This window comes from Gobius niger, assembly GCF_951799975.1.
Source record: "Gobius niger genome assembly, chromosome: 12".
Lineage (NCBI taxonomy): Eukaryota > Metazoa > Chordata > Actinopteri > Gobiiformes > Gobiidae > Gobius > Gobius niger.
The window spans coordinates 8,375,400-8,585,939 of record NC_136863.1 but is presented as its reverse complement, the minus strand read 5'-3'; the positions used below and the strand labels follow the sequence as shown (position 1 = coordinate 8,585,939).

General features: G+C 40.4%; 11 protein-coding genes across 17 annotated transcripts; 9 read left to right on the top strand and 2 right to left on the bottom strand.

Annotated features, from left to right (window-relative positions):
* The first annotated feature begins 2,299 nt into the window (after positions 1–2,299).
* bmal2 (basic helix-loop-helix ARNT like 2) lies at positions 2,300–30,733 on the top strand. Its single transcript, XM_079567104.1, has 18 exons — positions 2,300–2,683; positions 5,333–5,462; positions 5,544–5,591; positions 8,444–8,485; positions 8,561–8,718; positions 8,879–8,958; positions 10,441–10,533; positions 11,721–11,838; positions 11,917–12,066; positions 12,373–12,613; positions 13,885–13,991; positions 14,074–14,224; positions 14,304–14,374; positions 14,518–14,620; positions 14,781–14,871; positions 14,958–15,054; positions 16,378–16,496; positions 30,723–30,733. The coding sequence occupies exons 1-17, from the start codon at positions 2,626–2,628 to the stop codon at positions 16,494–16,496; spliced, it is 1,857 nt and encodes a 618-aa protein (XP_079423230.1). The 5' UTR covers positions 2,300–2,625; the 3' UTR covers positions 30,723–30,733.
* Positions 22,186–26,555, top strand: LOC306971996 (guanylyl cyclase inhibitory protein; the record flags this gene model as incomplete). The annotated part of the gene is made up of 5 exons (XM_079568440.1): positions 22,186–22,261; positions 23,314–23,446; positions 24,499–24,648; positions 25,149–25,254; positions 26,410–26,555. The coding sequence occupies exons 1-5, from the start codon at positions 22,191–22,193 to the stop codon at positions 26,553–26,555; spliced, it is 606 nt and encodes a 201-aa protein (XP_079424566.1). The 5' UTR covers positions 22,186–22,190.
* ppfibp1b (PPFIA binding protein 1b) lies at positions 28,190–63,751 on the top strand. Of its 4 annotated transcripts, XM_079567086.1 has the most exons (27): positions 28,192–28,371; positions 38,530–38,616; positions 40,087–40,292; positions 42,207–42,296; positions 42,368–42,481; positions 42,568–42,699; positions 44,138–44,230; positions 46,608–46,725; positions 47,876–47,920; positions 49,333–49,394; positions 49,478–49,562; positions 50,624–50,736; positions 50,967–51,061; positions 51,140–51,200; positions 51,361–51,535; positions 53,308–53,340; positions 55,287–55,428; positions 57,198–57,329; positions 57,954–58,104; positions 58,694–58,805; positions 58,871–58,959; positions 59,859–59,981; positions 60,055–60,180; positions 61,488–61,676; positions 61,745–61,909; positions 63,019–63,084; positions 63,185–63,751. In XM_079567086.1, exons 2-27 carry the CDS (start codon positions 38,547–38,549, stop codon positions 63,266–63,268), a joined length of 2,871 nt encoding a protein of 956 aa, XP_079423212.1. In that variant the 5' UTR covers positions 28,192–28,371; positions 38,530–38,546; the 3' UTR covers positions 63,269–63,751. The 4 variants fall into 4 exon arrangements, with proteins under 4 accessions (XP_079423211.1, XP_079423209.1, XP_079423210.1 ...); XM_079567083.1 differs by lacking the exons at positions 61,488–61,676; positions 61,745–61,909; positions 63,019–63,084; positions 63,185–63,751 and having other exon boundaries at positions 28,191–28,371; positions 38,530–38,610; positions 60,055–60,216; XM_079567085.1 differs by lacking the exons at positions 47,876–47,920; positions 61,488–61,676; positions 61,745–61,909; positions 63,019–63,084; positions 63,185–63,751 and having other exon boundaries at positions 28,190–28,371; positions 60,055–60,216.
* A 3,796-nt stretch (positions 63,752–67,547) lies between these two features.
* On the top strand, positions 67,548–69,648 carry endouc (endonuclease, polyU-specific C). Its single transcript, XM_079567603.1, has 8 exons — positions 67,548–67,632; positions 67,750–67,800; positions 67,889–67,988; positions 68,063–68,174; positions 68,250–68,371; positions 68,806–68,918; positions 68,989–69,139; positions 69,210–69,648. Exons 1-8 carry the CDS (start codon positions 67,622–67,624, stop codon positions 69,483–69,485), a joined length of 936 nt encoding a protein of 311 aa, XP_079423729.1. The 5' UTR covers positions 67,548–67,621; the 3' UTR covers positions 69,486–69,648.
* An 883-nt stretch (positions 69,649–70,531) lies between these two features.
* On the top strand, positions 70,532–102,551 carry polr3b (polymerase (RNA) III (DNA directed) polypeptide B). The gene is made up of 28 exons (XM_079567334.1): positions 70,532–70,699; positions 70,830–70,862; positions 70,929–70,985; positions 71,066–71,130; positions 71,210–71,285; positions 71,367–71,467; positions 71,571–71,662; positions 71,755–71,872; positions 71,985–72,093; positions 74,649–74,771; positions 78,605–78,721; positions 79,527–79,661; positions 80,884–81,045; positions 81,128–81,328; positions 81,408–81,570; positions 82,182–82,335; positions 82,450–82,524; positions 82,904–83,002; positions 83,074–83,201; positions 86,409–86,618; positions 87,165–87,323; positions 88,503–88,620; positions 88,698–88,840; positions 95,604–95,707; positions 98,029–98,195; positions 99,067–99,180; positions 99,261–99,434; positions 102,249–102,551. The coding sequence occupies exons 1-28, from the start codon at positions 70,640–70,642 to the stop codon at positions 102,376–102,378; spliced, it is 3,387 nt and encodes a 1,128-aa protein (XP_079423460.1). The 5' UTR covers positions 70,532–70,639; the 3' UTR covers positions 102,379–102,551.
* Positions 102,552–105,598: 3,047 nt separating this feature from the next.
* Positions 105,599–128,307, top strand: rfx4 (regulatory factor X, 4). Of its 4 annotated transcripts, XM_079567089.1 has the most exons (19): positions 105,599–105,734; positions 106,788–106,928; positions 108,421–108,507; positions 108,603–108,663; positions 109,876–109,999; positions 115,410–115,471; positions 115,561–115,774; positions 117,586–117,663; positions 117,737–117,900; positions 119,502–119,602; positions 119,685–119,743; positions 119,850–119,994; positions 121,769–121,863; positions 123,628–123,745; positions 125,218–125,337; positions 125,951–126,112; positions 126,208–126,367; positions 126,447–126,585; positions 127,242–128,304. In XM_079567089.1, the coding sequence occupies exons 2-19, from the start codon at positions 106,886–106,888 to the stop codon at positions 127,512–127,514; spliced, it is 2,205 nt and encodes a 734-aa protein (XP_079423215.1). In that variant the 5' UTR covers positions 105,599–105,734; positions 106,788–106,885; the 3' UTR covers positions 127,515–128,304. The 4 variants fall into 4 exon arrangements, with proteins under 4 accessions (XP_079423215.1, XP_079423216.1, XP_079423217.1 ...); XM_079567090.1 differs by lacking the exon at positions 105,599–105,734 and having other exon boundaries at positions 106,621–106,928; positions 125,954–126,112; positions 127,242–128,307; XM_079567091.1 differs by lacking the exon at positions 105,599–105,734 and having other exon boundaries at positions 106,622–106,928; positions 126,247–126,367.
* A 1,681-nt stretch (positions 128,308–129,988) lies between these two features.
* ric8b (RIC8 guanine nucleotide exchange factor B) lies at positions 129,989–141,385 on the top strand. Its single transcript, XM_079567107.1, has 10 exons — positions 129,989–130,186; positions 130,494–130,541; positions 130,626–131,255; positions 131,690–131,781; positions 133,537–133,687; positions 134,537–134,632; positions 134,705–134,849; positions 135,004–135,145; positions 135,645–135,764; positions 140,904–141,385. The coding sequence occupies exons 1-10, from the start codon at positions 130,088–130,090 to the stop codon at positions 141,010–141,012; spliced, it is 1,632 nt and encodes a 543-aa protein (XP_079423233.1). The 5' UTR covers positions 129,989–130,087; the 3' UTR covers positions 141,013–141,385.
* A 3,497-nt stretch (positions 141,386–144,882) lies between these two features.
* Positions 144,883–157,007, bottom strand: LOC306971009 (NAD-dependent protein deacetylase sirtuin-3). Its single transcript, XM_079567135.1, has 9 exons — positions 156,939–157,007; positions 149,226–149,421; positions 148,981–149,154; positions 147,126–147,358; positions 146,953–147,053; positions 145,917–146,078; positions 145,645–145,857; positions 145,268–145,553; positions 144,883–144,931 (listed from the first exon to the last, which is right to left on the bottom strand). The coding sequence occupies exons 2-8, from the start codon at positions 149,411–149,413 to the stop codon at positions 145,503–145,505; spliced, it is 1,122 nt and encodes a 373-aa protein (XP_079423261.1). The 5' UTR covers positions 149,414–149,421; positions 156,939–157,007; the 3' UTR covers positions 144,883–144,931; positions 145,268–145,502.
* Positions 157,008–161,444: 4,437 nt separating this feature from the next.
* Positions 161,445–164,890, top strand: LOC306971029 (dispanin subfamily A member 2b-like). The gene is made up of 2 exons (XM_079567156.1): positions 161,445–161,903; positions 164,503–164,890. Exons 1-2 carry the CDS (start codon positions 161,712–161,714, stop codon positions 164,716–164,718), a joined length of 408 nt encoding a protein of 135 aa, XP_079423282.1. The 5' UTR covers positions 161,445–161,711; the 3' UTR covers positions 164,719–164,890.
* Positions 164,891–166,844: 1,954 nt separating this feature from the next.
* LOC306971032 (dispanin subfamily A member 2b-like) lies at positions 166,845–169,852 on the top strand. The gene is made up of 2 exons (XM_079567159.1): positions 166,845–167,270; positions 168,992–169,852. The coding sequence occupies exons 1-2, from the start codon at positions 167,079–167,081 to the stop codon at positions 169,169–169,171; spliced, it is 372 nt and encodes a 123-aa protein (XP_079423285.1). The 5' UTR covers positions 166,845–167,078; the 3' UTR covers positions 169,172–169,852.
* A 21,968-nt stretch (positions 169,853–191,820) lies between these two features.
* On the bottom strand, positions 191,821–192,478 carry LOC306971031 (dispanin subfamily A member 2b-like). The gene is made up of 2 exons (XM_079567158.1): positions 192,219–192,478; positions 191,821–192,089 (listed from the first exon to the last, which is right to left on the bottom strand). Exons 1-2 carry the CDS (start codon positions 192,417–192,419, stop codon positions 191,916–191,918), a joined length of 375 nt encoding a protein of 124 aa, XP_079423284.1. The 5' UTR covers positions 192,420–192,478; the 3' UTR covers positions 191,821–191,915.
* Positions 192,479–210,540: the final 18,062 nt, after the last annotated feature.

Here is a 210,540-nt window from a genome sequence, read left to right as displayed (position 1 = left end):
AATATCATAAACTAAACAAAATAAGCTCATTGGACATAGCCAATTATTAGTCTTTACTAGCACCGATTAGTTCACTCCACTAATTTCCAAATTGTTTGTACTAATCAGTTTTAGTTTAATGAAATGATATAATCATGTTTAAGTAATCATCCCTTAAGTGTTATATGCTTTCATGACTAATGTGTTTAAGTTACAGTAACTTAATGTTATCTTTACATAACTAATGTTCTTTCATGCAAGGTAATTATACTGAATAATAACATAGATTAGATAGAATATTTGTATAAAAGACCTTTGTGCGTCGTGAATCCAGTTTTAAAGCAGTACTAAGCAACTCGTTAACCTTAAAGGAATAGGCCACCGTTTTTACATACTGAGATATGTTCTTACCTTAGCTTTGACGAGTTCTTTAGGACCTGTCTGGTCTTCACCCGTGCCTTCAGTCACGTAAACACAGCGCAGACGGCGTTAGCATTTAGCCTCTCCCTCTCTCCACTATTGCTCCAAAACAGGTCAAGATAGAAGCTACCAAGCTCTTCCACGTTTTCCCTATTTAAATATGGTTACGTGAAGTGTTACACTACAAAGTATAATTACACAAAATTAAACAATGTGGATTTTCTAAGCGGATAAAAGGGGGAACTATAATGTAAGGCGTAATAATACCAGGAGTAGTTTGGCATCCACACAGTAAAGTGAAGATTACTGCGCAGTAAAGTGAAGATTACTGCGCGGATTTCGAACTACTCCTGGTATTATTACGCCTTACAATATAGTTCCCCTTTTATCTGCTTAGAAAATCCACATTACTTCACGCAACCATATTTAAATAGGGAAAACGTGGAAGAGCTTGGTAGCTTCTATCTTGACCTGTATTGGAGCTATAGTGGAGAGAGGGAGAGGCTAAATGCTAACGCCGTCTGCGCTGTGTTTACGTGATAGAAGGCCTGGGTGAAGATCAGACAGGTCCTAAAGAACTCGTCAAAGCTAAGGTAAGAACATATCTCAGTATGTAAAAACGGTGGCCAATTCCTTTAATAAATCCTTTCCGTAGTCCCTCTGAGGGTAATACAAGTGTTAATGGGATGATTGGGGGGTCTTTCATCTCCCCTGGTGTCTCTGGTCAGAAAACCACAATTGTAACAATTGCTGCCTGCGGGTCGGAGGCCCCAACACACACTAATGGAATCACGAAGAAGCTAACAGGCTAACGGGCAACGCTAACTGCGGGCTAGCTCCACTTAAACAGGATTTACAGCCAAGTTTGAGTGAAAAAAATGATCTCCATTGTGTAATTGGATGTACAATATCCCTCTCTCCTTTTGTCATGTTACAACACCTGCAGTGGCGCTTATGGCCTCTACGGACATGAGTTACTTAGTACAGCTTTAAAGCCTTTTCCCATGTGACTAGTTGTTGTTCTTTACATGACCGTGACAGTGTGGTGTGAGATAAGCTTTTAAAGTTAGAAATATGCAAGCAAAGTCAGGGATGAGCTTGGACCACAACAAACAATTCAAACAATAAAATCAATGCGCTCCTCCCCCTTTAATCATTTGTAAATAGAAAAATCAGGTACAGAGTCTTTAAAAATAACCTTAATGTGACGAGTAAAAAATGTAAAAAGTGCCTCTGTTCCCATTGAAAAATATTGCAAAAGTCTCAATCTAGCCTTATAATATAATCAACCCTTAATTAATACATTATTTTCTAGTTTAATGCGCAGTTCATGAAATGTTGAACTCTGTGAACTCCGATTTACAATCTGTTCCCTGGCTTTGAAGGAAAGACATCACTGCCCCCTAGTGACCGGACTGAGTTGTTTTCGTAGCTACTCATAACAACAGTTCATAATAATAATGCAGTTGTGTTTTGTTCAATATTTGGTTTGTTTGACATGAACACAGACGTGGAGCATTTATCACAAAATAAAAAAAAATGCATGGATATGATCTAGGCTATAACTTTTTTTTTCTTCTTCTTCTTTTTTCCTTTTACAGTGACAAGGTAATAAGGGGACATAATAATCTAAATCGAGATTGGCCCGAGTCTGAAATGTCTTCGTGGCACAGTGACAGGTGTCTTCCATAACAGTTCCTTGGCGTCTTCCTAATCTGAGTTGAATTTGAGCACATGGCGCCCTCTCTTGGCAAAGTGACAATCGCTGTGTTTCTCTGTTATTTTTGCAAAGTTAAACAAGACTCAGATGGAACCATAGTCGGCTTTCACTGCTTGTCTTTTACGCGTAAACTGCAGCGTTGACTCACCTGCTGTAAGACGCATCGCGCGCCTGTTTGCGATGTGTTTGGGGGGGGGGAAAACTATTCATACGAGGGAGCGGAGGATGAGCGCTGAGCGGTGCGGCGCGGCGCAGCACCGGTAGGAGGAGACTGTACTCTCTTCCGCGTTTCCTCTCCCAACTGTCCTTATTACCGCAGCGCACAGCCATCTTTTACGCACGGTTAATGTTTACCAAGTGTTTGTGGATTGCGGGGTGACAACCAGAGTGCATTGCTCGTCGGTTGACTTGTGGATATAACACTCGTACTGTTTTCCAGAAAAGGGGGAGCAGCTTATCCATGCATTTGTGTCCTGGGCCGCGGCACACCGCCTGTGGCCACAGCCATGTCCGCCCGGAATGCGACGGCTGGCGGCGGTGACAGAGCGGCAGGCGAGGCGGCAGGTACCCGAGCGCACTTTTCAACACCTCCGAAGTCATATTTACGCGTAATGCGCCTCTGAATAGCAACACACAACAAAGATGTACTGCAAATGCGCCATTGCTCTTCGCGGATTCTCATCGGTTGAATGTGAAGTTGCGCGTTTCGAAAACTAGGTCAGTAGAGCAGTGGAGCAGCGTCGTCCTCCTCTGTTGCATTTATGTAACGTTACGTCGTGTTATTTATCAAACCGCGCTCTTATTCCGCACGAGGTGTATCTTTGTTGTGGTGTCAGTCCGGATATTTGTTTATTTACCGATCTCCGTGCGGTGATTGCGAACATTTAAAGATCACAGCGCAGCAGGGATAGATAGCGCGGCCTGTTTAGGAGCTCGCGCTCTCCTCAGTGACCACTGTTTAAAGGCTCCTTCATTGACCGTGACAGTCGCCCTCTTGACTGACCAGATATGATTTTATATGTAAGTGGAAACATAGTCTGATTTCCCATTCCCAACATGGTCCGCTCAGGGTTTCTTCAAGTCGACTGAGCCATTCAAACTGTAAGCAGCACGACCTCATTATGTTTCATAACTTCACAGCGCTAAGACAAGTAGTGTATAGGTCATCATGTGTCAACAACATAACAAAGGCCTACAATTTGTGCCTGGAAATCTACATGCCATGTTTTAATCCTTACCAACTGGGCTATTACCTCTTACCATTGTGGATTTGTATTTTTGAACTATCATTTTTAATAGGTCACACAACCGCTGTCATAAATCAACATTATGCTGCCATTTATGAGTACTGTTAACTTACTTAAAGCAAAATATAGAGGAAAGGCCCTTCAGTGTACCGGATTTTTTTTTGTTTACAAACAATGAAACTGCATGTAAATTTAGAAGTTTGGTCCAAACTCGTCTCCTAATTCGTTACAGAGATGTGTTTATGAGGACGGTTCACTATCTCCAGAGACCTTAGGCCTACTGTGTCCATGTATGTAAACAAGTCACCTGCTGGGTCACTGGAGATAAAATGACTTTATAATTAGATGCACAATGCACAAAGGTCTTTTCCCCCACCCACAAACGTCACAACTCGGCAATATACTGAACTGAAGGTCATCTACTACTGGAACAATTCTGGGCGTTTAGAATCTGTTACCCTCTTTCAGGCCCTTTTCATAAAGCCAGTTAAGTGTCCACTATGACCTACCTTATTGTGCACACATTAGAATCGTATGCATACTAGGAAACATGCAAATACGCCTACTTCCATAACAATCACTCTTCTGTGTGTGAAATATAGATGAAAGTTGCAAAGTGTATTGGGTCAATATTAATAAAGCAATTGCAGTGTAATGTCCGTGTCACCAATCATCTCCTTGCCTTCTCGATAACCCTGTAATCCAGCCGATCTTGACAGAGCGGGCGGGATTAAAAATCAGTTCTGCACTGTTAGTGGCTATTTGGGTCATGGGGCTTGTGGGATCAAAAAATGATTTAAAAAAAAGTGGTTATGTGGGAGTTTGTCCAATATATGCCATTTTGTGCCACGTTTGTTTTATGTTTGTGATTGTGACACACTGAAAGGAGGCGCTATTTCTGGCTCGTGAATGCAGAGAATGTGAGGCCTCTGCGTTTCTCAGTTGTGTCATCGTCATTTAGTTTTTTTTTGCACTTGTTTGGAAATCGGGGGTACTGCAAGGAAGCGCATAAAACGTACACTTGAGACAAAAACTAATATGCATACAAAAGAAAATGTTCAGCTCTAAACAGTAAACACATTTCTGAGTTCTGTATAGACTACGTGCTTTAGTCCTGTACTGTAACTTTGTACCCACTTCTGCGGACTAGGAAATATAGAGTCAGCAGCAGATTGACATTTATTACGCGCTGAAGGGGTGGGAATAGGGATCGGGTTTGCACGCGACTTAATATTGTGCACTTTGGACCCATTTAAAGCAGTAAGAAGATTATTTATTTATGGTGTTTTATGGAGTGTGGTTGCCAAAAGCCATAAAACAAATTGACAACAACCTGTGGATTAAACAAGCAAATTTTATTGTGGCCTCAAAAAATGCTTGAATTATTCTGGCCCTTTTTCACACTGAAATTAATTAACTTTAGCGTCCGATAATGTGATAACGGCCAGAAACGTAAACATTTGGCCAGTTTCAATATGGAATAAGCCGATAACATAATAACAGGCCAATAATGTAATAATGATTTACCGGATGATAATGTAATAGTACATCAATCAGACTTTCTAAAACTAGTCCTATCGGCCAATTGGACCAACATCAACCACTCACTCACACAATCGGGATTTGCACCGGCAACCTTTCAGTCATGACACGTTTTGATTACGTTATTAGCTCAACAGTGTTATAACGTTATTGGCCGTTGTAACGTTATTGGTTCAACAGTGTTATAAGGTTTTTGGCCGTTATTATGTTATTGGCTCAACAGTGTTATAACGTGATTGGCTGTTATTATGTTATTGGCTGAACAGTGTTATAAGGTTTTTCGGCCGTTATAACATTATTGGACTGACATTTCCATATCTCTGCATCACTTGCCTAGAACATTCTGTGGCTTAATATCGTAGAAATAGCTCGTCTATGGCTGTACATTTTTTTCCTTCTATAAATCTCCTGTTTGCTATTTCAGAAGATGCTCTGGTTGAAGAAAGCCAGAGCAGCTCGATGTCTCTGCCCGGCATGATGACCCCCGCCTCATCTGCGAGCATGTCCTTAAACCTGGAGATGCCGCGGAAACGCAAGGGGAGCACGGACAACCAGTAAGTGCGATTTCAAAACAAATAGAATGAAATAAATCTACCTGTATATGTCTTCTTTACAATCCCCCTTTCTCTGCTTAGGGATAGTAGATCTGTTTCCATGTTTGACGAGGATATGGATGATGACAGGTAAGATTATTTTTGATTAAGCTCTTGGTGATGAGGTTGTTTAGCTTTGCTTCAAATAGACTGAGTTCAATGAGAACGGTCTACTGAAAATGATCCCTCTTGGCAAAGTTTACTCTCTCCCCAGGCCTATATTATTAAAAAAACATCAACAACTAGTACTGGGATTGCGATTGGGTTGCCACTTATGTTTTATATATATATGTATTATTATATTTCTGAAATATTGTATTAACTGCTAAACTAAGACAAGAGCCACATGCATTTCAGAACAGGTTTTTGGATGTTTAAATCAACTGGTGAGTTTGGAAGAGATTGGTGATTAGCCATCCACCCCTATTCATAATAATGATCCTGTGTGGCTTGTGAATTAACATGGCTGCTCAATCTCCTCCTACAAAGCCAGGCTTTTGAGCAGAGTGCAAGCGAGGCCCATAGCTACATAGGAACGCTGTTCACCAAGTGTCTTTTGGAGTCGCCCCTTGGCCATCACAGCACTTTCCTCGCCCATTGATTTGGACACAAAACTAGGACGTTGGTAGAGACTGGCAAGGAGACAAAGGAGATGGTCCTGGACTTTCAAAGGTGTCGCCCATCTCCTCAGCCTGTGACCATCAATGGCGAGGAGATCGAGGTGGTGACCTCCTATAAATATCTTGGGCTACAGGTGGATGAGAAGCTGGACTGGGCAGTGAACACTGACCAGCTCTACAAGAAAATGCAGTGCAGACTCTACTTCCTGAGGAGGCTTGCTTCTTTTAAGATCTGTAAGAAAGTGCTCCAACTGTTCTACCAGGCAGTAGTGTCTAGTGCTCTCTTCTATGGTGTTGTGTGTTGGGGGGGAAACATCAGAGAGAGGGACACTCAGAGACTGGACAAACTAATTAGAAAGGCCTCCTCTGTGATTGGGGCCGATCAGGACTCTGTTGCGGCAATCTCGGAGAAGAGAACTCTGGAGAAGCTGCTCTCTGTAATGGACAACAGAGACCACCCCCTGCATGAGCTTGTGATGAAGCAGAGGAGCTCCTTCAGTGAGAGGCTGCTCTCGCTCTCCTGCTCAAAGGACAGACTCAGGAGATCCTTCTTGCCCAGAGCGATCAGGCTGTATAACAAATCCTTGGGGGGGAGGGGTTAAATGGGAGTGAAATGTTTTTTATATTACCTCTACATTTTTATACTTTTAAATTATTATTATATTTATTCTCTGCACTGTTATTTTAAATTTTAAATTTGATGTTTGTATGTGTGACTTGATTGTGCAGCTGATAAACTGAATTTCCTTCGGGATTAATAAAGTATATCGTATCGTATCGTATCGTAAGCGAAGCCCTGCAACACTTTAACGCTGTAGTCTCGATAAAGATTCGGAGCTTCAGAGTTGCTTCATTCTGTTTGACCACTAACAACTTGTGGACAAACTTTATTATTACAATTTGCCATAAACACAGCTGCAGCAACAACTTGATCGTCTATCATAGTGGCTTGTGCAAAAATATAAATTGAAACAAGAAATATTGCATTAAAAATTGTCATCTTGTGCCAAACCAACTACTGGCTCACTGCAAAACTATTTTAGTTACTGTTGTGAGAAGCTAAGTGTGGTTAGGTTAGGTTACTTTATTGTACCTGTGGGTCCCTACTTGTTCATCAAGGAAAGGGCAGCGGGAACAAAACTTTTCTTAAAGCGGTTCGTATGGCATATTGGCATCAAAAACCCACGCCCAGATGGAAGCAATGGAAGCTCTGAATGAAAAGGATGCTCAGTGTCTTTTATGATGCTTCGTGCCATCCTCTCTAGAAAGTCCAAACTGGTCTGAGGCTGACCGATGACTTTACTTGACCTCTTGACCAGCTGATTCAGGGCGTTTTTGTTTCAAACAGAGGAGCTCCCGTACCATGCGACCAGGCAGAAAGTTAGGGTCGTAAAAGATACGCAATGATGCTCGATTTGAGTCGTCCACATTTGAGTGACGTGTTACGAATTTGCATCTGTGATTGGAGCGATAACAGTTTTTGACATAGTGTATATATTTTTTGTCTGGTCAGGCTATTATTTTTATATTAATTGGCCGAGGCTCACAGTTGCATATAATGACTTTATGATGCTGCTGTTAAAGATGCCTAGACACTGTAGTGCGAGTCAGATGTTTGCTGACAGTGGAGTACGCTCTTGTCCTGCACTTCGTCATTGTTATTTTAAATGTATGTGTAGATTGAGCAACTCTCAGAAGGCCATTATACGGACTCTGGTGTGTCCCGAGATCAGCTCAAAAATGTGGAATCATTGGCGCTCGTGTCTTTATGTGAGTGGCAGCTAGAGAATTGCTGGTACTTTGTTTTGTTGCTGCAATTATCTGCAGTATTTTTTTTTTTTTTTTTAACCTAAATATGGATCATGTGCTCTCACTAGTGTCCTTAATAAAGATTGAATGAATGACTGAATGACTGCTCAAATTAATACTGTATTTTTGGGGAGCTGCGACAACTGGTGAAGCTGATTCCTGAAGTGACACCAGTCGGTTTAAACGACAGCTTTAACAGGTTTTATACTGTATTAGCTTCCACAGGCTAGATGGCACTATTTACAGCACGTTTAACAATGACAAACAGTGTGGCACAAATCTGGGATTAAGGTTCCAAGCTGAAATACATGTGTGGCTACATCGCGGAAAACTCTGCTAAATATATCCAGTTGAATGTTTTTCTGTATTTACTGTACCACCCATTTGCGTTTTATTTTTATTCAGCTCATGATGACAAACACTCCTGCTCTGTATCATGCCATTTATGGAGGAGGACTTGCTCATTTCAACCTTCCTATGATAACAATGCGTTTTATTTGTTGCTTTAAACAGGTCAGATGGAGACGACCAACATGTCAAAATAAAATGCTGCAGGTTGGTCGCAGTTTTCCCCACATTTGTAGACATTCATTTGCATTCCAGTCATTGTTTAACGCCTGATGCTTGTAGGGAACCACACAGCCAAATAGAAAAGAGGCGGCGGGTCCGAATGAACAACCTGATTGACAAACTGGCCACGATGATCCCCATCCCGAACCCCATGTCCCGCAAATTGGACAAGCTCACTGTGCTCCGAATGGCTCTCCAGCACCTCAAGTCTCTCAAAGGTACAATCAGATGGATGCTTTTACAGGCTTTCTATTGAGTCACAAAGCTGGCACCATTGTTAGACTGACCGTATGTGAATAATGACTGACCTAGATGCAGACAGGGAAATGTAATATGATATAAATACTTTGGATTGACTCTTTTGTGAAAAACGTCCAGGCTCTGCAAGCTCTTTCTCGGAAGCAAGCTACAAGCCTTCATTCCTTCCTGATGAGGAGCTTAAACACCTTGTCCTTAAGGTAAACCCTCAATTGTTTGATTATTTCTTCTTTTCGAAATCATACACTGCCTGACCCAAAAAAATAACTTGCTTTCCCTATAATATTTCATAGGACTGCCTTTTTTTTTTTCATTATGGCATGCCTTAGCTATAGTATTGCTTTGACAATGGGCTTCAATAAATGACAGATAAACAATACATTTTTGGGCTTAATATTGATCATCTGTATTAGCATTTTTCCTCCATTTTTCTTTTATACTCAAATTAAGTTCATTGTATTCATGTTTATTGTGGGATATTTTAAGATCAAGCACTTTTCGAACAAAGCTTTACTGTCATTTTTAAGCTTTAGATTTTGTTTCTGTGGCATTAAAAGCTTTTCAATAATCTCGTTTATCGCAATAGTTTCACCGAGATCTGATTGTATGATGTGAGAGTGCGACCACAGCACAAAGCCTTCTCCAGCACATCCCAAAGACTCTCAATGGGGTTAAGGTTTAAAAGGTGGGGGGCCTTAAACCGAACAGATTTTGTCCAGTTTGGCATTACCCAAAGCTAAAAGCTTCTTGAAGAAAACGCCAAAGTAGTAACAAACACGAGGATGAAAACCATACAAAAAACATAACAAAAGCAAAAAAAGCGATACAAAGGCGTAAAAAAAGCCCTTGAAAAACCCTACGAAAACACAACAAAAAAGCTATGAATACGTGACCGAAAAACTTCGAAAACACATAAAAAAAACACAAAAATATTACAAAAAGCTACAAAAACATGACAGAAAATTATATAAACACAACAAAAAAACTACGAAAACACAACAAAACACTACAAAGAAACTACAAAAACACTACAAAAACACTACAATAAACATGACAAAAAAACTACAAAAACGCTACTACGAAAACATGACAAAAACACTACAGAAAACTACAAAAGCACTACAAAAACACTACAAAGAAACTATGAAAACACTACAAAGAAACTATGAAAACACTACAAAGACACACTACAAACAACTACAAAAACACTATAAAGAAACTACAAAAAGGCTACAAAAAAACTACAAAAACATTACTACGAAAACATGACAAAAACACTACAGAAAACTACAAAAACACTACAAAGAAACTATGAAAACACAACAAAAAACTACAAAGAAACTATGAAAACATGACAAAAAATACTACAAATAGACGACAAAAAAGTGCCAAAGAAGAGATGAAAATGCGGCGACAACGCAACAAAAAGTTACAGTCAGTTCTGTAGGCAATAAACTCTCCATTCGAGAAGCTTTTAGATTTGAGTCAAGCCGAACTGGAGAAAGAGGGGTAAGAGGTTAACATAATAATGCCTCGTGCTCCCTCACTCTTTCAAACTTTGACCCCCATGAAACGGGGTTCCAAGTTTTCCTTTTTTGGTCAGGCGGTGTATCGTGTACTCTTTTATGTGTTCAGGAATATCAAATCACTACCACGTTTCCCTCTTTCATGTTTTCCCACAGGCAGCTGATGGATTTCTGTTTGTCGTGGGCTGCGATCGGGGGAAAATCGTTTTTGTCTCCGAGTCTGTCACAAAGATATTAAATTATAGTAGGGTAATGCTTTTCAGACTGTTTCAGACTGAACCCTTGATCATCGATTGATTATCAGCCATAACATTTTGACTCCTCGTTTGTGGGGGAGTGAAATCCAGCTTCCTCCTTTGCAGCACGTGTATAGTGTGGGGAAGACATGGGGGGATAAAAAAAGACAGCTGTGTGGCATCTACAGCGTATTATGAGCCGGTCTGCTTCCTGAAACTTGCTTATGAAGCTATTCCCGTGAGGAGTCGGGATATAAGGAAAAAGGCCAATGCAAAGATGCCCGCTGTAAAATGTAGCCAAGTATTCATCATAAAGCCTACTCAAGTATAAACATTTACATTTTCACCTCAATACGTTTCTTTATAACCTGCTTAGTCTGCTGTTATTCATGTTATGCTGGATTAAAAGTCACACCTATAGCCGGGTACTGTTACATTTTTGCTAAATTATTTGTCATATAAAACCATAAAACAGGTTAATAGTGTTAATATAATTATTTTCCTTTCATTTCATTTTTGCGTTTGTATCATTTGTCTGAGGTGAAACAACCAATAAATAAGAAAGAATGTATCTTTATTTATTTTTTGCCCAATTTTTTACCAATTTTCTAAAGTTTTTTCCCCAATTTTTCCATTTTTTTTTTCTTCGTATTTTCCTCTAAATTTCCTCAATTTTTGTTAACGTGTTTTTTTCTGAAGTTTTCCCATATTTTACATTTTTGGCTAATTTTTTTCCCAATTTTTCCCAAAATGTTCCCACTTTTTTGCTATTTACCCCAATTTTTCCACTTGTTTTCCCCATTTAAAAAAAAACTAAATATTCTAATATATTAAACTAAATTTTTCTACATGTATTCCCCCCCACCCAAAAAAAGAAAAAAATCTAAATTTTGCACAAATATTTTCCCATTTTTCCCCCATGTTTACCCCCCCAAAGTTTTCCTTTTTTCATCTATATATATATATATATATATTTACTTGTATTTCACTTTTTTACTTTTTCATTTTAGTGACCAACAGCATCAAAAACTTGAGCATAAAGATTTAATTTTTTCGACACCAGTAGTACCTAAAGTTTTTCTCGGTACCAACCCCAAACCTACCCAGCCCTAGTCATGCCTCTTCTGATTCCACATTTTCATTGTGATGATCACTGTGCTTATTTCAGAAGAAACCAATAACACTTATTTATTTTGCCAGGCGGAGCTGATTGGACAGAGCCTATTTGACTACATACACCCCAAAGACATGGGGAAAGTGAAGGAGCAGCTGTCCGCCTCTGAATTATACCCTCGCGAACGCCTAATCGATGCTAAAAGTAAAGCCTGTTCTTATTCCTGTCACATACTTCAGTTGTTATGGGTGCATTTAACATTGTTGTCCGCCGTGTCTGCAGCCGGTCTGCAAGTCCAGGCCGACCTTCCCATGGGCGACTCACGCCTGTGCCCAGGCGCTCGCCGCTCTTTCTTCTGTCGAATGAAGTACAATAAAGTTTCCGTGAAAATGGAGGAGAAGGAATTCCAGGCTGGAACCTCTAAAAAGAAAGGTAGACTTTCAAAAACTGCCCAAAGACGTAATGCTTTATTAAAAACCTCCACCTAATTGTTTATTCCAAGATTTGTTTCTTTAAGTATATTGTTAAAGCAGACATTTAACAATTTAAACAGTATACTCCTCATCTTTCATTGTTTGTAAATGAAAACATAAACTGGTCCTTTAACAATATCTAAATGTGCCAAAAAAGGGATTATTTGCTCTTTGTTATTCCACTGCAGTGATAGAAGAGAGGCTGATGTTGAGATGGATATTGTGCCTCTAACAGAGCTTCCTTCCTCTTTGTGTTGGTGTTCAGAGTCCCAGAAGTACTGCACGGTGCACTGCACGGGCTACATGCGCAGCTGGCCCACGAGTCAGCTGGAGGCAGACGGAGAGGCGGAGGCGGATAAGCAGGACTCTCACTTCAGCTGCCTGGTCGCCATGGGCCGGATCCACTCCCACTCCTCCCCACAGGCCAACGGGGAGGTCCGGGTTAAACCCACAGAGTTTGTCACGCGCTACGCCATGGATGGGAAATTCACCTTTGTAGATCAAAGGTCGGTTCCTCAGGACAGACACTGATTTGTTTTTTTATGCATAATACCAGTAGACATTTTTGCCTTTAAACAATTTGTAACCTCATCTGAAACATACCGGGAGTAGTGAAGAAAGACGCTTGTTCTTTAGGTTAAATATGTAAAGTGCTTGATTATGGCTAATCAAAATAATCCAGCAACAAAGCACCAAGGCCCACCCCTGTATAGAAAAAAATATTAAAACGCCTTTATTACATTATGACTAATGAGAAGAAGACCAACATGTTTTGACAGTGGCCTTCGTCAGGGCACAAAGACTTAAAGGGAGGCACCACCCAAACTGTGTTAATTTCGTTGACTAAGATTTTTTTGTCTTCGTTTTGTCAAAGTGATATTTGTGGTGTCTAAAATTGGTCTAAAACTAAATTAAATGTTTTTCATCAGACTAAAACTATGACTAAAATGTCCAGATATTTTAGTCGACTAAAATAAGACAAAATAAAAATGAAAAGGAGAGACTAAAATCTTCCAAACTGATCTTACAAATTGACCGTCTGAAAGAGCCTCATATCATGTCAAGTCTCTCTAAGGAACAACTCTGAGCTTTGTTCATGTGTGAGCTCCATGAAGCAGCGGACCTTGATTAAATATGATTTTAATAAATATTATAAATGTAAAGACTAAATTTACTTGCAATTTTAGTCGGCTAAAACTAGACTATAATTGAAGATGTTTTTTTGACTAAATCTCGACTAAAATTGTATTACATTTTTGTCAAAAGACTAAGACTGAAACCAAATTAAAATATGTTGTCCAAATTAACACTGCTCCCAAAAAAAATCCTTAAATCACCCTGTGCATTATTGAAATAATTAGAGATACTAAGAATACACCACATCACAATACACTAATACACTAAACTTTAAAGACAGTTTTCTTAAGCTACACACTGGGAGTAGTATTTTGCTTGTTTAATGCAGTTTTATGTTTTATGAGTAATTCTGTTCACTTTGGTTGTTTCTTCTTCTACTGCTGAAGAGTTCCTATCAGTATCTCGTGGAGTCCTCCATATTTTCAAAGCCCATAGATCATCACCAGACATTCGCTAAATATGGTGTATCTTGTTTTCGTGTTCAAGAAGTCACTTCAGGCAACAAGATGCTTAAAAGTGTCTTTTCCACACACACACACACACATTGACTTGAACTGTATAATGTGAAACAATGCTCAGATGCCCTAAGGGAAATGTTTAGACGACCATGATGCATAATCATTTTTTTTATATTTTCCAGGGCCACAACCATTCTTGGCTACCTCCCACAAGAGTTGTTGGGCACATCGTGTTATGAATACTTCCATCAAGATGACCTGCCACATTTAGCCGACAGACATCGAAAAGGTAATACTTTGACAGTGCTGCTTTATTGCCAGTATTATAATTGTGCAGCCCCAGTCCTAACTTCATACCTTTTTGTCTACAGTTCTGCGAAGTAAAGAGAAAATAGAGACGAACTGCTATAAATTTAAAACAAAACATGGCTCTTTCGTCACTTTGCAAAGTCAGTGGTTTAGTTTTGTCAATCCCTGGACCAAAGAAATCGAGTACATCGTTTCCACCAACACAGTTATATCGTGAGTATTTGGTGCGTGAACCATCGGTCAGTTCTTTCCAAAATATTTCATGATTTATCCTTCTTTATTTCCCCCAAAGTCAAGATCACAGTCGACCGAGCCAGTCAGGAAGCAAATCTGGACAATCAACCAATTCCAAAACGTCAGAAGGTGCGTCCCACAGAAGTGTTTTATCAAAGTAACAAGTAGTGCTGTGCCCAAACACACTTTCCCCCTCATAATGATCAATCTCGATTACTGATTGCATTGCACTGTCTGACCCTTTTTTTAACTAATTTACTTTTTGTTTTAAGATGGAAAGAAATCTCTCATACCAGGGATCTCCACTCCAGGGAATATGATCTATGCCGGAAGCATAGGGACCCAAATTGTCAGTGAGCTTCTTGATTCCAACAGGTAGTGTGTTTAACATTTTGTACTATCAAGAATTACTTTTTAATCAATCATCAAACTATTAGGCCAGTTGTTGTGTGAAGAAGTAGATTTTAGAAATGCGTTATGAAAGTCAGGAATGAGTTTGGTCATACTGTCTTCACAATGTGTCTGTCCACTTTAGGATGAACTCGTCGCCCTCCAGTGGCAATGCAAGTCCTTTCAGTCTCCCGCCGGACAAATCTCCACAAACTGTCAATCCAGTCAGCAACAATGTGAGTCAATACTACCATCGATCAACACGTGTTCAGCAAATATAAGTACTCATGTTGCTTAAATGCGCTAATTTTTTCCCCCCAAGCTGCCAAACGGAGAGGCCACGGATGGGGAGAAGCCAGGGAAGTCCAATGCAGAGGAGGAGCTTCAGGGAGCAGCATTTTCAGGAGACGCACTTATGGGTAAGTGCAGAGAAGGAAAGAGTGGAGTTTGCATGTTCCTCTCCTGTGTCTGTATGGGTTTCCTCTAAGTGCTGTGGTTTCCCACATCAACCCAAAACATGCATAATACGTTAATGTGTACCTTTAATGTAGCCATTGAAATTACTTGACATAGCATACAGTAAATGTTAGAGTGTCTGTGAGTCTGAATTAGAAGCTGGAAGCCGATATATCAGGCCAATTTATAGGTATATTACAATATCGATATAGGCCGATGTAATGCCAATAAAAGGCTGATAAAAGGCTGATAAAAGGCAGAACCGAAAGTGATAGAGATCCCGTCTTTTGTGTTGGAAAGAGCTTACAATGAGCCCTCCCACAACTGCCTAGGCCACAGGGGAGCTGTGAAAAAACTTGTCACAAATTTGTACCTCGGGGTCTTGGATTATAATTTATGCTGCAGACGGTTGCTTATAATTTTGGAACCATAAGAGATAGAGGGACAGACGATAGTGTGACATTTTGTGCTCAGTAGAAGTGCACTTGGTGATCTTGCCACTCCAGACTTGGCGCATTTAAGTTGGTGGAGACGCACATTTTCCTCCAACCAAATCGACTCCGCGGCCGATAGAGGGGTTGTGTGGGAGTGGGGGGTGAACATGTGCGTTTGTTTTGTTTCGAATTCACGCCAAGAGCGGGCCGATCCGCGCCTCAGCGGACCCTGTAGCTCTTTCTCTCTCTCGAGATATGAACATTGTTTAGCTCACAATGGGGTAAATAAAGTTTTTAGTTAAGGCTGAAGAAAGAACGCAAGGCAGCGCAATGTGAACCAGGAAATGAATGTCACCTCCTCTTGTGACACCCCCTCACAAGTGGCGGAGGCGAATAGCGCTAATAGCTCCACCACTCCGAAAATAATTCGCCAAGAACCTGCGCCCCTCCGTGCGCCACCACAAGATCTGGCCCAGAGACTTACCCTCTTTTGTTTTGGAATCTGCTGGTTTATGTCTTTCAAGTAAAACAACTGACTAAACATGAATGGCTCTATGCCCCTAGTGAAGTGCCCCTCCTGTCTTAGTTCAACACTGACATATTTTACAGTTCAGAAAAATCATATGATTATTGTCAATCCCCAAAAAGCGGCAATGGCTTTAGAAAAACCCATATCGGTCGACCTCTTGTCTGAATTCGGGGCAGGCGATGCAAATTAGCTCTCGGCTACAATCCGCCGTGGTGTGTTTAATAATTAAATGACAGAATCTAGCCTGAAACAAAAAATGTTATTAAGTAAAAATCAACAAAAAATATACCATAACAACGCCATAATGTATTTTCTTCCTTCAGGTGAGTCGTCTCAGCTGGATTTGGACAACGACGAAGCGATCTCGGCGATCATGCGCTTCCTGGCGACAGACACAAGTTTGGGCGCGGACTTCGAAGAGATTCACTGGTCTTTAATTTAATCCTTTTTTTCAGAGATTTATAAAGTCGTGTACTGTTCTGATTTTACAACAAGAAGACACAGACGACTCCCGCCCCCTCAGGACACGCACCGCACACCTCAACGGACCATAACCTTTACCGCTCACCGCTGCTTACGGACCTACTATACCCAACCTCCAATCGTGTTTTTATTTTCTCCTGTATCCTTGAAACTGTGTGGATTGAAAAAAAAAAAAGAAAACTGTTGAGGCTGATTGAGTCTCAAAGGGATGTAATGTTCAGTATTTTTAATCCACACACGACTTCCTTTACTTAAAAAAGATACCGGAACACACATGCGCTCTTGGGCATGTTCCGATAGCACTACAGCGCTGCTTTGGGTTTCAAAGTCAAGCGCCGAACTTGAAGTACAGAGTGGAGGGAAAAAAAAGCGCACTTAAAAAGGTCTATTTTTATGAATCCATTTACTGTTCGTACTATATGATGATAAAATGTAGTTATATGTGGAGGTATGGAAACAGAGCCACTGCATAGAGACATATAGGCAGTACAACAGAATAGTCATATTATCTATTTTCTTAGACGTATTGTGTGTGTGACATTTCAAAGCCATACAGCTGAAGCAGACGAGATATATTTATGATCCAAAAAATGAAGCAATCATTCCACAAAGCACCCCCCCTCCCCCCCTATATTCCCCTCAACCCGACACAAGCACAAACCTCCAGCTACTATAGGTGCTCCTCCTGAGACTGAAAGATCCTGGCTCAGATCTGGAGAAGGATGGGTCAAATGCAGGTGGCACATTGTTCAACATGGACAAAATAGTAACAGTATTGTGAAGGCAAGACACTGCAGGTGAATAGGAAAAGAAATGATGAAATATTTGTAGAGATGACAATGTTCCATCTAAATCTTCAACCTCTTAACTCCCGCCTGAACCAAGCACATTTTCTCCAGTTTGGCCTTACCCAAAACTGAAAGCTTATTGAAAAAAAAAGTGTCAAAATAGAAGCGGAAATTAGACAAAAACGAGGATGAAGCGACGAAAACGTTTGAGAAAAAAACAAGTAAAGTGACAAAAATGTGACGAAAACGTGACAAAAATAAACCTACAAAAGATACAGAATAGTGACACAAAAAATATTTAAAAAGTGACAAAAATGTGTGGAAAAAAATGCAACAAAAAAGTAATGAAAAAACAGTGAAAAAAAAAAAAAAAAAAAGTGACGATAACGCGAGGAAAAGTATTTGATTAGATGAGTCTTCTAGCTCTTAGCTTTCAAATTAAGTGTCACTCTGGCGGCTAGAGAGCATGCTCTAGTGGCCTCCTTGTAGTGGCTCTTTGTCCCACTGGAGCAACAACGAATATATCTACAAGGAGAACCGGTTCTGATCTTATTGATGCAGTTTTGCGCTGCAGCTTCTTTATACTATCTACATATATATACTATATATGTAATATACTTACTATCTCTCCCGTTTGAATAAAAAACCCAAGAATTACATATTATAATTTATAGCCTATTTTTTAAATGAATTGATAAGACAAACGATAAAGAACTGTATCAAAAAGAGAAATTATCAATGGTATTAATATCGATACAAATAAGTATTACATAAAACATCCATCCATCCATTTTCTTCCGCTTAATCCGGGGCCGGGTCGCGGGGGCAGCAGTCTCAGCAGAGATGCCCAAACTTCCCGGTACACACACACCTCCTCCAGCTGTTCTGGGGGACCCCGAGGCGACACCAGGCCAGCTCGGAGACATAGTCCCACCAGCGTGTCCTGGGCCTTCCTTTGTAAACCTATCAACAATAATATTAATCAGTTTGTTCGGTCGGTTGAGCGTTAAAACTATTGCGGCTCTTTGAGACTTTATGAAATGTTTCGAAATGGCTCTTTTGATGTTATGGGTTACAGACCGCTGCTCTAGCCAATAGGCTGTAACCTCTTAGATTTAGGTAAAGCTGAACCGGAGAAGTTAAGTCGGGGGTTAAGAGGTTAATAAATACAAGAAAAAATATATTACAAGTTTTCCTTCATTTACTATCTCTATATAATTATCAAAGGAAGACATATATGTATAAATTGCCCAAATTGCTTACATTAGTGGAAACAAAATCTGAATGATAGAACCAGGTTTACATTTATCGAATGCATTCTGTTGATATATTAGAAACAATATTGTTTTTTCTCAATATCTTAATCTTCGAGTAAAGTATAATTGTGGAGTAAATTTTCTTTAGATTTGCCTTGTTTTTGTGTGTGTTTTTAGCCCAATAAATCAGGCCAGGAATTGACTGGGAGGTGACACATAAAGATATTGTCGCCACATTATATATTGAAAATCTATGGCGAAAGCGTTAGGTCAGTGCTACAACTCGCAGCATCAGTCATATGTGAATTTCCTACATTTTCTTATTTACATATTTGATTTGTGGCCCTATTACTGTTATTCATAATGTCAAATGTTAAAGCAGGTGCAGCATGCCCACAAAATAGAGTGTTATTCTTCAACTTGCACTCACTATTTCACACCTTTCTTTTGTTGTGTAGATGAGGCTATTCCTTTGTTTCCAGGTGAATGTTGTCCCTTATATTAAATATATATATATACAGTATATATAAAAATAGTATAGCCTGCAGTGTCTCCAGCACAACCAATGTCTTACTTTGGATCTCGAACTAAACCGCTGACCCATGGTGTTTAATATAGATTCATAGAAGACATTATCATTTACCTCATCTGTTGGATAGTTTCTTCTAATGCTGCCATTGCACATTTTACTAACAGTCGTGTTATTCATTTGCATGTGAAGTAAGAATAATAATAGGTATTGCATATTGCTGGCCTGACTATCCCTTCAAGCTCTAAATTTACAAACAAAATGTACCGTCATTATAAATATTGAGGATTTTAATCGACATTTTTAATATTTAAGCCTTGTTTATGCCAAAATCAAATGTTTTTTCGTATCGGTTTTTATTGAATTGTCCTGTTTGATGTTGAAACGGCCAAAAGCTGTACTACTGAAATCGCTGGCTCCATCGTGCGCACTTTGTTTTGGGTTAGTGAGACACTGATGACTGTTCTTTATTATCCAACATACATGTATTAGCGTTACGTGTTGCGATTGCGTTCCTATGTTTACCATCAGTCAGTACCTCTTTGTGTCTGTATTTTTTTCGCATAGGAACAGATTGGAAATTTAGCCAAGTTTGAAGCTATTGCTTGTGGACTGTTTTACACCCATAAATTCTGGATGTTATTGTTTTAACGAATCGGAATACAGCGCATGGACCTTCCTGCTTGTGTCCGTTGTGCTTCTGGACATTTCTCCAGGGAAACACCGTTATCCCCTTTATACCATTGGAGAAATCTTTTTGAAAGAACTTGATATAAAGTAGGAAATGTTGGACAAGACATTAGGTAATAACCACACAGGTACCCTCCAAAACGGTAAAGTCAGCTCTACTTTTGCCCTCTGTGCTGTTGTACTCTCTGGTCATATTCTGCTAAACCTCAGTCCATTTCCATCAGCTTGTTTGGTGGTGACTGAATGAAACCTGTAAAAGTCACAAATGTTTTGCTTCTGAAATAAAATGTTAGTTTTTCTAAGTCTGTGTTTATTTGGCGTCTTATTCCTGCTGCTGCAGCAAATGTGGTGTTTATTGTATTTTCCACGTGATAATCAACGTGTTTTACCTATTTCCAGGGTGCCTACTGTACATCTGGCCTAGGCTGAGGCCGATCTAGAAATAAAATCACGGGGTGGCAAGCAGGGTCAGGGATAATTTCTGGGGTGGCAACACATTTTACAATGTCGAATGTTTTTAGCGGAGGTACGCAAGTGTTGCCTGATCGCAAGGCATTTTTTTGGGTTTAGATGCAGGCTGAGCCTCCCAGTGTTATATACAAATAGTAGCATTGTCCATAATATAAGCAGGGGGTACATTTTAACTTTTGTAAAAAATCAAATCAAATAAATGTCCTGTCAAAAAAGTACTAACTGAGAGTGAGCCTCTGAAGCATCCAAGTCGCATCTAGAGCACATGTGAGACATCACATGACATCAATGGGGTGGCAGCTGGGGTGGCAAGACCTTTAATAGGGGTGGCAGCTGCCACCCGGTGCCACCCCTCTAGATCCGCCCCTGGACCTAGGACTACAGATGACAACTAGCCTTTCAGCTAACTCTGGCATATTTTACAGTTGAGCTGTTATGTTAATATGCACTGTCCTTGCAAAAAAACAAAAAAAAAACATTTCTTTAGCGAAAGAAGAACTATAGTAGATGAAGTAAATCATAAAGGTTTCCGATATCAAATGTACTTCGGGCACAAAAATAATGTTTATCAGCTCAGTAAATGACAGATAAAGATTATACATTGTCAAAAGATCCAGTGTTGCATTCATTTTTCACCAAGACCTCGTATTGATGATGGGAGAGTGTGGCCACTGCGCAAAGCCTTCTCCAGCACATCCCAAAGATTGTCAATGTGGTTAAGATCTGGACTCTGGTGGCCAATCCATGTGTGAAAATGATGTCTCATGCTCCCTGACCCATTCTTTCACAACGTGAGCCCGATGAATCCTGGCATTGACCTCTTGGATTATGCCCGTGCCATCAGGGAAGAAGAAATCCATTGAGGAAGTACCTGGTCCTTCAGGATGTTCAGCTGATCTCATTCTTTGGGCACAAAGAGTTGCTGAACCTAGATCTGACCAACTGCAGCAACCCCAGATCAGAACAGTTAGTGAAACCCTCTTAACCCTCACTTTAACCAAGCACATTTTCTCCAGTTCGGCTTTACCTGAAACTAAAAGCTTACAGCCTGGCTATAGGTCAGTGCCACATTTGAAAGCTAAGACCTGCAAAACTGATCTAAATGGAGCTTTTTCCTTGCCTTGTTGCTTTATTGCTGACACTTTTTTGTTGCTCTTTTGTGGATTTTTGATTCATTTTCATTCCCGTATTTGTAACTTTTTTCTGACATTTTCATTCTCATTTTTAACACTTTTTTCCTGCATTTTCATCCTCGTTTTGTCACTTTTTTGTTGCTCCTTTGTCGCTTTACATTGTGTTTTTGTCGCCCTCTATTGATGCTTTTTTCAAGTTTTTATTTGGATAATGCCAAAATTGAGAAAATCTGCTCGGTTTAGACGAGGGTTAGGAGGTTAAATAAAGTGCAAACAGTGTATTTTTAGGGTTGATTTACTTTATTTGCATTATTTCCCAAACCCCACTATGTTTGTAATACTTAGACTATGAATACATCAATTAAATTAATTGTATTTCATATTTATCACATTTATACCTTGAAGATACATGTTAAAATGTATGCATACTGTGATTTCTATTTCTTAGTTCGTTTTAATGGCACGAATCTTCAATAACTGTTTATCGCAATAATGTCCTGCCTCAATAGAGTTCCATTTGCATTATTTCTAAGACAGATTGTGCTCTTGTTAAGCAGAAGATACTTTTTAATATGAGACAGTACAGATCCCTTTTTTCCATTCCGCAATATTGCATAAGCTTGTCTAATTAAATGCCGCCTCATTTGACCGCCCCCGAAGTAGATTAACTAGTAATTTGTCAAATGTGATAAGACGGGGGCTTAGACTCATGAAAAAGCAGGCCTTAAGCAGATTTGGGGAGTGCAGAAAGCTTTCTGTGTCTTAACGGGGTTAGTTCGATACAAGATGGGGCAAGCTGCCATTCTGCCCTGTAGGGAAGGAGAGTCCTATATTACTGAACTCTACCAATGGTTCAGGTAAGTTCGCCTCGTCATTTTAGTTTCTTACACCGATGAGCTAATCCTAAAGATGCCATGTGCAATTGGCCACTGGTATTGCTAATTCTTTACTTTTTCTGTGTTGGCTGAGTCGGCTGAGTTGATTGATTTTTCTAAGACTAGCAAAAGCTTTAACTTGCTAATTTGAATGCACTTTTTTAAACATATTTTATATCATTCTTCAACAAAAGCAATAAATGAGTTCATCCTGATTAATGCTACAAGTGGCTCAATATTGATTGCAAATAACAGCGGACTGAGGCAATCACCTTGTCAGACACCTCTTTCTAGATTCTAGAAATCAGAGCAACATCCATTCACCCTGACACCTGATTTAGGACTTGTATTTATAATCTTGTGGATGGAAGCCCATAGATGACAGTTTTATATAGAAAAAAACTACCACTATATAGTATCAAATGCTTTCTGTGCATCAAAACTGATTAGCATTGAGTTTTGCTTATTGTTTTTGGCTTGTGATAGAAACCTATTAATTCAGTGACTATTGGCAGACGATCACATCTCAAAGAGTCAGATGTTTAATGATACATGAATTTGAGTCAGTGCTAAATACCTCTTTATCAAAGTGTTGTATGTATTCAAATATATGCTTATACATGTGGCAGATATAGAAATTGTGATATTTAAAAGCAAATTATATACAAGGGGCAACGTTCGAGCACAATTTCAGACAAAAGTGCTGTTGAATGTGTTTTGGACCATAATCTTTGCACTTTTCAAAATTATACAAATTTTGCAATAACCTTGATAGTTGAGCAATGTTAATTTCTGTCATGTTTGAATCAAATGCAATGCTTTTGTATGGCCCTCATCTGGTATCTCTATACAAGTTTTTCCCATCATGGCCAAGGCTCCAGTTGTAGGTTGTTCTGAGCAAGATTCTGGTTCAGGATCTAGAGATGGGTCCCCTGACGAACTGCCCTGTGTCTGAGGCACAGATGGATCAATTGAAGAAGACTATGTGAACCATATTGTTTACAATAAATAAGTAATCATAGTTCTCGTCATAGGAAATTCATCTATGAGTGTCCCAGTGGCCTGATCACTCTCCATGAGTTTCAGAGGCACTTCTGTGAGGGGACAGGGGGCAGAGGGTCGGCCGAGTACGCAGAGGAGATCTTCAGGACTCTGGACAATAATGGGGTGAGGTCAAATGTATAATATGATGTTGAGGTATAGGGTGCATTGACATTATACATTACAAAATAAAAGGGCTAAAGTTGAACATTGAGTTAATGGAGCGTACTAGGATGTCAAGATTAACCGATTTAACAATTACCGCAGTTATTAAAGCTCACAGTAGGTTAATTGTAAGAATTTTAGGTGTAGGCATAGAGGGTGCCATAGAGTGTGCCAAACGGTGCCACTGATGCAATCTGCAGAGCAAATGTTTTCTATTTTCACAAGTTCATAATGCTGCCAAAAGAAGAGTCCCAAAAGAACCACGTGCAGCTGCATTTGTTATGTTGCCCGTGGTGTAAACACGAAAGTGAAACTGTGTGAGTGAATGTAAATCATGGGTTCATGAGGTTAATTTGTTTAGGAACTCTTTTGTAATTGTAATGAATTCATGAGACACAGATAAGGGGAATATCTTATTGAACATTTTCTGTAAACATTCACACACATTTGCTTCCTTTGGACTAATAATAATATTCTTTTGCCTTTATTTTCTAAATTATTTTACACCTTTTTTTACTGAAGGGTAAACGCAAAAAAAAAATAGGCTGAATACTCGGGTTTTAAATTAAAACAATCCTAGTGAACTTTTAGACAGTTTGGAGAAACTCTCTGTATTTTCTTCCTTAATTTCCTAATTTTTTAATATTAATCGTGACTCAAAAATGCAGCATCGTGACACCACTGATCTCAAATACAGATATTTTAACCTGCATGATGCATATTGTTCACACTGTTCCCATTGACATTTTTAAAATCTAGATTAAAAACTCATCTTTTCAAACTGGTTTTCAACACACTGAATTATGTCTAGGATGGTCTTTGGTCTTCCTGGTGTCCTTGTAAAGTGCTATACAAATAATCTTGGATTGACTGATCAGGAAACAAAAACTGAAAAAAATATTCAAGTCAATGCCCAAACATTACCTGCAAAATGATCACTTGCAACATGTGGACTTTCTGCTTCTGGATACTTGTAACTGGCCCTTGTACAATGCTGATATTAATGTCTTTAGGATGGGGTGGTGGATTTCCGGGAGTACGCCATGGCCATCAGTTTGCTCACAGAGGGCTCGGCTGTGGAGAAACTGCGCTGGTCCTTCAAGCTCTACGACAAAGACAAGGACGGAGCCATCACCAGGGACGAGATGCTGGAGATAATGAAGGTACTTGGACATATTGCTGCAACCAACGTAGAATAGATGGATGTTACATTTATGATTGAGGAGTTTTGTATTGTATGGATGTTGTAATAGACTAAAAGTGCCTGACCAGGGATGGGGGTGAAGTTAATTAGTGCTGACTGCATTGATTTGCCCAGTAAATGAAGAAATAAATCCACAAAAGACTCTCAGGGGGTTATCCAACTTTACACTCTTGTAGCCACAATGTCATATGGGTAAAACAAAGGCCTTTTGGAGTGCCCAGTACTGCCATTACTATCACAACATTTGAAACTTTTGATAGAAACAAACAGTATTTGAACATCTCTACCATGATAGCGAACATTTTATTCATAATCCTAAAAACTAATATCCTTTCAGTGCACATTTTGCAAGCTATGTGCTGTAACAGAATTATATTGCCACTGAACTTGTATTGGTTTTATGTCCAAAAATTGAAAACATCTTAAATTCTCACCTTTTAAATTTTGTGTTGTTAACAGACTGTGTATAAAATGAGTGTGGCTGCCTCTTTGACACCGCCGAACACACTCACGGCTGAAGAATGCACCAACAGGATATTCCTAGGACTGGACAAAGACAATAACGGTCAGAAACATTTTAGTTATTCTTGCAGAGGTGGACAGTAATCACTGGTAGTCATATTTGACCTTGAAAAGCTTTTGCAAGATATTTTGCACAATGCCTTTACTTCTACTTGAATAATTATTAATATGTTGAAATATCTGTATTTGAGTACAGCTATATACGTCTGAGTGGACAAAATCAATGAAACTGTGAAGCACTTTGAATTGCCTTGTGTATGAACCGTGCTCTACCAATAAACTTGCGTCATTTGTAAAAAAAGAAAAGAAAAAAAACTTAAAAAAGAGAAGAATAGAATAAAGATGGTTTAGTGTTGATGTCATAGGACAGACAAAAATGGCAAGAATCAGAATATTTACAAAGAATACACCAGGATACTAATGAACAACAAAATGAATCAAAGAGAAATGAATCAAAGAGAAGAGAAAAAGGAGATTTACTCAAAGGAGAATAACCAAATGTTTTAAGTGAGTACTTGTATTTAAAAGAAAAATACTTTAATGAAAAGTACTGTGTGATAAAACTACTCCAAGAAGAACAGTAGCTTACAACTTAACTGCTTGGTTACTGAAGCAAAGTACCTCTGGTATTATTTCCTTCAGGAGATACTCAGGGTCATCTGAAATTTAAAGTGACTATACAGAGTTTAAAAATGCTAAAATTAAGTATTTTCCTCCACATGTTCCAGCCATGTCCTAATGTGTAGAATGAGCCCAGACCTGCTCACCACAACTGCTTCTAAAATCCTGCACTGTCATTCACGAGCTTAATATAGAAGCTGCAGTTATGCATAAGGCCTGAGATGGCAGTAGTGAGTATAAAATCACAAACTTGCATCTAGCCCCTTTAAGACTTTATTCATTTTAATTAGAGAGAATTTAGCAAATGCTTAAACTTTGCATTTAAGTTATGTGTTCGTTTTTCATTGTTTGTGCTTTAGACATGGTTTACACCCAGTTTAGACATAATTTAATCATTTTTAAACCCGGTTAATTCCTGATTTAATCTAGGCCCGGTGATACATTAGTGTGCAAAGTTTAAGAACCACTGGAGAAGAGTAAATGTAACTGAGTGCTTCCCGCCACTGTTGCTGGGCTCCTGTTGTGAGACACAATCCCCTTTGTGTGTGCCCGTGGTGTGACCTTGTTCTGTCCGCAGCCATCATCAGCCTGGAGGAGTTCATAGAGGGAGCGCTCCGGGATGAATGGATCCGCGAGATGCTGGAATGTGACCCCAGTACAGTGAAGGTGCAGAGGCCCCTGAGTAGAGACCCACTGTTGGGGACGCACGAGGAACTGGGATGAAGTCTAGGGCAGCACAGTGTGTCGCTAAATTATTATCGTAATGTTAAGTGACGTAATATCCATATGACATAATATCCACTGCAGTATCACTGAGGTGTTAAGAATGAGATTTACACATTTTTGCCAACAGTCTGTAGTAAAAATGACATTATTTCCCTTTGTTTAGTTCCATTTTAGCCTTGTTTTGTCCTTGATTTATTATGCATATACTTGCTGTATTAGATTAGCAATTCCTTTCAGCCTTATCTCAAATGTTAATCCTCCTGAGCTGGACCTTGTTACAAAAGTAAATCTTGTTTTTTGCGTTGTTTTTCGCTTTATACATCTGTTGTTAATTATAATTGACACAGTAAATTTTGAGATTTGGTGTGTGGCACCTCTTGCTTTTGAATCTATATATTCTAATTCATTAAAGCCACACCGCGTACAATTTTACTGAATAGATAAAATTTAAATACAAGCTTTTATTTTATGACATATTTTCGTCATTGAAAAATATGTTCACATCTCCTAAGACATGACTGTAAACTTTACTGGAAGAGGGTACGTCTCCAGCTCGTCGCCATGGAGATGTGACGAAAGGCAGGAGAATTTGAGATTTAACCTCTTAACCCCCACCTGAACTGAGCACTTTTTCTCCAGTTCGGCTTTATCCAAATCTAAAAACTTCTCGACTGGAGCTTACAGCCAACAGGCCAGTGTAACGCCTCATTTGAAAGCTAATCGTATTGTTGCATTGTCGGCACGTTTTTGTTGTGTTTTTGTCTCTTTTTTTTCTGGTTTTCGTTGTTTTTTTGTCATGTTTTTGTATTTTTTTTGTTGCTTTCTTGATTGCTTTTATGATGTGCCTTTTCTAATTCCAGCACGTTTTTGTTACTCTTTTGTTGCTTCTTTGTCACTGTTTTTGTTTCATTTTTGTGTGTTTTGTCGCTGTGTTGAGCTGGTCATTAGGAGCATGTTTTCTTTTGCCACGACAGTAAAGTCCAAAATGTTACGCAGTGTACCTTTAATTATTTGTGATAATTTACATGATCAAGGATTTCTACTATGGAAACAAAACATTTGATTTACCCTTGCAATAAAACTGCTCTAATGAGACCAGCATGTCAACCTTGCCCGATTACGCACCACTAGAGGTCGCTTTTGATCGCTCTATTAGAGAGGAGGCTGCTTTGCGCAAAGCTGATACATCTTCACAACAAACCCGCTGCAATACTGTTTCAGGATGAATTTGTTTGTTTGTGTGTGTTTGCAAATGTGTTACAGCAGATAGATCAGCTTAACAGAGTTGTTATAGTAGGGTTTGGACTAATGTTGCAGGAATTTTACGCAGCACTTCTTTGTGGGAACGCTGAATCAAAATGTAAAATAAATGAAAATAAAAACTTAAACTGTGACTATTTTCAATGTGTGGCATGTGTATAATGTGTGAGAACAGCATCAAAGACAATATAACCGTTTGTAATTACAGTTTTATGACCGTAATATCACATACCGTTCTCCGTACCCTCGTGTCCCACCTTTCCCGCAGTCTTGTGAAGGCGTCACGGGAAAAGTTCCTGCTCCCGGACCAATCCCAGGGCCAATCCGTGCGGCAACAGGGCGGGATTTTCCAGCCACGACGACGACCTAAGTTAGTTTTTCCAAGAGCCATCCAGCCACTCAGCCGCTCCGACATCATGGCGTAGCGATGTGGATGATCGCACGGGGATCTGGGGACGCGCAGAAGTTCGGAAACTATCCACAGAGGAGTTTTGGAGACAAGTAGCTTACGATACCGAAACGGAAATCCCGGCTTTTTATTGAGAGAAGTTGGGTGAGTGAGTTTGTGAGTTGTTTCAAGCTGTGATTTACGACCTCCGATAGTAAAGGCGCAGAGATTACGCTCAAACAAATGGCTTAACCCGCTGCTTTCAAGCGCACATTGTGAACCGAGCAACCAATGTGTCATATTTGGGTTTACAACAAATAGGTTAAGCTTGCTCTCTTCTATTTATATTGCAAGACATTTACATTACACAGACAGTTACGGGAATTATTACGCTTTATCCTGTTGTTTGCAGACAGCTGGTATTAGCCTACAGGTTACAATGTGGCATAGTTTGTATTAGCGTAATTTGTTCTTCAACTTCCTCAACTAAGGCTGTATATAATTGTGGGGAAAAATGCGATATTCGATAATTATCATGAACATCGCGATATTGATACCGTTGCGATATATTACCAGAGGTGGATAGAGTCGCCAAAATATTTACTCAAGCAAGAGTAACATTATTTTGAAATAGTTTTACTCACAGGTTGAAAGTATTGACCTAAATAAATAGGCTACTAAAGTAAAAGCAATCAAGTAGCAAATATTACTTGAGGGCGCCTACTGGGAGTAACTGTAGGCCCACTCAAGTGATATTTGGAAAAGAGTCAGCTTGATGAGAAACAAAAGTTGTAATAATGTGAAAATCCTAATATTTCTATCTATTTTAGGTCAACTTGAAGTTTTTGTAACTTTAAAATACTCACAGTGGTTGTACAAGTAACTATTTTCACTTAAGTAAGAGTAAAGATACTTCATTTTAATATTCAAGTAGAAGTCAAAGGTACTGAATGATACAACTATGTTACTACTACTAGTACAGTTACTTCTAAGTACTTGCTCAATATTGACCAAAATGTAATAACTTAAAGGCCCACTGCGTAACATTTTGGACTATACTGTTGCCATCAGTACAAAACATGCTCTTAATGACCGGCTCAACACAGAAAATGCAATTCCTGCAGTGGGTAATCAAAGAATGGATTTAGATGAGAACCTAAACTATTTAAATCTCAAATTCTGCTGACTCCAGTCAACATCTCCATGGAGACGAGCTGGAGACATACTCACTCCCGTTGGCGTTGCAGTCATGTCTTAGGAGAGCTGAGCCACTCACAGCGAAGGCTCTTGTTTGTTTGTATCTGTCATAAAATAAATGCTTGTATTTGAATTTGATTTATTGGGTAAAATTCTACGCGGTGTGGCTTTAAGTCTCCATACATTTTACTTGCTATAACAACCATTTGTGCAGTCCTACACCCAGTATCTAGTATTTGTTGAGAGTTTTGCATCAGTGCTTTACTTGAGCCATTGAGTCAACGTTGTCTAAAGTTGGTACTCATTTATTACGCAGAGATAAACACCCTTGTCGTGGCCCTTTTATCTCCCAGACGCTTGCGGTCAGTGGCTCCCAGTACCTCAGGCCACTCTTCACAGAACCTGCCCACAGCTTGGTTTGATGTTGCCTTGGGACCGGCGTTGGTCTAAATCACTGGATTCGACCGCCCGTAATGACCAGATTGTAAACAAGGGCTTTTTTTTAGTGAGACACTCCGGTTTATTGCATGCATGTAACTTGATCAGCTGTTGTTTTGTCCGCTGCCTGACCCCTTAAAGCTATCTTCTTTTTTTTTCCCATTAGAATGACCCTGCTGTAACTTTATGTTTATGCTTCTAGAGTCTCTCGGTCCCAACGTGGATCAAGCAGGGGTAGAATTTCTTAAAAGCATGTGATTTGAAGGCTTTCCCCTCCAAAAAATGTTAATTATAATCTTGGTTTGTGGAATTTTAGACCGTTGCTGTTTCCAACCAAAACTTAAGTGGAATTTCCTCTTTCATCGCACTGCTGCTGATGCTTTAATGCCTAATTTTTCCATTATGTTTTTTTGTTTACGCTACATCATACGCAACTCAGTCAGTGTAACCTTTATTTTTAGTTCCTGCTCCACCTCGCCTCATTTGCTCCCATAACAAGCCTTCATATAGAGACCCGGTTGTGTGGTATAAATTTAGTTATAAGGTATGCTGCCTCCCGCCCCAGTTGGAATTGGAAATAGCTGCAGGTTATTCCAGACTGTTGCCCTGTAAATGAGTGCCTTGATAATTAGTGGCGCTCTCAGTAATGTAAACATGGCATCAAACTGCTACGTTTTAAGGCCCAGCGACATTTACCTTTATTTAACCAGGAAAGATTCAGTATGTCTCTTTTCAGGGTAGTCTTGGCACCAGGAGGAATCCTATTGTACATGTTTGTAGTGGTCAGAGTCAAGTAGTTATTCTATCCATAAGGTCACAGCCTATAGGACCCACAAAACTGATCTAAACTGATCTTTTACTTCGCATAGTTGCCGTGTTATCACTTTTTTCATCATATTATTGCCACATTTTTATCTCTTTTTGTCTCTCCTTTTATTGCTCTTTTGTGGCATTTTCGTCCCACGTTTTTGTCACTTTTTCATCACTTTTTTGTCACTTTATTATGCTCTTTTGTTGCTATTTTGACACTTTTTATCAACAAGTTTTTAGATTTGGGTGAAGCTAAACTGGCGACAATGTGCTCGGTTCAGGTGGGGGTTAAGAGGTTAAAAGAAAAGTTTTCTGGTGTTCTGGAAAGGCTCACATACCACTGAAAACGGTTCCGCGACTCACTTTTGGGTCCTGAGAACTGAGAACCACTGATTTGGGAGAAAGAAATTGCACCAAAAATGATTCAGCAGTAGATTTATTTAAAGTACTTCCTTATTTCAGTATTCTAAAATCTCTGCTGTTTCTGATTTACATTTAAGAGTTTAATTAGGCTAAAGCATTTGCTGTTTCTTATTAGCAAAGCATGCTGTACTTTGTTGTACATCTGTTAGATATCAGCTCTAGTATGAGACAGCCTGGATGTGCTTGATAATCAAACCTGCATGAATAAAACAAAATACAATTCAAGTGATTTTTCTGTGGGGGAACATTCTAACATGGTTAGGAAAATGTGAGATTTGGCTCCGTTTAAGAGTAAATAGTTGGAAAGATACCACCACTTGCTATTAAACCTATGGCTGCTGCTGGGTTTGTGCCTGGATTGTAAATTCCTTGCTCCCAGGACCTTTTTTTAACCACCATTTCAACTTGCCTCAGTCAACACATTGTAAAAAGATGTTCAAGTCAGCTGCAACTTTCCCTACCTCAGGGATAGTGTCCGGTCTAGGCTTCTGTTTTGTTTGCAATTTCCTGTGTACACGAGTGCATGCTGCGCCACGAGCCATCAAGAGCTATGCATTTTGTTTTTGTTGCGAAAAGTAACGTGTCCAGAGAGGATCGCTGCCCCCTGACCTCCAGCACGTAGGAAGTAGTTTGTCAATATTAGAAAAACACCTGAAGGACAGCTGTTTGACATTTCCTGTGTCTTATTTGACTCTTCTTGTTTTCTCTGTAGAAGAATGCTGAAAACATTACCAGAGAGACCATTCTCCAAATGATCATTCTAAAACTAAATCCAACCATTGCCTTTTTTTAAGCTTCTGTATTTTCCCTTTGTCACATCTCACCATCATGTGGAAAGACCAAATCGCATTGTGTCAAAATACTGTAGGTTGTGAATAGGGTTTTGGCAGTGATTTATGACATCCAACACTTGGCCCGGGAGCAGTAAGCACTGGCACAAATGGTGTAAAGTTTAAACTGTCTGTCAACAGCCTCCGATGCCTGAGATCAAGTCTCCGCTTTGGACATTTCCGACATCTCGCATTAGAATTTTTGCTTCTTTTCAAAGGACCTATTGCTGATTTTCACATTTTCAAAGTTTAAGCTTTAACTGCGGTCCAACGCATTTCTAACTTTTGTGTATCTCTCTTTTTTGTTATTGTTGTTTCACAACTTTTAAAGGGAAAGTGGAGCTTTCTTATCATAATGCTAATGGCGGCATGGTGGCGTAGTGGTTAGCGCTTGTGCTAGAAGGTCCAGGGTCCTGTTTGTGTCAGTGGCCTGTTCTCCCCGTACCTGCAGGTATCCTCGGGTGCTCCGGTTTCCCCTACCACTAAAACATGTACATTAGGCATTAGAGTGAGTGGTTGGTGTTGATTGGCAGCTTCGCTTCTATCAGTACCCCAGGGCAGCTGTAAGGTACCTAACCACCACCGAACTGGAGTAATGTAAATTGTCCCATGTGAAAGCGTTTTGTGACCATGTCTGTGAAAGGCACTATACATCATACATATCCTAACAACATCTACCATGCTAATGTTGTTGTAGCACAGTTGTAGCATTGTCCTGGATGACTAAGAGCTTTCACAAACATAGTATGCTAACACAGGGGTGCTCGCAGTGGGGGCAGGAGTTGGGGTCACGAGACGCTGAGATGGGGGTTGCAAGATGATTTCAACAAGACCTTTTTTAAAGGTGTACTAAGTAACTCATGCCCCTAGAGGCCATAAGCGCCACTGCAGGTGTCGTAGCATGTTACGGCTTTTTACTCATTAATTGTCCGTGAAAGTAAATACTACGCTGACATAAAACACAAAGGGAGAGAGGGATATTGTACATCCAATTACAAAATGGAGATTTTTTTTTCATTCAAATTTCCCTGGAAATACTGTTGAAGTGGTGCTAGCCTGCAGTTAGCTTTGCCTGTTAGCTTGTTAGCTTCTTCTTTGTGATTCCATTAGTGTGTATTGGGGCCTCTGGGTCGGAGCAGGGAAAGTTGCAAGTGTGGTTTTCTGGCCGGAGACACCAGGGGGAGATGAAAGACCTCCAGAGGGACTACGAAAAGGATTTATTAAGGTAAACAAGTTACTCAATACTGCTTTAAAACTTCTAACACTGAATTAGATTTATTTTTGATTGAAAACACAGTATGTTAGTGAAAGTATGCCGAATATCAAAATGCACTACCAAAAACAAACCAGATTTTGAAAGAGGGGGGTCCGTAGTGTATGATTTTTGATTATTTTTTGGGTTGTGGACTGAAATGATTGGGAACCCCAACAGATCATTAGGGCTATACTTCTCGGGTTTCAGTTGCTTAAATGTGGCACACAGCACGCAGTAGGCTTTTTCTTTCACAAATGTCTGCAAACTCAATATAATACAGGGGTGCAAGACAAATGTTACATAAATTGAAAATTGCTGATGGCCACCTGTGCCGTCGTTTTGTCATCATGTGTTTTGCTAAGTATTTTCTCTTTCTCTGATGTTTCCATGACAGTCTCCCGCCACTATATTTTTAAGTCACTGAACACTTTTCTGTTAAAGCACAGAAGTGCAGTTTACCTTGCCTGGAGCCCTCACTCCACTTGTGATGGACATAAAATGCAATCTAAAGTCCCTGCCGCATTCATTCATTACCGTGAAATGAAATATATGGATATTTTCACCAAAGGGCACAACTGCATTCAGAGTGCGTACTTCTCTTTCCAGATACTGAGGCTACTTGCTTCCACCATCTCCCATGTGTGCTTCTTCGAGTGAATGCAGTGCACTTATGGCTGTCTTTGTCTACTCATGCCTCACAGTCAAAATACCCGGCTGAAGTGAACAATCGCTTTCTCTGTGGGGCCCGTAGTCGCGAGTGGTGCTAGATACTGACAGGCTGTTGTGAATGAGACGAAGATTCTTGTGGACATTTTATTCCGCTGAAAGCTCCAAGTTCTTGAAATTCCAATAAAGGTTGAGATTAGGGAGCATCACGAAATCAAAACAAGAAGCGGATCTAATTGCAAAGTTGACAGTGCAGATTATCCAATACTTTCAGACTCAGTTACTGTGTTATTGTGTGAAGTAGGGCTGCACGATATTGAAGTAACTTGCAATATTTGATACGGCTGTGCAATATTATTGTGATATTTCTCTGAGCTAAACTATTTCAACACATATGTTCCTTTCTAGCTCTGCAGGAGCAAAACAAGACTAAAATGTATCTAAATTAGGACATGTTTAACTAAAACGGAATTATAAACTGATTTATAAGTTCAATACATTTGACCGAATTTGCAAAAAAATGTGATGATCTCAGTCAGTTGCACTTGATTTTTGTGACGTTGCAATATATTGTGGCTTCTCACGATACGGATGTTGCATCTCCTAATACATTTTGACAAGTGACATGTTACATACTGCATGCTTTCATATCAGTGTCAGTGTAAATATTGTAGTACTGTCTGCTTCAATGCTAATGATTTTTAGTGGTGAGTGATAGGGCAGGGCGATGTGGCCTAAAATCTCGATCACGATATAAAAAAGAAATATCAAGATAACAATATATTTGACGATATAATTGACAAAGGACGAATTACTTAAAAACTCCAGCCTTACGCCTATTTGGAAGATTAATGCAAAGCTATTTCATTCTTTTTTTAGCGCCATACTAATTTCTTCACAAATATGATCTACTTTATATCGTGTCCACAACGATCTAAAAAATTACAACAGTATCACAAAATTATGGTCCGAATTTCCGTCATGCACGAATATAATATTAATATAGAAGCTGCAGTTACACGTATGACCTGAGGTGGCAGTAGTGAGTATAAAATGGCTAACTTGCATCTAGCCCCTTTCAAAATAAAGACCAATTCCCGCACACTTTCTCACTCTTTTACAGGGTTTATACAGGCAGAAGAAAATAAAATGCTTTATAATGCCATTTTAATGTCCAAATACTATATGTGAATGCCACAAATGCAGAAATAAATTGCCACATATTTAATATCTTAGGGTTTGTAAACATTTCATCAAAAAGAGGAAAGAGAATTGGACAAAACAAGCAACTTTTAATGAAAAAAAAGTCATAGTTTTTCAATAAATTTAGATGTAATGCAGTTTTAATGACATTTAAGGCCTTGACTTTTAATGCTTTTTAATGCCCTGTGGAAACCGTTGTTTTTTTGTGTGGCTTTTCCACATTTCAGTCTGATCGGTTCAGTCTGACCAAAACGTTGTCCAGAAAAGAGTGAGACTGTGTTCATGAGTTTTTCATTATTTTTTAAGTCACATACTGTATAATTCTCTCTTTCGCACTTGTCCCGTACTTCTGTGGGCAGAGCTTCTGTTTTTTTAAGAATCAGAAATTTGTATCTTTCCCACGAAGGGCAATTCTTTGCAGCGACCCGGCCAAACATACCACAGAACAGACAAGTATGTGCTGCAGCAGTTCACAGGCTTATACAGTGGTCCAGTGAGACTAATAAAAAACAAATCTAACCACAGAAAAGATAAATACTTGATAAATACTCCAATCAGTTGTTGCTGGCCTCCTATAAGGAATGTCGTAGTATTTTTTTTTTCTTCCGCAGCAACATGTTCTGTGACTTGGTGTAGCTTCAGGAATGTATCTGTTGCTTTTTCCGACAATTCTCTTCCTCCTTTTGTTTTTTGGGACTTGATAATCAGTTTTTAAAAGATTTATCTCTTGTTTGCCGCAAGTTCCTTAAATGCCTATTATTAGCCGAGTGTTTCATGGGTTGGTTCAGTTTGCAAAGGCACAATGGTTCACACCTTTTGACGTGAAAATGACATGCTGTAAAACATCCGGGCCTCAACACACTCCCTGGTACTTTGTATTCAGGCGCCCTTTGTTTTGGACCGTCTTCTTTACACTTGTTGAGTATTTGCCGACACATGAGCTCTACGAGGAGCATGCCAGGTCTTGACTTGGATTTTTATTTTTTTATTTTTTTTTGAAGCCTTTGTTTGCAAAAAGGCCTGCGTCAACTTCTATATTTGTCTTTGTGGTGGAAGTGAAGTCTGAGTCATGGTTTTAAAGGGATTCCCCCAAAGAGTTTCCTAGTTTGATTCCATCATTCTCCGTATTACAGTGCACAATGGGGCGGCGTAGTGTCCATTTCCTCTTTTTAAGGTGGAAACGTGGTGACACATATGACTGCTTCAGGGCTTGAGGGATGACCTTTTATGGAAAACTCTTAGTGTTACTCACCCTTTTTAAGCAAAGGATTGTTGAAGTCACTTAGTCCACAAGCTGCCACTCGAGCTGGTGACATTGTAAACATGCCCTGTCAGAAACTAAAACAGCAAAGCAAATGCGTAGTATATAGTTTCAGCATTAGGGCTGGGCGACATGACAAAAGAAAAGTCACAGCCGTTCTTCACAGATTTCAATTTCTGTTTCTTCCCATTGAAAACGAATATATCATTTACTATTAGGATTTATGCGCTTATAAAGATAGACCATATAAATGAATCTCAGCTCAAACAAACAAACAAATATAAGATTGTTTTTGTCTCCAGTATCATTTAGACCTGATTTTAAAAGTTAAAGTTAAGCACACGGGGAGGGAACGTCAGGCCCGCGGGCAAAATCCGGCCCTCCAGCAAGGAACCACTGGCCCCCATGATGATTTTCATAAATAATGTTACACAAATTAACTACATCAGTCTCAACTTATATAGCGTTTTTACCCATTTAAACTCTCATTAAATCTAAAATTGAAAACACAAACATTATAATCCACAAAATGTACACTTTTTTTAAAAGTTTTTTCTCTAAAAGAATATGAAGATTTTCCTCATTCCTCTGTAAGATATGGTGGTTGCAAATCTTAAGAAATGGAGCACGCTCAGATCATTACATTTAACTTGCTGCTGCCTGTGTATAAACCCTGGACAGTTGTGTCTTCATTCACATTGCAAACTCAAATCACTGTGCAAAGTTGATTATTTGTGAAGGTGCAAAGAGAGAATGCAAAACACTAAATCAGTCTGATGGTAGCTTGTACATGATTTAAACTCAGTGACTGCGGTTTACTCTTGTCTAATTCTGGCTTGGTGTGTCGGGGAGATCCTTGTGTTTTACTGCCTATTTTCATTATAATGGAAAACGGCACCACAGGAATGCTGAAATAACAGTGGCAGGTCTGTGGGTGGTTCCATAAAATTTGAAAAGGCCCCTACGTCCCGGGCAGGCGGCGTCAGGCGTTCTCCGGATGTGACTGTTTTTGGTGGCACTGCCGCTGACAGCACAGACAGCCTATGTGTTGTCCCATTGATTATTAGACAAGCTAATGAAAGAACTGGCTGTGCCTTTGGGCAAAGTACCAAGGAATGGAACACTGTCTTTTCAGAATGTCCAGGGTCCAAATGTTAAGATTCTTTTAGTTTCCAGTTTGTAAGATAATGGATATTCTGAATTGGATAATATATTGGGCTTGAAAATGTTATTGATAAGTTATTATGAGCTTGCTTTTGTCTTATAAACTTTCCCACAGCAACTTAAGCTTGTACCATGGCTTTCAAAACTTTGTATCTTGCATTGATAAGCGACACATTGCAGCATACTTTACTTTACAAAACAGCTATTTCTTCAGCTCTGTGGTAGTTTCAGTGACCATCAGCAGTCTGCACTGCTCTGCACAATCCATCATGTCCATCACTGGAGCTGAAGCTGTGACAGCGCTCTACAGTGTTGAACGCTTCCTTGGACAGTTCTTGTTGCTGTGTTTCGAGTTACGCTTTGTGAAACTTCTTTAGCTAGTGAAGCACAATACAAATAAGCCATTATTACATTTTATCAAAAACATCAAAGTCAGATTAAGGCTATTATAATACCTCTATTTTTCTGAAACAAAAAGAGATGTCACTTAAAGAAGACCTTGGTAACTTGTTTACCTTGATAAATCCTTTTTGTTGTCCCTCTGGGGGTAATACAAGTGTTAATGGGATGATCATACCCCTGGTGTCTCTGGCCAGAAAAACACCCTTGCAACCTTTCCCTGCACCGGGTTGGAGGTGCAATACACACTAATAGAATCACAAAGAAGAAGTTAACAGGCTAACGGGCAAAGCTAACTGCGGGCTAGCGCCACTTAAACAGTATTTACAGCCAAGTCTGAGTAAAAATGATCTTCATTGAGTTGTGGCACAATGTACAATATCCTTTTCTCCCTATGGCTTTCCTGTCAGCGTAGTATTTACTCACACGGACAATTAATGAGTAAAAAAATGCAACAGGGTACAACACCTGCAGTCACGCTTATGGCCTCTAGGGACATGAGTTACTTAGTTCTGCTTTAAGTCGAGTAGAACATCCCAATCCTGTCTTGGGCATGATTTGTCTTGATTATTCAGAATTAAAAAATGATTGCAATTAGCACATTTATTTTAGACTTTTTTCACATATCATTGCTGGTATAAATATATAGTTTCTAATTTTCCTGTTCCTCTTTCCAGGCCTGCCGTCAGTGAAGATGATGTCCGATGCCAGTGACATGTTGGCGGCCGCCCTGGAGCAGATGGACGGCATTATAGCAGGTTCCGGTATTTTAGCTTCTCTTTTCACTAAAAAGATCCAAAGCTTCTGTTGAGTTTCATTGGCTGCTCCTGAGCTGACATTTAGATCACATGATTTCTTTGTGTTTAGTGTGGGTGATATTTGTGATTTCATTTGCCCTTTAGTCATGTGTAGGCTGTTAAAACAAGTACTAGCAGCCTTATGTAATATACCTCAACCACCCAAATACTGTGATTGATGTACATATAATACAATACAAAACTGTCATCATATTTTTCTCCTAAAAATATGAAAGATTACCTCAGTTCACAGTAAGAAGGTCATACGTTTTTTTTCTAGGCCATGTCAGGACTTTGTCTATCAATCCTACGCATCATGCACAGCTGATTCAGGCGAGACAAGTTGTAGAGCACATTTTGTACACAAAGTAATGTGTACAAAATGCTTTACAGAACAGATTGTACTTCTGGCCAAGATCCTGATTCGAGACTTGGAGAAGGTTGTGTTCGGGGCTTAACTTTACAACACAGTTTTAGCATCAAAATAAGGATGTAAAATGTATGGTAGCTAAAAGTGTGACAACATAGTAATTACATGGAAACAGGGCGCTCAGCAAATGTATTTGATGGTAATATGGCTGAGCCTAACCCATTGTATTGACTGTAAATGAACAGGGAACTGAATATTTTCTGGTAATGATATGAAAACAGCTGCAAAACAATAACATTAGCACTGATATTAATGTAGGATCGCTCCGGCTTAAAGGGGCTAGATGCAAGTTTGCCATTTTACACTCATTACTGCCACCTCAGGTCACACGTGTAACTGCAGCTTCTATATTAAGCTTGTGCATGACGGCACTTCGGACCCGAATTAACACCTTTTTGAGTGACAGTGCAGGATTTTAGAGGCAGGTCTGGGCTTATTCTACACATTAGGACATTTTTGGAACATGTAGGGGGAGGAAAATACATAATTTTAACATTTTTAAACTCTGTATAGCCCCTTTAAGTTATTCGGGAGAACTTCAGCACAGTATTTGCTGGTGACTGGATCAAGCAAACCTCTTTTTGCCAATCACAGCCAATAAGTCTGTAGCTGCACCTCGGGTTTTTCCGTTGCAGCGTTGTTAATTATTAGTAAAAGTTATTTTTGTCGTTGGCAAATATTACACAAGCACGCTCACAGCAGTACTGCCAGGTGATTTAGAATTTAGAATAGAATAGATTTTTATTTGGCTCGCCGACACATCAACACACAAGACTAGGACAGTACAAACAGGCCCAACCACTGCAGAGTGAATTCAATCAGATCGGTACAAGCAGCACAGGATGGACTCTCTTGTGTGTCTGAAATCACAAATATCTTGACAATTCAGCTCAACAAAATGCATCATCCCCTTATCCCGAGTTACCATTCCCTCTTATTAACATATTGATACTGTGCTGTAAAGTAAAGTGCGACCTTAAAATGTTATTTTTTTCTCTTGGCTACAGGCTCCAAGGCACTAGACTACTCCAATGGGATTTTTGACTGCCAGTCGCCCACCTCCCCCTTCATGGGCAGCCTCCGAGCGCTGCACCTGCTGGAAGACCTGCGCAACGTGCTGGAGCTGATGGAGGCCGACGAGAGGGAGAGTTTGAGGTGTCAGATCCCCGACTCCACCGCGGACAGTCTGGTGGAGTGGCTGCAGGGGCACATGGTAAGACACTCACCAGGAGGGAAGAGTGATGGCTATGGCCGAACGCTCAGTGAGTGTTGCACAGAACACACAGAATTAAGGCAGTGAAGATATTAAGAATGGACCAGAGCTCTTGTGCTTAGTGCTTTCACAGTTGCTGACTGAAGAACAGTTTCATCCACCAGGTTGCATTAAGCTGAACCCTCTCCTTTGCCTTCCCTCCCTGCTATCCCAGTCCCAATTCTTGTTTCTATTGATGAAAGAACAATAACATTTTAAAAGCAATGCCAATGTATTATACTGTTTTTGTGCTTGGATCCAATTAGTTCCGTGTGTTCGCTAAAACCTGAAGTACTTGAATTCTTCTCTCAGACAATAGAACATTTCATGGAGCAGCTGCTGTTTTGCTAATGTTACATAATTCTTTTGTCCACTGCTAGCATAAGGTTTACAGTAAATAGAAGCTCAGATCGAGGATAAGGGGTTATTATTGATGTGCTGCGGTTGTGGCAAGTGCAAGTTGTAGGTCAGTTTATAACAGTGAAATAAATCAGTTTTTGAATTTTGTGTTGTCAGCATCTAGCAACACTTGTGTCTGGAATCCACTGCACACATCTGGTTTGCCTTTTGCTCACTGTCTTTTTCAGGGCCGAAAACATTCTTTTTTCACCCCAGTGTCTCTCTTGCTTGCGCTTTTTTGCTTACGTTTGGAATGAAACATAAGTCACTCTATGTTGTCAAATGCCGCAGCTTTTGAGAATGGAAGTGGTGTTTGCGAGAGCGATGGGCTACGCGCCAGATAAATGCCAAACTTTGAGTGTAATGCTCCCGCTCCGCGCACAGCCATGTAGGGTCTTGTTTGTCAAGGGTTCTCGTTCAGACGTGAAACTATAGACAACAGGTTTCTATACTGCAGTATTATGACCAAGATTAAGCTAATGACCCATGGGACAAAAACACCATGGAAATCGTATGTTTTAGTTCAGGCATACCTGTCAAGTTTTGGATTTGAAACTATAGGAAATCTTCTGGCGCCCACTGCGAGACGGGTCAAAACGGGAGACTTCACAGCTATGCCACCTCGCAACAACTGCCACTCAGGCTTCTGCAGGGGGCTAGTGACAGTTTGGGAGTTCAGTTTGGAAGGGCACAGGGGTGTTTTTTTAAATACATTACAGGATAATACAGGAAATTTCCCATATAAAACTAATACAGGAGGACAATGGGAAAGAGGGGCAAAGTTTCCCACCCAAAACCGGACACTTGACTATGAATTGAAGTTAAAGTGTACTTTATTGTCCCCTATAGGGAAAGTTGTCCTCTACATTTGACCCATCCGTTGATACGGCTGGGGCAACCCGTCAGGAGCAGCTGTGGTCAAAATCACTTGGCAGCAGAATTAACTTTTTTTTAGTTGATGAGTAAACCCGAAGGAAGCCCATCCAGACATTGGAAGGGAAAATGCAAACTCCACACAGAAAGGCTCCGCACGCCCTATTTTTGAGCACTTTATTCCATTCAAAGCACATAAGCTTTCTCTCTTTGGTCTTCTCCTTTACAAAAATCATATCATTACATAATATGATGTAATGATATGATTTTTGTTTTCCAAGAATGCAAATAACTCAAAGAAACTACGACAACTACAATCTTCTCCATGATGGCAGGATTGAAGAGGCTGTGAGATAGGTGTGGTATCTCACTCCTGTCCGCTTTGTACACTAATTTAAATCTGGTAAAATGGGACCTGTCCTGATCATTGTTGTTCATAATGTTTCCATAAACAACAAAGTGAAGACCTCCAAATATTGCGTGAGCCAGGACTCAATCACACAGTGCTGGGGCGACCTCTGTGACCCACTATAACAGATCATTAGTTGTAGATTCAATTGCTAATTTTAACCATATCTTATTTATGTTTTGTTTTCTCCACAGTCTAACGGGCACATATCTCTAAGCGGAGGTGACCACTACCAAGAGAGACTTACCAGGCTGGAGGGCGACAAGGAGTCTCTTGTGCTTCAGGTCAGACATATTTGATAACTAATACATATTCACGTGCTGGTGAATCACCCTGTTGCTTTGATTCGCTGTAGGTCAGCGTGTTGACGGACCAGGTGGAAGCTCAAGGGGAAAAAATCCGAGACTTGGATATCTGTTTAGACGAGCACAGGGAGAAGCTCAATGCCACGGAGGAAATGCTGCAGCAGGTGCGTCGCCCGGCACAAAATGGAAAGGGGATTTACACACAAAGTTATCTATGGGGCCCGCTGACTTTGTATTGTTTTGTCTGCAGGAGCTTATGTGCAGAACGACACTAGAAACGCAGAAGATGGAGCTGATGTCTGAACTGTCCAACCTCAAACTCAAGTTGAATTCCATAGAGAAAGACAGACTGGACTTCGATGAAAGATTCCAGGACAGCGAGGTACGACACAGGTGCACGACTGTACGGGACAAGGATCCTCTTTGTTTTGGCCTATGTTTCTGCTCTTCTAGACACTGCACCAGATTCAGGCACTAAAAGTAGTCCTGAAATGCCAGTGAACCATTATCAATTACAACATGTTTGCTTTTGCATATGTTTTGCCATAGTCACATTGTTGACTCCGATAACAATGGCAGTCCCCAGAGCGCTGTGGAAAACTTGGAAAGCTGTCAGGCATTTGATGTTATTGTTGGAGGAGTGCTGTTGTCTGGTCCAGCCGCCCGGAACAAAACGCCTCTGAATGTTTGCTCCACTGCACATAAATCTCTGTAAATGGCTTCCTCTCAATTTGTCAGTACGCTTTATTTAAGCATCACTCTCTCCAGGATAAGACATTTCCTTAGTAGTGCATGCAGTACAACGAGCTTCCTTTATAATACAAGTGCTAAACATGTCCATTGCCACCACGTCTATTACATATTCTGGTAAATGCTCTCTTACTGGTTAAAACTGGCAGTACAACTACAATTGGACCAGATCTGCTTCATTTTTACTTGAGAGCAAATTCAGAATGAAAATAGAGGCTTGTTTTAGCACTAATTTATTCTCGATTAGGGTGCTGGGATTTTGGAGTGATCGACTAGTCCTTGTAGTTTTTTTGAGAAGTGGTCGTAGCCATTATATTTTGACCATAAACTGTCAGGGTCATTCTGCTTTCTTATTGGATATTTGACTATAAAAAACAAACAAACTACAATTGACAACTTTGACATTACAGAGGATGTTTTTGTTCTGTCACTTCAACTTATTGTTCAGTTAAATGATGTAAACATGTAAAAAATATATTTGTGGACTCGATCGATTCTTTCTTCCTTTTTCTTCCTTCTTCTTTTGTCTTTGTTCATTCTTCTTTCTTCTTTCCCTTATTTTTCTTCTTTGTTTCTTCTTCTTTCTTCCTTCTTTTTTCCTTCTTCTTTCCCCTTTCTTCCTTTTTCTTCTTTCTTCCTTCTTTGTTCCTTCTTCCTTTTTCTGTCTTCTTTCTAACTTTTTCCTTCCTTCCTTCGAAGGAAGGAAGGAAGGAAGGAAGGAAGAAAGTCCCTTCTTTCTCCTTTCCCCTTTCTTTTTACTTCTTCCTTCTTCTTCCTCCTTTCTTCCCCCTTTTTCTTCTTTGTTCCTTCTTCTTTCTTATTTGTTCCTTCTTTATTTTTCCATCTTCTTTATTTTTCCATCTTCTTTCTCCCTCCTTCCTTCCTTCCTTCCTTCCTTCCTTCCTTCCTTCCTTCCTTCCTTCCTTCCTTCCTTCCTTCCTTCCTTCTTTCCTTCTTCCTTCCTTCTTTCTCCTTTCTCTGTCTCCCTTTCTCCTTCTTCCTTCTTCTTGAATACTCTCCACTCTATTGACTACCAAAATGAAAGTTTTCAAGATATATTTCCATTTTAGGATTTGATTCTGGAGATCAATGAGCTGCGTTACAGAATTACTGACCTGGAGAGCGAAAAGTCACAATATGAAAAGAAACTCAAGACCACAAAGGTAAGAGGCTTTACCGACACCATCCTGTACAAACTGCTTTTGCTGCTTATTCCAAACTTTTTCAATGGCACTTCTTAAACTCTTCCTGTCTTGTGTGATCTTTTGCTTTGCCTCTTGCTCTGGTCGCAAAAGTCTGTCATGGCCAAGCTGTCCAGCCTCAAAATCAAAATGGCTCAGGTTCAGTATGAGAAACAGCGGAGAGAGCACAGCCTCCATGTGCTGAAGGTTCGCTGGCTGCTGGTGTGCTGCTGTGTCATTATGGTTTCTGGCCCTCTCCCTGCGACTGCGCTCCTGGTTTTTATTTTCTCTAAATCCGTTCCCCCTCGAACCTTCAAGTTTTTCATTCTGTCTGGTATGCGAGATGATGTCACCCCTTAAAATAGAGAAAACACCATTGTTGCCAAAGCGTTGTTAAAGGCATGCTTTTGTTTCATTGTATTTCCACGTTTTAAACTTGATGTGTCTTCCCCAAAACTTACTTCATCTAAATTATTGTGAAACGATTTCAAAGAGATTCTTCAATCGGTCTCACTACGTACCACCAGGATTAAACAAGCGCTAAACCAAATCCAAAATGGGAGCTGAAAATACTGAAAACAACAAAAGTGACTTTTGACAAAAGTCAAAACAAAAGTCAAACAAGGAAAACTTTAATTTGAAGGCCATTAATAAAATCATATCTTACAAATGAAAATATATGAGTGAAACCTCTGAGGGTTTAATTTGCTACTATTAGATTTAAACCTAATATTTTACATGCTTTTGTTGGTCACTTTAGTGTTATTCTTTTTCAAGCTATTATGTGTTCTATATAGTATAGTATAGGTATTTTTTATCTTAATGTACGTGATATAAAATTTCACCCAATGAATAGAATGAAATACTAGCATTTATTTTATACATATTATCCTTTATATGATTATATATAATAAAATACCTTAAAATGACAAAAGAAACACCTTTCCCAAGACCTGACTATCACTTTATTCAGCTCGTTTTCATGGAGATGTTGGCCAATGGCAGCCAAATATGGGATTTAACCTCTTAACCCCCACCTGAACCAAGCACATTTTGTCAAATTTGGCTTTACCTAAATCTAAAAGCTTCATGAAAAAAGCGTTGAAATGGAGACGAAAGTGTGCCCAGAAAAGCAACACTAACACAATTAAAAAGTAACACAAACACGACTAAAATGAAAAAAAGCACAAAAAAGACAAAACCGTAACAAAAAAGTTACAAAAAAAGCAACTAAAATGTTCCGGAAAAGCAACTTAAAGGTGACAAAAAAGTGTCAAAAAGCAATGAAAAAAAAATTGTAAAAATGCTATGAAAACACAACAAAAAAGCAACGTGCAGAATAAGTGATGAAAACACGTCACAAAAAACAAAACGACAAAAATGTTCCGATCGGTTTTGTAGGTCTTAGCTTACAAATGAGCCGCTACTCCAGTCGAGAAGCTTTTAGATTTGGGTCAAGCCAAACTGAAGAAAAGGCAGGGGGTTAGATGTTAAATTAGTTCTTTATCCAAAACCATTCTTTAAAGCAGTACTAAGTTACGTGTTTACCTTAATAAATCCTTTTCGTAGTCCCTGTGGGGGTAATACAAGTGTTAATGGGATGATTGGAGGGTCTTTCATCTCTGGCCAGAAAACCACAATTGCAACTTGTCTGCCACCGGACCGGAGCCACCAATACACACTAATAGAATCACGAAGAAGAAGCTAACAGTCTAATGGGCAAAGCTAACTGCGGGCTAGCGTCACTTTAAACAGTATTTACAGTCAAGTTTGAGTGAAAAAAAAAAGATTTCCATTGCGTAATTGGATGTACAATATCCCTCTCTCCTTTCGCCTTTTCTGTCAGCGTAGTATTTACTCTCCAAAACAATTAATAAGTTAAAAAATCGCAACTTGCTATGACACCTGCAGTTGCGCTTATGGCCTCTAAGGGCAAGAGTTTACTTAGTACTGCTTTAATGACCTACCGCTAAAATAGCATCTTCTGTGTCACAATATAAGGGGCATGTTTAGCATTGGCAACAGTATATTCCAAAATGTTACAGAGTGTGCCTTTAACCAAAGAGTACGTGCTCAAACGAGTCCAAACTTAAGCGACTGTAACTTGACTGGATACATTTTTGCGGTGCATTTCTTCACTCACCATCATTCCCCCCCCCCGGTTGCTGTTATCATCAGACATTTCAGATCGAGCTTCCTGCACCTGCTCTCCCTCCAGCAGGTGTGCGTCGCATGCCTCAGTGCCACGTCAGCATCTTTTTTGTTGTGGTTTGTTTGTAGTACAGAGTGCGGGCGGTGGGGGAGGGTGAGTTTGTGAAGGGAATGTTCTCACCGGCGTCTCCCCCCTCCTCTCTCACAGGAGGAGCTGACTGCTCTGAGGAGGCAGCTGGAGGGAAAGGACGTGGAGATGAGGAGGCTGCAGGACGAGACAGGCTTCAAAACTGTGGCCCCGGGCGGGAGAGATCCCACGGAAAAAGGTGGGTCAGATGTCGGTCATAGCACACACTGGGGGGATGACGGCGTCTGCTACAAACTGGGTTGGAAAGGAGGATTATTGGTTTAATAAAACTGCATGTAGAAACAGTCCCATTGGGGAGAATATTTAAGTCAAGACAACTTTGTAAAGCCTATTTTTTTATACACCCCTCAATGTGAAGAAGACACACATTTTTAGTATTCTTCAATTAGTACAAACTATATTGATCTACAATGGATATTATTTGGCTCTAGTGGCTCCATTTTAGACAGTATATTAAATAAAAGCTTCACATATTCATTTCTTAAGGTAGAGTTTGGCGCAACTCACTTAAAGAAGAGAGATTCCTGCACACTGACAAAGAAATTAACTTTATTGGGACATATAAAATTAAAAAGCTCATTTCAGGTAGTGTAAAACAGTACTATGAAAGAATTTAACCCCCACCATAACTGAGCACATTTTCTCCAGTTTGGCATTATCTAAGTCTTTAAGCATCTTGAACTGAGAGTTTACAGTCTATAGGCCAATACAACGGATCATTTGAAAGCTAAGGTCTACAAAATTAACCTTCTTGTTTTTGTTTTCAAGTTTTAGTAGTTTTTTTCACATTTAAAACAAAAAACTTGACGAAAAAGCAACAAACAAGTGATGAAATCGTTAAGAAAACATGATGAAAATGATGAACACGTGACAGCAAATAGCCTTAGCCTATAGGCTGTGAACTCTCAGGTCAAAAAGCTTTTAGATGTGAGTAATGCTTTCCAGGCGAAGGAGCAATTTTTTTCACTTTGTAGTTAATGGTTTAAAACATAAAAAAACCTTTTGAATAGAATAGCGTCAATTTTCTATTGTTGTTGGGGCTCCTGAGATCCTTACATCATTAACGAAGGTGTGAAACCTCAAACTTTGGGAATACTTTATATGAATCCTCCAAATGTTTATAATATTTTTTTGGAGGACATAATTGCCAACAGAGAAGACTACACTCTGTTCATGTTTCATGTGGTTAGACCTAGTAATTACAGACACTCTTTGAGAACTTGTATTTGTCCACACTATTGGACTGTTAGACCGATAATGAAGTGATAATATCAACCATTTCTCCGGATGTGCTGCTTCAACCAGTGTGACACTTTTGTCTTGTTCAGTTTTTCACCCAGACGAAACTCTTAAAAAGAGGCTGAAGGAGAAACGTAAGGGTGTTTGCACTTTTGTGTCTACCTTTGCACTGTTCCTGCACCCGTCCTCAGCACCTGCATGAACGAGCATGAGCCTCCTCAACTCGGCTTGTCCATTTTCACCTGTGAAACTTTGAATTAGGGCTGCACGATTTTACAAAGATGTCTGCGTGTGATTTTTCTGAATGCTATTACGATGAAATTCAAATTCAAGACAAGACAGAAATACAATATTGAGCACAGTAATCTGACATTTTGTATTACTAGCATAGTAAATCACTAGATTAACATTAGCTGAAAAGAAAAAGAGACAAACAAAAGCCGGGGAACAACTCTGTTACAGGATTTCTGCGGGGACATTAAAAAAGCATTGAAGGTCATTCAATAAATTGTGCCTAAATGAAGGCCTAAAGCAGTACTAAGTAACTTGTTTGTAAATCCTTTCCGTAGTCCCTCGGGGGGCAATACAAGTGTTAATGGGATGATTGGAGGGTCTTTCATCTCCCCCTGGTGTCTGGCCAGAAAACCACAATTGCAACTTGACTGCCTCCGGACCGAAGCAACCAATACACACTAATAGAATCACGAAGAAGAAGCTAACAGGCTAATGGGCAAAGCTAACTGTGGGCTAGCGCCACTTTAAACCATGTTTGAGTAAAAACAATTATCTCCATTGTGTAATTGGATGTACAATATCCCTCTCTCCCTTCGCCTTTTCTGTCAGCGTAATATTTACTCTCACGGACAATTAATAAATAAATAAAAAACGCAACTTGCTGCGACACCTGCACTTGCGCTCTGATGAAATGTTTGCAAATCTTAAGAAATCTAGCAGATTTTCCTCCCTTGGTTGATTTCAATGGAATGTGCCAGGAATTCAAGAAATTCTTTGCGGTTTTGATCATCATCATTTGCATTTCAGAAACATGTTTGTAAAGGTCTCGAGTCCAGGGTTAGGACACCGCACCTCCCTGAATAGTTGCCGTCTTTGCAACCGCTCAAAGTGCGATTACGATCAATTGTGCAGCCCTACTTTTAATACCAGACAGCTCCACCTCATCGAGTTAATCTGAACCTCAGCCACAAGTCGACTGTATGTGCGTGTTGTTTTGTTTTCCCGATTAGCAAAGAGGAATGTGTGCTCCCTGTTTGGAGAAGGACTAAGGAATGGATTGTGTTGTTTGTCATAACCATTGAGGCTGCGCACTCATCCCGCCTAATGCGCCTGTGTTCCCACCGTGTGTCCCGGTACATGTGAGCCCGTGGTCACTAACCCGCCCTCACTGTCTGATCTCTGTTTACACAACAGCACTACAGGCATCGTCTGGAAGCTCTGACATTTGAATGTGGACATTAGTTTTGTAACCCACTTAGATGTTCCCTTTTCTCATTCCTTTCCTGGTATTCATATGTTTTCTTTTTTGTAGATGTGGAAGTGCAGAGAATGAAAAAGGCAGTTGAATCGCTGATGGCCGCTAATGAAGAAAAGGTACAATGAACTTAAAAGACCAGTGAACATTAGTGAGTGCCTTCATGTGTTTGTGTTCTTACAGAGTATTTTCTTTTCTTTAGGATCGTAAGATTGAAGAACTGAAACAGTCGCTGCAGCGATATAAAAAAGTGCAAGACATGGTGATGTCGGTACAAGGGATGAAAGGTAAAACCATGATATTCATTTTGAATAAATAAATAAATGAGGATTAAAAGTTGTCCCTTGTGAAGTTGAGTTAACAACGCTGTCCAAAGGAAATGATCCTGCAGCTTACAGAACCAAATGTTAGTTTCACGCAATATTACATAATCAGTTGTCATGAAGCTTAAATCGAATGGAGTCTGCAAACATAACATAACTAGTTTTTGCCTGGCAGGCCAGAAGCTCCTCCTTTCTGTTCAAAAGAACCACCGTCCGGGCAAATCATTTCCCGATTTTACCACTATCGGTCCTTTTGCGTACCGAGAGGCGGGAGTTCATTGCACCAAGAGACACTTGGTGCACACACTTCCAAAACATTAAAGATGGTGGTGTGGCGACTGATGCACTGTTTCCTTCTGCTCTTTCGTCTGTTTTAAATCATTAGGAAAATATTAAATCCCTTAAACCGCGTTGGGATTTTATATTCTGCGTTGGAAGCGGTCTCGTGGAAAAGGATGTTTTTTAAGAGGCTTCCTGCTGCTTGTTCCTGCGTCATATCCAGCATCTCTCTAATTGGTTGATCCCGTCTGTCAATCAAGTCCACCAGGAAATCGCTGAGCTTACGCACACTCCCAGACTACATCACTTTGAAAAAGCATGTAGTCTGGCAGGCCAGGCAAAACTAGTTGTATCTGAATTGTCGTTAAAATTAAAATGGCGACGCTGTGGTGCACTCGAGCTTCACGGCAAGAAGATCTGGAGTTTGATTTCCTTTCTGCATTGTGGAATTTTCATCTTCCCCTTGTGTAAAAACATGCACTATAGGATCATGTGGGGCCAGAACTCAGAAATCACTGATACTTTCATCCTTAAAAGACCATTTCAGTTAGTTTGAGCGGAGGACACAGTTAAAAAAGCTCTTTCCTGTTGCTTTGATATTTAGTAATTTAACAATGAACCACAACTACTTAGCGTTTAACAAGGCTTGTGTTTCTGCTATTCATTTAAAGAATGGTGAGGAGTTTGGTCTATGGTTCTGTGGTTGTGTTTCCTTGACTTAAGTGTTTCTTGTGTGTCCTCTCCAGACAAGGTCAAAGAGAACGAGGGTCAGGTCGATGGTCCTATGGGTGCATGGTCCGCCGTTTGCTTGGAGTCAGAGCAACACGACGCTGAAGAACTGAAGAGCAGCCCGGAGGAGGTCGGTGCTGTACTCAATGCGTGTTTATAGCTTCAGCGAAAAGTGCCAACTACCATTAAGTGCATGTATCACCTTCTAAATGAGTGTTGCTGCGCCTGTCCAATTAGCAGAATTATCACATCTTTGCGCTCCCTCAGTTCGCCTGACAGCTCCTCTCTCATGGCCTCCAGACAAACTGGCAGCTGTAAAGGCTTGTGCGGTGTATTTCATGACGTACTCACATTTTGCAGGAGAGCCTCGGGAGGCTTCAGATGGAGTCCTCGCCCTCGCCCAGCCCCTCGGACAATGAGCGAGTGTCCGAGTCTACGCCCACAGAAGCAGAAAGGTGATTTTCTGACTAAAGATGTTCTCCTCATTCCTAAGGCTGGACGATTTCGTAAAGTATTATTTGTATTTACCTCAGCACACAGGAAGCCGCTAAAAACAGCAGCCAGGAGCAGCTGGATAAGGTCAATAATGAAAAGGTAAGATTGTTGTTCATTGTTGAAAGATCCACATTTTACTATTAAACAGCTATGACAGTGCATCCTAATCCATTTTCTGATTGTGCCAGTTTTAGATGTACTGTGTGGTTGTTATTGCTGTTCCAATTTGTGTACTGAGCTGTGCTTGTTTTTTCCGCAGAATACCAGCGAGGAGGTCAGGAAGCTGAGTGAGAAGCCCCCCCTGGGCCCCTCTGCCACTCTGCCCGTCTCCACTGAGGATGACAGCTTTGGCTCCAGGAAGGCCCGCTCCTCTTTCGGAAAAGGCTTTTTTAAGATGCGTGTGGGCAAAAAGACATCCAGCACCCCTAACCTCGGTAAGAGATGTCCCACTGGTTTATTTAATCTCATGACCAATAGGTAAGTGCAGGGGGTGTTGTGTTACAAAGTTTAGTATACACAGTTGTGGTGCTTTCCAGGCAACTGGGAAGTTTCCCAACCTCTGACCTTGAGCACAGTGATACTTGCAAACTCTGGGGTGATTAAAGTGGACCTCAGAAACAAAAAGGCAGTATGATATTTGTATAATATCAGCATTTCTGTTGGTCAGGAGTTTCCAAACTTTTCAGGCTGTGACTGGGTGCAGTATATGGGCTCTTCCCATGTTTAGTCTATAGGTTTTCTCCAGTTGTCTCTCTATCTCTTAAACATCTCTAAAAACATGTCATGACTCCCATGAGTTTGAAATAATCAGACTTCTGTTACAGTTTCTCTATGTTTTTGTAGCTGTCCCTACCAAATAAACAAAATAAATGAAAATCAGTGGGTTTTCTTTGGTAAAATAATTGATAAAATCAAAATGATCAATTAAATACTATTATTCATTTTAGATAAGTTTGGACAATTCTTATATTTGATTGCTTTGATTTCCAGTTATTTCTCAGTATAGCACACTACAGTGTACCACACAGTGTACCACACAACACTGATCAAAGTTATTGAACTTTGATTAGTATAAAACACAAGCGTGTAAGGTTTGTGTTTTAGGTCATGTTTACCACCACTTCTTTACTATTAATTTTTAAATAATAATTTACATTTTGGTTAACAGCCTACAGTATGGTTGTATTTATTTGACAAAGTGGTTTGACCTCAGAAACAAGTGGAAATGTGACATATATTAGAGCAATTCTATATTTGTATAACATTAGCATTTCTTTAGCCCCCACCCCTTTGCACAACAGTAATTGTATCAAAGCTTTCAAAATGCTGCTACTTGCTTATTTCGCTGATTGACCTCAATTCACATTATGTTGTTTTCTATGAAAAGTCTAATTATTGATATTCTTTGTTACTGCTGTTAAAGGCACTATAGCTGTTTTTTTTTGCTAGTAGTGGAGAATTTATTTTTTTGACCTTCTTTAGGTGTATGGTAAACATTTATGGGAAACACACTGTGGATATAATAACAAAAGATGTTAATTTCATGAACTCTCAAGGTGAGTTTTCTGGCATTTCTGTGACAATGACCATGAAAAGTGACCCTGCAAGTTTATACCACAAAAAAATCTGGTATAGAGTCTTTAAAGCAGCAGCCACGTTTAGCTGCAATAACTGACCTCTCACTGCCTGGAACGCAACAAGAGCAAAAATCTCTTTGTGTTTTGTTAAGATGTACCATTCTCCTTTTAGGTTTTATAAAGAAACAACTGTGTGTTTTCATTTTTGTCTGTTTGGATTTAGTTAGACACATTACCATACGTTTGTGATAAGATGTGCAGCCCTGTGACGCCGTCTTGCTGCTTTGGTTTTTATTACTGGGAGTTGTATTTTTGGACGTTTCTGCCACTTTTGCCTAACATTTTATTTTCTCTAGCCACTCCCATGGCGTAAACTTTAAGCACCAGGACCATAATTTGCCGCCCGCACAAACTGTGGTCCCCTGTTTAATTATGGCAGTCTGTTTCTGCTGCGCGGTGTGCCTGTCGCCCTCTCTCCGGGCTGTTTTACTGTATGTGTCTGTGTTGGTGCCACCTCCTCACTGCCGCGGGCCCAGACGCCGTTTCATTCATAACGTTTGTCCTTGTGTCTTGTGCTTCCCTCTGTTGGATCCCTGTGGTGTGTTGTGTGCACTTTGTAACACATGAAGACCGCAGCCGGAGTGCCAGTGCGCCTCAGCTAGGTACAGTAAGGGTCGTGTGGGGCAGGAGTAGTCCTGTGAAACGACACTAAAGCTTCTCAAACTATTCTAATGCCCCACAGTGTGCAGCATAGAGCATATCACTTGTTGGTTTGCCTCTCTTCATTTTGCATGTATTTTTTTTTTCCTTGTAGCCTCTTTCAACATGCATTTTCACTCCTTTGCCCAGAATGTTTGAAAATGCAATGTCTTTTCAAGTTTCCCTGCAGGTTTTGATTCAGACTTCAAGAAACTGATGTGTTGTGTCTGTTGTGAACAATCTGGCTCTTAACCTCTTAACCCCCACCTGAACCGAGCACATTTGGCACTAAAAGCTTCTTAAGAAAAGCGTAAAAAAAGCAAAAGAAATGCGTCAAAAGAAGCAACAAAAAACAGAAAAAACACAAAAAAGACAAAAAAAAGAAGGAAAAATGTGATTAAAAAACAACAAAAATATGATATAAAAAACAACAAAAATGTGACCAAATAATAGCAAATATTTGACAAAAAAATAACAAAAATGTGACAAAAAAAACAATAAAAAAGTGACAAAAAAATTACAAAAATGTGACAAAAAACAATTTGACAAAAAAAAAAAAAGTGACAAAAACAACAAAAATGTGACAAAAAAACAAAACAAAAATATGACAAAAAAAACAAAAAAAATGTGACAAAAATGTGACAAAAACTCAGCAAGAAAGTGAAGAAAGTGAAAAAGTTACGACAACAATGCCAGGAAAAAGACAAATCAGTTTTCTCGGTTTTTGCTTTCAAATGAGGCATTACACTGGCCTACAGGCTCTAAGCTCCTATCCAAAAACTTGTAGATTCGGGTAAAGCCGAACTGGAGAAAATTTGCTTGGTTAAGGCGGGGGTTAAGAGGTTAAAGACAATTCTTTTGCGAGAATATGAAGAGTTGGTTCCCATAGATGTTAGCTCAATCTTTAGGGCCTGAACATTGGTATTGGAAGCACCTGCAATTTTATTTACGCTGCAACAAACACCGTGTCCATTGAATTCAGGCTTCTCTGCCTCATGTCAACTGGACGAACATGAACTCATGGAGACTTATGACGTCACAGCCCTGATCTGAATACTGAGTGGCTAAATCACGGGTCTCCAACCTTTTTTCACTCAGAGAGCTTCTTAGCTTTGATGAAACTCATGTTAGTATGCATCTCAGGTCGACCCAAGATGATATTTGAAAATGAGTTGACTTACTTAATTTCTTTTACCTTAGAATGCACCAACTTTCCCCATAAAGCTAAAACACCCAAATGGTACCACAATGTCGAAACGGAAGTACGCTCTCTTCCTCTTTGTGATCATATTTCCTCGATAAATGCATCTACATCAGCTGAGTCCTCCTGACACCTCATCATTCACGTGTTAAAGTGTATCAGAGGCAGTATGATGTTATTTTCCTGGAGATTATTGCGGTGAAAACAGGACTTAGTTGCGCCTGTTCTGACATACAGTACAAACAAAGTGGAAATTAGTTATTTTTATGGGTTAATCATGCAGCGAATCCCATGAGGATAGGAGGATAGGAACCTGTGTGAAATTAGTCTGGTGGACTGTGAAGATAGCAAATGTATTGGAGTAGAAGCTGGTAACAGGGCAGTGCAAGTATATGGGAGCGAATACGGGATGAAAAGATACAGTATGAAGAACTATTTGTCTTATTTTCCATTCGAGAAACAAATGAAACAAGTACTCACATGATCATCAGTAAAATGCTCTTAGTAGAATGCTGGTTCTTCACCAAATCTGTGCAAAGAGCTGGATTTCCCACCACTGCTTCAGGATAATGCATGCTTAACACCCTCTGCATGTTCTTGTGTCTTGCCTTTGTGTTTTGCAGCTGTTTCTCCATGGAATTAGTCCATTCATTCCAATAGTTTTCTCCTTTTTTTTTTTTAGTTAAATAATTGTTTTCATTTGTCCAGCTGAAACCGAGCGGTCGACCACGGACCACCTGGACCTGGCCGGGCTCCCCCAGAGGAACACGAACAGCGACAGCACCCACACTCTGCCCACGACCCCCGAGAACAGGAAGAAATCCAAGGGCATCACCAAACTGTTCGGAAAGTGAGTTGGATCATCATTACCACAGCCCTTTGTTATTATTGTGATGCATTTGTGGGACCTCGGTTTGGGTTTAGGAAGAACTTAGAGGTAACGGAGGTCGAGAGGGAGCGTGTATCTCAGATGTGGAGCTGTAGGAAAATGTACTATAGGAATCTAATATGATCAGCAATTGGCTGTCAGAGTTGAAGCTTTTACTCATGATTAATGAAAAGAAAATGTACTAATTAGTCATGGCTTAATCACAAATTAGTTGCCACATAGTTGCTTTGACCAAACACGCTCCTGTATCTCGAGCACACGTTACCAAATCGTAAGCAGCTGCACTTTTCACATAGTTTTATGAACTAGTTTTCTAATGAAATGTGAGCAAATGCTTTAAATTAGAGCGTTTTGTGTACCCTAGGCCTCGTATTAATCGGATTTAAAATCAATTGACAGCACTAGTATTTTTTTCCATAACAATGTGCCAAGTTTATTTTGAAAAGCTGTAATGATTTTTATTTTGTTCTGGCTTTTCTAGTTTTCTTTTAGTCTGGAGGTTTATAATAGTTTATCTGAGCAGTTTACATTTATGTGTTTTTCTAAATTCACATGTACAGTTATAAAGCTTATGAGTGCCTACCCTTATTCATTGCAGATGTAATTATTCAAAAATGTATTCATTTTAATACTGATTGGAGCAAAAATCATCCCTATTTTGGCTTGAATTTTTTGTGAATACTTTGAGCAGAGATCTTTGACTTTGTATTGGTGGGTCTATATATTAATCAATATGCAGCTGTACTTGTTGAGTTCACATCCAAGCAGCTCTGGGGCATGTTCAAAGTTCATCGTTAGGTTGGTCATTCATAACAGCTCATGGTTTCTGTCATGTGTATTTCTCATGACAGACTGAAAGTGTTTTTCTGTTGACATTTGTTTAACTTCTGACCTGCTAATGCATTTCACAGTGTAGTATGGCTGTAAATACATTTCCAAATTACTTGCAAGTAGGGCTGGGTACCATTAAACAATACCAGTTTGGTATCGGAAAAAAAGGTTTAGGCACTAATGTATCGAAAAAAATAAGTATTGAAAACAGGTACCTAAAAGAAATATGAAATCGTTACATTCATTCTGATGCTGTTGGGCAAAAAAAAATGAAAACATTTGGAAAAACAAGTGTTTAAATTGCGAAAATGTTTTTAAGTGGGAAAATTTGGGAACACCTTTGGGGGAAACATTAAAATTTGGGGAATATAGGGGGTAAAACACGTGGAAAAAGTGGGAATAATATGAATTTTTGGGAGGAAAAAACACGAAAAAATTGTAAAAAAAATGGGGAGAAAATAAGAAAAACTTGGAAAGGGTTTTTTCTGCCCTTATGTAGATTTCACCTCCAATAAATAATACAAATGCAAATGAAATGATACAAATGCAAATGAAATAATACAAATGCAAATGAAATGGAAGGGAAAAGAAAGGAATAAATTAACATTATTAATTATAGATGACAAATATTTTAGTATAGGTGTATAAAAAAGTATCATTCAGGTATCGTTATCGAAAACCAAGTTTCATTAAAGTACTGGTATCGAAAAAAATGTAATGGTATCCAGTGCTTCTTACAAGGGCTAAACGCAGAATATCTGTTGGCAATTCCTCTGATTATAAGGGATTATAAAGGGAAGAGATTGATACAGGACTTGGATGTTCACTGTTCTCTGCAATAACCACTAATCCTTACACCCGCTCACGTCTGCTTTTGTTCTGTCCTCTGTTTTCTGAAGGCTAAAGAGGAGCCGCTCGACCACTTTCAACCTGGACGATAACTTACCTGAGGGCGAGTTCAAACGGGGCGGGGTGCGGGCCACAGCTGGACCCAGGCTGGGCTGGTCCCGTGACCTGCAGCGAGTCAACAAGTGAGTGTGTGTGCATTCAGCCCGAATAATGAGCCTCAGAATGCGCTCGGCCTGTTTTGATCTCCGCTGTACAGTTTAAGAGGACACTGACAAAGCCGTGTCTGTGGGACTGACAATGCCTCATAGTACACAATAGCACCGCAAGGGCACGTATGAAACTGGATGGACGCTGTGGTGAGGAGAACAGCTTACTAGGACAGTGAAGCTTAACATTATTGACATAAGAACCACCTGCGAAAATATGTAGAGCGGTGAGTAGAGTAGCCAAATTATTAAGTAAAGGAACAGTAGTAGAAGTAACAACTGTCATGCAAAAATTACATAAGAGGTGAAAATACTCAAAGTATCAAAGTAGCTTTATGAGCATAAGCGTTAGATACATCAGTCCCTCCAGGATTTCACGATGTTGCAACTATTAACTATTATTGAGCAAACTCTGCGAAATCAGAGCAACCTGCAACTATTCCTTAATAAAGGAGTAAATAAAGGTCTAAATCACAACTTAACTACACTAGGAGTAAACTGGACGAAACTAGGTCTAAATATTATCTAGGAATTCACTGATTAAAGGGGGGTTTTATGCTAAATTGACTTTTTGTTTGATGGTTTCTCCTCTCTCTGCAGTGAAGTGGACGCCCCGTTCGCTCGCTGGTCCAAAGACCAGGTGTGCGAGTGGCTGCAGGAGCAGGGGCTGGGTCTGTACGTCAACATGGCCCGAGTGTGGATCTCCTCCGGACACACTCTCCTCCAGGCCTCGCAGCAGGATCTAGAGCGGGTGAGAACGGGCTTTAAAACGGGCCTAAAGTTCCCTCTACATCACATGTGTCAAACACAAGGCCCGCGGGCTACATGCGGCCCGCAAGATGATTTAATGTGGCCCTTTGAAGAGCATGAATTTTTGAGTATGTCAAAAAAAAAAGTCTATAGCCCATTCTTGTGTGGAGTTATGGATTTTTAAAGAAATAGCTAGAATGCGCGCTCCAGCCATTAGAGTGTGTCTTAAATTTAAAAAAAGGAAATGTCCAGCAGAGGGCACTGACGGTCTTTTTCCCAAAGTAATACATCATTTTTATGTTTTATGTTTATTGTGGGATATTTTAAGATTTTTTGAAGTACTTTTCAAACAGATTTTTGGTCATTGTTTCTGTTGCACTGAAATGTCTTCAATAACATCGTTTATCGCAACATTTTCCTGCCTCAATATATTGAACTTCAGATTTTGTTATTGTGACCGGCCTAGTAACTAATGTAGTTTAATTAATCAAAATTTCTCCTCGATTTGAAAGCATTTTAAGCACAAACAGGTGATTGATAAAGGCGGACTCCATCTTATTCTGCATCTTTTGTGACGTTCCTCTTGCCAGGAGCTGGGAATCAAACACCCGCTGCACAGGAAGAAGCTCCAGCTGGCTCTGCAGTCGCTGGGCTCGGAGGAGGAGGACAACAAGGGCAAACTGGACTACAACTGGGTGACACGTGAGTACAGGCTGTCAACACCGGCCGCCTCTGATAACTCGGCTAACGCTCGTGTCTCGCCTCAGGGTGGCTGGACGACATCGGGCTGCCTCAGTACAAGACGCAGTTTGACGAGGCGCGGGTGGACGGGCGAATGTTGCATTACATGACAGTGGTGAGTGTTGACCGCCGACTCACAAGGCCCCCGAGGAGTGGGTTTGAGAGGAGTGGCATTGCACGTTCGGACTCTGTAGTCGGGTGACCCCATTCTAATACGGTGCCAGTCTGGTAATTCTTGTATGTTATGTTGCAGTCAGTGTTCAGTAACATAACGTAAATGTCATTTAGTCAACTTTACATTCATATCATTATTACTCATTATTATTATCAGCCCACATGAACAAAGCACAGACTGGATCCTTTGAAGTTGAATTTATGATGAGTCTCTTTCAAACTGTCACAGGAGGTTTTTTTGTCCCTCCTTCTCATTTTTTATTTTGTTTTAACTAAAATAGCCTGACATTTTCATTATGATTTCTAGTCGTCTGGAACTATTTTGAATCCAGTTTTTGTCTAATTTTAGTCACCAAAAATAGTCCTTTGATTAAAATGATGGTGAATTATTTTAGTCAAAAAGTATCTTTATCTGTCTTGTCTTGTCTTGTCTTGTCTTGTCTTGTCTTGTCTTGTCTTGTCTTATGCTATATATTAATTTTCCACAGACCTATGGTCAGTTTTATAAATGTACAAAAACAGTTAAACTATGATTAAGAGCTATGACATGGGTTTGGAGTTGTCTTATAGATGCGCCAAAAAGTTAGATTTTTGTGTTGTTTTGTGGTAAATGTTTAAAGAAGTAACTTGTTTACCTAAATAAATCCTTTTCGTAGTCCCTCTGGGGGGAGTACAAGTGTTAATGGGATGATTGCGTGGTATTTCATCTCCCCCTGGTGTTCTGTCCAGAAAACTGCCCTTGCAACTTTCCTGCCACCGGGTGGGAGCTGCAATACACACTAATAGCATCAGGAAGAAGAAGCTAACATAATTGACTTTTGTGGCGTGTCTGCCCCTCAGGACGACCTGCTTTCGCTCAAAGTCGGGAGCGTTCTCCACCACCTCAGTATCAAGAGGGCGATCCAGGTTTTACGGCTCAATAACTACGAGCCCAACTGCCTACGCCGGAGGCCATCAGATGAGGTTTGTTAATCAATATAGCATGTTGAAGAAAAACAACAGCACAGTTTTGATCAACCACCTGTATCGCCTGTAGAACAATGTCACGCCAGCAGAGATCTCCCAGTGGACCAACCACAGAGTGATGGAGTGGCTGCGGTCTGTGGATCTGGCAGAATATGCTCCGAACCTGAGAGGCAGCGGCGTGCACGGAGGCCTGATGGCAAGTGGACCTCCTCTATGATTTTTGACGGGGCATTATTACACTTTTAATTACCTTCGCCATCCCTAAAGCAGCAAGCCGGTTTTTACATCCTTAAAAACATTGCTTCAAGGGACTGATTGTGTTGAGGTGCACTTTGGGAAATTTGACCCTTCCCTCAATGATGCTGGGGAAATCTGAGCAGTGAGCGACTTGAGATGAACACAGTCAGAAGTACCTAGCAGCTGCAGGGTTTAACCTATTTTCATGTTTGGGGTTGTTGCGGGAGTGTTTAGGTCAGCTGCACTTATTTCAGGGTTTCCGCAGGTTATTAAAAAGCAATGGATTGTGCCAGAATGAAGGCCTTAAATGCCATTAAAAAGCCTTTCACTTGGATTCAAACTGGCATTCAATCTAAATTTGTTGGAAAATAATGACTCAACTATTTTTGCCTGCATACGAAAACACATTCAGCTGCAATTTGGGATGAAATAATACACAATTCATCAAAAATGTGAATCGATGTAAAAAGAAAAGTCAAAACGATTAGTTCATTTTCATGTCAATATTTTTGTAAAGTAAAGTTCTCTTACTGAGAGAACAGTTACAGTTTGTTACAACAAGGTCCAAAATGCAGATGTTAAACTAAAAAAAAAAAAAAAATGAAATTCAGAACTTAAAATCGAATCGGTGCTTGAGTGCATCACTACATTCCTACTATTTTTTTCCTCAAAAGTTTCCTATTGTATCCAATTTTCTTCTGGATAACAATTTCCCCTCATTCCTCTGTTTTATTTAATGTTTACAAATCTTCAGAAATTTATTATGCACAGATTTTTTTGTTTGTTTGTGGCATTGAAAACATTCTTAGTATTATACTTGGGTATTTAGGTATAGTAGGGAGGAGGCTGGGTCTTATTTAGACCACTCCAGTTTGGGTAATAGTATCTCTTCTGACCTAAAGAGCTAAGAAGAAGCTTCTGTGACTTGAAGCGAAACCTCCTCAACAACCAAAACCCATTCCAGTCGATGATTTAAACTTTTCTGCGATGGATGAATGAGAGCCTTAACAAACATCTAGTTTTAGTATTCCAAAAAAAAGAAGAAAAAAATAACATATTTGATATTGCTCTGTTAACTCTTGTCTTTTTGCATCAATGGAGTGAGAGAAAGAATATTTAGATTATCTGCATTTACATGTTGTAAAATTGACAATAAAGCTGAGTAACATGGTAAAAACATAACATGCAGTATTTAGCAATATACAGCCGCATTTTTAAAATTGTCTTACTGTGAGCAATCATTTAACATGTTTTATTCTCTGCCAGGTGCTAGAGCCAAGGTTTAACGTAGAGACGATGGCGTTGCTTTTGAACATCCCTCCTAACAAGACCCTGCTGCGGCGGCACCTGGCCACACACTTCACTTTGCTGATTGGCTCCGAGGCTCAGCACCACAAACAGGAGTGTCTCGAGAATCCCGACTACACGCTGCTCACGGCAACTACCAAAGTCAAGGTAACACTTCTTTTTATACCTTTAATTAAATTATATGGCAATTTATCAACACCGAGTTCTCACATCAGCCGAGGAAGCTGTCGTTCGGAAACTTCGGCAGCCTGAGAAAGAAGAAGCAGGAGGAGAACGAGGAGTACGTGTGTCCGATGGATGTGGAGATGCCAAAGGGGCGGAGCTTCCAGAAAGGATTCGAACTGCAGATCTACGAGGACGACCTGGACCGACTAGAACAGGTGACAACACCGAACAGAAGGCGTCATTTTTCAAGAAAGGTTCTAATTAGTGAGTTGCATAAACCAAGTTCTCCCATTTCAAATCATAAAAGGAGGAGGTGGTTGAGTATAAACTTGTTTCTAGCTCTCTCAAACCCTCCCACGCACACTTAAAGGTCAGTTTAGATATTTTTCAGTGATTGAGGACACACAGACTGTTTCTTTTTCGATCAATAAAACTGTTTTAACCTTTTTGCTCACACCTGAACCGAACACATTTTCTCCAGTTGGCTTCACTCAAATCAAAAGGCTTAAAATTAGGATGGAAATGCAAAAATAAAGCAGCAAGCAACAAGAACGCAACAAAAAGGAGACAAAAAAGCTATAAGTAAAAGCCACAAAAAGTGATGAAAAATGTGGGAAAAACCTGACCAAAAAAAAGAAACAACCGACAAAAACATGACCAAAAAACCCACAAAAAAGTGACAGAAACAATCCAAAAAGTTACAAAACGTGGCTACAAAGAAGCCACAAAAAGAGACAAAAGTGAGACATAAACGCTTAAAAAAAAACATGGCGACAACGAGACAAAAAATTTACAATCAGTTTTGTAGGTCTTAGCTTTCAAATGAGGCATTACACTGTAGCTCTCGAGTCAAGAAGCTTTTAGATTTGGGTAAAGCCGAACTAGAGAAAATGCGGGGGGTAAGAGGTTAAGAGGTTAAGTTACATGCAAATAGTGTATAGCAATCTCATTATTAACCAAATAATTGCTTGTACAATTGACTTTAGAAAGACAAAAATACATTTAATTCAAGAAAAAGCTTGTTGTATTATGATGGCACACTATCTCTAAGGTCTCTGTAACTTTATTATTTTAGTACGTTTTCAGAAACTACGGCTTCCCAAAGCGCTTCACATAAAATAGGTTGAACAGTAAAAACATACAATACTGAAAGGCAAAAGTCAAGACATCATGTACAAAAAGTAGACATACATCGGCACAGTTGCAGTAGAGAGAAAAATCAATCAGTTGTTTTGACTTGTGTGATTGTTTTATTACTTTGGGGAGGTAAAAATCCCAATGATATCTGTTGTGTCTTATCTTATGTGTGTATGTATTTTTACAGATGGATGACTCTGAAGGTACAGTGAGGCAGATCGGGGCTTTCTCTGAGGGAATCCAGAACCTCACTGTAAGGAAATGTCTATAAAAATGCACTAATAGTAATTAAACGAGCACAGTTTGAGTCGGTAAAAAAAAGTAAAATCTTGCTTTCCCGTTCCTTTTTCCAGAGCATGCTAAAAGACGATGAATTCTTCAAAGAGATTTCCAATTCTCCGAACCCGAGCGTAACAGACGAAGAGTCGAACGCATGAAGCCTTCAGCACCACGAGACCTTAACCCTCCCCCGCTGTGAACGCAGCCCAGTGCCAACTCAACCGCCCCAGAAATACCCCACGTCCTGTGTCCGAATGTCCACCCTCAACCCTCCGTTACTGAATAGCGCCGCACTTTAAAGCAGACTATAGAAAAATCAAACTAAATTAAAACTGAATTATATCTGTACTGTAGACAAGTGACCGTTCAGTGTTCATGGATACAGTTAAGTCATATAAGTTTTATTTAACATGAATTTTATCTTGATGAGGAAAACAGATTATTATAGGTCTTTGCTTGAAAGTGATGGGCAGATGATATGGGCAGATTGTATCAATATTGTGTCACACAGTGTTGACTGGCTACATAGCATGGGCGCCATCTGGTGGTGAAAAATGCATTACAGCGGTCAGCCTTAAAACTTAAACGCAACACAGGCTGATCTTGTTCATTCTCGTTCAGAAATTTGAACCAAATCTTCATGAATGTTTAACCAGCAGGTATTAAAGTAATATTTCAGTTAGAGTAACTGCACTCAGGATTGTGAGAAACTAATGAGTGAGCCAATTCACCTTATTCCGCCCCGCCCACTTTTGACTCTTTTTGCTTTGTCTCTGCACTTCCGTTGTCCTGACACTTCCGGTCGAGCGCGAAGCCCGTTCATTAAACGGAGAACGAGAGAAAAAGTTCACCGCTCAAATCTGATGTTTAGTAGATTGATTTGTATAAAATGTCCAACGTTCATTTGCACCAACAAGTCAACACTGCACCGTTTCTCTGCCCGGCCTGATAAACAGCATTGTTTTCATGTAGTGACTGATTTTATCTGGACTTCTCCAGCCCCATGTTAAATGGACTATACAGAGTTTAAAAATGTTAAAATTGAGTATTTTCCTCCCCCTACATGTCCCAATGTGTAGAATGAGCCCAGACCTGTTCACCACAACTGCCTCTAAAATCCTGCACTGTCACTCAAAAAGGTGTTCATTCTGTCCGAAGTGCCGTCATGCACAAGCTTAATATAGAAGGTGCAGTTACACGTATGACCTGAGATGGCAGTAGTGAGTATAAAATGGCAAAGTTGCATCTAGCCCCTTTAACAGATAGGAGAGAAGGGGCGGGCACAATTCATGGCGGCGCCCACGTGAGCCTCTGGAATAAGGTGAATAATAAAGTGATTCAGCAACATCAAAATGAATAAAATAGATGATAAAATAGAAAATGCTTGTGATATTTTATGATAAATCCCAATGACAAAGCGAGTCTGATGTAGCTCCCAGTGAACTGGCCTCCCCTGCTTGTTGCTGCTTGTTGCGTGTGACACAATGTGATACAAAATGACATAGTGTAAGTGTGGATCAGCGACTTTTTTTGAAAATGACGCACACAGTGACTGCGTGGCTGAGGCGATACTTTCTGAGCTTGATAAACGTGTCAACACCTCGGCTCATTTTGCCCATCGCTATCAACAGCTCAAGCGAAGGTAAGCAGACTTAGAGGCCTGGTTGATTTATTGGTTAAACAATAACAACAATGAGGTCCAAACTCATTTCTAACTTTCCTAGGCATTTCTAAAAAGGATTTCACAAATGTCTGCTTTTACAATATACCGAGGGACGAAGCTAATTTTATTCCATTACAAGTAAAAGAAAACGCCTATAGGACTTTTAAATGCTTTTTACACAACTCAACAACTGACTATGGAGTCGTGTTGTGTTCATTTCAAGAGACCTGCAATAACCTACTCGTCTAATGTCACCCTCTCTAGTTCTCATGGTGCATTGTGGGACATTTTGAGTGCACTACTCTTAACTTTCTGGTCATTTGGACACAGGTACTAATATTAAGGACATCAGACGCAGCCCCTGTCTTAGTATTACAGTCAATTGAGCCAAAAGTATTACATTTCCTCAGCGTTGTATCGTTTTTATCCTTGTTTATTGAAATATGACTGATGGGACACATGGGGCAACACCACTTCCTGCCTGCCAGCTGGTTTCTGGGAATGTTTTTAGTCACAGATGTTTCTGTTTTTGTTAAAAGTGGAATTAAATCAAAGCAGCAATACGTGAATACTGTGCTCCTATAGAGTTAATATATGTATGCTATAATACATGTGACTGTAAAAAGATGGAAAAGATGGACTTTATTATCGTCTGTGTGCTGCCAAACATTTGTACTAAACTGAGAATGGTCTTACATTTCATATTTACTGAACTCATTCACACTAAAAACATTTCTGCGCAAGTATCACACTCAGTACAAAAACTATTTATATGACTGCATGGTATTAAACACTAAGTACCATTAAAGGCTGATTTATTTTTTACTTTGTTTTACGTTTCTATGGAAGTGTAGCAGTGGTTTTCAGGTTGCCATGAATAATGTTGCAATGCAGACTGTCTTGTGCATATCATCAAGATTAAAACTTTTCTATGTTTTCCCATTTCTTAAGCAAATAAAGTAATTTAATACAATTCTGTCTATTTGATCTGGAAGTAATGGAGTACATTCAGCTGGTATGTGTATATAAGACTTTAAGGTTTAGTTCACAACTTGGTTACACTGTGACTCAAAAGCAATAACGGAGAGTAAACCGGATTGAAAACAATATTTAACTCACATTTTGCTATTTGACACATCATGACTGCTTTTCAGAGATGGCTAGAAGCTAAAATATCGACTGAATGTTAGTTTATGAATTTTTTTTACTCTAGTAGGATGTAGTTCACGTTAAAGGTGCATAATGCAACTTTTTATGGGGGAAAAAAGTTCACTTCTGACGGACCCTTTCATCAGAAAACCTACAAAACAAGTGATCCTAGAGCCATAGGCGTAAAATATTCAAACCTAATGAGGCCCTCTGAAAGGGATTGACTCTCGACTCTCCCAATATTTTACCAAACATTTCGCCTTCACCTGGAGCATTGCAGAGACCACTGTGATCAAAAGTAAAGGCACCATGCTGACTCATACAGCCGCTTGGCCACAGGTAATAATCGAATTACCAACTTTTTTTTCTTCATAAAAAGTTGCATAATGCACCTTTAAAAAGGTACTTTAAGTAAATACTGCTTGAGTCCTGATTAACTAAGATGAAAAAATATAAAAAACACAGGAAAAAAGGGTGACAGTGGTGCAGGTTGGGGGTTTGAATCCTGCCTCCTGAAGGTGCACGTTGTTGCAGTGTCCTTGGGCAAGACACTTCACCCACCTTGCCTTCAGTATCTGTAGGCCTGTCACAATAACAAATTTGAAGTTCAGTAGATTGAAGCAGGAAAGTATCGCGATAAACGATATTATTGACTCTAACAATTCTAGATCCTGTCAACTATCACACAAGCTGCAATAAACATGAAATATAATGTAACTCAATTTGCTTGCGTTTAACAAAGAAATAAATAGTGGGGAAATTATAGTAAATGTATAGACGATAAATATCGAGCCCAAAAATGTATGGTTTTATCTGTTATTTATTGAACGATAAGTCGATACAGTAATTATCGTGACAGCCCTAACAGCATACACTGGTGTATGAATGAGAGAGTGAATGGATGACTGGTTCCTTGATGTAAAGCGCTTTGAGTGCCCAATGGTGAAAAAAGCGCTTTATAAGTGGAATAATGAGTCTTAAAGATTGAGGGGAAAACATAATTCTCATTTGTTGTCAAAACACTGTCTGGACAATTACAGATTTACTGCAGAAAGAGTAGCCAAACTTCTTTAAAACAAGGTAATGTTCTTGAATAGGCCTACAGAAGTAGTAGGATATTTGTCATGAATTAGGTATAGCATTTGTATTTTTCTAGACTTAAAGGAACAGGCCACTGTTTTTTACATAGATTATGTTCTTACCTGAGCTTAGATGAGTTGATACGTACCTGTCTGGTCTTTCGCCTGCGCTCAGTCACACAAAACGACCAATGTATTCCTATAGCTCCAAACAGGGGTGAAATTAGATGCGACCACGCTCTTTCATGGGCACGCACAAAGACCAGACAGGTATGTATCAACTCGTCTAAACTCAGGTTAGAACATAATATCGCAGTATGTAAAATGGTGGCCTGTTCCTTTAAAAATTAAACCCCTTTCCCCCTGCTCTCAGTGGTGATTAATGATGTAGAAATATATAATATCAGGCAAAACATAGCCAGCGTAGTATCAACGCTGTTTTCAATTAAGATGTTATATAAAATACACTGCAGCCGTTCAATCCATGCAGAAGGTCGCCCTCTAGAGCCTCTTTGGTGTCATTGAAAGTATTTTTGTGTTTTTCCTGCCTGGGCAAGTCAAGAGGACCAGAGTCCGCCCGTTAGTCCACTCTGCTGAAGCTGCTCCAAGAAAGAGGAATCATGACTTCCAGGTGATTTACTTTTTTACTTCAGCAAACCCAAAGACTTAAGCAAATCCAAACATATACATCTGGGGGGAAAGAATGTTGCTTGTCTGCAAATTAAGTTTAAAGTTAAATGTTTTCCAGGATGATCTGGATCTTGGTTGTCCTTTGCTGCACTGGACTAGACGCAGCCAGGTACTGTGTGGCATTTTTTCAAACATATTTGGCTTTTCTGTGTAGTTTTTTTTTTAGTTTAAGGCTTTTATTATGCTTTTTCTCACAGACCAGCACTGAACCAGGAGTTGTCCACTCTTTTCAATGAGATGTGGAGGTTGGACACAAACCGCATGAGTCCTGGTGTAGACTACACTCTCTCAGTGCAGGTAAAAAGACTTCATTTTTTGTGATGGCGACACAGGCTTATAGTTGAGCCCTTGTTTTTTGTTCGTCTTTGCAGGGCAGGGCTGGATTTGTAGCCCAGGGCAGCCAGGCAGTGACAGACCATGCTGCTTTGCCTCTTTTTACCAGTGTCAATGAGACGAAGTTCCAAACCATTACCACATTCTCCAGTAAGTTTGTCTTCTTCTACTTCTTCTTGATTTGAATCACTTTGAATCACATCAAAAAAGTATTCTGTGCTTAAGGGCTGATCACTCTTCTGGATAACTATGAGCGGTCGACAGGCGTGGCTGAACAAGTCACAACAGAGGAGCTTTTGGAGATAAGCCAATTCCTGGATGCAGTAATGCAGACCCCAGTCATGAAGGTAGTAGACTCAACATGTTGCACAACCTTTATTTAACACCCCTCCCATTGGCAGCTTTGTCCCTCTTATATAAAAAGAAAATATTACTATGTTTCCTATCGTCTTGACTTTGGCACTTGTATGATCAGATTTGGAGGACTGGAGCAACAGCTGGACTCCAAAGGGAATAAGAGTTTTTTTTTTTTTCTGAATGAGTGCAGCACATGAGTTTGGAATTTTGGCAAGAAAATCACTACAACATCTGTGCTGTGACCCTCTGTGAGAACTTGTATGTGTGCATTTGAAAACACAATCTTTTATGAAAGTACAAAATGCTGTACATGTGGTTGTTTTTGTTGTAGTAATGCCACTTACTACAATTGATTTATGTTGTGAAAGCAGTGTGCCCACCTGTAAGTAAATAAGTTGAGATCATTTACCATTTATTAATGCAGCGTGCCCACCAGTACTTGGTGAGCAAAAGGCTGAGCAACTCTGATGTGAGGCAGTTCAAGGAGCAGCTCAAGCTGATCTGGTTTCAGCTGTACCGTCGCCAGAGGAACTCTCGGTGAGTTAACAAATGCTAATTATATTATACATATCTCAGAAAAAGATGGAGTGATTGTGTTTTCTTCTAGACTGGACTCGTGTGGTTTTGAGCACGTTTTTGTTGGAGAAACACGGTCTGGTAATGAACTCATCGGTTTCCATAACTGGGTCCAGTTTTACCTCCAGGAGAAAAATCGACACTTGGATTACAAAGGATTCAAGGCAGGCCACCGTGATCTGGTAAGTACCAGCAGATAGTACTAATGAGAGTGTCTGAGAAATAGTGACATGAAGCATGTTGTATTTGCAGCCAGACCAGGACGACCATGTCCTGAACCTGCAGTTCACGTGGCATGGAGTGGTCAAACCTGTGGGCAGTGCCTTCATTGGGACCAGTCCTGAGTTTGAGATGGCCCTGTACACGGTGGTTTTCCTCCTGAACACAGACAGGAGCACCATTGAACTGGTCAACATTGACCAGTGCCAGATGGAGCTCGTGGTCGTCAGACATGGACGCTCCCTTGAAACAGCTTATCCCAAACTGCTGAGCAGCAACAGCAGACATGTGCGCCAGCACTCGCACTGAAGAGGAGCTCAACCTACACGCGTATCTTTCTGATGAAGCTTAATAATGATGCTCATCATTGTTTTGTAGTTACATGTAGATATGCTGCAGTTGAGTTTTCAATGAACATGCTAAAAAACAGGCTCTGCTATGCATCAACATGTAAAATAAAAACATAATGTCATGAATGTCTTTGAGGTGCTTTTTTATATACATTTTTTCAGCTCAGACATAGCTAATCAAGGTCAAGAAACTGTTGAAAGAACATACAATGTTACTACAGGATGTGTTTGGGCCATTCACCCACCCCTTACACTGTGCTTATCCCTTTTCCTAACCCTTACATTAACCATAACCCTGTCCCTAACCTCAACTCCCCACCTTAACCATGTTTAAACCTAAATTATATTTAAGTCATGTAGACTTAGACAATTAAACTTTGTTATATTAGCCCCATGCTGCAATCATAAGCTGTGATAATAATAGGTTAATAATACCTACTTTATCACTTTATATACTCATCTGAAATACATACAAAGCCTCATGTTGAGATAATGCTGTTGTAATAAGTTCGTAATAAGTGTAAAACAACTCTATACTATATTAAGTAATGTATGGACTCACCTATACAAATTGTGCAAAGGAACCTTTGTTTTTTTTATTAGATAAAACGAACATTTAGTTTTTAATTTACAACTTCTTTATTGTGACAACCAATAAACAATATATATATATATATATATATATATATATATATATATATATATATATATATATATATACTAATAGTTGCAGAATGTTTTAGGGGAAGAGTGAGGGTAAGGTTGGGAGTCAGTAGGATTGGGTTTAGGAGAAAGGTTAGGAGTTAGGTGGTTAGTTTCACAGTGTCTTAAGGTCAGACATGTTTTAAATCTATCATTATAAGATTGCGTAGCTGACAAAAACTGAAATAATTATGGAAAAATATTATTCATGTGTTCACAAACCCTGTTGTACACTTGCCCTGTTGGGTGAAGCCAAGGCGGAACTATTTATCTTAACTTGCGATTACACGGAGTGTTTATAGTGGTACACCAGTGGCACGCATGCTGCAACGTATGGATGTAACGATGTAACAGCTTTATTCTAAATAATACATAAATAATGTGACAAGTCTGAAGTACTCTTGAATAAAAATGGAAGAGTTTAGTGGCATGAGCCAGCAGGAGCTGGCGGCTCCTATCAACACTGTGGAGGTGAGAACGATGCTATTTACGAAGCTAAGAAAACTAGCTTAACTTAAAAACTGATATCTGATGGAATGTGCACAACTTATCTCTTTAGAAACATTATATTTACTTTATCTCAAATGTTCTACTTTGTCAGGATAAGTGGAAATTGTTACCAGCCTTTCTGAAGGTAAGATCTGTATTGTGTCAGTGTCAAATGCCTTCAAAACAAACTAACAACTGGTTTGGGTTGCAGGTGAAAGGTTTGGTGAAGCAGCACATTGATTCATTCAATTATTTCATCAATGTTGAGGTAACATGCAGCGTTTTAGCGCCTATGTAACATTAAAGTTCTCCAGTGTTTCGTACCTGAAATGTGTAATTATTTTACAGATAAAAAAAATAATGAAGGCCAATGAAAAAATCACTAGTGATGCTGATCCAATGTGGTATCTGAAGTACGCTCTCTCTTTAATGACAAACACACCTGCCTTAAAAGTGCTATTCACTGTACTATTTAATATGTTATTCTTGTAGATATCTGAACATCTATGTTGGTATGCCAGATGTTGAAGAAAGCTTCAATGTGACTAGACCTGTGTCCCCTCATGAGGTGAGTGTCACAGAACTATAAATAATGTATTTGGTCCGTCATCATGGTGAATTTAAATTGTTTATGTTGCTGTTTTCCCAGTGTCGTCTTCGTGACATGACTTATTCAGCTCCAATAACGGTAGATATAGAGTACACCAGAGGCAGCCAGAGGGTCATTCGCAATGCACTGCCCATTGGAAGGTTTCTGATTTTTTTAAATTACGTCCATCTGTGTTTACATATTTAAACACGTTTTATGTATTTATAGTATATTTCAATTTGCTAAGAAATATCTGTCTTTCAGGATGCCAATTATGCTGAGAAGCTCAAACTGTGTCCTTACAGGAAAGACTCCCATGGAGTTTTCTAAACTAAATGAATGTCCCTTGGATCCAGGTAGTTGAACTTGTAAATTGCCTAAAACGGTGGAGTGTAGTCTCCCTGATTCTGTGAAAACCTCTGAAGTGTTTGTCTTGTCTTGTTTATAGGTGGGTACTTTATTGTAAAAGGGCAAGAAAAAGTTATTTTGATCCAAGAGCAGTTGTCCAAAAATCGAATCATTGTGGAGCAGGACAGAAAAGGCGCTGTTGGAGCCTCCGTTACCAGGTACAACATCATTTTAACCTTAGCTAAGACATATTTTCCTGGGGAAAACCACAGTTAAACTGAAGCTGTATTTGTCTTGTATACATTTAGTAATATTGTATCTCCCTTGCAGCTCCACTCATGAGAAGAAGAGCAGAACTAATATGATAGTAAAACAAGGCAGATTCTACCTGAGACACAACACACTGTCAGAAGATGCTCCAATAGCCATTATTTTCAAGGTACATTTAAAATCAATAAAAGTCATAAACAATAAAAGATGCAAAACAGTAAATAGTTAAATACCATAAAATGAGTAAAAAACAGGGGGCCATACAACTCACAAGGTGTTAAAAGCCAGAGAATAAAAGTGGGTTTGAAGCCGCAATAACTGACCAGCAGAGGGCAGCCCAAAACTACCGAATACTCTCACAGAGTTGCTTTTTAAAATCTTCAAATAACTGTGACTATTTGACCATTTATCTTCACATACGCTATCTCTTGTCATTTTTATTATTAGTGAAATGTCATTAAGCCAGCTGGTGTGATTAACTATAGGCCGCCTGTGTGCCAGATTTGTCCCATTTGTTTGCAGTGCGCCTGTAAATCCTGAGTGACTTTTTCATCAGACTTGCCCCATGTTGAGCGCAGCTGTAGAGAAAACCCTCTTCTGTTTTGTAGATCAGTTCCCACAGCTCCACATTTCCATAAGCAAATGTCACGACTTCTCTGGGACTCTTCATCTCGCAGTCTCATTCTGGCGAACTCAATATCTATGTTTGGAAACTGTCTGTGTTTACTTTGTCGTTGTAGACTTTAAAGTGCATATGACAGGTCAGGCTAGTGGGTTGACAGGCGGCATAACTATTTTCACTGGGTTGCAACATGTTAGTCTTTACCTGAGAGCATTTCTTTCAAAATGTCAATTGAGAAAGTATGACTTGTCTGTTAAAAGGGCATGCTGTTTGAATCAGGATTTCGCCTCTATAGGTTTATTTAACACTTAAATCAACAATTATTTGTGGTAAAATGCTTAACATTATATATAACAAATTCAAACTGACTTCATTTGTGTGACTTGACATCCTTGGTTGATTCTGGGTCCCCATGCAAAACTATTAAAGGATCTGTATCATGCTATTTTAGCCATTCCAAAGTTAAGTATAGCCATTTATATGAATGATTGCACCTCTACCGCTATTGAGCACTCATTTTTGTGATAAATGTAAGTGTTTTCTGGAGGTATTTTTCAAACCCGGAAGACACAACGCTTCGATTCAGTTAACTCCGCCCCCTCTCTCCGCACATACTTTACCGTAATATAAATAAACAGCAATAAGTGAAGATACTTCACAATGCAGTTATAAGGAGTTGACATCTGCAACACAGCTTCATAAATGGCGAACACATATGCTAATATGCTAACACACGTTTGGATTGACTCACCGCTCTGGTCCATCGCTGTTTACATTATGGGACTCGCGTTGGTTATAAAAGTTAATCCACTTTGATTCTGGCAAAGGTTCACCAAACATCCATCAGTGACAGTCACAGAAAAACAATATTTTGGTGATAGTCGCTGAATCCCGGAGAAAAAAACAACTTCTGACGGGAGTGGCCTCTTCTTTAGGTTGAATCATAGACTGTATATGCTCCTGTCCACATAGCCAAACGCGCTTCTTTTTCTCCGTCCGTGACATTATCGTTAGGTAAGAAAAAAGAACAGGTGTGTCCAGAGTAGGTAACGAGCTCCATCTTCACAGCTGCAGCGAAAACATGACTGATCGGTTCAGACGCTCAGGGGATGTGTTTGTTTTGGCCACAGCTGACCTGGAAGCACCTCGGGCACATCCTTTCTTTTTTTTTTTTTTTCCTTTTCCTTTATTTATTTATTTCTTACAACAGAAATAATTAAAAGGGTGGTTCACAAATTAAAATCAGGCCTCAAGCATAGAATTAAGACATTACATTACAGACGTCGAGCACTTCCGTTCCGCTGTGACGACACAACTGAACACTCGGTCGTTCACCAGGAGAGAGCGGAGCAGCTGCTCAGAGAGCAGGATTCAGGAGGATTACTGAGAGCTGCGTGAATGAAGCCGCAAACCACTCTGGGAGTGTTTTTGATAAGGAAATAGCATAACAACATGGCTAAAAGCTCCAGAAAGTCGATTTTGCATGATATAGGACCTTTAAAGAGAGAAACATCGGGTTAGTTTGGACAGTGGTTTCCAACCTTGTGAACCACTTTGTGTACCCCCCACGTCAAGGATGTAGCAGATTATTTAGAAGGAATCAATTAAAACTACGCTGTGTTATGGATGCAATATAAAGCTATTGTAAGATTTTTCTGAAATAATTTAAACCCATTCCTTTCATAATAATGATATAATAGTATTCAGTTTTCCATTCCTTTTTAATCTGAAATAGTTTCAAGTACCATCTCATAATTCCTCAAGTACCCCCAGGGATCCCGTACCCCTGGTTGGGAAACACTGGGCTTACCTTCTAGATTGCTTAAAAAAAGTGCCTTGTTATCTATTGTTTGACATTTTTCAATGAGTATAATTATTCCTTAATTTATTGATAATCAGCAAAACATTCTATAAAATACATAAGGGTCTTGAGAGAGACCCAATTCTTTCCTTTCAGTGTCCCTTATTTTCTTCATAAAATTATCACTTCCCTGACTTAAAACAAATGAATAACCATATAGTCATACCCACACTTATATTAACTGTACTACATGTTTACTGTTACTGTGCTACAATGTTGCTTTGACATGTTATCCACACAGGGAATGGGCGTGGAGAGCGATCAGGAGATCGTGCAGATGATCGGCACCGAGGAGCACGTCATGGCCAGCTTTGCACCGAGTTTAGAAGAATGTCAGAAAGCGCAGATCTTCACACAAACCCAGGTATTCCGATACGGCTCCACCATTTTTGGAATAATATTGGTATAATTGCGTTTGCTCTGACAAGTATTGCAATTCCATACATTTATGAATTAAGATTTAATTCACAGTTTGTAAACATGTCCAGGATCATTCATGTTTGAGAGAAGGTTAAGATGTGAAGTGCTATGTGAAGATGAGATACACTGGATGACCATAAAATGTCTCCACCTGCATTTATCTTAGTATTATGATGGTTGCTGCAGCTGGTCAGGTCTAGGTTCAGGAACACATGTGCCCAAAGAATAAGATGAGCTGAACAATCCAAATTTTAACCCCATTGAGAATCTTTGGGATGTGCCGGAGAAGGCTTTGCGCTGTGGTCACTCTCTCCCATCATCAATACAAGATGTTGGTGAAAAATCAACGCAACAATGGATCTTTTGACGCTACAGAAGTTTGTTGAAACGATGCCACAATGAATGTGTGCTGTAATAAGAGCTAAAGCCGCTCCAAACAAATACCAGAGTGTGTGACCATTTTATTGTTTTGTTTTTTTGGTCAGGCAGTGTATTTGCAGAGGAAATTATATTGCAGCCTTTGCGATCTGTTACTAGGGGACTGCAGTCTGCATGTACAATTTGAGTGCAATTAATTGTACAGCTATTTATTCCATATATTACTGCAAAACATTAACTTCATTCAATAAATACATATGTGAGAAAAGTAAGGATTGGCTTAAAGATTATTAAATTGAACACAGACATATTAAAATATACCAATTTAGGCTTTATTCTATTTACAAATTGTGCCTTCCTCAGGACAAAAATGTCAGGAAATTTCCACAGATTTCCTGTGATTGTCCTGAAGAGGGCGCATGTGTGAAAAGGACTGAAGCATTTATGGCCACTCACTGCAACGTCAGAATCTTCAACTATCCTCTCTATACTATAGTGGATGTTTTGCTGTGTTTTTTTTTTTTTTTTTGGTGATGTATGTCCAATCTATCTAATTATTATTATTAATATTATTGGTTTATTAAAAGTCACGTATCACAACTGATTTCCATGATATCGTAGAACAGCCAGTGCCATAGTGGGGAATAACAGACAGCTTTCAATAGACTTAAAGCAGGCAGAAAATGATCAATATCTTTCTCTAAAGTTAGAAATGACATAATTAAACCTAATTACCTCTTGGCCAGCTGCACTTTCACACACTTTACATTTACTCTGCATTTTTCAGCCGCATTAAGACTTTATATGCTGCAACATGTTAGACCTGGAAGCCAATCACAGTTGCTAATCATTCATTTGCCTTTTTTGCCAAATACTATGCAATACAGCTATTTTCATGCTTTTAGATGTCGCTACAGTTTGTGCTGTTGTTATAATTCCTCTGTGACAGTAAAACAGTGAGAGGATAGATGAGGAGTTAGTAGCTTTATAACTTTAATTCAGGTTCAGTTTGACTTTATTTGCATTAGAAACATTATCCAATATGACTCGCAAAAATCTATTTCATTTTTTTTTCTTCTCCTCAACGTATACGTGTCCATTCTGGCCACTTCTTTAATATATTGTGGAGACACGATTAACTATGTTCCAATTAAGAGAGCCGACAGGTGTGTGTGCCTCATTACTGCAGAGGTGTCCCGCGTCCTTTCATCTGAAGAGTCTTGACTGTGCGGGCTCTTGTCATTCAGGAGGCCTGCTTGTTTTTGCCTGTGACATCTACAAATGAATGCAACGTGCCCATTTGTTTTTGCTTTTTTTTGTTGTAAAATAAAGATTATGTTGTTAGAGGAGCCTCTGATGCATTGACGAGGCCATTTTTCGCCTCCTAGCAACCGCGGCTGCCCCTCTCATGTCGCCGCGTCTGGCAGCCTCACTGATCTTCTTTCATGGTATTCATTGGTCATTGTATTTGGCACAATGAGGCCTAAATCTATATAATTAAAGGAAGATAAGGCTTAAGAAACACTCTTATCAGATTAGGATTGAATTAATTGTCCTAAAACGTAATCTGATCTTTTATTTTTTTTTTGTGCCAAGAGAAAAATGAAATCTAATCTCGCTCGACATGATTTGATCCAATCTATGACAATGACTTTTTATACGTTTCTCTTGCACTTTCAGCAGCATTAAGTGCTTTTATTAGCATTATTGCAATTCAAATGATTCACGTTCATGTCAAAGACTGTGTCGTTTATGCACGTGTGACTGAAACGAATGCAGGGTGGGTGGTCTTTTACCCCCACTGACCTTTTTCTATAGTCCTGCCTTGGGCCCTACACCAGCACTGTCTGTGTCAAATATGATAGAGATGAATGTTTTAGGACTGAGCCATTGATCGAATGTGATTTCAATTACGATCATGCTAGTCAATTGTATGTATGACGTTGCTAGTTGTATTTTTGACTTCGAACTACTCCTTTTGAGCTTTTGTAGCTTTGTATTAGTTATGCTTGAATGCTCAAATAAATGTCAGGAAGAAAGTTCACTCGCAAGGACCACAACCCCAAAATAGAGTGAAATTTACTTTGTTAAACAAGGAAAGATTGAAGGCGGACATTGTGACGACGGTGGCATTTGGGGCTTCGGAGGAGACGACACTCTCGGGCTCTTACATGCTTCTAAACCTAAACGATAGGAGGAATGTAAAAGAAGTGAAATATGGGAGGGCGGGAGGGTCACGCAAACAGGGGAGGAGACACTGAGGAGAGGGATCAGGAGGTATTTATAGGACAGAGACTGGAAAGGGCGTACTTGAGGTGTGGTCCTTCTCCTGAACTTAAGATAACACACTTATCTTCATGAGGAGACACAATAATTACAAAAATTGCTTGATTGAGACAAAAAAAAATGTAAGTCTACTATAAGCAGTGTTGGGGAGTAACTAAATAGATTAGAATAGTTTCGTACACAGGGCCATCGGGAAGCTGAACTCCCTAACCTCCCTCCCACCCCTCTTCCTCCTCCCCTGCTCCAGAATCAAGGATGAGAGAAACAAGATAAAATATCTTGAATCTAGAATACAGTTACTTTCCAAATATAAAGGGAAAACATTCCAGAACTCAATCATGAAATTTAGCTCCATATTGCACAACATTATTAAGAAAGAACTCTTAATGTTGACCTGTTTTTCCTCCTAAAATAAAATAAAGATTTAAAACGCCTTATGCCGCAGTTCATACAAACACTGTGTGTCACATGATGCTGGATCTGCTGCTCCTGTGCATTTGCCAAGAGGGTTTTTGAGTTAGTTATTAATTGTGAGTTCATAACAGGTGTTCCAACAATCGTAGTCTTCATTTTTGTAATTATATGTCATATTTATACATAAATATATTGACAATCAATATGAAAGTATTCTAAAAGTATTAAAAGTATTCAGAGTACAGTACTCTGATTAGACAAAGTAGCGGAATACGTTACAAAATACACTTTCAGTATTCAGTGACTAAGTTTGAAGTATTCTCCCCAACACTGACTATAAACGCATTTAGAAGTGTGCTACTGTTTCTTCATTTAGCATTTTTATTTTCCGACATATTAACACCAAAACAAAACTTTCTTCAGTTCATGAATAATCATTTGAAGTATCACGATTTAAATTAAGGCTGAAATAATCGTCAATGGTATTTTTTCCCCATAATCAAGCAGTCTTTTGTCACTTTTAATATAGAATTTTAGTGAGTAATACAGTATTTAGTCTCAGTATTTGTTACCCGAAATGCGCATGAAATTTGATGTGTGTCCTATTAATGCATAATCGCCATTCTGGACACACAAACAATGGCTCAAAAGATTAGAAAAAAGATGGTTTTAAGAAGCTGTTGTGTTTTGCTTTTCCAGGCCTTGCGCTTTCTGGGCAACAAAGTGCGGCGGCAGCGCATGTGGGGCGGCCCGAAGAAGACCAAGATGGAGGAGGCCAGAGAGCTGCTGGCTTCACTCATTCTCACACACGTGCCTGTATGTACACAAACTACACTTATTTTGTGTTTTGTTGTAGCTTTTGTCGAGCTTTTAACCATGTTATAATGTTGTTCCTTCATTAAAAAAAGAATGGCATCTCACTTTGTGCACACAAGTTTGAGTAATACTATTAAGTGAGGCTTCTTCTGGCGCATTAAGTGTGTTTTGTTGCGCATTACATTGAATACGGAAGTGTTCTTTACATTTTTAAAGTCTGTAAATCATCACCAGGCCTACTCTTAACATTGAAACAGCTTTAGCCGAAATGAAACCTTGTAAGTTATAAAAGATACAAAGATCAAATGCAATGGTGTCCAAAAGAATAAGCCTCAGTTACGCATGATCTGTCCACTTTAAAGCAGTACTAAGTAACTTGTTTACTTTAATAAATCCTTATCGCAGTCCTTCTGGGGGTAATTCAATTGTTAATGGGATGATTGGGTATTTTTTCATCTCCCCCGGTGTCTCTGTCCAGAAAACCACTCTTGCAACTTTCCCTGCACCTGGTCGGAGGTGCAATACACACTAATGGAATCAAGCTAGCAGGCTAACGGGCAAAGCTAGCTGCGGGCTAGTGACACTTTAGCAGTGTTTACAGCCAAGTTTGAGTGATAAAAGTTATCTCCATTGTGTAATTGGATGTACAATATCCTTCTCTCCCTTTGTCTTTTTTGTCAGCATAGTATTTACTCTCATGAACAATTAATGAGTTAAAAAAATGCAACATGCTACGACACCTGCAGTGGCGCTTATGAATTACTTAGTTCTTCTTTAAAGTAAATTATGTCATTTTGAACCACAGGTCAAAGAGTTCAACTTCCGGGCCAAGTGCATTTACCTGGCTGTGATGGTGCGCAGAGTGATCCTGGCACAGGGGGACAACAAAGTGGACGACAGAGACTACTACGGAAACAAGCGTCTTGAGTTGGCGGGACAGGTACCCTTTTTTTTTTTTTTACATCGTTTAAAGTAAGGCTGATAAGAGGAAGTAGTTGTATGGCAATAGAGATCAGATGTGAACTGATTTTGGCCATATTCTTTCATTATTTAGTGTTTATTTACACATGAATTTACATTTTAAAAGGTATTATGAAGATACTAAGCGCACAATAACCATGGTACAATTTAAACTGTAGGCCCGGCTCTTCAAAAATTGTTATGACATGTTTGGTAAGTCGCTCACCACTAATTAGAAGCCTCAGTAATATGCAGGGTTTTATTTAGGCGCCTATTTTGCCTTTTATTCAAAATACCTTTTGGGTTTTAAGTCCCGTTCGTATTCACAAATAATAGTAAATGACTTTGAGGCTAATGAAAAGCCCCCCTTGTAAATTAGAAGCCAGTGTTTATTTAATTTACACAACCACCCGGAAACAAAACATACTTGAGTTGTCAGTAATGGCCCCAGAAGCCGTCCCCGCCGCACACGTTTGGTCTCGATCTCTCACCTGCATCTTTGTTCTGCTTGGCCCTTTTTAATACGACTCATTATTTTCCTCGGCTTTGTTTTTCTGTGTTTTGTTTTGTCCCCCCCCCCCCGCCTCCTCTTTCCTCCGCCTGTATTTCAAGCCCGTCTTTGTCAGGAGCGAGATATGCGGTGGCACTGAAATCCCAAGGCTGAGGAAGCATGGGGATTTTTCTGCGGCGTGACAATAGAATTGCTGCCTTGACTGGAGCGATTGAGCTAATCCGTGGGCCCGGCTCAGATAATGTAATTACTGCTGTGTTAAGGCCTTTAATTTCCCCCCCAACCTGCTCTGTATTAGGGGCATGAGATGGAGGAAGGGGTGCGCAGAGCCGTCTTTCAATGGGGGGCTTACACACTAACAACGCCTGCAATCTCCTCACTCTTCAATTATGGTTCCCTGACATTCAACTAATTGGCCTGGCTGCACAACAGAAGCTTCATGTCTTTATTAATTTCAAGCAGCATAGCCTGTTTGTTTGGATGTATGCTAATGCGCTCGGCTGGTGGGGGCTCGCAGAGGGTGCCTCCTCCTGTATGGGCCCAGCTGTGGATGACATGATCCTGGCAGGTCAGGGTTATCAGCGAACCAGCACATTGAGTTATTAAATCTCAGACAGAGGCTCTAAACAACTGATTTCTTTCTACAAAACATTGGCTTGTTAGAATGAAACCTCTGTGTTTTATCTCCCAGCTCCTCTCTCTGCTGTTTGAGGATCTGTTTAAGAAGTTCAACTCTGAGCTGAAGAAAATCGCAGATCAGATCATCCCCAAACAGCGCGCAGCTCAGTTTGATGTGGTGAAACACATGCGGCAGGATCAAATCACCAACGGCATGGTCAACGCCATCTCCACCGTGAGTTCTGCTGGATCTTCTCAGTAATTCTGTATATTATGCACACTCACAGTATTCAAATCCACTTGTTTCATGGTCACAGGGCAACTGGTCCCTGAAGAGGTTTAAGATGGACCGCCAGGGTGTGACGCAGGTCCTGTCCCGCCTCTCGTTCATCTCCGCCCTGGGCATGATGACCAGGATCTCCTCTCAGTTTGAGAAAACCCGGAAGGTCAGCGGGCCGCGCTCCCTGCAGCCCTCACAGTGGGGGATGCTGTGTCCCTCAGACACACCTGAGGGAGAGGTGAGTGGCCCGTCGTGTGCGCACAGCGCTTTAAAGCACTCCACAGCGGGTTGTAAAGTCTGTGTGTTCCCTTTGGTAGGCCTGTGGTTTAGTCAAGAACCTGGCTCTGATGACCCACATCACCACTGACATGGAGGACGGTCCGATCATCAAACTGGCTTTCAACCTGGGAGTGGAGGATGTGAACCTGCTTTGTGGAGAGGAGCTCTCCTACCCCAGCGTTTTCCTGGTCTTTCTCAATGGTAAAACTAAGCCCCATATATTTCAGCTTAACAACAAATACACGACAGAAATGGCAGTTTTGTGTTGGACTTTAGATCACTTCAAAGGGAGGGTTAATCCTCTGTGTTTTGAATGCGTCGCTTGTGAACTTGAAGGAAATATTATGTTTAGTGTTTTGCTGCAAAGCTGATAAGTCATTCATTTCATGACGGTATTATTTTTGACTCAGAAGTTGGCCTGTTAATTACTGAATATGTTTGTCTCGCCTCTGATAACTGTCAAATTATATTAGCTGTCATACCATTTAATTAGCTGGCAGCAGCAGGTGTCAAAGCCCTTTAGAGAGTGTTCAGTGTGAATGTGCCCTCGCACTGAGGCAGTGCACAGTGCTTCTCTGTTCTGCGGTCATTTGTCTGTCAGACTGGATATGAGCACTGCGGGCAGTTCAGCCTCTGCGTTACCCCTGTAGAGCCCACTGCTGCAGATCTATGATGTGCATCTCACACATAATAGAACTCTGATCCGAATGTTCAGGTTTTATGAAATATTTACTAAAAATCTTAAATTCCCTACCTATTCAAGACGGATAAAGCTTTGAACTGCATTTTTCCTCACACTTTTGTCCATGCAGGTAACATTCTTGGTGTTATCCGAGATCACCATAAACTGGTCAACACCTTCCGGTTGATGCGCAGGGCGGGTTTTATAAACGAGTTTGTGTCCATCTCCACGAACCTGACTGACCGCTGTGTGTACATTTCCTCTGATGGAGGGCGGCTCTGCAGGTGCGCTCATGTTTTAGGACCCCCTGAAAATATAATGTCCTTCATTGTTCAGTTTGGTTCATACAGTATTGAATAAAAAAATATACTTAATAACTAAATGTTGACTGTTTACAGACCGTACATCATAGTTAAAAAGGGACAACCAATGGTGAAAAAGAAGCACATGGACGATCTCTCTCAGGGTTACAGGTATGTGATAACGATCCCTCATCAATAACCCTGTTCTGTTCGGCTGTTTCTTCTTCTACTGCTGAACTGCTCTGATCTGTACTTCCTGCATTTTATTCCATCATTGAGGGAACACAACACTTTCCTCTACATCGTCAAGGCAAAAAGACTTGTTTTGTGCAGTTCTGGGTTCAAAGTGTATTCGCCATTGGGCCATTAATTTGCTAGCATGCCATTAGCTGAGAGTTAAAGCTTCTTTCCACAGTTTTGCAACAGTTCCCACTAAATTCAAAATCATCCAGTCCAGTGCAGGGTGTAATTCCTTGAGGTGCCCAAGAGGATGTTTCTAAGTCTCAATTATTTCATTGTTCGCCAAAGCGACTTTCTGTTTTCTCTTCAGAACGTTTGAGGACTTTCTTCACGAGGGTTTGGTGGAGTACCTGGATGTCAATGAGGAAAATGACTGTCAGGTTGCTGTATACGAACACATGATTAACAAGTGAGTAGCAAATTCTTCTCCCCCCTCCATCATTTTATGGCTTGTTTTAATTTTATTTATATTTTCCTCAGAGTCACAACTCACTTGGAGATCGAGCCTTTCACACTACTAGGGGTTTGCGCAGGTCTCATCCCCTACCCTCACCATAACCAGTCGCCCAGGAACACGTACCAGTGTGCTATGGGCAAGCAGGCCATGGGTAAGAAAATCAACACCTGCGAAAAGGGCTTGTATTCATGGTATATCGGCTTTTTCTGTCCTTCTAACTATCTTGACCAATATCATACCTGGAGTGATGTTTCACCAGTCCACACTCTAGTTTCCATGATGTTCCTCTGTGTTTTAAACACGGTGCTTTAGGCAGTATTGGTAATAATCTCTAGTAGATCTATCTGACTATCTTACACTTTGTTAGAAAATGCAATATTGATCTAAAACAGCTGAAATAAAATATCCAGTACATTTATTTCCTGATTTTCAAGCGATCTCAGAGTTAGGAGCTGCCGCCACAGTGCAGCCGTGATTTAAAGTAGAGCTGAAAGATATATCGTTATCGTCTCGATATTGAGATATAAACATTGAAGATATTAAAATCAAGATATATACAAAATCAATTTTCATCAATGAAACTGCGACTGCACTCTTGTTTTTTCACCCTAGTCTATAGTTATATTTTATCGATATCGAGATATGAAATTTTCTCCATATCTTTCAGCTTTAATTCAAAGATTAGTCAAAGCTGCTAGAAAAAATGCTCCAGGGGATGAGCGGTGACGAGAGAATGTTTTTAAATGTGACCAAGGCCACTTGGATATGTGGTCCTAAATCTAATACATATCTAATCTTTTTACAATGCGAATTCAGTCTGAACGACCAGGTTGCGTTTATCCAACCTACATGTCATCGATGCTCTTCAAATGCCATTCATTCTGCATTAAAGTAGATGGAGGCGGACAGGAAAACGCATGCACTTGTTATGAATGAAGTTAACGTGAGTGAAGCTGGTCACCTCCCTCTCCACTGCTGAATTCCACAGCAGCACGTTTTCGTTAAAGACATCACTGCCACTGCTTCTGAGAAGAAAATAGTCCAAAAAAGCGATCTCTTTTCCTTCTTAAAATGATTAGGTTATTGATGTATTGGCTCCGTTAGTTTCCCACAACTTAACCATTAGCCAGATCGCTGTTTCCTGTTTACTTCCTCAAACAACAGTGTGCTGTGCCCTCTACTGCGCGACGCTTTCGAGCCGCATCTCGTTCAGACAGGAGATTACATATAGGTTGCTTTTGAAAGTAATATGACCTTGCAAAAAAATCATATTAAAGTTGGTATGGTATTTTCACTATGCTGCTCTGGTCACCCTTCCATACAAGCAAGAAGCAAGAAGAGCGCGGATTATTTCCTCACTGCATGTATTGTTTTAAGTTATACTACAGAAATATTTAAGGAGTCTAAAGTAGTTGTAAATGCCTAAATAAACCCTAATATAGAAGTTCTTAAAGTTTTAGTATGTGCAGCCATGCCAGTCCTCTCAAACACAGATGCTCACAGTAGTCTAGCCTTGAGTAAACTAAATTTTACCCCCTCCCCAAAGCTTGCACAAATGTAAAACGGGACATTTAAATGCATTTTGGACAAGAACTTATCTCAAAACTACCGCTCGGCGTCTTGTCAGTTAACATTTGTACGCGTGATGGAGTGCCCAGTGCGTTTGTGTAAATGCGCATGGACATCAAACATGGGGCGCTTACGTGGGCCGTCCTTTGTGGCCAGTGTGTGCGGAGGCCCTTTCCCTGCCAGTCACCCAAGAGTGTCATTAGCAATTCATTGTGTCTGCTCCTGGCTGTGCTCAGGGGGTCAGTGTGCTCAGCTGCGGAACACCGCGGAGAGCGCACCCGCGGCTCCTTGGTAACAAAACTTCCCCAAACGGGCCGGCTATAACGTTTTGAGTAGCTTCCCCCCCTCCCGACTCTCCCTCATCTTCATCCTTAGAAAAACACAGACTGGAACCTTGTCTGCGCCACTAACTTCTGTTCCGTCCTTTTTTTAGACGGGCCTATACAAGTGCAAATTTCAGATCACTCTTTCGCAGCCTCTGCTTGTAATAAGATTGTCAATTATTAGCATCTCTGACGAATCTCGTGGTTTCCAGGAAGGCAGGTCTTAAGAGTCACTCATTCAACTCCCACATGCTATTGTAGCGTGGCCCATTTTTGTTGTGTAAGTTGCTATAAATAGCTATTAGTATTTTGCCTTCTAGAAACAGGTTTTCCTATACATTATTGGTTTGAAAAATTCCATTGACAATTGATGGCACTCAACTGCAGAAGTTTGTCGAAAATGCTAAAATGATGGTCCAAAACACATTTTATAGCAGTTCTGGTTGAAATTGCATGCTTTTTTTTTGCTCTAAAGTTGCCTGACGTGTCCAATTTGTGGGTTTGAGTCCCTGTCATTAACAATTTAGATACACAGTAATCTTTAAGGGTGTTTGCTATGTAAAATCGACTTTTTTAACCACCTTGTTTTGACTCACACATTGTACATATGTTTCAGTAATCCTGCATATTAAGTCCTCTTAAAACACAGACCCATCACTCCAATATACCGTAATTTCTGGGTTATAAGCCACTTCTTTTTTCACACTCTTTGAACCATGTGGCCAATACAACGATGCGGCTAATTTACACATTTTTACGCGCTAACTGGGTAGAGTTTATATCTCATGCCCGAGCCCGACCCGTAATTCTGGCAGAGATCATATTGTGGAGTTGTCCTTTTTCCTACTTTTACCACTACCAGACTGCGGTGCGGGGAGGGGGGTGCTGCGGGGGGAGTACACGTGTTGTGTGTATTGGTCACGTTTCTAAAGCGCGGAAAGGCCAGCGCTTTGATACCGGGGCTACACCAAGACCAACACCTTATGCTCTTTATCTCGGAAAAGTTTTAACTCACAGTGGGCTGAAAAAGTAGTTTGGTGTCTGTTTAGTTTGTAGAAGTATGGAAAATGCAGCAAGATGTTTATGAAAAAAGGAGCAAGGAGGAGATGAGCATGAAATGGCAAAGAGGAGGGACACTTGCCTGTGGTGCGTTCTTTTTGAGCTGCTGCCCTGCTCACTGGTGTAAAAAAGGAGGAAGTGTGTCCTCAAGGTGTTTTGAATGATTGACATTATCATCACATTTAGGGGTATTTTCTTGACACACATGTTACTTTAAGTTCTATTACTGTACATATAAACAGAAACCAAGGCTAAGCGCAACGTACTGCTTGATCATCCACATTTGCAACGTCCATATTCCTTTTTATTATCCAACCACACCTCATTATCTGTTGTTTCATTTTACCTGCCTCCAATGTTTGTGATGAGGTTCAAAACCAAATACTTTTTTCTTCTGGTCTGTGCAGGCACCATTGGGTACAACCAGAGGAACCGCATTGATACTCTCATGTACCTGCTGGCCTACCCCATGAAACCCATGGTTAAGACCAAAACCATTGAGCTGACAGACTTCGAGAAGCTGCCTGCAGGACAGAACGCCACTGTGGCTGTGATGAGCTACAGCGGCTACGACATTGAGGACGCGCTGGTGCTCAACAAAGCCTCACTGGATCGAGGTGAGACGGGTTTGGACTGGGTTCAGACGCTGTAGCTGCATGATTTTGTAAAAACACCTAATGAACAGATTTTTTCAGGTTCTAAAGCACCTTCCATTCGCTATTTGTTTTGTCGTTTTTGTATTTCAGAGGCAAAATCCACCTTTTTTGAGTGTAATAGAGCCCCTATGTGTCTGCCTTATTTTGAAAGTCCCTAAATCATCACCAAACCTATGTTCAGAAGTTTAACACTCCAGTTCTGTTTATTTCAGCTCTATTAATTTGTTTGCTGTTTAAAACATGAAACACCAATGCTGTGCTGCCCAAAAGCCTGTTATAAGCTGCTCATTTGCATAATAAGTTGACTTTAAACACATCCAGCACCATTACCATTTGAGAGACACAACAATAAACTAAGTTAATACAAGAATCCCATTCAGAACATGTCTGTTGATATTTTGTGGTCTGCCAAAGACATTGTATTAGCTAAATAATTGCAGTCTTGGCATTGTTGTAGCATTTTCATTTGTGTCGGGTCAGCTTTCATCGTCCTTTCTGCTGCTTCAGGGTTCGGCCGGTGCCTTGTTTATAAAAATGCCAAATGCACCCTAAGACGCTACACAAACCAGACTTTTGACAAAGTGATGGGGCCGATGCTGGACGCTGCCACTCGAAAGCCCATCTGGAGGCACAACATCCTGGACGCTGATGGGATCTGCTCCCCAGGTGAGAAGTTGTAGAGACTGGATGTTTGTCTTTTAAATGTACCAAAATGACAAAATTCTAAAATTACGTAGGTGGTATTATAAGGAGAACATAACCTGCTTTAGACAAATGAAGGAAACCAGTGTAGGTATGTATAAATTAACGAATAACATCTTTCCAAACTATTACTTCAACTTAAAGCTGCTGTATAGACATTTTTTGTTCATTGAAAGACTCAAATTATTCTTATTTTGAGAATCCAGTATTTTTATGATGGCTGATGGCGCTTCAAATGCACTTGGAACGGCGTGGACAGCTACGGCTTTTATACCAGTGCGTCCTATACAGAGACATATTATTAATAGACCGTCCTCCCCGTTTACCACAATGACCACGCTTGAGGGGGAAATCATGGCGGATTCACAGACTCCTCCTCCCCAGCTCTGACGAAGCATGCTCCTAAAAAGGGCATAAGGGCGGGATCTTCATTGTAGACCCGGCCCTTGTGTGACGTGTAGTTCGGTCATAGCTGTGCAGCTCCAATGCAGCCCTCATTAATATACGGGATTTCAAAAAGAATTCATACAAAAACCAGCCTGGTCCCTTTAATTCTGCCTAGCCCAGCGTAATCACAGGAGCAATATCTAGCTGTAGAAAGTAAAAAATAGGCACCAGGCTTTACAGCTGTTTAGAACGTGTCTAAAGTCCAATCCTATGCAATGTAAAACTAGCTTGTTCTGCCGCCGCTATATGGAGGTTCTGCAGCCAATGTCGGCCCCAAGTGTCGTCGTTGTGAATCTCTGCTACAAGAGGCCATAGGTTCTATATATGTAAAAAAAAAAAAAATCTTTATAAATTATGTTGCGGCTTATATTCATGTGTACTGAGTAGTCCGGAAACTACGGTAATGAAAAAGCAGCAATTGCGGTAAAAATAGGACCACTGTCAGCTTTATCGATGCGATGCTTCTAGCTGCGATGTGCATATAAATCCATGCACAGAAAAAATCTGGGTTTGTGAGAGCTAGAAATGAGTTAACTACTTGAATTTGCCTCCCTCCTCCGTTTACAAAAGTGGCATTGTAGCTTTAGTGTGCCGCTTTTTAACACAACTTCCTCTAAAGTTTCTCATTGTTCATTTATTATAACATGGTGTCTAGGCTTGTGCTGGTGAGTCTAACTGTGTTACAAATGTGTGAAGGTGAGAAGGTGGAAAACAAGCAGGTGCTGGTGAACAAGTCCATGCCAACCGTCACCCAAACACCACTGGAGGGCAGCACCCAGCCAGGGCAGCCCCAGTACAAAGACGTGCCTATCAGGTAAACCGCATGCCCACACTTTCCTCTGTCCAAGTGTCCAAAGCCTCACCTTGACTCACTGTACGCATGTATTAAAGTTACAAGGGATCCACGGACTCCTACATCGAAAAGGTCATGATCTCGTCCAACGCCGAAGACGCCTTTCTCATTAAGATCCTCCTGCGGCAGACCAGAAGACCAGAGATCGGGGACAAATTCAGCAGTCGACATGGGCAAAAAGGTACCAGCAGTTGTTCCCAGATCTTTCATTCTTTAGTGCAGTTTTTTTCTTATGGTGGAACCAGAAACCAAAGCCAGGATGAGTGAGAGTGTGGTTGCGTGTGCGAGTGCGAGTGCGGGACAGAGGATAGAAATCAGCACTTGGCTATTAGCTACAATACAATGTTTCTCATGTACGTTTATTCACTTGCACTGTCCGATCAAATGAATAAACAAATAAACAGGTCAAACTCTCCAAATTGGTCCCCACAAGTGCATCACAAGTTGACCTCTTTACCCCCACCTTAGCCAAGAAACATTTCTCCAGTTAAGTTCTACCCAAATCTAAAAGCTTCTTGACTGGAGCTTACAGCCTGTAATGCCTCATTTGAAAGCTAAGAACTACAAAACGGAAGATTTTTCCTGGCTTGTCACCTTTTTGTCGCAGTTTTGGTTCTTTTTCATCACTTTTTTGTCGCCTGTTTTGTTGTGTTGTTGTTGCTCTTGATGCTTTCATTTGGTGCCTTTTCATCCTCATCTACATCTCGTTTATGTCGCTAGTTTGATGCTTTTGTCAAGAAGCTTTTAGATTTGGGTTAAGTCGAACCGGAAAAAACGTGCTCGGTTAAGGCATGTCATGTGTGCGATTTTTCCCGTTTAAATGCAAACAAATATTTTTCCTGACCTGACCCTCATCAAAGACTAAGTCGACCGGCTCAGGGAGACCCCTGTAATCTCTGGTGCCCCCTAGGAAGTAATGTCCCCTGGGTCAGGAACCACTGCTTAAGTGTCCCTTGGGCTTTTCTTTTATACACTGAGCCCCACTTACCCCGTGTGCTCTGGTATTGACGATGAGATGATAAAATGTTTATTAGCAATACCTTACCCTCATTAAATATTCAAATAGTGCTCTTTTTACTTGTATTTTTATCTGAAATATGTCAAAGTTGTCCACCCCCTTTCCATTTGACACTTCTCCATAACATGTTTACTGGAAGATTAAACTTGATCAAAAAGTTCTCAGTGCCTGGGCATGTGTTGAGTCAACTCTTACTTGCTGCTGCTCTGTTTCTGCCCCCTGTCCTCATCTTTCAAGAGCTCTTTTCAATTAATTGGCTCTTTGTCCCGTGCCAGACTATGCAAATTTATTACAACCCAGCAGTATTCCTCCGCTACTGGAAAAAAAGTGTTTACAACCGCCATTGTTTTGCCGCCGCACCTCCCCTATAGAGCCTGTATGATGTTTTAATCAGAAAGCCAACTGGCGCCATGCATAATTTACCCTCTTCATCAGGGCTCTGGCCACGGAGCGGGGCGGCTATAGATGGGGCAATGTCTAGGCTTTTGAGATAGTGCAGGGGAGAGGGGTCACCATGGGGTTAGGTGGAGTAGAGCGAACCCTAACCCTGAAGCAACGAGGCCCAAATGTGTACGTCGCACTTCCTGGATTGGATGGAGCTGGTTGCTATGGCGAAATATGCCGACATAAAACTGAAGAAATATGAATAAAGTGGGATAGATTTCTATTTTAATCTCTTAATCTCCCCCTGAACTGACCTCATTTTCTCCAGTTTGGCTTTACCCAAATCTAAAAGAAGGGACATGTGATGAAAATGCAACAAAAAAGCCATTTTTACTGACGAAAGAAAGAGACAAAAAGCCACAAAAGAGCGACGTAAACGTGACAAACAAAGTGACAGAAGAGTGAAGATGAAAAAAGTGATGGCAACACCACAATAACGCGAGGAAAAAGATCAGTTTAGAGCGATTGTGTAGCTTTCAAATAAGGTGTTCCGCTGGCCTATAGACTGTACGCTTCAGTCGAGAAGCTTTAAGATTTGGGATTGGTGTAATGCCTGGATACCTGGATAATAACTAGGTTAATATGTAGCATCCTGATAGATATATTTTCAATTGATAAATATACAGATTAACTTGCGCTCTTTTGGTAAAATTGAGTACATACAAACATAGTTAAGGGGAGATATATAACTAAGAAGAACTTTTTTTTAGAGCTTTTCACCCTGTTTCCGTGTGGTTCCTCATCAAAAACATCTCTGGAGATGTGTGTGGACTTGCAAGTGTATGAGTAATCTTTGAATCGTCTGCGGTGACTATTCTTAGTGCCACGTTTGCAGTTTATACAATGCTCCTCCTGTTTACCCCAAGCTCCTTCTGCCGCCCTGAGCAACTACACTCCAAAAAAAATGTGCTAAGATAGTTTAAATGCCTCAAATTGAGCATGATAATTTAAATGTTAGTTGTTTTTGGACATTTCACCTATAGATTATTTCACCTGTTCTGAGATATTTCTGACTCGTTTCAATAGGTCTTTATTCAGGTTATTTTTTTCACCAAGTTAGATGACCTCAGAACCAGTGAGAAATGTCCTCAAACTTGCAAAGTAAACTTGGTCTGATCAGGAAAGGGTCGAAATGAGTGAAAACCGCTCAAAACAAGATTAATATTCTCAATTCAAGTAATTTAAAACCATTCTTATTTCGTTTTTGTAGTGCAGGAAGCGCTTTCCTTGCCTGTAGATACATAGCACAGCTTATCCCTGCATCATAGAGCACTGACAGGCAAAAACATCCGCCAAAGACTATACAGGTTTGTTGAGAAGGAGGGGAAGGGAGAGGAGAGACTTGTAAACAGTGTGCTTTTTGGCTATAGAAGGGTTAGGAAATTTTGAATACGCCTTTTTAGGTCAATATATAATTTAGTTAAAGTGGTGATATGTTCAAACGTATTTTCCAAATTCCTGCAAAAAGCATAATGCCCCCCTTTTTTATAAGCTAAAAAAAGATTGATTTTGAATGATACGTCCCCGTTACAAGCTCCTTTAATACCAATAGATGTACCAACTTCTCCTGTCCGGTCTCATAAGTGCCGGCCAGCGGAGCAGAATAAGTCACTTATTAACCAGGCCCCGCTCCCCGCTGTAGGGCAGAGCAGGGTGGTGGCCGCCGCAGCGCTGGGGGGGTTCTGGAGCGGGGGCCCATTGTGCGAGCCGCCACTGTGGAGCTATGTGAGCCGTGATGGAGGGCCCCGGACTCACGCTGTTGTCTTGCTTTTCAGTGCTGATTTCATGCCTCTTTTATCATTCACTTTCACACAAAACAAACAACACTAGGCACGTCTGCTATGGAGGCTTCAGCACACTACTGTTTTTTTTTTTGCCACTGGTTTTCTCTGTGAAAGCTTCATAGTCACGTTTCTTGACTTTTAAATGTTTTCCCTGTGCCTGCTTTAAAGTAGGTCTGCTTTAAAGGCCTATTATATCTAAATTCAACTTTTCTATCATGTTATATCCTCATCAAAACCATATGTAACTGTAGTTTAATTTGCTCATTGTTCAATAATCCTTCTTCCACACTCAAAACGGCAGAAATCTGTGAAGTCTCTGGGCCAGATCTTGTGACTGGCGCAGTCCGTGCGCAACTCTAAACGCAACGTGGTACACGCGCGATCTTGCATGTGGCGCAGGTTTTGCGCTAAAGGCTGCGCTGCAAGGGAGAGGGCGTTATTTAAGAAAAAGAGGCCGACTGAGGCGTGGTTCATTACAAGCAGCACTACTCTTCTATGGCAACCTTCACATTATGTTCCTCTTTACGTCCTACTGCCTTGTCTTCTTCCTTAGAATCGATGTCAAATTGAAAACAAAAGCCTTGAAAAGTCTGTTCGAGCGTAGGATACACACGGCTTACTTTCTACAGTAGATCAACACCACAACACAACACCAAAACAACAGTTTTCCATAAATAAACCACACATGCCTTCAAGTGCCACAACACCACGTCTGATCTGAGTTTTAAGGTGACATTTCCATCGTGTGTCAATCTTTACCTCCTGATGATGCTCCTTGTGTAGCTACTGCTCAGGGCGCATAGCAACTTTTTTTTTCTTTTCCAATTCAGCCGCTCCAAGAATCCTGCAGCTGTAGCGCAAATGTTCCAATACGCTACAGTTTTCTTGCAACTGCTACATAACTCTGCAACTCCTTTGCAGCCGATATGACCGTTTCTGATCAGTTAAATCCTGTACATTTCGTAACTTTGCGCATTCAAACGGTGTCCAGCGCGGGGCTGCTGCCACCCGCCCGCTCACCTTGGATCTGCAGCGAGTGGCTGCAGCAGCGGAGGGACACTTTTATTTCTTTAATCTTTACTAAACATTGCGCGTTGCATCACGCATGTTACGCATGTACAAGAGAACCCCCCGCTACCCACCACCTTCCGCAGGTCTGGGGAAAGGATGGGGAGGGGGCGGCACCACAACATCGCAATGCGAGTCTGTCCCCCCCTCCTGTCCTGCCCACTTTTTGCGCCAGGTATGACACTGAAGATTGCAAGGAGCGCCACCCGTCTGCGTATTCGTCTTCTCTACAGCCTGCGCTATGAACCACAAGATCTGGCCCTCTGAGTTTTAAGGTCCAGGCACCTTCACCAAACTTGTTCTGATCCTGTCCATGGCTTTTAGTCTCTTACAATGTTTTCCAGTTGCTACTGACGACAAGACTGCTGACGTCTGTACTGGAGACATTTTCTGGACACTATTATATTTTTAAGTCCCTATGATTCCTGTTGTGTACATTATCGTTATAATATTGCTACCTGAAAGTTGTGAAACGTCATTACGGTGAGGAATTGGGATGTTGCGACTAACTTTGGACCACAATTAACAATGTAAAATGTACACGCTCCATCTTCCATTGTTGTTTCATTCTGTTGTCTCTACTTCCTGCTGTTGGGAGACTTAACAGGCGGTTGCGGCTCTTGTTTAGTCAACATCCTGTTACAACATCCTGCAGGGCACCAGCGGAGTGTGTTGGGCATCATCTGGTCGCCTCATCGTGCATTTTTCCCACGTGCGGCGATTCACTCTCCTCTCCATTTGATCCCGCTGCACTTCCTCCGAGTTGAACTGAAGGCATGGATGTGTAATCCCAGTCTCCCTGTCGTACTAAGCACCTTTCTCCACTTCCTGCACCCTTTTTCTCTGTCCCTTTTTTCCTTTTTTTCACTTGCAAATGGCTCTACAATCTGTTTGCCCATGGCCAATGAAGAGCGCTCCGAGCCCTCGGCAAACATTTACACTCACACTTGAAAAAAACCTGGCCACTAGAGCGCTCAGCCCCCAGTCATGTGAGTCAACACTGGTCGGCCTGACCGCATCAGCTTGGAAATGAGTGTCTGGATGTTAAATACACCAATATGCCTTCACGTTTACTCTGCTTGACAAAAAGCAACAAACAGTCGTCACCTGCATCTGGGGTTGCTACAGTGAGTCAGATCTAAGTTCAGCAACATTTTGGGCTTGAAGAGTGAGATCAGCTGCCTGCCTAAATATACTGAATGACCAGGTTATTCCATGTGTAGATCATTTTGATTAATGATTTAAAAAATGGCCTAATCGAGAAAAAACGATCATTAAGGATGCCTTCCCGCTTGTCCAGCCAAAGCGCAGAAAGTCCGTCCTGCGCAGTTTGTGTGTGTGCGGCTGATCGACTGAACTACCTGCAGCATGATAAATAATATAATAATTTTTATACATAGCTCTTGAGATAAAGCTACTGATAAGTGCTCACCTTTGGCTGAAAGGAGAACCGAAGTTTAGAAGCTTCTTTATCCTTTGCCCAGGGCTGGTTGTTGCAGGAAAGTCTAAAATTCCTGTTCAGGAGCAGATCTCACAGCTCAAGGCAAACTCTTGTTATTTCATGCCACTGAGATGCTTGTTTCTGTTCCATTTCACGTGCTAATGGCACATTTATTTGGTCCAGCATGAACAAACAGCGCTGTGTGATGATGTCATCAGCCCCCGTAGCTTGGTTTGCTTGGGCAGGTGTGAGGGCTGGCCAGCATGGAGCAGTTGAGCCCTGGATGTCTCTAATAGAGGATTAGTTTAGACATTGTAGCATACTTAATATAATTTGGGCTTTTCTTTTAACTGTCCAAAAAAATATTTTCCATCGTTTTTTTTTTAATAAAGAGGCAGCCAATACTTGTTGAGCAGCCCTTCGATATGCACTACGATGCAAGATATTTTATGCATTAACTATATGATTTCCCATACTTTACCCTGAAAGAACTTTGTAAGAAAGCACAGTTTGAGTTTTTAGAAGTTATAAATAAAATATAAATCAGTCAGACATTGAGTAAAGCATTTCAAAAGTGCAAATGACAGAGGTGTTTTTAAAAGTATGTTAGTACAGTAGTCATGTTATGAAGCTGTCACTAAAGGAACTATACCTGATTATTTTTCTAGTTATTAAATGAAACTTGTTTTGTCTTCCTTTAGTGTATTTTAAAATCACACATTTGTGGGGAAAACACTGTAGATCTAATGAAAGCATTTGTGTCAATTATGCAGGATAGTTTTCTAGCATTTTGTGTAAGTGACCCTGAAAAGTGACCCTGCAAGTTCTTAAACGTGTCGATAAACATGTCCCTGTGAAGAACTGGGATGCTACAAATGTTAGAATATTGGGGAGGAGTTAGAACCTCAATCCACATTTTTATTTAGTGGTTTCCTCTTTCATTGTTTGAAATGAATAAATCTGGAATCTACTGTTAACTCAAGCTCTTTCTCCTTACTCATCTTGACACCACAAATAGATTTTATCTTCCTTTGTCCTTCTTTCATCGGGCTCAAATTGCCAAAGAGTTCGGGGTTCGGGGAGCATGAGATGTAATTTTCACACATGAATTGAAATATTAGCGATTGTGACCTTTTTTTCTTCTTATTCAGGCAGTGTTGTGATATATTCTGTATTTGTTGTGCGGCAGGTGTTTGTGGCCTCATCGTCCCGCAGGAGGACATGCCCTTCTGTGACAATGGGATCTGTCCGGACATCATCATGAACCCTCACGGATATCCCTCCAGAATGACGGTAACTGCTCTCACACTTCACCCGTGAGCACATGCGAGTAAAAACAGATCAAAGTACAGAGGCAGTAAATAGAAAAGCAAAGCTGAACTACCCAGAGCTACTCTAAGTCTAAGCTCTCAGATCACCTGGGTCCCCATGTTGACCCTTGCTCTTGTGAAGTTTGTGTCCGGCTCTTTAGAGACAAAGCGCTCATTATCTGGGCTCCTGGGCTCTTTGGGCGTTATCACGGGCTCACAGAGCACACGTCTATTGACACGGAGAAGCAGCGGTCCCACTGTTCACTAACAGATATTAGTTGCTGCGGAAACGACCAGCAGCGACCCGCTATAATTGCTCCTCGTTGAGCACAAGTTGGATCACAGACATCAAACTGCGGGATGGGGCTGAGTATGGGTTAAAGCAAGACGACATATGCCATTTGTGCCACAATTAAAGGGACTATACGGAGTTTCAAAATGTTAGAATTATGTATTTTCCTCCCCATACATGTTTCAACAATGTCCTAATATGTAGAATGAGCCCAAACCTGTTCACCACAACTGCCTCTAAAATCCTGCACTGTCACTCAAAACGGTGTTACTTCGTGTCCGAATTGCCGTCATGCACAAGCTTAATATAGAAGGTGCAGTTACATGTATGACCTGAGGTGGCAGTAGTGAGCATAAAATGGCTAACTTGCATCTAGCCCCTTTAAGGCCTTAAAAGTCATTTAAAAGCATTAAATTTGATTAAAACAGGCAATAAATGTAAATTTCTTTGAAAATAATGACATTCCGTGATTTTTTTTAAACTTCATAGATTAATTTTGTGAATTTCCGTCAGCTTCACCAACTTTTTTGCCCAAAAGTTGTCTGTTGTGTCCAGTTTTCTTCATGCAAATCTCAATTTACCATCATTCCTTCGTGGATGCGCACATTTGGTGCTTTTGTAGCATTAAAAATATAGTTTCTGGACATTGAAATTGCATTAAATGTGACATCTCGGCATAAACCATGAAAAACAAGAATCATTTGCAGTTTGTTTATCCATCCAGTCGTGCCAAAAGAAGTCTTAACACAAAGACTAAACTAAAATCATGACTAAAACTGACATTCATTATGGATATGACGTTCTGAGCGATAATAATGCAGCCCTAGTACAGTACGGATGGCATGAAAGTTGGCCGAGACAAGTGTCTGGCCTTTCGGCTCTTTCACTGTAAAACAGGAGTAATGTTTATTGCTAAGTTGTCAGCGGCTCTGTGTTTGCCGGCCGTGGTCGTCATGGTGAAGGCTGTGAAATGTTTGGCTGCGGAGGACGTCTCTGTGCTCGAGTGAAATGAGAGTAGGTGTTTCCTTTTATTCGGGAGGGTCAGGGGTCCTCGGGATGTGACCTCAGGGGAATTGTTCAAATCAGTCATCCTTACAACAGCTTGTCTTGTCCGGCCCAATACTTTCTTCAATAGCATTTAGGCTCGCTCATGATCTCAAAATCTGGATTATTTGTACTCGTCGACAATTGGATTAGTCTGGGGTCACAAAATTTAGAGGATTTATTTTTTCTCTTTAGAAAAATCACCAATCAGTGCACAGCTTCACGTAACTTAGGCTTAAATTAGCACAGCTGGAAATTTCTTAACACAAATTGCCAGATCGTGCTGAACAATATATTATTATTGCATAATTTGGTGACACAACATCCGTATCACAAAAGCCACAATATATTGCAGTTCATCCATCCATCTGACTGAGATTTATACATTGCTGGTCAACATAGCCTAATCTTAAAGGGACTATACGGAGTTTAAAAATGTTACAATGATGTATTTTCCTCCCTCTACATGTTCCAGCCATGTCCTAATATTTAGAATGAGCTCAAACCTGTTCACCACACCTGCCTCAAAAATCCTGCACTGTCACTCAAAAAGGTGTTAATTCGGGTCCGAAGTGCCGTCATGCATGAGCTTAATATAGAAATTGCAGTTACGTGTAAGACCTGAGGTGGCAGTAGTGAGCATAAAATGACCAACTTGCATCTAGTCCCTTTTAAAAGAACTTTAAAATGTGAACATTTCACGTTTAGTCATAATTTGTCCATATTGATGGCCATTTTACCCTGGTCCTCCTGTTTATCTTCTTTTGACACTATTAAATGAAGTTACATACGATTTTTTGTTTTTGTTTGTACTGTCAGTTTTAGTAAAGTAATGCAATAATACTGCAATATTAAAGACCATTTTGAGATCGCACCATATTCTCTTATTGTGCTGCCTGACGGGTTAATAACCAGATTAATCTTGTATTTGATTTTTTAACACACCCGCCATTTGTCTCAATCTCTAGGTGGGCAAGCTGATTGAGCTGCTGGCAGGAAAGGCCGGGGTCCTGGACGGACGCTTTCACTACGGCACAGCGTTCGGAGGCAGTAAAGTGAAGGACGTGTGCGAGGACCTGATCCGCTACGGGTACAACTACCAGGGCAAGGACTACGTCACCTCGGGCATCACCGGGTAAACATGGCACACAGTAGTTCCCTCACTGAAAACATACAAGTTGAGTTTTGTTTAGTTTATGCTTGAGTAACTAAGCACATTTAATGGGTTCTCAAGTCTTACCCCCTACTTGCTGATATCATGAGGTGGTGCTTTGAGTTTTGATCATTTGGGTGCTCAATTTGCCTCCACTACAAACCATGTCTACTTAATCTTCTACTTCGGAAGCATGTCAGCTTTTTGTTGGCTAAAAATTAAAGCTTGCGTTTTCTGTTTAGGACCAGGGTTCACCTCCCGATTATTTATATTTCTGCTGTAGTAAGTTATACAAATGTCACTGTGAGGTGCCTTAAAGCAGTTGTATGTCCACTAAAACATAATATACAGACCCTTTAACCTTTTAACCCCCACCGTAAGGAAATGTATTTTCTCCAGTTCAGCTTTACCCAAATCTAAAAGCTTCTTGCCTTGAGCTCACAGCCTATAGGCCAGTGTAACGCCTCATTTGAAAGCTAAGACCTGAAAAACTGATCTTAACGGATCTTTTTCCTTGTTTCCGTGTTTTATTTTTCTTCTCTTCTCTTTTCTCTTCTCTTTTCTCCTTTCTCTTCTCTTTTCTCTTCTCTTTTCTCTTCTCTTTTCTTTTCTCTTCTCTTTTCTCTTCTCTTTTCTCTTCTCTTCTCTCTTCTCTTTTCTCTTCTCTTTTCTCTTCTCTTTTCTCTTCTCTTTTCTCTACTCTTTTCTCTACTCTTCTCCTTTCTCTTCTCTTTAGTTTTTAGATTTAGTTAAAACCAAACTGTAGAAAAGTGTGCTTGGTTGAGGTGGGGGTTAAGAGGTTAAACTCCTTCTTCCCCTAACAGGTTTACTGACAGGTTTTCTTTTTCTGTAGAGAGCCACTGGAAGCCTACATCTACTTTGGACCAATTTATTACCAGAAGCTGAAGCACATGGTTCTGGATAAGATGCACGCCAGAGCTCGGGGACCCAGGGCCGTCCTCACCAGGTGAATAACGCACGTCTGAGGATGACGGACTGTAGCGCGGACGGTTGTCTTTGCTCACGCTGAACCCGTGTGGTCCACAGGCAGCCCACAGAGGGACGATCCCGAGACGGAGGGCTGCGTCTGGGCGAGATGGAGCGCGACTGCCTGATCGGGTACGGAGCCAGCATGCTGCTGCTGGAGCGCCTCATGATCTCCAGCGACGCCTTTGAGGTGGATGTGTGCGGACAGTGCGGCCTGCTGGGATACTCCGGATGGTCAGTGTTTATAAGCCCTTTACCGTTAACAATTTAAGAAGAAGAAGATGATCTGTATTTATATAGCGCCTTTCACAGACATGGTCACAAAGCGCTTTACATGAGAGAATTTTTACATTCACTCCATACTCAGTGGTGGTAAGCTACGATTTAATCCACACTGCGGAACTTTACACCAAGTAATCAGAGAAAACCGAATTAGGGATGCACCTATCCTATACTGGTATTGAATATCGGAGCCAATACTGGAGAACAATAAAACGATATCGACTACAAATATGCGATACTGAACCGATATCAGTTTTGGCTCTCACCGCTTTAAAAACAAAACACAACTTTCACCTACTAAACCTAAGTGAATATGGACATGCTGTATGTCATTTAGAAGTGAAGAGCCTGGAGAATTCAATCACTGAGTTTTAATCTCCACAAATGTAAGATAAGATAAGATAAGATAAACCTTTATTGATCTCACAAAGAAATTCACTTGTTACAGTCGGCGTTCAAGAAGAAGAGTTAATAAAGTGCAGCTGATACAGAGATTATTGCACATGTTACTTTACAGTCTTATTGTACAGTCTGACAGCAGTGGGGATGAAGGCTTTGCGGTAGCGCTCCGTCCTGCACTGAGGGTGTCTCAGTCTGCCACTGAGAGAGCTGCACAGCTCTTCTACAGTCCCGTGCAGTGGGTGGGAGGTGTTGTCCATGATGGAGGTGAAATGTATTTTTGATTGCCACGCAAAATGCTGTGACTAGCAACAGTGTGCTAAAGCTAGCGGGAGCATGCTAATGCTAACGGCAATTAATCAAGGCTGGATCCGAAACTATGATAGAATTTTCTATTGTGGCCTAATTAAATAAAATCAGCCACTACTGTAGTGTTTGATTAAATGCTTTGCATTTTTAATGCACAACTTGTAATGATCAAATGACTTTATGTGAACTGCTTATATTAATGTAAAATAGCCTGTCCCAAGGACAGTGTCTCAAATCCAGTGATCCTTGTTAAATGTTGTTCCATTAGCTTATTGATTGATGTAATTGATGATTGATCTGTAACATCATCATTTTCACAATGAAAATAAAAGGACTATTCACTTTTTCACTCAGAGAATGCCACTTTTAGAAAAGTCTCCTTGTATCAGTTAATATCGGATATCGGCAGATACTCAAACCCCAGTATCAGTATCGGAAGCAAAAAAAGCTGGATCGATGCATCTCTAAACAGAATGTACTTCAAGCGTTTATTTCATTCATTTTGATTGCTCAGGCTGTCAGTGTTTTGCTGCGCATTAGGAGCGTGTTTGGTGTTGCTGTACATGTAACCTTTGAATGTTCCGCATTGTGGCTTTAATCATAGAATATAATAATGAGGTTTCACTTACAGCTCAGTATTGAAGGGGTAATAATAGGGAAATGGCATAACAAGGGATAACAAGGGATAGAGAACAGCACGTTTCCTGGTAATTGACCGTCTTTACACTGGCTGCAGGTGATGGTTAATTATGTTACCATGACATAGAATGAAGGTGTGTGTCTTGTTTCCTTTAGTAATGACCAGGGCTTTCTGCAGCGCATAAGAAACATATCAGTAAATAAATTGAATGAAGCATCTTTGACTACCAGAGGTGGGTTGAGTAGCCAAAATATTTTCCAAGAGTAACGTTTACTTTGAAATAATTTTACTCAAGTACAAGTTGCTCACCTTGCCTCCAGTGTCTGCGTACACATGAATGAGGGAGTGAACGGGCGCTTTGAGTGCCTAAAGCAGGTAGAAAGGTGCTATATAAATGAGGCCATTTACCATTTACAAGTAAAAAGTGGTGACCCAAGTACATACTCAAAGTTATTGTTTGATTATAAAAGTTTGATTTATGTTTCAGTTGTGACAAATTATAATAATTATAATAATAATAATGCAATGGTTTTATATAGCACTTTTCAGGACACTCAAAGACGCTTTACATTGCACGATTCGTTCACTCTATACTTGGTGGTGGTAAGCTACTATTGTAGCCACAGCTGCCCTGGGGTAGACTGACGGAAGCGAGGCAACCAGTCTGCGCCATCTGCCCCTCCGACCACCACCACTCACTCACTCACTCACTCACTCACTCACTCACTCACTCACTACATTCACTACATTCGCTAGGATTCCTGGTGTTACCAAACGGTCTCCCATCCAAGTCCTGCCAGGCCCTTCCCTGCTTAGCTTCCAAGGTCTGACGGGATTTGGCAGAGCAAAGGCGGTATGGCCACATTATGAGAAACAAAACTTGTAATAATGTGAAAAATCCTAATATTCCAAAGAAAGTACAATAAAATGTATTAAAATGATATATTTCTGAAGAAAAATGGACAACACAAACTACATTTTATCTGTCACATGAAACAAAAGTTACATGAAACAAGAGTAAAGCTACTTACATTACAATATTACTCAAGTACTGAGTGTAGTTTCTTCCAAAACATATTCAAATACTTACATGTAATGGAGTATTACAGACATTCAATCTAAATTATGTCTGAAATAATGACAGTGCTCAACATGTTTATTAGTTTTAAGTTATAAGTTATTCTGAAATAACAAAAATGTTGGAAATTCAACTGAAAATACATAGATACACTATTACGTTTCTGGCATTAAAATATAGTATTTCGACACCAAACACAATTTGTATGGGCCCTGATCACCATATATACTATGTTATTACACGTTTAGTAACCATGCTAAATCCTTCCTATTTACCTGCTATTACTGACATCAACCTGTTCTGTTTTAACTTGTTCTGTCTTTTGTGTGTGTTGTTCCAGGTGTCACTACTGTAAGTCCTCGTGCCACGTGTCCACTCTGCGTATCCCGTACGCCTGTAAGCTGCTGTTCCAGGAGCTGCAGTCCATGAACATCATCCCTCGACTCAAACTGTCGCGCTACAACGAGTGACCAGGAATGTTTGGAAATGCCCGACATTAAAGAAGTTTTGGTCCCGTTGAGTTGGATACAATACGTTGTGAACTGAAAATGAACTGCCTTAGGAAATAACAGGATATTTTTGTTATGCTTCTCATATGTACATAATAAATTTACGTTTGTTTCAATTGTAATGAGGTGAACTTTGGTGTGCTTTTATTAAGTATTACGCAGCAAAAAATATTCTTAAAGGGATATTTCAGGATTTTTGACATAGGGCCTAATTTCCTAGTTATCCAGAGTGTTGCTGATTTCTGGAGATATTTTTATTGTAATTCATGCAGTTCTTATACAGTATTTGAAGAGGTCTGTGGCGCTAGGCTAGTGCTAGGCTAGTGCGTTTCTATGGTATCAGCTAGCCTGCATTAAAAACAGTCTTACGAACTCCACAGTGCACCTGAGGCAAATCACTTATAACGCCAGACTAACAATATAAATGTCTGTGTCGATAGAATAATTTTAACCATTTCGCATTTCAAATACCTTATATTTGAGCAGCATCAGCTTTGTGGTTGTAATGTATATGATTCTCCAGAAAAATATCTCCAGAAATCAGCAACACTCTGGATAACTAGGAAATGAGGCCCTATGTCAAAAATCCTGAAATATCCCTTGAAACTTGAGGATATAAAACTCCCACATATCCCATACTCCCACAGACATCATTTTACCAAGGAAAATTAGAAAAATAGTGATTTGTTGTGGCTGCATTCATCTCATTGCTGGTTTGGAAATAGTCACACTATAGATTACTCGCTACTAAAAAAAAGTGGCATGACGATACAGTATTTTTTTTTCTTCTTGTCCAACATGGTGAACATTTAGTGTAAATCTGAAAATGACTGACTTGACTGTCTCGTTGCCACTGTCCCCCTCGTGTCAGTATGAAACAAAAAGTTGCTTTAATCCATCTGCCCTCCTGTTAAAAGCACAGCGCAGCCTCGACATGTCACGTTGGGAACCCCCTGCTTACACACACACACACACACACACACTCTAACACACAGACACACACACGACTCAATTGGTGCCTTTTGACTGAACAATAGCAGTACACATCCGTTTGTGCGGCCCGCGAGTGGAAGAGGCTGCACCTGTCCCATTTTATTTGGCACTAATAAGGAGATAAGAGTGTAAAAAGCACTTCCACTGGGGGCCAGGCCACCTCCCCCCTCCACATTGCCCTGCATCATTACACAGACCGCTCCTTACAAGTCTCCACCAACATGTCTGCCAAATAATGTTGTAATTTACTCGCAGTTCACCATTATTTCAATAGAAGACATAGGAATTCTCAATGTTAATCAAATTCTTATTTCTTTTAGATGTTCAAGTGTCTCAACCCTTGCTTCTAGTGGCTCCAGGAAGTATTCAAAACCCTTACTGTAATTCTATTATGTTTAACAGTCTAACATTGGAATTATTATTTTCCAATTCTTAAATTTCTAGAACTGTTTCTGTATCATGGACATGAAATGGGTCAGCAGTTGTTTCACAAGGTCTGAATTATTTTGTCGCTATGAATTATTATTATTATTTTTTTCATTTATTTCAGAGAAAGAGGGGAACTGCGCATATTAATGAGCATTTAAATTCATGTAACCATTTCATATTCAAAATGTATGTTTTCTATATTTTTGTCAGGTAATATGTGTAGAATTTAGTAGAGAATTTTTTAGTAGAGAATGTATATCCTTGAACTAAACGAGTAGTAATAATTAAAGCCACTTTTTTTTTTTACTAGTTGTAGAATTAAAATACTTTTTCTGCCTTTAAAGCAGGGGTGCCTGACTTTTTGTAGTTCTGTTGCCACCACAGAGTATGTTGTAAACACAGCAGAAAACAGATCTTGCATTGGAAGATATTAGTAGAATCTAAAATAGGGAATTTGCGTGAACAATTCAAATGTGAAGGAGGGATTGTGAGAGCTAGAAACGAGTTTGGGCCAAAACTAAACATTTCACAGTTTGAACAGTAAAAATCAGGTTCCCCAGCTTTGATACTAAGCAAAAGAAGAGGTTTGTGGAAACAGTACTGCACATCTAATGACAATGATAATGTATTTATGTAAAGTACCGTCTGAGCTGCTGTTAGTTTTTATTAACTCACATGTGTGAAGTGGAGTTTGGACCAAAGATAACAGTTTAACCACACTTAAGCTGAATGCAAAGTTTCACTTTACCCAAATCTAAACGTTTACAGCCTATAGGCCTCATTTGAAAGCTAAGACCTGCAAAAGATTGAAACATTTTGTTCCCACCCTCACCTATGGTCATGAGATTTGGGTAATGACCGAAAGGACAAGATCGTGAATACAAGCGGCCGAAATGAGTTTCCTTCGCAGGGTGGCTGGGCGCACCCTTCAAGATAGGGTGAGGAGCTCAGTTACCCGGGAGGAGCTCGGAGTAGAGTCGCTGCTCCTTCACGTCAAAAGGAGCCAGCTGAGGTGGCTCGGGCATCTGTTCCGGATGCCTCCTGGTCGCCTCCCGCGGGAGGTGTTCCAGGCATGTCCTAGTGGGACAAGGCCTTGTGGAAGACCCAGGACACGCTGGTGGGACTATGTCTCTGAGCTGGCCTGGTGTCGCCTCGGGGTCCCCCCAGAACAGCTGGAGGAGGTGTGTGTGGATCGGGAAGTCTGGGCATCTCTGCTGAGACTGCTGCCCCCGTGACCCAGCCCCGGATAAAACGGAAGAAAATGGATGGATGGATGTTTCTATAACATTTTTGAATTGTTTTCGTCACTTTTCTTTTTGCATTTTTGTCACTTTTTTTTACATGTTTTCGTCACATTATTGTCTGATTCTTGTCACATTTTTGTCACTTTTTTTTCTGATTTTTGTCACATTTTTGTCTGATTTTTTGTTTTAGTTTTTGTTACAGTTTTGTCACATTTTCATCCCGCATTTGTCGCGTTTTTTTGTCGCTCTTTCGTGGCTTTTTTGTTGCATTTTTACCACATTTTTATCACACTTTGTCTCTTTCTCATAACTTTTTCTTATTTTTTCATCCTCATTTTTGTCGCTATTTTGAGTCTTTTTTCCAGAAACCTTTAGCTCTGGGTAAAGCCAAACTGAAGAAAATGTACTTGGTTAAAGCGGGGGGGGGGGTGCGAGGTTAAACTTTCCGCTCTCCCTCTTCCCTTGTTTGTAAAGACGAGTATGTGCACAGGGCTTTTATAAGAGACTGATCTGAGAACGTCCTCACTGTGTTCTCCATATCCTCCATCAGGCGGCCACGGGGGCGACCAGCGCGCCGGAGCCTCCGCGCCTGCGCAACTCACTGACCACCAGCCCCAAGTAAACCCCGGGTCCGTAGCCATCCTTAGTGTGGTGAGTAATTCAGCCATAATCCCCCATTCTCCTCCGCCGCTCCCCCCCCCCCCTCTCCCTCACCCCCCTCACTCTCTCTCTCTCCCGCGGACCCATTCATATTCTAATCACAACTTTCCCTTCTCCAGCTCTCAGGCACTCCATCAGAGCCCTCCCAGCCTCAAGCTTTGCACTTTTACTTCCCCCTCTTTGTGGCCGGTACCCCCCCACCCTTTTTTTCTCCTCCTTTTTTTTAACCACCACCAAAATAAGGCTACCAAAAGACAAAATAGTGGCTTTTAAAGGAGGTGATCTTTGCGTTGAAAAATTCACTTGGAAAATTCACTTCTTGCTTCTTATGGAAGTTTGTGCAAAGTCATAAAAAAGTGACCTTTTTTGTTTAGGAAGTGGGATTGGAAATTGATTTAAATGCGGAAACAGGTGGCCAAGTTCGACATCATATATAACAGGAGTTGCTATTTATGTTTATTCGCAGATCAGGGGGTGCAAGAAAACGTTTTAAATGCCAGGATGGAAAAAACGGGGAGGCCGCTGTGTTAGGACTTGTGTAGATCCAAGTCTCTCTCCCTCTCTCTCTTTTTTTGTGGGTAGGGAGCTTTTATTATTCAAAACAGCCTCACAAAAGACTTCCAGTGAGCCTTGCCACATCCCCATCTGACTTGGGCCTATTCATCAGCCGTCCAAGCCTATCAATGACATGTCCCCCCATCAGGGCTCCAATAAAATCAGCCCCTTTCCCATGAAACATCAGCAAACATTTTGACGGCCCTGGCTTCCCCCCCCACCACCACCACCACCACCACCACCTTCACCCTCTTTTTGCGCTGGATTTCTGGAGACTACTTGCTCCCCCCCTTCCCCGTCACACTTTTTTTTCCTCCCCTTCCCCTCTTCTCTCCATTCCACCTCACCGGCCCTATCCAAGTCTCCCCCCACACTCCTCCTCAGAACCTCAACATCTTCAGTGGCGGCGGAGAGAGCGCTCGCAGAAACGGCAAGCGGAGACCGAGGGGGGACACCCAGAGCCGTGATCGAGGGACACTTTTTTTGTAGCCCGAGGGGGGAAAGAGGAAGAAGAAGAAGAAGAAGAAGCGTTGTCTTTTTTTGGGGCTGTTTTCTCGCTGGGAGCAGGTGCCGTGGATGGGAAGAGGATGCACTGCGGGCTGCTGGAGGAGCCTGACATGGATTCCACAGGTCAGTGCGGCTCAAACTCTTTTTGCTCGGATGCTTGGATTTGCCGGATAGACGGATGCTGTGGCGAAAGTTACTCCCAGGATGCAACTTTTCTGTCTTTATTTGATTGGAATAGGAAAGAGTTTTTTTTGCTCATGAGAGAGGGTGGGATACTTGAGGTGTTATGAACAGAATTAGTAAAAGGGAGAAAGTGTAATTACTGACTGATAAATGTTTTTATCCTTTTCCACATTTGACACTATATAATTCACATAGATAAACAATTATGCAATATTTTAAATCTCGTGCACCTGCTTTTCTCACATCATTTACAAAGATAATTTAGACAACACTTTCGCCTGAATGGTTTTTAAGTGTTCTACAATTCTGCAGTTTTGAAATTATAAATCTTAAATACACTGTCATACATTTTTAATCTTGGCATTTTGTGTTCAGAATGTTGAAATCATTATTTCATTTGCGGTTTTGCGCTTCTCCCTAAAGTGCTCTCCCGTTGTCACTTGTTGATCAGATTTAATCCACTTATTTGGATCCCTAACTCGTCTGTCCCTGTGGCAAATGAAGCTTGAGGCTGAGCCTCTGGGAATTAGCTTCACTTCAGCGGATTCACTTTCTCAGCCCCAGGACTTTGTTCCATTAAACTGACGGATATGTGAACAAGTTTAGCTTTAAATAGATGAAATCTCAATGTCATTTTGAATTGTTATGTTATGTTACTAATCCAAAAAAAAGCTAACTTTTTTTTTTCCAAAGGTAGAACATTAATTGCTTTTGTTTTTTTATGTTATATAAAACTACATGTTTTATAATTGTTGCTGCTAAAACTATGTATTTTAATATTCTGTTGTAATCTACCAAAGTGTGGCAGACCGTGGCAGGAGCAACAGGTTGCATTGCCATCAACTAAATGAAAGAAACTGCTGCTGTGCCAGTGTGTAAAGACTAAATCAATGCATTATTAATCAGTGCTTGAATTAAAAGAGCACTTTTAACACGCAGGCCTGAAAACACCCATGAAAAAAAAAGTCAGTCTTTAATGCAATCTTCAAAAGTTTATTCCAGTACTTTTAAACTCCTGCGTCGCCCCGCTGCTGCTCAGTGATAAAAAGCACTCCAGTGGCGCTGTTTTAGGCAGAAATTAAAAGTGGACAATGGCTTGTACCGCAGCAGACTGGCCCGGTGACGTCCACGGCTCTTTTGAAGTGAGTGTATTCGCTCCCAGTCTCGGGAACAATGCTGGATTCCTGCCGTCCTGCTGAAAACATCTCAAATAGAGCCACGGCCGCCCATACAAGCGACTGTTGTCAACCCCAGTCTGACACAGTACTCACATTTGATGCGTATACTAGCTCAGTAATCAACACTGCTTTATTTTATTATTTCAAATCAGTGTCAGTCAATTGATTCAGTCAGTCTCTTTGCTAGTTAAGAAACATGATCACACTCCTTTCAATGAGAAGCTAAAAGTTGATAACGCTGCTTGTTTTTTTAGAGAGCTGGATTGAAAGGTGCCTGAATGAGAGCGAGAGCAAGCGCTACTCCAGTCACACGTCTCTGGGGAACCTGTCCAACGACGAACGTAAGGCTCCCTGCACACACTTTCATACATTCTGAACCCTGCGCTAGTTTATCCTGTTCAGTTCTACAAAAGCGGATTTGTCTTTGTCATTTCAGATGAAGAAAAGGAGAATAACAGAGCATCTAAACCACACTCCACGCCTGCTACTCTAGAATGGTAGGCTCATATTTAATTTCCACACGATGATTAACACAGATTCATGGTCAGGTTGGTAGTATTTGTCATTGCCTTAATAGTGGCGGGTTTTTGTGAATGAATTGCAGCAAAACAAAAATATATCTACAAAATCAGGACCTAAACAAATCTCAAATGGAAATAAATTAGAAAATAACATGGCTAAAATGGAACTGCTGATATCCCGTCATCTAACACGGTCATACCAATAATTCAGCAAAAATATTGTGCTGCTCGAATTTAGAACCATAAAACAGAACAAAAACATTCATACACTTCAAAATATTGATATTTATTTGTGTAAAACAGTTGTTTATTTGAGTTATGGGCAACCAAGAAACTCTCTTTAGCGCTGTGGTAGGACCTACCTGGCATCTAAAGAGGATTTTCTTCTTGTCCCATACTGCTCCTTATTAACAGTGCCCAGTCCTTATTGTGTCATATTATACTTAGAATTCTGCCTGTTGAGATAGTTATAGCAGCCTGCATATATAAATCAAAATGTCTTTATTTATTCTTCACTCTCCTGTTAGGTTGATAACCAAAAGCAGGCAGTCCAAGTGTATCCGTAGGCCACAAATGCCAGTAGTTGATGTAATTCAAAGTTATTTATGAAGGACATTACATAAAAATGACACTCAAGAGGCAAATGAAATCAATGAAGCACAAGTGATCACTGATAATCAATTAAATCTCTTCACAGCCTCATGCATAGTTTACAGGAGAGATTGGTGAGTGTTTTCCGCTATTGTGAGCAGTAAAAGCGTCACACATTTTCAACAACTACAATCATTACAGGCAATAAATGTTAAATTCAATTTGATTTTCTAACACAAATATCCACATTATGGAACAATATGACTGTGGAGTGTTTGGTTATAATAGATATCGAAAGCACTTCTATTTTATTGTCAGCTTTAGGTATAAGAGACACCACACAACACTACATTTAAGAATAGAAATATGAATATGAATGACAGGCGCTCTGCAGTGTAACTTTATTCATTAATTACAGATGTAATTTGCCCCAATTTGTTCTGCTGCCCCCAAGTGGTCAGATTAGTGCATCATAAAGCTGCGAAATTAACTCTTTTATGTATTTCCTTCATTGATCAAACATCTGCTTCCTCCTTTGAGTGTTTCTTCTTTTCATTTCTGAGTAAGTTTTGCTAAAAGGCCGTGTGCTGTCCCCAGGCTGGAGGAGAACTATGAGATCGCCGAGGGGGTGTGCATCCCCCGGAGCGCGCTCTACATGCACTACCTGGACTTCAGCGAGAAGCACGACATGCAGCCCGTCAACGCGGCCAGCTTCGGAAAGGTGAGGCTGTTTGTGGATCATGTGCTTGTGAATGATGGAGTTTGAAACGTTTCTGGAATTAGATGAAGGTTTTCAGCCCTTTTTGCACAGATGCCATGTTTCGTTGTTGTCAGATATAGAATAGAGTCATAAGATTTGTTGACCGCCCTATTGCTGCAAATGGACCTCTACAAATCACTTTAAGAGTCTTTATTTTAAGTTTCTGTTTTTTCCTTTAGTGTATCGTAAACTCAGATAATTGAAGATAATTACTGTGCATCTAATTATTAAGCATTTGAATCAATTTCCTGAACTAGCTTTCCAGCGTTTCTGAGACAGTGAGCCTTGGTCCCTGTGAAAGATGCTCCAAATGTGTTCGAAAAGTTAGGAATGAATTTGAACCACAGCAGGCATTTTAATTTAATGGCTTTCATTGTTTGTAGTTGAAAAGAAAATCATCTCGGGCCTATAGGGCGTTTTTGGCATCTGACTTATGTTCTTAACTCAACCAACACAATGCTATCTGTCAATCTACACTGTGAAAAATAAAAGTTGGATTAATTGCTTAAAACGTGCTTGAATTAACACAATTAATGCTGATTTTGAGTAGGTTTGGATTGTCTTTAAGTAAGATTGCCAATGGAACAAGCATTGAATCGTTTAGAATAAGAGAAAATGACTTGTGCCTTGTTGACTTATTTCAAGTACATTGGCAAAAGCGCTTGAATTGAAACAAAAAAGTCAAAAGTAAGAACAAAATGCTTGTTCCATTGGCAATTTTGGCATTTGCTTAAAATCTGCACAAATCCCAAAATTTCAAGCACACTTAAGTCATTTTTTTTAATCCAAGACAAGATGGCATTTTTACAGTGTAGTATATTCTTATGGCGTCACTGACTTTTCTTTTCTCTTGAAAGATTTGTATCACAGTAGATCTGTAACCATAACCGTATATAGTATTTGTAGTGCTGCATAGTAGATCGCCAGATTATCGTCATATCGCAATATTAGCTGATGGCTATGTCGCAAGATTCCACAATATATCGCGAAATCACTGAGGTTTATACATTTTTTGCAAACTCAGCCTAAACAAAAACACATACAACCTTTGAAATGTGCCAAAGTTCAGATGTGTTCATTATTTTCCTGATGTAGTTCCATGTCAGCCATGTTTTGATCCTTTTGAGTATTTTTGAACTCTCAACATTGAATTGGTTTGGTAAAATATAGCTTATATATCGTAGTAGCGCGATATTCAACATATTTTTTTCTCTTAAATAGATGTTGTTGAAAGTTAGCATAGACATTCACCATGTTAGGGTTTGTCAGCAGATGAAACATAAGCTAAAACAGTCTTAAAGCCGCACCGCGTAACATTTCCCCCAATAAATAGAATCAAGTACAAGCATTTATTTTTATTACACACATTTTTATTGTTGAAATATAAGTTTAAAATATGAACAAATACACATGTGTTAGCTGTGAGCGGCTCACTCTATAAAACATGACTGTAACTTTACTGGGAGTGGGTACGTCTCCAGCGCGTCGCCATGGAGATGTTGACCAAACATAACCAAATATGAGATTTAAACCGGTTATGTTCTCATCCAAATCCATTATTTGATTACCCTCTGCAAAAAATAGCATTTTCTGAGTCTATGTGTGTATCGCTGGAAACAGTATAATCCAAATTGTTACGCGGTGTGCCTTTAAGTAGTTGAGAAAAGAGGCACAACTCATGTGAACATCATTAGTTTATTATTATGTGCCAGGAATCCAGCATATCTTCAACACACATATCTTCCCTAGCTCTATAGCAGCTCTCTACTAGGTACAGACTTCTACTTTATGATTGAATACCGTGCCAGCTCGCAGGTGTTTTATTTTACCCAAAGTCCCCGAATGCAGCGCGGACCTATAGGCGTCTAGTGACGAAGCACCTGGACTGGACAGATTAACATCATGCGCACATCGCAGCGAAGCGGGGGAGCTCTGCGGTAAACACATAATCTAGAGCCAACTGAGATGGGCTTCGGTCTGTTCCCACAACCCCAAGGAGCTGCTGAGCCTCTACCCCCAGCCATTCCCTGTGTAGCCCCCACCTCCCCCCTCAGCCGCCGCCCGGGCCACCTCCACCCTGCACCACTCCTGTCGGAAGATATTGAAAAAGAGAAGGGGCCTGGATTAATGTGTAATTAAAGGAAATTTGGAAGGGTGAGATGTTGCGGAATGTTAGATCAGTGGCTGGAGCAGTGTGGGGTGTCCTTTGGGAAGGCTTCATTGATTCGGGACAAAAAAAAAACGCGAGAGGGCCTGGACTGCCTCCCTGTCTGCTCATTTATCAAGCGGGGCCTGACAGAAACTTCACAGCTTGGCCTCTTTTTTCATCCCACACAATGGAGCGCTACACTGTTTGCTAAAGTTTCTTGCACCGGGAGCCGGACCTAGGAGCCAATCTTCTTTGGACAAAAAGAGAGGAGAAGGAGAGGGAGGAAGAAGAAGGAGGAGGAGAGTGGGGGGGAGTGAGGGTGGCGGGATGGTTCAGGGGGGACACTGTGGAGAAGCGATAAAGTCCAGAATGTCAAAAATGGATGTCTCGAAACTTTTTTTCTCCGCCTAAGAAGGGCGCCCCGTGGCTGCAGCTATGAGATTTTCACAATTCCCTCAAAGATGATTGTAGGCATTATGTGCAAAAGAATAGTGGGTGTTTTTTTCTGTGCAAAGTATCAGAAATCTATTGGAATCACATTGTACAAATGCTTACCAAGAGCACATTTTAGAGCTAGTTTCCCCAACCTTTTTCCTGGAGGCCCCCTGAAGTCAAAACTACAGTCAACATAAATAACATAAAAAATACTTGCTTTACATGGCTGGCTTTAAAATGTTTGTTATTAGTTTTTATTTATAATCAAATATTTTAATCTTTATTTGAATTGGGACAGTGCACATTAATCAACATGTGTTTTTTCAACATGTAAATGTGCCGGAGTTAGCCATATAGGCTCATTTTCATCCGTAGTCCCGTGGCAGGTTCATGACAGATAGGAAACACAACAGGCACAAACATACAGCAAAAACACCATCACATATAATCGAATATTCATTTTTCACGAGCTGGACTTGATATTAAGCGTTTTCTATATACACAAAAGACCCATTTCTTTCAAATATTGTTCACAAAACTCTCTAAATCAGTGTTAGTGAGCACTTCTCCAGCATAGGCAGCATGAATACTGCACAGATGTGTTTGGCTGTCACGATAATTACTTTATCGACTTCATTAAAGGGACTATGCAGAGTTTAAAAATGTTAAAATTAAGTATTTTCCTCCCCCTACATCTTTCAACAATGTCCTAAGGTGTAGAATGAACCCAGTGCCGTCATTCACAAGCTTAATATAGAAGGTGCAGTTACACGTATGACCTGAGGTGGCAGTAGTGAGTATAAAATGGCTAACTTGCATCTAGCCCCTTTAAGTAACAGATAAACGATTCATTTTTGGGCTCAATATTTATCGTCTGTACATTTATCAGCATTTTCTCCCTATTTTATCTTCGTAAAAGTTGATTTCTAACTGAAGCACATTGTGTTACATTATATTCCATGTTGCTTGCGGCTTGTGCGGTATTTTAGGATATGATAATGCACTTTTAGAACAAAGATTTACTGTCATTTTTATGCTTCAAAATTGACAGTATCTAGTATCTTTAGAGCCAATAATATCGTTTATCGCGATATTTTCCTGCCTCAATACATCGAACTGCAAATTTGCTGTTGTGACAGTCGTTGGTGGCTACAATAAAAGTCCACTCTGAAACCGTTTTCCACACGGCACAACGCCACAGATGTTGCCAGTTTTAAAGTGGCGTGCGATTGGCGCGCTGACTGCAGGAATGTCCCCCAGAGCTGTTAACCGTGCATTGAATGTTAATTTCACAATCATAAGCCGTCTCCAAAGGCGTCACAGACAACTTGGCAGCACATCCAACCGGCCTCAGCAGCAAATCATACGAGTTCAAGTAAATAAACAACGAATAATCTTAAGTCAGTTTTAGTGAATTTAGATTGTGAGGCTCACCTTAGTTAGTAAGTGGGGAACCTGAGCTAATGCTAAATCCTTACACACCATAGTGTTACTGGCAGGATCTTATAATTAATATGGAGACTTTGTTAAACATTATTGTTGCAGTTATTACTATAAGTTGTATTTAAGGTTGTATATGTACTTTAGTGTTTACCAGAACCTTGATTTATTAACTTGGTTGTCTTTGGTTTATTTGAGTGTATGTCTTGCATGTTGCGGTTTTGCTTTTAATGATAATAATAAGAGTTGCCAATTTTTTCTTTCCAACTACAGGAAATTTTAACAGGATAGATTTGCAAAGTCAGTGAGAATACTAGTTCTTATATTATTCTTATTCAAATTTATGCTAATCAGGTTAAGTCAGAGATGAAGGGACCATACGTTTACTTTTTTTCCAACATTTGTTTTGTCTTTCAGTGTATTGTAGAAGCAGACATTTGTGGGAAAAGACCTGTCTGTGCCGTGTATCTAATTACTGTTCAAAGCATTTGTATCGTGGGTTAGCGTAGCAGGCTAGTTGTTATTGGCGTTACCATGACAGTATCGCTCCCAGTGAAGAAGTGGGTTCTGCGTCAGGAAAGTTGCGAATGAGTTTCGTAACTCTCAATTTCAAATCTAGTTTAGCTTTACCCAAATCTAAAAGCTTCTTGACTGGAGCTTGCAGCCTAGACCAGTGTGACAACTCATTTGAAAGCTAACACCTACAAAACTGATCGTAACTTTTGTTGGTCTAGTTTCTTTTTATCGTTTTTTGGTCCCTTTTATTTGACGCTCTTTCGTGTCTTTCTTGTTGACTTTTTCATCCCTCTTTAGTTGTGTTTTTGTCACGTTTTTGTTGCTCTTTTGCCGTGTTTTTGTCACAATTTGAAAGTGTTTTTGTTGGTTGCTTGTCTTTTTTATTGCTTTTTTGGTCTTTTTTGCTGCTTTTTCATCTCTTATTTCGTTGCTTTTTTGCTGTGTTTTCACTCTTTCACCTCATTTTGACACTTTTTGTTGCTTTTTTTTGTCGCTTTTTTCGTCACTTTTTTATGTGTTTTCGTCACTTTTTCATGTCAGTGTTTTTGTTGTGTTCTCTTGCTTTTTCATCGCTCTTTAGTCGTGTGTTTTCAGCACTTTTTTTAATCTAATTTTTGTCACTTTTTTGTTTCTTTCCTGATGCTTTTTCACCACTATTTTGTTTGTGTGTTTTTGTCGTTTTCGCTGCTTTTTCGTCTCTTTTTCATTACTTTTTTTTTTTAACTCTGTGTTGTCCCTTTAAGAGGTTAAACAAAAAACAAGCAAATACAAACAGGTAAAGTGCCAGTTCCCTAACTAACTTTAGCTCATATTGATTTCTTCTTGTTGCAGATCATACGGCAACAGTTCCCGGCGCTCACTACAAGGCGACTGGGGACGAGAGGCCAGTCAAAGTAAGCCCCTTCCACCTTCCACCGTTGTTTCAAAGCAAGTTCAAGCCTCGTCCGCTCATCCTCGACACGCGTTGCTCTGTTTTGTCCAGGTACCACTATTACGGCATCGCGGTCAAGGAGACATCCCAGTACTATGACGTGATGTACTCCAAAAAGGGCGCAGCGTGGGTGAACGAGACGGGCAAGAAAGAGGTCACCAAGCAGACAGTGGCGTATTCACCGCGCTCCAAGCTGGGGACGCTCCTGCCAGAGTTCCCAAATGTCAAAGACCTAAATTTGCCCTCCAGTCTGCCAGAAGAGAGGGTAAATAGTCGTTTTTTTTTCTTTTTTAAAGTCCATCCTTACAGCCCTCTCCCCCCTCCTCCTCCCTCTCATGGTGCCATCTCGCCATCAACGTGCCCCCCCTCTGGTTAGGCCCTTTTATCTGCAGCATTTGGAGAAGGACCTCGAGGATTTATACGCTGGCTCCTCACTGACTCTTAATCTTTGGGGGGGGAAGATAATAAGATCTAGCTCTGGACAAAGGACGTGCACTGGCTGTCCGACTTTTAAAGAGGGGCCATGATTTTAAATGGTTTGTTTTTTCGCTGATCTCTAAAGCTCGTTTTATACCCCTCTGCTCCAAGCTCAGACCTTTAACGCCACCGTTTATTGGTTCACATGCTTTGTGCGAGATTTACTTTCTTGTTTTTCGTAACGCACTTCAGTTTCCCACCGTGAGGAGAGAGGACTGTAAGGTTTTTTTCATGTACAGTGGGTCCCGAAAGTTTGGATTTTCCTTGGATTATATTATGGTGCAGCTGGATGCCGAGTCTGACGAAGTTCATGTCTATTCCAAAAAATTCTTCATGAGTTAACCTATCACAGAAAATTAACAGCTTGATTTTAAACGCTTTTGTAAAATTATGAAAAATCTTACTGCGATACTTCATGTCTTCCAACCTTACACCCCCCTCATCCCCACTGAAGATCACTCACATTTCAGCCATCATGGTTCTTTGTTTAGTTTAGTTTTTATTTCGAGCACAAAATAAAAATTAGAGATTGACGCTGATATCTCCGGAACCGAAAGTGACAGTTTTTTGCATTGGAAAGAACTAAGTCAGGTTTTAATATGAGTCCTCCTACAACTTCCTAGGCCTCAGAGAAACGGAGAAACATTGCGATGAAAACTGGTTAGCTACAAGTTTGTCTAACACAAGTTTCACTAAACCTCAATGAATCTAGACATGCTGCGTCATTTTGAATCACAGATCGGAGAATTCAATCGCTGAATTAGTTTCAACCTCTGCAATAGTATTTTTGATCTAGCAACAGTATGCTAATGCTAGCGGCAGCATGCTAATGCTAACGGCAGTATTCTCATGCTAACGGCAACTAATTAAATCTGGGACAGAAATTATGAATGAATCACCTAAAGTAATAAAATAAATTGACCAACACTGGAGTGGACAAGATTTTATGTTTTTACAGAATTATAGACCAGACATTTGGAAAAAATCGGGTCAAAAATATCTGCCACGCATATCGACATTGGCTAAATTTTACTAAAATGTGCTGTTTTCAATCAAAAATATATCAAATTCAGTGTCAGAAATGTAACAAATACTCTTACTTGGCATCATAGCTACTTTGATAGTAAAGTTTCCTTCCTTTATATGCACTTTCGTATATTTTGCTGTAAATTGTTGATTTTTGCCTTAAATTGATCTTCTGCAAGTTAAAATGTTTTACACATTTAATAGATTGCATATAACTGGGTCTGAAATTTTATGTAATATATAAGTACGGTAATATTCAATCTAAACCCTGACCCTTCATCAGATTTCAACTAATCAGAATCCTGGGCTATCCCTTTGACCAACTAGACGAGCTTTCCTGTGAACCAGTCTGTCAGAAACCAATCAGGAGGAGAGGGGGAGGGGCTTAATTTTCTAACTTTTTAGGTCCCGCTCTTCTCATTTTGCAAACTAGGAGTGTCTTTCTGTTGCTTTGAAACTTCACTCTCAGTCTTTCCTCACTTTGAAATCTTACAGAATATCACTTTAAGTATTAAATCTGCCAGATCTTTAAAGGTTTTTGTGTTAAAAACCATGCTATCTTGTTGCCTGTAGGTGTCGACGTTTATCATGATGTACAGAACGCACTGTCAGAGGATACTGGACACGGTCATTCGAGCCAATTTTGACGAGGCAAGACTTTTTATTCAAACTCAAATCCTTGTTTTATTTATCTGTGTATTAAACTTGATGCATCTTTTTGTAGGTCCAAAGTTTTCTGCTGCACTTTTGGCAGGGTATGCCCCCACACATGCTGCCTGTCCTGGGCTCTCCCACTGTGGTCAACATCGTGGGCGTCTGTGACTCCATTCTCTACAAGGCCATTTCCGGGGTCCTCATGCCCACGGTTCTCCAAGCGCTGCCTGACAGGTAAATAAATGACGGTGTACGTTATTTAGTACATATCAGTGCGTCTCAAACTGAGGTACAGGGGTCGCTTTAGATGGTACTTGGGATTCCCCGCTTTTCAAGTCTTTGTTTAATGTAGAGACAGTTTTACTTTTACTTTCTTTGTCCTCTTTTGGGTTAGTTCTTGTGTAGAACTACTTACGCCATTGTTTAGCCCTAGTTTGAGACTGGTGTAATCTCGTTTTAAGAACTTTTTGAACATTTATCAGGCTTGTTGATGAAACAGTACACGTCAAGCATGACACTTGTAACAAAATTACCACGAGGAAGCCCAGTTTAGTGAGTCCCACAACTTGAAAAAAAAAAAAGAAAAAAATCCAGATGATTTAGTGGCCAGCCGGTAGCCCTAAAACGCCAACTCACCCAAAACTAACTACACAGAGCTCCACAGGTCCCCGTCTCAACCACTCCCGACAGGACATTACGCGTTGAGGTGTGAATGGGCTTTTAGATCCTGGTTCTTGATGTGAAAAATTTAAAAACCATTGATTTAGACCAGTAGTTGCATAGATTGTGGTCTCCCAAACTGGGTCGAAAGGCCACTTTTCCACAGGTTTCAGGCTTTCAAATTGTTTTTGAAAATTGCCTTATGATCAATGCTTGAATTAACCGAACAGGAAACACTGCATTTTGTTGTGATAAATGTTGCTGGTGTTACTTTATTTAGCAATTTAAGGTCAAAGCGTAGGGCTCTTACGGGGCATTAAATGTGGCCATACCGCCTTTGCTATGCCTGGTCCCGTCAGACCTTGGAAGCTAAGCAGGGAAGGGCCTGGTGGGTACTTGGATGGGAGACCGTTTGGGAACATCAGGAAGCCTAGAATGTAGTGTTTGAGTGAGTGAGTGGTTGCCTCACTTCCGTCAGTCTAACCCAAGGCAGCTGTGGCTTACCACTACCAAGTATGGGGTGAATGAATGTAAAGTGTCTTTGAATGTCCAGAAAAGCGCTATATAAAACCGATGCATTATTAAATTAATTGTGCCAAAATTAAGGCCACACATTTTATTTAATCAATTGGATTCAAACTGGTATTAATTCGAAATTTCTTGGACAATAAAGACATTGTTCTTCTATTTTTTTACTGCATAAGTTTGGGGGAAATAATAAAAACTTTCTTTCCCGTTGTAGCCAATTTGATTTTGAATATTGAATTTGCACAGAGTTTGTATTTTATATTTTTTTGCATTAGTGGCATTGAAACTACTGGATCAGTAATTATACTTTTGTGTTTCATTCAGCTTTATTGTTGCTTGGATGTGTATTATAATTAGCAGAAAGGCTTCCCAAGTCATTTAGTAAAGGCAAGTGCATAGGAAACGAGGGAGAAGCCAGAGTTTATTGAAGCTCTTGATGTCCTAATAAAGTTATTTTTCAAGTTTTAGGCAAGAATCCCTTTTACCGATGAAGTTTATCCACAAATAACACAGTGCACTTCACTATTTATTCAATCCCTTGACGACAAGCCGTGACTAAACAAATAAAATAATTGCATTAATCTTGCAATAAGAACATTATACTGTATAATATTGTGCATAACTTTAGATGTTTTTGTCCGTTACAGCCTGACTCAGGTGATAAGAAAATTTGCTAAACAACTTGACGAGTGGCTCAAAATCGCACTTCACGACCTGCCGGAAAACCTGAGGAATATCAAGTTTGAATGTAAGTGTTTATTACAGTCTAAAACATATCTCAATAATAAACTATTGTACATACAGCTAACTGCTTTTGCCTTCTTGTTTAGTGTCCCGGAGGTTCTCCCAGATTCTAAAGCGGCAAACATCCCTGAATCACCTATGCCAGGTGCCTATCACAGCCTCACATTTTAATAAAAGTCCCTCTGAGCGGGCAGCGATGGGAGATACGGCTATGCGTGCGGTGGTAATATTGCCGATTTATCTGTTCGCAGGCATCGCGGACGGTGATAAACAGCGCGGACATCACGTTTCAAATGCTGGAGGACTGGAGGAATGTGGACTTGAACAGCATCACCAAGCAGACACTTTACACCATGGAGGACTCACAGGACGAGCACCGGCAGCTTATTATTCACTGTAAGTGCGCACATCGGGTCATGGGGCTGCTTAGGATGAAAATGGGGCACATGGATTGGATATCCGCTTTCAAATTACTTACTCACACACAACAAACTATGGTGTGGATAATGCCTGATAAATTACCTGAAACTTACAGGCATTATAACTGATTTTCTTTTTTCTGGAAGAAAAAAAACTGCATATGTAATTATAAAGCATTTGTGTCAATATCATGTATTTACAGGCTAGTTTTATAGCATTTCTGGGAAAGTGATCCTGCCTGTTGTGAAATGTGCCTATAGAGCTCAACAGTCCCACCCACTCCCTGTCATGTGTCAGGGTCTGACAAAAAAAATCCCATATATATTTAGCTTTGACTTTTCGAAAAGTAAAATATTAAGTTTAATGGCATGACGCCGGCTAATCAGCTATGCGCTAACTACCGACAATTTAGACAAATCTTTAATTTTACCTTGTATGTTTTATATCCATGAGTTGGCACATAGCTGATTAGCCTGCACCGTGATGTCAAACTCTTAATAGTCATTGCTAAAATACATGGGATTTTTTTCCCCCGACACGTGACTCTGTGAAGGATACTACAAAATATGTGAGGAAAGTTAGGAATGAGTTTGGACCACATGTTCATTTAGTGGCTTTCTCTTTTACTGTTTATCAAAGAAATCAGGTATATGAAATTTGGGGAATTTTCAAAGATTAAAAACGTGCTATTTACGCTTTAAAAAAAAAAAAAGTAAATAGACAGTTAACAAAGCATTATTGTTACATTCACAATAAGTCCAAACCTCTTGAGGTTAGCTCCCTGTTTATTCCCATCCTGTCAATTCCCATTAATTCCCATTGATTCCCATGGGGAAATTTCCAAACATTCCCTGAATTATGCAACCTTGCAAACAAGAAAGACGACAGCGGTGGGAAATGACAAAGTTTGAATTCATAATGCAGAAATATACCAAATGTAGATAATTTTGATAATGCATTTGTCACTTTGAGAGATTTCCGGTCATGTTTCTGTACTTTTTATTAAACTGCATTTTTGAACTGGATGAAGTGCAACATTTTTACATTTCAACTTTAGTAAATTTGTTTCTTTAGCAGTACTGTTTCTTGCAAAAATAAATTGAGTACTTTTTCGACCAAATAATTATCGCACCATTTGCAGTTGCAGTGTTCATATCGCAAGAACAGGCCGTCACTGAGGTCTTCAATTTGAATGGGATTAGCAAAATCTTTAGTCCTAAAAAGTTAGTAAATTGATTTGATTTTGACAACTCACAAATTGTCCTGACTACTGGGCTCTTAGGCGCCTGCATTCTTTGCTTTATTTTGAGACTTATGTGTGGAATTTTGTCCCGCTTTTGGGTAAATTGTAGGATTTTGTCTAATTTTAGTCATGGATTAACCCTAGTTTAGTCCTTAATTAGCTAATCAGAGAAACTTCTTTTTCTTGAGTGGTACTTAGAATAAATGAGGAAGAATTTAATTGTATAGCATGGTACTTGATGTGATAAATGTCAGCAGAACGACTCTAGACTAGACACCTAATATTTTTCCCCATACTGTGCGTTCCTACTAACACGGCGTATAGAAAAAGTATTCCCACGACCGGCAGAGTCAAGCCGTCATGATGGAGACCAAAAGGTTACAGAAGTTCGCTCCTCGCACCAACACCCCGCGGAGCACCTCCCCTTTCATTCATGTGCGCTGGTCGTGCGGGGTCAAAGATGGTCAAAGTCCAATTATATCACTCGTTTCCTTTGTCTTTGCACAGTGTATCAGGAGTTTGACCGTTTGCTGGAAGAACAGTCTCCGATCGAGGCCTACATCGAGTGGCTGGACTCCATGGTGGACCGCTGCGTAGTCAAGGTATGTCTGCTCTCTTTTTTACATACACATAGTAAGAATTGTGGAAAGAATAGTTGCATTTATGAAATCACAAAAACATGCAGCACAATATCCAGTTCATATTTCAGTCTTCTCTAAAATGTTGAAGTTCCTGGACATGCAAATAAACTTAAAATATGTACTGTGAACTGGATAATTTAGGTGTTTCAAGAGTATTCATTTGGACAGAGTTGTTTTCTTTCATCCAAAAATCTTCCTCTCAAGACATAGGTGTTAAGAAGTTCATGTTAATATGCATGAGCAGGTTAGATGAGTGTTTTTCCCACGGAGCCTGGACACTGGTGGTGGTATGGTAGGTTGGAGAAGGCTGAGCGACAGGTGAATACTTGAGATGGTGAGGGGGCGGAGGTGGGTTGCAGCACGGCTGGCGAGTGGTCGAACCCATGAAGGAGAAAGGTTAAATGCAGAATTGTGGGTGATGATTGGCTGCGGTGAAGGTGTGGCTGCTGCTGGAGATGAGTAGATGCTTGGATGACGCTGCAATGAGTCTTCCAGGTTGACTTTACACATAGGCTTCATTAACTAAATTGTCAGAGTTTAGGGCATGTACCCACGACACTCAGACCAGAATATTTTTCCCTGTACATGGCTGCAGCCTTGTCCTCTAGACCAGGGGTTCCCAAACGTTTTTGGCTGGGACCCCAAAATTGACCCTCTTATGGTAATTTACGAAAGAAAAACATTTTGTGATCAAGTAAATATTTATCAAAACTGCTTTATTTTGAATAATTGATTGGATGTCACTAATTATAGGCTGATTTACAAAAAAAATGACTAAAAAAGTAGGATTATTCTTTTTGTTTCATCCTGAAATCATCTGGGGAACCCCAACCAAGGCCTCGTGACCCCCCGAGTGGTCCCGACCCCCACTTTGGGAACCACTGCTCTAGACAGAGGGTTCCCAAAGTGGGGGTCGGAACTCATTGTGGGGTTATGAATTTGAGATCCAGATGTAAAAATTGATGTCAATTAAAAAAGAAGAAAAAAAAAACGGCGAATTGAGGTGAACTAATAATAAAACATTTGAAAATACACATTATCAAACTTAATTATCAATGTTTTGCTGCTTGATATTACAGTGGGGGTCACTGGGGGCTGTTCGCGAGTTGGAAAGCTTTGGAAAACCTCAGATCAGATAAATCAAATGTTTTGTGGAGCCCAATATCAAACAAATATTGCCTCACAGGTGCAACTATTTTAATTTAAAGAAAATATTTGGTATGATGAAAAAGCCTTGGACGACTGAAAGCGTACTCAGACATCTGTCAGCATGCTATCTAGTATAATTGTTTTTCTACTTTACTTTAGTGCATGCTGCAGATGCTCCAGTACATTGCTATTGTGCTGTGTCTTTTAACAGCAGCGAGTCGTTCCCCTCTAAACAGACACCTGTAACTCCACGCCACTCCCCTGTCCCGTCCTGAGCCACTTATAGGGTGCAATCCTCCCAGTTAATGATGTCTTCAAGCTTCCCATTTGCGTCCCATTATGTGCCAGATATGGGCTTGTAAAATTCGGTCGCCCCGGCAACGTCCTGGTCCGGCGAGACAATAGTTCAATAGGAAGGCGTGTCCCCGGGGGCAAATTAAATAGTTGACTTGTTGACATGTTTTTCGTTCCTGAGGGTTAAGCCCCAGCGCGGACCTCGGGGTTAAAACTACCCGCGGTACCCCCCCCCCCCCCCCCCCCCCCCCCTCTTTTCTCATGGTAATGCTCTCTCTCTAGGTGGCATCCAAGAGGCCCAGCGCCCTGAAGAAGGTGGCGCAACAGTTCCTGCTGATGTGGTCGTGTTTTGGTACCAGAGTCATTCGGGACATGACCCTCCACAGCGCCCCGAGCTTCGGTGAGACGCGGATTCAGTTGGGATTACTTTAGTGAGACCGTAAAGTTGATCGCAATCGAAACAGAGCTGCAATTATATGGTTACAATCAAACAGACTGTTGTTTAGGACAGTGGCTCTCAAACTGTGGGACTTCTTCTTCTTTGGTGGTTACGCCATTTTAGACTTTATCTATTGAACTTTGAGATCATTTAATTTATGCTTCATGTTTTTCTAAGTTTAGGCTTGATTTAGTCCAATTTGAGTCTGTTTTAGGCCCTTGTTCAGTCCGGATTTGATCTTGATCTAGGCTTGGTGGCACTTGGAAGTATTTTATGAGTTTCAAAAGTTTGAGAATGACTATTTAGGTGACATGATGTCCTCTAAAAAACAACAAAAGTAGGTCTATAAAGATTTATCATGGACAAAACCTGCCTTTTGAGTTTACTTATAATGTACTCTCAAAGCTGATTCTTTATTCAGAAGTAGAAATCGCAATACTTGTGCTGCCCAATGAAACCGTTTCTAAAAGCTCACTAAATTCAGCATTTCTCTATATCTGCATACGCCTCCTGCTGTGGCACGCGCGGGTGAAATGTCTCTACCTTTCTTCGTTTTCTGTTTACAAGTGTAGTTTAAAACACAGCTGTAAAATAAAAAAAGATGCTTCCCTTGTGTTCTGAAGATTTATGGTTTATTGCAAAACGAAAACAAAAAGTCATTCAGATCAACCGTAATGCTGAACGGAAGGATAATAACAAAGAAATTAGCCTCTCAGTCCATCAGCTCAATTTAGATTTATTTAAATTGATGTGTTTAAGTCAATCATAGACCCTCTTATTAGTCTGTGGATAATGAATAGTATGATGTGTGCAGAAGGTGTGCAATAAATGTGTGAATAAAATAATGCAAACGTATAGTTGATAAGATGGCTCTAAATTTACATGCCCTTTTGTCAAGTAAAACGACATTTCTTCTTTTTAGTAATTTGATGATGATGAAAAGTCATTTACATTACAGTCAAAAGAGTAAGACTTGTTTATAATATCATTAACAGTGGTTGTGCGTCGTCTCTCCTGTCATTTCCCCCGTCTTTGTCAAAATCAAAGCCACAGCTGGTCGCAGTGTTTTCATAAAGCAGCTAATTAACAAAAGGCGCCCCCCCCCCTCCCCTGTCCCGACGTGTTTGCCCGTCTTTTCCATTTTATGAGCGGTCAGTATTGCGCCCCGCTCCCTGAATAGTCCTAAGTGTTTATTATGCACACGGCAGCAGCAGTGACCAGCACAAAGGCGCGATTGTGACACTCCGCTCCGTGTCGTGTTCCCCTCAGCTGTACGACCCCGGGGTCAGTCCGACATATTTCCGCCATTAAGTTCATCAACCGCATTTTCGGTCACCCCGCTAGCGTAGAGGTCATTAAATCAAATGCAGTGCGTAATAGAAATGTTGAATCTTTGATAAAAAAAATGTAAACATATGTTGTTTTTTTCACAGGGTCTTTCCATTTGATCCATCTCATGTTCGATGACTATGTGCTTTATCTGATGGAGTCTTTGCACTGCCAGGAGAGAGCCAATGACCTCATGAAAGCCATGAAGAGCGATGGCACCACAGGTTAGTCTTAAGAAGAACATTTACCGTAAAAGCATAGTCAAGATTTATAAAGTAAGGGCTTTTCAACCTAGATGCAAACTCACTGGGATGTAGATTTCTGTGCCTCATTGTTTAGGCTCTTTTATTTGTCTTTTTTTGGTTTTTATAATTGCTTTATAACACAGTCGATTTCGAAGCAGCTCCCTCTTTTGGTAGTAGTGGTATAGAACTGTGACTTCAAGGTTTCTTTTTCTGTTAATGGCATGCTAGAGCCGTGATGAATACACTTTGAGTGCACAACGGCTCAGAATGCATCCGTTGATGGATTATAGGCTTTACTATTGGGGAGGACAGTTTTGTGTTACATCTATGACAATAAAATCAAGGTAATGCAGGCCAAAGTGAGCAGGATTGCTCAAAACGGTGAATGAAGAGAAACACTACTCCAGGTCTTATTGTGTTTCCTTTTAAATAGTGTGTTTTGAAGCCTAAAATAAAGATAATGTGTTTAAAGCAGGTAAAGGTAATTAAATGCCTGTTCCTGGGCTGGCACAAAAGGGAGTGGAGCATTTTGCTGATGGGGATTCATCGAATAATAATTTACAGTAATTCTTGTTTTCTCCATACACTCCAGCAGAGCGAGAGGAGGAATTCACCATCACTGAGACGACTCCCACCCCTCCATCTCCAGGCCCTTACTCCCCTGCTCGATCGGTCCACTCAGTGGGTGTCTCCTCTACCAGCTCTCCTACTGCCGCTGTGTCCCCTGAGTACTCTGGAGTACCTGCTACCACAGGTGAGGCTCTGCTCATCCCGACATCACACAGAACACCAAACGTAGCACAGCGGCTACAACATGGTTTTCTCTGTGTCTACATATGTGTCTGCCAGGCGCTGTTCAGTCATATACCTGGTCCCTTACCTACACAGTGACTACTGCAGGAGGCTCCACTGCAGAGGCGGGTCATCAGCTGTCCTGTATGAGGAATAGTGCCCCTGTTCCACCCCCTTCTTCGGCCCACCGTATGCCAGTTTATAGAGAAGAGCACGGGTAAGAATACCATGTCATAAACAAGTGCATTTCTCTAAACAATCATATCGATAACTGTCTGAAATTATCAATGTTGAAGGTATACGGGGAGTTACAACTATGGAAGTTATGCAAACCAGCACCCACACGCTATCCAGAGCCAGTACCCGAGTCTAGGACATGAGCCGCCAATCCCAGGTCCTCTCCACTACTCTGCTTACCACCGCTCCTCTGCACAGGTGAGTTTATATCAGCAAGACAATTTAATCTCCTCCTGCTGCAGTCATCTCCTCATCCCTCTATCCACTGGTCAGAGCAGGGAATGGGCCAATTATTAAAACATTGTTTTTCAAATGGTCTCTTTTCTGCTGTGTGAGGCAGCTGAGCTGTTCACTTCTGACCTGTTGTGACAGCCTTTTTCCATGCCGCGATTCCTAATAATGAATTCCCCTTTGTTTATATTTAGTACGAAAAAGGAAAGGACTCCCATTTTCATTCTATTGGATTGAACTGTCTGAGCTGAAATTGGCACAATGCTGGAGCTTTGTCTCTGTAGGAAGTCCCAAATATAGCTGAAACTGTCCGGAGTATTTTTGGGCAACAAATGGAAGGGTTCAGAGCTGTCTCAGTGAGAAAGATCTTAAAACCGTAGTATTAGCACCACCTAGACTTTCATAATACGCTTTAAGCACTTTATCTCCATTCACATGTGAATGTATAATTTAACAGGTTCTGTCATTTCCATAGACAGGAAATTACCATTTTCAGGGTCAGGATACTTTGTGCCACAGAATTGACACTGTCATTTATTAACGTCATATTCAACCAATATATAATGCACAGTTTTCACCAAAATACCAGATGTTTATTTGTAACTAAACTACATGTTTTACAGTATCAGCTCAATGGGCAGATGTCCCGGATGGAGCCCTGTCTGATGGGTAGTACTCCTCGTCTGCACCCGGCACCAGTCACCCCTCGATGGCCAGAAGTGTCTCCCGCGAACAGCTGTTACACCAGCCCACCGCTGCATTCATCTCGCTTCGCTGGCTCTGGGGACATGTATGCGTCTATTGGATCACGCAGAAGCTCTGAATACGAGCACTCACAGCATTTCCCGGGATTTGCCTACATTAATGGAGAGGCCACAACAGGCTGGGCTAAATAACCACAGGATGTTTCTCCCCAACACAGAGTAAAGAGCCTAAGTTACAGGCAAGCCGTTTAGCGGATCATGCGTGACATGATCATGCATGAAGGGAAAGGTGGGAAAATATAGTTACAGTTACAGAAATAATCAAGATTGTTTGTACGAGCTTAAATGATAAAGATTGTCAAAACTTGCAGCAAAATCCTTTTGAGAGTGCAATGCTGCTGCCAAGATGTGCCTTTGAGTTTAGGAATGTGCGCCTGTGTTCTGGCTCTGGACCCGTGTGGCAGTGGCACATGGGTGAATGAGCTCTGTGCAGTTCATGGGTCTGTGTTTGGAGACACTACTGCCTTAATGTGTTTGGACACACAACTCAATGTGTTTGGACACACAACTCTCTCCAACAGCAGTGAGTTAATGCGGTTTCTTTTGGTCTTTTATGAATTATGTGCTGTATAGAACAGCTGTGTGACTGTGTGATGTAATTTCCTCTGTTGTTTTGTGTGACAATATAAATATATATAAATATATAGAATGTATTTTCTGTAACTTTGTATCATGTTTTTATGGATAGTGAATGATGCATTAACCTAGGGTTGTGTGTTTTATCTGAGGACCTATTACCCTATGGGTATCTGTAAAATAGAAGCATATGTACAGTATGAAGCCTTGTAACTTTTTGTACATAAAAGCACTGTCTTTAAAATTGTTTAAACTGATATGGAAATATGAGGATGGGAATGGTAAATGGAAAAACAGTGACTGTTTTTGTGTTGTCCTGTATACTTTTTCTTTAAAGACATTTAGGTGTGTCCTAATTTTATTTATTACAATAAATGTTTGAGAACCCATAATAAATGCATTCTTTTTTTAATTTGGGAAAATCACAAGATTCACATGAGTTGATTTTCTTCCTGGCCGTTGACGCACAGTGGGGGGTTGAGCTGAATAAGGCCCACACTCATTTCAATAGAGAAAAGCTCCTGCTGAGCCTGGGTCATGAACCTTTGACCCTGGCCCCAGAGGAGGTTTGTCTTTAACACACAACAAAACACTGGTCAAAGAATGTTATGGTTTTCAAATTGCTTAAAATGTAAATAAGTTGACTATAGGGTCTTCCCTCCTGATCAATCATAATCAAAGCTCTATTCCGGGAAGTGTTTGGGAGACGCCCCTCAAGCTGTATCTTTTTATAACCTTCTGAAGGAGATACAGGATGTAAAAATGGACAGTCATAAGCCCATAAGGTAATATTTTGTAGGATTTGTTCTTTGTGGTTGAGTTGACAGTATGTGAACGTGCCATTTTATTTCTCACTAGAAAACTAAGAATTCCAGAGTTCAGTCACTGAGCAGTAAATACTGGGGGTCTGCACTGGCACCTTAGGACTGGATTGGTGGTAGGTGCCGGGATTGTGGAAGAAGGAAAGAGTTCCTTTATGTTCATTTACAAAATGGGTTTACAATCAAAACAATAAAAGCAACACTGCCATTGATATCAGTAAAGGTAACACAGATTATGCACACCCAACCTATGTGTGTTTATAATATTGCATGTTATCACTTAGGTTTAAATTGCAGGCTATCCTGACAACAATTTTCTAAACTCTGTAAAGTGCCTTAACCACTACACACAGTACATTTGCAGATGCTTTGGTGCAGCTGTTTAGTTTGGCCTGTAGCCTAATGAAAATCACTCTTTTGCGTCACTGGTGTTCTGGGAAGGGGCATGTGTTTAGACACACAACTCTCTCAAACAGCAGTGGATTAATGGGCTGATCTCTTGGTCTTTTGTAAACTGTGCAGTTGTGTGACTGTGTGATGTCATTCCTTCTGTTGTTTGTGTAGTAAGTATTTTCTTTGTATCATGTTTTATAGATAGTTAATGATGCATTAATTACTGGGTGTGTTTGTCTTGGAACACAGATTATTTATCTTTATTGAAATATTTACATTAAAAGCAGAATAATAAACTTACCCTATAGCTTCAAATAGGATGTATGTGTATAAAATATAATGTTATCACTGTCCTCAAAATAGATGATTCTGTAAAGTAACACAATAACTATAAAGATGCGGATGCACGGGCGCAGGTTGTGCTGTAATTGTCCCTTTTACGTCACTGGTGTTTCGGGAAGGGGCAGGTGTTTGGACAACTTTACTGCATCTGTCTCATGTTTTTATGGACAGTGAATGATGAGTGTTTATAATAGATCCATGGTTGATTGGTGAGTGTAAGTACCGGAATTGCGGAAGTGGGAATGATTTCTTTTTATGTTCATGACGAAAATTTGTTTAGAACCAAAACATAAACAAATGAACAATGCCACTGATCTTCGTAAAGGCAATATTTAATTTGAACGTGTTTACGTCATATCTTGGGACACAGATTATTTATGTTTATGACATGTTTATGAAACATTTACATATTTAGTGCAGTTGTTTAGTTAGTTTGGCTTGTACAGTAAATGACCCTTGTACGTCACTGGTGTTTTTAGGAAGGGGCGGGGGAGGGAGTATCCCAGCTGATGGACTAAGCTAGCACAGTCAGACTGTAGCTAACTCACACCCAACCAACCATCTGTCCGTTTTATGCACAATTTCACAATGGATTTAAATCAGATATTGTCCGAAATAGAAGGAGGAAAAGCTAAGGAAATCGAGCAGCTTTTGCTGCAGTATAACCGAGAGGTGAGTCCACACTCTTCCCCTGCACGTCACCAAAACAAACAGGGAAGCTAGCATTAGCCTGCTAGCATGTTAGCTTGTCTCGAAAACATGATAACCATTTACGTAGTGGTATTGGAGTAACACACCAACTCCTAGTGTATAATAGACCGCCTACATAGTGTAATGTGACGGTTTTGTTTTCGTTAGCTTTATACTTTGCTCCTAACAGGGAAAACACCGTTTATCAAAGTGTCAAACAGCCGGTTTCTGTGAGAAATACGTCCACTCGAGACAGACTTTTCTCACGAAGATGATCTTTTGTTTTCAGAACGGTCGCACCTTTACGTTTGAGCAAAAGGAAGAAGCCCTTCGCACTGTAAGCTTTACTTCTCTTGGCACTTTGACTGAGGTTACCCTGTTTGCTCTGTGCAGTATCTAATGCCATGCCCTCTCTTTGCAGAACCTGTGTCAGGGTATTTTGACAGTGCTCCGGAGGCAGGTGCCGCCCAGCTGTCAGAAGACATGTCTGGAGACATTGCGCATCATGTCCAGGGACAAGCGTGTCCTGTCACCTGTGGCCACCAGGGAGGGCATGCTGGTCCTGAGTGCTATGGCCAGACTGAACACAGGGGAAGACCAAGACCACAACCAGAATGGCCTTCAAGAAGACAGTCTGTCTGAAGAGGAGGAGAGGGTGGTGGTGGAGGCCTTAAAATGTCTATGCAATGTGGTTTTCAACAGCCCGGCAGCCCAGCAGGTCAGCGTGGATGTGCAGCTGGCAGATGCCCTGTGCGCCAAACTGCACGGTGCTGATACGTGGCATCATGAAGTGGGCTTGTTTACCCTGCGTCTTCTTTTCCTGCTGTCGGCACTGCGACCTGACTTGAGAACGTGCCTAAGAAAAGACTGGCAAGCTGTGACTCTGCTTACAAAGATGCTGGAGCATACGCTGGACATAAACTGGGTGGGTCCATATGAAGCCGGACGCCCAGATCCTCAGGCTCTGCCCATACCTGCAGAGAGCAACGAGAGGATCATGGAGGCGCTCAAAGCCCTGTTCAATCTCACGCTCCAGGACCCAAATGCGGAGGTGAGTGTCTTGTAAAAACACATGATAAAAGTTATTTGGGGGAAATGTAATACAAGCCAAGCACTGATGCCCAGAAAAAAGAGTTTTGTATAGATTACACACTCAATCAGATTAACTTTTAGAATTATATTTTAGCAATTTAACAAACTTGTTTTGTGATTTGCTTCTGTGAACTGAAGTGGATGCAGGAATGAAAGTTGCAAGGTCACTGTAAGTTTTTATGACAATTGGCAGCATTCCTACAGTTTTCTCTAGTATGTATTCACCTGCAGATTCCCTATAGTCCCTAGGAGCACTGCAAAGTTTAATTTAATGTAGATTTGTTTTTGTTTTTCAGTCTAGAATATACAGCTCCTCTAGTAACATGTTAGTTCACAAAAGTACCTCTCTGTAAGCTGATGTGCATTTAAACATTCAGTTTGGCTTCTTCAAAGGATGAGCATCAGTTCCGTGTTATTGCGGGCCTCCTCCGTCATCTGCTGATGCTGAAAACTGAAACAACTGAAAAAACAGAAGAAGTGCACAGGTATGTCTGTCTTGAGTTATACCAGCTTAATTGCCTGTGTCAATATGTTGAGTGGGGCTGCACAATATATTGCAAAAATATTGTATCATAATATTAGTTGATATAATAACTCTATTTCAAAATCGTAAAATTCTTCCACCTGTCTGAGATTGACAGACTTTTTTGAAACGAAAAATGCATGGACCTTCAAAATGTGCAAAAGTTCTAATTTAGTTACATTTTAGCCTTGTTTTGGTGCTGATTTAGACACAATTTGCTGAAAAAACACATTATATTGGAGATAGTAGAAAGTGGGCGCTGCTACAGGTTCCAAAGGTGCCAATGCACAAACACAGGTGCTCCTCTAGGAAACAGACAATAAGATTGGACAGCAGGGTAACTGACTTAGTAATGTTAACTGGTAAATGTAGTAAAAGCCATCGAGCCACAACCAAAAGTTTGGGGTCTCTTAAAATGTCCTCATTTTTGAAAGAAAAGCACTGCTTTTTTCATTGAGGATAACATTACATTAATCAGAAATACAATCTCGATGTTGTTACTGTAAATGCCTACTCTAGCTGGAAACGGGTGATTTTTAAATGGTAAATGGTAAAAGGACTCATATAGTGCTTTTCTACCTTTATCAGGCCCAAAGCGCTTTACAGTAAGTAACCAGTCACCCATTCACTCTCTCATTCATACACCAATCTACGCAGACAGAATACCTACACAGGTGTACAGAGGCGCAATTCTTGCAACTATCGCTCCAGTGTTTTAATGGTACATTGTGTTAGCTAATCGTGTTAGAGGGTAATTGATCACAAGAAAAGCCTTGTGCAATTATGCTAGCACTGCTGATGACTGTTGTGCTGATTAGAAAAGCTGTAGAACCGGCCTGAGAGACCCCAAACATTTTACTGGTTGTGTAAATATACAAAAGATAAAAAGATAAAAGTCCTTTTATTGAGGACGATAGGACTCTTATACTATAGAGTCATAGAGTGCCTTAGAATGTTTTTACCACAGCGGTTTAAACCGTACCAGCCAGCCAGGCACCCTTCTGCTGTTCCATTGGGGGATTTTTGTGAGGGAAAAATGCAATTCCATGATTGTCATAATCATAGTTTACCCCATCTATGTGTTGTCGATCTATTTAAACGGGTTCATAAATTCAATGCAATCAAACCGGAGTTGACTGGCAGCAATGATCAAAATTACATATATAAGCAATGTAATTTCCTTTGCAAAACAAAGCAACGTCTGTCTCTATTGATTTTCATGCATTACCTGGTAACACTGATGTTTAGACCTCCACAAACCTGAAAAGTTTGCGATTCTTGTATTAAATAGACAAATCTCATCATCTATGAAGCTTATGTGACGAATACCAGCTTTTATCACGTCTTACTGCTTTCTTGTGGTAATTTAATGCAAGAATGCGTGGAATCCGTGCCCGTCGCTTGGAATTTAAACAGCGCCGTGTAAAAGTGACTGATGATGCTCTTGACCTGCCGCACTGGTGTCTCCACTGGTCACGGTGCTTTGGCCTATTGTTCGAAAGAATCACCGCTAAGGACTGAGGAAATGATTTACATCACCTATTATACTAGAATCTCCCTTTTAAAACAAACCTTCCATTGAGGATTAGCTTCACTAAAAGATGCCCATTCTCTTCAATTTCTTGATTAAAAAAAGAAGAAAAATACAAGTTAGTGCACAAAACAAATTGAACACATCCTGTAAATGTGTTTAAATTGTATATATATTTGTTCCTAGTCATGCTGTGAACCTGTTAAACAACCTGCCGGTGCCCTGCCTGAATGTGCTGATCGAATTGCCAGTTCAAGGAGGATCAGAGAGTCACAACGGGAAGAACTTGGTGGCTGTACAAGTCCTAATAGACTTCATGGAAAAGCGGATTGACAGGGTAAAGGTTTCTCTTGGATACAGTTATTCTGAATTTATTTAAATGCGGTTAAACCACTTTGCCCCATCTGTCACTTTATTTTGTAGAAAAATAGATCATAATTCAGCTATTGTTAATGTAATGGTGAAGTAATTGTAGTTAGTCTTTTGTTTTCCCCTCTGGCTGCTTCGAACATATATTTTTGTCCAATTACAAAGATGCTGACTCTATCTATGTGCCCAAAAATGAGATCAGACTACCCGAACATCCTGAATGACCAGGTTATTCCAGCGATGGATATATTCTTATATATATATTCTTATATACAGTGGGGAAAAAAAGTATCTGGCCAAAATCCAATTGAATGTCTATGTGAAACTGACCAAATACTTTTTTTCCCCACTGTATATATTCCAAGATGACAATGTCAGGATTCATGGGGCTCACGTTGTTAAAGAGAGGTTCAGGGAGCAAGAAAGGGCCAGGCCGCCACAGAGTCCAGATCTTAACCCCAATGGAGAATCTTTGGGACGTGCTGGATCTTTGTGAAAACACTGGATCTTTGGACTTTGCAGAAACTTATAGACACAATGCCACGGTCGATCTGATATCACCAAGTAATTAAGAGTCCAGGATCAATGTAAAGTTGTTTTCCCTGGACAAATGTTACAGCCAGCCAGTCAGCTTAACCCCAACCCGAGCATTGGTCCTGGACTCTTAATTACTTGGTGATATTAGGAACACCCAAAGGCACAGTGAATGTGTGCTGTAATTAAGTGTAATGAAGCTAAGGGCAGTCCAAAGAAATATTAGAGCGTGTTTGGTCAGGCAGTGTAGAAGTGAATTCTTTAACCCTTCTCTCTCTCATAGGGTTCCAACTACAAAGAGGGACTCACTCCAGTTCTTTGCCTTTTGACTGAAGCGTCTCGATATCACAGAGAGATCCGCAGATACATAAAGGCTCAGGTAATTGGGAAATGCTGTTTGTAATGTGCTTGCTTCTCTTGTTTCTAAATGTATGACTATCTGCATTATTAGGTCCTCCCGCCGCTGAAAAACGTGAAGGTGAAGCCTGAAGTGGGCAACACCATCAGGAACAAGCTGGTGCGACTGATGACACACGTGGACATGGGAGTGAAGCACTCAGCAGCAGAGTTTCTGTTTGTGCTTTGCAAAGAGAGCGGTGAGTTTGATGGTCGTTGATGAGTAAGGAAATAGAAAGAAAGAGGAATTCGATTTGTTTTATTGTAGATGTGTACATGCTTCATATCTGCTCTTGTTTCCCATTAACAACACTCTTCTTAAACATTTTTTTTCTGTATTACCCACCTCTGCAGTGGCTTCTCTGCTGAAGTACACGGGCTACGGTAACGCAGCGGGGTTACTTATGGCGCGGGGGCTTTTGGCTGGAGGACGAGGAGAGACTCAGTACTCAGAGGGCGAAGATTCAGATACTGAGGAATACAAATCTGCCACCAAGTAAGAAAATACCTGCGATACTGTCTGTTATTTCTATAGCACATTTACAACAGGCCAAGTGCTTTACAGTTTGACAACAATTTAATGATAGACACAATAAAACCATGAGTAAAAATAATAAAGGCATAAAAAGGTGATGCTCAGGTCATGTTAAAAGCCAGTGAAAAAAGATGTGTCTTTAGGTGTGATTTAAAGCGTCACATGAAGAGGCAGACTCCAGGAGCAACTGAGAGTAAGACCTCATGGTTTGGAATCAAATCAAATATAAAGGAGGTCGCCCATGAAGCCCTTTGAAAACCGGACTAGAAGCAGGTGTGCACAGGAAAGTTGAAAGTGTTTTGTACCTGTACCTGCCTTTTGAACTCATTAAGCTCATTGAAGAAACACTCCACAAATTTTACTTATTGATTCTACACTAAGGCAGCTTTAGGATCTATTAACACTGACACGGACTCGACAGTGTTGCTCTGAGAAATTCTAACATTTCATCTTTTTCCAGCTTTGACATAATGAGCGGCTGCGATGAGGAGCCAAGGCCAAATCCCATTGAGGAGATGACTGAGGAGCAGAAGGAGTACGAGGCTGAGAAACTTGTGAAAATCATCTACGAGATGAGAAGGTAAGCACATGACGCCATATTTTACACCAGGGATCTCCGACCAGGAGCTCTTGGCTCTTCAGGTCATACATCGGGCCGATTATATGGCTGTTTTACAATATCGGCTTTTGGCTGATTAAAGGCCGATACCTCCGGAATCGAAAATGATAGACATTTTTTGCATTGGAAAGTGCTCGAACAGGCTGTTACTTCCTAGGCCTCGGGAAGCTGAGAAAAATTGCAGGGAAAATTGGTCACAAGTTTGATTCTCGGACTATATTTTATATATTTGGTGTTGTAGACTTTTGCTTACAGTTTCAGAACCATAAGAAATAGAGGCTTAATGTTTTTTTGTTTTGGAATCGGCTGATATTTGTCTTTCAAACAAACACTCCCTTAGAAGAACCTAATAAACATGAAAGTCCTGAAGAAATGAGCCCTATGCCCCTAGTAAGGCGCCCCCTGCTGTCACAGTTCAACACTGACATATTTTAGTTTAGTTTTTAGTTTAGTTTAGAAGCATCATACTAGGGCTGATTTATCGACAACTAATCGATTATTGAAATAGTGGACAACTATTTTAGTCATTGATCATTCGTTAGTAAACACAAACTCGAATAGAGCAAAGATTACATGAAAATGGTGTATTTTTTACACAACTGTAGGGTCTGTAGTGTTTTGTACATTGACAGTTTCATAAATATCCATCTGTGTCTCCAATGAGAAACAGAAATAGCGCCAAAAGCCTCCAACAAACATTCACTCTAAGTTTACTCCATCAACACATCATCAAGCAATGCCACTTTAGTGTGATAAAAATAATTGAAAGAACAAAATTTTCATATACCAAATAATCATTACTCGCAGCCCTACATCATAAACAGGATTATAGATTTTCAAAAGATTCAAAAATATCTTCTGTGCATAAATTTATCTGCATCGGCCAATCAAAATCTCAAGATGTCAGCTCTTTTTTCCCTTGTTGCGCAACTACTACTGTCTTGATAAATGACCCCCAAAGTAATTCAAAGTGCTTTACAGAACAAGACGGATGTGTTAAAGGGACTAGATGCAAGTTGGTGATTGTTATACTCACTACTGCCACCTCAGGTCTTACGCGTAACTGCAGCTTCTATATTAAGCTCATACATGACGACAATTTGGACCCGAATTAACACCTTTTTGAGTGACAGTGCAGGATTTTAGAGGCAGTTGTGGTGAACATGTCTGAGCTCATTCTACACATTAGGACATTGCTGGAACATGTAGATGTAAATACTTAATTTTAACATTTTCCTTTCAAAGAATATAAAATGACTTTTAAAAGGTGAATAAAAGGAGGGAGCACCGCAGCTTGTGAAGACACTTTCTTTCCCCGGCTCCTTTTACAGACGCCACATTTTGTTTTCCCAACAAAGCCTCGCGTGAACTTTCCCTCCTGAAAAGCGCGGCACGCTCCTTGTGGAAATTATTCATATTCCGCATTGTCTCCCGTGTAAAGGCCCCTCCTTATTTGTGTTGACCTTTCGCTTCGAGAGCCGAGTCGAACATGATGCCCGCACAAAGGTAACACCACGCTCGCTCCTTGCCAACCAATTCATCAAAAGAAGAATCCCGCGCAGTTAGCCCCGGCTTCAAATTAGACCCCGGCCTCCGCGCACGCCGTCGCATTCTGCCCCAAGTAAACGAAAGCTACCTCGGCTTTGTTAATTACCGCCTAATTGGGAGCGAAAACACATCCATGCCCTTCGCTTTTAATAATGCTCCTGATTTTATTCTCCTCATTGTGAGAAGCCAGTCGTCATCGCCCCGAACCAGGAGTGGACAGAGACACATGCGCGGCCAGACAAAGACGTTATTTTTTTTTTTTTTTTTTTTTGCTTTGGAGAGGCTGGAGTGAACAAACGTGCCGACACGAGAAGGCTGACCTCATCATTGTGAAGGCCGAGGAGAGGGTTTAATGAGGCACATGCGCCCGATGTTGAGAGTAGGATTCCTTCTCAAAAAAAAAAAAAAAAAAAAGCAGCAGCGTCCTCTTTTCTTTCCTCGCGCCCCGTAAAGAGACGAGGTGCTTCCTTCCTGAGAGGAGAGCGCTAAGGAGACCCGCCACAGCCTTGCAAGAATGCGATGGGCCAACTGCTTAACTGGTCCCCCCCCCAATTAGCGCATATTCTGCAGCCGCCACATCTCTGTCACTGCCAGAAGTCATCGCAGAGACGTGTCAATACATGTGATGTAGGGATGTTACAATATTGGCTATTAATCGCAATCAAGGCCGAACGATATGGGGGGGAAAATTGCAATATTTGACATCTGTCTGTAAGGTTGTGATGATGATGATACTAATAACATATTTTACTAAACCATTTCAAATCATTGCTCTTTTTTCATCAAATTGTGTCACAAGTGTTTACAATATAAAATAAAGACCATAACAAGGCTTAAAGGAGCATTATGGAACTTTTTATGCAGGAAAAACCTTGATATTTGTGCATAATTTACCTTTTTGTGACCCCGTGGGTGGTTAAAAACGTTCAACTTAAATGACTTGCTGTGGAGATGTGAAGAAGCAGTCAAAGAAAAATCCGAGGCACTTCCGTGTACAAAAATTAAAAGTCCTTTATTCTAACATTTGGACAGCCCATATTGCTCCAGCTCATCCTTGAAGAGCACCCGTGGATCACAGTCTCGAACCTACTTAGTGGACCTGATGCGCTCACACCTCTATCTCTCGTCTTTGTTAAAATAATTTATTTTCCTCCCCCTACATGTTCCAGCCATGTCCTAATGTGTAGAATGAGCCCAGACTTATTCACCACAACTGCCTCTAAAATCCTGCACTGTCACTCAAAATGGGGTTAATTCGGGTCTGAAGTGTCGTCATACATGGGCTTAATATAAGAAGGTGCAGTTACACGTATGACCTGAGGTGGCAGTAGTGAGTATAAAATGGCTAACTTGCATCTAGCCCCTTTTAACCGAGCACAATTCTACCAGTTTTACCCAAATCTAAAAGCCATTCGACTGGTTTTTACAGACTATAGGCCAGTGTTGTTTTTTTGTCACTCTTGTCGCTTTTTTTGTGGCTTTTTCATCACTTTTTTAGTCATGTTTTTGTCACTTATTTACTGTGATATTGTTGTTTTTCCAGCACCTTTGTTGCCGCTTAATTGACGCATTTTTGTTGCGTTTTCATCCTCATTTTCTGACACTATTTTTATGCGTTTCACAAGAATGTTTTAGATTTGGGTAAAGTCAAATTGGAGAAAATGTGCTTTGTTCAGGCGGGGGTTAAGAGGTTAGAATTGGTTGAATTAAGTAACTTTGTTGAATTTGAGTCGGTTTGAACTCATCTAAAATTCTGTAAAAATGCTAATACCAATGGAACGAGCATAAATCCCACTTGAAATCAGACAAATTAACTTTTACATTTAAACATATTTATGTTTCACTTGAAATGATACATAACAAAGAATGTGCCGTGTTCCAGTGGCAGAGAGAGGTTTTATCCAAATCCACTCAAAATTTAGATTAAATTTAAAAAAGCAAAGAAGTTCAAGCTCTCCTTGCCCTAATGTAGCTTCCGAGGTCTTAAAGGGACTATACGCAGTTTAAAAATGTATTTTCCTCCCCCTACATGTTCCAGCCATGCCCTAATGTGTAGAATGACCTATTCACCACAACTGCCTCTAAAATCCTGTCAGTTGTTACTTCAGGTCCGATGTGCCGTCATGCATGCGCTTAATATAGAGACTGCAGTTACGCGTAAGACCTGAGGTGGCAGTAGTGAGCATAAAATGACCAACTTGCATCTAGTCTCTTTAAGAATCTTCCGAAACTGCTTCCTCTTCCTCCACCATGCCACGTTTACATGCATGAGTCTCATGTGTGTTCATTAACGTGCACTGCCCCAAACAAATCTTTATTATCAAATCAAATCATTTTGCATAGACGAGGCCAATAGTGTCGGCCTTTGTAAAGCGAGCATGTTAAGTGTTTTTTAAATGCTTGATGGGCAGTTCTCTGGGGTACATCCCGACGGAGGGAGGGGTGACACACAGTGTAGGTATAATTGGATTAGCATGAGGGGGCAGCGCGGGCTTTGAGGAGATTAGACCAAGAGCCGATGTGTAATTAAACCAGCCACAGAAGAAGAGGAGCGGGGAAGGGTCGTTTGCGAGAGGGTGACCACAGAAGGGGGTGGTCTATTGAGGGCTCCTGAGTTTTTACTTGTCGAGGAGTGAGGGACAAGTGAAAGCCTCTTTAGGGAGAAACACTGGTGTCACAATGCCTTGAATATCTGTTTTAGACTATTAAGATTGCACTTTAAATGCCCTTTATTTGAATTTTTTTTCTAGTAGAGGAATCAAATTAGTTAAGTTATTGTATGCGCTGTGCATCTACTATGGGAGGAAGTAGTGAGTACACTGTTTGGAATTTCTTACATTTCTGCCTGAATTGGTCATAAAATGTGGTGGGATCTTTAATAAAATCACATGTATGAGTAAACAGTGTCTGCTTAAACTAATAATCTGCAACTATTTTCCTGTAGTTGCAGATTAGACATGCACAACGATCAGGATAAATCTTGGACCATTATTACAAAACTGTTGCAGTTCAGTGAGATTACTGGGATTCACTCACTTATTCCATGCTGTCCTGTGAATATTAACATGTTATGGCCATTAGAAATAAGATCAAATGTAATTGTTTGGGTGATATAAGTTTAAAGGGACTATACAGAGTTCAAAAATGTAAAAAAAAAAAAAAGGATTTTCCTCCCCCTACATGTTCCAGCCATGTCCTAATGTGTAGATTGAGCTCAGACCTGTTCACCACAACTGCCTCAAAAAGGTGTTAATTCGGGTCCAAGGTGTCGTCATGCACAAGCTTAAATATATAGAAGGTGTAGTTACACGTATGACCTGAGGTGGCAGTAGTGAGTATAAAATTGTCAACTTGTTGACACTGTTTTCTCATTCTTGTGATTTTAATAAAGATCAAACCACATTTTATGAACAATTTAGGCAGAAATTTAAGAAATTCCAAACAGTGTCCTCACTTTTTCCTCCCACTGTATACACATATAAAGCCGTTTTTACCAGTTGTGAAGTAGCACGCTGGCTGTGAAATAATTGATCTCTTCTGTTGTGTCCACAGGCAGGACGTGATCCGCCCGATGGTGGTGCGACCCGACGGGAGACTGGGGCCTCTGGAAGAGAAACTGCGTGAGCCCGTTGAGGAAGATCCAGCCTCTGATTCCGACTAGTGCACAACACTGCACGGCCACAATCACTGCACTGGACACTGGTCCACTGTGAGGGGAGATAGAAGTGTAGCTAACGTGTTTCATAGACAAAGGTCATAAAAAGAATGTAATTATCTTTATCGTCGAGAGCTACGTGCACTAGGTCAACTCACGCTTTGGTTTATCACACTTTGAAGTCGTCGAAGGGGGTTTGGCTGCAGACCTCCACTGTCAGTGCACATGAGTCGCATCCACAGAGCACAATCGGTAATGTGTCAACTGTACAGTGAGTAAAGCTACTGGAAATGCAAACAGTTTTCTCAGACCATGAATAGAGACTCTGTTCAAAAGCTGGAGCATCTGAACCATTTCATGATGCGTTTTCATCGCTCCAATCACAAATTTGTAAGTCTCTCAAATGTGGAGGACTCTCAAATCCCGTGTCCTTCAGAACAAACTTTATAACTTCTCTCACCTGTAATTTAAATAGTTTAGCTGCTTGCCTGTTTATATGGCAGAAGATTACTTAAAAAAAAAAATTACAGCAAACCAAAACTCGCTTTTATAACGCTAAATCCCAGGCTATTCTTCTTTTGTAAAGAATTGGAAAAGCGAGTCGTCTGGCTAGAAACTACTTCCGCATCCTCCAGCATTTTCCTGATCTTAAAGGCCTTACATTTGTGTGTGTTTACAAAGTGTTTTCCAAATCCCAATTCTTCACATGGATGAGTTTGAGCACATTTCGCAACTTTTTCAGAAAACTGGCGCCAACTTCACTGACGTTATTAACTTTAAGACTTTTTAAATTTAGAGATCTCAAATCACCACAAATGAGTGACAGAAAAGCAACAAAAAAAGCGCTGAATATGCAACTAAACAGCCACAATAGAGTAACAGTAAGTGACAAAAATGCCACAAGAGAGCAACAAAAAAGCGATGAAAAGAAATGTCATAAAAGGTTGTAACAACACAGCGACAATGCAAGGAAGAAGATCTGTTTAGATCACTTTTGTTGGTCTTAGCTTTCAAATAAGGTGTCACTGGCCTATAGGCTGTAAACTTTTAGATTTAGGTGAAGCTGAACTGGAGAAAAAACACTTGGTTAAGCCTGGGGTTAAGAGGTTAAATTATCCCTCTGAAGAAAAAACATTTGAAGTTTGAAGTCTGTAGGTGCTAATTATGTAGAGATATTGAAAGATAAAGATTTGCTTTTCCCCAGGTGAACATTTTAATTTTAGAGGAATAGGCCACCGTTTTTACATATGTTCTTACCTTAGCTTAGAGGAGTTCATTTTATACCTGTCTGGTCTTCACGCATGCCCTCAGTCATGTAAACACAGCACAGACGGCGTTAGCATTTAGCCTCTCCTCCTCTCCTCTATAGCTCCAAACGAGGTGAAGATAGAAGCTACCGAGCTCTTCCACGTTACACTATTAAGTATAGTTACACACAATTAAACAATGTGGATTTTCTAAGCGGATAAAAAGGGGAACTATATTGTAAGGCGTAATAATACCAGGAGTACTTCGGCGTCCGCACAGTAAAGTGAAGATATTATTGTGCGGATGTCGAAGTACCCCTGGTATTATTACGCCTTACAATATAGGGAAAACATGGAAGAGCTTGGTAGCTTCTATCTTCACCTTGTTTGGAGCTACAGAGGAGAGGAGGAGAGGCTAAATGCTAACGCCGTCTGTGCTGAGCCGTCTAAGCTAAGGTAAGAACATATCTTGGTATGTAAAAACGGTGGCCTATTCCTTTTAAGGGACCAAAAAAATTAATTAATTTGCCTGTAGTGTTTCCTCATACTTTGATGGCACATTAAATCTGCAATCCGTTTGTTACAGTCCAACATCACAACAGCCATTGTGTTTGGGCCAGTGTGTAATACCGAGAACATAGGAGCATGCGTGTGGAGGTGACTCATGTGAGGACTGGGAGTCTGCAGCCAAACTCTTCCCTTATGAGACGTTCACATTTCTAAATCCAGAGTCTTAAGTTGACCGGGCTCTCAGTTATACAAGAGCTTCTACGTAAACAGACTTCTTAAGGCGTCACCTGTACTTTGTAGTTTCTATTAGTCAAGCCAAGAATCCTTATATAAACTCAACATCTCACTGTCAGCGCCGAAAACCTGCCAGAGTAAAACCACCGAGTACAGACGACTGCTTTGGTCTAAATGTTAACCACACTATCTGATCATGTCAACGGTAGCTTATGCTTTTTGTTTAGATTTACCATTCCTTTTTTTTGTTTTTTATATTTAAAATAAAGTGCACATTATGTATTTATATGTACAATCAGAGAAATACTGTTCTGATAATGTTTTCTAATATGGACTCTGCCAAATGCATGTTTTGTTTTTTTGTTTTCATAATGTGAAAAAGGCAGATGTGAAAGATATTGTCAAATTTAGTAGTTGCTATATTTATAGGTACTTGGTAAATGCTGCCATTCGTCTTGATATTTCCTTTCTTGAAATACTATTTGGTAAAAAATGTGCTTACTGTTCAAATTGAAAGTACAAGTAAACTTATTTTTCCTAATTTAGAGGGGAAAATATTTAAACGTGCATGTCACTCCTACAGCAGAAACTATATACGCTATTCTTTTTGCACAATGTTTGTAAACCTGAGGAGCATCACTTTATGTAGTCTGTCAACCACTGAAAATAAACTTGTAGAGAACGTATGAGAAATGGGATTTATTTACAGTACAAAAACGACACAGTTTTATTAAATATGGCATGCATTAAAAACATGAAAAAGTGATATGAATCCTGCAGGATGTATTGCACTACACGAGTTTTGCATGGAGGATACGCCCCATTAAGTGCTTTTGTGATTTCAACTAGTGTTGATCCGATACTGTCTTTTTTCTGTCCGGCAGCTGAAATACCAGGGCAGGGTTTCCACAGGGAATTACAATGCACTAAAAGATCAATTTTATTCCAATCCATGTTCATTTTGACATGTTTTAATTTAGTTTTAGTCCGAGTCTTTTCACAAAAAATGTTACTTTAGTCGACTTTGGATTTATCATATTAAATCATGTCCTCTGCTTCATGTTTCTTCTCCCACATGGACAAATCACAGAGCTGTTCCTTTGGCATTGGATTTAAATGATATGAGGCTCTTTCAAATGTTCCTTGATGATTTGTCTCTTTTTTAAAATAATTTCAGTCATATTTATAGACTAAACTTATGAAATATTTTAGTCGACACCGATTCCAACAGGTTTTGAATCGCAATTTCTTTCATAATAAAAGTTCTTCCACGAGATCCCAACACTGTTTTTGCCAAAAACACTACATTTTAGCTCTGTCTTTTAGCCTGTTGTCTTCAATTCGCTTTTAAATATAAAAATATGGTGCCACTCGACACGCTTCGGTGTTTGCAAATCTCTAGAATAAAGTATGAAACTTTTTAACCTCCTAACCCACACCTGATCCAAGCACATTTTCTCCTGTTTGGCTGTACCCCAATCGAAAAGCTTCTTGAAAAAAGTATGAACATAGTGACGAAAACGAAGAAACAAGACGCAACAAAGAGCAACAATAATGTGCCGGAAAAGCAACAATAGCACAATAGAAAAGCGACAAAAAAAACACTATTAAAGAGTGATGAAAGAGCGACGAATACGAAACAAAAAGGCCACCAAAAATACAATGAAAAACGGACAAAAATACGATGAAAAACAACAACAAAAAGTGATGAAAAAGTAACAAAAAACAAAAATAAAAAAAGGAGATACTGGCCAAGCTTTCCAGTCCAGAAGCTTTTAGACTTGGGTAAAGAAAATGGTTAAAGACAGGGGTAGGAGGCTAAGTATTCGATCTGGGTATTAAATTAAAACTTAATTCACTTCACTTTCATTCTCTGATTAGTTTTTAGGTCTTGCAGAGCCTCTACAGCCAGTATTGAAGCTGCATTATATGTTCTATATCGCTCCACTGCAGGTGTTTCCATAGTAACGATAAACAACTGAGCTGGAACTACCGTAGTTTCAGGTAAAACTGATTATCCCGCTTATACCATGGTCCCGCCAACTGAAACTGTCCATTGGGGCTTGTATACATATTTTTTTAAGTCCTGGGCAGGAGTTATTTCACCTTTTCATCAGTTTTCCCTGAAAGTAGTTCCTGCTCAGTTGTTTATCGTTACTATGGAAACAGCTGCAGTGGAGTGATATAGAAAAGTGGGATAATGCACAACGAGGTGTCTGATTATTTCTGATAATGGACACCTCGGAGTGCATTATCCCTTACTTAACCACACTTGTATTGTTCAGAGATCGTTTGGGTACTACGATCAAATCTACGGTATCGGAACGACCCTACTTTGAACATTATCGGACACTTTATGTACATAATGAGCAGCTGAAACGCAGGAACTGATCAAGTGTGCGATCTTCATTAACCTAACTAGTTTTGTTGCATAAATCAGGTCAGGTAGTCTTGTCTTAATGGCTGTCGGGCTTAGTCGAAGCGCTCATAACTTCAATATGGCCCTCAACTCCGCGTCTGCAGCTCGGACAGTTGTGGGAAGGAAGCATTGCTGACCTGAAAAAACAAAACAAAAAATACAAACCATGAGAGTCAAAGCAGACATAAAGAAGGACTGACTTCTCGTAAACTAGAACCAAACACCTACGAGAGTCTCCTGTTCGCTCATCATTGCCTCAATGTCCTTGTTCCAGTCGAGCATCTGAGCGAACGTCCTGACCAGGTCTTCAAGGTTCCCCAGTTCAACAAAGTCCTTTTTCCTCAGCGGGGCCTTCGTGAATGGACCGACGGCGTCTCGGTTCAGGAGCAGACGGGGCACAGCGGAGCGCACCGTGTTCACCAGACTCGCAAATGGTTCGATCTAGTAGAAGAATCAGCATTTATACATGTAATTTCTACGAGTTGATGAGTTGGTTTTACCTGTAGGGAAGTGCCCATGATGAGGAGCAGATCGGCTTTAGGGAAGTCCTGTGTGTTCAAGAAGTATTTCTGCGGAAGGTCCTCTCCGAAAAACACGACGTCGGGCTTCACTGTGGCGGTGCAGAATGAGCAAGTCGGGATTCTGTCGCTCATGATCGCGTCCTGGGAAAAAATATTGAAGACCGTTTTATGCCGAAACTAACAATAAAATGGAAATCACAGTCAATTCTTGCTTTCAAAGAGTGCGATAACATATCTTCAACAACAACATGAGTTGCAATAAACAAGAAACAAATTGTTCAAGTATTACAAAAATAGAAGGGGAAAAATGCGATTAAATATACTGTCGATCAATGTTGAGCCCAAGTCTATTACTATATATTAATGACAAGTCGATTTAGTAGTGTAGTAGTGACTATACTAAAAAGCCAGTTTGGAGTTTTCAAATAAAAAAAGGATAAAGACATACATTTTGGAGACATATCCTGTGGTCTGATGGGATTTTTTTTTTATGGCCATTGTCACGTTTGAAGGAAAAAGGGTGAATCTTGCAAGCCTTAGAACACCATCCTAACTGTGACATTTTCTTTTGTGCTGAACCTTTTGGACAGAAACCGCAAACTTTTAGGTTCATGAAGTAGGATATAAGGACAAAATTTAAATATTTTTTGTTGAAATAATTAATTAAATTAATCGTGATTAATTATTTTGCGATTAATCGTGATTAATGTTGACAGCCCTAGTAAATTTTCTTTAATTCTAATTGACCTAAAAAAAATGAATGTTAATTCTGGTTTCATGTCAGAAAGTGAGAGAAAAATGCAAATGTGTCTTTTTATAAAGTGTATGTAAACATGATTCCCGCTTCATATTAAAGTTGACGCCAAATGTTAAGAAATAATAAATGTAAAACGATCAGTGTTTTTTTCCCATACACTTATTTCAGACAAAAAGCTTATCGAGTACTTCTTTATATTAATCTTTCATTGGGGTAAAATTATGAACTGTTCTTGTAGGGTTAGTATGCACACTGTACCTTGGCCTCGTCAGCCGGATATGGCGTGTAGCAAAGATGGCAGGAGGCGGTGGCGAAAGAACCGTGCGCCTCGACCAGTTTGTCCTCTGGGATTCCACACACTGAAAAACATGGCGGACTTAGTACGGCTGCGTGCCTCGGCATCTCGACTTGAGGAGGACTGTGTGACTTACATTTCTCGAGCCCGTCGATGTTCTGGGTGTAGACGCGCAGCAGCAGCCCTTTGTGGTGGAGCATGCGGATGAAGTAGTGGATGTAGTTGGGCCGGTGGCTGCCGGGATACAGCGACTTGGCCAGGGAGAAGAAAGGCAGCGGGTCGTTGGAGAAGTAGTCGATGTTGAAAATGGATTCGGGAAAAGGGATGTTGTACTTCTCCAGGTTGGCGTAAAGACCTGTTCCAGGAGTTCTGACAAAACACACAAGAGATGAGTGTCAAGTATATTGAGGTTTTTTTTCATTTCATGTTACAATAGAGCTAAACAGTAACACCGCCGAACCTTTTTGCTTTGTCTCGGCTCTTCTGTTGTATTGACACTTCCGGTAGAGCGCGAGGCCCATTCATTTAAGCGGAGAATGAGGGGAAATGTTCGTAGTAGATTGATTTGAGTAAAATGTCCAACGTTCATTTGCACCAACATGTCAACACTGCACTGTTTCTCTGCGCGGCCGAAAAAACGCTTTGTTTTTGTGTAGTGACTTCTCCAGTCCCATGCTAACAGATAGGAGAAAAGGGGCGGGCACAATTCTTAGCGTCGCCTACGCGAACTTCCGGAATAAGGTGAATAGAAATATAATATAGCTATTTTTTTTATTTATTTTTTGGTCAGGACAGTGCATGTTAATCAATCTACATGGATACACGCATGTAAATACACCCCGCCTTTTAGCCTTAGACTAATTTCAATCCGTTGTTCCCCCACTCAAACTCTCAAACACACTCTTCATCCTAGCCTATTTGTTCATGTTTATAGTGGTAGGGGAAACCGGAGTGCCCGGAGGAAACCTACACAGACACAGGGAGAACATGCAAACTCCACACAGAAAGGTCCCACTCCAGCACATCATAGCACCTTGTGAACAGCCGGTCTCATCAGATCTCGGAGGCTCCTCAGGTGAGTTAGTGCCTAACTTGGTGATATACAGGAGTAGGCCACAAATAGCCAAAAAGGCTACGTGAGCGTTTACACGACCTAAGTCCAGTTACACAAAATGAAACATGTCGATTTTCTAAGCGGATAAAAGGGGTACTATATTGTAAGGCATAACAACCCCTTAGGAGCACTTCGACGTCCGCACAGAGAATTCTATAGGAGTGATGATATTACTGCGCGGACATCGAAGTGCTCCTTAGGTGTTGTTATGCCTTACAATATAGTACCCCTTTTTATCCACTTCAACATGTTTAATTTTGTGTAACTATACTTACATTGTGTAACTACTCACGCAACCGTATTTAAACAGGGAAAATGTGGAAGAGCTTGGTCGCTTCTAACTTCACCCCCGTCTGGCCCCATAGAGGAGAGGAGGACAGGCTAATGCTAACAACATCTTTGGTCTTTTGTGTGACTGAGCGCACGTGTAAAGACCAGACAGGTACGCATGAACTCATCTAAGCTCAGGTAAGAACATATCTCGGTATGGAAAAACGTTGGCCTATTGCTTTAATGGGTTAGTACTTGTAAATGGTCGTGAGGGAACACCAGGGCCTGTGTGAGCAGTGTTTGAGTTGGCTTCAGTCAGTCCATCCTAAGAGCAGCTGTGGCCACATACTGTAGTACCACTGAGTATGGAATGAATGAATGAATGAACAGCGGTCCCTTATGAGGTGCTTTGGGCGACTTGTGTCATATGAGCACAACACAAATACAATTAAACATATAAAAGAAAAATGTTGACCACATCTTGGATTCTTTTGAATGTGTGAGTAAAATCACTAAAAATGTCAAACCAAGGAAAACTTCTCTGGTAATTTCTTATGCTCTGGTGGAAGGTCATATGCACGATGGTTTGTATCCGTGTTTTACTCACCTGAAGTCCGGGATTCCACTGGCAGTGCTGATTCCTGCTCCCGCCACCACCACTATGTTCTTACAGCGACCGAGCTTCATCAACCGGACAACCGCCGCGAGGCCGCTCTCCAACGCCGGCTTCAGACTGGACGGACCTTCGTGGATGTTTTCCCCATATTCAGGCTTGGCAATTCTTTAAACATAGAAAAAAGTCTGAGCGCGTTACACAAATGTAGACCTAATGATGAGATAGCGCTGTCTTACCGGTCCTGCCCATTGACGCTCATTTGGCTCAGGTCCTGGACGAGCGCGGAGTGGCTTTGCTTCTTGCGTTGTTTGCCGTACGGTTTCTGTGCGTCGGCGTCCGGAGGCTGGGACTGGGCATCGCTGGGTCGGAGCTGAGAGCTGCGGGTCGTCCTGGGTTTTTCACTGCTGCTCTTGGACTTGTTCATGCCAACAACTGGAAAGCAGAAATAGTCTGTAAATACAACAAGGTATAACAAGGGGCTTAAGAAAAAGTGAGGCATAGAATAAAATAACTGAACATTTTCCACTGATGTTTGTCTGCTGTGCACATCTACAGCATTAGTCCTGTCTGTGTTTGTCCATTAAGAAGCAGCTGCAAGCATAACATGACTTTACAGATTTAAAAAGGGGATAAACCAGAATATATTTTAGTCTGTACCGACTAGGCCTGTCATGATAATTAGTATATCACGCTATTGTCCAATAAATGACAGAAATAATATATTTTTGGGCTGAATATTTATTGTCTATTTAATCTATTTAAATGTTTTTATCTTATTTTTAAAGGATGTGTTACTACGTACTTTAGAACAGGCTAGTTTCAGTGGCATCAAGTGGTCCACAATAATTCATTATCGTGATATTTTCCTGCCTCAATATATTATAACTTTAAATTTTAGGTCTAGTACCGACATCTGGTGATATAGATACCCAGAGGAATATCAGTTATTGGCCAAAAATGTTGCCAATAAGGCCAATATTAATATGCCAACGACTTTTGTAAACTAGTTTATTAAATTAAAGCTTTAAACTGAGCCACCTCGGTCTCCTGGAAGCTCAGAAATCGCTTCGAAGATTTGTGTCTAAAAGTGCTTTCACAGAACTGCTGTAACACAATCGCCTATGCAAGTGGACATTTTCCTCCCCAAAAAATTCCAAAATGTGCCCACTGGTCAGCTGCCATCTTGCTCTGGGTTTACATTAGCATCTGCAAGGAGCCAAACTAGTGACAAAACAGTAAGAATAAATGCAGGTGGCTCATCTGTAGGTTTAGGTTCTCTGAATTTCCTCAGTGCACAGGTGTCATGTCTTTAATTTTCCTAACATACAAAAAAAATTAAAAAAATATTTTATACCACCTTAATACATTGTACCAAACAAAATAGTACAATGTAATCTGGTTTGTAACTATGCAACCTATGTTATACACAATTAAATAATGTGTATTAGTACTTTGAAGGTACATAATGTAATAAGACATCAGGGCTTAAGGCAGGGGTGGGCAATTCATTTTCATAAGGGGCCACATGAGAAGTCTGAGTCATTGTTGTTGCAGCCCTCTGACTCTATTCAAACTTATATCGGGTTTTAAGTGTAATATATGGGGAGTGTATCGCCGGGGTCCATAAACAAAAGCTCCAAAACAAAAAAATGTCTTGATTGGGAAAATACGTTGGACTTTTTTTCAATAAATAATAAGCCTGACAGGACTGTAGCCTCATAAAAACGTGTTACACTTACTGCACTTTGCAAGCCTGTGTCACAAGTCTACATTGTCAATATTAATTCACTCCAAACTCCGTGGTAGTAAGCTGCTATTGTAGCCACAGCTGCCCAGGGGCAGACTGTCCATTTCCCAATTGCAAGTCACACAATGTGTTGTTTATATCCTGATTTCTTATTATGTCGGTGCCCTCTGCTGGACACCTGTGGAATTCTTTCCTTTTATTCTTATTTAATCTGCCCCCTACTGGATGGGGGACATTCTGGTAATAAAAAAAAAATCACAACTCCGCACAGGAATGGGCTAGAGACGTACTTTTTTTGGACATACTTATGAATTTACGCTCTACAAGTTGTGGGCCGGACTGAATCATCTCGCGAGCCAGGTTTGGCTTAAGGTATGGGTTAGAGTCTTACCACATTATGTGCATCTATGTGTTTTGCATTATAACACATAGATGCAGGTTATTACACACTGTTACATTGCACATTACAAACACTGTACTAAATTTGGCAATGTCTAAAAAAGTGTGTAAAGTGTTTTCCATATTGCAGTCATGTAACTCAGGTTGTTTGTCAGTGTCAGTATCTTTTGTATCTCAGTGTATAATAATTCACAGATCGTTTTTTGTGTTCCGTTGATGGGCTTAAATGATGCATTTAAAAAGTTGTTACAGTGAAACGACCCTCTTTAGGTCAGAGCTTTGCGCCGGGAGCCTCACTCGTTTTAAAAGTGTCAACAGTGGAACAAAAGCTAATGGCTGCAATATATTTAACCCCCTCCTTTAGTGCGGCGCAGCTATGCTAATACAGTCCACAGCTGTGGCAGCTTTACTGTGGAGGAAAGGGCCGGGAGCCGGGGAGGGGCCGAGTGCCACAAAGAAGCGCCGTGGCAGAGGTGAAAAGAGCCGTACATCCACTGTGTGTCAACAAACCCAGCTGCGAGAGAAAAGAGGATGCCCCCTGTCGGCCCCCAGAGACAGAGAGATCGGGGCCGCACAGATAAATGATACTGAAGCCAGATTCAATAAGAAGGTGATGAGGGGAAGAGGAGGAGGGGGGGCTTCAAACAACTTCCCTGAAGAAAGAGAGAGAGGGGGCGATCAGGGGGCAGCACAAAGGCCACAAAAGAACTACAACCCATAAACAAGGAGGATTCAGCCGCAGCAGATACGGACAACACTGACCTCAGCTGCAACGCGTCAATCTCCACACCAGGGCAAAAGCAGAGGGGGGAAAATAATAATACTGTGCACCAAAAACCTATACACTTTAGAACAACTCTGCAGCTTTGTGACATGTATACAATATTTTAGATACAAGGTTCCAGTGATGGGATTTACGGCTCTTTACTGATAATAACAACAGCCAGATAACTAAAATTACAATGGAACTGATATTTCTGCTGAAAAACGTGTTTGTGAATGAAATCTTGCACCGTAAACAAATAAAAAGAGGCTGTTACTGTCAGACAAATATTTTTTTAGTGCATTTAGCTTTGACTTAAGTACAAAAAGCTTTCACTTGTGTCGCCTGCTCTGTTGTTGGGCTGATTCTTGTGTTCGTTCGGGGGAGTTCTGGGTAAAATTGACACAAAAAAAAAAGATCTGGCTCTTTTCACAATTGAGATCCGGTTCGAACCGTTTACCTCCGCCTTAAAGGGACTATGAGGAGGTTAAAAATGTTAAAATTATGTATTTTCCTCCCCCTACATCAGGGGTAGGCAACGTCATAAAACGGCATAAAACCTTTGGCCCCCAAGAGAATTTTGAGGAAACATTTATTCAGGCCAAATATGTGAAAAGGACTCTAAAATGTGAAAAATACTGTCAATATTTTCATATTTCCCAGCCAAACACCGCATTAGGTCATACATTATGTGCAAAACTTATATTTGTTGAAAAAAAAAAATGGCTTCACTTTGGGCTACAATTGTGAGTTTCGGCCCTTGGCGTTTTGGAAATGAAGAAAATCGGCCCTCCATGACACAAACTTGCCTACCCCGTTGCTCTCACTTTTTACTTTTTTTTTAATCATCACTTTTCTGTCACATTTTTGTTGGTCTTTTGTTGCTTTTTTGATACTTTTTTGTCACTTATCTGTCAATTTTTCATTGTTATTTGTCATGTTTTGCCGATTTTTTGTCACCTTTTCGTGATTGATCTTTTGTCCCTTTTTTGGCCACCATTTTTTGTCACTATATTGTTTTGTTCTTGTGGCTTTTTTCACTTTCCATCACATATGTGGTCGTTTAAAGGGGATAGATGCACGTTCGCCATTTTATGCTCACTACTGCCACCTCAGGCCACACGTGTAACTGCAGCTTCTATATTGAGCTCGTGCATGACGGCACTTCAGACCCGAAGTAACAACTTTTTGAGTGACGGATTTAGATGCAGGATTTAGAGGCAGTTGCGGTGAACAGGTCTGGGCTCATTCTACACATTAGGACATGGCTGGAACATGTAGGGGGAGGAAAATACATAATTTTAACATTTTTAAACTCTTTATAGTCCCTTTAAGGCAGGGGTTAAGAGGCTCGGTAATGAACATCACATGACTAGGTTTCACTATTTGAACAAAACATAAGCTTTATAGGTCCTCTGTCGGGAAATTGGGAAATACTTTTCTGGCTTCGAGGATGTTCATCTGTCAAAGCCCTGCATCTTTGCTTTTATTTAGTGCGACTTAATAATGGGCAGTTGAGTCTTTCCCAAGTCCTCCTCAAAGCTCTGTACCTTTTTGACGAGCAACAAAAAAAAAAAAAAAAAGGTTTCTCCTCCACGTCCTCCTGGTAAACTATTAAAAACAGCAGGAGGGGGAGGCCCTGGGTTTTTTGTCCGGGTTCTTCCCAAAAAGACACTGCTGTGAGTGCGGCCAATAAATCAGGAGCGTGTTATTAAAAGTCCCACGTGAACGAAGCGCAACAGACCAATTATTCACACAGACGGGTCAAAGGCCACTTTACACATATTTACAACACACGGCAAAAAAGTCACATTTGACCTGGTTATCGGCGGAGATGAACAAGATTCAGCCACATGACAAAGAGGCCAATTTCTTTCCACACTGAAAGTCGTAATAATAACACTCATTTGCTATTATTTAGTCAGAGTACAGTGCATCTTACATAGCTTACTTGGACACCTGCTGCAGCTGCCAACACATTATTGCCATTGGCTCGCTTCCATTTGTTCCTCCTTATTTAGGCACTAAGGGGATCATTTATCAACTGCTACAGTGGGAGGAAAAAGTATGTGAATGCTTTGGATTTTCTCACATTTCTGCCTAAATTGCTCATAAAATGTGGTTCACGTTATGTTTTTAAAGCCGTACTAAGTAACGTGTTTACCTTAATAAATCCTATCCGTAGTCCCTGTGGGGGTAATACAAGTGTTTATGGGATGATTGGAGGGTCTTTCATCTCCCCCTGGTGTGTCTGGCCAGAAAACCATGTTCGCAACTTGACTGCCACCGGTCCGGAGCCACCAATACACACTAATGGAATCACGAAGAAGAAGCTAACAGGCTAACGGGTAAAGCTAACTACGGGCTAGCGTCACTTTAAACAGTATTTACAGCCAAGTTTGAGTGAAAAAAAATAATAATTGTATAATTGGATGTACTCTCTCCCTTGGCCTTTCCTGTCAGCTTGTATTTACTCTCAAAGACAATTAATAAGTTAAAAAATCGTAACTTGGTACAACACCTAAAGTTGCGCTTATGGCCTCTAGGGGCAAGAGTTACTTAGTACTGCTTTAATGGCCATAACATGTAAACAATCACAGGGAGAAAAAAGTAAGTGAACCCAGGAATCTCGCTGAACTGCAACAGTTTTGTAGAGAGGAACGGTCCAAGATTCATCCTGATCGTTGTGAACGCCTAATCTGCAACTACAGGAAAGCAGAGGTACAAAATAAAGGAGCAGCCAGCCATTTAAAGGGGCTACATGTAAGTCAGCCATTTTATACTCACTACTGCCACCTCAGGTCATATGTGTAACTGCACCTTCTATATTAAGCTCGTGCATGACGGCACTTTGGACCCGAATTAACACCTTTTTAAGAGACAGTGCAGGATTTTAGAGGCAGTTGTGGCGAACAGGTCTGGGCTCATTCTACACATTAGGACATGGCTGGAACATGTAAGGGGAAAATACACAATTTTAACATTTTTAAACTCTGTATACTAGTCCCTTTAATACAAGGGTGCAGTTACTTATTCCACGCTGTTGTGAATGTCTCAGGTGTTTCTGCAAAACATCTTGATAAACTTGTGAAATTAGCGAGAGCAAGTTAGAAAATAGTAGGGCTGGGACAAAATATATATATTTTTTCATACTGTTGATAGAAAAAAAATATACAAATGTTTTTGACTTTGAGATAGTTTTGTTAATCCACCCCCTTAACCGGGCACATTTCCCCCAGTTTGGCATTACCCAAATCTAAAAGCTTCTGGGGAAAATGGCAACAAAAACGAGAGGAAAACACAGCAAAACAGTGGCAAAAAATGGGATGGGAAAATAATGTGAAAAAAGTGATAACAATGTGAGGAAAAAGATTTGCTTACATCAGTTTACTCACATTTCTGCTGTGTTTTCGTCTCTTTTTGCTGTTGTATTTTTGTCATTTTATGTTGCTTTCTTCATCGCTTATTTTCCTTTTTTCTTTTTTTTTTACATTGTCGTATTTGTGTCACTTTTCAGTTGTGTTTTTGTCGCTTTTCCAGCACGTTTTTTGTTGCTTTCTCTTCATGTTTTTTGCCGCTTGTTTATTGTGTCTTTGTTGCTTTTATTGTTGTATTGTCATCACTATTTTTGAAGCTTTTAGATTTGGATAATCCCAAACAAACAAAAAATAAAAGTGCTCAGTTACGGTGGGGGTTAAGAGGTTATAATTGCATGTATTACAGTGTCACAGCCCAAACCTGATACAGTATGTAAATGAGAGAAAAATGCTTTGTGACTTAAAAAAAATGCAAAAAATGAACCTGCTGCTGAACCACTTATGCAATACATGTTTTGCAAAATGAGCAAGTAAATGCCCTCCAAAGTGTGTTGCCCATGGACACAAAGGAAGTTGGCATTGGCCTGACCTGGGATCAAAACGCAAACCTTTCTGATCAACCTCTTACCCCCCGCCTGAACCGAGCACAATTTCTCCAGTTCAGCTTCACCCAAATCCAAAAGCTTTAGAACTGGATCTTACAGCCTATAGTCCGGTTTAACGCGTCATTTGAAAGCTAAGAACGACAAAACTTACCTTCATTTTTTTTTTATTATGTTGTCGCCACGCTTTAGTCACATTTTTTAAAGCGTCTCTGTCATGTTTTGGTAGTTTTTGTTGCTTTTTCATCACTTTATTGAAGTGTGCTGCTTTCAGATTTGGGTAAAGCCAAACACACATAATTTTACCAAACAAGGACAAAAAACGCGCATAATCATGGTTTGGATTAGGGCTGTGCAATTAATCGAAATTCGATTACGATTTCGATTACAACAGTAAACGATTACAAAATTAGCATAATCGCCAAAAATCGATGATAATATTTTTTTTCAATATATATATTTTTTTTTCTTCAAAATTTTTTTTTACATTTTTTTTCCTAGTTTTAAATTTTGGGATTTTTGTCACTTTTTTGCTGGATTTTTGTCTTTTTTTGCTGGATTTTTGTCATTTTTTTAATGGATTTTTGTCACTTTTTTGCTGGATTTTTGTCATTTTTTTGCTGGATTTTTGTCATTTTTTTGCTGGATTTTTGCCACTTTTTGCTGAATTTTTGTCACTTTTTTGCTGGATTTTTGCCACTTTTTGCTGGATTTTTGTCACTTTTTTGATGGATTTTTGCCACTTTTTGCTGGATTTTTGTCACTTTTTTGATGGATTTTTTTAAAGGCAACAAATAATCGTTTGAATAATCGTGATTTCAATTATGACAAAAATAATCGTGATTATTATTTTTTCAATAATCGAGCAGCCCTAGTTTGGATGCAATTAAATACTTTCCTTAGTTGCATCAAAGTACTTGAAGCTACATCACTCACTAGATTAGGGCGCCATCTGCTGGACAACACGGCTCATTGCAAATACACGTCCTCAAAAGAAAAGTGTGACGACGGAGCGATTGAACTAAAACACCAATCCATAACCCACTGTGCAGTTTGTAACCTCAATAACCGACGCCTGCGATGGAAAGCTCCTGCACGACTGAGAGCTGAGGTGAACATACCTTTCCTGTCTCTGCAGAGGAGGGGGGGAAAACAAAGCTGAGGCGGCCCAAAGAAAGCGACTTGGATCTCGTTTACGCAGAGAAAAGGAACATGGAGGAGGAAAGGCGCTTTTCTGGTGCGATAAATGGATCAAAACCACCACCCGCTCCTCGAGACTCACCGCGCTGGAAAACAAGAGCCGTGAGACCAGAACCCGCCTGTCACACTGGTCACACTGCGCGATTGTTTGCGGAACTTGAAGGGAATCAGGGCTCGGCGGGAAATCAACCCGACAGTCACGTGGTACACGAGTTCCGCTGTCGGTGACGTAATGGTTAATACACATTTGTTTTACTTTGTTTGACCTTTATGCATTTTCTCCAGTTCGACTTTACCCAAATTTTAAAAGCTTCTCGACTGGAGCTTGCAGCCTGTAGGCCATGCAGAGTAACGTCTCATTTGAAAGCTAAGACCCTTTGTGCTTGTTGTTGCCATGTTGTCATAGCTGTTTTGACATGTCTTTTCACTGTTTCTTTGTTGCTCACTTTTTTTTGAATTTTTTTTTATCCTCGTTTTCGTCTCATTTCTTTCGCTCGTTTGACACTTTTTTCAAGAAGCTTTTAGTTTTGGGTAAAGCCGAACCAGAGAAAATGTGCTTGGTTCAGGTGGGGGTTAAGAGGTTAACCAGGCTAGTTTTTTTTTTTCTTTTCTTTTTTTTTTTACTTCAATGGGAAAGTTCCACTGAGATTAAGGCCAGACACTGCAGATGATCAGGGAAACATTTTAAATTTAAAAATATTAATTTGAAACTTTTGCTGTAGAATGCCGATGTAAATATGAGGGAAAGAATGTATTGTCCTTGTCATTTTATTGTTTTCATGTAAAAATAAGGCAGTCAAAATCTGATTTATAATGGATTGAGCCTAATTTAAATGTATGGTTTTATTTTGTTGATAAATCAGACTCAGAAAAATCAGTATAAATAGAAATTTCGTCTTGTTTTTTTACATTAAAAATGGAATAAATCAGGCAAGCATTTAGATATTAACAAATCCATCTGAAAAAAAAAAAAAAACTTTCATAATAATAATAATAACAACAATAATGCATTGGTTTTATATAGCGCTTTTCTGGACACTCAAAGACGCTTTACATGGCACTATTCGTTCACTCCATACTCGAGGGTGGTAAGCTATTGGAGCCACAGCTGCCCTGGGGTAGACTGACGGAAGCGAGGCAACCAGTCTGCGCCATCGGCCCCTCCGACCACCACTCACTCACTCACTCACTCACTCACTCACTCACTCACTCACTCCATTCACTCACTCCATTCACTCACTCCATTCACTCACTCCATTCACTCCATTCACTCACTCACTCCATTCACTCCATTCACTCACTCACTCCATTCACTCACTCACTCACTCCTTTCAGTCACTCACTCACTCCATTCACTCACTCCATTCACTCACTCCATTCACTCACTCCATTCATTCACTCACTCACTCATTCACTCACTCCATTCACTCACGCACTACATTCACTCACTCACTCCATTCACTCCATTCACTCACTCCATTCACTCCATTCACTCACTCCATTCACTCACTCCATTCACTCCATTCACTCACTCCATTCACTCCATTCACTCCATTCACTCCATTCACTCACTCCATTCACTCCATTCACTCACTCCATTCACTCCATTCACTCACTCACTCACTCACTCACTCTGAGTCAGCTAGGCTTCCTGGTGTTTCCCAAACGGTCTCCCATCCAAGTCCTGCCAGGCCCTTCCCTGCTGAGCTTCCAAGGTCTGACGGGATTGGGCAGAGCAAAGGCGGTATGGCCTAAATATTGTTGTGAAAGTTTGAAATCTGTAGCTGCTACTAATGTGGAGATATTGTCGCCACAACGTTAGACATTTTAAGTAAATGGCTCTTGAAATTACAATTTCCATCCATCCATCCATCTTCTTCCACTTGTCCGTTGCCGGTCAGCTGTTGGAGCTGCCCCACCACATTGCACCAGCCCCTAAAGCTCCTCCTGCAGGTGAGTCCATTACAATTCAGTGACAGTGCAGGATTTTAGAGGCAGTTGTGGTGAATGGGTCTGGGCTCATTCTACACATTATTGCTGGAACATAGAGGGGGAAGAAAATACATCATTTTAACATTTTGAACTCCGTGTAGTCCCTTTCAATAGAGAGGGAATATTGTAGCCAGAGAGTAAATTTGACCATTTTTAATCCTATTTTACTCTGATCCAAATACAGTAATGTGGCCGGGATCTGCAGTGAATGTTGCAGTGAATACATCAATGCACTTAAAGTAAACACTTAAAGTGCAACTGGTGTGTGTTGTGAAATGCTGCTGCGCACAGGTGGTTTGTCGAGATGCCAAAGGGGAGATGAAGGCCAACTCTGGTCTATAACTGTAAAGCAGTGGTTGGAAATATATAGGCAACTGGCACGCAGTTTCTGTTTTCTCTTTTATTTATGTCAGCGCTGCCAAAGGTGTGAAATTAGATGATGGTTAAACATTATACCAAAGTAATAGCACCGGAATTTTGAGCTTAAACTGCATTTAAAAATAAATAAATAAAAATTAAAAAAAATAGATAAATACAAATAAACTTAGGAATTAGATGTGAGGTGTTGTAAACATAGAAATCACAGAAATGCCTTTAGCTCTGAGCCTGTTCAAATGCACACATTTTGTTAGCCATCGAATCCCAGATCCATTTTGAATTGAACCTTCAATACCCATACAAATGAAAAGGGAAGCCAGGCGCAATACTAATGTGTGGCGAGGCATGTTTTGTCCTTTTCGTGGGCATATATATAATTTATGTGGTTACAAATTAACAAAATGATAATGATAAAGTGGCCATTGGACTTGTATCCTACTCATGTAAAATACTGATTTCAATAATGATAATGATTAATGATTTTTTGCTAGGGCTATGTGCAATGCACCACAGCACTTTGAATAAGTTCTTTTTCAAGGAAGAAAAGAACTTAATTAAACATAACATTATTTATATTTGTAGCAGTTAATGATATAGTGAATATACGTGAACTGACTTCCCCTGGGTTTGTGGAAGTAAATCACCATCGGTCTGTGTGTCTGCCTCTGTCCTGTCCAATCTTTTGACACTGTAGTTGCCTATAAGATCCTTAAAGAGACTAGATGCAAGTTGGTCATTTTATGCTCACTACTGCCACCTCAGGTCTTACGTGTAACTGCAGCTTCTATATTAAGCTCGTGCATGACGGCACTTCGACCCGAAGTAACACCTCTTCTTTGAGTGACAGTGCAGGATTTTAGAGGCAATTGTGGTGCACAGGTCTGGGCTCATTCTACACATTAGGACATGTAGGGGGAGGAAAATACTTAACTTTAACATTTTTAAACTCACAGTCCCTTTAATGTTCCTTGTGAGGTATATGTGAATGTTAGTATCTTGTGGTCCATTGTTCCTTGTCCTATCACAGTCGTCTCTAGGACGCTCCAGGATCAATTGTTTGGAAGATTTTCACTGCTGACGGTCTCACCAGAAAACCTTCCAAACAATTGATCCTGGAGTGTTGTAGAAACCACTGTGATGGAAAGTTAAGGCACCATGCGGACCACTCATGCAGCCGCTGGGTCACTTCAAGGTCAAATTCACACAAACATCAACTTTTGCATAAAAAGTTGCACAATGCCCCTTTAATATGTAGTGTCCCTACTTGAATAAATAAATAAATAAATAAACTAGGTCTTGACCTCACCTAAATGTGGTCAATGGGTTGGACAACAGCTGAAAACATCTGGATGGATTGTTAATAATTTGCGATGGCTAATGCTAACGGCTATAGGAAAAGGCTAACTGACTCGCCAACTGTCCACATTTGGTAGAATCAACGTTCCAACACTGGTTCTCCATTTTATTTCTATGGTCGTCAAGAGTATAGCCTAACTTATAATTCGGCAAAAGTGACAGTAAAACTGAAGAGCCAAATCTTTTGCTTTAACTAAACTTCATCTAAACCTTCCAGGGTCGTCACAGTATCCCATCACTTGTCGCATAAAGAAATTGGTAATAAAATATACTAAAATATACTTATATATATATATATATATATACCCGTTAAACCTTTCACAACCCACGTAGAACCATTTGCACCCCCTGTACAACCTTTCACAACCCACATAGAACCCTTTGCACCCCCTGTAGAACCACCCGCAGAACCATTCACAACCCACGTAGAACCACTTGCACCCTCATTAAACCTTTCACAACCCACATAGAACCATTTGCACCCCCTGTAGAACCACCCGCAGAACCATTCACAACCCATATAGAACCATTTGCTCCCCCGTAGAACCATATGCACCCCCTGTAGAACCTTTCACAACCCACATAGAACCATTTGCTCCCCCTGTAGAACCATTTGCGCCCCCGTAGAACCTTTCACAACCCACGTAGGGCCTTTTGCCAGGTTATTTTAGAAAAACACTAGGTATGTTCAAATAGAAAGTTTTAGGGCTTCTTACTAAATTTCTCATGAACAAAGTGAATTGGAAACCACAGTAAAAAGAATCGCCTCTTTTACTATAAACATAAAGGAACACATTCTTCCAAGTGCCTTTAACCGGACGCCCAGCCCTTTTCCAGTGAAACGAAACCAAATATTTGTGGGAGCAAACAAAAACTTGGGACTCTTCCTGCACACTCATTCGGGTGCCAGAGGCTGAAGATTCCACCTCCACTAATAATACTTCTACAGCTACGACTACTTCCACGAAATGAACTGCCGGCCTGACAGCGTCCCATTACAGGAGGGTAACATGTCCAAGCCCAACTCAGGACAGTTACAGTACTCCGTGCTGGAGGTCCAGACGGAGATGCCAAAAGACCACTTCATTTGGTCGCTGCTCTGCTTCATCTACTGCAACCCCTGCTGCCTGGGACTGGCCGCCCTCATACACTCCGTAAAGGTCAGTGCTGCTGCTGATAAGGCTCAAAGTAATGATCTAAAATAGAAGCTTTGTTTTCACTGCTGTGTCTATTTCTTATTCAAATATAGTTTTATCTTATTTGCCTGTTTTGTAATCCTTGTATTTTTCTTAACTGTGTACTGCTCATTTTTTACTGTGACTTTTTGCTGTTGTGTTCTTTTAAAGTGCATTATAAATAAAGCTGGATTGGATTGGAAATACGGGAGTGCATTTCAAAAACATAAGGCAGACTGTCATAGACTCGCAATGACTTGAAAAAAATTGTCTCTTTCATGGGTTCCTCTGGTCCTGGGGCCCAGGACAGCTTGCCTACATCCCCTCCTCCACCATAATATAATAAATACTGTCAACAATTACATTTGTAACTGCTTGCTTAAAACTTATGAAAAACTTGTTAGAAGAATTACATGAACTTTGACTTATGATTATGCCTGTGTCACTGTTATATAAATATCCTATTTGGGAAAAGTGCAGGAGATCTATTTTGACCAAAAATACAGGGTAAATGTTTAATGGTTAAACAAACTTGCACACACGACCTGACCTGAGCTGACCATGACCTGAGTCATGGTCAGTTTGTGCGTCTAGATTAGAGGCAGGACTAACAGAACATAAATGTAAGAACGGACATTTAATGTAGACTTTCTAGAATACAGCCCACCAGCTCCAGGTGTAAGTACGGGTAACAAGAAAGTAATTACACATGTAAGTACAGGTACTCTTACAACGTGTAACAAGGCAGTACAATGAATGTGGTATTATAAATTGTGCATTAATTTTAATGCTGCAGGACAACAATATTACTGTTGTGAAAATGAAGACATGATTTTTATTGATTGTTGTTTATTTTTTGTAGTGAGACACTGTTGTCTGCAAGCAGAAACAAGAGTGAACAGAGAAAAATAAAGCGAAACAAGGAAAAGTAGCACATTATCAATGTGCATGTACACTGTAACTAATGTGTATGTTCAGGAGAGCACAGGCTGTAACATGAAGTGAGACACTATTACATGTAACAAGCAGAAACAAGAGTGAACAGAGAAAAAATAAACAGTCTCCAAAAATGATCACACTGTCAAAGTGCATGTACACCATAAGCACATGTGATATGATGACACACTTTCAGACGGAGCCTTTCTGTGCAGATAAACATGTTTTTCCTGGCAACACAGGTTTCCTCCCGTTTCCCCTTCAACTACAAACAATAGGCTGCACATCCGCACAGAAAGGCTCTGTCTGACTTAGGAATGATAATTAAGCTTGATCATTTTTGGACACTTGTTCTTGTTTTTCTCTGTTCACTCTTAATTCTGCCTGTTACAGTCAACGGTGTCTCACATCATGTTACAGCCCGCTCTCCCCTGTATCTGCACATTAGTTACAGTACACACTGATATCATGGTCATTTTCCTTGTTTTACTGTATTTTTCTCTATTCACTCTTGTTTCTGGTCGTTACAGGCAGCTGTGTTTCACTATAAAAATATATAAACCATAATATCCTGCAACATTAAAATGTATGCACAATACCACATTTCCTTTTGCCACAACTGTGTGATAGCTCAGCACCATTCACCATTCATACTTTACCTTTACTACACCTTGACACGTAGTTACACGTTGTTACACTTTGTACTTCCTTGTTACACATTGTTCCCCCTTGTTACACGTTCTAAGAGTACCAGTACTTACATGTATAATTACTTTCTTGTTACCCCATACTGTACACCTGAAACTCTAAAGCAGGGGTCCTCAGACTTTTTTCTCTGGGGGCCACATTATTGTTCCTGACTGTGATGAGGGGCCGGACCGGGTTGGCTATAACATAGAATTGTATAACCCAGACCAAAATGCCTCGTTGTGAAGTAGAGATGACTCGCCTGCACAGTCGTCCCCACGACTATATCCACAAGATCAACACTTGATTCAGGCACATATTTGTTTCACTGTAGTGGTTTGCAAAAATAGTAATCAAGTCTTCACACTTTGTTTTCTTTCCATTTATTTTCATTTTCAAATAAAACATCATTATGTAATGTGACCAAAGTAATAAGTGCCCTCTGCTGGACACCTGTGGAATTATTTTTTATTTATTCAAATTGTCCCCTAGTGGCTGGAATGAGTAAACTGGTTATTTAGTTAAAATATCCTAACTCCGCACAGGAATGGGCTAGAGACTTACTTTTTTTTTTTGACATACTCATTTGTGCTCTACAAGTCGGGGGCCGGATTAAATCATGGCCCGCGAGCCGTAGTTTGAGGACCCCTGCTCTAAAGCGACTTCTTGAACAAATTCATTTTTCTGAAGTTTTTTCCTAAGTCCCGGACCGGAGCAAACAACTCACAGTACCCAACATTTCTGTTAATTTGTCCTCTTCACTGCTGTCATTGCTGTAATAGTCACAGATTGGGCCTTTTCACAGAACCATAGAACAGAATGATAATTCCATAAAATAATATTTCTTTGAGGAAAGTCATGCTCACTTTCAGGATTCATTACATCCATGTTATTTCTTACATCACAGAGGTGCCAGTTTTATTGTACCAATATATTTGTCATTTGTCTTTCCTCTGTTCAGGCGCGGGACAGGAAGGTGCTGAGGGACATAGAAGGCGCCCGTAATTACGGATCGACCGCTCGGACCCTGAACATCATCTCCACTGTGCTCTTCTTTCTCTTTGCTGTCATTGCCATCATCCTCACTGTGGTTCTGTACAACCAGTTCGTACACTTGGCACGTTCACTGCAGGCCAATGATCATTCTAGATTCGGCAACTCTTTTTACAGTGGCTAAAACTCTAGGTCTATAAATGATGCTCTGTTTTTTGCTTTGCCTTTTGTCAACTAGTATTTTCCTTTGCACTATATTTTGCTTTTTTCCCAAGTACTTTCAGACACTGTAGCCTACATGTTTTTAATGCAAAAGAAAATGTGAGTCAAAGTAGCTCAGCCTCAAACCTGAGCCTACACAGTTCAGCTGAAATAAACAATCTGCCAGACATGATATGAAGCTTTTTTTTTTGCCCTATTGTTCATAAATGTAACAGTTTTATTTTTGTCTTTGTTTTTATTTCTGTTTCGGCGGCCGCGATGTACCCTTTCATTTACCAATCATTTCACAGTTGAGAATGATTTGGATTTGCAGATATTTCCTTCTACTTTTGAAGCATCAACTCTTCTTCAATTAAAAACGTTGGCAACTTTTTATTTGTCCTTTCATTCATTCATTGTCTTCTTCCTCTTCTTCTGAACAGGAATATGCTTTACTCTGTGCCAAATGCTGCTTCTTTAAAGTTGACACAAACATTTGTAAGGTTAATGGGTTAAAACTAGTGAAACCTTTCTTTGTTTGTAACCCAGTCCGTTTTGTTTCTTCTTTGAGTGTGTATTGTCAGCATAATGGCGCCCATAACCCAGAGGCCGATGAATTGAAACCATCCTCTGCTAAAGACATCCAAATGCAAGGGTGGTATACTATTTATTTATTTATTTATTTGATAGGGACAATGCATATTGATGAACAGTTGCTAGTTTCCATCTGCAGTCCCTAGGCAGACAGCACATACACAATTTACAATTTACAATTAACATAATGTGACAACAATACATGCAGTAACAACTAAAAGTGTTCACAGGCCTGGTTTTCCTTTAGCCACAGTTTAAAACGTGCTATAAAAGTGGCCAGAGTTGGAGTCTCTCTGACTGATAAAGGGAGACTATTCCAGTACTTGGTGCCTTTTACAGAGAGCACAGTCTGTCCAAAGGAGGTTCTCCTGTGTGGAACCTCACAGTCTCCTCGAGCTGATGCCCTGGTGCCCATCCCATTAACAGACTTTGGCTAGATGAAATTCTGCAATGGAGGTGGAGCAAGTCCATGCAATACTTTATATACAAGGCAACCATATTAAAATTAATGAAGTTATCAAAATTGAGTAAATGATGCTTCTCTAAAACAGTGCAGTGGTGAAAGCAGAACGGTTTCTTTTTTAAAAAGAGACTCTATTGGTTTGAGAGTTGTACCAGCAGCAAGTGACCATGTGGTTATACAATACTCTACATGAGACAGAATCATGGAGTGTAAAAACTCAATACTAAGTGTTATTATGCTGTAAACATATTATGATAAGGTTTACCCAGTAGAGGGCGAACTAGCCTTATGTTACCTACTGTAAGCTAAGGGCAGAGCTAGAAATGTAGAATAAGCTGCACTGAAGAAATGTGCTGGCCTTGTACCATGGCTATGCACGAAGGCAAGTAAAGACTGGACTAAATATACTAAACCCTGACGAAGACGTGGTGGTCAAAACATGTTGGCTTGGTCATCTAAATAATTAAAGGCCTTTTAAGTACAAATGCCAAGGACGATGCAACAGGTTGTTGTTGTTTCAACAGGTTTATTTATTTAACAGGGATTCGCAGGCAGTGGCGAAGCAAGGGTACCAAGGGGCCCCAAGCAGGAATGTCAGTGGGGGGCCCTCTGGCGGCCGTTTTGTGCTCTACGACCCATCACTCTCCCCTGGGCATGTGCTATTTGACATCTCTGACTGAATAAAATGAAGACGATTGAAACTATAGCTGCATCTGTTAGCAGCTATAGTTTGTTTTTTCCAATCGGAGGGCATTTAAAAGCCATGAAATGAATATCGCCAAATTCAAGGCCTTAAATGTCATTGAAAGGCATTAAATCAGATTGAAACTGGCATTAAATCGACATTTTTTGGAATATTATGACATTGCCCAACAATCATTTTGTATAAGTTCATCGAAAATAGCAACATTATGGTCTAGTTCAGTTGCAATTTTAGGCTAAAATTCACAAATGTTTGCTGAAAAGTTGCCCGTTTTGTTCAATTCTCTTTCCTCTAACTGATGAAATGTTTGCCCAACTCATTGCTCTGGTTACTCATGAACAAAGTGATTTGGAAACCACTGTTAAAAGAATTGTCTCTTTTAGTATAAACGTGTATGAACAGATTCTTCCAGGTGCCTTTGATCGCAGGCCGAGCCCTTTTCCAGTAAAACGAAAACAAATATTTGTGGGAGCAAACAAAAGCTTGGGACTCTTCCTGCACGCTCTCTCATTCGCGCACCAGAGGCTGAAGATTCCACCTCCACTAATAATACTTCTACAGCCACTACTACCACTACTGCGAAATGAGCGGCCGGCCGGACAGCGTCCCATTGCAGGAGGGCCCCATGTCCTATCCCAACTCAGGACAGTTCCAGTACTCTGTGCTGGAGGTCCACAGGGAGATGCCAAAAGACCACTTCATTTGGTCGCTGCTCTGCTTCATCTACTGCAACCCCTGCTGCCTGGGACTGGCCGCCCTCATACACTCCGTAAAGGTCAGTGCTGCTGACGATGAGGCTCAAAGTAATGATTTAAAATAGAAGCTTTGTTTTCACTGCTGGGTCTATGTTTTATTTAAATATGGGAGTGCGTTTCAAAAACATGAGGCAGACTGCCATAGACTTGCAGTGACTTGTTCTGCCCCATCATTTGGAAATCTAATTTGGCCGCTCCCTTTGTTTCCGTTTCATCAGTTTGAATCATGACGTTCTTGTGATCCCAGCACTTACAACAGCCAACAAAAGTCGCTTCAAGGGCTACAATTACCCTGGGCTGCAATATGCACACTCTTGACTTATGACTTTAGTTCGTTCGTTCGTTCGTTATTTTATTTTGAACATGTGAGCAACACAACACCTTTACAAAATTTTAAACGTAAAGGCTGTTACAAATCAAAAATCCAACAGCAAACATGTCAGTTCCCTTGAAAAGCCAAATACAAATGCACATGTCCAAAAAGGAGTGAGGAGAAGTTAAACTTATTTAACCCCACCCCCTATTTCAAAAACAGATTGAAAACATCATCATTTTCCTGTTCCTACATAGTTAATCAAAACTCAAAAGAAAATTGCTAAGTAGCAACAGTAACAAGGCACATACATGAGACGAATCACTTATAATCTGTAAGTTCTGTTGTCTCATATTTCAAAACAATCTTTTCTTTATATTTCTTCTTAAACTGATTCATGCTTGAGCACAGTTTTAGATCTGAGCTTAAATCATTCCATAATTTGGCACCAGTAATGGAAACACAAAAACTTTTCATAGTTGATTTGAACGTTTGTATTGTAAATTTATGGTCATCAGCACTGTGTTTGTATGTTGTTTGGTAAAGTATTCTGCTGTACTCTGAACATTATTTGGGCTGTTTGATAATCTACAAGGTCAGTGAGTTTAATGACTTTTGATTCCAAGAACAATATGTTGGTATGATCAAGATAACCAGATTTGTTGATAATTCTCACGGCTCTTTTTTGTAGACGAGTTAATGAAATCAGTGAACTTTCGTAATTATTTCCCCAAATCTCAGCACAATAGCTTAGATAGGGTAATACCAGTGAACAATACAATATATGAAGTGATTTATGATCTAAAAGGTACTTTGACTTCTGCATTATAGAAATGTTTCTTGATATCTTGTTCCCAATATGTTCTATATGACCTTTCCATCGAATTTCATCATCAATTATTACTCCAAGAAATTTGATTTTTTTTCACAATTTCAATAACTGATCCATTTATTTGCAATTGTGCATTTAATTTCTTACTTCGCCGACCAAATATCATTAATTTAGTTTTACTTAAGTTTAGGGTGAATTTGTTAGAATCAAACCATGATTTTATTTTTTTTAATTCTATGCTTATTACTTCTATTAGTTGATCAAGGTTATCACCAGAACAAAACATGTTGGTGTCATCTGCGAAGAGGGCCATTTTCAAGCATTTTGAGACGTTACATAAATCATTCATGTACAAGTTAAACAGTTTAGACTTTAATAATAATACTTTTGTAGAACCATAAAACAGAATGGTAATTCCATAAAATAATATTTCTTTGAGAAAATTCATGCTCACTTTCAGAATTCATTACACGGTACACAACTTTTTTCTGTTTTGAACATCAGATTTTTTTTGCACCCCAGGGTAGCATGTTATTTCTTCCATCACAGGGGTGCCAGTTTTATTGTAACAATATTTTCGTCTTTCCTCTGTTCAGGCGCGGGACAGGAAGGTGCAGGGGGACATAGAAGGCGCCCACAATTACTCATCGACCGCTCGGACCCTGAACATCATCTCCACTGTGCTCTTCTGCCTCTTTGCTGTCATTGCCATCATCCTCACTGCAGTTCTGTTTGATCGGATTACACGCCTATTGCAGAACTATGGTAGATTCTAGATATGACGCGTCTTTTTACAGAGGCTAAATCTCTAGGTCTATAAATGATGCTCTGTTTTTTGCTTTGACTTTTGTCGAATAGTGTTTTACTTTGCACTATATTAAGCTGTTTTCCAAGTACTTTCGGACACTGTGCATGTTTTTAACGCAAAAGAAAATGGCACGGAGGGGAGCGCCTGCAGAGTTCAGTTGAAATAAAGCTGAAAACAATCTCTGCCAGACATGATACGACTTGCCGTGGACTGTGAAATGATTGCTGAAATGATGACGACGGGTGCCCTGAAGCTGTCTGCACCACCTTGTGACATCAGCAGGTGGAACAGAGCGTGATGAGTTCATGAGAAGAAGATGAGAGGCTGGACATGTGCGATTCCTCAGACTTGCCTAATGTCATCCTAATCTTAATAAAAAGCTGGAAAAAGTAAGAAAGTATGAATTACCTGGCTGTTGTTGCTGCTGTTTCCAGTTGTTGTCATTGCCATCTCTACAAAACAAGACATAAGTAAACCAGGGAAGTTGAGACACTGTGTACACTATACAGGGAAAAAAGGAAAAAAATGACAACAGGGAAACGGCAGGACCAAAAGAGAATTACAATAGACTAAAATATGCCTAAACGCGTGATAAAAATGTTAATTATTTTGAACTAATAATAACTAGAAACAACATTAAAAAAAAAAAAAAAAAAAAAAAAAAAAGAGTGGTGCGCACTGAATGGGTGCTGCTGCCGGATGCTCTCTCATCGAATGCAATTTCTCCATCTGTGAGATCAATAAAGTACCATCTTATCTTATCTTATCTTATTGGAACCAATATCAGAAAGAACTGTGTATACCTGTGATTAATATGGAATTAAGTAAGATTAATGACGTAGTAATTCTTTTAAGACATACTTCGTCTTACCGAGTGTTCTGTTTCTATAGGTTCATTCTACAAACATCTGTAACAAATGTACAAAGCTGCTGTGTTATGTATTTAAATACTCTTCATGGCAAATGTTGTGTGAAGCTTAAAACTGTATCTGTATCTGTTTAGCTCAGGTAGGACTTGTATCAAAAGTCAATGTGATCTAGACCTAATAATTGATTATGTTGTGTAAATGTATATTGAATTGAACAGGGGGTAGGCGCTTATAAGCTTATTGAGCATCCACACTGTATGAATTTTGGAAGATAAGATGAATGTAAAATTGCTCAAATAAAAAAAATGGAGAAAAGTCAGGTTAGTTTTTTGAGAAGTCTAAATGTATGGACAATTCTCTCCTCCACTTTGTGCTGTAATATAACCTATATTTATTCGAAGAGTTTTTCATTTCAATTAACCTACTTGCAACCTGCTCAAAAAGTTGAGAATTATTTGGATGACAGATATTTCCTTCTTGTTATGGAGCATCAACTCTCTTCTGGAATGTAATGTTGGCAACTTCTTAGCGAGTGGAATTCCCCTGGTTGCAGTTTATCTGGATGACAAAGTGGTTCATATCAAGAACTTGGATACTGTGCTAAAAAGGCTAAAAAAGGCAGGACCACGTCTCAGAAGAAACAAGTGCACCTTCATGCTGGATGAAGCGGAATACTTAGGGTACAGAGTCGACGCGTGAGGAAAAGGTTAAAGCAATCCAAGATGCTCCAGCCCCAACAATTGTGACAGAGCTCAGATCATTCTTGGAACTAATAAACTACTGACACAAGTTCCTTCCAAACCGCGATTACACAAATTGTTGAGACATGATGTTTGGTGGAAATGGAATAAAAAAGAAGAGTGTTTAAAGGGGCTGGATGCAAGTTGGCCATTTTATGCTCACTACTGCCACCTCAGGCCATATGTGTAACTGCACCTTCTATATTAAGACACCTTTTTGACACCTTTTTGAGTGACAGTGCAGGATTTTAGAGGCAGTTGAGGTGAACAGGTCTGGGTTCATTCTACACATTAGGACATGGCTGGAACATGTAAGGGGAGGAAAAAACTTAATTTTTTAAAACATTTTTAAACTCCCATAGTCCCTTTAAGTAATGTTTTCTAAAAATGTGGTACATTTTCCAGCTCCCTTTTACAATTCTCTGCTCAGGCGCGGGACAGGAAGGTAATGGGGGACATAGAAGGCGCCAGAGGCTACGGAACAACTGCTCGGATCCTGAACATCGTCTCTACAATGATTTTCGGCTTCTTTGTCTTAATCACTATTATCGTCGTCGCGGTGGTGTTGTCTCTGGCTCCTCCTCCTGGTTACAGCTATAACAACGGCTATTACAACGGCTAAAATGGATTGTAAAAGTGCTGTTATGTGAAGAGGGAGGATGCTTTTGAAGGTTCTTTGTGCCTTAGCTAAATTGTATTAATTTATCAATAAAGACAAATAAATACTCATCTAATCGTCTTGAGACTTGTTTGAACATTATTGCTTTTTTCCTTCATGTCGGCTTCACTTGACCTTTTGATGAAATTTTAAATTAAATAAAAACGTTTTCAATTTGCCAATGTGCCATCCTGCTTTAGAAAAAAAATACAGAAATTTAAATATACAGACAAAAGTCCCATTAGCCTAAAAAATGTCTTTATTCATGTATTTGTGTTTTGGTTTATTTATTTATTTTTGTGATACACCACGTTCCAAATTATTATGCAAATTGTGTTTCAGTGTCATAAAGGTATAAAAAAAAAAAGTTAAATGAAGCTCATGGAAGGTATTGTGTCTCAGGGCTCTTTGAATCACTGACATCAATCTCATGATTGGCCCAGTTAAAGCAGTACTAAGTAATGTGTTTACCTTAATAAATCCTTTCGGTAGTCCCTGGGGGGGTTACACAAGTGTTTATGGGATGATTGGAGGGTCTTTCATCTCCCCCTGGTGTCTCTGACCAGAAAACCATGTTTGCAACTTGACTGCCACCGGTCCGGAGAAAGCAATACTCACTAATGAAATCACGAAGAAGAAGCTAACATGCTAACGGGCAAAGCTAACTGTGGGCTAACGTCACTTTAAACAGTATTTACAGCAAAGTTTGAGTGAACAAAAATATTTCCATTGTATAATTGGATGCATAGTAACCCCCTCCCCCTTCGCCTTTCCTGTCGGCGTAGGATTTACTCTCCAAGACAATTAATAAGTTAAAAAATCGTAACTTGCCAGGACACCTGCAGTTGCGCTTATGGCCTCTAGGGGGAAGAGTTACTTAGTACTGCTTTAAAGGTCCTATATCATGCTATTTTAGCCATTCCAAAGTTAAGTATAGGCATTTATATGAATGATTGTACCTCTACCGCTATTGAGCACTCATTTTTGTGATAAATATAAGTGTTTTCTGGAGGTATTTTTCGAACCCGGAAGACACAACGCTTCGATTCAGTTAACTCCGCCCCCTCTCTCCGCACATACAACTTTACCGTAATATAAATAAACAGCAATAAGTGAAATTGCTTCACGATGCAGTTATACGGAGTTGACATCTGCAACACAGCTTCATAAATGGCTAACACACATGCTAACATGCTAACACACAAGCTAACACGCGTTTGGATTGACTCACCGCTCTGGTCCATCGCTGTTTACATTATGGGACTTGCCTTGGTTATAAAAGTTAATCCACTTCCATTAACCTCTTAAAAAAACAAACTTGACTTGACTAAACTTTGATTGTAGATGGATGTCAGATTTGCCTGTCGAGCGGTCCATGCGTTTTTGTAAGTGCCTTCTTTATCCCCCAACATCTGCCTGTCCCGCGCCTGGACAGAGGAAAGACAAAATGACAAAAATAATGTTACAATGAAAATATTAACAGTAAAGATGTCTTACATTTTCAAACCTTGTGCAATATATACTACATTTATTCTAAGAGTTTTTAGTTTCAAGCGTTAAGTGACCTACTTAATTGTAACCTACCCAGGGGCGGACTGGCCATATGTCCATTCTGGAAGAGCACAGAAGGGCCACTGGCTCTCAGGCCACTGGTCTGGCCTCTCAATTTTCCCTCACCCCCCGATTTAACCAAGCTTTATCCAAATCTAAGCGCTTAAAATAAAAGCATCAAAATTCTGACGAAACAAGGATGAAAACGGAGCAAAAATGTGCCAGAAAAGCAACAAATAAATGATAAAAAAGAGATGAAAACCCAACAACAAAGCAATGAAAAACAAAAAACATGACAAAAACACAACAAAAAAGTGACAAAAACGCAAGGTCTTAGCTTTCAAATGAGGCTCTCCAGTCGAGAAGCTTTTCGATTTGGGTAAAGCCGAACTGGAGAAAATGCAGGTGGGGGGGTAAGATGAAGAAGAGGTATAGAAGAGATAAGAAGAGGTAATATGTATTTTTAGAAGTACGTATTTATGCAAATTTGGGCCTAGCTGGTCAGAGTCCAGGGCCGTTTTTCAGTCCCAGTCCGCCCCTGAACCAACCCAAAATGTAAGGGTAGAAAGAAAACTGTATAGTGGCATTCCCATGTAGCCTTTATTTTTTTTATTTTTTTTATTTTAAAGATGAGAATTAAGCCTATTTGGATGGAAGATATTTCCTTCTTCTTTTGAAGCATGAACTCTCTTCTGGAATGTTGGGAACTTTGCTAATGCTGCTTCTTTGAGGTTGACACAAATATTTGTAGCACAGAAAAAAAGCCTTCTTTGTTTGTATTCCAGTCCCATATGTTTCTCTTTCACATTCTATCGTCAGCAGAGTGGCGCAGCGGAAGCGTGCTGGGCCCATAACCCAGAGGTCGATGGATCGAAACCATCCTCTGCTAAAGACAGACAAACACCTTTTTGTTTTTTGGTTTTATAAGCGAAGGAAGGGCATTACGGCAGGCGCGCCACGTGGGCCCTGTCTCGCACTTCCACCCTCGCGCCCCTCATATGCGCGTTCCCGATGATGGGTGCGAGTGCGTAGGGTGTCCCAATCCTCCAGAGGGGTCTTTCGCCCCGCACACTTCGCCGAAGCCCGCATCCAAGCGGACTTTGCGGTGCAGACCATAGAGACAGAAAAATGGCTACATCCGCGGATCTTGCGCCGAAAAAAATTACTTTTAATTAAATATTTAGACTTTTCGCATGCTGTATATCTGTAAATACACTCAAGGTTTGCCATTCGTGTAAAGAAGCATAAATATATGACGAAGCACTACGATGATTTGCCCATTTACGGAAGTTATGCAACAATTTCAATAGCCTACTTTTTTTGTACTGTCTTTCATTAAAATCCAATTTCAACTTTTCACTTAAACAAAACTTAGGATGTATAAAAACATAAAACTTAGGCTACCGGATAGCCTACTAGTTATATACAAATTATACAGCGGGCTCAAATAAATTACTAATATCTAATTTATATATTTATTTTAACGTGTTTTAACTCTTTAACTACTACTTTTTTTTTCACAGGGCCGGACAAAATTACCTTCAACTTTATTTGCATTTTTTGCACTCTTGTAACCTGCGCGCTCGAACCCTTGCGTGCACTTCAAACAAGTGCACGCTTCGCAGAGGAGCGTAGGGCGACCGGGACAGGGCTATAATGTGTTTCTTTGAGCAAAGACGGTACGAGAGCTAACAGTGCCATCTTCTGGCGACATAGGGTAAACACAAGGCTGCCATTTAAAGGTCCTATTTCATGCAAAATCGACTTTTTGGAGCTTTTAGCCATGTTGTTATGCTATTTCCTTATCAAAAACATCCCCAGAGTGGTTTGTGGCTTCATTCACGCAGCTCTCAGTAATCCTCCTGAATCCTGCTCTCTGAGCAGCTGCTCCTCCCTCTCCTGGTGAACAACTGAGTGTTCAGTTGTGTCATAACAGCGGAACAGAAGTGCTCGACGTCTGTAATGTACTGTCTTAATTCTATGCTTGCGCCCTGATTTTAATTTGTAAAACACCCTTTTTATTATTTCTGTTGTAAGAAATAAATAAATAAAGGAAAAAAAAAGAAAAAAAAAGAAAGGATGTGCCCAGGTGCTTCCAGGTCAGCTGAGGCCAAAACAAACACATCCCTGAGCGCCTGAACAGACGTCATGTTTGCGCTGCAGCTGAAGATGGAGCTCGTTTTAACCTACTCTGGACACACCTGTTCTTCATCCTACCTAACGATAATGTCACGGAGAAAAAGAAGCGTGTTTGGCTACGTGGACAGGACGATATACAGTCTATGATTCAACGTTCCTAAAGAAGAGGCCACTCCCGTCAGAAGTTGTTTTTCTCTCCGGGATTCAGCGACTATCACCAAAATATTGTTTTTCTGTGATTGTCTCTGATGGATGTTTGGTGAACCTTCGCCAGAACCAAAGTGGATTAACTTTTATAACCAACGCGAGTCCCATAATGTAAACAGCGATGGACCAGAGTGGTGAGTCAATCCAAACGCGTGTTAGCCATTTATGAAGCTGTGTTGCAGATGTCAACTCCGTATAACTGCATCGTGAAGTATCTTCACTTATTGCTGTTTATTTATATTACAGTAAAGTGTGCGTGGACAGAGGGGGCGGAGTTAACTGAATCGAAGCTTTGTGTCTTCCGGGTTTGAAAAATACCTCCAGAAAACACTTATATTTATCACAAATATGTGTGCTCAATAGCGGTAGAGGTACAATCATTCATATAAATGCCTATACTTGACTTTGGAATGGCTAAAATAGCATGATACAGATCCTTTAAGTCTTTTTAGTGTCATCGTAACAATTGCTCCTTTTTATGTTTGCAAAAGTTGGCTAATTTATATTTTTTCGTGAATTGTGAAAAGGGTTTTGTCTCCAGGTGCTGGGATGCTGGAGACACCGCAGCAAGTTTGTGAATCTCAATTCATGACAAATGAATTGACAATAAAAATCTTTAAACTTGAACTTTGAACTTGAACTATTAATAGATAAATATCCAATGACATCACATATCCCCCATAATTCCATACATCTTGTGTGTCAAGGGCATGAATGTAGTATGTGGATATGGTATCACCCCCCTAGGTCAAGCGGGTCAAGCCAAGCCATGGATCTATTATTAAAGTCAAGCGCTCTTATAGATCCATGGTCAAGCATACGGATCATGATAATATCCTGATGCAATGGGTCACACCTGTGTTGTGTGGGGCGGTACAAATCGTGCCGAGACGGAAAGGCTTTCGTAAGAGAGACTTAAACTTTGGCGAGAATCAACAGAGAGGGCGTCAATCTGGACCCAAACAAAAGATAAGATAAGATAATCCTTTATTGATCTCACAAAGGAGAAATTAACTTGTTACAGTCGGCTTTCAAGAAGATCACTCAGAGTTAATAAAGTGCAGCTGATACAGAGATTATTGCACATGTTACTTTACCGTCTTATTGACACTGCAAGTCTGCTCTGACCATTTTTTTTCACAGATAAATTGATAAACAGCTTATTTCCTTCATTTTTTTTTCATGATTATCACACATATTACGATTATTGTGTTAGCCTAGCCATTGATCACATGGCTCCTTGTCGGTGCAAAAACACACTAGCGACTACAGCGTACCCAGAGTACACACAAATGTATTATGTGAATGTGAGCCGTATGTAAATGTCGAATGCAAACAACTATATACGTTCTATATTTTATTACAGTAATACATTGGCTTAATAATGACTAAGGTGAACTAAGATAATAATTACATCCTCCCAGCACCCCTCCTCCCTCAACACTAAAAAGAACCAAAAAGTTTAACCGTAAACATTCACTCTCTTCTGTACATTATAATAAAATATGTGTATTGCATGTTAGTTATAGATGTGGAGCAGAAGATTTGTGAAGTTTTGTACATTAGGATTAAAAATATATCAAATTCGTAGTAAATGCTCTAAAAAACATAATTCATACAATACATTTGGTACATTCAAGTATTCAAATATTTCAAGATATTTGTTTTCTTATATTACAGGGAAGAATGCAGATCTTTATGACTACACAAACCCAGAATGGGCTCCATCTCAGAAAATGGAACCAGAGCTGCCTAAGAGCCGTCCTATTCCAGATCCACAGTCGTTGCTTTATTTATTTATTTTTGTTTGGTGACAATAGTTCAATTGTAATGTGAAATAACATTTTCCCTCTTTTTCTTTTTCTTCTTAACTTTGACTACAACAATGAACCGAAACTAAACCATGGCATGCAGTGCACCTGCGATCGCATGACCAAATGACGCTAAACCAAACATGTGGTTTTTCAAAAGCACTGTGGCAAACCTACTTTGCACAAAGGCACAGTTATAATCTGCTCCAGTTGGTGGCCTTAACCACTGGGCTTGCATGGGCTGGAGCCCAGGGGCCCCAGGGTCCCAGGGGCCTACAAAAATATATATATGTGTCTCCCAGTCACGTGACTGGAAATGTAAGCGCGCGACATTTTGAAGGGAAACAAAAATGGCGAATACAACAGAAAACGATCGCGATTCAACACAATTATGCAGTGTTTTTTCACCTCCATCTGTTACAACTCACTTACAAGGAAATGCGGCACTTCGATACGCAAACAAACTGTCACTGTTGGATATTACAGACCCATACAAGCTTCCGGCCGAGTTATTTACTGACGTGAAGTTCTCGGTCAACATCCCTTCACTCGAGTTTGGCGATATTTACAGCTACTTGATAGACTTTCCGTCTTCATACACAGGAAAATCATTAAAAGCATATAAAAGCCTTTCTGCATACAGATATTTTGAGTCAGGATGGGTATCAAATACAACTGTATGGCGACCAAAAGGAAAGGATATTCTCATTGTCATGAGTAAGGTAAGCACTTTGCTAAACCAGTAGGCTAATAATACTGTAAAACACATTGGATTGGACACCCATCTTGTTGTAAAGATATCTTTCACAGATTAGCGAACAGTAAATCTTACATTGACAGTAAATTCGTATACGCTACAACAGTTTTCAGTTGGCTAATAATTTTATGATATGCAAATGCGATTGAAAAGTACAATTGGACCCCATTAAAAGAGTAAAGACATGAGAAATTCTGACACCACTAATTTGAATTATGTAAACGTCATATTTTGGATTTCAAGTCTGATTCCTTTATTAGTAGACCTAAATTATAAAGTGCTTCCCATGGCACTTTCATTGAAAGTGTTTGTGGAAAAGTTTCAACTTCAAAAACTTTTCGACCTGGCCTCTAAGAAAATTTATGGCCCTATGCTCTAAAATGTGGAATTGTACATCTATATTTTATCAACTGAAATTAATGTAGTTATCCTGTATTTTCAGGTGAAGCATTCAATGAAGACTAGCGAACCACCTCTCAGGCCTTGGATAGCTGTCAACCTGGATGGCCAAGTCCGCACAGCCCACTGTAACTGTATGGCTGGTCTAGGCGAATGCTGCTCACATGTTGCCGCAACCCTGTTTGTGCTGATGGCTGCTTCAGATCACCGGAAATCTATATTGTGCACGTCAAAGACATGTTCCTGGTCTGGTGTTTCGTCCATTAAAACAGTGGAACCAAAACAGGGGAAGGACATGATGTTCACATCACCAAAGAGAAGTAAAATGAGTACTTCGGACTGTGTAATTCCAACTATGTCAGCTGAGGAAGAGGCTCAGATGTACACTGCCTTGGCGGAAACAGAGAAAACAGAGAAAAAACCCACCAAGGCAGCAATTTTATCCATTATTCCTGGTCATGCAGAAAGGTACCAACCTCGTAACTGTAAACTGCCTCTTCCTCTTTCCCATTTATATGATCCTTCAAATAGAACTATGTCCTCTGAAGAGCTAGAGAAATATTGTGACAATGTTTTTAATAATATGGCTATTACAGTGGCCGACTGTGATTTAATTGAAGAGGCTACCAAAGACCAATCAAAAAGTAAACTATGGATGCAACAGCGATCTGGATGAATCACAGCCTCAAATGTTTATGCTGTTTGTCACACAAGTATTGTGAAACCTTCTGTGTCACTTGTGTCTAAAATTTGCAACCCCGAAGTGCATACATTTTCAAGTGAGGCAACATTTTGGGGTTGTACAGAAGAGAAAAATGCTGTTCAGTTCTATTGTGATACTGTTTTAAGTGTACACGATAATTGGTACTGTAGCAAATCAGGGTTTAAGGTGAACCCAAAGTATCCCTACTTAGGTGCATCACCTGATGGTTTGATTTCTTGTTCTTGCTGTGGTGAGGGCATTATTGAGGTCAAATGTCCATTCAACCATAAGCATATCAATATCACTGATGCATGCAAAGATGCAAAGTTCTGCCTGCAGAAGAATGAATCGGGTCACATCACGTTAAAACAAGACCACCCATACTATTATCAGGTACAGGCCCAACTGTTAGTCACAGAAGCTTCATTTTGTGACTTTGTTGTTTACACTGCAACTGGAGATGAATTTGGGATATTTGTGGAGCGAATAACACAGGATGACATATTTTTGAGTCAGATTATGCAGCACGTACAACTGTTTTACAAGTCGGTAATTCTACCAAACCTGGTAGCTAAAACAATATCTTGCCCTGTATTGAAGCCAGTATTAACCAAGTCAAATAGTGTTTGTTACTGTCATGAACCAAGTACTGACAAAATGCTAGAATGCAAGTCTGGTAGCTGTGAGATTAAGTTCTTTCATGTTGACTGTTTAAAGTTAAAACGTATACCTAAGTTATGGAAATGCCCTGCCTGTCGCACAAAGAATATGAACAAGAAACAGAACATGATTTAAACTGACAATACCTTTTTTAATCAGATTTGTAATAGGTTGCGTTCATGTGACATCACATTCTAATGAGGCTATATTATATCATTTATTATATTATTTCCATGGCCAATACACATGAAACAAAAACAGTCACAAAGTCAAATGTCTTCTCTGTCAGCACATATGAACTAAGGTCTAATAAAAGGTGTCAAGTGGAGACAATATACAGGAAACATGTGTGATATTGGCCAATACAAAGGACTTTCAGCCATAAGAATAATATGGCAGGTTGTGAATCCAATCACTATGAAATATCCTACCCTCCAACTGTAATTAGAATGTGAACGCATCCTATAACAATGTTGTTTTCTTCCATGTATAAAGATGATTAACATTGTTCAAAGACAGCAAAAGAGGACACAAGAGTTTATTTCAAAGTTAAATATTTTAATTTATTTATACTTTGCTGAGGTTGTTGGAATAAAACTTGATTCACAACGCTTGTAAAAGTGTATACTTTGAGTTATTCAAAAGGTACAACAGATTCTGAGACATTAGTTAAAGCACAACAAACATGGACCACTTTATCCAACATCATTTCTTTTCCATTGACCTCTAATAAGGAAATTGGTATTGGCCCTCCCAATATACTATATTTTTTCCGTGCTTGCCCTATTACACGTTCAACATGTATCCTGACCGATGCTAACCCTCTAGTCTTTTCAAGGTCAATGGGATCAAGCTGAGTTTTTCCCTTTGTAAATGCTGGAATTCTAAGTTCCGCCAAATATAAAGCAATAGAATCTGAAACCGTGAAGCCCCTGTCAGCTAAAACTAAATCACCAGGCAACAATTATTCACAATATGTTTATCACTGGCCCTCCCACCCCAACCCTCAGATATAAAGGATACAGTCCCCTGTGGAGTAACTGCTATCAAATACTTCATGGTGTTATGTGACTTGTAGCTTGAATATGTTTGTGAACGTGCAAGAAACATTTGAGGGCGGTCAATAAAAATCTCAAAACAATCAATGATAGCAACACATCTCTTGAACTTTTGCCTAAAACAAAATGGAAGTGAGATTCTAAGTTCTTCCCTTCCCGGCCAACGTATTAATGCAGGAACCAGACGAATGTACATAACATTTAAACAATGATGAAAAACACGTGATGTTGAAGACAGACTTATACCAAAAATAAATGACAGAAAAGTTAAAGTAACATTTAAACGTAAACGCAACAAAGTCATTATAAATTGTTCAAATGGACTTAGTGCAGCATTAATTGTCAATTCTGTTAAAGCCCAGGGCCTATGGGTGCATTAAGGTGGGCCTGGCTCTGCTCGATCCCAGCAGATCTCGTGAGCTAAGCAGGGAAGGGCCTGGTTGGGGCTTTGATGGGTTTGGAAACACCAGGAAGCCTGGAGTGCACAAAATTGTCAAGCCACTTTGAGCATCTGGAAAATCATTATATAAGACTAATACATTATTGTTATCATTATTATTTATATTATTATTACTTTGGATCTGTGGACAAACACTGACCAACTGAGCCAAAGCAGAACCATCTCAACATTTTATTTTCAGCTTATGCTTGTTCAACAACAGTATTTAGTGTGACAATGCTGTATTTTACACGATATTTAACTAAATTATTTTTTTTTTAGGTCACAGCTTGTCACATAGGGTTATAGTGGATCCTGACCCTACACCAGCTGAGCAACATTGGCTTTGAAACATCTGCAGAATCAAGAGGTGAAGTGATATTTTTCTCAGGGGTTTATGTGCTGCACTTGTTCATGTCTTGAAATTACATTCAGCCCAAATACCAGACTGATTGTGTGTGTTAGACTTATGGCCTGGCTGATAGATGGTGACATTTGAGATGAGAGTTCTTCTTTTGCAACTCCATCTTTTTCATTATTTTGTTATTTTATGATAACATTGAAATAAATACCTTATGTTCTAAATAACTTTGACCATTGTGATGAAAGCTCCTAAACAAGTCATCGGTCCTTCATAAACCTTATACGCAGGTTAAAAACTTTCCACTTGCTCTTGTGGCTCAACCACATAAGCCCCGGCTGCACTGAGAGTCAGCTGAGGTTTGCTGCACGTCAACGTTTTCTATTCTGTTCTAAAACATTCTCGGAAGACAATTCGAATGAGAATAGATTCTATTGCCATTGTTAATGAACAGGTTCACAAATCAGGAATTTAAGATAAGATAAGATAAACCTTTTATTGATCTCACAAAGGATAAATTCACTTGTTACAGTCGGTGTTCAAGAAGATTAAGAGTAAATAAAGTGCAGCTGATACAGAGATTATTGCACATGTTACTTTACAGTCTTTTTCCTCGGTGCAAACGTGCAACATGAAACTTGTTGGAGAGATGAATAATAAACTACACTCTAATAAATCCAACTTGATGTTGCTGAGCTAACTTGTATTATTTACTTACTACAACAAAAAAATACAAATTGCCCGGTAAACTGTGCTACTTTAGTTGGATTAAATAAATTAATGTGTTATGGGTCAAAAGTTTGTCTAGGTTCACATTTTTTGTTGAAAGAAACTGTTATTTTACACTAGTTGAGCCAATATACCGTTACTGCGCCTGAAATTAAGTTTAGCAAGAAATAGAAATTACCTTGTGCCAATGAAAGAAATTAAGTTGAGCAAGCAATAGAAATTACGTTAAGCAAGAAATAGAAATGACCTTGTGTCAATAAAATAAATCTTGTTGAGTAAGCAATAGAATTTTCCTAGTGCTAATACTAGAAAATAAGTTGTGCATGGGGAAAATATAAGAAGGATAATACGTGAGTTACGTGAACAAAATAATGTGAGTTGGGTGAACTGTTTTTCAGAACTTGAATCTTTAAGTTAATCTTCCCAATTTAAGAATGTGGTGGCAGTCTCATAACTTAAATGTTTGAGTTGAAATGGCTTTTTTTTTTTTAAATACAGTGTATACAAACTTTAAAACAATAAAGTTGTGAGGGCATTCATGAAAACAGATCATGATAAATATGATCAAATAAAAATTCTCAGACCAACACCGTGTTGTTCCTTGTGCAGTAATGTGGTGCAGTAAAAGTATTTTTTTGTTCCTGATTTCTGAGTTCTACTTTCTAAATTAATTCAAGGAACAAAGAAAATGGGATTATAATATTATAAGTAAAAAAGAAAAGAAAATGGGATTATTTCGGGAATTAAAAAGCATTAAAAGTCATGAAATAAATTTGGACAAATTCAAGGCCTCGTCATTTAAAAGCATTAAATTAGATTCAAACTGGCATTAAATGCACATTTATTGGAAAATTGTGATATTCCTCTACATTTTTTTTTGTATAGCCTAAGTTTATCAAAAGTAGCAACATTATGGTCTATTTCGTTGCAGTTTTGGCTAAAATTGACCACATGTTTTGCTCAAAAGTTGCCCATTTGTCTAGTTCTTTTTCCTCTGATTGATGAAATGAAATATGTGCTGGTTTTTTTCTGCATTTGTGGCAATAAAATATTGTATTTGGGAAATTAAAAGGCATTCAATTTGACTTGCTTCTGCCAGTACAAACCCTGTTTAAAGTGCATTCAGATTGTGTTGTGAAATAGTCCAGGACCAAGCCCTTTTTTAGAAAAATGAAACCGCATAGCCTATATGGGCCACATAAATACTTGGGCTGCTTCCTGTGTACTCTCATACCTGCAGCAGAGGCAGAAGATACTACACAGCCACTACTACTACATCAAGAAAATGAACCCACCTGAAAGTGTCCCGTTACATGGGGGTAACATGTACTATCCCAACACGGGACAGCCACCTTCAGTAGTCCAGCACACTACGGTGAATATCCAGCGGGAGATGCCACAGGACCACTTGATCTGGTCGCTCTGCTGCTTCCTCTACTCCAACCCCTTCTGCCTGGGACTGGCCGCCCTCATACTCTCCGTCAAGGTCAGTAGCCTCAGACATAAAGGTACATTTTTAAAAATCATCATATGTAAAGAATTTCTGGAGCCAATTTGAAATATCCTGGAGTTGGGTCATATGTGAGTGTTTAATCGTTGAATAAAACTCCCTTTTACAATTGTCATTTCTTCTCTGCTCAGGCGCGGGACAGGAAGGTGATAGGGGACATAGAAGGTGCCAGAGGTTACGGAACAACTGCTAAGACCCTGAACATCGTCTCTACTATAATTTTCTGTGTCTCTGTCTTAATCACTATTATCGTCATTGCGGTTTTGTCGTCTCGGGCTGCTTATTTCTACGGTTACAATAGACGCTACCATTACAACAGCTAAAATGGATTGTAAAAGTGCTGTTAAGTGAAGAGGGAGGATGCTTTTAAAAGTTCCTTGTGCCTTAGCTAAATTTTATTATTTTATCAATATAGACAAATAAAAAATAATTGAATTGTCTTGAGACTTGTTTGAAGAATTATTGCTTTCTTTCCCCTTCATGTCGACCTTGCTTGACCTTTTGATGATTTTTTTAAAATAAAATAATTTGTTTTCAATTTGTCAATGTGTCATCCTGCTTCAGAACTGAAATAATCTTAAATATATAGACAAAACCTATTTTCACAAGACCCATTTTTTACTTTATTGTCTACATAGTAGCAAGGACAATAAGTTAGTGATAAAAAATGTCATGTGGTGCATATGCAAAATGAAAAATGTCTTTATTTTACAAGACTTTACTTTGACAAAGACTGGACAGGTTTGGCTCAGCGTGGTCTGGTAGGGAGGTCTCTGAAGCAGACAGGAGGTCTATGCAGCAAAACGTAAAAATAAGTTGGGATGTCATTTTTTCACATATCGGTATCGGTCCAATATGGGAAAAAATCGGCGGATATTTTTTTTTCCTTTGACATATTTACGTAAGTATTAAACAACTCGGAGCTGTGCATTAGACGGTTATAATGCACGACGCGGAGTCAAGGTGTTACTCCGCTAAGTGCATTATAACTGTCTAATGCACGGCTCCTCATTGTTTAATCCGCTTATACCAGGGTCCCACAAACGTAACATTTATAATAAAGGTTTTTTTCATTTACTAAACTCACTAAATATGCCAGACTACTGGGACTATTTTATGTGGGTTATTAGCCGGTCACTGAAGGCCCACCTCAGAGCGAGCCATTCTCCGCAGCTATTACGAGGCTCTCAGTCAGGCGCAATGAAACAACATAAGCACACGCTGCTAGAATCACAACACAACAGGACTAACCCGGTGTGACAGATCAACGTAGGGATCAGATCAACGTAGGGAAAACAAAGCGGACGTGCACCAAACCAGGAAATTAACGAGTTTTTCCAATGGTTATTCCCTTGGATTAGTTCTATGCTTGGAATCAACCCATCGGAGTAACTTTGCATGGAATTCTTTGACCAAGGCATCATCTACTTTAGAGGTTCTTCACAACGCTTTGAGTGGACCATGTCATGGGGCTCAGCCACCCGAACAGTGTACCACGCGCAAGGAAATGTGACAACCACTCTTCGGATGTTCAGCATTTTTTTTTCTCCCCTTGTTACATAAAATAAAAGTTTGAATTAATTAATTACTTTTTCACGTTTCAGATGAGGACATTACCTGTTCAAGCATTTCGAATATTTGGACATTGGATCACAGAGGACTTTTGTGTAATTTCCAGTGGCACACATCTTGACTCCTGCCATCAAAGATGGAACAAAAATGGCTTTTGCACAAATATTGTTTTAACATGATTTTTGCCTAATAAAACCACTGGAAAAGAATACTGCCAATTGTTATTGCATGTGTCCTACAAACTGAGTATTAAAATAAACATCTACTGGCAGCATTTATAAGATACCAAGAAAAAAGAAGAATAGCATATGTTTTGTTTTATTGTTGTAACAAGTGCAATGAGTGGGAAGCCCCTATCAAAATTATAAGAAGTTGTAAATTTAAAAAAATATATATCTAAAATGGTAGCCTATCCATCACGTCCACAAGTGTGATTTCCTTTTCTTTCTTTGTTCTGGTAATTAAATTACCTTAGGCTTGCCCCCATTGTAACAATATGTAATAATTAGAGGTGGGCATAGATTATTTTTTTAAAATCTAGATTAATTCTGAAATTAATCTAGATTAATCTAGATTAAAATGTCTCGCTTGAATTCTGCCAAAGCCATTCAGAATATGTGTGCTACCCAAATAATGACTAAAAGTAAGTCTTTGAGAACGAGTTTCTCAGGTCAGGTGGTGCGTTAGACCAGGGGCTCATCTCCTGTTTCCAAAATGCATCACAAACTGCTTGAGAACGTTCTACTATGATTATTGGTGATGAAAATAATTCATGTTCAAGAAGATGCACTTGTGTTTACTAACTGTTTATTCAGTTAAACATTAATTTTGAACAGTAGGTCGACATTAGAGGTCCTGATGAACTGTTTACAGTCAGTAGCTTTGTGTCAATCAATTTTCTAGTGACAAACTAAATCTCCTCTTCTGCAACTATGACCTGCAGAAAAAAGATCCGGGACTTTAATGGTGCTCTTATCGGTACTTTAAAAGAAAAAAGAAAAACGTTAGATAGAGGCTACTGTATATAGGCAATGTAGCCTAGGCCAATATTTTTTATTAAACTTTTTTATTACACATTTACTCTGCATATGCACCTAATGCGCCCTTGTTAGCACCAGCCAATCAGAATCGAGTATTCACCCAGCGCACCTGAATGCAGCAGCAGTGTAGACGGGCTGCACTGACCTGACTGGGGCAACAATTTATTCAAATTATCTAAAATAAACAGTGGCTCCTAAAAATAAAGAACCTCCAGCATAAATTCACACGTCTCCAAAAGAAAGTATGTTTTTACTAAGTTTAAACAAAGTGGAGCGGACACGTGGACACCACAGAGATACAGAGCCACACGTTGCCGCTGTAACAAACTGGACTAAATCTGCCTCCATGGACATGATTCTGAGTCAGGATTAACAGGAATCATTTTCTGATGGATTATTTGTCGCTACATCTGAGGTGAGTGTTGCAAAAGTTTCTCCGTCCTGACGCCAGATTTATAACTTTGTTTGTTAGCGCTAGCATAGCTTCTAACAGGCTAAAGAATACTACACGTAAACATGACCTTTCTGTCATCATGTAGGTCTAACTACAGTGATGATAATGTAGGTCTAACTACAGTGATGATAAAGTAGGTCTAACTACAGTGATGATAATGTCTGTATTCACGTTTACTCTGCCCACTTTTGTCATGTTAATGACCCGTGAAAACGAGGTGTTATGTCGCATTTTCGCGCATATATTGAAAACAATGCAGTTCAAAGCCCATGCTAATCCTGTAAATCTACTTTTTGCGTTTGCCTGCTCTAAATCTTCACATTTTGGTTTCATAAGTTCATATAAGGTGCTGTTAAAGTGACATTATGCTATTTTTTACAATTCCAAAGCTTCATACAGAGCTGTGTGTCCTCAGAAGTTTATCAGATTTGTGTAAAGTTAAAACATGTAGCTTAAATAACATGGTAGGCTACATGTTTAAATAAAAAGTACAATAAATAGTAGCCTAGCATATTCCCAGTGTCAGTGTTTCCCATTAATAGAGGACATGGGTGAAAGTATTATAATAAGTAGGTCTGAGTAAATATTTAGCCAAAAACAAAATGACATTTCACTCCAACATTGCATTTGGTCTTTTTTAATATTTTTCCAATAAAAAGGATTGTTTCATCCTGGTGTGTGAGATGTGTCCCAATGGAACAATTTACAAACTTTACCACATTTGAGTAAGCCTTTCTATTGATTTTTAACGTCAAAATAAATATCAGCAAATATCGGAGATCGGCCACAGCAGCGAGGAAAATATCGGATATCGGTATCCCTAAAAATAAGTACAGAAGTTGATTGTAGATGGATGTCAGCTTTGCCTGCTCAGAGACACCACCCCCAGCCAAGAGCCAGGCCTGGAAAACAAATCAAAGGAGACACAAGAGGGCACAGTGGTGATGTTCAGGGTCCCCAACATCTTCCTGTCCCATGCCTGGACCATTGAGGAAGGACAAAATGAAAATAACAGTGTTAAGATTAGGGATGTACTGCAACACCTCTGTGATACAAATCTGATATTGAAAACAGAAAAAACGTTTTGTACCGTGTTTTAATGCAGTGAGATACATAAACCACACTGATGTATTTATCAATAAACCACGTTATAGGAGAATGTGTGTGAAAGACTCCACATATAAAGTCCTTTCCTTGCTAGTTGAGCATAGATAGCACGAGGGTCGACAGTGCCATCTTTTGGCCATATGGGGTAAACACAAGGCAGAAATTTAAAGGGGGCCTATTATGCAAAATCGACTTTTTCAAGCTTTACATCATGTTATTAAGTCATTCCCTCATTAAAACCATGCCTGAAGTGTTGCCTTGGCACATTCACGTATTTTCGAGTAATCTGTAGAAACTCTGATGGCGGCCATTTTAGGGATAAAACGCCTGATTCCTTCAGGAAACGCCCTCGACCTCCAGGATACGCCTCCGACCTTTCGTCACCAGCCGAGTAACCAACCACTGCTCCTCAGCAGAACCCCCTCCCCGCAGTGTCTAGCCCTAAGATGTAAACAGGGTCATCATGGAGGATTAGCTTCATGTGTTGTGAACCGGAGCCACAGCAGACTTTTACAAAGACACACATCAGTGTTTCTGTTACCGAAACACCCAGGATTAAAACCGGTGACAAGAACACTTATTTCAGTGTCTGGTTCTGCGCTGGGCCTTGATGATGCACAGAGCCTCCGGAGAAAGCTAATGCTAAGCTAAACCTCGAGTCATCACGTGAAAATGAGAAATATGCACACATAAAGTCAATAAAACCACCACACACATAAAGAACCGTTTAACAATGATCACACACGGAGCCTGGCTTGTTGATTTGGAAGTTTATTGCTCACATTTCATCTACAATGGGTCATAGCCGAGTGGCTTTCTCCCGGAGCTAACAAGCTAGCCGCGATAAGCTAACGGGAAAATTCACTGAATACAAGCATATTATGCATTGAAAACGTCACTAAAACAGGCAACTGCTTGAAGCAGCCTTTATGATGATGACACACGGAGCCTGGCTTGTTGATTGTGCAGTTTATTGCTCACATTTCATCTACAGTGAGTCGTAGCCGAGTGGTTTTCTCCCGGAGCTAACAAGCTAGCCGCGATAAGCTAACGGGAAAATTCACTGAATACAAGCAGCATATTATGCATTGAAAACGTCACTAAAACAGGCAACTGCTTGAAGCAGCCTTTATGACGATGACACACGGAGCCTGGCTTGTTGATTTCGTAGTTTATTGCTCACATTTCATCAACAGTGAGTCGTAGCCGAGTGGTTTTCTCCCGGAGCTAAGGCACTATTAGCCGCGACAAGCTAACAACCTTCACCTTCACAACATTCATTGAAAACAGGCAGCATATTATGCACAAATAACGTCAATAAAGCCGGCAACTACTCGAAGCAGCCTTTACGATGATCACACAATGAGCCTGGCTTTACACATTTGTGGTTTATTACAGACTTTTCATCAACAATGAGCTGTAGTCGATTATAACAAGCTAACGGGTAACCTCGAAAAACCATTGTCCACCTGCACAGATAATGTCCGTCTTTGAATGGTATGGGCTCCTGCAGATCCTGGTGTCGTCCATGGGGGTATAGTTAGAGATCCATAGGGCATGGCAGATGCAAAGAGATAGCCTCCAAACAGCAGTTATTTTTCAGGCAAGAGCCCCTTCCAAGCGTCCGGTGTGGAAGGTTCGTTTCCAAATAATATCCTGTGTGGCCATTGTTCACAAAGTGATAAACAGTAGCTCCTTTCCAACAATAAAAATTAAAATGCACCGATCGTAGTTTCAATACTGTACACAGACAACGAGCGCAGTGTTGTTGTGATGCCACAGACAGCGTGTGGAGGGGGCGTGTCGGAAAGGGTCAGAGGTTCTTAAAGAGACAGAGGCCTATTTCAAGTCATTTGCTACGCCATTTTGAAAGAGCAATTTTATACAAGGCAGTTATTCTAATTTACTGCATTGACAGACCAACAGAAGGTTTCGTCATCATTGTAGTGTGATATAGACTGGTGCTATGTGACTGAAAAAAGCATAATACCCCCTCTTTAAGTATTTTTTAGTGTCCACATAGCAATTGTTTCTTTGTATGCTTACGAAAGTATAAGCGTATTGTTAAATATTCTGTAAACAAGTTTGTCCACGTTACAGAAAATAATATAAAGCTTACAGGCCGGCAATTGCTCCTCTCCTTCCGTGACGTTGGGCGCGAAGATATTTTCCGTAGGTACAATCTGCCATCAACCAATCACAAGTCATGAATGTGAAACGTCACGCATATATCAACCAATCAGCTTAATCCTATGTGCCCTAGCCACTAACCTTAACACCGAGCTCACACGTAGGGCCTTTCCGAAACCGCTCCCTCCTCCCTCACCCACTCAATTTGCGCGTGGAGTTCTGTCCGAAATGGACAAGTTCAGTTCTGTGTTATTTAGGAGCACCTAAAGGTGCGTACACACCAAACGTGCATCCACGCCCCATCTGCCTCTCGTTGGACGCCAAACAACGCTGCTTCACACACTTCACACTCGCGACAAACGCCTGTTTGCTGGCGCGTGACGTTTTGCAAGCGTCATACATAGGAGGCGTGTCTGGCCACCGGTTGTTGACTCAGGGCGCACTCACACTTGACATCCGAACCTGCCACTCTCTAGCTCGTTTGAGGAAAGGCCTGGATGCCCTGAACGGTCCGCGCTCACACTTACACAAACGAACCGGAGTTGTTTACAAGTGCACGTGAGCAGCAGCAGCGCAACATAATGCGGAAGAAAAAAAAAACCTAAACAGCTGCGTGAAATAATGTCTACTATGAGCCCTGTCAAATCTCTTCACTCCACTTTTCTTTGTATTTTACTACAGTTTAACAAAAAGGGCTATGGTGAATATAATAGTCGATTTTAATAAAGCAGAGAAATAGAGAAGTTTGCGTCCCTCTGTCCCGCTCAGCTGAGGCGGGGGGGGGGGGGGTGGGGGGGGGGGGGGGGGGGTGGGGGGGGGGGGGGGGGGGTGGAGCAGCACCTGCCGCCCTGAGCCTTTCTACGAGAACAGAAGATATGACGCTCAGTTTATGTCATTCATTGCTGCCTCGGCCTCTGGTTAAACAGCTTTATGTTGGCGAACTCCTGGAAGTCGTTACGACAAAGCACTTAACACGAACGCGCACCAAAATTACAAGTGATCTAAATGCACCTGCAGGTTTTATCTGTCCGACTAAAGCCTGCGGCCAAACCGGGTACAGTAGCAGAGAGGGCGGGAGAAGCGCAGCCGCTCCACAGGCGCTCCTGGCTCATGTTGCTGCTGGTGGTGCGTGGCCCCTTCTTGAAAGAAGGAGGAGGTGTCCCTCAAACTCTTCCACTTATTTTTGCACACCTCCGCTGAAAAAATCTATATATTTTTTACAATGTGTTCACTAATATTACAGTTACTATCTGTTTCCAACATGCAATGCAAATGAAGTGGTATTTGATGGTTACACATGGTTACACAGGGCAGGTTAATTAAAATTGACACACAAAAGTAGTAGTACAAGATATTACCTCACTCCAAGTTTCTGTCTATTCCTTTACCGCGCATGTTGCAGGTAACAGGTGATGCCTGAGCCCAGTCAGCATCCCTGATTGGTTAACAAGGCATAAATGAACGCACGTGTCGATTGGATTACTTGAGTGCATGAAGCAGTGGGCGCGGGCTCCCTTTTCGCTCACCGCGCTGTTCTCCCTGGCTTTGACACGCGTTTTTCCTACAATATTTCACTACAATGACTGAGATGTTGGACTACAGTTGCACTTTGGGTTCAGAGATGTTCTTCATATGTTGAAATTGTAAACATTTTATTTCATTTTGTAATTTAACAAAGAAGGTCAAGCGAAGCAGGCATGAAGGAAAACATAATCATTCAGCAAATATAAAAAGTCTAATAAACAATCAGATTTGGCTAAGGCACAAGACACTTTTAAAAGCATTCTCCTCCTCATCACAGCACTTTCACAATCCATTTTAGCCTTTGTATAAGTGGGCATTGCTCCTCTGAGCCAACACCACCGCGTAGACGATAATAGTGATTAAGACAAAGACACAGAAGATCACAGTAGCAGTGATGTTCAGGGTCTTAGCAGTCGTCCCGTAGTCTCTAGCGCCTTCTATGTCCCCCATCACCTTCCTGTCCCGCGCCTTGGAAGAGAGGACAAAATGACAATGACATTTCTGGAAACCTTCCTTCCTTTCAATCAATCATATTGCGAACCCCGCTTCAGTGTCCCACAACCCCCACATTGGGAACCACTGTCTGAGGCTACTGACCTTGACGGAGTGTATGAGGGCGGCCAGTCCTATGCAGAGGGGGTTGGAGTAGAGGAAGCAGCAGAGCGACCAGATCAAGTAGTCCTTTGGCATCTCCCGCTGGATATTCCCTGTAGTGTACTGGTCCATCGAAGACGGCTGTCCCGTGTTGGGATAGTACATCTTACCACCTTGTAGTGGAACACTTTCAGGAGGGTTCATTTTCTTGATGTAGTAGTGGTGGTGGCAGCTGTGTAGTATCTTCTGCCTCTGATGCTGATATGAGAGTGCACAGAAAACAGCCCAAGTATTTATAGGGTCCATTAAGGCTTTGTGGTTTCATATTGAATCAATCAATCCATTTTCTTCCAATTTATCCGGGGCCGGGTGGTGGAGGCAGCAATCTGAGTAGAGATGGCCAGACTTCCCGATCCACACACACCTCCTTTTGTTTTACCGCACTACAATACACATATACAATACAAATATTAAACATTTACCCATATGCTTCCTTCAGTCTACCCCCGGGCAGCTGTGGCTTCAATAGTAGCTCATCTCCACCAAGTATGAGTGAATGAATAATGCAATGTAAAGCCTCTTTGAGTATCCAGAAAAAATATATATACAGTATATGTAAGGGATGATGCCCGACGAGGTGTCAATTATCAGAAATTAGTGGAGGACATGGTGCATTATCTTAGAAATGATGCATTATTCCACTCATACCATGGTTTTTATGGTTTTGCTTGTCACAAAATGTGCATATGTCTTAATCATAGTGATCACACTGAACACCAATTTTGGCACACATACTCTTTATAGGTTTTGACTACGATCATTTTTCATCTGTTGTTATTAAGCTTTGTTTCAAGTGTAATTGACGCAAAACCACGCCCCAAAACGGTAATTATCCAATCTGACATCCTAGCAACCGTTATTATGGAGCCAGATCCGTCATGCTGCAGGCCTCCAATGCAAAACAATGGGACATACCAGCAATGAGCCCTGAGCAGATGCACTTTTTTTTTTTTTTTTACTGCAAACCACCAGACAAAGAAGAAGCAGCAAAATGGTGAAGCATCTGCCTATGGAGGATGTAAATCAGACACTCTGTACCACAAGAGTGTGTCTGGGGGGGGGGGAGTAGAGTTGTTTTCCTTCCCAAAGATGAAATCACCTGAACACCTGAACACTGCCTACAATGGACCAAACCATGTGGATGGCCTACGCCTAGAGAAATGTCTCCAAATAAACAAGCATACGTCTGCTCTAAGGTAAGACCGTTTAATATAATAGACAGTCACATAACGTTACACAAACTGGCACTGGAGCTGTAACTTTAACTGCGGAGGTGAACTTTTACAAGCCTACAGTCACAGCCCTCTGAAATTATCGTACATTGAATTGTTGATTCGTACGTCTGGCAACCCTACGTAGCAATAGTAACTAAGTGGGCGTGGCTGTTGCGAAAGGTAATTTATTTCAGGATGTAACAAAGGATTCAGGTAGATTATTATCAACCCATTATCATACAGTGTGTCTTTGATATATTTAAAAGTAGTTTTTTTTGTTTCAACAACAGCATTTAACTCTGACTGTAGACAGTGTTCAGCACTTTCACCAATCTTATTTACAATCTTCATTGAACCTTTAGCTGCCGCAATTCGTCAACATTTGCGCATCCAAGGAATACAAACATCCAACTTGCATCATAAAATTAGCTTATATGCTGACGATATATTATTATTTTTGCAAAAAACACATATTTCATTACCAGAAACTATTACACTTATAGAAGAATACGTGATTTTTTCTGACTACTCAATTAACTGGCAGAAATCATCTATGCTTTTGCTTCAAAAGGATGCATGGGATGTGGCGGTACCAGTACCAATATGCCAAGATCAAATCAAATATCTAGGCATCAATATTTTCCCCAGGCTGTCAGAGTTGTTTCACCTAAATTTTGTTCCTCTCCTCCAAACAACTACAGATAACCTCCTCCACTGGATTAATCTTCTTCTGAATATTAAACATACCAAAAAAATAATAGCCAAAATATATATAACCATTCAACAATCTAAAGAAATATCTATACCAACCAAGAAATGGGAAAAAGATCTAAATATTGCTCCGAATGAACAATTCTGGAAATCCATTTGTACCAACATTCACAATATGTCAAACAACGCAAACATACAACTTATTCAATATAAAATTCTCCACAGGACACATTACACAGGACACAGGCTAGCACAAATGGGCCACACCAACTCAGACTTCTGTAACTACTGTACACTGAACACTCAGGATAATTACATTCATGCACTTTGGGAGTGTCCGCCTATTAAACTCCCCATTTCTGGGCCGTCACATCCCATTATCTTCTCTCTGTCTATTAGGTCTATTAGGAGATACCAGTAACTAACACGGATCCCCACACAGATAATAAATTGCTCATAGTGGCCTTAACCATCGCCAAAAAGACCATTCTCGTGAATTGGAAATCAACACAAACATATCACACTGGAAAAACCTACTTTTAAATCATATTTCTTTGGAGTTTATGTCTCTGGACAATCAAGACTTTTCCATTACTAGCTGGTCAGCCCTGGTTAATTTCCTACAGAATTAATTACTATTATTGTAGTAATTATATATTAATTATGTATTCATTAATTTTGCCCCCTCCTTCTATTTGTTTCTTCTATGTATATGTATGTATGTATGTATGTATATGTATGTATGTGTATGTGTATGTATGTGTTTATGTATATGTATATATATATATATATGTGTTTTTTTTAGACTGTCCATAGTTGTCAATATTGCCGTTTAACACTATTTTCAATACGTTATTGTCATTAATCATCAACAACACAACCTTTTCCTCAATATTTTCATTGTTTTACTGCCTGTGTTGTTATTTTTGTCCTTAGTTTTTCTTTCTCTCTTGATGTTGTCTATTAATCTACCCTTTTCTCTATGGGCTGCTTCTATCTGCACTACCATCTTTATTGTTATTGATTGACTGCGGAATTCTTCCGCAGTCAATTATTGGTTTTCATGTTCTTTATTATTGATTGACTGCGGAATACATTCCAATCGGGCCGGAATTCGGCCGATTTTTCCCATTACTTATAATGGGGCTTCCTCAAATTCAAAGATTCTGCAGTTTTTTCCGCAGTTTCAGCGATTTCTGCAGTTTGTGCTTGTTCAGCTTCCGCAGCTTGTCAGTTTTCAGAAAAATTCCGCCTTCTGCAGTTTTCTAGTTTTTTTCTACGGGATCGGGAATTCTGCCATTGATTTGTATGGGGAATTCTGCCCCATTCATTTTAATAGGCCCATTCATTTTAATGGGACTTTAGGTCTTTCAGCCATTTCTGCAGTTCAAATACTTCTGCAGTTCAAATACTTCTGCAGTTTCAAATACTTCTGCAGTTTCAAATACTTCTGCAGTTCAAATACTTCTGCAGTTTCAAATACTTCTGCAGTTTCAAATACTTCTGCAGTTTCAAATACTTTTGCAGTTTCAAATACTTCTGCAGTTCAAATACTTCTGCAGTTTCAAATACTTCTGCAGTTCAAATACTTCTGCAGTTTCAAATACTTCTGCAGTTTCAAATACTTCTGGAGTTTCAAATACTTCTGCAGTTCAAATACTTCTGCAGTTTCAAATACTTTTGCAGTTTCAAATACTTCTGCAGTTTCAAATACTTCCGCAGTTTCAAATACTTCTGCAGTTTCAAATACTTCCGCAGTTTCAAATACTTTTGCAGTTTCAAATACTTCCGCACTTCTGCAGTTTAAAGGATTGGAACAAAGACCCAGACCAAGACCCGAACCAAGACCCGAACCAAGACCCGAACCAAGACCAGAACAAAGACTCGAACCAAGACCCAGACCAAGACTGGAGCCAAAAGCCAGACCCAGACCAAGACCCGAACCAAGACCCGAACCAAGACCAGAACAAAGACTCGAACCAAGACCCAGACCAAGACCCAGACCAAGACCCGAACAATGACCCAGACTGGAGCCAAAAGCCAGACCCAGACCAAGACCCGAACCAAGACCCAGACCAAGATTCAAACCAAGACCCGGACCAAGACCCGAACCAAAACCCAGACTAAGATCCGAACCAAGACCCGAACCAAGACCAGAACAAAGACTCGAACCAAGACCCAGACCAAGACCCAGACCAAGACCCAGACCAAGACCCAGACCAAGACCCGAACCAAGACCCGAACCAAGACCAAGACTGGAGCCAAAAGCCAGACCCAGACCAAGACCCGAACCAAAACCCAGACCAAGATTCAAACCAAGACCCAAACCAAGACCCAGACATAGATCCGACCCAAGACCCAGACCAAGACCCGAACCAAGACCCGAACCAAGACCAGAACAAAGACTCCAACCAAGACCCAGACCAAGACCCAGACCAAGACCCGAACCAAGACCAAGACTGGAGCCAAAAGCCAGACCCAGACCAAGACCCGAACCAAAACCCAGACCAAGATTCAAACCAAGACCCAGACATAGATCCGATCCAAGACCTGAACCAAGACCAAGTCCAGACCAGGTTGCCATAGTTACCAGAATTCAATCCATAACCAGGTAAACCACAGAAGCCAGGCCAAGTCCAGACCAAGTTACCATAGTAACCTGAATTCAATCCATAACCAGGTAAACCACAGAAGCCAGGCCAAGTCCAGACCAAGTTACCATAGTAACCTGAATTAAAACCATAACCAGGTAAACCACAGAAGTAAGGCCAAGTCCAGACCAGGTTGCCATAGTTACCGGAATTAAAACCATAACCAGGAAATCCATTGAAACCAGGGCAAGTCCAGACCAGGTTGCCATAGTTACCGGAATTAAAACCATAACCAGGAAATCCATTGAAACCAGGCCAAGTCCAGACCAAGTTACCATAGTTACCGGAATAAAAACCACAACCAGGTAAACTGCAGAAACCAGGCCAAGTCCGGACTAAACAACCAGTTACCGGAATTAAAAACACACCCAGGTAAACCACAGAAACCAGGCCAAGTCCAGACCAGGTTGCCATAGTAACCAGAACCAAAATCAGATCCAGGCAAACCACAGAAACGGGCCAAGTCTAGACCAGGTTGCCCTATTTACCAGAACCAGATAATTTCAGCGGTGTGGGGAATTTCAACAGGTTCAAGGACAATTTAAATTTCAGGCGTTTCAAGGATTTCAACTGTTTCAAGAATTTAACCAGTTCAAATGATTTCTAGAGTTTCAAGGATTTCAGGAATTTCAAGGATTTAAGGAGTATCAAGGTGTCAGAAATTCCAATGATTTTAGAACTTTTAGGACAAATGTTTCTGGTGTTTCAAGGTTTCAGGAGTTTGAAGGGGTTTGAAGGATTTTAAGAGTTTCAACGTTTCGGGTGTTTCAAGGTTTCAGGACTTTCAACAATTTTAACAGTTTCACGGTTTCGGGTGTTTCAAGGTTTCAGGAGTTTTCAAGGATTTTTCACCTAACTTTTGCAGAAACACTATTCCGCAGTCAATTGCAAAAATTTCTAGTTATTTTTTATGTCCCTGTCCCTTTCCACAAACAAACCTGTGTGACTTAAATGTGTAGGGATAAGTTAATTCTTGGGTTCCCTCTGCCCACCAATCATGTGTGGCATTACAACAATGTAAGGGTCTACATTGGTTAGCAAGCCAATTCACTGCTAACACATTAACTAAAAGGCCCCTTACTACTGCTCATTATGACACATATAGTGCCTTTAACCTTAAATTTCATTGCTTTGTGCGCAGCTTATTACTTTATATAAACCTCATTTTTACATCAACACTTAAACTAATGATTTTATTATTCCCTTTTTCTTTTTAGCACAAACATGGAACAAAACTTTTTATAGTGAGTACAGACAAAAAGGTTTAGGAGAAAAAGGAATAGAAAAATAAGATAGCGGTGCATTATGGGTAATATCAGCTCTCCGAGGCAGCGGAGGATCCACAGATGCATCCTTCGTAAATGAGCCAAACGGAGGAGTCGAGCTGTGAGTGGTCCAGGTGAATTGGAACACCACTTGGCGGCGCTGTGACGACGTTCCGTCTGAAGTGGACGAGACGCCGAGGATCCTGGCAAATGGGAAACAGCCATGGAGCTAAGTGTCAATTCATCGAGAAAAGAAAAGGGCCCTTTGTGAAGTTGCCTGTGAAAAGTGTGGGTACATTAAGGGGGAATAAAAATGTGCCGTTACATGCAGAAGGAGCCAAGTTAAAACCAAACACAAAACAATGAATGAATAAAATGTTTATTTCCGTGCACACAAAATATACAAAGCAAATTAAACAGTTTGTACGACCTTCTTCACTTTGGTTTGTTTGGTCTGGTTTGTCAAACTGTGCAAACTGTAAATTAAAGCTGGGATATCTCAATTTTTGTTTTTGTAGAGTAAGAACAAGAACACACAAAATACGCACATGAAAAGGATCTCTTGATTTAAATAAACAATCACTATCAAGACGTTTGTTTTTCATTGATGAAATTTTTGGCAAACATTTAAAGGCTCAATCATTATGCCGCTCAAAACAAGAAGAACACAAAATATGCACATGAAAAAGATCTCTTGATTTAAATAAACAATCACTATCAAGACGTTCGTTTTTCATTGATGAAATTTTTGGCAAATATTTAAAGGCTCAATCATTATGCCGCTCAAAACAAGAAGAACACAAAAACACAAAATATGCACGTGAAAAAGATCTCTTGATTTAAATAAACAATCACTATCAAGACGTTTGTTTTTCATTGATGAAATTTTTGGCAAACATTTAAAGGCTCAATCATTATGCCGCTCAAAACAAGAAGAACACAAAATATGCACATGAAAAAGATCTCTTGATTTAAATAAACAATCACTATCAAGACGTTCGTTTTTCATTGATGAAATTTTTGGCAAATATTTAAAGGCTCAATCATTATGCCGCTCAAAACAAGAAGAACACAAAAACACAAAATATGCACGTGAAAAAGATCTCTTGATTTAAATAAACAATCACTATCAAGACGTTTGTTTTTCATTGATGAAATTTTTGGCAAACATTTAAAGGCTCAATCATTATGCCGCTCAAAACAAGAAGAACACAAAATATGCACATGAAAAAGATCTCTTGATTTAAATAAACAATCACTATCAAGACGTTCGTTTTTCATTGATGAAATTTTTGGCAAATATTTAAAGGCTCAATCATTATGCCGCTCAAAACAAGAAGAACACAAAAACACAAAATATGCACATGAAAAAGATCTCTTGATTTAAATAAACAATCACTATCAAGACGTTCGTTTTTCATTGATGAAATTTTTGGCAAACATTTAAAGGCTCAATCATTATGCCGCTCAAAACAAGAAGAACACAAAAACACAAAATATGCACGTGAAAAAGATCTCTTGATTTAAATAAACAATCACTATCAAGACGTTCGTTTTTCATTGATGAAATTTTTGGCAAACATTTAAAGGCTCAATCATTATGCCGCTCAAAACAAGAAGAACACAAAAACACACAATATGCACATGAAAAAGATCTCTTGATTTAAATAAACAATCACTATCAAGACGTTCGTTTTTCATTGATGAAATTTTTGGCAAACATTTAAAGGCTCAATCATTATGCCGCTCAAAACAAGAAGAACACAAAAACACAAAATATGCACATGAAAAAGATCTCTTGATTTAAATAAACAATCACTATCAAGACGTTCGTTTTTCATTGATGAAATTTTTGGCAAATATTTAAAGGCTCAATCATTATGCCGCTCAAAACAAGAAGAACACAAAAACACAAAATATGCACATGAAAAAGATCTCTTGATTTAAATAAACAATCACTATCAAGACGTTCGTTTTTCATTGATGAAATTTTTGGCAAACATTTAAAGGCTCAATCATTATGCCGCTCAAAACAAGAAGAACACAAAATATGCACATGAAAAAGATCTCTTGATTTAAATAAACAATCACTATCAAGACGTTCGTTTTTCATTGATGAAATTTTTGGCAAATATTTAAAGGCTCAATCATTATGCCGCTCAATGTCACTGGTTGCTCAATCATAAATAATCGTCAATGTCCGGTGGGAAATCTGGGGGCGTGGCTCCAGGCCTGCTGCACGGTGAGAATCCTGGTGGGAAATCTGGGGGCGGGGCTCCAGGCCTGCTGCACGGTGAGAATCCTGGTGGGAAATCTGGGGGCGGGGCTCCAGGCCTGCTGCACGGTGAGAATCCTGGTGGGAAATCTGGGGGCGGGGCTCCAGGCCTGCTGCACGGTGAGAATCCTGGTGGGAAATCTGGGGGTGGGGCTCCAGGCCTGCTGCACGGTGAGAATCCTGGTGGGAAATCTGGGGGCGTGGCTCCAGGCCTGCTGCACGGTGAGAATCCTGGTGGGAAATCTGGGGGCGTGGCTCCAGGCCTGCTGCACGGTGAGAATCCTGGTGGGAAATCTGGGGGCGGGGCTCCAGGACTGCTGCACGGTGAGAATCCTGGTGGGAAATCTGGAGGCGTGGCTTCAGGACTGCTGCACGATGAGAATCCTGGTGGGAAATCGGGAGGCGTGATTCCAGGACTTCTGCCCGGTCTGTATCCGGGTGGATAATATGGAGGCGAGGCTCCAGGACTGCTGCACGGTGAGTATTCTGGTGGGAATTCTGGTGGGGAAGAGTCGTGCACGGTGTTCGGAGAATCGCCAATGTCCGAGGGGAATCCCGGTGGGAATTCTGGAGGCGTGTCCCCAGGAGTGGTACACGGTGAAAAATCCGGCGGATATTCTGGTGGAGGAGAGCATTCAGGAGAGTATTCAGGAGAGTATTCAGGAGCGTATTCAGGAGAGTCCGGCTGGGGGTTTGGTGAAGTTGGTGGAGTTGCTGGAGTGAACAAGAGCTCCTGAGCCTCATGGTCGGCTCTCTGCGAAAATCAACAAAAGTTCAGTTAGTTTCCTAAGATGATTTCCAATTGGACTTGGTAAGGTAAGGCAAGGCATGTTTATTCATACAGCACGTTTGGTACACAAGGCAACTCAATGCTCCTTATGTGTGTGCGGTTGTTTACTATCTTTGAAAGTCAATGGAGCCACGGAGCTTATCTGGTTTAGCCTTGATGGGAAAGTGACAAACTCTTTGCAAAGACAGCCAAGGTCCTCTGCTCCTAACTGATTCCTATAAAGGTTGGGCTGCATTGATGTGATTATGACGATGCAGATGATTCTGGACTTCCGACTAGGGCTGGGTACCGTTTTTCATTTTCATGTTTTTTGTTGCTTTTTTGACAGGTTTTGGTCACATTTTTGTGTCTTGATCACAGTTAATTACACAAAAAATACGTGGGAGGAAAATGCGAGAAAAATAATAATTGAAAACCGGACAAAAAGTACGTCAATAACGCCACTAAAAAATGCAATGAAAATGTGACACAAAAAAACAATGAAAATGTGACAAAAATGTTTTTAGATTATATTACAAGGAAACGGGACATCGTCTAAAAAAAAATCCTCAACCGGGACATGGGCCGTACCTCCGAGCTGTCCTCCAGGGCCTGCATGATGGAAGCTACCACCAGGTTCACCAGCATAAACTGCGCCATGACGACGAAGGTGATGATGACCAGCGGAGCCACCCAGGAGAGGTAGCCCACGCAGCTGTGGTCGTCGGGGCGACACTCCCGGAGCATGTCCTGCACGCAGCGAGAAAACGGATCACTCAGTCACACATGTTAAGATTAGGCACAAGTCAAGGATGGTTCCCAAATATGTATTATATATAAATACTAGCTGAGACCCGGCCTTCGGCCGGGCCTCGCTAGTCTCCACATTTGATATTCTGAAATTATGAGTGATTACAAAGAAATGTCCAACCCGTCACACAGTTCAGCTGTAGAACAGTGGTTCCCAACCCATTCCAAGAACTATGGCCACTACAAATGTTTAAAATAATGAAGGCCAAAAATAATTTCAAACAAACAGCAATTGGAGAGTTTGATGCAGCCGTGCTCCTTTCTTATTAACTACAACGACAATATGCTATGTTATATGCTAAACTCAGGGAATTGAATTCAAGAGATAGTGGAATAATTATGGATAAATATGAGGGGTTGAGCTCTAACGGTTTGGGTGACGGTGCAGGACCCGTGGCTTGGTGCATCACGGTAGTGTACAATAAAACAAATAATGAGTAGGTTTTGAACTGAAATAGCCTAATGATCGTTATTAGACAGTATGTATAACCTTACAATAAAATTGGCAATGCTTTCAAAGCTGCTTTAGAATAAAAGGTACCTCTGGGCGCACAATACGTGAAAGGAAAATAGAAAACAAATGGTCCAGCAGCAAAGTAAAAAAAATGAAAAAAAAACTACGCAGTGCAGGCCATGCGCTCGTTAAGTTGTAGTTTCATTTTCGCGTTCACTCACACGGAGGATAAATCAGTCGGAGCAGCGCGTTTGATTAGAGGCTCGTGTTGGAGCAGGTTGTGGGCAGGAGAGACTTAAACAAAGACACGCAGATGTGTTTTGGAGGATGTACCTGTACCTGTGCGGAGCGTCTACAGCTGCAGTTTAGGGTGAGTGACGATGGCACACAGCGGCCTGTTTGGAAGCGCGCGCGCACACACATACACGCCTGCGCACGCACACACACACACACACACACACACGCACACACACACGCACGCACGCACGCACGCGCACACAGCCCTGTGTGGATGCACGCGCGCACACATACACGCACGGACGCGCACACGCGCACACACACAAACGCGCGCGCACACACACATCGCCCTGGTTGAATGCGCGCACACGCACGGCAGTCAGATCGCGTGCACTCGCGTTTTTGTGACGGTGGGTTGTCCTCGGACAGCAGCACCGCAGCACCGCGGCTTCCTGGTGTTCCCAAACGGTCTCCCATCCCAGTCCTAACCAGGCCCGTCCCTGCTTAGCTTCAAAGTCGGTATGGGAAATAAACATGGCGGCGCCCAGGCGGCGGCCATTGAGATAGCGTTTTCTATAATAGATATATTCCTCGTATTTGTCATCTGATCGCTATCTGGTATTGCATTCATTTCAACATAAAGAGGAAAAGTGATTTATCTCAGGGGGGGCTCCCTGGTTAACCAGTCTCCTGCTGTTCAACCACCTGTAAATTGTGTTTTACTCACACAGATCTAGGGCTGTCACGGTATGAAAATTTTACCTCACGGTTATTGTGACCAAAATTATCACGGTTTTCGGTATTATCGCGGTATTTTTTTTAAATGTGTGTTAATATGTTCAGAAAGCATTGATAGTCCTACACAAACTGAAATTGTTTCAAAAAAGTTTAACAGTGCTTGTTACATAAAAAAATACAGACAAAGCCTTTTCACATCAAAGCAAAGGAACTAAAACGATGTGTTGTTGATGTTTCGAGGGTATTACATGTACTATTTATAGCGTCAGAAACGAAGATAAACCGTCTATATCAGGAAAATTGTTGTTGTCCTTCCAGTGAGCTTTCGCTTTGCAGATTTGGGAAAATACCATCATTATTAAATTCATAAAACTGCGGCGAGAGTGAATCTATTGCAATCTGCCACCGGGAGCCCCGTAACGCATTGTGCCATCGTGCGGAGGTGTCCGCGACATGTTTATGTACTGGCGGTGGCGCTGCAGCCGCACTATGAGGCGACTCGTTACATTCTCCTTCAACCCAAAGTCCCACATCAGCATTTCAGCTAAAACGCTAACTTACTTGCTATAACATACAATTATGCCATTTCCCCGTGGCTTCAGCCGTAGGAGCCTCCAGCTCCAGGCTGAGTGAGCCCCGCTGCCCCACGCTCGCCCTCTCGCCCCCTCACTTCACCTGAGCAGCGCTACAGCCGCCCGCATCCGCCGGCTGACTGTAGGCTCGTCTACTCGCTAACCCATGGATCTATTATATTAAACTAACCCCGCTCTAACAGACGCACCACTGAGGGCGATGAACCACATGAGACATCGCGCTGACGCTGAGGTGAAAGTTATACCGCTTTATATTACGACAAGTGAACTTTTACTGCTTTTACTTCGTAGCTAGCGGGAGCGGCTAATGCATCTGCACAACAAAGCTACGCCGACACAGCGCGCAACTGTGCAGGAGACTGAGCACCAAACTGATCTAAGTTTTGTGATGCCTGTAGCTTTATATTTGACAATAGCCGCGGAAACTGCAGCAGATGAGACGGTGGCTGGTGAGGCTCACCGTGCCTACACCGCGGGTGCGGTTATTCACCGAGATAATAATAAAAACACAAAACAAGACGGTAATTTTCACCGTCAACATTTTTACCGGGGTTTACCGCTACACCGGTTACCGTGACATCCCTAGATCTTACACATATTTTCAGAAAGTGGAAGGTCTTAGCTTTCAAATGAGGCCTGTAGGCTCTGAACAGAAACCGTGACTAAAAACAACAAGTCATAAAAGTGACAGAAACGCGGCAAAAAAAAGCAAGGACATGACAAAAAAGGGAAGAAACATGACAAAAAATGTGACAAAAAAGCAACAAAAATAATGATAAAAATAACAAAAAAGCAACAACAAAAAAATGCAGCGACAAGGCAATGAAAAAGTTAAGATGAGTGTTGTAGGTCTTAGCTTTACCCTTAGCATCCCGTTCCAGTTGTCGCCCGTGCAGATCTTGTAGAGGGACATCAGGGCCTGGCCGAAGTTTTCAAAGTTGGAGTGGCGATGGATCCCAATGCACGGGTGCAGCCGGGTGCATTCTAGGCAAAATGAAAACAGGCTTTCAGAAGGAATCCTGTGACGCGAGACACTGCAGTGAAGTAAACCTGATACATTTGGACGTTTGTAGAGAGGAAAGTAATGCACTCACCGATGTGTCCGAGCAGCTCCACACCCAAAATAGCGTAGATGTAGAAGAAGAACGCAAAAAGCCAGATCAAATTTCCCACCTATAAGGAAAAAAAAATCAATTAAAGCGTTCACACATCTAATGACGCAAATGTCAAGATGTTTTCGTCAAGATATAGTGCATTTCTTCTCTGATTTAGTCAACTTTGCTTTAAAAAATGAGCAAAAATGAGGGGAAAAATTGGGAAAACGAGAACAACTTGAGGCAAAAATAAGAAGAAAATTGAAAAAAACGTGGCAAACATTAGGCAATTTTTGACTTTTTAAAAATAGGCGGTAAACATTTTTTCCGATACCATACTGGTATTGTTCAGTGTCCCGTGACCCCCCACTTTGGGAACCACTGATGTAAAAGCATGATGTTGGAGACGTGAGTGTAAATTTCACCTGCAGGAGCGTCTTCACCACCGTCATCACCAGGACTCGAAGTTTCTTGGTCTTGAGTACTGTAGCAACAGCAAACGCACATAAGTAAAGGCCGCTCCACGTGTCACAGTGCACATACTGAGCAGAGGCGTGTGCGTGTGTGTGTGCGTTTGTACCGTGGGCGAGCCTGAGCGCCCGGAGCACCCGGAGAATGCTGGGGTTGATGGGGATTTCGTATGTGACCTTCAGCTCACTGAACAAGATGCTTATCAGCGACACCAAGACCACCACTAAATCCAGAATGTTCCATCTAAAACGGCATGCAGGGGGGGGTTAGACACACGTGCACACATACAGGAAATAGGCTGCGTTCACAAGGTCCTATAGGATATGATGTCGACAACGCAGACGGATGGTAATTTCAAAAGATAACGCCTGAAGACTGTGGGCCCGACCTTGTGTCTCAAAACGCAGACGATAGCGTGACATTTTGCGCTCAGTAGGAGCACTTTATGATCTTGCCACTCCAGACTTAGTGCATTTAGGTGGGTGGAGACACACATTTTCCTCCAACCAGATCGACTCCGCGTCCAGGAGAGTGGTTGTGTGGTTGTGTGGGGTGAACATGTGCTTTTGTTTTGCTTCGCGTTCACGCCAAGCGCGGCCGATCCGCGCCAGAGCGGACGCTGTAGCTCTTTTTCTGTCGAGACGTGAACATGGTTTAGCTCACGATGGAGTAAATAAAGTTTTTAGATTGACCTGTGAGAGGCTAAGGCTTAAGAAAGAACACAAGACAGCGCAATGTAAACGAGGAAGTGAATGTCAGCCGTGTTTCCATCAGTGCAGTCACCTCCTCTTGTGACGCCCCCTCACAGGTGGCGGAGGCGAATGGCACATATAGCGCCGCCACTAATAATTCGCCAAGAGCCTGCGCCGCCCCGTGCGCCGCCACAAGATCTGGCCCTATATTTTTAATCCCACAAATGACATTTGCCAAGAAATTATGCTCTGGAAACAGGTAAACCAGAGAGAGCAGGCCAGAGCTGTCGTGTAGCCATCATTTACATTTAAAGTCGTTGTTTTAGTTTTGGGCCTAATAACAGTAGTATTTACTCTCACAGCAATTAATGAGTAAAAAAACGCAACATGCTACGACATCTGCAGTGGCACTTATGGCCTCTAGGGGCATGAGTTATTTAGTACTGCTTTAATTTATGCTTCTGACAGACAGACAATGTGGGAAATGGCTGAATCGTAAATCGTAAAAGGTTTGTCACTCCACGTCCTTCTCATGTGCCGACAATTTCAATATTTCAATATGCGTTAGCATTTCGCTCAGAGGACACATTTCAGACGCTCCGTAGCAAAGATAACACCAGAGGAGAATCCAGCGACTGACGATCTCTGCTGCTTTAGAAAGGCCGCGTGCTGTGTTTTAGGAGACGGTGTTTTCTTCCGCCAAACAAAGTTTTAGTTGAAGAAAACAGAGATCAACTACAGCATTATGCTTAACTCCACCCCCTTTCCCCTTTCTGTGGGTCTCCATAGAGACGGCAGAGCTGGAGGCATGAGGAAGATAAAAGGACGCCTTTGAAAACTGCATGGCTTTTGTTTTACCTTTAAGAGCAGATGAGGCATATTTAAGACCATTTTAAACAATTGTGTAATTAATCTAAATACAGTATAAATGGGCTGGACTCTGAGCAGTTTTCTTCATATGAAACAACAGGAGACGCTTTTAAGTTTATTTCTAATTACATCAATTCACATTGTACTTATACTGAGTATAAGTTTTGTAACATGGGCGCATATTTCTCCGCTTGTAGCGGGTGTCTCCTCGAAAGGAAATGACCATATTTGGATTTTAGCGTCATCTCGAGTTCTTTGTGGATATAAAACATGTCAATATTTGTGAATGAATGCATGTTTTTTTTAATACTCTGAGGAAACACCTACGATGTTAAGGGAGAAGCGCATTTAAAACCAATCTACTGTTGAGGTATAACGTGCCGCAGGAGGCTCTGGTCTTGTGAACATAACCTAGTCTTCCAACATGACAAAACTCTCACCTGCTTGCGAAGAATCTCTTCAGTCCAAAGGCCACCAGCTTCATGAGGATTTCTCCAACCAAGATGGCGGTGAACACAAAGAAGGAGTACTCGATGAGCTCCTCCAGCCACTGACGGACAAACACACAAATTAAAATGAGTTTAAAAAGTATGAAAGAGTGAAAACTAAAATGTGGGCATATTGATTGATCGCAATTGAATCTGGAAGATGAGGGAGTTTTTACCCCTGGCATGTTGTAATATTCAAACGTCATCACGACTACGCTGAGGATGATGATGACGGTCATGAAGAGGTCTGTGAACCGATGGACGCTGATTTGGTAGACCGTGCGCCGCCACGAAGAGTACAGCAGGTGGAAGCTGTCGTCCACAGGCGCTGAAATGGGACAAAGCAAAACTCCACTGAAATACTTTGCACTCGGAGACCCCTCTCCACATGTCCAGCCAGGCTAATGGTCAGAATCGCCTGGCTAGAGGATTATATGGAGCAAAATCCATCCATATTTTGTCAAAGTCATATTTTGTTGACTGAAACTGAATTGAAAATAGTTTCTAAAACGTGGAATTGAAAAGAAAAAAATCCAGACATCTTTTTTCAACCAATAAAATGTTAATTAAAGGTGAAATAACTACCGATCATTTAAATTCAGTGTCAATGGAACAGGAGAAACTTCATGAAGTGGTCCAATGATTTCATCCACTAAATTTAAAGCAGCACTATGTAACTTGTTTACCATAACAAACCCTTTTCGTAGTCCCTCTGGGGGTAATACAAGTGTTAAAGGGATGCTTGGGGGGTCTTTCATCTCCCCCTGGCCAAAAAAAACCACAATTGCATCTTCAGTGCACCGGGTCGGAGTCACCAATACACACTAAGGGAATCATGAAGAAGCTAACAGGCTAATGGGCAAAGCTAACTGCGGGCTAGCGCCACTTAAACAGTATTTACAGCCAAGTTTGAGTGAGTTTCTATTCACCTTATTCCGCCCCGCCCACTTTTGCCACTTTTTGCGTTGTCCTGACACTTCCGGTCGAGCGCGAAGCCCGTTCATTTTAACGGAGAACGAGGGAAAATATTCTCCGCTCAAATCTGTTGTTTAGTTGATTGATTTGTTTAAAATGTCCAATGTTCATTTGCACCAACACGTCAACACTGCACCGTTTCTCTGTGCGGCCTGAAAACGGCTTTGTTTTCGTGTAGTGACTGATTTTATCTGGACTTCTCCGGTCCCATGTTAACACATAGGAGAAAAGGGGCGGGCACAATTCATGGCGGCGCCCACGCGAGCCTCCGGAATAAGGTGAATTGTGTAATTGGATGTACAATATCCCTCTCTCCTTTTGTCTTTTATGTCAGCGTAGTATTTGCTCTCACGGACAATTAAAGGGGCTAGACACAAGTTAGCCATTTTACACTCACTACTGCCACCTCAGGTCATATGTGTAACTGCACCTTCTATATTAAGCCCGTGCATGACGGCACTTCGGGCCGAAGCAACACCGTTTTTAGTGACAGTGCAGGATTTTAGAGGCATTTGTGGTGAATAAGTCTGGGCTCATTCTACAAATTAGAACATTGTTGGAACACGTAGGGGGAGGACAATACTTAATTTTAACATTTTATATATTTTGTATAGTCCCTTTAATGAGTAAAAAAAAAGTTAGATGCTCTAACACCTGCAGTGGCGCTTATGGCCTCTAGGGGCATGAGTTCCTTTGTACTGCTTTAAAAAACATAATCTTTAACTGGCTTTGTTTGGGGGCTTTTATGTTTATTTATTTGAGTAATACTGTAATAACCTGGAAAGTTCCGGCTTTAATTAAATATTTTGCAGCTTCTAACCTCCTCCTTTAGTATTATTGTAAATTCAGACATTTGTGGAAAAAACACAGTCCCTATGAAGAATTTGGATGCTGCAAATATGTTAGGAAAGACAGGAACTCACTCTCGTCCGGTTCCAGTGGGTCTTCTCCCGTCTGCCGCTGTTTCTTCTGCTCCTCGTGATACGTCTGCACCATGGTGCTGATGAACATGTCCAGCAGGAAGAAACTCATCACCATGAAGGACACGAAATAGAGAATCATGCCCCTGTTGTAGTTGACGACCGGCTGCCGAGACAAGACGAGAGCGCGGTTAAGGTTCTTCACACACACAGCTGGAGCGTTACACCCGCGCCTCGACTGCGTTACCTGCACGTCCACCGCCACCGCGTCTATGCCGTCATACATGATGTTGGTCCAGCCGTCCTGGGAGTACATGATGAACAGGGACATGAGCGCCTGGACACAGACAAACACGGGGGGGGGGGGGGGGGGGGTCACCAATAGAGCACATTCTCTCTCCAGTTTGGCATTACCCAAATCTAAAAGCTTCTTGAAAAAACAGCGTCCATATAGCAACGAAATGGCGGATGCACAACACAACAACACTGTGACAAAACAGAGCAGCTTTTTGGAACATACTGTCGAAACCTCTTGAAGTGAGAAACAAACTGCTTTCAGCGCTAAATATCCCAGGACAGATGACAGCTTGAAAACTTTTACTCCAAACAAAAAGTTCATCTGAATCAACTAAACCTGAGGCAGGTTGTCAAAGTTGAACTGGCGGCGTGTCCAGGTGTAGTTGAGCGCCAGGCACTCGGCTTTGGTGGTGACGTTCCTGTAATCCTTCATGTATTTGTCCTTGCAGTTGTAGAACTTCCCTCGGAACAGCTGAAAGAAAACGGGATATTTTGATTTCATGAAAACAAACTGCAACTGAGAAACAAAATACCTGCAATACCAAATGTGCTTCTAGTGTTTATATAAGACCCAAAAAGTCTTTGAGTTTGACCATAGTTTTGCCACATATTTGAATGAGTAGCAATGCTTAAAGGGACTAGATGCAAGTTGGTCATTTTATGCTCACTACTGCCACCTCAGGTCTTGTGTGTAACTGCAGCTTCTATATTAAAGGGACTATACGGGGTTTAAAAATGTTA

Coding starts and splice junctions, on each gene's coding strand:
- bmal2 (XM_079567104.1), top strand. CDS start 2,626: ATGTCCGCCCGGAATGCGACGGCTGGCGGCGGTGACAGAGCGGCAGGC. Junction 8,719..8,878: donor GCACCTCAAGTCTCTCAAAG/GTACAATCAGAT, acceptor AAAAACGTCCAG/GCTCTGCAAGCTCTTTCTCG. Junction 14,621..14,780: donor GAGCTTCTTGATTCCAACAG/GTAGTGTGTTTA, acceptor TGTCCACTTTAG/GATGAACTCGTCGCCCTCCA.
- ppfibp1b (XM_079567086.1), top strand. CDS start 38,547: ATGATGTCCGATGCCAGTGACATGTTGGCGGCCGCCCTGGAGCAGATG. Junction 46,726..47,875: donor GAGAGATCCCACGGAAAAAG/GTGGGTCAGATG, acceptor TGTCTTGTTCAG/TTTTTCACCCAGACGAAACT. Junction 47,921..49,332: donor AAAGAGGCTGAAGGAGAAAC/GTAAGGGTGTTT, acceptor TCTTTTTTGTAG/ATGTGGAAGTGCAGAGAATG.
- endouc (XM_079567603.1), top strand. Junction 67,801..67,888: donor ACTGGACTAGACGCAGCCAG/GTACTGTGTGGC, acceptor TTTTTCTCACAG/ACCAGCACTGAACCAGGAGT. Junction 67,989..68,062: donor ACTACACTCTCTCAGTGCAG/GTAAAAAGACTT, acceptor TCGTCTTTGCAG/GGCAGGGCTGGATTTGTAGC.
- polr3b (XM_079567334.1), top strand. CDS start 70,640: ATGGAAGAGTTTAGTGGCATGAGCCAGCAGGAGCTGGCGGCTCCTATC. Junction 83,202..86,408: donor TATGGGCAAGCAGGCCATGG/GTAAGAAAATCA, acceptor TGGTCTGTGCAG/GCACCATTGGGTACAACCAG. Junction 86,619..87,164: donor CAAAGCCTCACTGGATCGAG/GTGAGACGGGTT, acceptor CTGCTGCTTCAG/GGTTCGGCCGGTGCCTTGTT.
- rfx4 (XM_079567089.1), top strand. CDS start 106,886: ATGCACTGCGGGCTGCTGGAGGAGCCTGACATGGATTCCACAG. Junction 119,603..119,684: donor GAGGAATATCAAGTTTGAAT/GTAAGTGTTTAT, acceptor CTTCTTGTTTAG/TGTCCCGGAGGTTCTCCCAG. Junction 125,338..125,950: donor GAAGAGCGATGGCACCACAG/GTTAGTCTTAAG, acceptor CATACACTCCAG/CAGAGCGAGAGGAGGAATTC.
- ric8b (XM_079567107.1), top strand. CDS start 130,088: ATGCACAATTTCACAATGGATTTAAATCAGATATTGTCCGAAATAGAA. Junction 130,187..130,493: donor TGCTGCAGTATAACCGAGAG/GTGAGTCCACAC, acceptor TTTTGTTTTCAG/AACGGTCGCACCTTTACGTT. Junction 131,256..131,689: donor TCCAGGACCCAAATGCGGAG/GTGAGTGTCTTG, acceptor GCTTCTTCAAAG/GATGAGCATCAGTTCCGTGT.
- LOC306971009 (XM_079567135.1), bottom strand. CDS start 149,413: ATGAACAAGTCCAAGAGCAGCAGTGAAAAACCCAGGACGACCCGCAGC. Junction 145,858..145,916: donor TCATGGGCACTTCCCTACAG/GTAAAACCAACT, acceptor TTCTTCTACTAG/ATCGAACCATTTGCGAGTCT. Junction 145,554..145,644: donor TGAGCGAACAGGAGACTCTC/GTAGGTGTTTGG, acceptor TTGTTTTTTCAG/GTCAGCAATGCTTCCTTCCC.
- LOC306971029 (XM_079567156.1), top strand. CDS start 161,712: ATGAACTGCCGGCCTGACAGCGTCCCATTACAGGAGGGTAACATGTCC. Junction 161,904..164,502: donor CCCTCATACACTCCGTAAAG/GTCAGTGCTGCT, acceptor TCCTCTGTTCAG/GCGCGGGACAGGAAGGTGCT.
- LOC306971032 (XM_079567159.1), top strand. CDS start 167,079: ATGAGCGGCCGGCCGGACAGCGTCCCATTGCAGGAGGGCCCCATGTCC. Junction 167,271..168,991: donor CCCTCATACACTCCGTAAAG/GTCAGTGCTGCT, acceptor TCCTCTGTTCAG/GCGCGGGACAGGAAGGTGCA.
- LOC306971031 (XM_079567158.1), bottom strand. CDS start 192,419: ATGAACCCTCCTGAAAGTGTTCCACTACAAGGTGGTAAGATGTACTAT. Junction 192,090..192,218: donor CCCTCATACACTCCGTCAAG/GTCAGTAGCCTC, acceptor CTCTCTTCCAAG/GCGCGGGACAGGAAGGTGAT.